General features: G+C 44.8%; 6 protein-coding genes and 1 long non-coding RNA gene across 13 annotated transcripts; 5 read left to right on the top strand and 2 right to left on the bottom strand.

Moving 5' to 3' along the window:
* Nucleotides 1-60498: 60498 nt before the first annotated feature.
* CLSPN (claspin) lies at nucleotides 60499-88003 on the bottom strand. Of its 2 annotated transcripts, none has more exons than XM_048825642.2 (25): nucleotides 87839-88003; nucleotides 85869-86004; nucleotides 83670-84139; nucleotides 83073-83237; nucleotides 82597-82686; nucleotides 82269-82341; nucleotides 79222-79330; nucleotides 77135-77700; nucleotides 75796-75987; nucleotides 74353-74531; nucleotides 72936-73138; nucleotides 72409-72473; nucleotides 71520-71725; nucleotides 70792-70952; nucleotides 69267-69493; nucleotides 68876-68993; nucleotides 67390-67474; nucleotides 66945-67045; nucleotides 66226-66390; nucleotides 65984-66105; nucleotides 63957-64090; nucleotides 63310-63418; nucleotides 62556-62638; nucleotides 62190-62351; nucleotides 60499-61851 (listed from the first exon to the last, which is right to left on the bottom strand). In XM_048825642.2, the coding sequence occupies exons 1-25, from the start codon at nucleotides 87848-87850 to the stop codon at nucleotides 61735-61737; spliced, it is 4050 nt and encodes a 1349-aa protein (XP_048681599.1). In that variant the 5' UTR covers nucleotides 87851-88003; the 3' UTR covers nucleotides 60499-61734. The 2 variants fall into 2 exon arrangements, with proteins under 2 accessions (XP_048681599.1, XP_048681600.1); XM_048825643.2 differs by having other exon boundaries at nucleotides 71520-71722.
* An 8696-nt stretch (nucleotides 88004-96699) lies between these two features.
* On the top strand, nucleotides 96700-120863 carry LOC125624614 (protein argonaute-4). 3 transcript variants are annotated; one of them, XM_048825645.2, is made up of 18 exons: nucleotides 96700-97036; nucleotides 101547-101712; nucleotides 102291-102411; nucleotides 105085-105266; nucleotides 106083-106219; nucleotides 106316-106450; nucleotides 106660-106747; nucleotides 107166-107313; nucleotides 107409-107528; nucleotides 108117-108245; nucleotides 108431-108564; nucleotides 110824-111008; nucleotides 111291-111450; nucleotides 112945-113260; nucleotides 114128-114262; nucleotides 114990-115091; nucleotides 115390-115589; nucleotides 116917-120863. In XM_048825645.2, exons 1-18 carry the CDS (start codon nucleotides 97018-97020, stop codon nucleotides 117023-117025), a joined length of 2586 nt encoding a protein of 861 aa, XP_048681602.1. In that variant the 5' UTR covers nucleotides 96700-97017; the 3' UTR covers nucleotides 117026-120863. The 3 variants fall into 3 exon arrangements, 2 of the variants coding, with proteins under 2 accessions (XP_048681602.1, XP_048681601.1); XR_012665532.1 differs by lacking the exon at nucleotides 96700-97036 and having other exon boundaries at nucleotides 101489-101712; nucleotides 116917-120193; nucleotides 120371-120863; XM_048825644.2 differs by lacking the exon at nucleotides 96700-97036 and having other exon boundaries at nucleotides 101489-101712.
* Nucleotides 120864-128244: 7381 nt separating this feature from the next.
* On the top strand, nucleotides 128245-174964 carry LOC125624616 (protein argonaute-1). Of its 3 annotated transcripts, XM_048825648.2 has the most exons (19): nucleotides 128245-128404; nucleotides 145736-145919; nucleotides 147267-147387; nucleotides 148168-148349; nucleotides 149355-149491; nucleotides 150549-150683; nucleotides 151153-151240; nucleotides 153214-153361; nucleotides 154182-154301; nucleotides 155505-155627; nucleotides 156634-156767; nucleotides 158310-158494; nucleotides 159479-159638; nucleotides 161279-161369; nucleotides 165527-165721; nucleotides 167001-167135; nucleotides 168374-168475; nucleotides 170044-170243; nucleotides 170885-174964. In XM_048825648.2, the coding sequence occupies exons 1-19, from the start codon at nucleotides 128380-128382 to the stop codon at nucleotides 170991-170993; spliced, it is 2574 nt and encodes an 857-aa protein (XP_048681605.1). In that variant the 5' UTR covers nucleotides 128245-128379; the 3' UTR covers nucleotides 170994-174964. The 3 variants fall into 3 exon arrangements, with proteins under 3 accessions (XP_048681605.1, XP_048681607.1, XP_048681606.1); XM_048825650.2 differs by lacking the exon at nucleotides 170044-170243; XM_048825649.2 differs by lacking the exon at nucleotides 128245-128404 and having other exon boundaries at nucleotides 145760-145924.
* LOC142069609 (uncharacterized) lies at nucleotides 157667-164194 on the bottom strand. Its single transcript, XR_012665530.1, has 2 exons — nucleotides 163734-164194; nucleotides 157667-163264 (listed from the first exon to the last, which is right to left on the bottom strand). It is a non-coding gene; the product is annotated as an uncharacterized LOC142069609 (long non-coding RNA).
* Nucleotides 174965-184437: 9473 nt separating the features above from the next.
* Nucleotides 184438-258213, top strand: AGO3 (argonaute RISC catalytic component 3). Its single transcript, XM_075121365.1, has 20 exons — nucleotides 184438-184721; nucleotides 200463-200634; nucleotides 212409-212529; nucleotides 213886-214094; nucleotides 215516-215652; nucleotides 222832-222966; nucleotides 225230-225317; nucleotides 225484-225631; nucleotides 226180-226299; nucleotides 228138-228260; nucleotides 228492-228625; nucleotides 229339-229523; nucleotides 229837-229996; nucleotides 231702-231792; nucleotides 232717-232911; nucleotides 233311-233445; nucleotides 234202-234303; nucleotides 235530-235729; nucleotides 236859-237684; nucleotides 258127-258213. Exons 1-19 carry the CDS (start codon nucleotides 184703-184705, stop codon nucleotides 236965-236967), a joined length of 2583 nt encoding a protein of 860 aa, XP_074977466.1. The 5' UTR covers nucleotides 184438-184702; the 3' UTR covers nucleotides 236968-237684; nucleotides 258127-258213.
* Nucleotides 253082-265288, top strand: TEKT2 (tektin 2). 2 transcript variants are annotated; one of them, XM_048825656.1, is made up of 10 exons: nucleotides 253082-253135; nucleotides 254217-254462; nucleotides 258127-258252; nucleotides 259278-259483; nucleotides 260420-260563; nucleotides 261422-261536; nucleotides 262483-262590; nucleotides 263787-263930; nucleotides 264247-264326; nucleotides 264861-265288. In XM_048825656.1, exons 2-10 carry the CDS (start codon nucleotides 254307-254309, stop codon nucleotides 265072-265074), a joined length of 1293 nt encoding a protein of 430 aa, XP_048681613.1. In that variant the 5' UTR covers nucleotides 253082-253135; nucleotides 254217-254306; the 3' UTR covers nucleotides 265075-265288. The 2 variants fall into 2 exon arrangements, with proteins under 2 accessions (XP_048681613.1, XP_048681614.1); XM_048825657.1 differs by having other exon boundaries at nucleotides 253128-253263.
* A 2601-nt stretch (nucleotides 265289-267889) lies between these two features.
* On the top strand, nucleotides 267890-275443 carry ADPRS (ADP-ribosylserine hydrolase). Its single transcript, XM_075121370.1, has 6 exons — nucleotides 267890-268137; nucleotides 269656-269752; nucleotides 270720-270927; nucleotides 271042-271226; nucleotides 273379-273479; nucleotides 274078-275443. Exons 1-6 carry the CDS (start codon nucleotides 267912-267914, stop codon nucleotides 274368-274370), a joined length of 1110 nt encoding a protein of 369 aa, XP_074977471.1. The 5' UTR covers nucleotides 267890-267911; the 3' UTR covers nucleotides 274371-275443.
* The last annotated feature ends 3579 nt before the right edge of the window (nucleotides 275444-279022 follow it).

Raw genomic sequence — 279022 nt, 5'->3', positions numbered from 1 at the left:
TTTTTCAGAGTCCCTGCTTCCCAGGACAGAGTCCCCCATTCTGTGTGTATTCTGTGTTCTGAGATGTATAGATTTACCTTTAGCCATATTAAAAGGCACATTATTTGCTTGCGCCCAGCTTACCACGCGCTCCAAATCACTCTGAATCAGTGACCCGTCCTCTTTGCTATTTGCCACCACCCCGGTTTTTGTGTCATCTGCACACTCTATCAGTGATGATTTTATGTGTTCATCCAGGTCATTGATAAAAATGCTAAATCTCACCAAACTCCACTCCCTCCATATTCACCGGGGGGTGGGAAGTTCTGTAAAGCCCAGATGGAATGGCTGGGAAAAGTCTACCCGTGAGCCGGAGAAGCCAGGAGTGGCATAGCAGGGAGGGCCTGGAGATTAGGAGTGAGGGGCATGGGCAGAGCAGTACATGAGGGAAAGAGAGGATTGGAATAGCAGTGGGAGGGTCTGTCGGTCGGGTTTGATGCGCACTGGTCAGGCTGTGAATGTGGGGAGCACACATCACCTGCTTGGGTTATATCCAGCTCTAGCCAGCAGAAACTGCCTCTAATTAGCGAAACACTAATTAGCCGAGCACTAATCTCAGTGATGACCAGTTTTGCGAAATGCATCACACTAGGCATTTGCACAAACACCTTGGACCAGAGTGGCCCATTCCCTGGCCAGGCCTTGGACCACGGGCATCGGCAGAGCTGCTCAGCGCCACGAGCTACCCGCGGAGTTGGTCCATTGCCAAACCAACAGTGGGGGATGGGGAGCCCAGCTGCCTGCCCCTTCCCGGGGCAGGGCTCAGCCGGAGTCCATGTGGCAGACGAACCCAGAGGGGAACCGTCCCGAAAGAGTTAAAAGTCAAACGTTTAAAAAAAACCCCAAACCCTGAACCACATGCGACCTAACCTCCCCGAACGGCTCATCTGAATTTAATAAAGTGAGAGGGGGTGGAAAAATCTCCCAAAAAGCTCTCAAAGAAATTAAAGTAAACAACGTTCTGACCTTTGACCCCTCACTGCCCCACAACTGACACAAGTCTGTTGTTATGGTCACAGACGGTTTGACATTTAGTTTAATTGTAAACACATTCAATAAATACGGGGGGCTGGTGTTGGGCATCTCCCCTCTCGGAAGGGATCCAGTAATGTGGCAAGGCCAGGAACATCTGCCCCAGGGCAAGAGAAAACACTCCTGTGTGCAGAGAGAAAGACGACACAGAGCTGAGAGCTGGTGTCTGGAACTGGGATGAGCAGTCTTGGTTAAATATTTGTCCGGTACTGCAATGGTCATCACCTTTAGCTTTCACCCCCAGGCACCAGGGCTCTGGCTTTGCTTTCTGCCCTTGGCCGACACCAGGGACTGAATGGAGGACCTGACAGCCCAAGTCTCTACAGCACAAGCTAAAAAGCCAAGTTCACTATGTGGGAAAGTGCAGGTATGTCTACACACCACACTAAGTCCTGGCTCTGACTGAGGTTTGAGCCCAAGCCCTGCTTCTGATCACACACAAATCAGTCTGACTCAGGTCAGCCAGCACTTCAGACCTGGGTCCTAGGACCCTGATAGGGGGGTGGGTCAGAGCCCGAGTTCACAAACCCAGGTTCACAACGCACTGCGGACGCTCAAGTGCAGACTTGGAAACATCGAGTACACAAGCCGGACCCCACAGACCTGGGTTTACACTACAGTGTAGACATAAGACATAAGAGTCACATCCTCTGTGGCTCAGAGGACACCTAACACCCAGTGACCATGAGCTGCCCATCGAGCTCATAATGCCCATCCCAGCAAGGGGGACTGGCCCAGTCAATGCACAGGGATGGCCAAAGTCTGGTGTGCTTTGTCCTGTCATCATGTATGACAACGGGTGACCAGATATAGCCCACGGAGCTCTACAGTGCCACATCCAGCGGCCTTCACCGTCACTACAGAGGTGCAGGCCACGCTCCCAGCGTGGCTCAAGATGGAACATGGCATTCTGGGATCTGACAGGCCGTACCTCCATACTGAAGTTAGAGGTGATGTTAATTAGACTCAACTCTTGGGATTGCCAGTGTCAGGATGGGCCTGTATTAAAAAATGAGACCAGTAACGTGTCCACCCAGTTCGGTGCTTCGTGGGAAGTTTTGTGGGCACCGAAGGGGATTGTTATTTTTTCGTGATTTCCCCCTTGAGAAAATCTCCCCATTTGTGATGAGTGCCTTGCCGGGACCCCGAACAGATTGCAAAGAAAAGCAACATCTAAATGTCAGCCAAAGAGAGGTGACAGCTGCCCTTTTGACGACAGCGACACTCTGAGAATTGAACTGTTCAAGCTAAAAGCATAAGCTACTACCGTTGTGTTAAAGAGCTAACCATCTGTAGCTGGGGCTACGGCAGACTCGCCATTCCCTGGGCCTGGGCACAGAAGGGGCCTATAACACACATTCACCACTGGATCACAGAGGCATCTTCTGAGCTGGGCATTTAGGGTAAAATTTTCAAGACTTCTGAAAATTATCCCCTTTAGGGACCAAAAACCTTAGCCCAGCCTACTGCTTTCCTGCATCTTCCTTTTTCCAGAGCGGGGAGCAACAGCTAGTGTTTGAGCATCATGCCTCACGGCCAAGGAATTCATGAGACTGGCTTAAAACTCATGAGATTTAAAAATAAATATCAGAATCTTGTAATTGGCCTCCTGTTCACTGAGCCCTGACAGTTCTCGCGGCCGGGCTTTTCCATGTGGGCACAAATGGAAGGTTTTGTCTCTCTTAAAATCTGAACAAGGGACTGCTGTGTTTGGGGCTGCATCCCTGACCATCTTGGCTAATAGCCATTGATGGACCTATGCTCCAGGAACTTCTCGTTCTTTTTTTAACCCAGTTAGACTTTTGGCCTTCACAACATTCCCTGGCAGTGAGTTCCACAAGTTGACTGTGCGTTGCGTGAAGAAGTACTTCCTTTTGTTTGTTTTAAACCTGCTGCCTGTTAATTTCATTGGGTGACCCCTGGTTCTTATGTTGTGAGAAGAAATAAATAACACTTCCCTATTTACTGTCTCCACATCATTCATTATTTTATAGACCTGTATCGTAGCCCCCCTTAGTCGTCTCTTGACTAAGATGAAAAGTCCCAGTCTTTTTAATCTCTCCTTATATGGAAATATATGTTGACCGTGTCGCCATGCAAGTCAACAGTCGCCATGCAAGTCAGAGGTGGCAGCGGTTAGAAATGGGACAGGACGGTGGTGCATTGGCAGAGCAGCGTGTGCAGAGCCCAGGAATGGAATAGCCGGGGTGCTCCAGCTTGGGATTGAGATGCATTGCCCGAGCTGGGTGGGGAACCCCAAGGATGGAATAGCAGTGGGCATTTGCAGATGAAGCTTGACTTTCATTGGCAGAGCTGTGCTGGACCCAAGAATAGGGTGTTGGCCAGGGCTGGCAGATCTACACAGGGATCAGGGCTTGAATAACAGGCTGTTCTTGCAGAGAAGGACTTCAGTGTCTTGGCAGAGATATCTGCTCTGGTTAGGAATTGCTAGCGGTCCCTCATGAACACCAAAGTCACCCTTGATTTAGAAGGCCTCGCTAACCAACCTCGGACCTTCAGAGGATGCATCCACGCAGATGCAAAATTCTCTTTCGACTGTGGGATTTCCCAGAGCGAACCCATTTAAAAATAAAAGGAGGAAGACAAATGATGAAAATTAACTCAGCAGAACTTCTCTTTGCACTGACCTTCCAGATCAAATAGTATCAGCCTGGATCTGTTCCCCCCACTGCCCTCAGACCTGCTGTTCTCCCCACCTGTAAAACAAATTATATTTCAATCAGAATCAAAGAGAGTGACAGATGAGCTATATTTGATGAAAAATGCCAAGAATCTGCAGCCAGATTGGATTTCACAGAAGCCAAGAATTCCAGAGCAGCCAGACTATTTCAATATGATATGAGGTCAAACCCTGGGTTTGTTTTTCCCCTAGCTAACAATTACCATCCACTGAGGATCAAATTTTGGATCTGTCTGCAGCACGTTCGTGCCAGTGGGACGAAGGAACCGTGTGGGACAAGGTGGGTTGGGGAGAAGGGACGGGTAGAGCTGGGTGCTGAGTTCCTTCCTAGCAGGTGAACGTGTATGGCAAAGGCACCATCCCAAGACCCGAGGTCTCCTAGCCTGAGAAGCGGGAGACCTCAAGGTCAACTCTGAAGCCAGTGCAGAAGTCTGGTTACTCAAACCCCATTGTAGAGCTGAGTGCTGGCCTACCATTTGGGATGCCACGGGATGTGGCTCATGAGCCTTGGTCAGTGGGAAGCCAGCCCTTTGTGTATGAGAGAGACAGGAGAGAGAAGAGGGCTGTATGCCCTTTGTAGGACGAAGGGCGATCACGGGCAGGGGTGGAAGAAATACAGCATCCAGAAAACAGGGTAAAGGGCCTGGTTCTGCCCTTTTGTGGGTTAGCCGCTTCTCGCTGCACACATGGGACTGTGCCCTCCCCTTCCTTGCACTGCACAGCCCCTTAGGGGGCCCATGGTTGGGACAGTCCCTTCTCGGACTGACCCTCACCCCAATACCAGGGCAGACTAGGACATGGGAGGGTCCAGCAGCAGTCTGCCCTCTTCCGGGGCCCAGGAGGGAGGCAGAGCCCGCAAGCAACTTGCAGTGAGCAGCCAGGCTCCTCTGACTCGCATCCCAGCTCAGGGGGGCCACCGGAGCCTGTCATCCCCCCACCATGCGACCTGGGCTACAGGCTGAGGATGCCAAATGCACCATAGCTCCCTCTGCTGGACACTCAGAAAAAGACGGCATCTCAGGAGTGGCCTGTTCCTGCCTCTGCCCAGCCTTGGGTAGGCAGGTAGGATGGTCTGGTGGTTAAGACCCTGGACTGGGATGCAGAAGCTTTGGATTCAATACCCTCCTCTGGCACAGACTCCCTGTGTGACCCTGGGCAAGTCATGTAGTCTCTTTCTGCCCCCCTCTTCCCCTCTGTGAAATGGGAATAATGATGCTTTGCTGTGAGGATAAATTCATTAATGTTTGTAGCCTGTCCAGATGATGCAGAGGGATGGACCTGGTAACTGCAATCCACCAGAAGGGGTAGAATTTTATGCCACTTGGGGCCCTGCAGAAATAACCCATCCAACCGCAGAGCGGCAAGCAAAGTAAATAAATACTCCCGTTGTGGGGTAAATGCCCATGACCCGTTAAGGAGAGAAGAAGCCCGTTTTCGATGTGACCTTATCCGGAGCGAAGAAATTCATTCCTGCCACTGCCCAAACCCTCTTCACTTTCATAACTCACAAAAAAGGGATTTCTCTTGATTCCGGAGACGCTGCCTGCCAAGAGAACAGGGCTGGTGTCCCTTAGACGCTTCCTCTGTGGTTTATCTGCCGCACAACTACAAAAGGAAAGTATTGATGCTGACTCCGCCCCTTCCATTAGACCAGGACCCCCAAAATCACCGTTTCCTCTTGGTCTGTGAAACACTAATACATTCCAGACAGAAAGATCTGCTTAGGAAATTGTTTGGGAAATTGAAAGGAACCCTTTGTGCTCTAGCTGAGCCTGTGCTTCTGGATTGCAATGGGGTGGGGCGGGGGAGGGGTTGCCTTTCTTTTCTTTCTTTTTTGGTGCCACCTTCCTTCCTTCCTTCCTTATTATTCCCCTGGAAGGGAACATTGTTTTCTGGAGCAGTGCAAGAACTGGATTTCACTTGTCATCCATGTGTACGGCGCCAAGTGCTTTGCGCCAGGAGCTCCTCTTGTTAAAGTTCAAAGCAAAGCCAAAGCTAGTCAAATCTGGGCGTGATCAATAAACCTCCTTTCACAAAGAGCTGGGCATGGGCTGGCCCCACTGGTGGGAAGTGACTGTGTCGTCTGCAGCAGACTGTCATCCAGGGTTCTCACCGAGCCATATGCAGGAGGGGGGGGCAAGTGTGATCATTAGGGGGGAACTGTTGCAGGAAAGGCGCTTGCTTATGGGTGGGGCCTGAGAAAGCCAGGATGAAAATATTTGCTAATCTCTACCTCAGTCTGATGCATTCCCAAAGGCATTAAAAAAAACTCCTTCACAGCTGCCTGGATGAGTCTAGCGGGGGAAGGTTCCCCAGTATCCGGTGTGGGGCCTGACCGCTGTCAGAAACAAGGAATCCCTCCATTATCCCTCTGTTAGTCTGAATGTTTAGTACTTTGCATTGCTTTTCCATAAGGCGCAGAGAGCGTAACGATTCCATAGCTCAGGAGCAGAGGGATGGTCGCAACATCTCCTTTAGGGACTCTTCCCAGCAGCAGGGAGCTGGTATTTCTTTAACACTATCGGAAACCCCGTTAATTTAGCATAACATTCGGCCGGGGGATTCCCTTCAATTGCAGGGGCTGGTACCATGCATTTGCTGCTGCCCCACTCTTGGAGTCTTGGGGTCTGTAAATGCTGCAAACCTTTGCACGGCCTGGTGGCTGATAACATAGGCTCAGGACCCTGGGACTGTGCAGTGCTTCGAAAACAAGGGAATTCTATATCCTACCTGCCTGGGCATCTCACAGCCTTTCCTGCCCTCTATGCAGTTACCTGTGTTCATTTCAGAGAGAGGGAACAAACAAACTCCTTTGATTGGGCTTGGAGGAAAAGCCCTTACTTCTCTTTGAGGTAATTAAGCACTGGAGCGAGTTACCAAGGGCAGGGGTGCATTCTTCGTGTCTGGAGTCTTTCAATAAGTCTCTGCATGTCTCTCTAAAACGGGGATTTTCAACCTTTTCCTTTCTGAGCCCCGCCCCCCTCCCCAACAGTCTATAAAAATTCCACAGCCCACCTGTGCCACAACAGCGGTTGTTCTGCATATTCAGTAGATTAAAAGCCAGGGCCTGCATTAGGGGGTAGCAAGCAGGGCAGTTGCTCAGGGCCCCACGCCACAGGAGACCTCGCGAAGTTAAGGTGCGTGGGCTTCAGCTTTCAGCCCCAGGCACCAGGGCTTGGTCTCGGGCTTTCTGCCCTGGGCCTCAGCGAGTCTAATGCTGGCCCTGCTCTCTGGTTTATTTTGGCCGACCCCCTGAAACCGGCTCGCAGCCCCACAAGGGACCCCAGGCCCCTGGTTGAGAACCGCTGCTCTAAAAAATACCCTGGATCTATGCAGGAAATAGCCCGACTTGATTATGTAAAGAGTTGTCACTTTGGATGGGCTAGCACCAGCAGGAGAGTGAATTTGTGTGGGGGGGTGGAGGGTGAGAAAACCTGGATTTGTGCTGGAAATGGCCCACCTGTTGATCACTTTAGATAAGCTATTACCAGCAGGACAGTGGGGCGGGAGGAGGTATTGTTTCATATTCTCTGTGTATATATAAAGTCTGCTGCAGTTTCCACGGTATACATCTGATGAAGTGAGCTGTAGCTCACGAAAGCTCATGCTCAAATAAATTGGTTAGTCTCTAAGGTGCCACAAGTCCTCCTTTTCTTTTTGCGAATACAGACTAACACGGCTGTTCCTCTGAAACCTCAAGTTACTGAGCTCCATGCAGGAACCACTTAGGCAAATTCTCTGGCCTGTGTTATACAGGAAAGCAAACTAGTTATCGTAATGCCCCTTTCTGATTTTAAAGTGCGGAATCCATGTGAGCTGTTATTCCTGCTAATTAAAACTCCTTAACTGTCAGAGAAGAAAGCCTCTGCTGATCTCCATGGATAAACCAGACCCTGCTACCTGCTAAGTGACAGATCAGTTTGCAAACTGTGCATCATGGTCCATGTTTGGATATCAACCCCCTCAAGTGCAGGTGTGTTTGAATCTAAGGTTTTGCTTCAGGTCCTTCTCAGCGCAAGACCCACCTGAGGTGGAACAGAAAAAGATCTGGTGTGAACGCCAGTCACATCAGATAGCTGGGGTTCCCATGGCTCTGTTGGAGAGACTTGAACATAAGAACGGCCAGACTGGGTCAGACCAAAAGTCCACCTACCCTAGTATCCTGTCTGCCGACAGTGGTCAATGCCAGGTGCCCCAGAGGGAATGAACAGAACAGGGAATCATCAAGTGATCCATCCCCTGTCTCCCACTCCCAGCTTCTGGCAAACAGGGGCTAGGGACACCATCCCTGCCCATCCTGACTAACAGTCGTTGATGGACCTATCCTCCATGAATTTATCTAGTTCTTTTTTGAACCCTGTTATAGTTTTGGCCTTCACAATATCCTCTGGCAAGGAGTTCCACAGACTGACCGTGCGGTTTGTGAAGAAATACTTCCTTTTGTTTGTTTTAAACCGGCTGCCTATTAATTTCAGTTGGTGACCCTTAATTCTTGTGTTATGAGAAGGAGAAATAACACTTTCTGATTTACTTTCTCCCCATCAGTCATGATTTTATAGACCTCTATCATATCCCCCCTTACTCGTCTCTTTTCCAAGCTGAAAAGTCTTTTTAATCTCTCCTCATACGGACGCTGTTCCATACTCCTAATCATTTTTGTTGCTCTTTTCTGAACTTTTCCCAATTCCAGAATATCTTTTTTAGCCCGGGATCACCACACAAGTGGCCAGCTCTGTTTGAGGACCAGCAGAGAACATGAATACCCAGGATGGCAGGCCTGCAGCTCTAAACCGAAAGGCTTATGTCACGGAGAGTCACATGAAAAAAAAGTTTCCAAGCTTAATGAATAAAAGACTCTTCTTGTTCTCACGAACGCTAATGGGGACGAGAAATCTGACAATGGGCTTGTGCTGATGGCCCCAGCCTGGCTGCGGACACGGCTCGGCACGGAAAGAAGATGCTTCCTCGGAGTTTAACATTTTATTAAAGACAACAGGAACCAATGAGAACACACATGAGGATTCTGCTTTTAATTTTAGCGGTTGCAACAATGAGTCCCACGTCCTTTCAGATGACAATGGGGGGTACCCGGGTGCTATGGAATCCCTTAAAGGGACATGGACAAGGACTGGCTGAAAGCCTTATTTTTTTTTTGTTTAGCAACAACTTACTACGGTAACTTGCCCTCCATGAATAATACAGAGAGAGAGAGAGAGCAAAATAAGAAGTTTGAAAATCAATATTCCTTTCTCTGCCAAGTTTGTCTATTTTTAAAATGTCACATGCTGGTCTGTTCCCTGCCCCTCGTCCCTGTCATTTTTACAAGTCTGGCCCTTTTCTGAATACTTTTAATTTGCCAGTGTGTTCCTTCTTCCATAGGCACCGACTCCATAAAATTAGTGGGTGCTTAGCACCCCCTGGCAGCGAGCTCCCCTCTTGCCTCCCCAGCACCTACCACCTGCCACCATCATGCTAGAGGCTCTGGGAGGGCGGGAGAGGAGTGGGGATGGGGCATGCTGGGGGGAGGGGATGGAACTGGGTGGGGTTGGGTTGTGGGGTTGGGGGAAGGGATTGGGTGGAGGCGGGGCCTAGACTGGAGCACGGAGTTGAGCACCCCCCGGGCCCAGTGGAATCCAGCGGCGATGCTGTCTTCCCTCTCTTGCGCAGCCTGCCAGCTGCTACTCTTCAGCAACAAATGGATTCATTTATAGCCATGTGGCTTTGAGGAAGAAAGTTGTGATGTCCTGAGATTGTCAGTGCCTTGGGGCAGGAGGTTTCCTTTTTGTTTTGTGTTTGTGCAGCACCTAGCACCTGATCCCAGCTGGGGCTAGGATAATGTACTATATACATTATGTGACTGCCACGAGGACCTCTACTCACTGCCGGAGTGCAGCCTCCTTCTGGCCACCTCTGCGGATTAGCTAAAGTTTGTACTTCCACGAACCCTCCTGTCACTCCCCTGGATTACTTCTGCTGGACAAACCCTTCTTGGGTCCAAATCCCTTTCTCTGCCTTGTCCCAGGGAGAGTGGCTGCAGCCCTCTTCCCTGCAGCCTCCTGTCTGCTACCAGCTTCTTAGTTTTATAGGTGCTCCGCCTGTTCATACACAGGTGAGCTTCCCTTAATTAGGGCTTTCCTCTTGGCCTAAATGTGCCCGGGTTTGCAGCCTACTGGGTTAATTGGCCTATCTGGCCTATGTTAACCCCTTTAAGGCGAGTGTGGGGAGCATACCCCATCCCAGGGACCAGTATACCTATGGAATGTGCATACTAAAGATCTGAATGTGCAGGAATTTTACTAACATGGAAATGATCCATCCAGAGACAGTAGGTCACTAATGCTTTTGTGAACTGTGTTAATGGGAAGGGTAAAAAATTGGTTAACTGGCTAATCAGCAGGAAAAATACTCCAGTGAGTCATTTTATGGTCTTTATTCGCCTGTACTCATCTCTCCTCTCTGCCCATGTTTTTACCACATTCTTTCCATTTCTGAAGTATCGAGCACTCGGGAGCCGATGTCTGACAAGGGACCTTGTTGTTCCCTAGTGGTAAAAACGCACCGTTAAAAATGCCAGCAAAAGATTTCCGTCAATTAAGCGGCACAGTCAATTATGTGGTGTATCATTAAGGACATCCATGTGATTGTGCAACGTTGGAAGATTCTTTGGTATCAAGAAGAAGCCTGTAAGAAGTGGGTCTCATGAGAACATGTTCATTGGAAACACTGAAAAGGCCTCTCTTGTGGTGGGAAAACTAGATACCATCCCATTCAGAACATTTCCTATCCCAAGACAGCTCACCATTTATTCAGTGTGGGGTGAGATTCATCCCTATGCTGAGGTCAGGCACAAGGGGCTATGCATCATTGAACCCTCTGTCTATTGTCCATCACATATCTACTGCGCCCATCACCATGCTGTCTAGGTGCCAGCTGATAAATGAGACTGGAAAAATGAAAGCTGCCTTCAAGTTGGACCTACTAACCACACCTTTACAATTTCAGCAAAGAGAAGCAGTCAATGCCCAGGTTATGGCAATGACCGTAGGCTAGACTGATCCATGGGATAAAGAGGTCTAGCATTGCTGAAGCCACTGGCTGATCTCGGAGCTGTGATTGGCTCTGAGTTTTAATGCATACTGAGTGAAATTTACCCCCTAAAGGCTAGAACATGGCCCATGCACCTCTTAAGTCCTACTTAAGCCTTTAAGTGCTTTTGGAGAGGACACCAATATGTGGGAGTGGAACAGTCAGTGCTAAATTACCTAGCTTAGTCACAGTGAGTCTCAAATGGTATCTAAGACTTCTCAAACCTCTCCAGCTATGAACCCACACAATGTAACACACAGTGACTAGAGGGGAGAGCATAGGAGAAGTGTGGATACCCTCAGGAGAGGTATTGAAACCCCAAAAATGCTTTCCAACCAGGAACCTGTGGCCTACAGGATATATGGACGAGTATCTCTTCGGGCTGGGTTGGGTTCCTCTCATTCCTCATTTGTGCACATCCTAAAAGTGGCTGCACTTTTGAGGTACAAAGAGAGGTCTTGGGCTGAAATAGCAGGGGGTGCTACAGGTTGGGAATGAGTTGTGTTGGAGGAGGTAGAAGGTTGGAATTTGCATGGCCCCTGCTAGCGCTATGTTTGAATCCAACCCGCATTGTCTGCTGCTCAGTTTCATGAGCACCAGAATTGAAAACAAAACCTGAAAGAAGAACAGGAGTACTTGTGGCACCTTAGAGACTAACAAGTTTGTTAGTCTCTAAGGTGCCACAAGTACTCCTGTTCTAACATGGCTGCTACTCTGAAACCTGAAAGAAGAAGCAGTCAAGAGGTCTGAGTCCTCGATAGGTAGAACAAACAGTCCTCAAGTTTATACCAGTCACACAGGCCCTCTGCTAGCTTTAATGAGCCCCTCCTGTGCATATCAGCTGTCTGAAATCAGAAAACAACGTATCTGTCTGCAGTTAGTCCACATTTATAAACGTGTCCGTGGCATTAGTGGGTATAATTGGGAACTGAGATGGGATGGATCCTGCTCAGAATTCAGCAGGAATGCAAGAATGCCTCTGGAGAGAACTGCACCCACAAGCAAGCCAGATAAGCCAATTAACCTAGAAACGCTGGCTTTTAAGACATCATAAAAGTAATAATAAAAAATGGTGATATGCCCAGTGTGAAAGCAGAGCAGTTATTAGGTAGCAGACGTAACATGGCTGGGAGCGACAGGGGGCGAGAAACATCACAGGCAACCCAACTTCCTGGAGACAGTCTGCTCAGGCTAACAATGAGAAAACCTGGACAAGGAAGCTTCTCAGTGGCCAGAAGAGCCCCATAAAGCCAGGCCTGCCTGGCGAGAATGAGAGACAGAGAGGCGGGACCAAGGAGTGAGCCTGGTGTAACTCTGGTGCTAGAGCAAACCGGGCCCACGTCCTACCACGTGAACAATTCAGAGGGGACAAAGGGGAAGGGGTAGTTCAGGGAGCAAATCAGACAGAGCTGCAGATCAGCAGGCGAGTCAGTGAGAGACCCAGAGACCTGACTGAGGAGGACTGCATTGCTGGCGAGGAAGGATATTTAAGGACCAGGGTAGAATGGCCAGTATGGGGTCGGGGAAGTTTTGGGGGTCCCATGAGAGGAAGCAATATGGGCAGGAGATGGCTCGGGCAGCCAAACAAATCCTGGTTGAGTGGGCTCAAAAATTAGGGGGGGTAGATCAGGCAGGAGAAATGGCCTCATGTCACACCATGGCCTCGGGGCCCAGGAGAGAGAATGGAAAGAAGCCCCCCCAAAATCAGCTGGGAGGGGAGTGGGTTCTGAGCACACAAGACCCGGCAGGGTGACAGGGGCTGAAATTCCTCGGGCTGCATGATGAAGTTATAAAACATTTCTGAAGGTTCACGTGGCTCTCCCCGTGATGGGGGAAGAATGTCTGTGTCAGGATGTAGTTAAACCTCAGTGCATCCCCTCAGGGGGAAGAGATCTGTGACAGACCATAAAATAAAATCTCTTCAGCTGGGGCAAGCAGCTCTGGGTTTTGCTTGCAGGGGGGAGGGGTTTGTCTAATTTGTCAAGGGTGAAAAAAACAGCAGCAAATATTGTCCACTGGAATGGGGGATGGGAGATGTGGTTCTGGTCACAGACAAACACGCCAGGGCCCTTAAAGAGCACAGGGCCTTGTGGTAAAGATCAGGGACAGCCATGTATTCTGTTCAGGTTTTTTTGGACTGTGCCCATCACTGTGATATCTGAATGCCTGTCACAGGACAGCTCTGTGGCTTCCTTGGCCTGCCCTTTACATCAGCTCCTACTCACTGGGAATGTGTTTCATGCATCGCAAAAGACATCATGCAAACAACCCCCACGGGACAAGGACACATCACCCTGTGGAATGGACCCACCCTCAGAACTGTCTCGGCTCTGCTCAGGCGGTGGCAGGGGAAGGGTCAGGGTTGAGAAGAGATTGGCCCCTTTGACCCAGGGGTTCTGTGTCCAGAAATTAATATGGGAGATGGAAAAAACCAGCTCTCCCCGCTGGAAATGGGAACAGGCGGAAGGGGGGAGATTTTAGAGAAACACCCCAGGGCTACTTTTGGTTTCTTGCCCCAGTGGGGCTATTCCCAGGGCAAAATTCACCCCGTGCAGAAATCAGCATGAGGCCCCCACTTAAATCCAGCCTAGTCAAGGCCTCATGCTGGACGTTCGCACAAGGACCAATTTCACCCCTAAAGCGCATGATCCGATAGAACAGCAGGCCCAGAATGGATTTTGGTTTGAAAGGGAGAGCAGCAGAGTTGGTTCCTGCTTTGCTGCCCTCTAATGGCTGAAACTTTCCATACTCACAAATTTCTCCTGTCCACACATTGGGGCCTGGCAAACAAACGCCCGCATCTTTGCTGCCTGCCACTCCTTCAGCCAGGCCAGTTGGCCCTCACATTCTGTGTCTCTGGCTGAGAAAGGGGGACTAGACCCCAAAACATCTCTGTCTTTATTTAACTCTTCTGTGGATGCAGCGCCAGGGTGGGGATGTGTATAAGAGGAGTGCAGAAAAGCACCAGGTTCAAATGTCCCAGCGATGCAAAATGTGGCATGGGGACAGAGTTAAAATCCATAGAGGAAGCACAGGTCAGTTCATTAAGTCCTCAGGCTATGTACTAAGGCACTTCCATATGAGTGAAAGGTTACAGAAAAATACCTCCTCCCATCCCATTTTGAGTGTAAAACAGATCTCACTCAGTGGAGAAAGTGTGTGAGCCAGGACTTCTGGGTTCTATCCCAGGATCTGTCTCCTACTCACTCTGTGATGTTGAGTAAGCCATTTCCCCTTTTTGTATCTCTGTTTCCCATTCTTTGTCTATCTTGTCGATTTAGATTGTAAACGCTTTGGGGCAGGGACTGTCTCTCACTATGTGTATGTACAGTGCCTGATTGTAACAGGAGCCTCTAGGTTTATTATAATATAAATTAATAATAATAATTCACACCTTATTACTGCACTGTGAAACCTATAGGTGAAAGATGCTAAGTATTAATATTATCTCTAGGTGCTTAATATAAGTGCTAAGAACTCTTGCTATCCCTATGTTCATTTATAATTTAATATGATTTTTTACTTGGATTCTTCTGATGGGAGACAAGTTAGTCTTTTGGCAAGGACTTGAGTCAAGCTGCTCAAAGCTTTTGGAATGAAGCCCCAAAAGACCTAGTTAAAACCTTGTGGCACCTTAGAGACTAACCAATTTATTTGAGCATAAGCTTTCATGAGCTACAGCTCACTTCATGCTCAAATAAATTGGTTAGTCTCTAAGGTGCCACAAGTCCTCCTTTTCTTTTTGCAAATACAGACTAACACGGCTGTTACTCTGAAACCAGTTAAAACCTTGTTAACCTTGGGTTCAAATCAGCTGAGTTGCATACAAAACTTCTATTATTTTTAATTGCTTTATTTTATTAGGCCTCACAAACTTGTTGCCAAAGTTAAAGCAAAACTGGTCATGCTGCATATTAAGGTTCCTTTATAAATGGTTAATAAACAGTTAATAGATATTATAAGCATCTTACTAGAATGAGTTGTATGTGTTATAGATGGTTATAAGTACATCAACAGAACTTGTCGTGGTGATATGTCACAGTAATACACAACCTATTGATCTGTTGGGTTTGTAAATCGTTTCTTTAAAAGACCATTCATCATTTATTTACCTCTTACAAACTATTTTAAAATGGAATCTGTATGATTGGAAACCCTCTTGCTGCCTCTAAATCGCTGCAGTTTTCATCTAAAATGAACTGGACAAAACTCATTAATTTCCTTCCTGAGCCTCCCCTTTTCCTCACCAGGTCTGAACAAACCCAAACGGACGTTAAAACTCAAGAGGTGCAAAATCACATGAACTGAAACAGAAGGAAGAATTCATTAAAAAATACCCTGAGAAATAGATCCGGCAGAGATAGCACCTCGACAGCTCAGTGACCGGCATATTAGATAAAGCTGAGGTGGAGAGATGAATGGAAACAGAAGTTTTACACTGTTCTATGGCTGAGATCGGATGTGAGGGGCTAGTTGAGTGAGAAGAGACATTAGGCTAGATCCTCACTTGGTGTAAATCAGGGTAGCTCTAACTTCAATGGGGTTATGTTGATTTATACCAGCTGAGGATCTGGCCCTTTATTGGATTATTTTATTAAAATCTGTTTTTTCTTTGAAAAATGAAGATTTCAGTTTAAAATGGAAAAAAAATGGGTTGGCCTATGATTAAAAAAAATTGATTTTGGTGTTTTCTGCTTTTTGAGAGAACCCCCAAAATTCCCCCCCAAACAGACATTTTTCCAAGTCAGTTTCCATTTTGCCAAAACCCCCATTTTCAACTGAAAAGTTTCAACCTGTTCTAATAAAAACACGTCAGCTTCTGAGCACATGCAGTCCCCAGCATCTGAGTGGAAACAGACAACTGCAATATCGTATGGTGTAAAGAAATAGCAATCGTAACATGGTCCACATTGCAGTGCGTGGAATCACTTAGAGCCTGTTTCATTGCTGAGATTTAAGCTCATAAGAAAGGCTTGAGATGTGCAAACATCAGCTCTGGTATCTTCTCTGAGAACATGCTAGACAGATGAGTGAATCTAGGAAGCATTTGAAGTGTGGATTCAAGTTGATTTGGGGATCTGGGACTCTTCCCCATCATCTCTGCTCCTCTTTGGGGCCACATGTTGGATTGGTGTCACTGAGCTCTGTTGTGCAGGAATCTAAGGTGGCATAGATTCATAGATTATAAAGCCACAAGGGACCATGGTGATCATCTGTTCTGATCTGACTCCTGGGTATTTGAGTGAATGTCAGTTAACCTGTCAATTTCTTGTCTGCTTCTTTTTTACAATACAACATAAAAAGAACAACGACAACAACAAACAAACAATACCCACAAATGTGCAGCTAAATTAATTATTTGTATTTAAATATTTGAGTGTTTGTGTTTGGTTTTTAATTTGCTTCCAAGCTTGGGGCCTCCTTCTCCAAAACACTCATTTTACATGGACATCTCTCTCTTGGTATCAATAGCAGGAGGAAGTGCAGGATCAGAGCCTCGGACTGTGGGCCAGATGCTCAACTTGTGTAAATCAGTGTAGCTCCTTGAGGTCAGCGGAGTTATGCCGATTGTCACCATCTGAGGATTAGGCACCATGTCAGCAGAAGAGGCTTCGACCTGAGCAGATTTTCACAGCGTCTATTAACACAAAGCAAAAATCCAAATGTGGTATCTGAACACCGAGCATCACTCAAGAGAGCGATATGTCTATGTTATAGAGAGAGACAAGGTGCGGGAGGGAATATCTTCTATTGGACCAGCTTCAGCTGGTGAGAGAGACAAGCTTTTGAGCAACACAGAGCTCCTCTTCTTCACCTGCATGCAGGCATGTGCATGCGTGTGTTAATACTGGGCCAGATCCTCAGCAGCTGTGAACCAGCATGGCTCCATTGACATCAAAGACATCAATTTACAGCAGCTGAGGGTCTGGCTCACTCTGTTTGTATAAGTGAGTGTGTGTGTGTGTGTGTGTGTGTTCAAACACACACCATATAAAAGAAACTGCAGGTGCACTCAATGTACTATAGATATACGTTACAGATAAAGGCCAGATCCCAGCTACTGTAAAGCAGCATAACTCTACTGAAGTCAATGGAACGAGAGCAATTGTCACTAGCTAGCTTTTGGCTCCCAGTTGGAGAGGAGTGTGCATATATACTCCATACACTCTTCTCTAGATTGGAATGAAGTGCCTCCCCCAAACACACACCCAGGCCTTCTAATAACCCATAAAACATCTTTGGAAATCCTTTCCTATTGAATGTTTGTCAAGAAGAATCAAACATAAAACCAATCTCGGCAGATTTGACCACAAGCTGTTGATCCTGTGGGAATGAGGCTAGGGATCTCCATTTACGTGTATCCCGTACAAACTCACTTCAGCTCACTTCCACATCGTATAGTTTTACTCTCACTATAAACGGTCAGAGTAATCTGGTCATTGGCTTTGCTATGAAAATAAACACTGGCCGCTGAAGATCACTGTTGGACCAAAAGGAGTGCGCACAGGACAGAGAGCTGTTAGGAGCAAAAGGGAACCCATGCAAAAGAGAAAGCTGGAACTGTGTGGGATTTGAATGTCCCTCATTCCCAGCAGGGGTGTTTCTGGGCAATGCTCCATCAGATTTCCCGTTCTCTGCTGTGAGTCACCGCCTGGGCTCTGCTATGCTGATAAGAAAAGAAACAGGCATAGCTAGGTTTCAGAGTAACAGCCGTGTTAGTCTGTATTTGCAAAAAGAAAAGGAGTACTTGTGGCACCTTAGAGACTAACCAATTTATTTGAGCATAAGCTTTCGTGAGCTACAGCATCCGATGAAGTGAGTTGTAGCTCACGAAAGCTTATGCTCAAATAAATTGGTTAGTCTCTAAGGCATAGCTAGGAATGCAGTAGCTTTGTCCCTTCTCGGCCTCCCTCGGTCACATTTCCTGTTGCATCCTTCAGCCATAACCCTGCTCTCAGAACATGCTCACAATCACAAGCTTGGCAAGAGGCAACGCAGCCTGCAGTGGTCCCCTATAGCATAAAGCCCCATTACAACAGTCCTAAGAAGTGTTTGGTACAGCGAGAAAAGATGGTCTTGTGGTTAAAGCACAGGGCTAGAAACTGGGGGGTTGGTCCCAGGAACTCGCTGTGTGACCTCAAGCAAGTCACTGCCTTCCTGTGTGTCTGTTTTCTCATCTGTGCAATAGGGGTAATGATGCTAAGCCACCTCTTTTAGGGCTAAATTAATTAATGGCTTTAAAGTGCATTGGGCTGTGCAGCTGGAAGGTGCTGTAGACTTGTAAAATATACTTGCAGCACTATTGTAAGACGGGAATGGCTACTCAGAACCTTCTGAGCGAAACCCTCCATTCCACCTGGTTCCGGGTGTTGTTACAACCCCAACCTCGTCCAGATGAGATGCCAGCAGACTCGTTTGGGATTCACTGCAGGAGGATGCAACAGATTCCTAGGTTCTGACTCAAACGCAGGCAGCTTACCCCAAACCCCACACTTCACCCAAAAGACAGAGCAAAATGCAAGGATACAGGAACGGGGGGTGCAGGGAAACGAAACTGTAAAAAAAGGAACTGGCAAAACAACCTGCGTGAACCCTTGTGAAGTGAAGTCAGCGCAGCGGAGGGGGAATGGGGCAAGCTGGTGTATATTCACACAATAGCTCCTCCTGCAGTCTTTCCTATGGGGAACAGGCATCCTGGCAGCAGAGCCCAGCACAGGGCTTCTACCCCCAATCCTCAGGCCTGCTATAATTTGCATCCCGGCAGCCATGTCCCCTGTGGCCAGCCGTGGCGTAGCCAAGGTGCAGGAACCACTGAGAACATTTCCTTCCACCCCAGCCTGCTCCTGGTGCCCAGGGCTCTTTGCAGCAGCACCCAGGGTGTTCTGTACTGGGGGCATTCCCGAGTGGAGGGGGGTTTTAACAGCCTCTTTACAGCCGCTTTGCACACAGGGGCTCAATAGGACACCTTAGAGTTCAGTATTCCATCGCCATCCCTCTCAGTTGGGGGGGGGGATAAGGGAGACCCCCGAGATAAGTAACTGATGCGCCAAGTCTGCCCAAGCTTCTATTCTCCTGGTTAGAATTGCTTCAAGCTGGATCTAGCTATTCCACAACTACCCGGTCCAGACCCCATGTTGCCCTCCTCATCCACGAGCTGAAATCTTAGGGCTCTGTAGAGCCCTTAATCTGCAGCAGCAGGTCAGTGGGATCTGCACTCTGGGAGCGCGCATGGTGTATGCCCCTTATCTTGTCCTCCAGAACAGATGGTTCAAGAGGCCCAGAGTAAGCTCTTCCTGTTTTGTGTGTGGACACAATACTCTGAGGTTTGGTGGGTTGATGTCGGTAACCAGGCAAAGAAAGTCAGTGGAAATTACTAAGCTTGTTTCTTAGCAGGAGGCAGGAAAGCTCCTGGAGTTTTAAAAGTAGGTTTTAAATTCTCAAAGGCAGTGTGGGGCTGGTTTATAAGCCATTATCCGCCCGAGCGCTGTTACATCCCTTCTCAGAGCTCAGTAACTTAACTTCTTTACAAGTTTGCTTTACAAGGACGGAAATAAAACGCTTTTACAATCAGAACACAAGAGATTAATCAGATTCTTAAAACAACTTTATGTTAATAAATAATATCAGACAGGTGGCCATAAATCCACCTCAGTGTGCTGAACAAGAGACAGAGGCATATTTATTTGCCAGGATTAGGACGTTTAGAATTGGGACCACTGATTTTGCAGCTGCACTAGCCTTTGTTGTCTGGTTTGTCCCATAGGGAACACACAAAAGTTGAGTTCTTGGATCATGTGTTATTTTTCCAGGCGAATCCAGATAGAGGAATCTGGAGAAGCAGAGCAAGGCAATCACTCTGTGGTTTGGGCCTTCAGTGCCTCATTTGAACCTTTTTTCTGGTTTTGATCCAAATGGGATTAACACCCTGAATTTTATTTGGAGTTTCTGGTTCAGAAATACACACAAAAAATACACAAATTTAAAAAACTCAGTGAAGCTGAGCCTGGCTACGGATCAGAACTCCTTGAAGGCACCAAACTCTTACACTTGGGACAATGGCTGCAGGAAGGTTTGCAAATTCTGAGTTCAGCCAGTGGGGGTTTATAACCAAACTCCCAATCCAGGCAAGTTTCACCAGTTAGGATCTTTTATTTCTTCACTCTCCAGCTCTTGCTGACGATTTCCCAAACTGACGCTATACTCAGCCGTGCAAAACTTTCCTGTTTCCATGGGAGTATTCTTAGTCAATCAAAACTGAAAGGAGAGAAACACACAGCGACAGTGGACAAGGGCTGGTCCCAGAGAGTTTATCGAAGTTTCCCTGGGAAAGGTTGGCTGCTTTTTAATTGACCTCTCAAGGCAGAAAACAGGAATGTGACAGCTTTATTATATTGTAACGGGGGGGGGGGATGTCTGTGTGCGTGTTAGAGCTACTCATTTTTTTTATCAAAACATTTTTTTAACAGTAAGAAGCTTTTTGATGTAAATGAAAATTTTCATGAAAAGTTTTCATTTTCAATTTTTTTTTTTTACCAAAATATATGTTTTTGATCTTTCTCTCTGCTTTGAACTCCTTTGCTGGGATGATTTTTTTTTTTTTTCATTTCACAAAAGAAGAAATTTCCAATGAAATGTTTTTTATTTCATTTGAAAAATTTTGCTGAAAAAATGTTTCATTTTTCAATGAGAAGAGAGAAAGAGAGAGAGAGAGAGAGAGAGAAAGAGAGAACTGCCCTCTCCTGAATGGAATCAGAACCGCGGGATTTACATTGCTAACAACTAATGGAGATTCCCATTTCGCTCAAGGAGGCCCTGGGTTCCATTCCGATTTGAAGTTCAAAGGAGCCACAGTGACAAGCCAAACGTTCCTAGGTGGCCTCTAATGTATTAGGATAACAACTCTAGGTTGATTGTGTGTTCGGATAAAAAGGTGGATTGTTAGAATTAGCAGTGCTGATCTAAATCTTTGCCAGCGCCCCGTGCCCCCAGCTCAGCCACTCCTCGCCCCTTTGACTGGTTGAGCGGGTTTGGTCTGGCCTGACACGCTTGCCTCGATAGGTCTAGACTCGGAATGGGAAGTGTAGCACATCTTCCATGTAGGAAACAAGGGCTTTTAGCAATTATAGCGACATTCCAAGATAAACTCCCACTTCCTGATGAGTTTGTTTGCATTAGCTTGTTTGGGCGACGGAGAAACAGATCCCTGTGAGAGGGCTACAGAACCAGGGCTCTCCGGACTGAAATAGTTTGGTAAATTTTCTCTGCATGGGTGAAATTCCCCCTGCTACCAGAGGTTATTATCTTCATACAGGAACCAACAATATCCTTTCATTTAGACACTAATTTAAACAATGTGTGCAGAGGGTGGGAGTGCTTGCTGCTTAGGGATCCTTTGAAAACTCCAGGACTGAGCCAAACCAAAAGAATTAAAAGCCCAGCTGTTGGATGGGATGTTTGTTTGCAATGGATCCCTTACACAAAGGGAATATGGGCCTGAAATGCAGCATTAGGGTTCTGGACCCAAAGTTAAGGGCTGTCTTGAGTTTAAATTCCACTTCTGCACATTATGGAATGGGGTCCGGGGTGTGAACAGACGATTCAGGCTCAAGGCTGGATTGCAAAGTTCGGTTGCAAAAGGGACAGATTTGGTGCAGTGTGGTACCGTCAGCAGAATATGGGAGGAGTCAAGAGGCCTGGATTCTGTTCCCAGTTCTGCTACTGCTTGACCTTCGTATTTCTGAGCCTTAGTCCCGTCCTCTCTAAAACGGGGGTGATGGCTCTTCCCCATCTTCTTACAGACCTATGGATGAATGGTGTTCTAGAACAGCTGAGCATTGTTATTAATTTATTCCGTTATAGAAAGGGACCCAAACCATGGCATTCCCCTCTGGGTTCAGATCTGGATTTAGCCCCCCATGCATCCCAGAGTTGGGGCTCTGTGTTTAGACATGGGAGATCTGTTTCGTGCCCATCACTGAAGGTAAAGTCAGCAACATTTGTTCTCTCTCTTCCTCATGGAAATTCCGACTGAAACTTTTCTCCTGGTTCCAGTTGACAACTACGTACTGGAACAGAGCAATGGTGGTGTTGGATCCTGGAGCTACTGGCCTCCAGATTAAACCAACAGACCATGGAGTCTGATGGAGCCTACTGGGAACCTCCTAGGGTTTATTAGAGTTTGAAGAGACACGTTACATTCCCTTTGGGAAGGATCAGACAAAGGGAACCCGTTGTGCATAGGAGAGCCTGGCAGTGGGAGGAAATTAATTACAGCAAATATTAAGCAGCTGAGGACTGGATTGGAGTGAAGGAGACTGGGTGTGGGGACCAAGTTGCTTCTTTATCTTATACGGCTGCTATGTCCAGGAAATTCCCTGTAATTCTTAGGAATGATGCAAATACCAGTATCATTGTCCCAAGGGAAACAGGAAGTGGGAGCAGGGGTAGGGGTTGGGTTTTCCCTGGCCTCTACAGTGGGACCAATGGGAAGAAATGAACTCAGATAGCCTGAACCTTTGAAACCTTTTGCTCTGCATGCAGGGCTTGGCCCATGGTGCTTAGGTCCCCAAAAGGAAAAAATGACCTGAGTCAACCTAGCAAGTGCCTCATCTCTTTTCCCAGCCCTTCCTCGGGTCCCTCTCCGGGGACGCGGTGACAGTCAAAGAGGAAACATGCGTAGCACGGTATTCAGGTAGCAGGTATCTATTCGCATTGTTATTTAAATAGCTAGCAACAGTAAGCTACAGGTACATTGCTGCTCTGGGGCAGGGCCCTTCATACTGTGGGAACAGCTAGTGGTGACAACGCTGCAGGGAAACGCCCTTGGGTGCTGGGAGGGGGATGGGCACCTAAGTGCTAAATCAAACGGAGGAAAAATTCTCATTACAAATTTTTCCAAAGAAGGCAGATCAGGCCGTGGTGTTTGTGTGTTTTGCCCAATGAGGAAAATCGGTTTCTCTGCTTAGCCAAAGTGTTCAGCCTTATCATTGCAATTTCCATACGGCCAGAGGGTACAATAAAATGCTTTTAAATTTGTTCTGTCGTAAAGCTCACATTAATCATCAGAAAAGTCAGAGTGTATAATTGATAAATTATAAAAACATTTTAATTTCCATTCTCAAGAACAGACGCAGCGAACGCAGAACAAGGAGGCATCAAGGACCTTAAGATGTCCCGCTCCAGCTGTGTCTCTCCTTGCCGCACAGGACAGCAGGGTGCAGCTGGTATCAATGTTTTCAACCAATGTGGCTCTTCCTTTTAGTTTCATCAAGATAGCCCCTGGAATGTTCCGCTCTCACATTCTTTATTTGTTTTGGAATAGCAGGTAGAGGCCCTGTCCGAGATGGGGGTCCCATTGTGTTAACCACTGCACTTCCACAGAGCACGAGACATTCACTGCCCCAAAGATCTTGCAATCCCAATAGCCCAAGCAAGGGTGGTTATCCCCATTTTACAGCTGGGGAGCTGAGCACAGTGAGATTAAGTGACTTTCCTAAGGTCGCCCAGGGAGATTGTGGCAGAGATGGATTTGAACCCAGATCTCTTGATGCCTAGCTGAGGGCCTTAGCCACTAGCCCTTCCTTCTTCCGGGAAGCTGACTGTTTCATTGGCAGACTGAAGCCCTACCTGCCTCTCCCCCGTAAAGCTTTGCCCTTATTGAATGTCTTGTTACAGTGGCAGCTGTGTGTGCTCCCTTCCCGCACCCCAGAATCATCCCTCTGGGGACCCAGCACATAAGGAGCGAATTTGGGAACCAAGATGAAGAGCTGAGGGATGGGTCAAAAACATCCCCGTTCCCAGCCCTGCCCGAAGGAAGAACACACATACAGGAGAGAAGCGTGGGGTCTAGCGCCAGGAGCAGGGACCAGTTGGCTTTGGCGCTAGCTCACTGTGTGGATGGCGTCACCTCGCTGGGTCTTAGTTCCTCCATTGGAAGGGGAGCTGATCCCGACCCATCTGCCCAGGGGGGTGCGTCTCCAGCAGCCAGTGTAAAGGCCTGGGGAGTGACAAGGCACTAGAGGTGCTGCAGGGGGAGAGGGGGTCTTATTCCTGTAGCCCACCCATCAGCTTAACCACTGGGAGACTCTACAGAAGACCTGCCCTTTCAAGGGCACAGATGAGCAGGAGATAGCAAGGCTGGGAGCTGTTAAAACGGGGGCGCGGTGAGAGGGGGAGCTGATGCCCTTTCCCTGCTGGCTTTTCACGCCATTTACTCGCACGCAGGCGGTAACGGCAGGGAGAGCCCCAGCCATTACAGCTCCCGGAGAGTATTTAGCATAAATTATTTCATTATAAATTAGCCTGTTAGCCGGCCGTATTCTGGAGCACAGGTCAGGTTCTCAAGGGAATGTCAGTGGCAATTAGCAGCCTAATGACCTCTTTCCTTTGGGAGGAGGGGGACCAGGAGAGTCTGCACCAGTCCAGGCCTGTTTCAGATGCTGTATCTTTGCCAGGTGAAAAGGTGAAGCACGTAACGCACTCATGGATGGAGCCTTCCCTTTCCTCTGAGCCAACGCTTTTCCCATTCTCCCCGTCCTGGTGTTTCATTGTCTCGCTCATGGCTGCTGGTTTGCTGGACCACAGCCTGTTCCTGTACCACTCTGCGTTACTACAACAGCGTCTTCCAAATGCTTTGCTGGATATTTTGGCCCCACTCATATGCTGCCGAGGGGATGGCCCTCAGGCTAGGTACATATCACTAACGCCATGGCGATAGGTGCCTTGAGAACGCGATGGATGAAAAACCGGTTTATCCCCATTTTACAGTTGGGTGAATCGAGCCCCAGAGACCTGAATTCAGGGGTGAGATGAACGGTGTTGCAATTAACAGAGCAGTGTGAGCTGGTGAAACTTACCGCCAGAGAAGGGATAGCGATAGCAAGAAAAGGAGCAGTGGGAAGGTGTCATATAAAGTAAGTCCTTTGGGATAGCTGCTGTTAGCACACAGGCCTGGCAGTGCGGAGATCCTGCTCTTGACTTGCTAAGTGACCTCAGGGACAAATGCTGCTTATGCCAGCTGTGAATACAGCCCAATCTTTCTCTCTGCCCCTGCCTGGAAAACAAGACAAAAATATCCACTTTTGTCAAGTGCTTTGAGATCCATGGATGAAATGCATCAAGGGGTCCAAATATATTTATTATCCTAAAAGTGGAAAGACCAACAATTGAGACCAAGAGTTTAGCAGGACTCAAACAAGGATTAGATTTGGGTATAGATAACTAGAGTATCATAGAGACAAGGTGGGTGAGTTAATATCTTTTATTGGACCAACTTCTGTTGGTGGAGACAAGCTTTTGAGCTCTACAGAGCTCTTCTCCAGGACAGAGTACCATAGTAAGGATTCAAAAATAAACAAGAGTTCTGCGAGGGCTCTAAATCCCCATGCTTCAGAGCATAAAACAACCTCTTACTAATAGGGGTCAGGAGAAAACTTTTCTTGAGAGCAGGTTTTCCCATAATTGCTGGGTTTCTTGCACCTGGCTCGGAAGCAGCTGTAGCCAGCCTATGTTGGAGACAGGAGACTGAACTCGATGGACCCTGGTTTGGAAAGTCCTATGATGGGGCAAAGTCCCCTTTTCTGTGCTTCACACCCTGACAAGATCTTGGTGGATAAGATGCTGGCTGGAGAGAACTTCTAGGTTTTTTTGTTGAATTGTACAATTCTTATGAATATTCACACCCATGTCAGGGAGAGATGGCTCATTCCCTAATGGCAGGATATCAGTTGGAACATCATCTAATTGATTAGTTGGAAATTGCTCTTGGTGGAAAGGGAAGGCCTCTTTTTACTCTCAAGGAATTAATTTCGCTAGTGCCATTCTTTGCTGTGCTCAATTAATCTTGTTAAAGTGATGTAATTCTAGTTAGCACTTCACACTAAGAGACAGGAAGAAGGAGTTGTTCGATATGAAGAAGATTAGGTAATGATGGGGTAATGGAGGGTTGTTACCCTGGCAAGAGGGTGTGTGGCCCAGTGCCGAATGAGCTAGGCTAGGAAGGCCAGGGAAAATCGCTGGAGTTTTTAAGGTGGTGGTGATTACCTCCAATGACTGGCTAATATGTATATAGCCTACTAGTATAACAGCACGTCTTCCCATCTGTCATGGGGGAGACCAGTGTTTGAGTTACAGTTGCCCCAAGAAGCCCCAACCAGCATTGGGGCCCCATGTATTAGCTGCTGTACAAACACACCATAAAAGACATTCCATGGCCTGAAGACCTTATCATCCAAACAGCCGAAGGAAAGATCAAGACCCCCATGTTAGAGGTGGGGAACTGAGGCATTAAGTGACTTGCCTGAGGTCCCACGGAAGTCAGTGGTAGAACCAGGAATTAAACCCACAGCTCCGTCAGCCTAGTTCAATGCCTGGACCGTCACCTGGACCATCCTTCCTCTCAGCCCTTGGTTGTTCTCATGGTGGAGAGAGAAAGGACGTTTAGCCGCTCTCGAGGAATTATGATCACGCTGGTGGTGACAAAGGAGCTATGTATCAATGTAGGGGGAGCATTTCAAATGCGCAAATGGCACCTCCCTCCCCCTGAAAATGAATGGTGCCCAACTGCCATGAGGGCCTTGGCAAATCTTTCCCAGCCAGAACTAATAAGAGCAAAGTGCTGGTGTCCGTTTTATTAGAGGCCTGCTACAGCGAGAGCAGTACTGAAATGTGGGTATTTCTTCTCCCATCCTTTAGCAAAGGGCCTGACAAGCGTCAATGAAATCCACTTCACACACCCCTTCCCACTTACCCACAGTGGGGGAAAATAGATCGGCGTTGTTCCCTCTTGACAGATGAGGAAACTGAGGCTCAGAGCAATGATATGGCTTGCCCAGGGCCAGCCAGTAAGTCATGCCATAAGCCTATGTGCCCTCCAAAGAGATCGCTTGACCTGCCGTGGAGATGCCACAGCCTCCAGAGTTAGAAAACCAAATTCTCTCCAGCTTTAATAAGCAGCAGTTGCTTACTTCAGCAGCAGCTCCTGTTCTGTCTGGGTCCCAGCAGGGAGCCTGCATTTTGCCAAGGGCAGACAACAAGCCCCTCTGCAAGAGCTCCTCCATGAAAGTGGCAGGTTTCAGAACGAAGCGCTGGAGCACCTCTGAATGCAAGGATCACGTCTCTTCTCCACGGCTGGGCTCACCGCACGTTCCCAGCCTGCAGAGCCCTGGCCCACAGCCATAGGTTTAATCCGTTCTGGTTCCCCTGGTGCAGCATTGAGTGTGTGGGGTGGGGAGTGGGGAGAAAACCAGCTATCTCAGGCTCTGTTCCGGCTTACCTGACTCTTAAAGCCATAGCGCGGATGTGTTTGTACATTACTAGAAGTGCCACAATACCGGCGATGATCATAATGAAGATGAATGTTCGCCCCTGCCACTGGTTTCTCTTTATTGCATGGTGACAGTTTTGCATTTTGTTCATGTGTCAGGTAAGGGGCAAAGCCACTTCCGCCCCCGCCCCTTTCCTGTGGGGCAGAACTAAGCGGAGCTGTCAGCTCTTTCCACCAGTTGCCAGACTGGAAGTAAGGCTTACATTTTAAACGCGGAGGGTAATTAAGCACTGGAATAATTTACCAAGGGCTGCGGTGGAGTCTCCATCGTCGACAATTTTTAAATTAAGATGTTTTTCTAAATGATCCGCTGTAGGAATTATTTAGGGGAAATTCTGTGGCTTGTGTTATCCAGGGGCTCAGACTAGATGGTCTGAGCTGGCCTTGGAATCTAGGAATCCATGTCCCTGCTCCCCAGCTCCCTGTCCAGCACAGAATGCAAACCTTAAATCAGCCTCACATGCTAGATATGAAAGGACCCCATCTTGCAATCTCATTCTGCAAGCAACTGAAGGCTACTCACAAGAGCCTGCAGATTTATTTCAGTTTGAGTTGCTTAGTTTGATGCAGTTTAAACCTGTTCCTAAACAGCGTAAGCTGAATTGAAATAAACCTGGTTTAAATTGAAGCATCCACACAGCCCTTGCCCCTGGTTTAAATTACATCTTAAGTTTAATCAGTGCAGCTCTATGTGCCGAGAAGCATTTAGAGTTGGCAGGATAGGACCCAGAAATTGTAAAATCTCTAGAGCTCGGAATATCATCTTCTGCTTTGCAAAGTGTCGTGTGCTGTAAGTAATAATCATGTAGGAGCTCTCCAGACGAAAATCTGAAGACAGGGTACATGCAGATAAATGCTTATTCGGTCATTAGTAAGAAACAGATCCACACACAGAATCCAGTGCATGTAAAGCTCCTAACAAGATGTACACAGCCAATAAATGCTTTATAAAGTTTGCATGAAACTCCTAGTGACCTGCCTTGGCAATGCTTTAGATTAGCTGCCCGGGTTGCTTTTCAGGAGCTGTTTGTATCCACTGCAAGTCCTCTTGGAGGAATCAACCAATAAACTGCAGACAAAGGATTGTGAGTGAACTTGAGCAGTTAAAGCTACTCACGCAAAGATGGGCCTCCCCCATCTCCAACATCGGCAGCTGGCTTTGTGGGACGTAATCCCCCTTCCTCTTCAGAAGGAGGAGCAGACTCGGGGCGGGGGGCCCACAGAGCAAAACCACAACAATCGCGGCCTTTTCTATACCGGCTATTGACCGTCTAAATCGTTCTTTGGTGATTACAATATAAATATAGCTTTTCATGGAGTAAAGGCCTTTTATGGGATCCACACACACTTAACCACTTAACCCCATGGACAAAAAGAGTAGTGAATTAGCTGTTCAGAGGTTGCTCGTGCAGAACGGCGAGGCCTCAATAGGATTTGGGGAGCTCGGTGTATCAATTGCTATGCTTCAGAGGTTGCCAATGGGGGTTTTGGAGTCAGAGCATGTGCCAATAAGGGTTGTGTGGCTATGGATGGGGTATCAAAAAAAACCAAAACAGCTGCTTCCTTTAATAAAACAATGATTTATTCATCGTGGCAGGAGAAGCAGGAGGGGAGGAATACATTGCAGAGCACCCTGATGGCGCAGCGACTTAATGCCATCAGCGTTCATTTTCTTTGGACACTGATCAACAAAATGCTCCTGGGATTGTTATGAGTCAAGGAGCCATAATAGAGATTGACTGAATTGAACCCTGCCCGTGAGCGAGCTCAGGGCTGTGAAACAGAATCCGGCAAAAAGGTGAGCCTGGCAGAAGGTGGTGGGACCAGAATCCAAACATCCCCAAGGTGCAGGAGTACCGGGGTCTGGTGTTCTGGGGCAGCCCGATATGGATAGTGACTTAGGCCAACAAGCTTGGATGTGGACTGGGCTCCAGACCGGGACATCTCCTAACGTGGAGGGGAGAGTTCGGATTTGCTGTCCCAGTCTGGGACACTCCTTGGTAGAGATGCAGAAATGAAAGTGCTCCAGTGGTTCTGGGCATCGCAATGCGCAGCCTGCACATGTAGCTGCAGCCCACGGGGAGGAAGGGTGGTCAAAGCTCTGGCAGGTCCCAGCTCTGACCTTAAACAAGTCGCCCAAGGGGTGTGATGAGGACAGACTCATTCATGACTGTGCTATCAAGCCAGGAGACCCGAGGTCCCTGTATTACCTGGAGAGCAGGAACTTCTTTTCCAAGGCTCCTGACCTCCTTTTGCTTCGTCTAGCTTTGCGATCTGTGGCTATTATGGGCGGTGACAGTAAAGGAGTGGGGGGAGTGAGCAGTTGGGTCCTACAGGGAAGCAGTTGTACAGCAGAGATGGCCCTACAGGAGTAGAGCCGCCAGCAAGGGAAAGTGCTGGAGCTGTTAGTGAACATCAGCTTCCTGAGCCCAGAGACGCTCCCCTCAGTACACAGCAAACGTAGCATTCAAGTGACCAGCTCGGAAGGAAGAAGGACTACATTGACCCTCCTGGGATTAGAATCTGCTTTCAGGTCTCCTGGGCGTGTGAAGAGTTGAAGCTTGGACCCCTGAGCCACCCTTCCACCAGGCAACAGGAGAGGAGGCAGAAGTGGTGACTGGGAATGTGTTGGAAGCTGTGATCAAGTGCTGGGTGCATGGAGTGTTGGCTTGATCTCCTTTCGCAACTGTGCCCCATGTAAACATGAAAAAAGCTTTCTCTGAGCGGGGACGAGGGGGGAAGAATCAACTCAAAGCAGACCCGTAACACAGCTGCAAAAAAAAAAGCAAACATCGTTCTGGGCTGTATTAGCAGGAGTGTTGTAAGCAAGACACAAAGAAGTAATTCTTCTGCTCTACTCGGCACTGATTAGGCCTCAACTGGAGTATTGTGTCCAGTTCTGGGCACCACATTTCAGGAAAGATGTGGACAAATTGGAGAAAGTCCAGAGAAGAGCAACAAAAATAATTAAAGGTCTAGAAAACATGACCTGTGAGGGAAGATTGAAAAAATTGGGTTTGTTTAGTCTGGAGAGGAAAAGACTGAGCGGGGACATGAGAACAGTTTTCAAGTTTCAAGGTTGTTACAAGGAGGAGGGAAAAAAATTGTTCTCCTTAATCTCTGAGGACACGACAAGAAGCAATTGGCTTAAATTGCAGCAAAGGCAGTTTAGGTTGGACATTAAGAAAAATTCCTAACTGTCAGGGTGGTTAAGCACTGGAATAAATCGCCCAAGGAGGTTGTGGAATCTCCGTCATTGGAGATTTTTAAGAGCAGGTTGGACAAACACCTGTCAGGGATGGTCTAGATAATACTTAGTTCTTCCTTGAGTGCAGGGGACTGGACTAGGAGACCTCTCAAGGTCCCTTCCAGTCCTATAATTCTATGAAATAATTGGACGAAACAAGAAGACGCAGCCATGGGGAATAGAGCCGTGTTTGAGTGGGTGAAAAGCAGACAGTATATGGTCAGAGTTTAAATAGAGGAAAAAGAAACACCACTGTAAAAACAACGAGGAGTCCTTGTGGCACCTTAAAGACTAACAAATTTATTTGGGCATAAGCTTTCATGGGCTAAAACCCATGTGTGCATCAGCAAAGTGCATCACAGAGGAGCATATCTTGCAAACAGTCCCCATGCTGTCTGACAGTCCCTTTGGGGATGGTTGTGAGTGTCACTCTTAGGGTGGGCAAGACCCAGGTACATTCAATTATGCAAAACTAGAGCCCAGCTTGAATCCAGATTCCAAGACTTGGGAGAGAAGCCAGATAATTGGTGCCAATTTTTATATTGCATGGGGCAAAACTTGAGGGTGCCCTTGATTTTGAAAAACCTGGCTGATCCATTCTTTGGGTTGCAAAGCAAATTCCAAAGAGGGGCTGGTTCTACTCCAGACCCCATTTTATCCAGAGCCCCTCATGTACGTAGGGGGCCAAAGAGTCAGCTAAATAGTGCCCTCTTTGGGTCCAACTCTAGTTTCCGTGGCCCTATTCCCCTGTCATCTCAACCAAGCTCACATGTGTGTCTGTATCAAACTGGCCTTGTTCATGTAACAAGGGTCTGAAATAATAAATAATAAACTGGCTTTGTCTGAAGGTAGGTCAATGCCCTGGGCCTCTCCTAGTTTAATGAGATATTTGTTGATCTGCTTGTGACATCGACAAATGTTAGGGTTTGGGTCCGATGCTGATGGTGCCTACTAACAGCGGGCCACCACTTCTCTGCTGCATTGCTGAGGAGTCTGTTCCTGGGCTGAGAAGATCGAAGGGGAAATGGCTTCTGAGCTCCTTTGCCATCCCCCTGAGTTACAGCTCGATTTTATTTTGGCACTATTGGAAAATGCAGATCCCGGGACGCAACTGGGAGCTGCCCCGAGCAAAAAACGCTAGGAGTCTGTCCTGGGGTTTGGTCGCTCAATAAATAAACACTGTCCGGTCTTGTGATCGTATTAGTCAAGCTGTTTCTCAGCGTGAAAGTGGGGAGATCTCTGCAAAGGAGACAAATGCCCTCTGGGGGGTGAATGCACTGCAGGGAGGTAGGGGGAGTTTAAAAGAAACACAGCCACACTGGTACAAGAGACCACACCTATTTTCCTGCTTTAGTGACCGCCACAAAGTAACCCCATATATAGTAAGCACAGTCCCACTCCACATTCATTGGGCACACGTCTGCTGTGACATTCATGTTTGTTGGCCCCTTGAGCAGTAACTTAAGACAGATTTCACTGTAACAGGAAACAATATTTCCTAAAGCAACCTGCAGAACTCTATGCCACAAGAGATCATTGTGGTTCATTTTACCCTCTGTTGATGCATTAGGTACTGTATTGGCTGCAGGATGTGCTGTGGCAATTCCTATGGTTCTGCCCAAAGCGTTCCCTGAAATGCATTAATCGGTTTCAGCCTTTTGATACAGCCATAGCTGCTCTGATAACTGACACTGCAAACCAGATACTTCGCCCTTCAAAACTAAGATCTTCTGGGACAATATGACCCAAGGAGACATGTTGCACTGCAGTGCAAAGCCAATTAGAGGGACTGGAGAGAAGAAGCATGTGCCCGCTGCTTGTTGTGTGCCAGATGCAATGATGAGCCTATAAGACTGTTGCTGGTATGAGAGAGGGAAAGGATTTATGAGGGCCCACAAAGCCCACCTGGAGGCAGTGCAGAGAGCTAGCTGCCTTCTAGTCCCTGGTGGTGTGCTGTCTAATTTTGTTTCAAGTGACAAGGCATCCACTAGGCCTCTTGCAAGAGTATTTCTGAAGATGGGCCTGAACCAACAGCCCAGATCCACTCCCTAAACTTCTGATCCAGAGTCATATCTAAATGTCTCTAATTCCTTTGCAGGCCAGGAGATCTCACTGATTCTCTTGATTCTCGCACCCACATGCCACTTTAAAAGTTCCATCCCCCACACTCGTCCCAACACCCCCTGATACCCGCCTAAGCATCTGTTTCCATTTGGGACATTCACCACGTTCCAAATATCTGTAGACAAGTTATAGAAACAAAAGGCCATGGGTAGAGTTAACCCAAACAGCAAGATGCACCACAAAGCTCTGTTCAAACAGGGACAATTTGTTCCTCAATGAGTTGAATTTGCTCATTTCTTAAATTTCGGTCACCAGCTGGCCAGGTGTTGGAATATTTTTTTCCCCTTCACACATTTCCTCCCTGAGGATGCATCTGAGGAGACTAATCTGTCCAGTGGAGAGGAGAAGACACCAGCCACTTCCTTCTCTGTCTCCTACAGGGGTCTGGGTGTTGCATCCCTGTGGTTTCAGGCAGCAGAAGAGTGGGTAGGCTGGTCTCTGCTCTTGCCCCTCTGACGAGGAATGAAGCCCCTTCCCCTGTGACATCTGTTGGATGTCACTCGAGATTAGTCTCCACACAGTGTGGGGAAGGGTTTGACTCATGCACTGACGTGTGTGTGTTGTGAGCACTCCGGGGAAGGCAGGATCAGGCGTTGAGTTTGGAACCTCTCAGAAACGTGGGGTTGTCCAGGTTCAGGTGGAATTGTTGAGGGTAATGCAAGTGACGGCCATGTCCTCCCATGTATGACCTGCATGCGATCTGAGAGGCTGCTTTCAACTACCTGAAAGGGGGTTCCAAAGAGGATGGCTCTAGACTGTTCTCAATGGTATCAGATGACAGAACGAGGAGTAATGGTCTCAAGCTGCAGTGGGGGAGGTTTAGATTGGATATTAGGAAAAACTTTTTCACTAAGAGGGTGGTGAAACACTGGAATGCGTTACCTAGGGAGGTGGTAGAATCTCCTTCCTTAGACGTTTTTAAGGTCAGGCTTGACAAAGCCCTGGCTGGGATGATTTAACTGGGAATTGGTCCTGCTTCGAGCAGGGGGTTGGACTAGATGACCTTCTGGGGTCCCTTCCAACCCTTATATTCTATGATTCTATGATTCATTAGCCAGCAGAGTGGGAGTCTTCAGGAACCTCAGCTTGAAAAAGAAATTGCTGCCCAGCTCTTGGGAAGGGTCTCTGGGCCCGGCCCTCCTCTAAGACCAGTTTCACGGGAGTTACTCCTGATCTACACTGGTGTGAGAGGAGAATCAGGCCGGCTATATTTATTAAAGCCCCTACACACAGTTCCTCAAGGAATCCATCCCACACCCAGTCACACTAGCAGTTGACCAGACAAGACCATGTTTGTCAGCAATAAAAATACATGGGCCCAGGCATCCTGAGGTTTTGGTGACACTGGACCTGCTGGGACCTTCCTCCTGCAGTAAACACAATGAAGATGCGAGGATCTGACTGGGTCTTGGTCCTTTGGGGCTCATTGCCAAAGCTCCCATACACACCCTCAGGCTACCCACAAGCGTCCATCCCACTTCAGACACCCATAAAATGTCCGTCCTCCGCTCTGCATGCAGCCAGACATACTCTGACGTTGGTTCTGCTGCCCTAAGTAACAGCCTGTAGGGGTAGAGTCATCCCTGGCCCCAGCACCAGGGCTGAGCTGAGCTACGGAACTGAAAAGCAGGCCACAGTTTGGGCAGGCGAGACGCAAATCAGTTCCTTCCCGTCCTGTCCAGCCTGGGAAAAAGAAAGGCCACAAATGGGATTTCATTGAAGTCTCTAGAAGCTTAAGCAGAGCTGCTCAAGTCAGGCTGAGGCCCTATATTTAGCCCCACACAGATGGAAGGATAAAAGGGGGACGTGAGTGGAAATGAAAGACAAACAAACGCAGATGTTGAAAGAGGCGCCTTCCCGCTCTCAGGACGTGTGCGCGCACAGAGAGCTGGAGGAGCAGAGGCACCTCCAGGGTCAACCACAGAGCACGGCGCAGGGACGCTGGAGCTTCATGGGAACCGAGGAGCCAGGACACCAGCCTTCTGGGCAAGGCTGGAGAGAGGCGAATGGGGCTTAGCACCCCTGAAACATTGGGGGCTCCACTGAGATGACCAGCCTCCCCTCACCCCATCCCCACCCACCAGATGAACTCATCCTCCTGCCAAGTAAGCAGCCTATCCCGCGCCAACAGGCAATTGGCCAGCAGTTACTCTGCCTCCTTCCTCCTTCCCAGCTGCCTCGGCCCACGGAACCCAGAACCCGAGCCTCACCTCTCTTCGCGTGAAGACAGCTGTAGAAAAAGAAACGGAAGGGGGTGGCCTAGCTAGCTGGCTGTGGCATTTCTTATCAGCATGCACCGATAAGAGTGCACAAGAGGAGGAACTCTCAGTGAGACGTGTCCCTTTGCTGAGATACCTGGCCAATACAGCCTCCTTGCCTAATGCAATCTTGTCGCCCTCTGGCCAGAGCACAGTCCAGGAGGTTTGAACATTCCCATGATGCCTCGGGTCGGACTCAGTCACCAATCTGTCGGAGGGAGACTGGTCTGGTAGCTGAAGCACGGGAGAGAGGGTATCCTGGGTCCTATCCCCAGATCTGCCACTCATTCTTTGTGTGACCTCGGGCAGGTCACTGAGCCTCAGTTTCTCCCCCCTAGAAAATGCAAGGAGTAATCCAGACCAATCTGCCAAAGGGCAGTTCAGAGGCTTAACCTGATATATGCCTGAGCTCATCAGCTAGAACTTGGCAGGCCTTAAAGGAAGGCAGCATGTGGCTAGGATTGCGTTTGCTCCTAGTGTGGCCACAAGCCAGTGGGAAGAAAAGCCCCCAAGTAAAGCAGAGATACTGGGCGGCTGGTCCCCCTTCAGCCAGAGAGCGACTGACCGGGCAAATGGGAGACATGCCTGCTCTCCATCTTGGGGGTATTCAAGTCCACGCACAGGAGGCAGCAAGTCTCCAACGTGCCTCAGAGAGACCCAACAACTCGGGAAGGGGAGCTCTGCGTGGGCCTCTCTATTCAAAGGGGGGCAGATGGACACAGGATGGGAAGGCTGATGCCTGGGGTGCTTTCTGGGGCAGGGGGCTCCTTAGGGAGAATACAGGGGCTGCTCTGTATAGTTGAGAGGGGTTTGGGTGGGGGAAGAGGCGGCTCAACACGCAACAGGGTTTACAAACAACCCTGAAGGAAACAATGAGGTTATAAAAGTTCATGGGTCTGTGCTTTAAATAGTCCATAACTGACTGTGCCGTGGACCCGTCTGGCAGATCGTGCATTGGCTCCAGACTGAAATTCATTGCATTGCACCAGGAAGCCTGATGGGTGGAAAATTTTATCAAGAGCCCAGGAAGCCTGTTTCGGTGACAAGCTAATGGGAGAGCACAGGAGACAGGGTGGGGTTGCTGGACTCCACTCTCACCTACCCCTGCCCTTGGCATGTTCCCTGGTCTCTCCAGGGAAAACACCAGTTTTCCCAGCCCTGGGAAGGCAGGATGGGGTAGAGCAGAGGGAGAGCAGGAGGCTTCAGAGAGAGAGAGAAGATCAGAGCCCAGAAAAGGGGAGAGATGTGGGTGGTGGGGAAGAGAGAACACAGCAGAGAAAGGGGCATGTTCCCTCTTATGGGAAAGAGCAGGCTGCCCGGGGCCGGGACTGGGGATAACCAGCAGGTGCCCAGCACCTCATGGGCAGAGTGTGAACCCAGTGCCATTAGATTGTGAGTCAAGGGTTTGAACCCTGCCATGTTTGAGTGGATTCAGAACCAGGCCAAATGAGTCCGTCCAACCTATCTATAGCTATGACTAGATACATGGCACATGCAGACATGCACAATGCACATGTTCACACATGCATGTGCACTCACACATGCCGGCCAAAAACATACACACATACAGACACTCTATTTACACACACAGAGAGAGAGAGAATTAGCTTTCCGATGCTACTACAACCTTTCCCCATTTGTTCCCAGATCCCACCCAAAGCCTTCCAGCCACACCATCTCTGGGAAGTCCCCTCACTTCTTACCTTTGAGATGCGTTTGATCTAGTCTCTGTCGCTCCATGAGTCTAACTCATGCAGCCTAAAGATGGATTCTGGGATCTCCGGGGTGCTGTACATACAAGCTTCCCAAAAGAGGACAGAGGGACATCCCTGTCTGTTCCAGCCACACGCAGCCCTTTGCAGCCAGCTTAAAGTGTCCCTTGTGCAGGAAGGAGGAGAGAAACGTCCTTAACGATCATTTATTACAGCAGCAAGTGCATTGACTTCCTGGTCAGTGGCAAGTCTGCTGGCTGCATTAACTCCAGTGCCTGCGCCAGGTAGAGAACAATGTGCCAGTCGGTAACTGCTGTTGGATGGTATTTGTGTTTAATTCCTCAGGGAATCTTAATTCCCTCTGCCTGGGTTACTGTGCACTGGCGAACCAAGGCAGTCTGCACAACGGAAGTTCCTTAGTCAAGGCGTAAGCATCATTTCCCAGTGGAGATAGCCCATGGCATCAGGACAGGACTGGAACATGCTTCTCCTCAGAGTCCTGTCCAGGTCTTTAGAACAATGAAAGAAAAGACTCCACTCCAGAGAATCCTACAGGGAGGCGGTTTTGGGCGTTAAGACATTTTGTGGGCTGGCTGATGCAATGCAGACGTGGTCCTTAAAGCTCAGTTATGGACCTTGCTAATGAGGTTCAGTGCTTCAATTTAAGGAGGCCTCAGTCACGTGGGACAACATAGCAGGAACCAAAGGGGCAAATAACTTTGGAACATACAAATTGCCATATTGGATCAGACCCACAGTCCAGCTAGACCTGGGCTGGAGTGGTCACTAGGGCCAGGAATTGTCACTAGGTTTTTGGCATGCCCAGCTTCTGCTCACACCAGAAATGCCAGCCAAATGGTTCTGCTCACAGGCATTTGGAAAGAGTCACAGACAACACCCAGGATGAAAAATGAAGACTAAAAGAAAAGTCATCCCAACTATTTCAAACCTGAAAAAAGAGTTCAGGACCTTGCTGCCAGATGATTATGATCTAATCCAGTTTGTCCATTCCTAATTTTGTCCTTTGCAGATGTTCTGATGCCTTGGCCAACTCTGTTGCCCCATCAAAGCTTTTCATCCTCATTTTTGTCAATATAAGAGAAATAAATTGGCCAACTCTCTGGGGCTAAGGCTTGTAGGGATGTTTCTGTGCGCTCATACAGAGCTTTGCTGTCACCCCACGGAGCGGGAGAGAAGGCACTGTTCCTGCCAGATGTATTATCATACTTTTTGGCTCATGTAATACATTTCCCAAAGAACACACACACACACAGAGCAAGCAAGATCATGGAGCTAAGGCTACCATAATAAAGCCAGATCAGGCTGTGATATCATTCTCCCATGAGGACCTGCTCATGGATTGATATTCCAAGACCACAGCCCTCACAGAAAGCACAATGGGGAACACATGTCAGTTTTAATCGACTGTTGCTTTAATTATCCTCTTTATATTATGTGATCATATTTTTATATGTTTTGTTTGTTCTGAGCTGTCTGCTAATTTGGCTTCCATTATTGTGAATCTAGGAAGTGTGCACCCCACTACTTAATATCTGTGGGTTATGGTCAAGTGTTATCTATAGCCAAGGATGCCTCTTGTCTTCTCTGGGCAGGATAAGGGAAAGTCTTCAGGACCAGAAGTCTCTCCATGGGATAATGAAGAGCCCATCTGGCTATTGCTGTAATAGTCGGCTGTAGCAGGAATACTTGACATTACTAGAATGCCTCCCATCAGAGGGTGTCAATGAACACTAATGACCCTGGAAGTTGGTACGTATTGTTCTCTCTTCTGGCCCCAGTGTCCCAATCTGATGCCAGCATTGGCACTCCGCTTCTTGGTAGCAAATGTCCGGGGTCCTCCATTGCAGGGGAAATCAGTTATGTGCGTTCGGAGTAGGTTGTAAGTTTAATTTGTTTTTGTTTGACACGTATAGAACAGTTCTGGAAGTCTTCCCAAGACTGAGCATTTGCCTACACAGTAAGAATTTGGAAGACTAAGTGTAACTCCATCTGGTGACTCCATAACAATACCCTGCTCATTTTGCAGCAGAGTAAACAGAAACACAGAAAAGTTAAGTGACTCACTGAAGGCCACACAGCAAGTAAGTGGCAGGCATGTGTCTAGACTCCCAGTCCTCAGCTCTAACTACTAGACGACATTTCCCAAAAAACAGAGAGGACGTGCGAATCGGTGAACTACTTGGAGCATTTAAATCATACAAATGACAGCCTTCCTGTCACCGTTACCACCCAGGGAAGCCTGTTGGATCTCAATATGGTTGCATTTTATTGGTCTTCCTGTCTGCGGTAAAGAAGAACTGACGTCTGCTGAAGCGATTGCCCTGTTCCGTGTTGAGGTGTAGTGCAGCCTGGGAGTGTTAAGAAGGTTAAAATAACTGGCGACAACCGTGCATTGCAGAGCGAGAGCTTCACAAAAAATCTCTGACAGGCCCAGCTTGTGTGGCTAAGGAGACACAATGGCAGCAGAGAGGGGGTGATTGACAGGCCTATTAATCCCAGGGAGGGCCTGATTGACAGCTGCTGTGGCCAACGCCCAGGGCCTCTTCACAGCTCACTGAGGTGAAATGTTCCATCAGAGAAGGAGAGCTTGTCCCCAGAGGGGCATTCAGGACCTTTAACCTGTTTTCTCCCCCTCCTCCTCACCCCCGTCCCCCTGCCTTAGCCAGGCTTTCGACTTCTGCGGGCCCCCACGCCCGGCCGGGCTGGTGCTGCTGGTGGCAAGGATGTGTGTGTGTGTGTGTGTCTATAGGGGTGTGTGTGCAGGCCCATGTGTGACTGCATGCACGCACATGTGGGTGCAGGCGAATGTATGGAAATGCATGCAGGCGGGCATGTCTGTCTAGCCATGTGTTTGCTCATGGGGGAGGGCCTGTGTGTGTATGTGGAGAAATGTGAACAATGTGTGCGTGTGTATTTGCATGTGTGTGTAAGCAGGTGGCAAGTGCCTGCGTGCCTCTTTAAGTAAAATAGTTTTATGTATTTATGTAGTGGTATTTTTGAGATCAGACTTTCCCCTTCCTGACTCTTCCCTCCCCCCCCCCCAATATTCTTTGCGCCAGGAGAGACAACAGACCCTCCTTGGCCAAACCTTGCGCTCAGGTTTGCTGTGGATCCGGTGGTGAGACCAGGGAATTAGTTCTTGTCTCTCAGCCCCAGCCTTCCCTGGTGCAGGAAGGGATGGGTCAGCCCAGGGCCTGGGATGCCCTGGTCCAGGAGTTGCAGGCTGTATCACGCCTGCCCTCTCAGTAATGGAGTGGAGGCAGGAAGGGAAAGCCATTTTTCTAATCTGGTATTTAATTAGGAAAGGTTGGGGTTTTTCAAAGTCCCCCTTCAGGCTGAATGTAAAATAGGAATGTGGAAATACCACCTATTAATATCGCAAGCAGCTGAGGACGCGGCTTTAGCTCCTTGCCTCGACGATTAATTATGCTTTTTTCACAGCAATGAGGCTACATTAACCATGGCTGCTGGAATTTTACACTGCGTGCAGAGGTTCCAGCCTGCACTGCCATGGCTCACAGAGGGGGGCGCCGCGGCTCCGCTCATGGAGGGTGTGGACCGGAACCTCAGGAGGGGAATAAGCAACCAGGGCCGCTCAATCCCCCCCAGCCCCCCCAAATGCCATGCAGTCCTGTGCTCATCATTACGGGGGGGGGGGGGGGGGGGAGGGGGACTTACAGGGCTTTAACAGTTAGAGCAAGGCACTCAGAGTCAGACCTGGATTCTATCCCTGCTCTGGGAGGGGAGTGGGGTCTAGTGGTTAGAGCAGGGGACGCGGGCGTCAGGACTCCTGGGTTCTCTCCCCAGCTCTGCTAGTGACTCGCCGTGCAGAGCTCAGCAGTTTAGAAAGGGCTGTGCCGGAGAGGGCACAATACAGAAACCGAGGGTCAGGTGTGGGGTGGAATTGCTCCCTGAGCTAGGAGCATACCAGGCCCTGGGAAGACAGGGATCCTGAGTAATGCTGGCCGAGCTCATTGGAAGCCCAGGTCTCTCCTGCTCCATGATGGGTCAGCCTGAACCACCCTCCCTGGGGGGCAGTAGCTCCCCAAATCAGATCCCCCCAGGCCTGAGCCCATCACAAAGGGAGCATTGGAGCCGTGCGTCACGGAATCATTTCTATCCGACTTTATCAGCCAACCCCCCATTGGGCTCCCAGAGAGACGGCCCTTAGCCACATCCTAGCCAACCCCAGGGGTTCCTGGCAAGCTGAGCTGTCCCCTCTTGTAACGCAGAAAATGTGGCACTGGGGGAAGTGGGGATGGAAGAGAAGCGGCACGTTCGTGCGGAGCCCCCGCCCCGGGGATGTGGCCAGATGTTCCCGATAAGGGTCTGTGATTCCTTTTAATTAATCGCAGCTGTTTTCTTGTGCGCTGGGTTTTACAGGCAGGAACGACGGGCGAGAGTGCAGGAGAGTCCTGGGCGGGTGGGATGTGGAGACGCGCCACTTCCCCAGAGCAGGCGAAGGTGGCTGCTTTCACAGGAGGTGGCAGCTTGGGTCTTCTCCTCCCCCACCCTGCTGCAGAGTGCTCAGGCAACAGAACCTGTCTCCTTTACAGGGAGCACTGGTTCGTGGGTAATCACCAAGCTACCTCATTCAAATAACAAATCGTTTGCTCATACTTTCGCCCTTCTCCTAGGGCCATTCACTTGGCGGGACTCAAACCGCTTTGCAGCCGTTTAGCACAGGACCCCTGTAAGACAGAAAGGGAAAAACAGAGGCACCCAATTCACCCACCGCTGAGCTGCGACCTCCTCTGGGGCAGGACAAGACACCTCTTTACCAGCCATGCAGAACAGCAGCTTAAGGCTGGAAATGCACAATGCTGTCCCAGATTGAAACCGAAGAGGGAAATTTGAAGAAGGCTAAACGTAGTGACCGGGGTTAGGCTTGGGCCAGGACACTCTGCCTCCAGAGGGAAGTGCTAGGAGATCTCACTGACGACAAGTCGTCCGGATGTTGGCTTTACGCCCCATTGGAAGGAATGCTTGAAGCACTATCTGCCCTTTGCCCGTACTTACAGGCTATTCCGGTGCCACAGGCTCCTGCCTTTGGAACTGGGCCCTTAGGCGCTAGCTGACTTGAGGGAGGTGATGAAGCCGAGCACAGAGCCCAGGTGAGGTGAGCGGGAGCTGACGCTGAGAAGCCCGTCGCTGGGGAATAGGCAGTGCTCTTTACCCTACCAGGATGGAGCTCAGCGCATTAACCGGACACCTCCAGAGACCTCAGCTCCACTCCTGACACAAACCAAGAGCAAAAACAGGCTTGAGAGTTCTCATTTGTCCACCTCACAAAACCAACATGTTTCAGCGTGACCAGCAGCCTCCGTTCGAGAGGCTCGGGGCGGGACGATCGGGGCCAGGAATGAGGGGCACTGCAGAGCTAAGGGGGTCTGAGCAGGACTTCGGTGGGAGGGGGCCCAGGACTGGAATAGGAGGGGGCTGCTGGCTGGGAGTGACCTTCACCAGCAGGGCTTTGTGGAGACCAGGATGGGCGTAGCAGGAACGTGTTGGAAGTGAGAAAAGACCTTATTATTATTTATTTGTGTTGGAGTCCAAGCATGGCCCAGGACCCTCTTGTGCGAGGTGCTCCATGAAGTGCATTGGGAGAGCTGCAGGGCATGGGAGAAGCGAACACATGAGTACAAACTACGAACCCCAGGTTGGTGCAGGCTGATTTCCTTCCTGTTAGTGCCAGGGCCCAGCAGGATGGTAAGTAAGTTACTTGTTGCGGGGGCCATTGCTTGGCACTTACCTGTCCTCCCCAGTTGGTGGGGTCACAGCCAGTGGGAGCAGTTGGTGTGCAGCTCCATCCAGCTGTCCCAGCTGCAGAATCTCCATGTTGGTGTTAAATATAAAGGAGTCCTCAGTTTATCCGCAGAACAAGTCCAGCATGTTCCGTAGCAGGGCAAGTATTCCATAGGCAGGGGATGGCTGTCTCTTAGCACATGGGCCTGGCAGCATCAGCCAATGAGAGCCAGCTCCGATCAAGTAAAGCTTCAGACGTGGGTTTGGAGTGGGTGAGCGTGTTGGCACTTAATATCCTCGCCGGAGTGTTGGCGAGGGGTGGAGTTTCTCAGGAACCCTCCGAACTGGACTTCAGCAGGCTGGAGAAGTTCGCAGCCATACCTACCACCATTTTATCTCCTACTACAGTAAAACAGAAACACTGTCATTAGAGAAGGAAAAGACCCGTTCCTTCCCGTGGGGTCCACCTCCCTCCTAGCTTAAATTTTCCCTCTGAGTAATTCATTCAATTTCTCTTACTTTCATCCCCTGCCTTATAGCACCCGTGTCCAGATGGAGGCTGTCATCATTCAGAACACACAGCATATGTGCTCAGGTTTACAATACGTCCACAGTAGGGCCATTTGCATTCAGAAATATCATCTCCCAGAATGAAGTAGAAGAGGGCCCCCGATATAAATAATTGACTCATACATAAATTGCCGACTGCTGCTGCATCCCTTGGAACATAGATTCTTGCTCTTCATGCTGCACAGGAGAAGTGCGGTAAGCAGACGGGACTGTTCTTTGCTTGGGAGTGGAAGACTGGTAGCTTAGGCTGGAACACTAAAGATGGATACTGATAATTGTAGATAGGTAGAGAAAGTGAGAGCTCAGACTAGAGGGTCTCTTCAGAGAAGTCCCCAGTATTGGCTGCTTCAGAATAATGTGCAAGATATCCCATAAACTAATATCTATCGTGGGTATTTGTCTGACCCCCATTATCACGGTGTCTGGGCATCTCATAATCTTCACTGGGATCCTCCCTACAGCCCTTCGTAGTAGGGAAATTCAGATGGGGGCACAGAGACACTAAGTGACTTGCCAAAGGTCACACGGGCTGACAGGAGGTTTGTGGCAGAGCAGGGACTGGAATACAGGGCTCCTGACTTTTCATATCTGTACTGCTCTGGCCCAGCTTGGACTGAGACTCTGAGCCTGCCTGTACCAGCATCTGCAGAAAGCACCCAAGAATGAACAAGGCCCCTGAGTGACACATGGCTTCCTGAATTGTCTCCATTGTTACAAGGGGTTTGTCAATCCCTCTGCGCTTTAGAATTAACCCACCCTCTGAGCGGTCGCATTTGCTGGCAGCTGGGGCATAAAGACAGAAGGAGCTCTCCAAAAGAAGGCTCTGGTCAGTCCAGTCTCTGATCTTCCACAGGTTCCAAGGGATCGAGCTAATGGTGGTCCCAGGAGATGAGCCCAGCGCATCTCACCCACACTGGATTTTGACAATTGGACCATGACAGCAAATGTAAATCATTAAGTCCCTGAGCTCTTTGTTTGTGCAAGCCTGAGGGTGGCTGCAGAAGGTGCAGCCCGTGGCTCACAGCATTCTCAGGGAAGCAGGTCAGGCACAACCTGGGCATCTGGATCCATTTGCTTTGAACAGAAAGCCAGTGACTCCATACAGAGCAGGTACAGCGTGGGAACAGCCGAGGCATGCTGGGCCCATCCTCCCTGCCCGACAGTGTGCTTCACTCCTGACCTGGAACAACCAGCCAGCGAGAAGGGGGTTCACTTTCCAGAGTTCGCGTGATCCTTGAGCTGGGACTGCTCGTCTGGGGGCTGGCTCCTGCCAGCAGAGATGGGGAGCTGACTAAAACCGCCCACTCTGCTCATATGGACGATGCCGCATCCACCAGACCCTAACCCCACTGTGGTCACTGCTGACTTGGGCCACCTTCCAGCCCATCACTTAGATGAAATGTGTCCCAAGAGCCATCCCCTGAGCCATCCAGCCTCCCTGATCCTTTCTGGCTGCTTAACCAGCCCTTGTGTTGTCTCTCCTGGCTCAAAGAATATTGGGGGGAGAGTCAGGAAGGGGAATGTCTGATCTCAAAGATACAATGAAACTATTTTACTTATAGAGGCACGCAGGCACTTGCCACCTGCTTACACACACATGCAAATAAAAACACACACAATGTTCACATTGCTCCACATACACACACAGGCCCTCCTCCCACATGAGCAAACACATGGCTAGACAGACACACCTGCCTGCACGCATTTCCATACATTCACCTGCACCCACATGTGAGTAGGATCAGATCAGGAGGTCAAAGATGAAGAGGCACAATTGTAAATGATGCAGGATCATTAGGTTGTAAAGAGAGAGAGAGAGAGAGAGAGAAATCATATTTTCTGACCAAACCACAAACAATTTTCAGGTGCTTGTAGAATTATGAAAACAGACTGACTGACTGATTGATTTCCTGGTTGCAACTAGCTGCGACCACCATGTCTGGAACACCTTACCTGCTTTAGACAGGCGTTAAGCCAGATCTGGTCCAGTAGGTATGAATGGGACTTAAATGGGATCTCCTTGGGAGGGCCCTTTGGACACGGGTGAATGTCACCCAGGAAGCAGATTTTAATTTTGCATGCCTACGTGCTCCTTTTGGAAGTGCTTTTGGGCTCATCCAGTCAGGGAACACAAAAAACAAACAATACCATGTGACATATCCAGCCAAACGCCTCATCTAGAATTTGGAATATCCTGCCCTGAACACTCTCAGCAAACTGCCTGCAAGCAAGCCAGAGAGTGTGAAAATCCAAGATGAAAATTCTCCCAAGTAAGTCCGAGTAGTAAATAACTTGTGATCAGCTCCCAGATAGAGGCTAATTTTGTTATTGGTTACTAAATATTCGCACTGTTCAGATGACAATGATCTGCCCTGGGGTTTGTCAGTTACCTTGCTGAGTGTCTGTTTTCCTCCAGTGTGGCACAGACTGGGTTGATCGCCTTCTGTGCATTGACTGCAGCTTTTCAAAGTTCTGATATTCCAGTGCATGTGGTGTAATTATTAAAACCAGCAAAAAACAAATAAAACCTTTAATTTGTCATAATAGAACTGAATTGCACAAAGCATGAGCAAATAGCCTATAGGAAATTAACCATCCTGAACTGGCTGAAGGCACTGGAATGGACACACGTGGCTGGTTTTCCCACCTCTCATTTCTATGAGTCTGTACTTTCAGATCCCTCTTCAAAATACTCCTTTTGCTACATCCTTTAATTGCTTCCAGCCCATCCCAACATCCGTTGCACTGTGTGTTTTGTCCATGTCTGAACTGGCTTATAAGCACCTGGCAGCAGCTGCATCATATCCTTTGCGGCTGAACAGAGCCGCCTGAAACATTTTAAAATTTCAATGAAAAACAGTGAAAATGTTCTGCAAAAGTTTTCACTGACTTCCCCCCGGACCGTCTGTTTTATCAGACATGCCTGGTGTTTATACAGCACTCGACTGAATGGTAGAGCTCATGAAATGATAACGTAAGAACAGCCACAGTCAATGGTTCATCAAGTTCAGTATCCTGTTGTCTGACAGTGGCCGGTGCCAGATGCTTCAGAAGGAATGAATAGGACAGAGCAATTTTCAGTAATCCATCCCCAGTTGTCCTGTCCCAGCTTCTGGCATTTGGCGGTTTAGGGACACCCAGTTGCAGTCCCCAGTTTAGGGACACCCAGATAGACACCCCTGACTATCTTGACTAATAGCCATTGATGGACCTATCCAATTCTTTTTTGAACCAAGTTAGACTTTTGGCCTTCACAACATCCTATGGCAATGAGTTCCACAGGTTATCTGTGCGTTGTGTGAAGTAGTACTTCCTTATGTCTTCTTATGTCCTCCCTGCCCCTCTGCTTCCTCACCTCCACTAGCTCAGTTAGGTCTGTATTTTTCTGCTTTGCCAACGTCCTAAATGTAGCAAACTAAGCTTTGTCCCAGGCTCTCACACTGCACCGTTGGCTGAGGCTGGAGGAGGTTAACGTTACAACGGCACCATCTTGTGGCCACAGCATGCAGGTTCAGAAACTATCTGTGCTGCCAGATCACTGTTTTGAGGACATCTGTGCTACTGAAATATGCTTTTCACTATGCACAAACCCTAAGAATCCTGCATTAACACCACACCCCTGTGTACATCACTAGTGTGACCACCCCCTTTGCATTTCTCGGTACCAGGCAATCACCTGGCACTTTCCCTGGGGCAGCAGAACGAGTCCTGGTTCATTGCAGTCACTGCAGCAAACTTGTTTCCCTACATAGGTTTCATTCTGGACACGTGGAGCACAGGGGGCTTGAAAATTCCCTCCTTATCCACAGAACCAATGGGTAGCAGTTAGCTGAGCCTGTCCTTGGCCAACATCCCTCATGGGAGGATGAGCGCTGTGGGCCAGAGGGAAGTTCAGTCTCTGCGGTCTGTTCTGTCTGCAGTGCTAGCTGGGCCTGGCATGCAAATCACAAAGGCTCAATGGCTCTCAACCCATCAGTTGCTCAGTTACCCTGTCCCCGTGCTTGGGCAGGGGTGGAGGGTGGGGGGCAAAGCTGTCCTTAAGGCACCTTCTTGCTCCCTGTATTCAGGGGCCTGCTTGGCCCTCGGTATAAATTACAGCAGCCTGACAGCTGCTCTAACTCATGCTCTGCTTCCCATAGCCCCCTATGGTCCTGGGAAGGGGGAACCATGAGAACAATTAAAGGATTAAAAAACCTGCCTTATAGTGACAGACTGAAGGAGCTCAATCTGCTTAACAAAGAGACGGATAAGGGGTGATCTGAGTACAGTCTAGAAGTACTTATATGGGGAAGAGAGAGTTAATAATGGGCTCTTCAATCTAGCGGAGAAAGGTATAACATGATCCAGCGGCTGGAAGTTGAAACTAGACCAATTCAGAGTGGAAATCAGGTGTACAATTTTAACAGTGAAGATGATTAACCATTGGAAAAATCTACTAAGGGTTCTCCAGGCCTGGCAACTTCTACATCGAGATTGGCTGTTTTTCTAAAAGATCCGCTCTAGGAATTATGCTGGGGCAGTTCTCTGGCCTGTGCTGTCCAGAGGGTCAGATTAGAGGATCACAGTGGTCCTTCTGGCCTTCAAATCTATGACTAGCCATAGCGTAGTTCAGTGAAGTGACGCTACCCCCATCTGTCCCCAACACCAGTGGGAACACTGGGTCAATGCTGAGAACTTCTGAACATCCCATCCCTCATCCCCTCCAAGAAACAAGAACCATAGAGCACTGTAGCCTCAGCCTTGGGTGCCCGAGGCGCTCCAGCCATGCACTGGGACATTCATAAATTTCTAGCCATATTCCCCTCCAAAGGAAAATACACCCCCTCACATCTCCCCCAGGCTGAACCTTCCTCCACCAGCCTGCATGGAGGGAACATCATCAAATATTGAAGCTCAGTGGAATACAGCAAGAGAAACCACTCTGCATGGTGCAGTCAAACAGCCTTGAGGTGGAAGAAAAGTCTTGGCTAAAAGTAAAATCCATCTCTTGCAAAGTTATAAGATTTGGGGGGGTTTCCTGTTGGGTGCTGCAAACTTTTATGTCATTTTCTTGTCTTACAGCTGGTTCAGATGTCTCCAATCTGGGCAAACGTAGCTGGGTTTGGTTGTTAATTGGGGCTCTGAATGATACAAGAGAAAATAATGACCCCGAGGACCCAGACTCTGGCCACACTACTGTGCTCACAGAATTATAACTAACTCTACCCACAGACAGTAATACACAATGAACCTTTTGCCACACAATTCAGCCAGTATGCTTGACCCTAATGGCCCAGAGCGGTAAAACAGTTCATATTTATTACCCACTGGATCTGTTTGTTTATTTTGCAAACAAATATTGTTCTATTCCGCAAAGTCAAAGCTACTGGAAATTGAGGCCTGGGATCTGTTGTCAAAATTCAGGGAGACCCCATAAAGGCTCTAGTTAAAGCCCATCTCTAAAGAGAACATCTATGGTTAATGCAGTAGTAAAGACAGGAGAATAATATTCACTGGCTCTCACCTGGTGAGTGTCTTGTCTATTTAGACTGGGAGCTTTTGGGGGCAGGGGGCTGTCTTTCACTCTGTGTTTGTACAGCACCCTGCACAATGTGGCCTGTCGTCACCACTGTACTATACTTCACTTGTAATGCAAACACTTAACAACATAAGCAAAAGACCCAGGGGTCAGTTCATGCCTCGCATCTTCCTGCAATTTACCTGCTTCAATGTGCTACTTTCCCAATACTTCACAAAGTCCAACTCCTGTGCTTTTTTAAGGGGGCAGGAGGAGAGGTACCTGCAGTTTCGATTTAACAGCCTGCAGGAACTGGGTGCCAGGGATGTGCCAAGGAGCCTGCCACAGGCTCCGGTCTGCTCAACATTTAGCAAAGGTTCCCTGGAAACGCACCCCATCTAACTCATTCAAGACCCAGGATTGCTATTCTCACTGCTAAGTCCCTGGTGTCTTTTATAAACCATCTCTCCTAATGTGACAGGTGGGCTTCAGTGAGAGATTTCCTCGTCCTGGCTTGGTCCGGGGCTTCAGGGGGAAGGTCTCCGTTAAATTTCAATTTTCCCACTTGCTTTCAGATCATTTATAAAGCGTGGGAGTAAGGGAGATGTTTGGGGCCCTTTTGACACAGTGTTAACTTCATCACGACTCCAGCGCTGAGCTGAGATGGATGGAGCATCCCTAAGGTCTGTCACTGGCAGATTAATGTGGTTGGCTAAATGGCCCTTGGATGGCTAGGAGGCCAAAAAATTTCATAGTCATAGGAATAGGAGGGGGGATAGCTACTCTCCAGACCCAGGCTAGGCATCCTCATGTGGCAGGATGCACCATAGATTGCACGGTCTGTGCCTAGAGGAGACAACGCCTTGGAATAAACACAGCTCGATCAGATTTTGGGGCTCTGTATCTTTTTCTTTTCAACGGGCTCAGAACAAATACATGTTCCAGGCACAGGTGAGCCTGTTTAACTGAGGAGCAGGCCCTGGGAGAGAAGACTTTGCTGTTGCACCAGATGCCGGCAGACAACGCAGCAAGGAAAGCTGCATACAGGAGCTTTGACAGCGCAAAGGTTGGGTGTGGGCTAAGACAGCATTGGACTGAGCCGAGGCCCAGTGAAACTGCTCAGATCAGGATTGAGGCTGTATTTAAATCTGAAACGTCACAGTGTTGTGATTGTAGGGTTCTGACACAAAAAGGAGCTGTGTGTGCAGGGGGGTGGACAGGATCGCAAGGTTATCGTAGGGGCGGGGGGGGGGGGGTACTGCTACCCTTACTCGCAGCAGCGCTGCCTTCAGAGCCGGGCAGCTGGAGAGCGGCCGCTGCTAGCCGGGGGCCCAGCTCTGAAGGCAGAGCCCCTGCCAGCAGCTCCGCAGCAGTGAGGACAGCACGGTCTGGGATCACCACCCTTCCTTCTGCGCCGCGCCCTGCAGAGCTGGGCCCTCAGTCAGCGGCCGCCGCGCTCCGGCCATCCAGCTCCGAAGGCAGCAGCGCAGAAGTAAGCGTGGCAATACCATGACCCCCTAAAATAACCTTGTCACCCCTCCGCAATTTCCTTTTGGGTCAGGACCCCCAACTTGAGAAACACGGGTCTCCCCTGTGAAGTCTATACAGTACAGGGTAAAAGCACGCCAAAGACCAGATTTCACGGTGGGACACCAGATTTCACGGTCCGTGACACGTTTTTCATGGCCATTAATTTAGTAAGACCCTAACTATTACGCCTCCGGACAAGTTTCTGCAGCATATCTGGTTGAAATAAAGACATCGTCTGGGATGTCCAGGGCCAAGAAGGGGCTGGCCCAGGCTTTAGGGGCCTTTAATCTTCTGATTTCCTACTCACCAGGCACTATCCGTCCAGCACACTGAGCTCCCTTCATATGCACAGCAGCTGCTCCACTTCCATTAAACTCACCCTGCCAGTGTTTCTGGGTCCCAGGAGAGAGCTGGTGAATCACCAATCGGTCAGTTGGGGGCTGGAATGAAAAAACAAACATTTTAAAAACGTTGATGTGGAACAAACCAAAGTCTTTGTTTCTGAGGGAGGGGAGGGTGTTTCTGGCCAAAATTGTTTGCTGAATTTGACCCAAACCCAATCATTTCAGAGCCTCCAGCCAGATCCTGCACCCAATGGTGCTCAGGTTGCCCTGTGGCATTTCACCAAATCCCATGGGAGCAACAGGGTGGGATGACATCAGTCGCCATTTAAACCCTTATTGAAATGAAACTCAAGGGGCCGCACTCACCTTGCTCAGCACCCCAGCACTGGGCCCAAATAGCAGCTACTCACCGAGACGCAAGCTGCTGTTAGCTCGCCCGTCCAGTTCTCCGTGTCAGTTCCCCGTTCCCTCGGCACACCCACTGCTACAGCCTTTCTGGCTCTGCAGGTCAGTGCAGAGCAAAGTGCCCTGCTCCACCTGGCTCCCCCACCACCCCCATCAGAGCCAGGCACCCCAGGACACTAGGGACAGAACAGCCCCCGGCTTCCCCTGGGCTGCCAGTCTGCCAAACACAATGAGGTAACAAGCTATGTATGTGCCCCTCTCCCCATAACTGCACACCCCGAAAAAGAACAGGCAAAGTCTGGCTCTGGCTTTGATCGATAGCACAATGAGAAATGACAGCAAGCCAAGGCAAGTATCAGGGCAGAGGAGGACAGCAGCAGGCAATGGTCAGGGAAAGCTGCCTTTGTGGAACAGTCTCCAGCCAGTAAATCCTACGAACATTTGTGTGTGTTTCTCCCTCAGTGCTTCATAACAATTTTCATACATCGGCCCTAGAGTGGAAGCTGAGGAAAAAAGGGGATGAGCCTAGTGATCGGGAGAGGGGCATCCCACCCTGAGCTAGCTTGAGCTCCATTTCTGGCAGCTTATGACATAGGCACTCCAGGCCCGGCTTCTGGAGCCAGTTGCTTACATCAGAATCTCAGCAATGTCTGCCTGAGTCTGCTGAGAGCCTGGAACAATAACTCGAAGGGGTGTAAAGTGAGGGGGACTCTCTGCTGCAACCACGGCAAGTGTGGGGTGGAGCTACTGCAGGCCCGGGTCCTGATGCGCACAGGGTCTCGGCTTGCCCGAATCCAGCCCTGTTTCACTCTAACAAAGGAAAAAAGAATAGGGAGCCAGAACCATGGCTCTGAAGAGGAGAGAAGCAAGAAGTAACTACAGAAAGACGCACGGCAGCCTTCTAAGCCAGCCATCTTCTTCTTTATGACAAGGGAGAAAATTAAATTATCTGCTTGCTTTCAGCTAAAAACAAAACCGAAGTAGAAGAAGAAGAAGAGACTTTTCCCCTCATCTGTTTCTGCTTCTTTATTTTCCTCATTGCATTTCTGTTAACAAAGGACCTGAAGGAAAAGAGACTGATGCTGAGTTAGTCATCTGCTCGGTTCCAAAAACAAATGCACTCAGTACATAGTTCATGGCTCTGAAGATGTGCCCCCATCCGTCACTCCCAGAGAGGGGATGTGCCAGCTAATGAGATGGTTGAAAACCAGAGAAGCTAAATAATTGTGACATGGCTGTTTTAGAAGACACTGCTCCCACCCCTATTCCCATTAACTCCTGAGGGGGTCTTTTTGTCTTTAACCCCCATAGCCAGGTTTGGGCATGTGATTAAGGATCCAGGGCAGGTGAGGTTCAAGAAGCTCACATGTGCTTCACGCGTACCCCCTCCCTCTCACATGCAACCCCCCCCCACACACACACACTCTCTTCTTTTCACGTGTCCACTTTGATATAATTTTTCACATTTTGAAAATACAGATGATTGTAGCCTGGGTCCATCTGGTTTCCCAAATAACCTGTCTCTTTGATAAATAACGTAAATTAAATTAGACAAGACAAACAAATAGTTTTTTTTCTCTCCCCCTTTCGGTCTGTTGGAAAAAGAAAGGGAAAAAAAAGAAAAAGAAAAACATAATTCAGTGACTGCCTTGAGCCCCCTGAGGAGCCGTGCAGTGGTGAAAGCTATGATTATAAACGTGTCTGCAATGTTAACCTTTAACACGGACCAAAGACCATTGCTTCCCTCTGCTTCAAAGCTCTTTAATTTCTTTGCCATAATATGATTTCCCATGAGCTAGCCAGCAGAATAACAATGGTCACTTTTATCGCTCCTGTTATCCAAAGTGCTTTGCAGAAACATTCATGAGTGGCACCGCATACCTGGGAGGTATTATTTCCCTCTTTATGGAGAGGGAAACTGAGGCACAGAAAAGTGCAGGCCAAGGTCACACAGCAAGACCATGGCAGAGCTGGCAATACATCCCAGGTGTTCTGAAGAGGCCCCCCTGCTCTAACCACTACACCACGTTCCCCACCATAGCCAGGAACAATCCCTAGGAGTCCTGACTCCCAGTCCTCCCTGTTCTAACGATTTGACACTGCATCACCATGTGATTAGAGGTGGGAAGTGATAAGATAAGCAGATTATTTCAGGTGCAGCTACTGCACCTTTCTGCTGTGATTTCTCTCCGGGCCAGTCCCAGCCAGCTGGGGTCTAAACCACCTTCCGTCTCACAAAGATCTGGTATTGTCCTACTTTACTGGATTCGCGCAGAACTGCCGGAGCTCAGGAGACACCGCAGTCTTAACGTCCCTTAGTATCTGCCCCTCAGTCCGTCCTGGAAGGCCTGTCCCTGGACAGTGTTAAACTCTATGGCATCAAAGTTCGGTGTCATTAAGGCCAGAAGGAACCACCAGATCATCTAGTCTGAACCCCTGCATAGCATAGGCCACTAACACCGTGCAGCACCCGCACTAAAGCTAGCAACTGAAACTAGACCAAAGAATCACAGCCCACAGGAGACTAAGCTATTGTGTGCCCAGGCAGAGAATAGGTGGGAGGCAGGGACGAAGGTGTCCAGTTCCCTGCCAGGGCCTCGGGCACTGGATTTAGTGAGATATACCCAGATAATCCTGGCCAGTGACCTGCGCCCCATGCTGCAAAAGATGGTGAACAGCCCCCTGCCTTTTCTGCAAAGCACTTTACCAGATTAAAGGACTTTAATCTGACCTGGGGGGAAATTCCTTCCCAACCCCAAACGTGGTGATCAGTGTTACCCCGAGCATGTGAGCAATTTAACCAGCCAGCAAAGTGCGAGAGAGAGAATTCTCAGCACCACCGGCCACCCCGACCAATGTCCCGTCTCCAGCCAAGGCCATTTCTGATGCTTCAGAAGAGGGAGACAAAATCCCCTGCCATATTCGGAATACATCACTGTGGGGTGGAAGGAGAAGAGAAATACCACTGATTCCTGCAGATGATCAGTAGAAGCCACGAAGCAAAAGATTTTAGGAATAAAAGACATGAGCCACAAGTGACCCCCAGGAACTGCTGAGCCCGGCTCCCTTCCACCTCAGGCAGACCTATCATACGATCCCACGCATCAATTTATCACCAGTTCAATGTCCCACTTTAAAAATACTCATGTGAAAGCAAGGAATGGGAGAACGGGCTAAAGCCATTGGAAACGGAGCTACTGTGTGAGCTACCCAAAGGCGTGTTTGTTCCCCCATCCAGACCCACAACTATCCTGCAAGTTCAGGCTTTCCACAGAACTCTGCAGGCCTGGGCGGAGTTGTACTAGCAGAGATGCTATTCTCCGATTTCTAGCTCTCCTCAGTTCTGCCTGGAATAATCAATAGCTCTCTACCCCGACTGAGAATGAACCCTCTGGTTATGCTTTTCCAACACACCCTCCCCATAGGACCTGACAGCCAGCAAGACGTCACCCTTGTTTTGCTGTCTTCCTGACAAGCACTTTGCCTCACCAGGGTACTCTGCCCCTTAGTTAGTTAATAATGTTTATAGAGGTTTGTATCCATTTTCCAGATTGAGCTGTGAAGTGAATTACCCAACTTTACACAGTGAATCAGTGGCAGAGCTGAGAAGAGAACCCTGGAGTCCTGACTTACAGTCCCCTATTCTGACCATTAGACATCACTCTCCTCCCAGAGCTGGGAACAGAACCCAGGAGTCCTGCTTCCCCACCACTAGTCCCACCTTCTGTCTTGCTTAGCTCAGAAAATTCAGCTGGCTTGTCCGGTCTAGAGATGGCGCTTGCTGTAACCGGGAAAGCGGGGGAGTCTCTCTCTCTCTCCCCGCATCATCCCAGCGCCGGGAGGAGAGAAATGGATCAATACCTCAAAATGAGCCGAGGAGGCTGAGTTAACGTGAGAGACGGAGGCGGGATGGAGCCCGGAGGGATTAGTACATCAGCAACAGAAGCAAGGAGGTGGGAGTGGTGAGATGGATGGGCGCAGATGACAAAGATCAATAGTAATGGAAAGTGACAAAGGAAGACAGACTGGGGCTAAGGGTGGGATTCTTCAACCCCGGAGAGCAATGTGCCACCTGGAACATGGGATGCTACTGCTCAGTCTCCCCCAGTGCCTCACTTCCCAGCTTTACAGGGAGCTTTGCCAACACCCTCCCACTTACTCACCCCGCGAGGAAAGACTAAAGAGTCACCTTCCCACCTCTGTGCAGCCTCAGGATGTGTCCGAGCTACAAGGGACAAGTAACAGCGCCGATAATTGGTCCTTCCACCGACAAAACTCCAGCTGACGGCAATGGGACAAGGGGTCTGGGTACCTGTTTAGGAGGAGATGGTAATTCACTGACTCAGAGGAGTCTAATTAGATTGTGAAGATCTAATTAGCTGCTAATTGTGAAGCCTAATTAGATTGTGAAGTGCTTTGAGATCATTCAACCAAAGGCAATTAATAAATACAGTATATTACTATATCCTTACCCTTCTCTGATAGAGTAGGATAGGGAATGTACTGTATAGCATAAATGCTTATAGCTCAAACTGGGTCCCCATTGTGCTAGGTACTGGTCAAATGTAAGCTCCCTGGGGCAGGTACTTCAGGTTAGACATGACAAGACACAATGGGGTGGGCAATAGAGGTAAGAATGAACCAACACTGTTTTTGCAGAAAGCACCTGTAACTTGCAAACCACAAAGTCCAGTCATTGGCTGTTTCCACACATTTAAACCATTTTCAGGCCAATTGCACATGCACTGACTCAGGATGGGAAGTGAAGTAAGTGACAAACTATAATCAAACGTGCATTGCCCTGTTGCTGAAAATTCCTCTTCATCTACTGGTTTCCAGAGTAGCAGCCGTGTTAGACTGTATCCGCAAAAAGAAAAGGAGGACTTGTGGCACCTTAGAGACTAACCAATTTATTTGAGCATAAGCTTTTGTGAGCTACAGTTCCCTTCATCAAATAAATTTGTTAGTCTCCAAGGTGCCACAAGTCCTCCTTTTCTTTCTTCATCTACTGAAAGATTGATTTGATAGCAGGCCGATTATCATGGAAGCTCCTAATCAGTAAGGCAGAAAATACTCAAATGAGAACTCCAGAGCATTGTTAACAATTAGCTGTTCACATAGGTCCTGATTCAAAGCCTGTTCGAGTCAGCGGAAAGACTCCTATTGACTGCAATAGGCATTGGACACAGCTTTTGGTGACCTCGGGAAAGGTTCTTGCCTGCCCCTTTCTTTCTCGGGCTCCCACTAACTCTGCAAGAGTCTAAATACTAATGACTTTAATTCCTTTAAAAAAAAATAAAATGAATTATGTGTTTGTGTTTTTTTCCCTTTCACTCTGTTCCATATTTGCCCATAACACAGTCAGAGGTAATTAGGACAAATTGATCTAAACAAGAGTTTAAAAATCAGCAATAATTATGGTATCTTAAAATTAAAGGGAAGGCATGATACATTAGATGTGACTTAATGAAGTGTAGCATTAAGGGTTCTCTAGCTGCACTGCCTAATATAAAGCTACAAAGAAAGCTCTGCTTTGTGCACATTGTTGTTTAAAAATCTATTTGGAGCTGTGGAATCAGTCTGGCTTCTGCTGCATCACATCCACACAGGCCCTCCACCTCCCCCACAGCTTTATCCTCCCTAAGACGTACCTCTGCCATGATGCCTACAAAACCTGCTGCATGATCTGAGCTGGCTGTGGCCAGCTGCTTACCAGGTATAGCTCCTAACTTTCATTGTTACCCCATCCTGCCCCATTTCCCCCACTCATCTGTTTGTTTCATTCGCCTCCCGCATGGTGTTATAAACTAACAGTGGAAGCTTTTGGGGGTATTGACTCTGCCCTTTCTTGCATGCACAGCACCTAGCACAATGGGGCCCTGGTTCCTGAGTGGGGCCTCTAGGCACGACTCTCATATAATTGAATAAGCATTGAGCACAGGGCTAGTAGCTGCTCAGTTGTACCTATGTAAATCTGGAATAGTGGTTAGTGGACGGAATTAGTCTGGATTTACACTAGCGTGGCAAAGCCAAATTTAGCCCATAATGTATATTCGCAGCTGGTGACTGTATAGAACATTTTACACGCATGCTGCAGGCGGCCAGAGATGGTCCAAATGCAGCAGCTCCACATGGTTTAACTTTAGCATCAGCTTCATGTGGCTTAGCATCTGACTACGGCAGAGACTGACTCTGACCCTGTCCACTACCACACCACGTGTACTGACGGAGGGTTTCTGACCGACATGCCCTAGTTTTACATGCCTGAGGATGGCAGCAAGCCTGCAAATTGGAGGGTTCCCACCTCTGGCACTTACTCTCTATAAAAGCATTCCACAGCCTGCTTAGTGGTCATCAGAGCGTGAGACAACAAAGCTCCTAGTGTTAGGCCAAGAATTTGCCCGACTGGGTGTAAACCTCACAAATCACTCCCCGACCATGGGGAGCATGAGTGGTTAACAGAGGGAGGCAGAGATTATTGCTTGCCCCTATGAGCAATCATAGATGTCATCTATCACGCTCCCTACTGCCCATGAAATAAGGGCATAATACATTCCTATAAGTAAGCTACACACCTGATGCAATTTAGTTTCCTTCCTTTAACACCGACCATTCCTCTCCACAGGTTAACATAGCCCCCACCCACACATACACGCCTGCCCACCCACCCACCCCTTTCCTCCTAACATAAATCCTAGAGAGGGAGCAAATCTTTGAGCTGGTTACTTCTTCCTCCCCCACCAAAAATTCCACCAGGATAATAACCTAGACCCCATCCTGTGAAGACATATTTCTCTTTACTGCCAGCAGTCTCACGGATTTCCATGGCACCAGAGAATAACCCACAAAAGAACTCTGGTTTTACCTATCATGGAATGACAGCAGGCTGCTAAAACTTGTGGGATTTGAATGGCTGGTTGCTACAGGCCCAACCGTTCTATCATCCACAGTGTCAAGTTCTGTTATTTAAACTAAATTGACTGGCTCATGTAGTTACTTAATGTGTTATGATCATGAGAAGATTAATGGCAGCATTTAGTAATCGCCTGAACTCCTGCACCTTTGCTGTGGGAAGCAAAGTGTTTTTTTCACTCCCCAAAGCTTCAGAAGTTAATTTTTTTTTTTTCTATTTTTGTCATAAAGCTCTTCAGGCCAGATAGTGTTTTTCCATTTAGGAGACACCTACCGAGCATGCCATGAATAGTCACCCCTGGATAACAGTTCTAGGCTTAAAGGAGAGCTAGGTACCACTCTTATGCTAGGTCATCCCATTGGCCTCTACTCAGATCTATCAGAACCACGGCAGACGGACAGGGTGAGCCTTCTCTGGGTACTTTACCTCACCTAGGAGGTGGTGGTAGACTTAAGAGCCATCCAACACAGTGGCAAACCTGAGTCTCATCATCATTGGTGATCCCTCAATTCGAGCATGATCTCTACCCCAGATTTACAGATAGGACTACTGTGGACGGATCTATGCTTCCAGGATTGGACTCCTGAGTCATCTCAGGACCTGAGTCTAATTAGGGAACAATGGATATTTTAGGATTCTATGATGGAAGACTATCATGATTAAATTGCATTTCCTTTTCAAGTCAGAGACACAATTCTAAGAAGAAACTAGCCTCTCTCCTCTTGCCTGATCATTCCCTTGCTGTTCTCTAGGGGCTGGAACTGTTAGCAGAGCCTTTAGGGAAACAGTACTGTAGCATCTCATAAGCTGCAAAATTCAAAATAGTTTTCTATGGTTAGAAACAGCCACATGTTTAAAAACAAAGTAAGAATCAATTATTTTGAGTCCTCTGGTTGTTTTCCTGTAGGCAAGTCTGTGCTGAATTAGCTTAGTTTGCACAATAATATAAATAATTCCAAGAACCAGAGAACAACCTAGGGAGTAGCAACTCCATCCTCTTTTCTTTTAAGTCCCTCATAAAAACTCATCTTTTACATTCTCTCTACAGAGAAGCAGTAGTCAAACTTGATGGCTGAAATCCCAAAAATCCAGATACAGAGACCATGGAATTACCAAGAAATGTGCTAGGAGTACTCTGGATTGTCCAACCTAATGCACGCTTTGTGGATACAGCAGAATTACACACAGGGCACAAGTGTTTGATGATATGTTTCATACAGTCAGCAGGCTAGCAATGGGTACTATATTAGAAAGTTTTCTTAGAAGAAAACTACTTTTCTCAGGTTAACTTTGCACTTCTGTAGCACCTTTCAACCAAGAATCTTAGAAGCATTCACTCAAAGGATAGTCAAGACTGGAAATAAAAACAAACCAAAAATACAGATACACTGTGTCTATACTTCACCTAGCACCACATGGCTTCAATCCTGATTTTGGGGGTGGGGGGGAGGTTTCAGCATGGCAAACAATTAAAAAAAAATACAAGACAGGATTGTTCTATGGAAGCATATAGGAAACATTCCCCATCAGATGCTATTGTTTTAATATAGATGAGTAAGAGATGTGCTATATTACATTCCTAAGGTAAACAGTTAATACATCATAACTTGCCAATAGCCAAGACACACCCCTTACCTTTCGGAGGGGGGGGGGGGGAGGAGAGAGACAGCGCATGGTCTCTCACTATCACAGCAAGCACTAAACCAGTTTCTCAAACTTTTGCACCGGTAGTCGCTTTCACACAACAAACCTGAGTGCGACTCCCCCCTCCCCCTTATAAATTAAAACACACTCTTTTTTTTGTATTTAATACTTATAAATGCTGGAGGCAAAGCAGGATTTGGGGGTGGAGGCTGATAGCTCGTGACCCCCCCCATATAATAACCTTGTGACCCCCTGAAGGGGTTTGAAAACCCCTGCACTAAACCCAATTACAACCACTCTACACAGAGACTGTTTGTGCTAATCTGTGTTACATTAGCATGATGTTCAGGGAATTATGAACACCTTGAAGTTTGATTTAATGTGCCTTCCTTTTCTCAAAGCAATAGGAAGAGGCATTTTATAGCTCAAGTCATTGAGTACAACACTTCTTACCTTATTAGCACATTCACTGTTCAGTCGCTCTCTGCTACCCTATTGGGTTGGTGCAATGCTCCTGCCACACCATAAATAACTGGAGATTTGCCTAAATTTACGGCAGCCACACAGCCTACTTGCAAAGGGCTATGTCTGAACAAGTCGGAAGCCAAGTTACCATGTGTGCAGAGCTAGTGATGAGGAGTTTGACTGATAGTAACAGCTCAGCCTACCGAGTAAAACGAAGTAAGGAGGTGCAAATATGTATTTGAATATATTTAATGGGAGAAAAAGTGCACCAAGAGAGACTGAATAGCAGAGATATCTGGTAAAGAGGCACTGGCTACTTCTAGGAGTACAAACCCACCCAGACCCCAGTGTTGCTGCAGCTAGCCCAGGCTACTGTGGCGATGCTATTTTAGCACGCTAGTTCCAGGGGAACGGACATGAGGAGGTCTACTCGAGCTGGGAATCACACCCCCAGCTCCAAGCACAGACGTAGCCAGTTTCACCTCTAGGTCGCCAGTTCAAATCTGGCGAAGTGTAGCAGTTCATGCATATTTTTAGCCAGCAATAAAAGTAGTTTTGTTTAGAAACTAACAAAACCAAACTATTAAAAAAGGAAGTTAAGGAAATTTATTCTCAAGTCCAAGAATGTATATGCAAATATAACCCCTGTGAAAAAGGCCTTACATGGCGTAAAAAAGACACCTTTTACTTAAGTAGTTCCTCTTTGTACTAGCCCATAATAGGGCCCTCTAGTATGGCAACGGTGACAGAGAAAGCAAGCTTGGTAGATAAATATATTCTTTGAAATACTTGCACACAGCTGCATGAGATTTTGTAAATTAATTTTAAACTTCCACAAAAATTAAAAAAAACCCCACACATTTATTGTAAAATTGCACTCCAACAGTACCATAGTTCCTTATAAACACAATATACATTAAAATATTTTACACCACCAAACACACCAAAGTGTGCTTATGAAATTACAAAATGTACAACTCAGGATTCTTCTGTGATCAGGTCAGCATCTTGAGCATTTCAAATCAAGCCTTAGGAACATGTGGAGTCTTTGAATTAGCCTGTATGTTACAATGAATAAGTTTTAGCTTCACACATTCACAATATAGCCAGGTGCACGTTGTACACTCTTACTGGTCTTCCAAGTTTCTGTTCCTGCCTCAGACTTTAGAATAATTGGGAACAGTGGTTCTTTGCTAGTATAAAATCTTGTTTCTTCTTTCTAAAGAAGGCCTTACATTTCTGTCTGCACTACAAAGGATGAATTCTCATGGAAGATGGCACCTTGGTCCAAAACAAAGCAACAGGCAATTTAAAAAAAATAAGTCTTCATTTGTGTAAAAGAACCTCTTCACATACATGTAGACACGATATGCTGATGTGTATGTGAAGTTTGGCTGTAAAAGGTAATGGGGGGCGGGGGCGAGAAGAAGAAGAAAAGCTACACTGCTGTTCTATAAAAGAAGGGTTAACTTTATAAAAATAAAAAAAAAAGTATTTAAAATGTAAACCCTAACCTTTTGGGATATCAAGTCTGTACATGGTCAGCATTAGAGAAAGCAGTAGGTATAAAAGGAAGATAGCAATACCTTAATACTCCAATTGTAAACAGTGTATGCAAACCATTGCTATTATGGACACCACACCTCCCAATGATGCAGCCCTCGGTCCTTTATAGATCAGTTCTCCACAATACAGAGGTGGTACAGTTACCCTAAAAACAGACTACTTCACTAACAGAATTGTAGGAGGAAGTGGGACTGAGTCAAAACATTTGAGGAGTCGTACTTCAAAAGATCTGCATCCTATAGTGTAATTTCAGTAATGCTTTGGCACGAAGTATTAACTCAGTCTCTGCCCATCCAAAGCATGGACTTTTTTAGGTTTTGCTGGTTGTCCTGGAATACTGGGAAAGACCTTGTGGGGTATACAAAGACTTATCTGGCAGCACTGACACAGGTCAGAAGAATCCAGGCAAAGGAGAAACAGTTTTCCATTGGTGCTTGAAGCTAGAGATTTACAAAGCATATACTGTCACTAGCAACGAGACATGATGCAATTACTGTCCCCAAACAAACATTCAGCTCTCCAAGTATCGGAATATGCTTCGGCTCTGGTTCCCTGGTGTTGCAGAATCATCAGTCCTGGGCCGTTTGGGTGAAGGTGCTACCATCTCTGTAGGACCTCTTTTCATCACCTATAGGAAAGCATGATATATTGGCAATACAAATCTGTGATTATTCAGGACAGTTACAACAAGGTTTCTCATCACCACTGTCCAATGAGAGCACATATGCTCATCCTAATCCCAAATATTCCACTTGGTTTTCCAGTTTGTCCCCTATTTCAGGCAATGCACACAAACAGCTCTTACTACATTGTGCATGTAGTAAATTACAAGCTATAAATTACAAGGTCACATTTGAAACAAAGTGTAGCTGTCCCCATCTGCCTATCAGGATTTTGCCCCTGCACATTCTTTAACATGGCAACATATGCAAATTGACACTACTGGCATATCCCACAAATCTGTACCTGCGGTTTTGATTTCTCCTTTGCCTCTTCGCTCCTGACTGGGGAAAGCGTGTGGAAGACGAAGTTTCGTGAGTTTCGGGGAGCATTTGGATTAAGGTCTGACATGGCTGCAAGCTTCTGAAGGACAGCTTTAGGTCTGTTCAGAAGTGATCCATTCTTTAGCTGAAGACAACCAATGAATTTTACATTAACACATTGCATGAATAATTTTAATACACTACAGTTCCTTAGAGACAACCACACTGCACCCACGCTCCCCAAAACCCTTCTATATCTGGTCAGTCATCAGTTATCTATAGTTTTAAATGCATTCTGTAGATGCAACATGAAAATACACATCCAAGTTCATGCCATGCAGGTACCAACCTGAAGGTCACTGGTAGGTCTGAATGTTTCAAAGGGATTTCTTGGTAGTGATTTTGTTTCCTGTATAGCTGCTACAGGGTTGGCTGTGGGGGGAGGAAAAACACAGAAAATAAATTTAATTCTGGAGTATCATTAGAAAAAAAACCTTTTTGTACCAGACAGAAACACTCACAAAGGACAGCAATCCTCTTTCAAGAAATGCTGCAGTCAGTTTTAAACTGACCACCACCACCAACGGCAATGAAGTCTTTATCACTGGCAGGGAACTTGTTTATTTCTGAAGTAGCTATGCAGTCTCAGAATCACATTTTTGCCATGTGCAAGTTAAAAATTGACTAGATTATTTGATTTAAACCACATTGTGCAATTTTTCCTTAAGCAGCTTGGCCTCTTGGAAGTGGTGTGCTCTGCTGACTGTCACAATACTCAAAGTCTTTATGAGGCAGGGACCAAAAGAGGAAGACGACAGAGCACAGGGACATACTGCCACACTAACTTTTTAAAAAAAAAATTAATGGAAAAGAAATATTTTAGCAAAGAAAAATGTTTGTTGGCCATCAAGGTTGCAGCTACATCTCTTAGTGCCAGACAAGTCAAAGCTCTAACGAACTTGGAGCCCATCCTGCACTGGCATGGGGGGGAATGAGTGGAGATCTCTAGTCTAAAAGCAACTTTCACTAGTGCTTGGAACTGTCAGTAGCTAGTCAAGGTTTTCTTTCTTCTTGGATGCCACTTCAGTGTGAAGCAAACTTACCTTTCTTCTGCAAGGACTTAGCAGTCACCTTCTTTGCTAGTTTCATGAACTGACTATTTTCACCAATTTCTTCTTCCTCCTCCTCCCCTTCATTTTTTCCTTTCTCTGTCTGATAAAAATAGATGTTTTTTAGACTGCTAATTCATAAATAAACAATGGACATTTCATTCAGCGACTTGAACATACTAACTCTCTTTACTACATCAGTTTTAGGATACAAGGCCAATATAAAACCAGCATTTAAAGTTTCCTGCAGTTTTTCAGGTCATTCATCAGCATCTTTTTATCTATTACAACAGTCGAAGCTTCAAGATACCAACTAGATTTCATTCCTCAGACCTTACGTTAATTAAAGCAACTTGACCTGGAAATTTATAGGCCATGGAATTAGGATTCTGGAGCAGGAAACAGGATTTCTGGCTCTGCCACGAACTCAGGGCATGACCTCAAGACGGGGAAACTGCTTGCCAAGATCACAGGAGGGAAAGCAAAAGGTGCTATACAAGGGAGAAGTGAAAACTATAATTGATATGGTTTTTAACTAACAGGATCAATAAAACCGAGAGCTCTGCCAACAGTCTATCATACTTTGTTAATGGTGTACAGAAGTATTAAGCAGTCAGCCTTTCTGCAGATTAACACAATACCTGCTCACGGAGCCACTGCTCTCGTTCAAATCGCTCCTTTCTCCATTTTGTCTCTGTCTCATCAAGCTGTTCTTCATTCTCATCATCATCATCATCGGAGTCTCTGAGAAATAAGTCCATCTGGGAAGCATCATCTAGAAAAGAAGAGACAGTTAGTTCTCCCAATCATAAAGAGGCATGAGGAATGAAGATGAACTTTCCTGTCCACTAAAAAGAAACCTATACTTCCAAAAAGGTTCCACAAAGTACACAGGTTTTGTTTAAGAATGTAGTAAGTGGACACACAGAATTTAGGTCTCTCCCCACTGGAGATCAGTAAGAATTTCAGAAACAATAAAGACAAAAAAAACCAAAAACACAAAAAAATCCAACCCACACACGCAAGTTATTAGAACTAGTTAAGCTGCAACGAAATCCTTTCTGCCCGGAATTCTCTTCTCCTAAACAACTCCTGGCAATGGATCTCTGAAGTGAATTACATGCAGAATGCTTCCTCTTATTTAAATGGATGACACAGATGGAACCAAAGCATTTAGCAAAACAGTGATGAAATATCCAGTGGAAATGTTTCCTGTAAGGCGTTTTAGAAAGCATCATTCAACAAGATTAACAGCTTTAAACAATGTAAAGAACTAAAGCAGGGTACTTCAGCAACACAAATTTTGTCTGCAGAATGCTCATGTACATGTAAGCCACATTCTTGTTTAAACATACAAGATAATGTTCATTTACTCTTGGCTACTAAATTAAGATTACCATACATTTACAGTTGCCACAGTCTACTGCTTATTCCTTACTGACATCAAAATTAGCAGAAACATTCCCTGTGCACACAGTTTGTATACACTGCACATAATGGTACAGGCTGGAGACTGACTTATGAATAAACAAGTCTTGTACCAGAGGCACAGTCGTTACACAAGAGATCTTGCCCCAGCAAATTAAGCGTGCTATGCTGTACCCAGGAATAAACCCTAAAACCAAGCCATCAAGAACAATTTGAGTATTGCTCGTTTCTACAGGAAATATACAATCAGAATGTCTGTAGGATTCTCTTTTGCCCAACTAACCATTCCTCCTGCTCCCAAGCAAATGGGCAATGGCTGTCAATACTAAGAGTCTGTTTAATAGGTTTGTGCCAAAATGCAGAGATAACAGGGATGTTTCAGAACAGAGTAGAAGAGTTACAAAATCCAGCAAGAGGCAGTGAATTCTTCACTTCACATCTGGAAAAAAAAAGTAAGTGACTCCTTAAAGGAAAGCTACTGGGGAAAAATATAGACTGTATCTTGTCACAATAGTATTGTCCTAGGGGAGTCCAGAACAGCAACATATGAAGTCTTGCAAAAAATATAAACTATTTGTGTGTAACAAACTGGATCTGTTGTATCCCCCTCTAGTGGCTACACATATAGAGTAAGAACCTTCTGCTGACAAAAAGTGATTGGAGATGCTCCTATACCTCCTCAAGTGGTAGTGGCCTGTGCTGAAAGTTCCAGGTTCAAGTCCTGCAGACAACCTATAATGGGGATCATTATATACACCTTAACTAAAAGATTCAAAAGTCATGCCCATCAGCTTTCTGTTTACTTTTTCCTGGACTTAGTCTGCAGAAGAGCAATAGACAGCATCTATATTCTATTTTAGTTAGATGGTGGGACTTAAAACCACTTAAGACTGAGAGAATCTTTTAACAGTTACTATTTTTTTTTAAAGTTAAAGTTATTGATTCCCCAGGAGTGTTCTGTTTTGACTAGCATGTGATCCAAAAATGGCTTTAAATGGTTTCTTCAGACTTTTCAAGCCAAGGTTCTACTGTGGTCTGAAACCAGGCAAGAGAAGTCCAAGCAAGTCCCCCACTCCCAGTTACAAACAATATGTGTGTATTAAAACAATAAAACTAGGGATCAGTAGATCTTACAACCGTAAGCCTCATATTAAAGTACTTGCTAAAGCATTTTCCTCCCCTGATCTCCCACACTGTATTTTTTGCTCTACAATAGGAGATTAATATGCCAACATTATACCTATGTTTTTCCATTTGAATTTTCTCATTCTCCCAGGACCATCACTGTGCAGGTCTCCATCAGCAAGGTATCTTTCTTGGTACAAGCGTAACTGACGCTTGTCATCATCAAGCATCGCCTTCCTAATGTTATTGTCCAAAGGAGAGAAGCCTAGGTTAGTTTTGCAATTGCAGATTATAACCAATTATAACTTTAGATATGCATTTGCTGTACTGTATAAGTATACTAGGATTGCTACTGACATGTGTATTTTGTTAATTTGATCCTGTAGTTCCACTTCAGGAGGGAGTTCTTCATCAAGAATCTCTTCTTCATATTCATCCAGCTCTTCACCATCATATTCATCCTCACTTCCTACTTCACTCCCAGACAGCTCTGCCTCATCTTCCAAGAAATCCTGCAGTTTTCTAGAAGAGAGTTTCCAAACGAGTTAAAGTTAGAACGTTTAGCTGCATCGCGTGAATCTTTGAAAGCAAGAGCGAAGTCTTTCTGGAACTACTATGTATGCTAAATTAGAGATGCTATTATTCAGTTTCAATTTGATTAAGTTATTCAAGTTTAAGAGCATATGAACGTATGGAAAGTCTGCCAGTTTACTTCACCTCGGTCCTGCAGTGCCCACTATTATTCTAGTTCTGAGCTTTCTTGCCAGTTGACCATCTGGCAAGATGACAACTGCCTTCTAAGAAAAAAAAAAAACCAAAGATCATTTCACTTGCAAAATGCGTACTACAGCACTCACGGAAAGAGCTTAAGTCACAAGCAATATTAAGAGAAGTACTATTTCATCAAAAACAAAAAAAAGTCATTGTTACTTTTATCCTGATCTCTTGCTTTTTATATTTAAAGATTACTAGCTCCTGAAAAGCTCTTTCAACTCTGACTCTTAACTAAAAACTAAATTTCTAGTGACGTGGTTCTGCTTTTCTCACAGGACAGAAAGGGAGAAAGATTTACTCACAATTTTTTCTTTAAGCCCTGTCTTTGTCTCAATAGCTCCTCTTCATCATCACTAACTTCTGCTTCATCTTCGCTTCTCTCATCTCCTTCACTTTTTTCATCCTATCAGTCAACAAGGAACAGTTTTCAGAAATTCCTAAGACATTCCGTAGAGCGTTTACTCCCTATAACTGCAACTGCCTCTGTTTTTCAATGGCTAAAAACAAAAACAGACTAAAACCTCCTGGATTTTTCTCAAAATGCCCACAAAACCAAGATATTTTACCTAGTACATCAGAATTCTAAATCATCACTTCTTACACTGACCCAAATACTGCTCTTCAGCGGTTTCAGCAATCTATGCTGGAAGTTTAGATCTGTGCACAAATGAACAGATAACTGAGAAAATAACCTGAATGCTTACAGGCAGAGCTCTGAAGTTATCACTGCATTCCGTCAATACTCACCTCCTCACTATCAAAGGCATGGTCATCTGTTACGAGCTGAAAATTGCCAAATTCTTCCTCCTGCTCCTCATCATCTTCCCCTTCCCTATAAAAATCAAACCACATCACACACTTACAGTTGATCTCCAGCAATGGATATGAAATGGATTGAAACAGGGTTTTAACTGCTGGATGAGCTAGTGACAAGCAATTATCCATGATAGCATCTGAAACATTGCAGTCTCCCAACACTGAGTAGCATGGAGCTTTAGGTGCTTAATTCCCCATTAGCATTAGTGTGAGTAACGTTGGCAAGTCATTATCTTTTGTGTTAGTTTCCCCTTCAGTAAAATGGAATGCCTCTTGGGAGTATGTTTGGCACTCTTTAAACAATAACATCCTTGTTAAGTGCATGTAAATCAGTCCAATTTTAATAAGGAAGAAAACGAAGGTGCAGAAGATAAATGACTTGCCCACAGTTCCTGCATTCAGCTGCAGAACTAGGAACACAAGCCGAGAAGTTCCCAATCCTGTGCTTTGATTTGATCAAAATTTTCTTCCCACTTTCCACCTCCACCATCAATAGCAGTAGAGACTCTTTTTCCTCACAATGGACATCAGGAACGACAATGCCTTAGGAGCCTCTCAACTCTCACGTATCACTGGTCAAAGAAAGAACTGTTGAGCATGTTGTCAATAGCTACCGGTGTGGTGCTCTGCTCTTATTCGATGATGGTAACAGCCGGCTGCGTGCATGTTCCCTCTGTGTGCTGCCCCGACTCTGCACAGATAGCTAACACAGCAGACCCCGAGAGAACCCCCAAAACCCACAGACTCGAGTAAGGTACAAAGGAACCTGAGCCAGGTTTATTGTCAAACGAAGCACAGTGATAGTTCCCTATAGACTCTACAGGTCATACTACGAATTTGTGCTTCCTGGCAATGGACACAGCTCAGTCACTGGCAGGACACTCTGCTGCCCTCTAGGCTGGGCAAATATGCGCGCTCCTGGACCTACTTTTATACAGTTGCAGAACAGATTACTCATCATACTTCAAACGAATCTATCCATCACGTTGTCCTTTTGACCCTGTCTTTAAGATGCACCTGCCTGTTCCTTGTTATGTCTGTGGAGCGTTCTGATGCCGTCTTGGTGCAAGTTCCTCTCATTAGCACTTGTGTGTGTGTGCACATGCTTCTAACAACCTTTTTTTGCCAACTTCTGTGAGTGGGACCTGCCTCTGGCTCACAGCCCAGCTTTGCTTAAAACTGCCTGGAAGTACTTTGGTTCAGGCTTCAGGCCTCAGACTGGGCCTCTGATACAAGAGTTTATGTTTGAGGGCCTCCTCTTACTACAAAGCATTGAGATACTCAACTCCTTCACCTCCAAGGCAAACCACGTTTGTGTCAATAGCATTTTAAACTCCTGTTGAGCCAGAGGGAGACACATCAGAAGTGCAGTCAGACCATGATCGCCATGCAGAACGAGAACTCCTGTAATGCTGACCTGTCAGTTGGGAAGGACCCTGAACAAAGAGCTAGTGCTTCTGCCATTGGATCATCTGCGTCACTCTCTTTTTCTGGCTTAGAGGATGATGCTGAAGATGCCCAGGTTGGAGATGTTGCTACAGAAAGAAACCAACAGAGAAATCATTACACAGCTTCCCTTTTGCCTTTGGAACCTCATTGAATGTCTTGGAAAGGATCGTCAACATATGCCTAGAACAATTCCAAACAGTTAAAGCACTCTAAACTCTTAGGGTTCCAAGTACACTATTACAATTCCTTAGGCGTGGCCAGCACTGAACAATTAGTTAGTACAAGACTTTTTTTTAAAACTCAGATTTGCCCCCAAAAGTCACAAATCAAGGTCACTGGGAACAGAACTCGGGACTTACTTGGAGAGATGAATTTCCCTGAACAGAGATTGAGCAGTTCTTCCATGTTTTGTTTTTTGCCAGTATTAGCATTCGGCATGTGCTCAGTCTGACTGTTGAACTGCCCAGAACACAAGTCCAACAACTCATCCATGTTGGCATCCATTGCATTTTCATCCATACTAGCCAGAGACAGCCGATGCTTTGAGGACTGGTACTTATTCCTGTGGTGTCCAACATTCAAGAACCTGAAAGTAAATTTTATTTAGAGCAGGGGTTTCAAACATGCGGCCTGCGGAGTTATTTCCTGCGGCCTGCCGTAGCTCCCCTCACCCCCCGACCCCCCTCAAGCATGCCGCATCCCCGCTTCTCTGCCTACCTCCCAGCGCTTCCCACTGCCAAACAGCTGTTTGGCAGCACTTAGGACTTTCCAGGGGGAGTGGGGGAAGGAGTGGGGACACGGCATGCACAGGGGAGGAGGCGGAGAAGAGGCGGGGCAGGGATGGGAAGAGGCGGGGCAGTGGTGGGGCCAGGGGCAGAGGTGAGGGACTTTTGTTATCTTTGTATGAAAAGATGTCAGTGATGTGGCCCTCGGGTTAATGTACTAGTCCTCATGTGGCCCTCATGGTGATTTGAGTTTGGAGATCCCGGATTTAGAAATTGGCAACTACAGTTTAAATAACCACCACATATTGGAGAATTTTGCCTTTCCACCTGTTCGGAGGACTTGTCTAGAGAGACAAAGCAGAACTCTCAAAAGAGTCTTAAACACTCAGTTATAGCAATACTAAGCATGACATTGTGGGAGTTCCATGTTTGTCTCTCATTGATTCTAGATCAGCTTTCCTTGATTTAAGTGGGTAGATGGCTTCTCTAACTGCCAGTCTTTCAAACTCAATCTGGAATAAGAGGATCCAGTTGTGTTTTCCAACTCACACTGCCAGTAGCAATGGTTCTGCCAATGCAGTTTGGATGTTCTGGTGATGTATGATGCGGAATAAAATCCACCTTGCTCTGCCAAAGCTGCAATGGCTCTGCATTGGCTAGCAAGAGTAAAATGCATTCAAATATGTTTAGTCAGTAAAGTTAACAGAGGTCAACAGATCAGCTGATTAAGAAGGTTTTAGTTATTACATGGTTTTCTGATCTTAACCACTGTTTCAGCGAATGAATACTGTACTGAAACCCAGAAGATAAAAAACTAAATTAAAATCTAGACCTACTTCAGATTTGTGGAGGGCTTTTTAAAGAGGGATTAAAAAAAAAAACTGCAAAAGACCAACTAAAAATTTGTGAGGGACAGACACATGCATTGGCACCTTCGGGATTCAATATACTAGCCACTCCAGTTTCCAACACTAAGAAAGAGGTTATCATTGGGCCAATCACACTGTGTAAAGCCAGCATAACAAAAAAGACCAACAGAGCCATTTAAATGGCGTGCCTTTTCATGTAGCCTAAAGGAGTAAGAACCTCACAAAAATCTGTGCTACTGCTGTTAACACACACAGAATGCCACTCAGAAAGATGAATATCAGTAACCTACCCATCTGCATCAAGCAGTTGGCTCTGAGTATCATCTTCCAGAGAAAACTGAAACTGAGACTCTCCTGCTCCTGGAAATAAACTCTTGGGCTCAGGAGAGGCGTTGTACAGATCCTGGGAATCCTCTATGGGAAGAGAGGGCTCAGACATCTTTCCTGAACTCTAGTCGGGGAAAAAATTAAAATAAATTAACAAGATCTGATAATGAACTAGAATATAAACACTTAATCTTTTCACAGTCCTACAAGTTGGCATCAAAAATGTTAATGGTTGTGCCATTTTAAACAGATGAAAATACTGAAGAAGAAGAAGAAGGTGGTTAACAAGTATTCATGACTGTCCTGCTACCCAGTTAAAAATGCACTAGTGTGAGATGTTGTATAGGCCATGGGAATATTTTTATATAGTTCATAAAAAGTTATCAAAAACAGATTACTCAGCAATGGGTTTCCTCCAATACTTTTTGAATTTTTAGAATTTGGATTTGTGTATTTAATACATCACCCTGATTTGTTCCAATAGATACATACAGTATTTAAAAAATTCGTATCAGCCAAGACAGAGATTCTGCATTGATTAAATCCCAATTAACCACAGAGGGGAAACTGGCTACCTTCTACGCTTACATTCTTGATTAAAAGGAAACTTGGCTTTGGCCTTAAGTCACAGAACATATGAAGTTGTTAGGGGAGTGCAATGAAGGTAGAAGAGGTCAGGGAGGAGTCTTACCTTGGAAGCAGAGCTGATAAAGCTTGCTTTGAACAAAGCTGGAGACGAAGACCTGAAACCTCCTACTGCAGATAGAAAATTGGCCCCACGTGCCATCTGTTTGTTACAAGGCTGGTATGATGGAATCATGGAGCCAATCAACTCAAAGCTGCTGTTGTGGCTGTTCTCTTTTGCTGAAGTTGGCAGTGAAAATGAATCGTCATCTTCTAAGGAAGAAAGCAGCTATTTTAGATGAGTTTTAGGAATGCCTCTGTACTAGGACAGGTTTCAGAGTAGCAGCTGTGTTAGTCTGTATCTGCAAAAAGAAAAGGAGGACTTGTGGCACCTTAGAGACTAACCAATTTATTTGAGCATAAGCTTTCGTGAGCTACAGCTACATCGGTGCATCCAATGAAGTGAGCAGTAGCTCACGAAAGCTTATGCTCAAATAAATTTGTTAGTCTCTAAGGTGCCACAAGTCCTCCTTTTCTTTCTGTACTATGCGTGCAGACAAACCAAGAAATGTGAAGAGTTACATTGGCTCCATCAGCAAGAGTCACATGCCTCAATAATTCACAATGAATTGGCATCAGCAGTTCCCCTAAAATACCTAATCAAATGACATTTTACCATTGAAATCCAACCCACATCCTGAATATTTTGGCTTACAATTTGATGCAAGAAGTTTTGATTAGGAGTCCTACTCCAGTCCTCACCACAAAGAGGGACCCTGTGGTTTTTTAAGTTCTTAGTAAAAGTAGCAAAGCAACATTTCACAGCCCCAGTGCAAACATGTGATAGGAGAGACACACCAATGGTAACCTAGATACAGAAATGTGCAAATCACTTATGTGCCAGAACTGAAAATCCCAAGGAAAAATACTTGCTTTAAACAGCAGTTTCACTTTACCTAACTTGCTAGGTCTTTTGCCTGGAGCTTCCTCCAACTCAGCTTTTTCATCAGGAAGAGAGTATCTGCAATTAATGACAAAAACAAACCAAAAAAAGTATTTTGACCACATTTTGTTTTGTGTGCATTAACTCTCAGGTCTGGTCTTTTATAGACAAGGTAACGCATGTGGAATGCACTGAGACAAGCTGAGTAAGGCAATATCTTTTATTGGACCAACGTCTCTTGGTGAGAGAGAAGCTTTTGAGCCTACAGAGCTCTTCTTCAGGTCTGGGAAACTAACTCGAATCATCACTGCTATCACAGTGTCACTGTCACACGCAAACTATTATTTTTACATGTGACTATTGCAATAAAAACACTCCTAAAAATTACCACAAATGGGGAGACAGACAGCAGGCATCCTTATATTTAAAACACACACATGAATTCACTAGTTCTCAAATCAAAATGTCTCATGTGTATGTTAATCAAATTAAAACATAGTTGGGGCTGGGCTCACCATTTCTAAAGACCGGTTTATTTACCCCATTTTGGAGGAGTTGTCCTTAAACAGCATCAATGTAGACTCCGTTGAGGAAGGTTTGGGAACAGAGTCACAATGCACAGACTTGTCCACCCTTTCCTCATCAACTGATTCTTTGTCAGTTTCTTTATCGCCATCTTCAATACCCTTCTCTTCCAGCTCCTCATCATCTTCCTCAGCCTCACCAAGAAGGAACTCTACAGTCTAAAAAACCCAACACATATCCATGTAATGAGACAGCAGGAATTATTATTTTGACCATCTACTTAAACTGCATACTTTTATATGGCCAGTTCTAACATGGAATTATTGAGGGGAGAATTGAAGGATGTTTCCAACTCCTGGACTTCTCTACTCCAATGCCTGCTCTGAAGGGGCTTAGAATAACCAAGTCATTTTGACCCCTTAATTACTGTTTGAAAAAGAATGTCTAGCCTCCAAGTCTGACATTACTGCATCTCCGAGATCAGCCAAGGGATCTCACTTAAGTCTTCATCCATCCTGTTGGAATCAAACTTCTTGCAGCCAGAAGCTGAAAATACTGGCATCACTCAAAATGGAACAATTTTAAAAAATATATATATAGGCTTTTTGTTTACTTGGCTAGGTGAGACAGTTGGATGGGCTTCACCTGTGTGAAGGATCAGATATTGGCCAACCCTGGAGGTAGCATACCTAAACTGAGAGGGGACTTATTTGAACTCGTATGGCAAAACGAACGAACATTTACTCTAAGCAGAAAAAAGGTTTAAGTTGCTAAGACAGTCAGTCAATCAGCTACTAAAATGCTGTAATAATTTTAAAAGTTTCTGACTATTCATATATTTCAAGTGTTTTAGCTCAGCCTGAACTAGCATATGGACTGGTAAAGATCACTTAATAACCCGATGCTAGTGCAGTGGTCTCCTTTTCAGGGTCATGTCCCCGCTTACCCTCGTCTGTGCCCCCCACTCCACCCTCCCCAGCCAAGGCCGGGAGCAGGGCCGTGGCTGGGAGGGAGGGGAGGCAGACGGGGTTAAGGGGTAGAGGCTGGGGTAGGAACGGAGCCCCAGCCAGGGGCGCAGGGCTGCCAACTGGGGCCGCCAACTGGGGCCAGGAGCAGAGCTGGGTGGCGCTCCCTCCCCACCCCCCCGAACGGTCCTCGGCACACAGTTTGGGGACCTCTATGCTAGTGTCACTGAACAGTCAGGAAGAAACTGGTATTAAAAAAAGATCGATTGGATACTGGTCTGTGAGCACATGGAATCTTCAACATTCTAATTACAGTATTTTTTAGTGTCAAAGAATGGTCTCCATTTGGCAAATTGTGCAATATAAATATTGCACAAAACTCTAATTTATCTCATTTCCCTGTTAACTATGAGGAGTCAGCCGACATTAGATATTGACAAAGTTATGTAAAAATGTTGTGTATAGACCTCCGGGTTGCACTCCTCTTCCTCAGACTCGTCTGTCATTTCTTCCTCCTCTTCTTCCTCCTCCTCAAACATGTCCTCATTATCCAGTTTAAGCAGTGCTTGCCGCTTCTGGCGTTCCTCAATCCTGCGGAGTTTCATGGCCTCCTGTAGTTTAGCCTTCAGCACTTGTAGCTTTTCACCTGGACAGAAATGAAAATATTAGATACATTACAATGAAGCCTCAAGCAGACAATTTAATGTAACTACACACACAGAAAGAAGATTAAAGGCATTTGTGCTTTTTTTTTTTTTTTTTTAAATAAAGGTTTTCTGACTTGATCTGCTGATTGTTTAGGCTAAGAGATGTAGCTCTTCTAAACACCATTTAGAGAGGTAACACAACTTCATGAATTATCAGGAAGATTCCTCATTATCAACAAATGCCACTGGCACAGTCCCATGAGCTAGCAAAGGGTTCTTCTTTCCCTTGCTTCCTATCGAAGCAGTGACTTCCAGTTGCCCTGGGCAAATGAAATACTTCACCAACAGCTAGAAAGCATGCATGTCGTAGAACAAGCCAAATTACCTACCTCTAACATTTAAATATTATAGGTGATTCAGATTAAGTTTCCTATATATTTATCATTTTCAATACATGCAAATAAAATGATCCGATACACAAACAGCCTGTATTAAGAATTGCAACAGGGATGAAAGTGCTATTAATTATGAATACCACAAGAGGGTTAATCTACAGATTTTATGTAGATGATTGATGTACTGTAGATATTAAGGATAAATATGTTTTATATGAAATTGTGGGGCAGGGGGGAGAGAGATTCCAGAGGGCAAATGGCTAAATTATGGCACAGGGCAACATCCTCTTTAATAGCTAACACAGTTCAAGAGTTACCTTTTCAAGTTTCTAACATACTAACCTGGTTAGAAACAATATAGCTAACTGGAACAATGCCTGTTAAATTATGTAAGCAGTAACTCTCATTTGTATTTTAGATTTTTTGGGGGGGAGTGGGGGAGGGAATATGGTTGCAATTGCAAAGAGAATCACAGATTAAACGCCCTTATGTTCTATTGACCATGATCAACCAGTTAGAGAATCTGAGTGTTTTTCTTCACAATTACTTTATCGATTGATTGCAGCTCATTGTGACACTGAAGCAAGCATGTAGTTTTAATTGTCAATGTGTTCAGCACTTTGCATGAAACATCCTAAGACGATTCTTGCCCAGGGAAGCTTATAATCAACCAGGCAGACGCAGGTGAAACAAGATGACCTAGAGAACATACTGAATTATCTTATACTTGTATTTTGGTGAAAGTAAACTCCAGTTGAAGCCTGGGCTTCCAGTAAAGATGTAGGATATTAGATGTTATAGAAGAGTCTTAGCAAGAAAATATACTTGTTTTCCAATTCAACAGCTATGACCCTCACCCCAAACATACCTGGCTTTGCATGGACTGTATCATCTAGATTTTCTGCAGCCAAAGACACCGGCACCACAGCTGCTTTTAGCTCCTCTTTTCCCTCAGCAGTGGTCTCTCTACGAATGATGCTCAAGTTCACAGTCCGTTCCGTTTTTGACTTGGCTGTGTGAAGTGTATGCTTCAAGAAACGCGCTTTCAGAGCTTCCAGTTCTTAAAAAAATATATATATATATATTTAAGGTCAGAAGAAAAATTCCTGCTAAAATCAAGTTAATTTGAGGCAACAAAAAAAAAATAAAATAAAAAGTGCCTGAATTTTTTTTAATACATACAGGTGTAACATACGTTTCTAGAGTAAGTAAGTTTTAAGCACTTCAGCATCCAATGTGTAAGAGGGGTCAACATTATTTGATTTGAAAAACAACAACATTAACAACAGTGGCCCATCTCTGGATAACTTTGCTCAACCAGGCACTTAGAATGGCTTACTTTAATATTTGGGCACATGATCAAATGCCAGTTGAAAACCTTAAAAAAAAACCCACAACTAATTATTCACTGGAGAGTTGGATATCAACATTCCATTTCATTAACAGACCCTTCCCCCATATGATCAGACTGACATATATATTTAAATCCAGGTTGATAGTGGAGGAGTCATTTCATGGCACAGACCATGTTTCTGTGTAATTTAAAGAACAGACTGAATGCTATCAATAAATGTATGTAGGTATAAATGGAAACTTACTAGAATTATATTATAGGACCTCAAAGTCTAATGCAAACTTAAACTGATATGGAACCACCTATCCACACTGAAACAGCTGAAATTTTCAAACATGGGTGCCTAAAGCTAGACACCTATATCCTTAGAGTGCTAAATAAGAGTGTGACCTGATTTTCATTTGCTGTGCAGCATGACTTCTAATGAGATAATCAGAAAGTACTCATGCTCATCATCATCTCTGAAAGTCAGGTTTCTTATTCAGATACCTGAATAAAAAGATTTAAAGGCCTAATTTTAGGCAGCCCAAGTTGAAAAAGTTGTCCTTCCTGCTTAGTACAGAAAGCGAATACCACCTTATTTAACTCGAACTGCAGGGAGAATTGAACTATGCAAAACATTATTAAACTCTTCCTCTTGACAGATCCAAGAGATCTTTAACAATCACAAAGGATCAAGATTTGTTTTTAAATCTCATCTGAAAGACAGTACAGCCACCAGCATAGCCAGCACTATGCTGTGACATTAGTTCTCCTCAAAAGAAAGTTGTTCCTCAGAGTTCTCCCATCTAAGTTCTGACTTAACCCTGCTTAGCTTGTCAAATCAAGCAGATTGCAACAGGTAATATTGTACCTTTGTTTGATTCAGGTTCATCAAGGATAATAAAGGAATCACTATCAGAGCAAAGTCTTGGCTTGATGGATAGATCCACTCCCAGCTCCCGAAGTTTATCCAGTTTAGACTTCCTTACTTTTTCAGGTTGAATCCCCACCACTGGTACCACCTGTTGAACAGATTCTTCATGTTCCACCCCTATTTTTTGTGACTGGTCCTCTCTTTGTACATAGGCACATTCTTCAGATGCCAAGGGAATTTCACTCTCCATTTGTTCACTGCATTCATTATTGAGTAGGCTAGTCTGCTGCTGTTCTGCTGAATTATCAGCAGTTGTGAGTCTCTCACAAATATCAGAGGCACCATCCTCTCTGTGCTTCTCAGCACAGTTTTCTATCAGGTTCTCCACTAAATCAGGGGAAGGTTTGTCCACAATGGTAATACCAGTATCCTTACTAAACCCCATTTCCAGTTCCCTAGCTTCTGGCTGATCAGCCTCTTCAGTCTGATTATTGCTGCAATTTACAGCTGAGTTCTTAGTGGCTGTAATTTCTTCATTTAGACAGGGTTGATATTTAGTGGACCTGTCAAGAACAGAAAAAGAAAGTCACCAACCAAAACATAGTACATCAGTCCTTAAAATGACTACTGTTAAATGTGAGAAAAGCCTAAATCAAACAGAGGCAACAAAACCGTGTTCTATTTATTGTCCTTGAAAAATCAGTTTTGGAGGGAGTGGGGAGAACATCATCATTCATAACTGCTGCTTATTTTAAGCCTATCCTCATTTCAAATTCCATTTTAAAAATGGAAAAAAATTAATCTGGTACATTTTTACTACAAGGAGTTACAATAGGTTCACTCTAAAGGGTGCAAAGTCAACTGATAAGTGAATTACGTTATCACAACTTGGATTAAGTTAATTCCTCAGCGATTTTGTAGCCATGTAGAGTACAATTTGTCTACACTATTTAAAACAAAAAAGAGGACCCAAGCACAAAATTTGTATCCTAATCCAAACTTTCTCTAAACTCATGATGGGAAGAGGTATGGGAGAGAGGGGGGCAACCAGGGTTATTCTGGGGTGCTCAATCAGCCCTGCTTACTTAACATATTCACTTGAAGTCAACTGTAGTAATGCAATATTGTAATTCAGATCTTAGATGCTCAGAAGCCATATCACATTACAAATACCAATTATCTAATATTACTGTACACTATAATTTTTATGCCAATGTATAATACTCTATTCAGTAACACAAATTACTAATAATTGCATTTGCATAGAACATCAGGTTAGGGTGATTCTAGGAAACAGAACAGTAAATAGCCTGACATTTGGGCATTTAAAATCTCATCCATTAATGCAAATTCATGCAGGATTCTCTGGATTTCATTTTTTTCTTTTTAATTAAAAGGAAAAAAAGTTCCCTAGCTGCACCCTGAATACTCTTTATTTCAGTGTACAACACACCTTCTAAAATAGGATTTGGTATTAAATTGAGCATGGAGTGTGGAGCAGTGGTTTGAATTTGGAGAGGAGAATGGGACACTGTCACAAGAATTTAGATGAGCATGTTCCTTTCAAATTTTACTTCTGTATAGCAAGTACAATTTAACCGAAGATTTTCATTTCACTCCCATCAGAGACTAGCTGGTAAATAAATCTATTCAGGGGAAAACAGATGTGCCCTGCTATTACATACTAGTTACTAAACTAGCAGGTTTGCCACTTAGAACAATGGTTTTCAGACTGTGATCTGTGTCCCACTGACGATCAATCAAAACCCTTGCTGCTGGTCTGTGGAGAGTTGGCTAGTCACATGGTGATACTTCTTGTTTCCAGCTGTAAAACTGCATTAAAAAGATCGTAAAAAACATAATAAAATACTTCTCTAGTATTACTTTCCTAGAGAGGCAATGACTTTAGTTGCCATAGAAGCAGTATGGGATTACCAAGGAAAGGTGGGAGGCCTATGCAGTTGCAAATAAGAAGGGAGGCTATATATTAGATAGCTTTTTCATAACATAGACCACATCAGCTTCAGGAAGATTGAGAGCCCTGATTTAGGAAAGAAAGACTATGAGATAAGCTTGGTCCTTACTTTAGCAATGCCATTGCATTTCCCTGCAATGTTGGTCGAGGTCTACGCTTGAAGAACTCATGGATGGTTTTGGTCTCAGGCATATGATACGGGAGAGACAGAGATGATTCTGCCAAAAGGGGGGAAAAAATCATTTAAATTGTACATCAAAAACAACATGTATTTTTTTAAATCCAATTGCTCTTGGGAAAAGTATTGTCCAGCTAAAATATCAGAGCAGAGATGAATAGCAGAGCTCTACTGTCATGAAGAGCAAGGACTGCAGCACGCACAGGTGCTTTCATAAGAAAGCAGATTGTACTATCAAGAACAGAATTATAAGACCAATTCTAAAATCTGTTGCAACTAAGTACCCAAGTCACACCGAGTCAGTTATATGTAGCCCAGCTATAACTTTTAAAAAAGACTCCAAGTGACTTTCCACAGCTGCGTAAAGGCAAGTTTTAAGCTCCAATCAGGAATCTTGCTTGCACCGAGAGACCATCCTTGAACAAGATTTTTGACAGAATAGTGCAGCCTATCCACTTTAGATCCTGAATACTTCAGGTTAAGCAACAACAGAATCTGGCCTCTAAGGAGTTTCTGCTGCTTTCCTAAAGATATCTTAATAGCTCTCACACACCCCCACAAGAGGAAAGGCAATTCTTAATTTAGTCCTGAATGCAGCACAGGATCTGCTCCAAGAGGTGAATATAGCTGGACCACTTGGTAATAGTGACCATAATATAATTAAATGTAAATATCCCCATGGCGGGGAAAACACCACAGCAGCCCAACACTGTAGCATTTAATTTCAGAAAGGGGGACTACACAAAAATGAGAAAGTTAGTTAAACAGAAATTAAAAAGGTACTGTGCCAAAAGTGAAATCCCTGCAAGCTGCACGGAAACTTTTTAAAGACACCATAACAGAGGCTCAACTTAAAGGTATACCCCAAATTAAAAAACATAGTAAGAAAACCAAAAAAGTGCCACTATGGCTAAACAACAAAGGAAAAGAAGTGAGACAAAAAGGCATCCTTTAAAAAGTGGAAGTTAAATCCTAGTGAGGAAAACAGAAAGGAGCATAAACTCTGGCAAATGAAGCGTAAAAATATAATTAGGAAGGCCAAAAAGGAATTTGAAGAACAGTTAACCAAAGACTCAAAAAGTTATAGCAAAATTTTTTTTAAGTACATCAGAAGCAGGAAGCCTGCTAAACAACCATTGTGGAGAAACTAAATGGATTGTTTGCATTGGTCTTCATGGCTGAGGATGTGAGGGAAATTCCCAAATCTGAGCCATTCCTTTTAGGTGACACATCTGAGGAATTGTCCCAGGTTGAGGTGTCAGAGGAAGTTTTGGAGAAAATTGATAAACTGAACAGTAATAAGTCACCAGGACTATATGGTATTCACCCAAGAGTTCTGAAGGAACTCAAATGTGAAATTGCAGAACTACTAACTGTAATCTGTAACCTATCATTTAAATCAGCTTCTGTACCAAATGACTGGAGGATAGCTAATGTGACACCAATTTTTAAAAAGGGCTCCAGAGGTGATCTCGGCAATTACAGGCTTGTAAGCCTAACTTCAGTACCAAGCAAACTGGTTGAAACTATAGTAAAGAACAAAACTGTCAGACACATAGAGAAACATAATTTGTTGGGGAAGAGTCATAGTTTTTGTAAATGGAAATCATGCCTCACCAATCTACTAAAATTCTTTGAGGGGGGTCAACAAGCAAGTGGACAAGGGGAATCCAGTGGATATAGTGCACTTAGATTTTCAGAAAGCCGTTGACAAGATCTCTCAAAGGCTCTTAAGCAAAGTAAGCTGTCATGGGATAAGAGGGAAGGTCCTCTCATGGACTGGTAACTGGTTAAAAGATAGGAAACAAAGGGTAGGAATAAATGGTCAGTTTTTAGAATGGAGAGAGGTAAATAGTGGTGTCCCCCAGGGGCCTGTACTGGGACCAGTCCTATTCAATATATTCATAAATGATCTGGAAAAAGGGATAAACAGTGAGGTGGCAAAATTTGCAGATGATACAAAACTACTCAAAATAGTTAAGTCCCAAGCATACTGCGAAGAGCTACAAAAGGATCTCACAAAACTGGGTGACTGGGCAACAAAATGGCAGATGAAATTCAGTGTTGAATAATGCAAAGTAATGCACATTGCAAAACAGAATCTCAACTATACATATAAAATGATGGGGTCTAAATTAGCTGTTCCCACTCATGAAAGATCTTGGAGTCATTGTGGATAGTTCTCTGAAAACATCCACTCAATGTGCAGCGGCAGTCAAAAAAGCAAACAGAATGTTGGGAATCATTAAGAAAAGGATAGATAAGATGACAGAAAATATCATATTGCCTCTATATAAATCCATAGTATGGCCACGTCTTGAATACTGCACGCAGATGTGGTCACCCCATCTCAAAAAAGATATATTGGAATAGGAAAAGTTTAAAAAAAGGGCAACAAAAATGATTAGGGATATGGAAGAGCTTCCATATGAGGAGAGATTAATGAGACTGGGACTTTTCAGCTTGGAAAAGAGACGACAAGGGGGGATATGATAGAGGTCTATAAAATCATAACTGATGGGGAGAAAGTAAATCAGGAAGTGTTATTTACTCCTCATAACACAAGAGCTAGGGGTCACCAAACGAAATGACTAGGCAGCAGGTTTAAAACAAACAAAAGGAAGTATGTTTTCACACAACGCACAGTCAACCTGTGGAGCTCCTTTACAAAGGATGTTGTGAAGGCCAAGACTATAACAGGGTTCAAAACAGAATTCGGTAAGTTCATGTAGGATAGGTCCATCAATGGCTATTAGCCAGGATGGGCAGGGATGGTGTTCCTAGCCTCTGTTTGCCAGAAGCTGGGAATGGGCAACAGGGCATGGATCACTTGATGATTCCCTGTTCTGGTCATTCCCTCTGGGGTACCTGGCATTGGCCATTGTCGGAAGACAAGATACTGGGCTAGCTGGACCTTTGATCTGACCCAGTATGGCTGTTCTTATGTTCACCCTTACACCAAAGAGTTTAGGTTTTACCTCTAACAAGTCGCTGGGTCTCACTATGCAGTCGTTTAATGGCTTCTTTACTTAATCTTGCTGCCTTCCGCTCCTTAAACAGAGAAAAGAAAGACCCTTGAAGCCACAGGACTGAAATGCAGAAGTGTATCTATATTACTAGTTTTCTTCTTTCAAACAGCAAGAAAACAGAAGAAAGTACAACAGTTGGAGAAGAGTTTAAAAAAACAAGACCCAAATCAAACAGAAGAAGCTACTTCGAGGAGCAACATAGAGAAGCCTTCAAATAAAGTTAGAATGAACTACTGAGATTTAAAAAGGAACAGATATGCATAATGAAATATTCCACCTTTCTTTTGGGTCCTTTTAATGTAGGTTCCTCATTCTCATCATCAAATACACATTTGTAGTCTTCACTCTCAGAAAACAGACCTTTACTCTATAATTGGTAAAAAGAAGTCTATTAAATTTCAAAACAAATGGAAGCTTTCAAGGGCAAAGAAGCTGCAACAAAATAACTTTGTACAATTATTTTCTGTGCCATCAACCTTGAAATAGGATCAGCAAACATTTTCATAAACTGATGCCAACTATTGTCCTGTTTTACTGCAACTTCGTTAAGTGCCTTTACAGCCTCTGTTGCAATACTATTTTTGGAATTTTCTGTAACAATGCTCTTCAGAGAAGGTGCTAATATCCCTTCACCTCTAGCGAGCAACGTGATAGCGGGGAGAAGCGGAAGCACCCCAGTGTCGCCAAAAGTTTGTGTTACATACTCAGGTACAATACCTTCTACAAGAATATTATAACCTTAAAGTATGTTACCTTATGTTTTTTCATTTTGTCTTTCACAGCAGCTCTTATCGATTCTAGTGACTCTTCATCTTCAAGAAGGGGATCATTTTCCTCCTCTAAATCATTCTCAAAGAGTTCTTTGTCAGCAAGAAGACACCCACTATCATTAAAATGGTATCTTTCACCACCATCCTTCTGGTAAGCATAAGGAGGAAAGAACTATATTAATTTACAAGTTTATTTCAAAATATTTGAAACATATCTTCATGATTTTAGGGTCATTAAACAAAACAAAAAAAACCAACCATCCCATCATCTCCAAAACAAAAATCTTTCAAATTCTGTAGGCCAATCATGTTGACTTTATAGCATTCCAAAATTAGATATGCTAATTTATGGAGGCAGGTTCTCTACTGATGCAATCAGCATACACAAGGAAGAATTACATAAAACCCACCAATGGCTCAGAGAAAAACCCTGTCCAGAACTTGGGGCCCCCATATGTGGATGTCCAACTTACTGTTGTGGTGTGGACTCACATATTGTGTTGGAAGCTTCGGACCACCACCAAATGCTGGAATTTAACAACTGAAAAGACCAGAAATGTTTGCAAGTAAATTTTTATACCTCCTGTTTGTGTTTCTTTTCCTTCTTCAGCTGTCTAATAGCCTGTATTTTTCTCTCTTTTTCTGTCTTCCTTCTTGATTTGCCTATCACTTTGTCTGTTTCTTTCTCAAAATCACTTTTATGTTTTTTGTATTTTTTCCGAGATTTCACCGACATCTTTATAGGTTTCCTTATTTGTGAGCCCAACTCATCCTTAGTCAATTCGGACTTCACATCTATTTCAAGGTTTTCAGGATGCAATGGGTCACCTGTGTCACTTTCATCACTGTCCCGCAGAGCTTGGCAAATCCGATGAGATTTTTTGTTCTTCGGGGCAAAAATGTTCTCATTTTCCTCCCCGTTTTCCACATCTCCATCCACAATGTCAGTCTTCTCAAGAAAAATGCTTTCTGCTTCCCCTTCACTCTCACTGTCCTGAAGCACGTTCTTGCTTTTTGATTTTTTACTCACAAAGATCTCCTCATCTGAATCTGGTGGAAATACATTACACTCTATAGCACACGTTTTTTAAAAAGATATGTTAATTGCCAAATGATCAGTTTGTGCACCATGCCAGACACTTTTCTCTGAGACATTTATTATCCCCTGAAGTCTCATGAATACCAATGGAAGTTTAGTACAGCATAGCAAATCAAATTTAATCTATGCTTTGAAAACCCATTTCCCCCACAGTAGCATAATATATGTAATTATCCACCCTTAAAGAAACTTAGAACCATCTCAAAATGACTTTTAGTGTCTTTCCTTGAGACTAAAGTATTTCTTATATATAAAAACAAACATATATAGCAAATAGTAATATACTAAGTGAATTATAATAGACACATTATGACCCCAATCTTGCAAATATTTAAACCTTAACAGGTTTTGTAAGTTTGTGTTTTATTTTTTCTTGCAACATTAAATTTCTTGTCAAGGATATGTGGGGGACCTTAACTGAGCATTTCCCGGTTTTCTATTGTTTGAGGTCAGAGTTCTGATGTTCCATATTTCAGAATGGTGCAGGGAGAAAAATGCAATGTTGTTCAGCAGAAACCTTAGCTGCACTTTAATTACGTTTTGTATGAATATTATTGAAATGCAATATTTGTTTAGCTTTTTTATATTTAAAAAAGCCTGCAGTCCAGAATGTCATAAAACTACTAATGAGCTCAGATCAAAAGGTAGTAAGTTTATAATACATATTGAAATATTTAAAATTTGAGAGTGTGGTATCAGGAAAGAACTGGTTCATCTGCTAGACATGGAACAAGTGTGCATTCAGAATCCTCTTATCCTCTCATTTACTTTTCCAACATACCAGGTACAGGAAACATCACTGAGCTTTAACTTTAATAGGAAACTATCATTAGGACAGTGTTTTCTTAAAAAGAGAAAGCTTTCCTTATAAAAAAATACCGTTACACTTCTCAACTGAGCTCTGAGCATTCTTCTTGCAGCATCAAAAAATTCAACATTTTTCAAATGGAACATCTACAGACCCACAACAGCCTTTAAAAATTTGGCCAGATTGGGTTGGTGTAAATGTAGGAGAAACATCACACGCTAAGCCATTAGAGTTAATGCTGTTAAATCTGCTTTGCTGATAAAAAAAGAAGGAAACAAGGAGTTAAGATATTCAATACCCCACTCAGCATTTCCCCTCTTCAATCCCAACTACGGCCCTTCTACCATCATCACATCTCTACCTTTACCCTGAGCAACCAAAAGGGCACTTTGAATTCAGACCAGACATATTTTTATATGTTCATGTATTTTGATTATTAATACGGTATTGGTGTGATTTTCCTACACTACATCATGCATAAGTGCTGTATGTTGTTTTGGATTGGTATGTTAGCAAGCCAAGTGGTGTCAGACTGCAAATGACTATTATGAGATATTTTCTTCTATAATATTTAGAAAAACACTTATGAATGTACAATGTATGTAGTTAGTGATTGCTCTGAAGTTGTTTTTTTAAAATGTAAAAATCTCAGAATTAAAGTCTGTATACATAGAGGAAAAATAAGCAACTTATGCAGGTTACATAGAAAAAATAATCAAGGGTAAGCAAACCAAACGTGTGACTTCTGAAGCGCAGATAGTTCAAGACCACATTCTCTCAGCCTTCTGCAAAGGAAACACCTATAAATGCAAAGTACAATACCCAATTTTTAAAACTAAAACTCAAAAGAGAGACCTGACAGTATTACAGACCTATGTCACCAAGAGATGCAGTTCCCTTGTTGGATTGACTTGGAGAGCTTGTTTCACAGCTGCCCTGTCCACTGTCAGAATCACTGTCAAAGGTTTTCTGCAAGTCAGATTTCAGATCCTCTACTTCTGAATTAAGCTAGAAACCAAAAATAATATTAATGTTAATACAGTATAAGCTGCTTAACAGAGATGACTCATTGAATTCAATTTCATCCCAATGCATCAAATTGGATTACACAAGATATATTGAAATGTTATCCCTATAACCTCTTAGGAATTCAGTTCATTCAACTGAAACATGATTATGTTGTATGCACCTTTTATTATTATATAAAGTTGATTAAATGATGAACTCATTGAACGTATCAAAGCAAAATCAAACATCGTACCCAGACACTGCTTGGTAACCACTGCCTGAGACAACACTAAAAGCCATGAGAAACTTGCAACTTTCATCTGACATATTAACACTTTTAACTTTATGTAACTTGACATAAAATAGAGCCATCCCAAATTGTGTGAGCAATTAAAATCATTCCAGGAAGGTGACAGCCCAATAGGTCATTAATTATTATTCTGTGTAATGGACAAATGTAGTGAAATCCCAGCAACTTCTGTCATCTTAACTATGTGCTGTGCTGCTGAAGACAGACCAGCTAAGCATCTCTTAGAAGGACATCCTTTTGGCATCTGACCAAAATGATGATGGAGGGATAATATGGAGCATGAGGTAAGAGTTCTTAATGTACCAAGGAAATGGGAAAAAACATGTCCTTGACAGAAAGTGCCGGGGGGGCAAGGGAAGAGCAGCCAGGGAGGAATAGCCATAGAAATAGTAATAGAGAAAGCCCTTACAGCAGGGCTGCAGACTAAATGCAGTATATGACATTTAAAAACAGATGCCATACCAATATGTGCACCCCAAATCTCATAGTTTGGGGTCTTCATTTGTACTGTGTGTGGGTCTTGTGCTCTGTGGGCACGTCTCTCATAATTAACAGGAATCTGTACTGACATAACTCAGGCATTCAATTGCCCACCCCAGGTAGTGATGGTAGAGAGAACAGTAGAGCAAGAGTGCAGGAATCTGAATGATGGTCATTTAACCAGGCTCACAGTCCTGGCAACACCATCACTCCCATCCCACCAGGAGATCAGATGCCCAGCATGGGCCAGTGTGAACAACACCTTTACGGCATACCTGGCCTGGCCAGGCCAGGTATCCCAGCATGCCTTACCCCTCACCCTGAGAGGAAAGCCAGGCCAGTGATTCTCAACCAGGGTTGCGCATACCTCTGGGGGTACGCAGAGCTCTCCCAGTGGGTACATCAATTCACCTAGGTATTTGCCTACTTTTACAACAGGCTACATAAATAGCACGCGCGAAGTCAGTACAAACTAAAATTTCATACAGACAATGACTTGTTTATACGGCTCTGTAAACGATACGCTGAAATGTAAGTAGAATACTTATATTCCAATTGATTTAGTTTCCAGTTATATGGTTTGGCTAAATGAGAAAGTCAGCAACTGTTCAGTGACCCTGTGGCGGGGACACGTTTGTATTTTTAGGTCTGATTTTGTAAGCCAGTAGTTTAAGCGAGGTGAAACTTGCGGTACACAAGGCAAATCAGACTCTGAAAGGGGGCAGCCGCTCCGACCCCTGAGCCAGGCCCCAAACACTCCCAGCATACGCTCGGGCAAGCCACTTTGCTCCGTGTGCCGCAAGGCACGCTGGGTAGTGTAGTCCTTACATGGGCGCGGTGCATGCTGGGACCCGTAGTATCCCCTGAAGCCGCCGTGCGGGGGGGTACCGCCTCCCCGGTGGCCGCAGGGCATGGCGGGAGTCGTAGTTCCCGCCAGCTGCGGGAGACCCAGTCCCCCGGGAGGGAGCGGGTGGGGTGGGAGGACGCTGCACCCCGGCATCCCCTCCCGGCGCCGGCCAGACGATGTAGGCCGGACGGGCTTACCTCAGCCGCCATGGCCCCCTGCTGTCCGGTGGCGAGCGGGACCCGCGGCGCGGCTACCCCTCAAGGTCCCCGCCCGGCTCTCTTCAGCCGCCGCCGTTAAAGCCAACGGCAAGCCAGCGCTTGAGGCCCCTTCGAGTCTTCGCGCTCTGCCTGAGCAGGCTCCGCTCCCCCACCCCACCTCGGACCAATCACAGCTCGTTCTGCCCCCCGTCACCACGCCCACTCAGCGTCCCATTGAACGACTAGCGAGCTTCGCCCGCCCTCCTGCTCTTTGGCCCAATCGCAAGCCGCTCTGCACAGGATGTCCCCGCCCCGCCAGTATGCCATTGGCGCCTCAGCGCTGTCAATTCCCCTCCCCCATCGCCTCGTCTGCTCTGCGGGGATAGAGGTGCCCAGTCCCACCCAGCCTGCGCCGCTCTAGCCGCAGAATACATAGCGCGGGGCTATGGCGCCAGTCAGGGCCGCGCCTCTCTGGTACTTCAAGGGGCGGGGCACCCCCCTCATGGGTGGCCAGGCTCTGGCCAAAGGGGATAGACAGGTGGTGGCCCAGTGCGTGCTAGGGGGCGTGGCTTGGTGCTCTGGTTTGGGCCTACGGCCTCAGTTTCCCCAGGGTGGGTAGGCATGGCCGGGGGGCACCTTCCACTGTTAATGGCCCCATTGTAATGGCATTTCTAGTGCTGGGGCGCTCTTCCCTTCCTCCCCAGCCCCGTGTCATAAAAGAAACCCACGGCGTGGAGCCAAGCAAGACAGCGCCCCTTAAGGAAGTCAGGTGCAGATTCCTTCTTGCCCATGCCGCCGGCCACGAACGTAAAGCAATTGTTACTTCATGCTATCTTGGCACATCGAATTGTTTAGCTTTACTCCTCTGAGTTCCTGGGTGCTCGGGGAGGCTCCAGGCTTGCAGTGGTGCTCTTTGGGGCAGAACCATCCGCCACTGGAGTTGCAAGGTCAAGGCCTATATTTGTACAGTGCTTAGCAAAACAGCATCCCCAGCAGAAGCGGGCAAGGACAATGGACTTAAAATGATCAAACTTTTAACAGCTCAGAAAATCTCATGGAAAAGGGAGTTCAGGAGTGCAGGTAGTTTCTCAAAAAGAGAGAATAGTAGAGGTGCCACAGCAAACTATTCCGCCGGGAAGAAAAGAGCAAGAATAGTAAGAGGCCTATATGGCTCCATCAGGAATTCCTTAGTGATCTAAAAATCAAAAACAGGAATCCTACAAAAAGTGGAAACATGGACAAATTGCTAAGGAGCAGTACAAAAGAACAGCACAAGCATACTGGGATAAAATTAGGCTGAGGCACAAAACGAGTTGCACCTAGCAAGGGGCATAAAGGGCAATAAGAAAAAGGTTCTATAAATACATAGGCAAGAGAAATGAAGGAAAGTAGGTTCTCTTAGCGGGGAAGAAGAGCTAATAACAGTGAACATCAAGATGCTATATGGATGTAAACTGTTATAGAATAACAATAAGTCTGATTTCCACTGGAACTAGTTATTTAGGTGGTGAAAGTCTCTAGGTGTAATTAAGAATCCCCGAAACCATCTAATCATGAAAATATTCTTGTATTAGAACAGCTGCTAAAGGTGTTGATTAATGTTCTCAAAAGATGCTGTAACTTAGTAATAACCTAAAATGAGTTAGAGGTTCATAGTGATGGAAGAGAATGTGGTATAACAATTTCACCTCAAATTGGGACTTATATGGTGCATACACAGACTGTTGTGCCCCATGGCACAGGAGTGATCTTCACCCTCAGAGAGTAAACCAGGTATAATTCTAACATAAGTGAAGCACAGCTGCTTCCTTGCTACCCAGGAAACATTACCAGTTGGCTTCTGTTATTAAATAGCCCAAGATCCCCACAGAATTCTGCATTTCAAGAAGCTTGATCGCTGGATGCAAAGTTTATCAACACAAATTCCATATTTGGCCTGGTAGTAAAAGGATGCTGGCATATACTATTATGAAGTTTTACTAATAGTGTTGAATGCTTGCCTTCACTTGTTCAGAAAGTTGACAGCCCTGTAAGAGGGAAGTTAGCTAAGTATGTTTTTTTTAAACCAAACAGAGAGAGAATTACTAAACAAGGAAGGAAGAAGGAAAGAAAACAAACAGCCATAGCCTACACCAGAGTGTAGTTTACCAAATGAGCCATGCTTCTGAAATGATGGTATATATAAAATTTTATATATATATATATATATATATATATATATAAAAATTTGCCCTGAAGGACATAATGTTTTAAACAGATAGACAGTGCCTGGCTGTGTTGAATTTCAAACAACAAAATCTAACTCACCAGGTATCTTTATCCTGATAAGTAAAAAACATCCTCAGCAAGGCCACAATCTAGCAATGATCTATATATGGCAGTATCTCTGTATCCACATGAACCCACATTGATTTCTGCCTACCTACAGCTTGTAGAATTGAGGCCAAAGTTGGTATTTGTGCTCCAGGCCAGGTATAACTGGCTGGGATCTAGGCAGATGGAATTCTATGAATACACCCCCACTATAAAGTTGTCACAGATCTCTCCAACAAAATAAATAAATAATAGCTACTCCATCCGTATCACTGTAGAGGAAAAAACAGTCTGGATCAGGATGGTCATACAAAATTGAATGTCTTCACCTTTAAGGGTAAAATACCACTGCAACGCTATGGAGAAATGTACACTTACAAAAATAAGATTTCCGAGCAAATAAGCAAACCCTTGCTTCAACAGGAAAATGAGGAGTCCAACAGAAAGCCATGTGAACAGCCTAGTAACTATGCTAGTGACTTAAAAGGGATCAAAGAAGTCCTGATTTGTGGTCATAATCAATACAGGGATTAAGCTTTATTCAAATACTGTTTTCTATCTAGTACTTTATTCTTTTAGTCTCAGAAATTTTGTTAAACTATTAAGATTAATTTCTAACCACTTATTTTAGCCTCTCTTTATTTTTCTTGGGACTGCAGACCTCTCTCCCTACCTGTATTGATGTTTTTCCTGAATAACTATATTGTATATTCTTACCTGGATGCAGAAGAATGAGAGGTTTAAGACTTAATTTTTGGTATCACCTTATCTTGGCATGGAGTCAAATTTAAGACTGCTACATATATCCAGAGGATGTCACTTTACAGCCAAAACACCAGGTTTCTTCACTCTTGTTTACATATGCTATACTTTATCAGATCACATTGAAAAGAAGCAGCACTAATTACTATTGTAATTATTAGATGCTTACCTTAGAAGCAATGAATCCTGATATCCCTTATATCTTAATCTGGGATTGCAATTTGTTTATGCATCAAACCTCCAAAACATATACACACCTATGTAACTTTTACACATGTGAGTAGTCCACTGAGTTTAACGAGTCTACTTATGTGAGTAAAGATACTCATGGGCATAAATGTTTGCAGGATTGAAGCCTTACAATGTAAATTAATGTAGAATACAACACAAAATGCATCCCAAGTGTTTAATGACCAAACTATTAACGACACCACCCAATTCCCAAGCAATCACTTGCCAGCCAAATTCTGAGTGACATCCCATGATAATTATTGATCCATCTCTCTGTGTTAACTATTAGCTGCTGGGTATTAATCAATCATTAACACTATTAAGAGAAACTATTACACTTACCAGAGCACTATAACCCTGCACAAAAAATAGCTATTCTCATTAACATGAGTATATTGCAAAGTTGAGGAATAACCAAAGTTCAGATTTGGAATGGTTTGTAATATAATTTTCATTTCTTCAAAATATCTGAAGATCTAATGAAGCTCATTAATTAATACAATTTGCTCTGCAGCAGGAGGTTATATAGGCTGCAATTAAGTTAAACAAATACCCTGCTTGGGGGTATAATGTAGGGCTTGGAGAAACAGAAGAAGGAAATTCTCACATGAAGAGCTTTGGGCCTGGAACCATGGGTTATGAAACAGTAAAGGAGCATGAAGAAGATGTTTACAGAGAATTTGAAAGAAATGGTGTTGTATATTTCCAAACTGTGGGTAAGTCTTGTGTTTATTAAATTCTAAACAGGAAAATGGATGGTAGAAAGTTTCTGTAAGGGGGATTAATGTAAACGTTTCTGAAAGTAGGTGAGGTTTTCTCTCTTACAAATGGATATGCATTTACTCCGCTCCCTGATCTCCTATTCTATATGGCTACAAAAATGATTAGGGGTATGGAATAGCTTCCATAAGAGGAGAGATTAAAAAGACCGGGACTGTTCAGCTTAGAAAAGAGATGAGTAGGCAGTGGAGGGTATAATAGAAGTCTATAAAATCATGAATGGGATGGAGAAAGTGAATAGGGAAGTGTTACCCCTTCACATAACACAAAAACTAGAGGTCACCCAATGACATTAATAGGCAGCAGGTTTAAAACATAAGTACTTCTTTGCACAATGTACGGTCAGCCTGTGGAACTCATTGCCAAGGGATGTTGTGAATGCCAAAAGTCTAACTGGGTTCAAAAAATTAGATAAATTCATGGCGGATTGGTCCATCCTTGACTGTTAGTCAAGATGGTGAGTGATGTAACCTCATGTTCAGGGTGTCCCTAAACTTCTGACTGCCAGAAGCTGAGACTGGATGATAGGGGTTGGATCACTCAAAATTGCCCTATACTCTTTATTCCCTCTGAAACATCTAGCATTGGGCGCTATCGGAAGAAAGGATGGTGGGCTAGATGGACCATTGGTCAGACCCAGTATAGCCATTCTTATGTTCTTATATTCCCTTCAGTGAGTGAGGAACCTAGAAAATCATAGCTCTGCAAAGATGTGACTATGTGAATATATTGCCTATGTGCACCTAAAACCAAATCGTATTGTGTGTCATTCAGAAAGTAAACCAGAAAGGGCTAGTTGGGTAGCTGCAAAGGAGCGTTCATTATTTCCTATGAAAATTCTAGAGCAACTGGTAATGGCCTGTCATATAGGTTCCAGAGCAGCTGAAGCCATGTTATAATAAATCGAAAACTAAAGTAGGAGAAGTATTAGCGTTTAAACCAGTCTCTATTAGGGATTAGGATGAGATCTTCAAGAAGGGCAGGTTATCCCAGTTCTGTCTTCTGTGAGGTTTTTTGTGCCTATCTTTGAAGCATCTGATACTGGCAAGCGACCAAGATGGTACAGGACGAGATGGTTCATGGGTCTCAGCTACTATGGCAATTCCTATGGGTTCACAAACTTGTTCATAGTGCAGACGATATCTTAATAGACAGCAAAAAGAAAAGGAGTACTAGTGGCACCTTAGAGACCAACCAATTTATTTGAGCATAAGCTTTCGTGAGCTACAGCTCACTTCATCGGATGCATTCAGTGGAAAATACAGTAAGGAGATTTATATACATAGAGAACATGAAACAGTGGGTGTTATCATACACACCTGTAACAAGAGTGATCACTTAAGATGAGCTATTACCAGCAGGAGAGCGGGGTGGGGCGGGGAGAAAACCTTTTGTAGTGATAATCAAGGTGGGCCATTTCCAGCAGTTAACAGGAACGTCCGAGGAGCGGTGGAGGGGGAAATAAACATGGGGAAATAGTTTTACTTTGTGTAATGACCCATCCACTCCCAGTCTCTATTAAAGCCTAAGTTAATTGTATCCAATTTGCAAATTAATTCCAATTCAGCAGTCTCTCATTGGAGTCTGTTTTTGAAGTCTTTTTGTTCTAATATTGCGACCTTTAGGTCTGAAATCGAGTGACCAGAGAGATTGAAGTGTTCTCCGACTGGTTTATGAATGTTATAATTCTTGACATCTGATTTGTGTCCATTTATTCTTTTATGTAGAGACTGTCCAGTTTGACCAATGTACATGGCAGAGGGGCATTGCTGGCACATGATGGCATATATCACATTGGTAGATGTGCAGGTGAACGAGCCTCTGATAGTGTGGCTGATGTGATTAGGCCCTATGATGGTGTACCCTGAATAGATATGTGGGCACAGTTGGCAACGGGCTTTGTTGCAAGGATAGGTTCCTGGGTTAGTGGTTCTGTTTTTGTGTGGTGTGTGATTGCTGGTGAGTATTTGCTTCAGGTTGGGGGGCTGTCTGTAGGCAAGGACTGGCCTGTCTCCCAAGATTTGTGAGAGTGATGGGTCGTCCTTCAGGATAGGTTGTAGATCCTTGATGATGCATTGGAGAGGTTTTAGTTGGGGGCTGAAGGTGATGGCTAGCGGCGTTCTGTTGTTATCTTTGTTGGGCCTGTCCTGTAGTAGGTGACTTCTGGGTACTCTTCTGGCTCTGACAATTTGTTTCTTCACTTCAGCAGGTGAGTATTGTAGTTGTAAGAACGCTTGATAGAGATCTTGTAGGTGTTTGTCTCTGTCTGAGGGGTTGGAGCAAATGCGGTTGTATCGTAGAACTTGGCTGTAGACAATAGATTGTGTGGTGTGGTCTGGGTGAAAGCTGGAGGCATGTAGGTAGGAATAGCGGTCAGTAGGTTTCTGGTATAGAGTGGTGGTTATGTGACCATCGCTTATTAGCACTGTAGTGTCCAGGACGTGGATCTCTTGTGAGGACTGGTCCAGACGGCATGTCTCCGATTTCCCTCCTGTTCACAATCACACAAGCTCTGTGGCAGCTGTTTATATGAAAAACTAATATTAGGAAAGTAGAGGTGAATGGAATTTTAAAATGTGATGTAGCAGTTAGAAATGAGAACAGGCACCATGTGCTCAACTAGTTCTGTGGGCCCATGGTCTGTACATCACAGGTTGAGAACTGCTGTTCTATGGAATGGGACACCGGAAAGCCAAGTGTGCAAGGTCTGGAAAGGGTAGGGAAATCCTGCTTTTCTATACAGGGGAGAAGGATGATCCAGTAGGTAGGGCATTCACTAAAGACTTGGGTAACCTTGTTTCAATTTCCTGCTCCATCACATGCTTCCTGTGTGACTGTGGGTAAGTCACTTAGCCCTTTCTGTGCCTCAGTTCCTAATCTGTAAAATTATATAAATAAATACAATAGCGCTTCCCTACCTCACAGGGGTATTGAGGATAAATACATTAAAGACTGTGATGGTGCACATAAAGTACTTAAGATGGAAACATGGCACGAAGGGACACAATTGATTCAGCCCAACAAAATCAATAAAAAAGCAATCGTTAATTTAAAAGAAATTTCCAGAGATGTTTTTGGTTAAGATGTTACCTGTTGCTCACTACTCTGGGACAGAGTAACAGCCGTGTTAGTCTGTATTCGCAAAAAGAAAAGGAGTACTTGTGGCACCTTAGAGACTAACCAATTTTTGAGCATAAGCTTTCGTGAGCTACAGCTCACTTCATCAGATGCATTCTGTGGAAAGTGTAGAAGATCTTTTATACACACAAAGCATGAAAAAAGATACCTCCCCCCACCCCACTCTCCTGCTGGCAATAGCTTATCTAAAGGAAAGTGATCACTCTCCTTTAGATAAGCTATTGCCAGCAGGAGAGTGGGGTGGAGGGAGGTATCTTTTTTTCATGCTTTGTGTGTATAAAAGATCTTCTACACTTTCCACAGTATGCATCCGATGAAGTGAGCTGTAGGTCACGAAAGCTCATGCTCAAATAAATTGGTTAGTCTCTAAGGTGCCACAAGTACTCCTTTTCTTTTTACTCTGGCACAGAGCATTGTGCCTGCACGTGACAGCCAGAGAACGAGTGCCAATGCAAATGACACTGACCCAGACTTTTAAGTGCCAAAACTGAGGGATGCTAAAAGTGATGCACATCATTTATGATTCAGTTCATTTTATTTCAGTTTTGATAACTTAAGATGTTAACAAGGTGAGGTCTTAAAAAAAAATCAATTTTCAACATGAGCTGTATTTTCCCCCAAAAAACTTTGGGGCAATGGGGGAGATGTAGCTTTCCAGTGTGTGTGCCCAGGGGGTGGAAAGGTATTTTTGGAAGAAGTGTAGTTGGGGGAGGAGGTGGGTTTTGAAGAGATATTTTGGGTAGGGTTGTTTGGGGATATTTGGGGATTTGGGAGGGGGGAGTTTGATGGGAGGGGTATCTGTTTTCTTGCAGAAGGTGGGTTTTAGGGAGGGGGTGTTTAGTGGAGGGGTTTGCGGAGCAGGGGGCATTTGGGTTTTGTGTGGAAGGGTTATTTGGCTCCGAGGTGGGTTTTAGGGAGGGAGGATGATGGGTTTGGGGGTGGGCACTGGGTGGGTAGGTGGGGTTTAGGGAGGGGGTATTTTGTGGAGGGGTTTGGGGAGCAGGGGGCATTTGGGTTTTGTGTGGAAGGGTTATTTGGCTCCGAGGTGGGTTTTAGGGAGGGAGGATGATGGGTTTGGGGGTGGGTAGGTGGGGTTTAGGGAGGGGGTATTTTGTGGAGGGGTTTGGGGAGCAGGGGGCCTTTGGGTTTTGTTGGGCGGAGTTATTGGGGTCTGAGGTGGGTTTTAGGGAGGGTGTATGGGGGGTTCGGGATGGTGGGTTTTAGGGGGGGTGGGTACTGGGCGGCGAGTGGGGTTTAGGGAGGGGGTGTTCCGTGGAGGGGTTTGTGGGGCGGGGTTATTGGGGTCTGAGGTGGGTTTTGGGGTGGGGGGTTCGGGACAGATGGGATTTGGGGAGGATCCGGAGGTGGGGGCTGGGTTCTGGGGCGCGAGCCCCATCTCAGTGCCCCGGGCCCCCACGCAGCTGCCCGCCCGGGCTCGCCGCCGGGTTTAAAAGGCCGGAGGGGGCCGGGGGGGGGGGCGCGCGCGCGCAAGCGCGGAGGCCGCTCTCCGGCCCAGGTGACGGCGTGCGCGCTCCCGCGCGGCGGGGAAAGAGGGCGGGGCGAGCGCGAGCCCGGAGAGGCCTCTGAACCCGGCTTCTCCAGCGGCGCGCGCGCGCGCGACCCCGACAGCGAGGGGGGGGGGGATTTCGCGCGCGCGACCCCGCGGCGGCTTCGGGGGCGCGCTCCCGGACCCGCGCCGGTTCCTGCTCGGGCTCGGTGGCACCGCAGAGGGGATTGTTTGTGCCGCCGCCGCCGCCAGGAGCCACCCGCGCCCGTTCCCCCCCCCGCGCCCCGCTCCCGCCCCCGCCCCCACCTCAGCCCAGTTCCCGGTGCCGACCCCACCCGCAGCCACCATTCCCGAGATCAAGCGATACGCGGCGGCGGCGGGGCCGGGGGCGGCGGCGGGGCCCGGGGCGGCCGGGGGGGACCGCAGTGAGGCCGCCGCCGCCGCCGCCATGGAGGCGCTGGGACCCGGTGAGCGGCGGGGGTCCCCGGGGGAGGGGGGTGGATTCTGCCTCTGGGGGTAACTTCCTCCGGTGGGGCGGGGCTCCTGGGGGAGAGTGGGGGGGTGACTAGCTCCTGGGGGGGTGACTTCCTCCACTGAAGGGGCTCCTGGGGGAGAGTGGGGGGGGTGACTTCCTCCCTGGGGGGGGGGGTGACTAGCTCGGGGGGGGTAACTTGCTCCACGGGGGGGGGCTCCTGGGGGAAAGTTGGGGGGGTGACTAGCTTCTGGGGGGGTAACTTCCTCCACTGAAGGGGCTCCTGGGGGAGAGTTGGGGGGGGTTACTTCCTCCACTGGGGGATTAGGGGGGCTCCTGGGGGAGAGTTGGGGGGGGTTACTTCCTCCACTGAAGGGGCTCCTGGGGGAGAGTTGGGGGGGGTACTTCCTCCACTGGGGGGGTGACTAGCTCCTGGGGGGTAACTTCCTCCACTGCGGGGGTGGGGGGGCTCCTGGGGGAGAGTTGGGGGGTAACTTGCTCCTTGGGGGGGTAACCTCCTCCACTGGGAGGTTTGTGGCTCCCAGGTGACAGGGGAGCAGAGGGTTGGATGGCCCTCAGGTGGGCGGTGCTGGGAGGGGGAAGGGGGGGCTTGGCTTCCTCCTGGAGCTGGGGTGGGTGTGGGGGGTGTGTGTGTGTGTGTGTGTTTCCTGGTGACACTGGGTCCTGAGGAGGTTGGGGGCTTGGCTTCCTTTGCTTCAGAGGGTGCCCAGCCTCCTGGTGAGGCCTGGCTTGCACTGCAGGGAACACTTCGTCAACAAGGATTTGGGGGAGAGCCCAGGTTCAGCTGGATGCTGGTGTGCACCCTTAATCAGAGGCCTGTCACCCTTGCCCTCTCTTCCATCAGCCCTCTCTCCAGGCCCCACATGTTGAGGGGCCCTATTGGGCTAGGGACATGAAGCTCTTTATTTGGTAGTATCCTTGCTCTTCTCCAGAGTAGTTTAAATGCATGAGGGAGGGGAAAGGAAGTTGTTTCCGCCTCCTGGGTCCAGGAGGTCCAGCACCTGATGCCAACAATCTGTGTGCTGTGCTTTAAATCCAGTTATTTTTGGCGTGTCGGGGGTGTATTCTGATATTGAGTAAAGACACTGGACATATTGCTAGCAGTGACTGATTCATAGGTGGGTGAAGGAACCCATGCAAATTTCCATTCCCCCTCTAAGTTCTGCCCACCGTAACTTTCCAGCCAGAGTATTTTCACCTTCTCTAAATGTTTTTTTTTTGCTGCAGTGTGTTTAATAATTTGCTAACTATATTGCAATGTGTGGTTAACCCTGTCTTCAGTTCTTAGGCCTTTCAGAAATCAGTGATACTTTCTGTTCTATACTGTTCGGTTGAGTATTTCCTAAGAAATATATAGGTTTTTTTCCTAATAAGAATAGGGGAGGCCATGCTACTAAAAATGCTGTGAATGTAGTGACTATTTCATTCTACTGCTATATTTGTAAGTAACAAATTGGGATATGTTTGTGCAAGATTATTGCTGGTGATCAGTGTAGAGGTCTTTCTGGCAGAGGTTATATTGACATGAAACCCGACTAAGTGTATCTCAGTGATCTGTCATTTTTAAAGAGGAACTTAAGTGGGTTGCTAAACTTTACTCGCAGATTCACTATACACTTAAAACTTTCTGCATGACAGACAGGCCACTCAGACTGCTACAGGAGTTTTTCTACTTAGACATTCTACAATATGATTTGACTTAAAAATGTAGATGAGAGAGTGTGGAATACAGCCTTAGCCAAGGAAGTGACTTTATGTCAAAGAGGAGCAGTAGTGTGATAGGTTTGAAAATTGGCGTACACACAGTACATTATGGTTGCAAATAAATTGCGTAATTAGTGTAATAAAAATGCTTAACTTTTGAAGGTGGGCCATTGTAGAAAGAGTTAAATCCTGGGCATTAAAACTAAAGCTGTTGGTATATGACTAAATGCCATCTTTTATTGGATGTGGAACTTGGTGAGTATTGTCATATGAGAAAAAGGTTAAAGATTAAAATGTGTGCAAGATGTATTTCTTGACCTAAGTCTGTATATCTACACCTAGGTTCCAGAATACCTATCCTATCAAGTTGATATTTTTAGGAACTAATCTACAGCGATAAGTTATTGATCTGAAGACCAAATCTTCCCTCCATTAATTCCACATCTTGGGAGATGTTTTGAAAGATTACTGTTATAGTTCTTTCTTTGAATGTTTACAGTCTGTTAATCAATGTGTGATGCAGTATAAATTCACACATTTCCAAGAGATCCTATTTCATTTGTGTAAAACTGCTTCCCCTCGGAGGTACAGTGGTTATAGGCTGGTAATACATGGCAGGAAAACTAGAGCAACAGTGTGTGGGATAGAAGTATTTCATCCTAGTGAAGTTGAATGGCCAAAATTAAAATTATGGAAACAAATTATATAAATTGTAGTGAAGCCCTGGCTTCAGATGGAAAATAGCATTTAATTTACTACTTTGTATCAGAATGAATAAGAATGATTATAAAGAGAAGATGTAATATTAACCTCCTTTCTCGACGACAAATGTCTGGAATTGTTTTGATTCCTAATTTACAAAACTTGCAAATACTGAAGAAGGTAAATGGGTAAATATAGTTGGTCATTTAATCTCTTTTAGCAGGTCAGTGCCCACAAAAGCTATACTGCTTCAGACTAATTAGCACAGGATTAATGATCATCTCTCTGCTATCCAAACAAGCACAGCAAACTTTGATTGCGCTCGATGATTCATGCTTTTTAACTTTTTTAAAAATGAAACTATATCCTATGACAAGCTGTCATTAGTTAAAATAACTATTTATACAAGTGCAGTGCCAAAGGTGCATATGGCATGTTTGAAAAAATCCGTGCCCCAAGGAAGCTGGTGTGCTGTTCTCCTCAACTTCAGAGAATTGATATATCAAATGGACTACATCTACTCGGAGTGTCACCCTCTAAGTACTTCAGCACTTAAAGTATTTTAGTGTTAATAATCACAAATCTATAAATAAATATTGGTAATTTAGTAGAAACTTAGAAGTCTTCCTATAAAACAAAGGTATGTGGCTTCTTGGGGTTTAGCCTTGCATGCACAAGTTTATTGCTGCATCTCTAAGGTATAGCTGGTTCCCAGCATGTCTGCTTTCCTTCCCGCCCTCTGGGATAAATTCAGACCCTCGGTTTGTCAGCCCTTTGACTGAAAGGGACGCTGTCAACCTCAAATTTAGTCAGCTAAAAAAAGCTTTTAGAGCAGCTTCAGTTGTTAAATTTCTCAAGTTATCCTACCAATTTTTGTGGCTTTACTATTTTTCAAATGTCTTTCTCTCCTTTGTTGCTAAGACTCAAGCAGGGAAAGCTGCCTACAGAAGGGGAATAGTGAAACTGTGACTACACAGAATGCTGTCAAATGCACAAAATAAACTGGGGGGGGGGGGGGTTATTCAGTCACTTCAGTTCAAGTGTTTAAACAATAGTGAGTTTAAAAGAAATCAGACAAATTTGACTTACAAATGAGCCCCTTTAAATTATGTAACATTCCAGTTATAACTTATATCTTTGAGGAAACTGGCAAAACATGACATTGGCTAATTTGAGTTCAAATATGTCTTCCTTCTTGAAGCCTCTGCAAATTTTCTCAGTAGAAATAATTAAAAAAAAAACAAACCCAAAACCCTCAGATTTTTGTAAGCTATCTTGACCAGTTCTATTAACAAGACATGACTGTCTTTACACTAATAATTTTGTTGAAAACATTTTACACTTACTGTTTCCGTTCCTTTAGGGAAAACTGCCCTCCTCACTCCCATCTTTGTGTTGGAATTTGAAATTGGCCCGAGCTTTGTTTACATTGAATAGCATTTCACTGTTAGCATGTCAACACAGCATCTTTTGTGGTAGTGGAAAGCGCAATATTTTGTGCCAGTCCTATATAAAAAAGGTATTTTTAATTTGTATTATAGAATAAAAAAACTTCACCAATTCTGGATACTATCAATTTTCAGATAAAAATCAGACCTCTAATCACTTGATCATGCCAAGAATCTGTCATTAAAATCCTGACTCTGAGCATAATACAGCACATGGAAGCCTGTAATGGACTTAATAATAAACTCTCTATTATTCACTAATGATACTATATGTGGTGATAAGGGTATATATAGTATACAAAAGACTAAATTCCATCACAGGGCTCTGACTTCATAAATCGTGTTTACATAGGTAGATGTCTTGTAAACTAATTACAGCAGTAATGTATGTATGTTTTGGGTACATAATTCTTTTCTTCATGAAAATCATTTAGAGCTGTTAAAAGGCAATGGAGCGACTAAGGAGCACTTTCGTTTGTAAATCTTGCAACCTGAGCAAGGCACTTCAGACTTTGTTCCCTCGTCTGTCATAAGGAGCCTTCAGTTGAATTACAGCCCTATGTACAGGTGGGAGGACATTGTGTTACATGATCATTTATGATCTCAAACTTGTTTCTCTGACTTTCACAGGGCCACCAGCCAGCCTCTTCCAGCCGCCCCGCCGCCCTGGCCTAGGAACTGTTGGGAAACCCATCCGTCTCTTAGCCAATCATTTTCAGGTGCAGATCCCTAAAATTGATGTTTATCACTATGATGTAGATATCAAACCAGAAAAGCGGCCCCGGAGAGTGAACAGGTAAGGATGGCTTAATAAACACTGAAGCAGCCTCATTTTAAGGAAAGTCTGCTTTTTTAGCATTTCTCCAGCTGCTGTCAAGTATAGTTTTATATATGCAATGTCGGTAATAGTTGCTGATTTAGCAATGAGCCAGGACTAGGGCTCCTAGGTGCTGTGGAAAAACAAATTCTATCCTATTCTCAGAGAAAGTTATATTAAAAGCTTTTATAGTTGGCCTGTAGATGTAGAAAACATCGAGAAATATGTTGAGGAACAATCCTACACTGGTCTCCCAGGGGGCCAAATAGTTTTTTCTGTCTATAATTTAACTAATGGTGCAATTTTGGTAGAAGCCATTTGTTCTTTGGACCAAATTTTTGTGTTCTATTCTGCACATGTTTGTCCTGTGTCTCTGTTCAGGGGCAAAGGGGCTGCTGGCAACTTGGGTATGTGCAGAATCGGGTGCATTGTTGTCTCTGATAGCTACTGGTTTCAGGCTTGAGTGCAGTCATGCCAATTATAATAACTGTGCTAATGCATCACTGAATTTGCCTATTCTTCAAACTAATCTATTGAACAATACCATTCCTCTTTAGGGAAGTGGTAGATACTATGGTGAGACACTTCAAGATGCAGATATTTGGTGATCGGCAGCCAGGATATGATGGCAAAAGGAACATGTATACTGCACACCCATTGCCTATTGGGAGAGATAGGGTAAGTGTTGTGGTAAACAGCTTTAATCTTCCTGTGACATTCTGCCATACCAACATTGCAATACTATGTATAGTTTATGAAGTGTGCTGGGATAAAAGGTGCAATAGAAAGAAACCTTACAGTTTAGTAGTATTTGAAAACCAAGGGCCAATAGGAATTGTGTGAAATCCAAGGATTTGGGTTCTTCAGTGGACTCTTTTCCAGGAGCTCTTATGTTTGTGAACTTGACCGTGACAGTGTAAACCAACACACTGTGGTCTGGAGGCTGCTAAGACAGATCACACTTCTTGGTGTAAATTTTTCTCAGAAGGTTGTTAAAACCACTTAAAGGGCAATACTGTTAGCTGCTTGACTATTGAATGACCTTGGAATTGTACTTTGCAGCAGATGTGCTGTTCTGGTGCGATTGGATTTGTTTAGGCAAGTACTAAGACAGGAAAGGGGTGCCACGGTGCCAATATGCTCTAGCACTGGCTACACTAGTTGCTTCCAGACCTGGTTTTGAAGTTCAGAACCAAAACAAAGTACAGTTTTCTACACTAGACTCTCAATTTTTTCCCCATCTACTTGAAAACAAAGGCTTTTATAGCTCACTTCCTCTCTACAGACTTACGGTCTCATAGTACAGATCCTTAGTTACACATGTTAATTTACTTATATGAAGAAAAGGAGTACTTGTGGCACCTTAGAGACTAACCAATTTATTTGAGTATAAGCTTTCGTGAGCTACAGCTCACTTAATCAGATGCATACTGTGGAAAGTGTAGAAGATCTTTTTATATACACACAAAGCATGAAAAAATACCTCCTCCCACCCCACTCTCCTGCTGGTAATAGCTTATCTAAAGTGATCACTCTCCTTACAATGTGTATGATAATCAAGTTGGGCTATTTCCAGCACAAATCCAGGTTTTCTCACACACACCCCCCCCCCCGACACACACAACCCCACTGGTACCAGCAGAAGAGTGGGTTTGTGTGTGTCGGGGGGGGCGGGGGGGTGAGAAAACCTGGATTTGTGCTGGAAATGGCCCAACTTGATTATCGTACACATTGTAAGGAGAGTGATCACTTTCAGATAAGCTATTACAAGCAGGAGAGTGGGGTGGGAGGAGGTATTTTTTCATACTTTGTGTGTATATAAAAAGATCTTCTACACTTTCCACAGTATGCATCTGATTAAGTGAGCTGTAGCTCACGAAAGCTTATGCTCAAATAAATTGGTTAGTCTCTAAGGTGCCACAAGTACTCCTTTTTCTTTTTGGGAATACAGACTAACACGGCTGTTACTCTGAAACCTTACTTATATTAGTAATTTACTCATGTAAATTTACTTGAGTAAATCCAAGGCAAGGAACATTTTCATTAAAACTGAAAATTTTGAATGGAATCATTTTTTCTTAATATTAGGTTTTCTAAGACTTTTAACAGACCATCAACTTGTCTGCCTGATGATGTGATTTATATTATGGTAGCACCCAAAGTCCCAAACTTGGAGTGGAGCACAGTTCTGCTGGGTACTATCCAAAGACGCAGGAAGACAGTCAACATCCCAAAATGCTTAATCAGAACAGACTAAAACACAGTTTAAAAGCAAAGAATAGCGGGGAAACATGACATACAAGCAAACTGACCAGGCTGATGAGACACATGACTTGTTTTAGTTCCTGTTTTTAAATACATTTTTATTAATGGTGTCAGAGGTATAGAGAAGGGAAATAGTAGAAGAAGGTGAGGTAAATAGGAATAAGGGAGGAGTGGGAAGGAAGTTGAGCAGAGTGTAATGTAGCATTTATTGATCAACAGTTACCAGATATTTCAGATGCTTCCTTTGGTTTCTCACAACAATGTCAAGGAAGTTAGTGGGCCTCTTTAAATTTACTCTTTCTGAGGATAAGCATTAACACACTGTCACCTTCCAGTCAAGCCTTACGTTTACAACTCTGTAATTTTCAACTGAAATATTTTAGTGTGTCCTCGTTCTTAATAGTATGTTGGTAGATAGAAATATATACCAAAAATTCCAGATTTGGGTGAAATCTGTGTAGATACTCAGTTTTCTGGAGAAAATAACCCTACTTTACCCTCCATTCTGAGGACCAGATTAGTGGTGGCACACTGCAATGTGAGGGAGACCCTGTAGGCTAATGGTGGAAGAGAGTACTTTTCAAGTAGCATGCTCAACCTCTGGGGAAGAACACTTTGCATCCCTTATAGATCTTTGCTTCCCTTGGTGATTTGATTGTGGTGTTGACTGGTTCCCGAGGAAGTTCAGAGCATTGACTTGAAGACTAGAGGTTAACATACCTTTACTGTGGTTTTATGGACACAAACCAGCCTCTTCCTATCAATTCTTTGGGACAAAAAGTGGGTGACTAATCATAGCGCTCTTCTTTAGTGCTTTGGTGTCACCATATAACCTCCAGTTGAAGGTAATGGCTAATACAAACAGAACCTCAGAGCAGCTTCTTGGTGTGATTAAATTACCAGGTTTCAAACTTCTCTATGTAGCTACTCTTGTTTGCTGTAGAATTACCTTAAATTATTACATCCTAGTTGAGAAACCACCTGTAGACTCAAAGCAAGTCCATGAGAATGAGTGTTGCTTAGTGTTGCGCTAGGGTATTGAGTCTGTTAATTTATGTTTGTGCTGCATCTGCTCTGATTGTTTAGGTGGATATGGAGGTGACGCTCCCAGGTGAGGGGAAAGACCAGACATTTAAAGTGTCTATTCAGTGGGTGTCAGTGGTCAGCCTTCAGCTGCTTCTGGAAGCTCTGGCAGGGCATTTGAATGAAGTTCCTGAAGACTCTGTACAGGCACTTGATGTAATCACACGGCACCTTCCCTCCATGAGGTGGGTACTTTTGATTGCAAGTTTCCTAATCAGTGCGGGCTTGTATCAATCTGTTAAAATGGTGCCTATTTGCCGTTTCTCCAAACTTAAACTACACTGCTGCAAAAGCGGTGAAGGGATCTGTTGTGTGACTTTTTTTAATAGCGTTTTTGATTCATACTTGCATTAGAAGAAATATGGTCTGCCCCATGGCTTAAATTCTCTGCAAGTATTTCTTGGAGCCCCCGGGACTTGGGGCTTCTGCCCCATGGGGCATGCCGGGGCTTCCACAAGTTTGAAAATAATTTGCCAGAGCCCTGCTCCGGTCGGCTCCAGATGAATTTAAGCTCTGGTCTGCCAGCAGGACGCATGGATTCTGTCTGAGGTTCTGATAGTAACTTTCTGTGGCCTTTCTAGCTGCTTTATTATCTGTAAAATTCAGATGTGTTTCATGTGTGTTAGGGCTCTCCAATCGACTCCGGTACTCCACCGGAATGAGAAGCATAAGGTAAGTCGACGGGAGACTTTCTTCCGTCAACCCAGCGCGGTGTAGACCCCATAATAAGTCAACCTAAGGTACATCGACTCCAGCTACGTTATTCACGTAGCTGAAGTTGCGTAACTTAGGCTGACTTAGCCCCATAGTGTAGACCTGCCCTTAGATGTAACTAACACTTACTTAGTATTTCTATACTACTTCACAAATTTTTAGGCACTACTCAAATGAGTGTATAAGAAATACTGGGTTCCTACTATATATTAGGACTTGAACTTTTGCGAACCCGGGGAATACAATGAAAGGAAGAATCTAAGTGTTAACTCCTCCTGTTTCATCAGGTACACCCCTGTGGGCCGTTCCTTCTTTTCTCCTCCTGAAGGTTACTACCACCCTCTGGGAGGAGGAAGGGAGGTTTGGTTTGGATTCCATCAATCGGTCAGGCCTGCCATGTGGAACATGATGCTCAATATTGATGGTATGCAAGAACTTCTGTTTTTAATGGCATAAGAAAGTTCCTCCTCCCCCTACCTTCACCTCCTCTAGACTAAATATCCTGTCTTTCTGTTCTTAGTATCGGCGACTGCTTTCTATCGTGCACAGCCTATCATTGAGTTCATGTGTGAGGTCCTGGACATTCAGAACATCAATGAACAGACCAAGCCTCTTACAGACTCCCAGCGTGTTAAGTTTACCAAAGAAATCAGAGGTAAATGAATAGTTTAAAAACTGCTGGTGCAAAATATTGGAAGCCTGTGAGCGTATTAAGTTGTGCTACCAGAGTTCACAGGTTGCAGACACTGGAAACTGGCCTATTCCTTGTCACTCATCTTTCCGAGTTGAAAGTAAATCTTAGCGGTGGTAATAAGTTGACTGTGTCTGATTTTTATTTTGGTGGCTTTTGTCTTGGGTTTTCAGGTCTAAAAGTAGAGGTTACCCACTGTGGCCAGATGAAGAGAAAATATAGAGTTTGCAATGTTACCAGGCGACCGGCGAGCCATCAGACGTATGTACACAATCTCCTCTATAAAGTGAAAGCTATTGGAGATGCTAAGTGCCTTATTTCTACAAGGGTAGCTGGCTCAGGAGTCAAAATATCCATGTGACTTTTAAAAGAAATCTTAATTTTACGAGACTGGAACAATGGCAGTGGATTTGGGCTACAACTGTAGTTTCTCCACAAGATGAAAAATTAGAGAGATGCCTTGGCTTTTGAAATGTGTCTCTAAAGCCCTAATTTTTTAACTTGGCTTCAAGTCCAATGCCCATTGACAATCTCTTTTATACATACATTTACATAAAGAGAATAATAACTATAGAAAATGGGCATTTTCAGGGCTTTCAAATATATTCTCTATATCATTTTTTAAAAATTAACCACTTCATTGCGAAGCGTAATCAAAGCAGTGCATTTTTTTTAATAGGTTCCCTCTGCAGCTGGAAAATGGACAGGCTATGGAGTGTACAGTAGCTCAGTATTTTAAGCAAAAGTACAGTCTGCAGCTGAAGTATCCTCACCTTCCGTGTCTCCAAGTGGGACAGGAACAGAAACACACTTACTTACCACTGGAGGTAAAGAGTCTGATAACTTTTAACTGGCACTGCATTGTGACTTACACCCCTTGTTTCAGAGGCGATAAGCCATCTCTAATTCCGTTGCTGTGTAGGTATGTAACATTGTGGCAGGCCAACGATGTATCAAAAAGCTAACAGACAATCAGACATCAACTATGATAAAGGCAACTGCAAGGTCGGCACCAGACAGACAGGAAGAAATCAGCAGACTTGTGAGTAGCTGTGGTTCAACTTTATAGAAAATAGTCATAAGATTTTTCCCTTCCCCTTCAAACATTTTTTCTGATACAAAATTTTCAAGTTGCGTGTATCACATTTTTTCACCATAGATGAGTTTTGTGTATATCTTTCAAATGGTTTCCATTTGAAAAATTGTAGCAAAATCCATAGAATTTCTGATCCCTTTTAGGTTCCTCTGTATAAGCAGACTAGCCAAGAACAGAAGAAGCTGAAGTTTTTTTTTCCCTTTTAGTGTAAGCCAGTGGTCCTCAAACTTTTCGGCTCTCACCCTCCCCTTAGCAGTAATAGAATGTGTCCGCGTCCCACCTCCACGTGCCAGGAGTGGAGTCATGGCCAGGCTGCAGCCGGGAGCAGGGGCCACAGCTGAGGCCAGGGGCAGAGCAGAGCTGGGTGGCACTCCCAGCCTCTGCCACACACCCCTGGACATTCCTCCACGTGCCCCACAGTTTGGGGACCGCTGACATCAGGGGATATGGCTTGAGCCACTCTGTACTGCTTGTGCTAATAACAGCCACCTGAAATACTGTGTGTGGGTATGATGAGGTTCTCCTGATCTCCAGGTGAAGAGTAACAGTATGGTAGGTGGACCGGATCCGTATCTGAAGGAGTTTGGCATTGTGGTCCATAACGAAATGACAGAGTTAACAGGCAGAGTATTGCCAGCACCGATGCTGCAGTATGGAGGCCGGGTGAGTTCTTGGTATCTGTTGTAAAATAGCTTGTTGTAAGAAACAGACTCGTGAAGCGTTAGCCGGTATTTTGTAATTTAAAAGTTCACTTGTACACAAACCTATAGAGAATACTACTGACTGCCTTATCAACCTGAGCATAGTTTTTAATTTTTAAGTTGTCTTTTGTCTTTGACTTTATCTAGAACAAGACAGTAGCTACACCAAACCAGGGTGTTTGGGACATGAGAGGGAAACAGTTCTATGCTGGCATCGAGATTAAAGTTTGGGCCGTTGCCTGCTTTGCACCTCAAAAACAATGCAGAGAAGACTTGCTCAAGTGAGTATCTTTGTACTACCAGCAGTTATGATATAACATGCTATATAACATGATATGATATAACATCCACTAGGATGGTCTAGATAATATTTAGCCCTGCCTTAGTGCAGGGAACTGGACTAGATGACCTATTGAGGTCTATTCTAGTCCTTCATTTCTATAACTTGATGTGAACACATCTAACGCAGTAAAAGCAGGAAATCCTTGCCCTGAAGTAGCTTAAGTATTTGCAACTTGAAGGTGGGGAATAACCAAGTCTGTAACCTGATTTGGTTAACTTTTGTAAACTGTTAAACTAGGAAAAGGATTAAGGTGCTCATATAGCCACTGAAATGCTATCTTTGGAGAAGGCAACTGTCTATATGGCTCTGCTTTTTTCCTCCCACTGCCTGCATTTGGCCTATGTTTCTCTTCTGACTGTTGGTCCCTTTGTTTTCCTGACTTGCTTTTCACTTGCTCCTCATTCTTGAACAGCTTCCCAGTCAACATGTACCAAACTCCTTCCCTCTCCTCCAAAAGTTCTAAGTACCATCTTGGTTCATTATCCATATAGGCTTTCAGATGGTATACTCTTGATGCCAGAGAGTCCAAGTTAGAATATCCTTCATGTTGTAAAGCACTGTAGTAGTGCAGAGAGCGGGATGTACTTATTGAGCTATTCAGTGTTTGTGTAACGTTCTACTGAACTCACTTCTTACAGAGTTCAAATTTCTTTATTTTTAGATATAAACGAAACTCATTATTAACATTGTGTAGCTAAACCAGACTGTTAAATGTTTAGTACCGTAAATATGTATGACACTTTACATAACATAGAATAAGACATTGTCCTTTGTTTTCTCTGTTAATATTACATGGAATACTAAATTTTTGAGGGTTTTGGTGCTTCATTTTAGGGATTCAGGAGGGAAGGGAGATTACTATAAATGTCAAACTGTTTTAGAGAGGACTGGCTTAAATCTGCAAAAGCAAGGAAGCTGAGTATCTGGAGAACCTTGCTTGACTAACTGTATTATGAGTATTGCAGTGGTTTCATACCATGGCTACTTTAAATGTATGTGCTGGAGTATTTCTGCTCATTATGAGATCTGTGCAATATAAGGGCCCAGTGGAGTTGGTCATGTTGGGGGGGATTTAAGACAACTATTTACCTACTTCTGTAGTATACAAAATGAACACAACTAAATGTTTAATGAGTCTGCTCCTTTGGTAATGTTGAACTCTCTCTCTTTTGCTTGGTACAGACAAGTCTGTTTGAGGCATTAAATCTCCATTAATGCACTTATTATGGTACCTGCAGCAATCTCCTTGCGCCAATAATTCCTTGACCTGGGTGTGCATTATATATTTCATGTTCTTATAGGTTCTGTGTGCAATGTTGCAGGGTTAGCTGATTTTGGAACAATAACTGAATTTCCTGTATGTGCATTTTAATTCTAACTGTAATTATTGCATTAAGTTGCTATTTAACATCTTGCTGCAGTTTCAGTTTACAGAAGTAATTTCCCGTCTTAAAGCAATACTATCCAACAGTTTAACAATCACTGAGTTTTAGTGGTGGGTGTAGTGATATGATAAAAATAGGAAAGTCCCACCAAATAAACTGTGGCTTTTGTTAATGTGGGACTCAAATGTGATTGTCTGCATGCAAAACTCCTGTTGACTTCAGAGAGTTACCGGTGTGTAAGGACTTCAGGATAAGCCCCATTATTGTTAAGCCAAATTTCTTCAGATATGCCAAAGGCACCTGTCCTTGGTGAACCATCTATGGCTGGTTCAGGTTTCTACAATTGTGCTCATGTAACTCATGTGGCTGAGAGGACACTTGAACAATTGCAGTGTGAAGACCTGAAAAGTTTCTCTTGAGTCAAAACTGGAACTGTGCTAGTGAAGGTCTAAGTTGGGTATAATATTAAAGAGAATTTTAGCAGTATAAAACTGACCATGCAATGGAATAGTGTAGAGCAGGGGTTCTCAAACTGGGGGTCATGAGGTTATTATGTGGGGGGTCGTGAGCTGTTAGCCTCCCACCCAAACCCCGCTTTGCCTCCAGCATTTATAATGGTGTTTAAATATATAAAAATGTGTTTTTAATTTATAAGGGGGGGGTTGCACTCATAGGCTTGCTGTATGAAAGGGGTCACCAGTACAAAAGTTTGAGGATCACTGGAGTAGAAGATAACGTGCCCAGAGGACTGAAATGACTGAAACTGTGTGGACTGATTTGCCAAAAGCTCTAATACTTCGTTTGTTTTATAGGAGTTTCACAGACCAGCTACGCAAGATCTCCAAGGATGCGGGAATGCCAATCCAAGGCCAGCCATGTTTCTGTAAATACGCACAAGGCGCAGACAGTGTGGAGCCGATGTTCAAACACTTGAAGTTGACCTATGTTGGACTGCAGCTCATAGTAGTGATTCTTCCTGGAAAGACACCTGTGTATGGTATGGAAAGGAGATTATACCTTTTAACTCACTGTACATCATCTGTACTTAAAGGTGCATAATGATGAGATAGGTAACGAGTAGCAATGCCTTTTTCTGTGATGGGTTTTCTAGAGGTTAGTTAATATCTCTTCATAATTGTACAGATATAGTTACAAAGAGTGGACTCATTCACTGTTGAATCTTTAGACCCTTGACCTACTTTTCAGATGTCTTACAAGGGGGAGGTAGGGGAGCATTGATGCTTCTGATAATCAGAATCACCTTGCTTTTCTGTTGCAGCTGAGGTTAAGCGTGTTGGTGACACTCTCTTAGGAATGGCCACGCAGTGTGTTCAGGTGAAGAATGTGGTAAAAACCTCACCCCAAACTCTGTCCAATCTTTGTCTGAAGATAAATGCAAAGCTTGGAGGGATCAACAATGTTCTTGTACCTCATCAAAGGTTAGATCAAATTTAAAGCTTTAATGAAGGCCTAACTTAGCAGGCAAAATGATTATTTTGGTCTGCTTTTTAGTAACTAGAACGGTACCGTTCCAAACAATGGGTGGGTTAGAAATCTTCTGTAGCTGTAGATGCTTGTGTATTAAATGGGACAAGCGACGATGCCTTCTGTTTTAGAACTGAAGCCGCACAACATGCTGTGTTATACATTGTGCCTTAGGACAAAGCCTGCCTCGGGGGTCAGACTTGTCCAGCAATGTGGCTGGACAGGAGACAAAGGTTGGAGTAAAATAAAATGAAAAGATGGGAGAGCTCTAAAATTCTCAAGTCCCATCAGTGTTGGTCTTCTGTTAGCACATGACCATTTTCTGAATTGCATTGCGAATGGTCACCCATCTCGTGACGACATGTTTCCCCTTCTTCCTCTATAACAGGGGTGGCCAACCTGAGCCTGAGAAAGCGCCAGAATTTACCAATGTGCCTTGTCAAAGAGCCACAGTAATACGTCAGCAGCCCCCCATTAGCTCCCCCCTGCTCCCAGCACCTCCCGCCCACTGGCAGCCCTGCCGATCAGTGCCTCCCCACACCTCCCGATCAGCTGTTTCGAGGCATGCAGGAGGGTGAGGAGCAAGGGCATAGCAGGCTCAGGGAAGGGGGTGGAAAGGGGTGGAGTGGGGGCAGAGCCAGGGGTAGAGCAGTGAGCACCCCTCAGCACATTGGAAAGTTGGCACCTGTAGCTCCAGCCTATACAAGGATGGCCTCATATTCACTTCTGAAGAGCCACAGGTTGGCCACCCCTGGTCTAGAACCAGTGATGTGTAGTAAACTATCTAGACCTACAGTTTGAAGGATGACTACATCCAAAATTGTCCTCTAGCAAGAAACCTATTTTTCTTGCTGCTTTGTTACATACGGAGCACGTAGTCAAACTGGCTGTGATTCCTGATCAGACACCTGTTGTCTTTATCACAGACCTCACTTACCTTTGTAGTAAACTGTAAAACCTGTTCTGTTGCTCATTTCCACTAACCTCCCTGAATAACCCCCACTCCCTTGATGTCTCTCCATTCCTGTTTCTGTGTCCTTATCCTTCCACCTTCCCATCCAAGTATCTCCTTAAACACCCTACTTCTGGGAGGCCTGTACACACTAGTTCTTCCCTTCTTGTAGTGCTCTTCTAATAAGTGAGAGAAAGTGGGGAGGTGAGTGAATTGTGGCAGATTAAACTTCAACTTTCAGCCATCTGCACCTCTTCTCTCCCCCCCACCCTTTTTTTTTTCTTTTTTGGCACTTCCCTTTTCACTTCCTTTGTCTGTTCTCTCTAGATTGCAAGCTGTTTGGGGGCAGGGATTCTCCTGTAAAAAATACCTGGCAAGTTTTCAGTTGTTAAGGATATTTCAGATCTACTTGTCTAATCTTTCCTTGTTAGATGACTTGCTACATTTAACTCTTTTCCTTCCTTGCTTTTGACTAAGCCTTCTTTAAATTGAACAGGCCCTCTGTGTTCCAGCAACCAGTGATCTTCCTGGGAGCAGATGTCACTCACCCTCCTGCTGGGGATGGAAAGAAGCCATCTATTGCTGCTGTGGTAGGCAGCATGGATGGCCACCCTAGCCGCTACTGTGCTACAGTGCGTGTGCAAACCTCCCGTCAGGAGACTTCCCAGGAGTTACTGTACAGTCAGGAAGTGATCCAGGACCTGACTAACATGGTACGAGAGCTGCTGATCCAGTTCTACAAATCTACTCGCTTCAAGCCCACACGGATCATTTACTACAGAGGAGGAGTTTCAGAGGGACAGATGAAACAGGTATTTTCTAATGACATTTCTTTGGGGCTGAATGAAGTCTTGCCATTGAGAATCTAAATGGTATTGGCAAATGAACCCCTACTGGAGGGGGAGACTCCTTAATGGATGGCACCCTGGCACGCATGGCAGCCTGAGCTCACCTTTATCTACATCAGCTGTTTAGATGAAGATTCTTACGAACGTTTCTCCTCAGAGAGTGGCTTGATGGTGCTAAGCTTCAGTTTTGAAACACCTAGACCCTGTAGAACCAGAGGCTTGAATCTTGTGAACATCAAGACAGCCCTTTGTATAAAACTTGGGGAAAGGTAGACTGAGTGTAGGTGATCAGATCTGGAAGTCTTTGGGGTGAGAGACTCTCGACAAGAGGTCTTGTCTGCTCCATGCGGGTGCTAAAAATCCAGTCCTGCTTTCTGGAGGAGCTGGGTTTGCTCTGGGTTACTCAAGGTTAAAGTTCTCCTCCTCTCCATTGTGAGTGAAATATTGTAGCTAATAGGCTGCTGCCCTCCACCCCAAAGACGGCTCTGTTATTGAGGCTATTTTATAGCTAGAGAAATACACTATTGGATCCTTTTGGGGTGAATGTAAATGTAAGGTAACTTAGTTGATCAATTCATACCTTAAACTCAGTTGTTTTTTTTTTTAAATCCTATTTAATGTAAGAATGAGGCTTAATCAAACCTGAAGGACAAGGATTTATTTTTTATCAATCTTCATATAAGCAACATTTTAAATTTTCCTTTTGTTTTCCCCCTCAGGCATGCACACAATTAATTGTGCTTTGAACTGTACTGTTGTGAAATTGCATCTGTTCAGAGAAACCAATGAGAATACTGTCCTGCATACTGAATTCATCACTTGTACTTCTAGGTAGCTTGGCCAGAATTGATTGCAATCCGGAAGGCTTGTATCAGTTTGGAAGAAGATTATAGACCAGGAATAACCTACATTGTTGTGCAGAAAAGGCATCACACTAGACTCTTCTGTGCTGACAAAACTGAAAGGGCAAGTAATGTTGTTGCATACATAAGTGAAGGAATTGTGTAGAAATGCGAGAACAGCTGGCTGGGGATGATGTCCAGTTTACTTACCAGAGTAGTGGAATGATTCTACTCTACAGTAAGCAGTGTTTGTAAGCAAATCAGGATCTTGTGGCAGGGTGATCCTTGGCACCAAATTGGGGGTCTGAAAACTTGCCTACTTTGTCTCTAAATATGCGTGAGTCTTGTTCATTTCACAAAACTGCCATCTCTTCTCAGGAAAGTTCCTGGATTTAAGAGTGCATGTGTATTGCAGGTCCCAGTGAAAGGGTCTGAGCAGGGGTGGCGTTGGGAACTTTATATTCAAATTAAACTTTCAGTGAAAGCTTGTGTTGTGCCTGGATTATCCAGTTTTAGGCCTACTCCCACCGATAGTTATAATGGTGCTACCAACAGCCCTGTTTTAAATATATACTGACTGGCATGGGCTTTCTCTGGAACCACATTTTTACTGTTAACACTGCTCAAGTCTAGGAGGTTAGGTACATAGAGGAGCTTATAGCAAGGTTCCCAGAAAATGACGCACCATGTTGCGACCTTTGTTTAATCCTTCGTGTGGAAAAGAGCTTAGTATTTCCTCACTTTCATGAGTGCTACATTCACCAGAAACTTAAAATAAGTCCGTCCTGGCAGGGCTGCATAAGGGACACCTGCAGAAGTAAATGTACTAATTACAATCTTTTTCCAAACAGGTGGGTAAAAGTGGTAATGTACCAGCAGGCACTACTGTGGACAGCACCATCACGCATCCCTCTGAATTTGATTTTTACCTCTGTAGCCATGCAGGAATTCAGGTAATCTTCAGTCTGCGCCAGCCTTGTGCTGTTGGGAGCAAAATCTCCATTGGGAGCTGTCGTCACTCACGGATGACATCATCACCTGTTTACAGTTTGAGCAGACTTGCAGGTCTATCCATTTTATTTAACACATGATGAATCGGTGCTAAGATTCTGATATATCACTTGAATATAAATCTCTCTAGAAACTGCTTCTCAGTTTCGGTTGAATGATACTGATTCAAGAAGTCTCTAGAGCTCCATCTGCCTTAGATGGATATAATCCAGTTAAACAAGTATTTGCCTCCTTCACCAGGGTACCAGCCGCCCATCTCACTATCAGGTCTTGTGGGATGACAACTGTTTCACTGCAGATGAATTGCAGCTGCTAACCTACCAGCTGTGTCACACGTATGTCCGCTGTACAAGATCCGTCTCCATTCCAGCTCCTGCATACTATGCCAGGCTGGTAGCATTTAGGGCAAGATATCATCTTGTAGACAAGGATCATGATAGGTAAGGAGTGAAAGGCTTGTCTCTTTTTATAGTAGACTGTTCAACATGTCTAAAAAGATCTGTTTTACTTGTAAGTGAAGAATAAAATCTTGATAACTCTTCTTCCTTTCCCTTGATACCAATCACTGATTTGAACTGGCCTTCTGTGTGAAACAATTTGGTGAGTTCTCAGTCTAGTCCTACCTCAAACAGCAATGTCTGACCGTGTTGAGAGGCTAAGAATTGATTGGGGCATGGAGACAGCGTCGCTCTTCTTGTTAACTGGGATCCTTCCAGTTCAGGGGCAGGAAATTTGGCAGAGCTGTGCAGTGCTCTGTGTCTGCCCTGGGCATATATAGCAGATGTAGCTCTCCAGGATTGTCAGTCTGGCAGCAAAGTCACTAAAAGTCATTAAAAAAAATGTAGCCTTTCTCAGTAGCCTGGATATGCCTCATAAAGCCAAACTATCAAATTTGGTGGTTAGTTCTTATGCATTTCTATTTTTTGTTTGTTTGTTTAATTGGATGGTTAACAGCCATGGGAAGAACTGAAGCTGAGGTCAGAAGTCTTTACTTATTACAGCAACACACTTGTGTGGTTTTTCTAGATCATTACACTTTCCGTTAGCACAGTGTGAGCTTTTTTTCCCCCAATCTTATTCATTATGGAAAAAATTAATATTTTTCTTTATGTAAGTTTGAAAATGTAACTTCAACCTCCCTTTGCCCTTGAATGGGTTTGTATTCGAGTTACTGCAGCTAAAGCACTGTAGCAGGAAGTTAGGTTTTCCTCCTCTCCAGCTCCTTGTGCACTTGGGAGGAGTCCTGAAACTGAGTTTCTGGCGACTCTTGTTCACTAAAGATCCCTTAGTACTTTTCAGGTGGTGTATTTGAGGCAGCATTGGCCAGAAGACATATAGGTCCAAATGCCAGGAATGCCTCTAACCCAGGTTTACTATGGACTCCCTCAGGCTTTGGGCAAGTCACTTCACCTCTGTTTTCCCATCATTACAAAGGAGATACTTAGCTCACAGGTGTTGGTAGGAATTAATGTTGGTGAAGCACTTTGAAATCCTTGGATGAAAGGTGCTGTAGAAGTGATGATTGTTGGACTAAAATGGAATGTGGTCTAAAGACTTAAGTAAACTATACTAATGGAAGATTCCTCTCTGCACTAATCTGTATGTGGATAACTCATGATCAGCTACTGGCCTAAGTAAGTCTGGTCCTGGAGCACTATCTCTGTAGTCAGAGATAGCAGGTACAGAACCTTGAGTAATGAACGGTTTAAGTGTGTTCGTTTTTGTCCCATTGTACATAGCCCTTTAAATGTGTCTGCATCTTTACAGTGCTGAAGGCAGCCACGTGTCGGGACAGAGCAATGGCCGGGATCCCCAGGCTCTGGCAAAGGCAGTGCAGATCCATCATGATACCCAGCATACAATGTATTTTGCCTGAGTCCAACTGGGAAGACGAGGCAGAACCGGCAACCCACGCAGTCCTGAAATGTTTTGAACGCCTACTGCTTATAGCTAGGTCTCAGTCTATTTCAGACAGTGTACTACCAGCAGCTCTGAACAGTCGCACTGAATCTACACTTCACAGCAAAGTCTGATGCACCAACACAATTGAGCCATTTGTTTTGTTGTTTTAAGTAATAGAAATTCATGAACTGTCTTTTCTGATGCATTGGACTGAATTTTTACCTCAAAGCGCAAAAGGCCGATCGTCCTGAAATTTTTAAAAGACTTGGCATGAAAGATTTTTATTGAATATTTTGCTAGCTATGGTTTTTAAGTTATCTCCTCATCCCACTAGTTTATCAAGATGACGAATTCCCTGTCTTCATGCACTGCTTAGTAAGTATGCATATTATGGCGAAACATGTTACTCCAATTCAGTGTAACCATTCTATTGTGTGGGGCCATAGATATTTTTTTTAATGGAGATTTTAGATTTCACTACTGTAAATGCCTTTTAACAAACATTAACTTTCACAGGTATTGCAGGTTTTTGTCAGTTTTACTAGTTATCTTTTTAATCTCTGCAGACTTGGGCTGCAAAGCAATTGCACTATACTACGGATTCAGCTAGGTGGTTCTTGTTCTGTGAATGTGTAACATAACCAGAGAGTGATGCCTGGCAGCAGGTTGTAATTATGATGGTTACAAATAATACTGCCGTGATATGGTAACAAGTACTGAACCATTTCCCCTTCTAAAAATGATAAAATATTTTAAAAAAATTAGCTTTTAGATATTTTTCAAACTTTTACAAAAGTGCCCACTTTATGCTGCTGTGTGGTTTGATAAATCTAAGTGATTTTAAAACTTTTCTCATAGAAGGTTTAACTTTGGCAATAAATTTTTTTTAAGCCCCCCTGACAGTGTAAAATTCTAGCTGAGGATTGTGCATGAGTTTAACCAACCTTCTTGTGTCATTTTCTGAACACACAATTTGGCAGTTTCTGAAACTAATCAGAAAAGACGCACTTCCATGGGTTTTTTTAACAATTATTTTTAACTGTTTTATATTCACTGTTGGTGTCCTGTCTACCACTTTTTTTTATAAGCTTGGAAATTGGGTGTTATATGTCGGAAAGGCTCGCCAATCTGTACAGTTCTAAGTGTATTGTGTGACCGTAGCAACCTGAAGCCTGTTACCAGCATTTTAATCCCTTTTTTTTTTCCCCTTCCCCCCTGGAAATCTAGGTTGCTCTCACAATTGCATTCAACAGCATGTTTAAAAAGTTTAAATCAAATATATTCTGTCCCGGACAAGGAATTAGTTGTTTTTATTTGCTTCGCTTTTTTCAGCTAAAATGTATAAAAAGGAAGAGGGACTTGGCTTCACTTAATACTTTTGGAACTCACAAACCTAGTACATTGAGAATAGGTTTCTTTTAGTGTTAACATGAGTTAACAGAGACTAAAATCTTATTCTGAGATTCAACATAGCTAACGTTGCACCACTGCAGAAGCTAAGATAAGTTTGAAAAGTCACCAGCTATTGCACTGTGGTCTCTGCCATTGGTGTGGGGTTTGCTGCTAAGTTGTGTGTGGTTCCTAAGCTTGGAAACCAGCCCTCTCAAAAGCTCAGCAATATGAAATGCTGTTTTTTCCTTCAGTCTTCTAAATAAGCTTGTACATAAAATAAAGTTTACATTTTTAAATGCTGTCTTTTCAGTTGTACCTGAGTAAGCTGAAGTTTGTCTTCAAGACAGTTTTTATAACCTACTTTCAGAGTAGTATGCCTCATTAAAATTAGTTTAAACTTTTTCTGTTGGAAAATGGGACTGGAGCAAGCTCTGCTCCTGGCGTATAGTGTGGACAGGTTTAGATAAGGTTCTTTTTAATTTGTTAAACTTTTTTTAAAGAATACCTCACTTGGATAATAATCAGGACATGTGGGTGGGAGACTGACTGCTGCTTCAGCTAGACGGCTGCTTTTCTTAATACTTGTTCAGGGAGAATACAAAAAAACCTTTTAGAATGAACTTTGACCCAATCTATGGTGAATTTTGGCACCTTGAAGAGACATTGAGCACCCTTTAGCTTATAGGATCAAAGATCACTGTGGGTTCATGCACTAGGCAAGAATGTGACTGATTAGTCAAGGGTGGATAAGACTGAGATTTAATTTTTACCACCAGATAGTTGTCCAGTGCCAAGCACTCCTAGTTCAGATTGAATGAAATGAGAGCCTCTTATCTGCTTGCCTGCAATTAGCCTGAATATTTAACCTCAAACTGTACAGATTATTAGACCTTATTAGCTCTGGGAAGCGTGGCAAGAACTTTCTAACTCAGTCCTGTGTTAGAACATCACAGGAATAAAATACTGGTAAGGGTACAGTGTTGTCACTTGGAGAAGTAGAGAGAACCGAAGAGCATTCTAGATTTAGAATTGTCATTGAAGGGTGCGTCTTTTGGGAGGTTAGAACTGCAAGATCAAAGTTGCAGCAATATTATTGTATACAGTTCTGAAAGCTGAGTGGTGAGGTGCAGCTCGATGATCTCAATTACCCCTTGGGACTGACTGAATCGTTATGCATGTGTCAATCAATGGGAAGATGTGCATTCTGTAGCTGTAGTTCTTAGGGTGTTTGGTTTTTTATAAATAAAGCCTGTTGGCCACTGTTTAGCTATGTGGTGTGGAAGATTTTAAATGTAGCAAAGTTTAATGAGTTGGGGGCAGGGGCAGTTGACAGTAAAGATTAGCAGAAACCCCACTTTTGAACCAGTTCTGCTTTCTTTGTAAACGGTTGGATTCTGAACAAGCTCTAGAAGGAACCAGTTGGCCTGTCTCAGACAGGAACAACTTATTTATTCTTACTGTAAGTTCTACAGTTTAGTGTAGTGCCTGTGGGTGCATCCAAAGGGCATAAAAGGCTGTGATCGACAGGCAACCATGCTTCTTCGGCCTGGTCTGCACTAGAAAATGAGGTCGGTTTCACCGCATCACTCGGAGCTGTGAAAAATCGACACCCCTGCAGGACGTAGTTCAGCTGACCTGTCGACAGCGCTAGGCGGATTGGGAAGCGTTCTTTCGCCAGCACAGGGAGCGTCCGTACAGAAGGACGGCTGCGGTGCCGCTGTAGCGTTTCAAGTGTAGACCAGCCCGCGCAGTACGTATCTTGTTCCAGACAAATTTCAGAGCTTATTTATCGATATCAAAAGTCTTGCCCGACACATGGGCAAAGGCATCATCTTGTTCAGATAGTGTTTAACAACATTTCTCTCTCTCTCTCTCTCTTCCCCCCCCCTCCCCCCCCGCCCCAACTCCTTTTGTGGATGTGCTGTAGGATTTTTCTTGCTCAATAGCAAGGGAGTAGCTCTACTTTCATTTTAAGAAAGCAGAGTTTGGAGGGCATTGTATCAATACTGTTTCAACTGCAAGGTTTTTTCCTTGTGAAATTTGAGGAAAGATCTTGTAATATCACAGATTTTCTTATACCTTGCTATTGACATTTTCATGATATTTCTATGTCTAGAGGCTGAAACTTCAATGTAAAATGTTTGCATTTGTTCATTTTGACTTATGATGTAATTTTTGTTTCTATATTGTTAGACTTGTAATGTTTAAAATTGTATTTTATTAAATTTGGACTGGATGTATGTCTATAGCAATACGAGGTACTCTTTCTAAACGGTTATGGGTGGGTTAGCAGCCCCATGTTGCGATAAGATGCTGGTCGTGTACAATTTGCAATGTATTTTTTTTAGCCTGCAGGGATATTTTGTGTTCATGTGTCCAAAAAAATAAAAAATTGGCATTCTTGTGCCAAATGTTCTGTTTTTTTCCTTGTTGGTATATAATAAAAATGCAGTGTACAGAATCAGCAACAGTTATTGTTGCTTGTAAACAAACGTCTTTCTTAAATTATTTAAATTGTAAATTAAAACTTACATAACATGTAACTGAAACTGTGGAACTCATTGCCACAGGATATTGAGCCCACAAGATCAGGATTTAAACAAAGATTAGATGCTTGTACTGATAACATCCCAGTTATATTTAAGAAGGTAAATAAACCTTCCTGCTTCAGGTAGGGTGACCAGATGACCAGAACAATATATCGGGACACATGGGAGGGCAGCCACAGGCTCACTCACCCCCCAACACCCCCCCGGGCCAGCTCTAGGTTTTTTGCCACCCCAAGCACCAAAAAAAAAAAAAAATCCGGGGTGCTGCCAAAGCAAAATATCAGGACAAATGGTGTCCTGACCGTACATCGGTCGGGACACGGGACAGACAACTAAATATCAGGACATCTAGTTACCCTAGCTTCAGGGCCTTAGCCAACTATTAACTGACAAGATTTGGGAAGAAATGTCCCCTATGGTATTCCATAATTGTCCCTAGTGGCATTTTTTACACTATTTCCTGAAATATCTGGTATTGGCCATTGATGCAATCTGAACTAAATGGACCACTTGTCATATCCAGTATGGCAATTTCTGCATTATACGGGCACAAATTAGAGTAAGTACAGGAGCTAATCAAAACTGAATAAGAAAGTGAGGGATTGTTTCCTTTTAATAATTGCATACTTCCGCAGTACAAGTAGGTGACCAGGGCAAAAATAGTTGGGCCAGGTGCAAAAGGAAAAACAACCACAACTATAAACAGAAATTCAGTACACTTGATTGCTTAAAATAACTTGTATCTTTAATAACCTTCTTCTTCCTGCATCTCCAATTTCTTTCTGCATGTATTGAGCAAGAGGAGGAACTGTTCAGGGGCTTTAAATTATCTAAGCCAGTTAAAGGCAAAACACAAAGATGGGGGAAGCATTTGCTGATGGAGTTGCCTGCCTAGCAGGGAAAGGTGATGTCACTTAATGCCTAGCATGACTTCGGTGCTTCTGAAAGTGCCAGTGGGCAACGGGAGCAGTGCATGGGGGTCTAACAGTTTGTCAGGCCTGTACACTAGGGCTATGGCTACAGAGAGCTTCCCCGTCAATTAATCCACCCCAATGAGCGGTGGACTCTGTCAGCAGGAGAGGCTCTCCTGCTGACGTAACGCTGTACACGCTGGTGCTTAAATCAGTATAAATTATGTCATTCAGGAGGTGGCTACTTCACACCCCCTGAGCAACATAACTTATGTTGACTTAGGCTGTAGTGTAGCCATAGCTTAAGTATCATCATGTTACGAAACTGGTCGTTGTAATGCCTGGAAATGCAGTCAGAGTAAACAGTGCATCCAAGGAAGCTCACGCCTTGATCTTCAAAGGTATTTAGGTACTGAACTCCCTGTGTTTTTGGCATCTAATTATCTTTGAGGTTCTGGGCCTATGTCCCTGTTGCTGGCTCTGTTCCACAATGGATTTTTGGTCCATCTTGAAGTTAGAATTTACAGCCCAGCCCAGCTCTTGTCATATGAGCAGCACCAGGTTCGTGAGATGCAAGCATCGCAAATGTGCAGAGAATTCTAGCAGGCCCCTTTCTGTGTTCACTGTATCTGCTTGGGTATGACTGACATAAGAAGCAGAAAGGGTACCTGAGAACTTGTGACACAAACCTGACTTAACACCATGTCTAGTCAACTGAAACCTTCCTGCCAATGATGCTGGTGTCACTGCTGCCCTCGGCTAAGGCAGCTCTGTCTGGCACGATTATCCTTCAGAGGAAATGAACCTCTGACAACATCCATGTTAAGTCTGCTTGCTGGGGACGATTAAATCCTTTCAGATTTATCCATTCCTGGGGGCGATGCCTATTTCCATTGTTTCTTGCCCTTCTGTTTTACCACTTAACACTAGTGCTCGTGCCCCAGATTTACACTACTTTGTGGACAACTCAAAATGAATGAAACATTAGCTGAACGTTTGACCCACTATTGGTATTGCAACAGCCAAACAAAAATGACTTGAGTTGGTCAGTATTAACCCTCCTCATAGCTGGTATCCTAGTCTTATTTAAACTACAGCTCCTCCACTGCTGTGTTGGTGGGGTCTGAATAACTAGTCTAGGAGGTGCTGCTGCTCAACAAGGAGCTAATTGTGCAGGTCAGGAAAAGTGGATCTGCCAACTCTAGAATCCTCTCCTGCAGGGGGATTGAACACCAATTCTAGGACTTAGCAGAGTGGGTCACGTGTCTGATACACATAGCACTGTTTATATTACCAAATGGCATCCCCATAATAGTGTAATTTACATTGATTAGCATGTACAATGTGTGGTTCAATTAAATATGTTGCCAAAGCTTCTGGTACAGCCTCTTGTGGGAATGTCAACAATAAATGGGGTTAGAATGATGCCACAGTCAATCTCCTTTGCTCTATGAGGAGCCCTGGGCTTTCAAGTTTGAAGCATAAATGGAAGTGGGTCATTTGAATTCTGTGGTCATTGTTAACCCCCTGCTTGAAGACACTGGTGTTTTTGTGTGTGTGTCCTCAGAAATGTCAGGCAGACTTTTTGTTTGGTTGTTATTTAAAAAATACTAATGCTAAGCAAGACACCAATGCTGCTGAACTGACCTAACTCCATGAGAATAAGATGTTCTGTTTCAGAACTATGTGAGTTACTGAAGTTAGTGCCTCACTGACGATAAGAATTTGCCTCTCCCATTTGGGGATCTCAGCATGCTTTACAAGTAATTAAACCTCACCATCCTCTGCCCTGGTAATGCTTGTAGCAAAGTATTCGGGTGTAGATTCCAGGGGGTGAAACGGAGGCACAAAGGTGTATTTCAAAGTCAGTAGTTGAGCTAAGAATCGAACCCAGGAGTCCTGCTGCCCAGTCCCAAGCTCTAACTCCCCAGATTTGCAATGGCATTTTCTATTCAGTTAGCTTCTGCTCATTAAAATGATCATCTGAGAACTGACTGTGAACGAAAACTGGGACGTGACGGTTACTTTTTTAGTCACACCTGGGTTAATCTGTCATGCTTTCAGAGAGGAGTCTAGCACAACAGGCCCTGATCTGGCTGATGCCACTATGCATTGACTACAGCAATATAAAGGTTCTGTTTCCAGTAATAATGTTAAGGCCCTGGTCAGCCAATCTGATCCTCTGGTATTGAGGGGATAGGCATGGTGGTCTAGCTGTATGCATCAGATTGCAAGATGAGGGCTCGAAAATGTAGGCTGTCTTCTAGTGAAAGGGAGCCGTTCCTGAAGTGTTCACACAGATCATCCTTGTGAGATGATTTTGTAAAGTTCACACTTTGTAGTCAAAGTGTTGCTCATTATTTCTGCCCTCTACAAGCCCTTGCAGCAGGACAATGGGGAAAACAACTAGTTCCAAAAAAGAAAAGAAAAATCAGTGTCACCAATATCAACCCAGAGGGTCACACTCCCCTCAGAGTGACTAAGTCAATAATGACAGCAGGGATGGACCTGGCCCAGAGTTTATAAATAACTGCTCTATGTGCACTTGCTAATACCACCCGAGAGCAGGAAATGCCTGCACGTGAGGCAAGTGAAAAATGCACCTGACCCCCAAGGCAGATCATTTAGACATGGCTGTTATCAAACAACTAAATGCTTCAGGCTTCAGTTTGCTCTCTGCCACATTCAACCTCCAGGGGCCAAGGAGCATTCAGCATCCAGGTCTGCCTCAGAAATCCAAGGGCACCGTGACCTTCTTCCGTGGATATGGGTAGCTCCCAGCAATGCTATCAGGAGTTACTGTTGTAAATTCCTGCTATGCTGATGGTGAATGTAAGGTCTGAGGCTTCTTCTGCAGCCACATTAGAACAGCAGCAGCCAGGAGCCAAGAAGCGGAGAGTCACATCCTCACATTCCATCTAAACTACATTCAAACAATGAAATAGCACGCTATAAAGAAGGCACTCTTATCCCAATAGTACCCACCACCACCACCAGATAACAGATCTAAAGATGTTTAAAGAAAACTTTGTTTGACAGCTTTCTGTCTGGCAAGGAATCACTTATCAACAGTTGTGGTTGTGAAATCTCTACTTCTTTATAGTTTTTTCTTACATAAGAACGGCCATACTGGGTCAGACCAAAGGTCCATCTAGCCGAGTATCCTGTCTTCCGACAACAGCCAGTGCCAGTTGCCCCAGAGGGAATGAACAGAACAGGTGATCATCAAGTGAGCCATTCCCTGTTGCCCATTCCCAGCTTCTGGCCTTTAAGGTCCGTACTTCTCTATTGTTTACCTGTATGGTTTCTGTCTGGTTCTTTGGTTTCTGTCTGCATAACTAATTTTGCAAGATTTAAATCAACTAAGGTGGTGGGGTATGAGTGGGTAAAGAATTGTTTTGCAATATGTTAGGACTGGTCAAAGAATTACTTTATAATATTTTAGTTAAATAATTGGTTAAAGTATAGCTAAGCAGGACTCATGTTTCACTATATAAATGGGTCCAAAAGGAAGTTAATTGGAACCCACTCCAGGACACAGCCCAAGATCAGAGCTGCCAGATCTCAACACCCTGCCAACTATATCGTGCAGAAGCTGGAGTCCCTGGATGACCTGATCCTAACTGGCCACCAGGAAAAGTTTGTCTGCCTTACTGGGAGTGGTGAGCATTGTATGCTTAGCGTGTGCATTCTGTTTTAGTGATTGTTAACAGAGGTTAAGGATAAAAAGAAAAGGAGTACTTGTGGCACCTTAGAGACTAACAAATTTATTTGAGGTTAAGGATATATGTGTAAGGCTCTTTCACTAGTAAAAGACCCTACAAACCAGCAGAAGGTTATGCCCTGAGCTCTAGGAACAGGGTAAAGGTGGGAGCTCTACTGTGCAGGTAAACTGAACACTTTCACTGACCCCTACATTCTCAGATCCCATTTCCCTTCCATGGCTTCGTAGTGATTCTTACACATTACACATAACCACAAGGGGGTGCTTCTAACACAGCACTAACGAACGCCCCTGATGTCAAACCAACCAACCTATCATTCCCATTTGCCAACAAGGTTCACAAAGGAGCAAACTTAAAACAATAAAAGCTGCTATTAAATAAAATTGTCCCCTACTGTTCTCTCATTAGCCTAGCAGAGAAAAATGACTCCAAAAAATACCCTGCCAAATGTGTCTCACCATGAACCTGCTAGGAACCCCAAACTGCTCGAGCCCTGCTCAGCCGACAGCCCTGAAGGACATCTTAGTTATTAAAGCATTTCCTTTTTATCTGATGATGCTTTAACGAAAGGTAGAGTGAGACCGAGGAAAGTGCTTACCGGACATCCTGTTTAGTACAACCCCTTGTGCCATCTTGGGCAATATATTACCCAAAGTTATGGTAAAGTTCTTCCACATCCTCCTAGATTCAGAATTTCCCTGTACTGCATCTACCTTCGTTCCATTTTTGATTCTGTGTTACATTCTGTCTGGCCTTCCCGCTAGAGCAAAGACGATCACTAGAGTGTGATGAAGCCTCGCCGGTGCTGCTTGGAGACTCTGAAAGTGCTGGTTTTCAGATAGGCAGGACTTGCAGGGACACGGTGGGGAAGGAGGAGAGGTGACCTTTCGGGCTGTTTCTCTTCCTCCCTCTCAAGCAAAATGGCAATTGGTGTATGTGGAATTTGTATTTGGCAATAGCGGAGTGTTAAACGGATACTGATAACTTAAAAATCTTATATTGTAAAATTTCTTTAGCTATGGCTCTGATCCTGCAAACACATAGACACGCTTAAGTTCTGCATGGGAGTATCTCAGTTCAGCACGTACATGAGGATCAGTGCTCAAACTACTAACCCCACTAGATTATTAAATGTGGAAGGATTTTAGAAGCCCCATTTCCTTGTCAGGGTTTATGCTCTTTGTTTAACTTTCTGCTTTCCTCTCTGCTTGGACCATGAAGTCAATTTCATCCTCACTGTGCAGCCATGCTAAGGTTTGTGACACTGCAGGAGAATGCTTATTTATTTCAAACAACTATTTTACTGGCATTAAACCAGAATTGTAGAAACATCTCTATTGATCTTCGGGTTTTTAAGAACTTTTTTTTACCCAAATATAAGTTATGGGCCAAATTTTAATTGTCAGATTCAATTTGGAAAAAGGCATTTTTATACTTCAAAGGAATAGTTCAGCTTCATTCCTGTTGTGGCATTGGATATATTCTTGACTGCCGATCTGTGTGTAAATTGCATGAGTGGAGTTGGCACTATGTCAGCCCTGCACACCCGGCACTCCCTCCCCAGCCGCCATTGCACACCTGGTGCTCCCTCCCCTAGCCCCCACTGCACACCCAGCACTCCCTCCCCAGCCGCCATTGCACACCTGGTGCTCCCTCCCCTAGCCCCCACTGCACACCCGGCGCTCCCTCCCCTAGCCCCCCATTGCACACCCGGCACTCCCTCCCCAGCCGCCATTGCACACCCGGCACTCCCTCCCATTGCACACCTGGCACTTCCTCCCCTAGCCCCCCTTTGCACACCCGGCACTCCCTCCCCTAGCCCCCCATTGCACACCCGGCACTCCCTCCCCAGCCGCCATTGCACACCTGGTGCTCCCTCCCCTAGCCCCCACTGCACACCCAGCACTCCCTCCCCAGCCGCCATTGCACACCTGGTGCTCCCTCCCCTAGCCCCCACTGCACACCCGGCGCTCCCTCCCCTAGCCCCCCATTGCACACCCGGCACTCCCTCCCCAGCCGCCATTGCACACCCGGCACTCCCTCCCATTGCACACCTGGCACTTCCTCCCCTAGCCCCCCTTTGCACACCCGGCACTCCCTCCCCTAGCCCCCCATTGCACACCCGGCACTCCCTCCCCAGCCGCCATTGCACACCTGGTGCTCCCTCCCCTAGCCCCCACTGCACACCCAGCACTCCCTCCCCAGCCGCCATTGCACACCTGACACGCCCTCCCATTGCACACCTGACACGCCCTCCCATTGCACACCTGGCACTCCCTCCCCTAGCCCCCACTGCACACCCGGCACTCCCTCCCCAGCTGCCATTGCACACCTGGTGCTCCCTCCCCTAGCCCCCCATTGCACACCCGGCACTCCCTCCCCAGCCCCCCCCGCACAGACAGGACACTCCTAGAGCAGCGGCGAGGGAACCCGCCCAGCCTCGCTGTGGATCCAAGATGGCGGCGCTGTGCGGACGCGCTGTGGGCCCGCAGGGAGCTGCCGCCCCGCCCCGCGCCGCTAGGGGGCGCTGCCCCCGCTCCGCCGCCTTTGTGGGCGCTGGGGCCGGGCCGAGTCGCTCGCGCCGGCGCTGGTTGGCCGGGCGGTCGCGCCTGCGCACTGGGGCCCAGGCGGGGAGGAGCAGGAGGCTGCCCAGGGGCTGCGGCGGCCGCAGCAGCAGCGGGAGGCGGAGGGAGCCGCGCTCGCCCCCCGCCCGCCGTCCGCCCAGCTCGGAGCCGTGCCCGCGTGGATGGGATGGAAGCAGGACCCTCGGGAGCAGGTACCGGAGCCGGGAGCGGGGTGGGCAATGGGGCAGGGGGGCGCCAAGGGGCAGGTGCAGGGGGGCTGTGCTGTGGGGCAGGGGGGCTGTGCTGTGGGGCAGGGGGGCTGGGCGGGGGGGCTGTGCCGTGGGGCAGGGGGGCTGTGCCGTGGGGCAGGGGGGCTGTGCCGTGGGGCAGGGGGGCTGTGCCGTGGGGCAGGGGGGCTGGGCGGGGGGGCTGTGCCGTGGGGGTGCAGGGGGGCTGGGCGGGGGGGTGCAGTGGGGCTGTGCCGTGGGGCAGGGGGGCTCGGGCGGGGAGGTGCAGGGGGGCTGTGCCGTGGGGCTGTGCGGGGGGGGTGCTGTGGGGCAGGGGGGCTCGGGCGGGGGGGTGCCGTGGGGCAGGTGCCGTGGGGCAGGGGGGCTCGGGCGGGGGGGGTGCCGTGGGGCAGGGGGGTGCAAAGAGGCAGGGGGGCTGGTCAGGGGCAGGGGAGCTGGTGCAATGTGTGGGAGCTGCGATGGGGGAGGAATTGGGGATGTGGTGCGGTGGGGAAGAGGCGTGGGGGTTGTGTAGTGGGGGAGTGCAGTGTGGGGATAAGGGGCTGCAGTGGGGGAGCGGCTGCACAAAAGGGGAGAGGGAAATTGGTGCAATATGGGGAAGGGGGTATGTGGTGTGCTGCCAAGGAAGACAGTGCAGTGGGGTTACAAAAGGAGAAGGGGAGTTTGTGCAATATGGGGTTATGGGGCTGCAGTGGAGAGAAGGAAGTGGGGGAGCTGTGCATAGAGGATGGGGAGACTTTGTTTTGTGGGGGAGGGGGCTGTACAGTGAGGGTGTGAAAAGAGATGGGGGGTTGGTGCAATGTGTAGTTAAGGGCTGCAGTTGAGGGAGAGGCCGTGCAAAAGGATGGAGAAGTGGTTGATGCAGTGTAGGGGCAGGAGGTCTGCAATGTGGGGCCTGGGAGGGCTGTGCAATGGGGAGGGGAGGCTGTAAATTATCGAGGGGCATGTGCAATGGGTGGGATTCAAGAGGGATGGGGGCTAGCATTTGTAGGGTTGGGGTCTGCTATGTGGGGTCCAGGAAGGCTGTGCAGTGGAGAGGCACTGGGAGAGAGGGGCTGCTGGTGCACTGGAGGTGTAAGGGGGCTCTTGAGTTGAGGGCTGTGTGATCTGGGAGTGGCGGGTCCTGTGAAGTTGGGGCCTGGAAGGCTCTGTGTTGGTGTTTGTTCGGTGCTGTGTATTGTAAAATGGGGGCTCAGTGGTGGGAAGGGGGAGGACAGGGCTGCTACCAGGGGGTGTCAAGGAAGGATGGGGAAATGGGAAGTGTTGTAAGGGAGAGGCCTTGGGGGGGCTGAGTGTTGCATAGGAGGGGGTGTAATGGGTTGTTGAGGGGGCTGCGGGATGGGGGTTGTGGAAAGGAGAAGACCCTTTAAAGAAATGAGTGAATCCAACAGCTTCAGGGAGGGGAGGTATGGAAAAGGGGAGCTTTCTTGGGCTGCCCCCTAGTGAAGAAGATGGGGTAGGTGCTGCATGGAGCAGAGAGGGCTTTTCGGGGTGGATTGGCAACTGAACCAGGGTTGTGCAAGGGCATGGTTGCAGAGGAAGGGGACTGTTGGGTAAAGGAGCCACAAGCCCCATCAGGATGGTGGTGGGAGGCAGCAAGCTCCTGCAAGAGGCTGACTAGGGGGAGGGAGCCTGGGGGACTGAGGCAGCTGCAAGGGGCAGGATAAGGGGCTGTTGAGTTGAGCAGCAGGTGCATGTCCCTGCAGAGCATGGTGTGTATAGATGAATCCTGCTGCTAAGGTCCTGGACTGCCAAAGACTCCTTTTATATCTCAAACCCCAGCAAATGGCTTATCTTTCCAGGATAGGGAGGGGAGGAAGAACCCCCCATTTCTACCCATCCTCCTCCTCCCCCACCTAATGCCTGCAGGAGAGTCTTAGGGCAAAAGGCAACAGACGGTGCTCGGCCTTGGAGCAGGAGTGCTGGCGCGCTCTTGTTTGGACACAAGGGCCAGTGGCGGCCGTTTTCTTGTGACAGAATGAAGTGGTTTCTGTCTCTGTGCTTGGGGCATGCGTGAAGTCTGGGCTTCCTTTGCACGCCTGACAGCTGGAGAGGGGAGGCAGCGACTGTTGCTAAAGAGATTCATTCTAGTGCCCTCAACGGTGTTTAACTGGGTGTGCTGGGGAGAAGCAATGTGAGCGGCTAACAAGGCTTCTGAGACTGTCCTTTTCTTGGTTTGCCCCTCCCCTGCAAAACCCCTCCAAATGTCATTAGACTGCCGCTTTCGTAGCAGTAGATCATTTAATTCTTCTTCATGTGGGTTCCATGGATGTTTTTATTTGATCTCAAATGCGTGACTTTAATTTCCTACAGAATATTACTGTCTAAAATAAAGGGTGGTGGGTGGAGAGAAGAAATCAGTCGCGATGCTAGATCATCGGCTTCTGTTAGGCTCTTAAAACTAAATTGATGAGTTTGGCGCCAGTTAAAACGGGATTGGCTTAATTCTGAAGTAAATTAATTTAACTTGAACGCATCAAAGCCTCAGTTATAACGTGGGTGTTTTCAGTGTCATGGGGAAATAGCTCATCTGTACATTGATAACTAGAAGCTAATACTTAACACTGGCTTATTAGCATTCTGACTAGTGTGACCTCGTGGTTAAAGTAGGAAGCTGGGAACCAGGACTCCTGGGTTCCTGTTCCTACCGATGTTGTGCTATGTGACCTTGGGTGAACACTTAATTTCTCTGTGCCTCTGATTTCTTATCGATAAGGATAATGATGCCCTCTTCCCTTGCACAGTGAAGCTAAAGTAGCTTTGAGATCCTAAGATGGAAAAGTATGAATCAGATTAGAATTGCATTATATTCATCTTTGCATGCCTTGCACTCTACTGTATCGGGTTCAAGCCCTCTGAGTGGGGGAAGTGTGTTTGGTGGACTAGACTCCACATTTAAAAACCCTGCTGTGAATGGCTGGATCATGGAAATGCAGCACCTTATTCGTTCTGGTCAGTTACTCATCAGTTATTGCAGGAAGCTGCGGGAACTCTGCATAAATTACAGCAGGCTGCTACTCTAGAGTGGTGGCCTTTATTTTTCCTTTCCACCACACACTTGTGAAAAACTTAATTTGCAGGTGGTGTGGCTGCTATTGGAGCAAAAAGGGTGTCTGAGAGTCAATGTAGTTCTTGGCGACCTCACCCACTCGAGAAGCCAATAGGGATTAAGTCCACTCAGCACCTAGCCAGGATCACACCCAATGTGCATGAACTTGCTACAGTTTTCACCCAGTCCAGAAGCTGTGAGCTAGAACAGTGCACCGTGGGGCATGCGCCACTGATCTAGGCTCTGGACACTGCTCGTAGAGCAGCTATGGCTGAGCATCCCTGACCGTGCCACCCCCAGCAGCTGAGACGCCAGTGACGGAAAAGGCCCAGTGTGGGACACACGTCCTCAGTGTCTAGTGTGAGTGTGGCTGTGTCTAACCCATAAATCTAACAGATCCTCCAAGAGGCTCTCTTGACTGCCTCCCATTGTTTCTGCTTGTAAGATCTGCTACTCTTCGCTCATAGAATGGCTCTGAAATCCATAACTGGGTTCTGTACGCAAAGGCCACCTTGTCTGTCCCTGAAAATCTTGTGTAATGACACGGAGAAGAACTGTTTTGCTTTCCATTAATCCAGTTAGGCTCATCATGAGCGTTTGAGCAAACACCACAGCAAAGGAGATGGGGGAAAATATCTGTACTGAAAATTATTTGTATATTTGCAATAAAGTACATCGAACTTCTAGGTGCATGCACAAAATAAACAATTTCAATGTAACATGTATCAATAGAAAAAAATTCTGTACACTCCCTTCTCAGTTCAGCTCCCTTTCACCCCACTCTCCCTCTTTGGCTATAGTCTAAGCAGCCAGATAAACCTTGCATCAAATAGTACCATAATCCTGATCTTTGATTCGATAGTACAGTGTATGGAAAAACTTAATATAGATATGTGGAACATAAGAATGAGTGGAAAGACAGCAGAGAAGAACTCAGCCCTTTCTGCTTTTAAATTACATGCAGTTAAGAAAGGAAGTTTTGGGGAAAAAGGAAACTAAACATACATGCATGGTGGTTTTAACTACTAAACCCACTCTCCTGTAGTTGGCACCTTCTATATCCCTTACAAACTTCCTAAATACCGTTAAGATTAACCGTTGTCTTTGTGTGTTAACCTCCACAAAAACCTGCAGCTGTTTCATTCTAAAGGATTTTTTTATCTTCAGGAAACACGAATTCATGTCTGGGTATTTACTCTGTTTCTTAGACAGGATTATTTCATGCAACAAAGGCGGGAGAAGCACCTTGCCTCAAGACATAACATGTGATTTATCTCTAAATGCTTTCTGTTGTGTAGCTACAACACCTACGAAAGCAAATGTGAGACTAATGATTAAAATGGCAGATGTTAAAAGAAATCAGGAAAATAAGCATACTGAAATTATCCTGCAAGGATGCTCTTGTATGGTTTGTAGAGTGATTTTTTTGGTAAATCACTGCTGTGTGCATACACTTAAATCATTTTAGCATGGAGGAAACTGGCATTTAGATCCCAGTCTTTGGGCCTGCTCCGTTGATAGGGAGTAACTTTGTATGCTACTACAGTAGAATCCTTAAAAAGGAGGAAATAGTGTCTCTTTGCCTTGTCCTGTGTTTTTGAACACAGTAATCAAGTGTCCGAATGTTTGCAGTTCCATGTATCTGCAGCTTAGTGGCTTCTGTGTAGAAGTTCTAGAGGACTATATGTGTAAAATGCGGCTGGAACAAGCGATAGTAGCAAGGGCATCTCTTGCCTCTTCTAGACACTGAGAAGGCAGAGATCTGACACTCCTGATCCATGACTGAAAAGACTGGATTAGCAACCCACACTGAAGATATTGTGAGAATCTTGCAAGCAGCCAGCGTTCCAAAACACTGCTGGCCTTTTCCATACAGTGAGCAAATACATATTTCCATATATAGTCCCGTACTGCCTACTGCAGGGTTTCCTGTACTTCTCGCTGAAGCAGCTGGTACTGGGTCACAGTCAGACAGGATACTGGACCAGATGGACTCCGGGTCTGATTCAGTCTCGCAATTCCTATATTTTCTATTTGTTACAGTGTAATCAGCCTGTGTTCTGCGGTACGCTACTATCTGTGGAGGACAGGAATCAGATCCTAGACTAATTCACAAGTGAAAGTGACTTTAATGAATTCAGTTTCCACCTCAGCAGATGTTAAAAGAGCCAGCCTTGGAAATCCGCAAAGCCTGTCACTGTGGTGGGGCTTCTGTTTTATAAATGTCACGGCTCTAACTTTCCCACCTTCCCTGCTCCCGAAAACTCCCGTGCTTCATGGTTCTCCATATTTCAAGGAGCACAGCAAAGCTTTTTCCTAGTTGCTAGCAGCAAATGTGGCTTCTGGCTATGTGGCGTGAGGCATCATAGTCTGGGATTGGGTTAAGTGTGTGGCTATCTGGAGAGTGTGCTTTTAAAACATCTTAAAAACTTGACTGCTGTGCACAAACTCTGGGGCCAAGAGACCAGGGTCTGCTTCCACTGCTGTACAGGAGGCTGGAGATGGACCAGGTATTTGAGGGACTATTTTATCTCAGTGACCCTTCCCAGACTTGTAAGGCGGGTGCTGTGCTTTGAGGGCTGGAAGCAAAGTAATGGAGGCGAAGAGTGAGACGTTTTCCTAGACTCATTCCAGACATTAATCCTCTGCACGATTGCAAATAATGGAATTGTTACTTTGCTTGGAGCCTATAATCATTATTATTTTATTGGCAGTGTGATGGCACTTAACAGCCAAGTGCTGGGAGCTGTACAAACATAACACACAGATGACCTCTGTCCAAAAGGGTTTTCAACTTTAGACCAGAGATGACAGATGGATGTAACAAACAGATGGGGAGCACAAGGGAACAGGGCTGGAGTTGCAGCTTCTTGTACTCATCTGTCATGTCACAAAACCATTATCTCTTTTTAAGTTAACTCGGCAGGTGTCATAAAATCATTCAGCAGATTTAGTTTCATTACAACCTCCTTAAAATCCACCCCAAAAAATTGGTGGTATCTCCCCAGCTTGGTTTTTATTAACAGGTGCTGTATTGAGGTCTCATATTACTAAGAGGGATTTGTGCAAAATACACTGCATTATGTTTTCTAGTAGTCTTCGAAATTTTAAACCTAAACTCAAATTAAATGAGCCTAGTACATCTTATGGTACATTTGCTTTCCGTTTCACTCACTAAATTGCTAATTTGCAAAACCCAGTGACTCTCAAGGAGTTTCCCAGTTGTGAACAGAGCTTGGCAAGAGTCTAGGGTGTCTCGCAGAAGTTTGCAACCACGCTAGTGCAGACAAGATGCAGGTCTGTGCAGACAAAGGGTGGGTGATGTTTTTAATTTGGCAGTTCCAATTTAGACACTTCTGATTTCCCAGTTAAAAGCTGAGATCCTGACACTGCGTAACAATGTGCTTTACAGTTTAAGGCTCTCTGTGCAGTGTCTACAAAGAGCTAAATTGCTTTCAGAAGTAAATACCATAGTAAAACAGATTAGTGTCTATTTCTTCACGTTTCTTGGACACAGCTACCAAGACCCGGGCCAGAAGCAATACTTGGGTGGCTGGACAATTCAGTTTTTCCCCCAGAAGGCTGGCCCTGGAGCAGGCTGACAGATTTAATGCTTTGAATCAGTGTTTTCAGTCTGAGCTCTCTGCCTGCCATGTGGTCATATTCTAATTATACTCAGTTTAGTGTTGAACCAAAAAGCCACTACAGCCAGTATTAACCTAATTGCTGTTAAAGTAACTTGTGTGATAGAGAATTAATGTTAGTGAGTGCAAATCTGCAGAGATTAGGTAAAGGAAAGTGTTTTTAATAAATCTACCTCTGCATATATTTTTCTTCTGTCCCCTGTATCAAATAAGTCTTCCTCTGTGCATTTAAAAATGTTAGCTTGGAGGTGGGAAGTGTATAACCCACTATTAATTAGTTTTAAACTGGAAATAAGGCACACATTTTTAATAATGAGTAATTATTGGAACAGTTTACCAAGGGTTGTGGTGGATTCTCCATCATCGATAATTTTCAGATCAAGGTTGGATTTTTTTTAAAAGATCTTCTCTAAGTATTGCGTGGGAGTTCCTTGGCCTGTTTTATACAGGAGGTCCGACTAGATGATCACAATGGTTCCTTCTGGCCTTGGCATCTATGAATGTGCACTCACCAGGGTAGACCAGACAGGAGTGGTGGCAACAGGCTTTTATTTAGTTTGGAAAGAGAAAATCCTTAATCCTGAAACAATAGGGAAATTTATCTTCCACCTTTTTAAATTAAAATCTCTTCAAGTGAACCTAAAAGCACAGAAACCTCTTTGCATCTGATGTGCAGCCTTTTACAGCAAATGAAACTGCATAGTTGTAATTAGCTATTTAGTAGTAGCTGATATTAAATTTTGCTATTTTAAGTCTATTTGCTGCATTAGGGAAAACAAGACACTCAAGAAAACAGGTGCTGATGATTCTCTCCCAGAGTTAAATTTTGATCATAGGCTTGAGAATGAACGTGAGGGGACTGTGGATGAAGCTGTGTTTCTGCTGTGACTTTTTTTGTGTGTGAGCTGCTAAACTGACAAGGAGGTCTGAGCAAATCCTCCTCACCCAGCAAATGTGTTAATGGGACGCATTGTCCAGCAGGTTCCGAGATCTTAGTTTGGGTAATGCAGGAGGAAGAATTGTATTGAATTAGTAGCAATGTCCTGGGAATAGACGTCCATATTTTCTTGTAATTTTGCTTGGCTCTGTGCAAAAGAGAAATACAGCCCTTGTCCCCTCAAAGTTAATAGACGACCATCTCATTCTGTGCAGGCTGTTAACTCCCCCCGCCTGAATATATCGTCCTTCATCTGGTGTTGCCACTTGCTCTCTGGCTTTTTATGAGAGGTTTCATTGAACTGATTCAGGGTGGAAGATCTTTCAGGGTGTTTAAAGTGAGCGTGGGGTAGTGGTGATTAATGGCCTTTCTCTGTTTATTAACACGCCACTTGGTGACAGCCAAATGTGTCCCCTCAAGGCTTTTGTAAAGCAACCGGTTTTTCCTCAAAACCCATTTATAATTTTCTCAGATTCCTAACTTTATTTTTTAAGAACAGGGTGTGTGCGTGAGGTGTGTGAGGGGAGATTATTATACAAACTCTGCTGTGTAAAGAAACTTCTTTTTGTGTGTCTGTCCAATTCCAGTGGCCCGTCTTTTTTTTTTTTTTTTTTTTGAATAGAGCATTTGGAGAGGATTTAAATTGACATGTTAATTTCATGCCCTCCTAAACATTACGGGTTCTCACCCATCAGGCAGCTGTTGGTCAATTGGTTGTGTTTGCCAGCTGTTCCGCTAAATATATAAACAAAGCGTCTTTCAGCACTAATAACCCCAAGTGGATTTTTACCTTGACTCCTGTTGCACCCCATACACACACAACCCTTCCTAAAAGAGCTGGTTAGTTCACGAGGGGCTGTTTTTTCATGTGTGAAAGTACATAGCATGGGGGGGGGGTTCTGGTGCGAAGTGATCAGAGCTCTCCCATCGCACCTCTATCTTAATGGCTCTGGGGCCCTGCTTTTGTGTGTTAAAGTCTGCAATTCCTCCCAGTCTGCTGAATTTATAATGGCAGGCAGATTTCATACTGCTCACTGAATGCATTGTACTCCAGCAAAACTACTGTGCCTCAGCGCTCTCATTTACATGACAAAATGGGAGTTTATGCAGTTTTACCATGGAGAGTTGAGGTATGCGGAGAGAACCCCCTGTCTCCAGGCAGACGGGTCACTCCTAACAAGCTTCCCTCTTCCAGGGCAAAACTTACACATTCCGTTGCTGCCTCCTTCCCATGCATATGCCCCCTTCATGGCTCGTCTTAACCATTTGTATTTGCTGTGCCTCTTCCGGGGGTGAAGGGGGGGGGAAGAGAAGTGTTTTGCATCTTGTTCAAGAGTCCTGCATACTTGCACGGTGATGGTTTGTAGCAAGTGTAAATCCTGTGAGCAGATGACACACATGCGCACGTGAAAATGAAGCTAGTGCAGGCTGCAGGTGCTCAGCCTGTCCCAAGGTATGGCCCACCAAGTGCACAAATATTCGTGCCCAAATACTGTTGCTGGCCCCAGAGATGCCTTAGCTACTGGTTTAATGGAGTTCTCTTCATCTAGACCTGGGTTTGTTTATGCTGGAGGTTGCTCCCAAGCCTGGGTAATACTGGGATTCCTCCCCGGGTGGTGCCCCCAGACCCTGCTCGTGGGCCCTGTCTAGCTAGCAGGTGTAAAAGTAGCTGTCTGGCAATTTGCTCTTCGTATTCCACTTTAAACCCCTGAATTTCCAGCTGACACTCTGCCTGCCATGGGGTAGAATAACAGTTCACTAGTTATGATGCTAGGCACTGAACAAATACAATAAATGACAGCAGCTTTTCACCTGTAGATCTCAAAGTACTTTGGAAAGGAAAATAATTATCCCCATTTTGCCAAAGTGGCACAGCTTGGGGTGGGAGATGACTTGCCAACAGTCACACCGCAGCTCAGTGCCAGCACTGGGAGCAGAATTTAAGTTTTCAGACTCCCAGTCACTTGGGCATGGACTTTCCACACCCCTGAGTGATGTAGTTATACCGACATCAGTTGGTCGTGTAGACCAGGTCCAAGGATTTGAACTTCCTCACATCCGCCAGAAGATTCTCGTAGCCTAGCTTTCTCCTCTTATGAAATCCCTCCTTTCCAACTGGTCACAGTGCTAATTTTTGGGTACCATCTCTCTAGCAATGATGTCGAACTTAATTTTGTTGCAGTCACTGTTGCTTAGTGGTTCAAGCTATAATTCTTGAGCCAAATCCTGTTGTCAGAACTAACTGCTTAATCTGTGGTATTAATTCACAGGCTTAATTAATTATGAGGCTTAATGTTCATAAAGCATTTTGAGGTCCTTGGATGAAAGGCTTTGTAAATGCAGAGTCTTATTTATCAGCCAGTCTGTATGGCATTAGGGTTGCAGTGCCCTGACACCATGGGAGCTTTGAGAGCCATTTTTAGCTCTTGCATTGCTTTTTCTTTGTATTGAGAAGGCTCTGGAAAGGCTCCTCTTCTACAGAGGTGCAAGGTTTGCTTTTAACACAAAAGCAACAGCTATCATTAACTTCAGTGGCAGCTGCGGATTGGGTAACTGGCAGAGTGGATCACAGGTGGCCAGTGGGGAAATGGGAGGGAAGGAAGATGCTGGAAAGTGTGGTGCCTGGGAATAGATAACATTTTGGTTCTTTTGTCCCATGTTCACAGCTGCAGTGTGTTCATTTCATTTTGTTCTGCAAATGTCTGAACCAGAGCTGCACCAGCAGCGCCGTGTGGGATCTGATGCAGCGTGTGTTGCCTGGCCATTTGCTTTGGCTCCCTTGTGGATGTGAAGCCCTGCTTTTGCTCTTTCCTCCCCTGTAGGACAGACTTCTCAATAGCTCTCGTCACCTTAGAAATTGGTTTGTTGTCGGGATTCCAAGCAATGCATATGTTGCCCATCTGTATCTCTGGGCCTGCACTTTCAAAAGTTGCTTTCATCCAGGGAGTTTCTCTCTCAGAACCATGACATGGATTGACTTTGGGGTCACTCTATAACAGTGGTTCTCACCCTTCTGTCATTTGTGGATCCCTAAAAATTTTGAATGGAGGTGGGACCCCTTTGGAAATCTTAGACATAGTCGGTGGACCCTCAGGGGTCAATGAACCACACGTTGAAAACAACTGTTCTGTGGTAACAACAGCATTGCGTGGAACCCCTAGACATAGATCTCCAGGAGTCCGCGGACCACTGCTCTGTTACACTTGGAGACAAGTTTCAGAGTGGTAGCCGTGTTAGTCTGTATCAGCAAAAACAACGAGGAATCCTTGTGGCACCTTAGAGACTAACAAATGTATTTGGGCATAGGCTTTCGTGGGCTAAAACCCACTTCATCAGATGCATGGAGTGGAAAATACAGTAGGGAGATATATATACACAGCATGTGAAAAGATGGGAGTTGCCTTACCAAGTGGGGGGGTCAAGATTCCTGAGTCTTTTTTGCAGCTCTGCCACTGACTTGCAGAGTGGCATTTTGCAAGTCACTTCCGGTTCTGTGCCTCAGTTTTCCTGTATGTAAAATTAAGGTAATGCCTGCCTCATGGGAAGAGGTTGGTGGGGCTTGATTCATGGTTGTAAAAGGCCCTGAGATCCTCAGATGACAAGTGCAAAAGGAAGGTAAAGTGTTAGTCAGAGGAAGTTATGTCCTTTCCCTGCCGAGATTATCATTGGTATCAAATGGATTGCCAGAGATGCATATTAGGAATTGCAAACTATGGCATGTACTTTTTAAAGAAATGCTTTAGCACAGTTTAATAATTTTCTGGAAGGGAACTGCAGGAGAATCCCCCTCTCCCCTCCCGGAAGTTTTGCAAGAGTTGTTAACAGAGCATGGTGAAAGTAAGAGAGCAGGGAAGTGTGAGTTTAAAATCAGATTCGATGGAACTGTCGGGCTTCATTGTCCACAGGTTTCAGAGTAACAGCCGTGTTAGTCTGTATTCACAAAAAGAAAAGGAGTACTTGTGGCACCTTAGAGGCTAACAAATTTATTTGAGCATAAGCTTTCGTGAGCTACAGCTCACTTCATCGGATGCATACTGTGGAAAATACAGAAGATGTTGTAACTTTTGTTTGCAAAAGTCAGCAATTGCAGGGACCTTAACCGATTACAGCACTTGCCCTACTGTATGGGAGTAGGATTCCTGGGTTCTATTTCTTGTTCTACTGCTCATTCACCAGACTTCTCTGAGCCACAGGTTTCTGCCTGTAAAACGGAAATACTTTCCTCATGCGACGTGATTTGTAAAGTTTAAGTTGCTTGGATGAAAATGCAAAGTGTATTTAGTACAGTATTTGCAAAGGTGTTGTTGATCCCTTAAGATTAAAATGATAATTTAGCATGTGAGTACCTGGAAAGGAAAGGGCCCTTGTTAGAGTTATGGAGCGCGTTGGCATGTTGTTTTTTTTTTAAATCAAACCATTTGTAAAGATGTGTGCAATTGAAAAATTAGATTCCATTGCACATTTGAGAAGTGAATTTGAAATTCAGATTGCTCTGCCTACTTATTCTGCTGCTGCTATTTTCAGCCTGGAATTGAAATTTGGATTTAAGTAGAACCTGAGACTGGCTGTCAGTGAATATGAGCGAAGGGGTAGGGGGCAGAGACTGGAGCTAAGAGCACCATGTCCTACAGATCTGGAATTGGAACGGCGGCTCCAGCTCTCTGTGACCAGTTGACATAGACACCAGTGGATCATGCAAGTTGAGAGCTCTGACCAGCCAGTGCAACACAGTCCCTTACACCTGGCCCAGCTGGCTACAGACGTGACCAGACTGCAGGAAACAGATAGGGAAGCAGGGGGTTGAGGCTGCTGGGTGAAGGTTAGCCAAGTGGGAAGGCAGTGAGAGGAGTGGGCAGGATCTGTGGCTGCAGCCTCTTGCGGGGGGTGGGTGATATCTGTTGTTGACATTATTTCATGTAATATTTTATAACTGCACCAGAGTCCAGGGATGCCATCAGCTTAGAAACCACACTTTTCTTCTAGGGTTTCATACTGCCTCCCCATCATTAGAGTATCTGGGCACTGTCCGTGTAAAGTCAACAGCAATAGCAAAGTCCATTGTGAACTTCATGGGGTCCCTAGTGCTTCTCCTTCTATGGGGTTAAAATGCTGCTTGGAGCTGGGATTTAGTCTGGGAGGGGTGGCATTATTTTTAGATTTTTATTAAATTCCTTTTTTGGCTGGTAGAGGCTTTGGGGTAGGAAGGAGGTTCTTTTTATACCCACTGTTGCCTTTTTAATGATTTCTCTACATAAGAGATTTCCTGCTTTTCCCAAATAGCTCCTTTCTAGCAGTGACTGGAAACCCATGGGAAGATGTAGGGCAAAGTGCTTTACCTTCAAACCACCTTTAAACTTCTCCACTAGGTACCAGGTTGGCAGCATCCAAATAAATCAGAATGGTAATTGTTGCAAAAATATGCCTAAATGTGATTTTTTCCGCCACGCAGAGTTACTGCTTGTGGCTGCGTTCTTACCTAGCGTCTAGTGGAGAAGATACAAACCTCAAGGTAAAAAAACTAGCAAAATCAGAGAGTGTCAGCTGAACAGTAAGTAGCCCCTGAGCTGCGGAAGGTTGAGCTAGCTAGTCATGTTTTATCATGGCCAGGAAATCTATGCCAGTAGTTTCATCCATTATACAGTAAACTTGCATGTCTTGGTTTTTTCACTGGGGAGTGCGGCTCATCTGGTTAATACCTTCTCCTAACACAGCCCCGCCACACCCCTCCTATTAGCTGCTAAGGAGTGTTTATCTTCTGCGCATTGTCACTTGAGACCCTAATTTGCTTGTCCTTCCCACCTGTGTAAGGAACAGCTTCGCTACAGGCCTGCTGCGGAGAGCCATAGTTCTGAATACAAGAACTAAAATTGGGATTGCCTGGGTTCTAATCCCAGTTTCCCAGTGGACTCTGTAAAGCCTTAGGCAAGATGGATTAAGTTCTGTGTCTGATGCAGGAAGTCTGTATACTCAAGATGATGGACACAGTATACCATGGGTGTGCGAAGGGCTGTGGAATAGTTGCTTTAGCCTTTATTATTAGACATGGTCATGCTGAGCAAATAAATGGAAAATGGGGTTGCTTTTGAGACTGTGAGTTTGTTGGAGTCTCTCTTTGAGTCCTGCCAAGTGCCCAGCATGCTGTTAGGTGCTATTAAATAATAGTTCCCAGAATGACCCTCATTTCTGTTCCCCGGAGCACAGGCCAGCCTCTTGTGTCTGTCTGCCAGAGCGGGGTTCCTTCCCCATTGTGTGTGCTTCTTGCTTGTAAATCAGGCTGGGGACAGGGTTCTGGGAGATTGGGGCTCGTCAGATTCCTCTCTGCTCGGAGGGGACAATAGCTGGTTGTGCTGTGGGGAGCTACCCTGGGGATTGCCAATGAGGCTTTCTCCACTGTGACTCTGACACTGAACTCTCTGTGACCTGGCTGGGAATCCACCCCCAAACTCGGTTCACAGGAGCAGGCAAGGGGTTAAATGTTTGATCCCAAGTAAATATTCAACATGGTGATTTGAAAACCTAAAGAGAGGAACGTGCCTGGACTAAAATATCTTTAGTTTTTCTCTTTTCACCTGTAAAATGTTGCCAATGCCCTGCGCTCTGAAACCCTGACATGTGACATGGAGAGAGACAATCTCCTTTTCTTTTGCTATAAAACATCCTCTATCTTCCACCTGGGGCTACTGGGTGAGGGGTGGGAGTGGATCAAAGCAATGAATGTGGCTGGTAACTATTCTGCATTCCCGCTGCTGCAGTTCTTTCCCCAGAGGCAAACCCCTTACCCAGACAAGGAGGGGGATTTGCCCTTAATCCTCTAACATCCATGTCTCTTGACCATTCAAAACTTGAAGAACAGTTGTCAGTAATTACTGGTATTTATCTCTAGTTGTTATCGGTATTATTAAATCATGATTGGAGGACTTCAGTAACTCAGCCAGAGGTTCCGGGTCTATTACAGGAGTGGGTGGGTGAGATTCTGTGGCCTGCAACATGCAGGAGGTCAGGCGAGAGGATAGTGTTGTCTGAGTCTATTACTTTTGCTAATAGTGACAGGTTTCAGAGTAGCAGCCGTGTTAGTCTGTATTCGCAAAAAGAAAAGGAGGACTAGTGGCACCTTAGAGACTAACCAATTTATTTGAGCATAAGCTTTCGTGAGCTACAGCTCACTTCATCGGATGCATTGTTGCATAAATAAATTGGTTAGTCTCTAAGGTGCCACTAGTCCTCCTTTTCTTTCTGCTAATAGTGTTTGTTACAGCAGTGCCCAAAGATCCCCATTGTGCTAGGTGCTTTACAAACACACGTGGAGAGACAGCCTCTGGCCTGCAGAGCTTACTGACTTGGATCCAGCCACTTGTGCATCTAGGCTTCATGTGAGAGCTGGGGAAAGGAGAGGCTTTACTAACGTTTAAGTATAAATCTATTCAGGGGCCTCCAAGCTCCTGTCCCTATCTGCTTCCCGTGTGGCAAGTGTCTAAGTCAAACACATTCCCCACCACAGTTGCTGCTGATAGATCCCTCTCGGTGGCCATGTAAGTGGCGAAGCTAAGCAGGAGAATGGACCATCTTCCCTCCTACAGTGGGTTCTTCTAGCCTGACTCAGGCACGCTGACGCGGGGGTGGGGACGATGGGACGTAATGGGGGGACCTTGCGTATCCGTGGCCTGTGCGTGCTCTGTGAAGAGGTCTGTCGTCATGGTGCTCCTTGCTAGCAATACACTTAGCCCTTTGCTGGACCCCCACAAGCCAAATGCCTTTGATAATCCACATGCATGGCAAAGCAAACTACGGTTTGGGCTGGTGGGAGCGGGGAGGGAATGGTAGCTGGCTTTCTGTTTTCAGGCCGTCTCTGAAAGACCTGTTCCTGCCATGCCTTCCATCTCCATATGTAGCTTGGGGCAGTATCTCTGCTGTGGCAGGGTGCTGAAATCTGTTGCTCTTTGTCTGGAGAGTGTATAAAGACGCCTCTCTGGGGCACTGGCATTCAGTGCTGAGGCCGACTGATAAAAGTTCCGTTTGCTTTCAGGCTGTGGGAGAGGGTCTTTGTTTTGTGCAGAAGTCACAGTGGTCCCTCAACCCTTGCAGTGACGTCCTCCTGCTGCGAAACAGGGTGCAGATGGCCGGCTTGAAAGCTCGTGGGATTGTTTTTATTTAATCCATCCACTTAATTACTCATGAGACCACACAACTTTCAGATGCAAAGCCTGAAGCTTGCATGCTGCTCCGCTAGCAGGCCTCTGTCATTGCCAGAGGCAGGCCCCTTGCTAGCTTTATACTGATGCCAAAGATGGATTTATTTATGGGGCCCACTTCTGGAGGGTATGCTAAACAGTGTCTCCCTCCATCTCATTCTGACAACCATCAAGGCTTTTGCCTCTGTGCCGCGGTGCCTGGCTTGGGAGTTGACAGGACCAGAGTCTATTTATAGGGCTGTCCTTATAACAAAGCATTCCATTTGTCATAGCCCAGCATGGATCATGTTTAACTTTACCATCACTTCCGTGCAGCTGAGCAGACATGCCCTAGAGGCAGGCCAGCGTTTGGCCTTCTCTACATTTCTGTGTCGGCGAGTGCCATCTGATGGAATGGGATCACCGGAGAGGTTCAGGGAAAGATTCCAACAGGAGAATTTCCCACTGGGAATTAGGATGGGGTGGGTGGTGAAGTATCAGCCCTTCCAGTTTTGTAGTTTATCTAAATGTCAGATGTCCGTAATCCCACATGCCCATCTGCCTCAAACACTCAGCTCGTCGCCAGTGCCGCGGCTTGTGGAAAGAGAAGGTTCTTGGCAGAAATGCAGGGTTGCACTTGACCTTCCAAACACCGAAGAGTGTTCCATCTTCCAGAAGTAGTGCCAGGAGGGCTTTTTGTTACTAGTGCTGGCTACTTGTGTATAATGATGAGTTCTTCTGTGCAGCGTGGAAAAGATCAGTATGCAGCTTGGGAAAATTACTGGCTGCTTTCAGGCTCTTTTTAAAATAGGCATTGGGCACAACCGGTCCTCTCGCCCCCGAGTTAACTGAGTGCTACCCTGGGTTCTCGCTCTGTACGTCTGAGCAGCGGTTCATGTTTCAAGTGTACTTGTGATCAGGGCACGTGGCTGGGAGCCAGGATTCCAGCCTCTGTTCTGTCACCATCTTGTGTGATCCTGGACAAGTTGCTACCCCTTGGTGCCTCAGTTTCCCCATCCGCAAAATGGGGATATTTGCCTACTGTGTGGGCGGTTTTCCTGTGTGCAAGGTGCTCCAGATGCATGGGTGAAAGGCACCACAGAAGGGAAGAAGTCAGTGTTATAATCTGATACATTGACTGGGCTTGGCACTTGCAGAGAACAGGTGAAGCCTCTTCCATCTCTAGCTGCTCTGATCCTAGTTCTGAAGTTGTAAGCACCTCTTGCAATGCTGTAACCTAGTAAACTTCTGTAAAAAATTATTTGCAATCACGTCTCCGCACCACATCAGGACTGCAGCGAGACTGAAACAAAGGAGAAATAACACATTAGAAAAAACAAACATGTCATCTGATAACTAGAAGCTCTATTGAGTGCTGCTTCTCTGGCTCTTGTCCCCAAAAGCTCTCTGTGGAATTCCAGCTTCACAGTTCCTGGCTGCTTATTTATTGTGGTCTCCCCAGATCTCCTGACCTTCCAAATGTCTCTTGTTCCCTAGCTGCAGGCACTTACCTGCCACCCTTGCAGCAGGTATTTCAAGCACCACGTCGGCCTGGGATAGGAACCGTAGGGAAGCCTATCAAGCTCTTGGCCAACTATTTTGAAGTGGACATTCCTAAGATTGACGTGTATCACTATGAAGTGGATATCAAGCCCGATAAATGTCCACGCAGAGTCAACAGGTAAGGCAAGTATTAAAGGATTCAGAACTCTTTCCTGACTCAGTTCCTTTGTACAGAAGCAGCGGTCGTGAACGCTGTTCCCTTTCCGGGAGGTGTGTGGTGCAGGGATGCACCAGAATGAAGCTTCTGTGATCTCTGTTTCCTCCCCACGCTGGGATGTAGAACAGAATGTGGAGAAGTTTCTGCTGTTCCTGCTTGTGCCCAAGACCACATGAAACTTCTGGGACCTCTTTGCAAAATCTCCTGTAGCTTTTTGCCACCTTTGTGAAGTTCAGTGGATAATGTGATCTGGCTGTGAGAACACGAAACATCGCCTTTCCCCAGCAGAACCAATTTTTCAAACACTGTCCCATTCAGTGTGAAAACAGGGTCAGGTTTGAATGTGCAACAAGATGCAAAGCGCTCCAGATTGCACCGTGATTGTTTTACTCCCCTCTAATTGCAGTGTGTCTTGTGACACATGGATTGCTTTGTTCCGGAGCGGTGCTGCGCCCGCCCGGGGCAGCAGAGTGAATTCTACTAGCACGGCTGTCTAATGGCATCCATGCTTGCTGTAGACACTGAGAACATACCAGCTACAGCTGTATTTCTTCTTGGATGGAGCTAGTACACTCTCAGTCCAATGTGCCCCAAGCCTTCCTGAGCCGAGTGATGTGGGCATTCTCCTAGCTACGCAGATGGCTGACCCACAAGCTGACACGCAGACCTGTACAGTCCCAGCTTTCCTGTGCTGCTCAGCATTTGTTCCTGGCCCTGATGGCTCAGGAGATAGTGGACCGTAATACTGTCCCCGGTCTCTCGGAGCAGCTGGGATATTTTGGCAACAGATGCAGACTTAAAAATAGAAAGCCCCAGATCCTGGGCCAGTGTAAGTTCTTGCTCCCCTACTCCGCCCGACCCCAGCAGCATATTTAATTCAGAACTTGGGAGACCAGTGAGCAGATGCTGCTATTGTTCCCAGGCCATTTGGCAGCTTGTGTCTGTGTAGACACTTGTCGTTCTCCCCTGCCCTTGTGGCACGCTCCCCGGGGCTGCCACCCGCTCCGAGTGCACAGGTGCACATTCCCATGTGCCTTGTAACCCTGTTACACCATCACAGATTTTTCAAGATACCGGGCAAGGCGCACACCCATTCATCTGGGGGCTGAAGGGTTGTCTTTATTGTTTCTGACCTGCCTGAGGTCCTGCTATCCAATCTGGAGATGGCCCAGGTTACAGTAATTTTTATATGACCTGCTCTGTCCCGAGAGGCTAAACTGGGAGTCAACCAGCCAAATAAATGATCCAGTTAGCTTTGCTTTTCTCTCCTTTTCTTCTTCCTTTCTCTTGCCACCCTGTTCTCTGTAGGGAGGTTGTGGAATACATGGTGCAGCACTTCAAACCTCAGATCTTTGGAGATCGGAAGCCGGTGTATGACGGGAAAAAGAATATCTACACCGTCACTGCCCTGCCAATCGGAAACGAACGGGTGAGAGCGGGGAGCAGAACCTCCTGGGGGTGGCCCAGCCAGCGGTGCTCAGTGCTTCCTGGGAGCACAGTATGCAGAAGGATTGAATGAGGGCGTGGTTCTGGGTCTAGAAAACAAAACGAAAGGAGCTTGGGGATGGGGAGAGGGGTCCTGTTCCCCAAGTCTGTGGCCAAGAAGTTCGGCCCATGGGTAGAGATGTGGGGATGGGTGGGCTCTAAGTTCCTGGGGCCAGTGGGTGAGCTCAGAGCAGATATTTGCGGCTGACTGCTCATGATTCAAGGGAAGTGTCATTGTGTCATTTTGCTGATGAGGAGACTGAGACACAGAGGTGGTGGTTTGTGTTATGTTACTACCTAGCAGTGTCAACCAAGCGTGCTTCCTAGAGATTGCCTAGACTAGTGGCTAGAGGTACCAGCCACGTCAGGGTCCTGCTGTATCAGGCTGTGTACAGGAGGTGATCCCTGCCCTGTAGAGCTTATAGTCTAAACAGATGACCCGCAAAGGCTGGGAGGGGAAATTGGAGGCCAAGAGCAACTGCCCAAGGTCATGCATCTGGTCAGTGCTAGAGCTGGAATGTGGACCCAGGACTCGGGGTCCCTGCTGTGTCTGCTGGACCGTGCTGCTTTTCTTAGCTATGATTTTTTTCAAGGTAGAAAGTCCCATGCCCTGAAGGGGAAGAGGTGTGGGTGGAAAGAGGTGATGCAGCTGGAAGGGGAAGATGTTGCTGCAGTCTGGCTAGCAGTGTTCTAATGACGTCTCTCTCTTCCCCTCCTGCCTCAGGTTGACTTTGAGGTAACGATCCCAGGGGAAGGCAAAGACAGGATATTTAAGGTCTCCATCAAGTGGATGGCGATTGTGAGCTGGCGGATGCTCCACGAGGCCCTGGTGAGCGGGCAGATCCCCGTCCCACTGGAATCTGTCCAGGCACTAGATGTTGCCATGAGACATCTGGCCTCAATGAGGTAATCTGCTCCCCTGGGCGCTTGGGATGGGGTGATGTGTCCGGGGCAGGAGCAGCAGAGTCCGGAGGAAAGCTGGCGTAATCGAGCGTTCATCGAAGTGGAACTGCGTGTGCTGGAGAGACATTGGGAGTGTTGCCAAGAGGAGCTGAGATCTCCCAGGGCAGGTCACGGGTAACAGTTACACATCTGCTGCCTAGCAAAACGAGCGAATGGCGCGTGTGTGTGGTAGCGATTAATGCAATTCCCTGGGCACCGGTGCACCTCGGTCTCTCCTGTTCTCTGCCCGGGCACAGCCTGGTCTCCTGTGGGCTGGGATCCTTCAGTCTCACTGTGGTTGTTGGGGTTCGCATGTGGGTTGGTGGCCTGTGCCGTCACTCTGCCTTCAGTGCTGCAAGGACAGCCCTTGCACGCGAGGGATTGAGGAATCTGGTGGGTACGTTTCGAAGAGAACTGTCTACTGCTTTAGCATCCTTGTGCTTTCCCCCTGCTGAGTGATGGGGGCAGATGCTAAGGGTCAGCATCGCAGTGCTCATTCTCTAGGCACAGCACATCCATTAGCTAGCCCTCGCCGTAGCCCCGTGAGGAGGCAGAGATGTTTGGGGAGGCTGGAATTTCCAAACTTGAATGTCCAAAGCCTAGCTTTTCTCAGCGGTCTGCATTTAGCCACCTAACTTCAGGCTTGACTTGTCTTCTGAGGGGCTGAGCGCCCCCAATCTTGGTGGCTTAGGTAGATCGTAATCAATTTGGGGCAGGGACCATTTTTTTTGTTCTCTTGGTACAGTGCCTAGCGCAGTGGGGTCCTGGCCCATAACTGGGACTCCTAGGTACTCCCACGATACAAGTAATGGGACTTCAGTTTGGTGCACCCACATGGATGTAGGTGGCTAAGTTAGAGTTTTTAAGCCATTCCCGTGGGCGTGCAGGCTGACTTGCAGTCCCTGTTTCTGCACAGTCGGTTGCTGACATTGCTTTGAATAACATGAGCCTTGTTTCCCTGGTTTGCAGGTACACCCCTGTGGGCCGTTCCTTTTTCTCCCCTCCTGAAGGTTACTACCACCCTCTAGGAGGAGGCAGGGAGGTTTGGTTTGGGTTCCACCAGTCGGTCAGGCCTGCCATGTGGAAGATGATGCTCAACATTGACGGTAAGTCACCTTCAGTGCTGGCAGACTCCAGCTTCACCTGCTAACGTACACCCCCCCCACCCCATGTGTCCCACTCAGGCACGTCAGCACTGCTCGCCTGCCAAAGTGGGATTGATTTTTAGGGTGCATCTGTGCAGGGAGCGGCAATGAGTCTCAGAGCCTGGGCCTACAGGCTCCTGGGGCCTGCACTATGGCGCTGAAATCAGCCACGCAGACGTTGTGGCTCGGGCTGTGAAGCCGGGGTGCCGGGTGGGGTTCAGAGCCTGAGCTCCAAGCCGAGCTGCAACGTCCGCACGGCGGGTTTCAGGGCTGTCGTGCAAACCCAGGTCTGCAGGCTCTGAGACTCTGACGGAGACGTGTATCCCAAGGCACTAGCTACAGGGGTGTCATAATATCTGCTGATTACAGTGGGAAGGACTGTGCGGTGAGGGTGGGCATTTCAGAAGGGCTCAGCGCGGGCCTAACTGAACCCGTTGAGTTGGTGGGCGCTTCCCAGGAGACTTCAATAGGGGCACAGCTAGGTGAGGGCCAGGAGGATGCTAAATGCAGCTTCCTGTCTGACGCTTCGCTTCGTACTGCAGCCAGTGCCGAGGATCTGCACTAGAAGAGGCCAAATCTTTTGACTGTCCCTTTGGGACAAGGGGTGGGTTTGTGGGTGTTCAGACACTGCCTAGCACAGTGGGGCCCCACTCCTGACTGGCGCTGCCCTTCTCATTAGAAGTGATGTGTCTCCACAACTCTGTGTTTTGTCCAGTGGATGCAGGGCTGGGTAGGGTGGCGCAAGGAGGTGGAGGGTCTGGTCCTACTCTCAGGTAGGTCACTAGGAGATTTGTTAGGCTGTCAAATTGTCTCCCCGGGGCATCTCTGGAAGCCCATTTGCTTGGGATGATAGACACTAGACTGACCACAGCAGCATGGGGGAAACGTGTGCTAGGTTGTGATGACTCAGTGTTGACTTAGGGCAGGGCCCAAGATGTCGCCTGCTGTCAGGGAGTGCCTAGTACTCTTGAAAGAGAGAGGGAAAGATCTCCACGTCTCGCACTCTCCTTCCCTGCAGTGTCGGCGACCGCCTTCTACAAAGCCCAGCCCGTGATTGAGTTCATGTGCGAAGTGCTGGATATCCGGAACATCGACGAGCAGCCAAAGCCCCTGACGGACTCGCAGAGGGTGCGCTTCACCAAGGAGATCAAAGGTAAAGAGATGGGGCACTCTGGCGGCAAGGGCATGTGCAGTGTCTCATGTCCTGTGGGTGGATGGGAGGGTGTTGAGATCCCAGGGTACAGAGCAACTTTCTGCCTACTATAGCCTTATGGTGAAGACTCTGATCTGGAACATGGGAGACCTGGGTTCTAATCCCAGCTCTGCCTCAATCGCCTTGCAAACTTGGGGAAGTCACTTTAACCCTTCCCCCGCCATCTGTAAAACAGGGAGGATTGATGAGGGTTTTGCAGATGCACTCTTTAACCCTTAGCACCCTGGCATCTTCCTCATTGGCAGACAAACACGTACTTCAGAGGGCATGTTTGTAGATAGGCCAAGTCTCCAAAGGGTTAACGATTTAATTAAAGCACATGTGGAGTAGACAGGAAGCTGGTCAGTGAAATGCTTGGTGGAGTTCCTGACATTGATCAGAGATTTGCTGTCTCTCTCTCTTGCATTAGGTTTGAAAGTAGAGGTGACCCACTGTGGGCAGATGAAGAGGAAATACCGAGTGTGTAATGTTACCAGGCGACCAGCCAGTCACCAGACGTAAGGCCGGGGGGGGAATGCCCTTGGAAAAATCTGAGCCATTCTCTTAGTTATTTAGCAGCTGCTGGTAGCATTAGTGAGATACAAAAGGCAAACTCTGTAGCATGTGACGGTAAAGGGAGCTCTGGTGTTCAGTTCTCTGCAGATGTGCTGCACAGAGGGACTTACATGGCTGCATGTAGTGTGCTATAAATGACAGGAGCAGGATGCAGAGGAGGAGTGGGAGCTGAGAGGAGGTTCTTATGATGTTAGGAGGCATGCAGCAGACTGCATGAGTTAACTCACTGTCAACCTGCCCAGTTTGCATCTCTTTGAATTCGGCTTTGTACTTGGTCAAAAATAGACACTGGAGAACAGAAGGTTTAATCAGGAGGTAAATTAATCCCTTAAATTATTTGTGTGTGCCCATAAGCATGCGAGGGAGTTGCACACAAGTAGAGACAGTTCCTTCCTCAAAGAGCCTTTCTAGGACTCCCCAGTAACCTGTAAAATGCACCAGGAGACACTTGCAGAAGTCCAGGATTGCTACAGATCCTCGGATGTGGGAGCTGTGGATTGGGAATTGGCAGTGAATGAGCTGTGGCTGGTCCAGGTCTCTGTGTGTGATGTGTTAAATGGGAATTGTACCAGCCTTTTGGTTGCCACTTTCTCCAGGGTGTCCCCTGCACTGTAGCTAGAGCTGCTCAAAATATTTTTGTTTAAACATTTTGTGATGAAAATATAAACTGATTTATTTGGGTAGATCTTTGTGGTTTTCGAAAACTGAAATCTGTTCACCGGAATGATGTTTGAAAACCAAAACTTAAAAAACATTGGAAACATTGGTGGGAAAAACACTTATTTCACGATTGCCTCTGAAAAATAATTAGCAGTTTTGGGCCAGCCCTTGTTATAGTTCTGATGCCATGGGGCTGTTTCTGAAACTTGTTGGGCTCACCAGTAAATTGGAAACATCCCAGGTAAATATGTGGGAAGAACAGATCCAAGTGCAGGCAGTGGCTCCTTGGAGGGGTTGGAGTTTGTTCCCCAGCAGATCTCTCCTGTGCCTCCCTTTTAGCTCAGGGAATCCCTTTCTGGACACTTGCCTCCTGGGCCAAGCATTGCTGCATGCGTTCCTTCTGCACCCGCTGTAGAGTGCAATTCAGAGTGCTTTACTTCCCCAGCACTGAGTGCTCCCATCTGCCTCCCCCTGTTCCTTTAGTATCCTTAATTCCAAAACCCCTTCCAGGGACTTTCATTTGAAATTTTGACCAAGGAAGTCTTGGGCACAGTCAGTAGTGAAATAATGTGATGTCTCCTCAGGGGCATTTGTAGCTTGTTTGGCTTTCTAACTATGACCCCATTAAGAATGTCGGGGTGTCTCCGGGTTCTCCAGAAGCTCTTTATGGAGTTGGGAAACGACTGGTGCAGGTGGAGTTTGTGTGTCCTGGATTCCTGCCATTGGTTAGGCAGCATCATTTAATTCTGTGCAGCTTAGCAGCACGAGTTAATTCTCCGCTGGTTCTGAAGTGTCACACCTCCCCATACCCCTTTAGCACTTCAAGAGCCACTGTCCTGTTGCAAGAAGGGATAAATTGGTGACTTTCCTCTTGAGCCCAGCTGTGCTGCTGCAGAGGGCAACCGAGCGAATATAAATCCCTGTAGCCATCAATTTGTGTACCCAGCAATATTATGTGCAGTGTGTTCTGTAAGAAAATGATTTCCCTGATTAGCTTGTGAAATCAGTGCTTGGTCTGTGGACCTCAGAGCAACCCAAGGGTCAGGATATTCCTGTGCAGACTTGCTGTGCAGCCATCTCTTTGCTTTCTCTCTCCCTCATTTGTAATTGGGGTATGTGTGCCCTGCATGCGCAGGTGCTTTGGACGCTGCTCTGTTCCCTCACACCAAGCAGAAGAGTATGTGCTCTGGTTTGGGAAGTGTGTAGGATTTCTTGTTTAAGTTGATGCATCCTGAGCATCCCCCTCATCTGCCAGGTTCCCCCTGCAGCTGGAGAGTGGCCAGACAGTGGAGTGTACAGTGGCTCAGTACTTCAAGCAGAAATACAACCTGCAGCTGAAATACCCCCACCTGCCGTGTCTGCAGGTCGGCCAGGAACAGAAGCACACATATCTGCCCTTGGAGGTGAGTTCGAAGTCACTACTAAACGGGGCTGCCAAGGCCTAAAGTTTTCTCCCAGCCTCCTTGCTCCTTGGCCTCTGCTGAGGCTGCCCACAGGGAGACCAGTTCCATGTGACTGTTGTTTGGGAGGGGTGGGGAGACTGCAATGTGCTCGTCAATCTGCCGTCCTTCCCCCTTAGTCCAACCTGGGCTGGACTTGAACTGGTAACCTGGAAGTGAAGGTACCAACCCCTCGGTGCACTGGCTGGCTTGCAGAGATGCTCGGTGAGCAGGAAGTGAATGTTTTGCACCTCAAAGAAGCAAAAGAACCTGGCCCATGTCCTAGAGTGTGTGGCCAGAGAAGACCACCAGATCTAGTCTGACCTCCTGTGTGTCACCAGCACCCGCATGCCAAGCCTAACCACCAACATTATACCAGAGCATTACAGCCCTCTGGACAGTAAACCGCTGTGCGCCAGGGAGAGAGCAGGAGGGGCTGAGGCTAAGGGGAGCCCCCCGACTGGGTCTAAAGGGAGCTGCTTTCAGGAAGCAAGGACTGCAGAGTACCTCAGCAGAGCAGTGTTACTGAGAGAGCTCCTCCCAGCAAAGTCTCCTGGTGCAGGAACTCTGAGCACCCCTGCTGGCTGTAGGGATTGAACCCATGGCTCTGTTCCATATAGGGCTGTGACAGGCTCATCAACTTCTGTCTGTGGCCCAGATACCACTAGAGGGGGCCAGAGCACCACATAGAACGGGTAGGTTACAGGTGCTCAAGGCAGCTAACCATGTGGGTCTTCTAACATGCTTCTGGCTGCTGCCTCCCGCTCTCTGCCCTACCCTGTAGGTATGTAACATTGTGGCAGGCCAGCGGTGCATCAAGAAGCTAACGGACAATCAGACGTCAACCATGATAAAAGCAACGGCGAGATCTGCCCCGGATAGACAAGAGGAAATCAGTCGATTGGTATGTGGCACTTGTCCCTGTCCTCTGGGAGGAGGTTTTGGGGGGGGGGAAAGAGGAGCATCCTCCCCAAGAACCATGCGGGACTCTGAGCCGCATGGCAGCTGACTGTCACATGGTATATGTCACACTTACTACAGAACTGCTGTAGTAAGTTATGCTTCACTCGCTTGTATGGCGCATGCAATCGGCCATTCTGCTGTTACTGGGGAGTGCTATGAGCCATTCAGGAGAGCGTAGTGGGGATAATGATCTCATTAGTCTAATGCCATACGGTACTAGAAGTCCCCTTTCATAAGCCTATGTATTTATATACAAATAAAAACTCTCACAAATAAAGTCAGCTCCCTCTGTGGCCATGCAAACTTGACGTGCACAGTGCAGGAACCTTGCTATTGGCGGAATCCCAACCCAAAGAGCTAGAGCGAAAACTAGAATCAAAGACTAGAGAAATAAACCTGACCCCTGAGAACCCATGGGGCAGGGATCATTAACAGGATCCAGTAGGACCTTCTACCACTAGGAAAACTTCTCGCCAGCCCTTCAGGGGACATGCTACTCATGGCACTCATCCGGCTGCCCTAATGCTCTGCAGCTGCCTGGGGAAGCTCTTGGGGAAAATCAGGGAGCACTAGGAGACTGAAGACTCCTCTTTGCCCAGATCTGGTGGTGAGGGGTTGGTAGTTAGTACGTTACTCTAACACAGGTTTCTGGGCTCCAGAAGCCAGAGATGTTTGATTTTTCTACTGGTACACTTAATACGGGTTTCTTGACACTCTGAATCTCTGCTGTGAAGCTTTAATTCTTAGGAATAAACTCTGGTCTCAGCTGCACTGGTGTAAACCCAGAGTTAGCTCCACTGGGGGTGGGGGGGGGCAGTTTTGAGAGCAGAGTTTGGCCCTTAATTTTAAAATCCCTGCCATGTCGATGTCAACAGAGAATTAGAATGGTGCCTGTTACCTTCATCCTGTCCCAGATCCGGATGGAAGTCGTCACCTTCCTCACAGTGCAGGCATCTCTGACTAGCAGCATCTGCTTTGCCCATTCTGCTCTTAATGGGTCAGTTTGGTCATTGCCCAAGGCTGCAAACCAGCTCTGAGCTACTGCTCGGGTTTCATGCCACCACTGCTTTGCCCATACGTTGGCCAAGGAGACCACACCATTTACTGAGCAGCATAAGGAACTGAAGTGGTATCTTTCCCCCAGATGAAGAATGCCAGTTACAACCTGGATCCGTACATACAGGAGTTTGGGATAAAGGTGAAGGACGACATGACAGAAGTGACGGGGAGGGTCCTTCCAGCACCAATCTTGCAGTATGGAGGCCGGGTAAGCCGGAGTGTGTTGTCGCTCAGACACCTGTCTGTTTTCATACCGAAGGCGACGTCATTACGTTGCAATCTGGGGCTTGGGAAGTTCAACAGCCTGCAGTTCTCTGCCCAAAACAGAACAGACTCAAATGTTCAGTTTGTGCCTGAAGGCTGGGATTTCCACAGGAGCCTTGGGGAGTTAAGTAATAAATCCCTTTGATAGTCCCAGCCTATATCATCTAAAGAGAGGGCCCCTATTTAAGGGAGGACAGAGAATTTCTTGCAACGGGGACTTTTAAGAGGTGCAGATTGGGTCTGCAGTTTTCTTTTCTATTAACTTCTTTTGGAATAGAGTATTTCCCTAACTGGGCATTAATGCTGCTTTAATCAGGGCTGGGTAGAGCCCAGTGGCATGGAGGGGCATGTGGGGCTGGGTGACCCAGCGGGTGGATTCTTTGGCCTTTCACCTCTGCAGATCTTGGTTCAAATCTGACATTTATTTTTGTGCCCAGTGGGTCTCCCAAACCCATTTCATGTGGGCCACTGGAGCCAATACTGAGACCACCAAAGCCGTATCACATGGGGCCACTCAGCAGTCAGATGGGACAGCTCTGGATCATGACCAGCCCAGGTTGGGTTAGAACCAGTCATCTGAAGAGGGAAGATTCTGTGTAGCAATACCAAGCCTCTGAGCAGCACGTTTAAACCCCACAGCCTGTGAAGGAGCGGGGGGGGAGGGGGGGTCTGAGGGATTTCTGCAGTTACATTGTTGTCCTGCATCAAGGAATGTAGTGGGGTGGGAGTGGAGAAACGATCGTTGCAACATGATTGCATGGATCATTTTATCCAGGTATGTTCCTGGCCCTCGCAGCTGTGGGATCTGGGAGCACCTTCCATTACGCTCCAGATGACCTTGCTCTCTTCCCCAGTTTGATCTCCCATGTAAAAAGGGGCTTTTAGCAAGGAAATTGCCAGGCAGGTTGGACTCTGTGGGGATGACCTCTGTCCGATTGCTTGCCTTGCAGAACCGAGCGATCGCCACTCCCAACCAGGGTGTGTGGGACATGCGGGGGAAGCAGTTCTACAACGGGATCGAGATCAAAGTCTGGGCTATCGCCTGCTTTGCCCCCCAGAAGCAGTGTCGAGAGGAGGTGCTGAAGTAAGGAATTGGGCAGCCTGCAGTGGGGGCTGGGGGAAGAGCAGGGGCTGAGATGAGTCTGGCATCTGAGTGCCCCATACTGAAACATCTGCTTGGCTTTTTTAAACGGCAGCTTTGTGTAAAGAGCTGGAAGCTCTTTTAAGTGTAATGTTGTTCTCCACTGACACCCCCTCAGAGGCCCGGAAATGTATGACGTTTTTGTCACCCTCTGTCTGGCTTTATTTCCCCCGTTTCAGATTTATGCTGGAATTTAATATAGAGTCTTGGTTTCCTTTATTAGATCTGCACCCTCCCACATCTCAGACTCTGATTCTGGTTCCCAGGAGCTCCCTCTGCTGTCTCCACCCACGCATAAACACTAAACATGGTTTATCTGCTCTGTGCCCTACAGATAAGAGGCTAAGGTGGCTGCTTCTGGCTTTCTCTTCAAATGGGAGAAGCAAACTTAAATTTAAAAGGCAGAGAACTTTCCTTACTCTTAAGGGCGTTCAACCCTTTGGAGGTGGTGGTTGGAAGAGCATGTGTCTCATGCATGGCTACGCTGGCAATGGTACCCTACCTCTGGTGTATCACCGAGCAGTCAGATGGCTCGAACAGCCTATCCATTGACTGACAGCCACTTAACTCTTGTCCTTGGGAAAGGCTTTTATAGATGAACCTGGGTTTTGTCCTCTGTTAAACAATGGAGAGGAGCTGAGGCGTGGGAGAGGCTGCTTGGTGTCTGGCAATGTTACCCCTGACTTTGGATCTTAAACTCTCAGCAAACCCACAGATGAATCAAATCCTCTTCTGGGTAGTGTTGCTCCCATCCCCCCTGCGTATTTGCCTCTGGCCTCACTTGCACTTAAACTCCTTGCACTGTTTAGTCATAGATGAGACACGGCTACTGGGTGGGACAATTGGGGTATTTCTGAATAGGTTTATTGGGGACACTTGGCTACTTGAGTTGCAGCTAGTCGAAGGGAAGTTCTGTCTTTTGTGACCTCTCTAAAGAGCAGGTCGAGAGTAGCCATCCTGAGCTTCCAGTCCAGGCTTTTGGGTGTGTCTGCTTCAAACGGAAGATGCCTAAAGCCACTGGATGAGCTGATCACATGCAGAACGCTAACTTCTCCCGAGTTTGGCAACACATGAACGAGTCACATCAGTGCTCCCAAAACTATGGAAACCCACCAGCCTGCAAGGCAAATCTGCTCACCCTCACTTTCCTGTCATATGAATAAAAGTTGCTTGTAACTTCACCCGTCAAAATAAATTCCTCACAGCATGGGCAAGATCTTTGCCAGGCTGGATCTGCTCAGCTGTTACACGTGTCAGTCATTCTGTGCTTGGTCACAAGGCATGTTGATTGAGGGCTGGGGGGTGACGCCCTTTCTCCATTCCTCTTGGGATCGGTCACAGTGTCACAGTATCCCGCTAAGTAGTGGGAATGGAATGGGCGCCTTTCCTGTTGCATGCTGCACACGCCAGCTGCTGGCGGCTCCGTGTTTAGGAGAAACTACACGTGCATAGGGACTGACTTTTCTCCTTTCCCTCTTGGCACAGGAACTTCACAGACCAGCTGCGCAAGATTTCGAAGGATGCAGGGATGCCGATCCAAGGCCAGCCATGTTTCTGCAAATATGCACAGGGTGCGGACAGCGTGGAGCCAATGTTCCGACACCTTAAAAACACCTACTCCGGGCTCCAGCTCATCATCGTCATCTTGCCAGGGAAAACACCTGTGTATGGTACATCCATGTGGGGAGGGCTGTCATAGAAATTCTTTAGTCTCTTGTGTCAGCTGCTCCGCCCAGAAACCATCTGCTCCCGATCTGAGAACTGATCTTGCAAGCTGCTGATTCCCATCTCGTGCTCTGGAGCCAGGATGAGGGGAGATCCATGCCAATGTTGGTTAGAAATGTTTCATGCTAAAAAGAGAAGGATTCCGATGAAAGCAGCTTCTTGTGGGATTGGGACATCCCCTCAGCAGCATTTGTATCCCAGCCGTGACTGCGTGTTAGCCATTGGGATGACTGACTTAGGAGCATGTGGATTCTCCCTCATTTGACGTCTTTACATCCCAAATTAATGTCTTTCTAAAAGAGGTGCAGTAGCTCCACTAGAAGTTATGGGCTCAATGCAGAAATCACTGGGTGGGGATCTCTGGCCTCTGCCATGCAGGAGGTCAGACCGGTGGTTCTTAATGGGCCCTTCTGGCCTTAGACTATGAATAAGCATGGGATTCAGGAGTGCAGCAACAGCTGACCTGCAGATGGAGATGAAATGCAAAAGGGAGCAATAGAAATGGTGAAAAACGTCTAGGATTGTTAAGAGCCGCCTGGGAACACGGGTAAAGAGAGCTGCTCCTAGAACAGCCTTTAATCTGTGTCCCGTCTTCCCACTCATGATCTGCCTCTGCATGCAAAGTCTGCCACGTAGAGCCTGTGGCCATAAGGCTTGAAGGGTCTGTGAGCGTTGGTGCTGTACAGGCATTAAATCTCTCAGTTTAACGCTGTGGTGGGGAAGAATTATCCCTGCTCTGCAGATGGGCGCCCTGAGGTGCAGTGAAGTGACTTGCCCGAGGTCTCTCTGTTTGAGCTGGGAGTAGATCCCAGGAGTCCTGACTCGGGGCCCCAGCTCTCCCTGTAAATGCACATACTTTAGGTGCCTTCTTTCTGAGCTGCGGTGTACATGGCGGCTTCTGTATTAACACTCTGCCTCTCTGCTGGCAGCGGAGGTGAAGCGTGTCGGAGACACGCTCCTGGGGATGGCCACGCAGTGCGTTCAGGTCAAGAACGTGGTGAAAACCTCCCCGCAAACCCTGTCCAACCTCTGCCTCAAAATCAACGTCAAGCTGGGTGGGATCAACAACATCCTCGTGCCTCACCAGCGGTATGTACGAGTCCCCTGCCCGCCTTGGGTCCCAGCGACAGTGGGATGGGCTTGCCCCCCATGCCTTCCACATCTTCCCCTCCCCTTTATCCCTGTGGGCTCTTTCCCTCTTAGGCCTTTCTGCCCTTGTGAAGAGGTCAGGAGGGGAGCTGCTGCTGGAGAGTAATGCAGGGCTTTCCTCCCTCGTGTTTCCCAGCACGCCGCTTCTGCTCTGCTCCTGTGGGGCTGGGATCAAGGGACCAAACCAGGGTCCCCAGCAGAGCCTGCTGTGCCAGCCTCTCTCTGTCTGGCCTTACCAGTAGGAGAGCTTGGCAAGTGGCTGTTAAAATCCCCTGTCTGTCTCTGGGATGCGCGGGGGGAGAGGGGCGGAAATGAAATATAGCCCAGGTGCTGCCTTGTATATGAACCTGGAAACTGAGTCAACTGCAGAAATGGCCATGGACACGCCCCCTCCCCCATTGCTAGAGTCACTAGGCAAGTGACCAGCACTGATTGAAACATGTCAAAAAGGCACTGGAACAGATCAGGCCTCAAAAAAAACCTTTCCCACCCCAGAACGAACTCCTCCCTTCCTATCCCCCAGGGAAAAATAGAAGTCTTGCAAAGTATCCTGAAGGTCACTGAATCTAGGCTCCAAATTGAGGCAAGGAAATGAATTGCAAAGCAAAAAGCCCCTCCCTGAGAATGCTCTGCCACCAGTCCTCCCCTGCGAGACACCTGAGCTACGTGCTGCTGCATATGCCACTAGCTAGGCTGTGGCCACCAGTCTAATCTCCTAAGAGTCAAAAGGAGAGAACTTTGAAGCCATGTTCTATGTGAATAAAGAATTCCCACTCTGCAATAGAGGCAGCTTGTGCAGCTGGTGAAGAAAGTTAGTACAGGGTCTGTTCATAGAATCATAGACTATCAGGGTTGGAAGGGACCTCAGGAGGTCATCTAGTCCAACCCCCTGCTCAAAGCAGGACCAATCCCCAATTTTTGCCCCAGATCCCTAAATGGCCCCCTCAAGGATTGAACTCACAACCCTGGGTTTAGCAGGCCAATGCTCAAACCACTAAGCTATCCCTCCCCTTCTGTTCTGAAAAGGAATCCCTATTCCTGGCAGGTCCTGAGTCTGTATTTTTCTCTGTCACTAAGATAAATGACTCAGACTAAGGCCCCAGTTATGCAAAGACTTAAGCAGATATGTGACTTCATACATGTGAAACACATGCTTAACTTTACCCAGTGTGTCAAGCTAACCACATGCCTGAGTGTTTACAAGATTGGGGCCTAAATGTTTGGTTTGGGCATGTCACGGTATTTCTTGTTAGTTTGCCCTTGCTCACCCCGGGATCTGGTGCAAAGATGCATCTAAACCCAAACAGCTTAGAAATGTGGCTGATTTGTGACACTTTGGGGGGGCGGGTGCCCCAAGCCAGGGTAGAGAGAGGTTGCAACGCCATGAGCAAAGATCAGTGCAAACCACAGGAAAAGGCAGTGGCTGAGACCTTTTCAGACTAATTCAGAGAGGGGTTTCCTCACCGCAGTCTGCCCTCTCCCTATAGCTCAGTGATTGCGAATGTGAGTAACCCCAGCGCAGTTGGTGACTCTGACTGGAATAGCGGCAAACCTTTCCCCTGTCTCCTCTCTCCAATCAGCTCGGCGGTCTTTCAGCAGCCAGTGATCTTCCTGGGTGCAGATGTCACTCACCCACCAGCGGGGGATGGGAAGAAGCCTTCCATAACGGCTGTAAGTTGCCTTTCTGGTTGGGAGCGCATCCCCGCTCTGGTGCCCTGGGGGGAGGGTTGGCGTCCGCACGAAGCCGAGGCTGTGCGCTTCGGCTGGACCCTTCATGCCGTCCAGCCAGAGCAGGCTTGCCCAGAATCCTTGAGGCATGTAGACAGAGGCCAGGCTTGTCTCTGCTCCCTGTGAATGTCACTGCTTGGATGGTGGCGGTGCTGAAATGAGCTGAGTCCTGGGGGGGATCTGTGTGGAATTTCTGAGCAAGTGACTGGCCGTGCCCGGCCCCATGGGGATAAACCCCAGGGTTGGTACCCTGGCCGTGGGATTCTCTGGGTGGCTGCTATGCAGCACATGGGGCTGCTCGGGGGTCTCGCTGCCCTGCTAGATTTCAGCCCCTCTTCAGGGGCTCGAACGAGGAGTGCTGGGTGTGTGGCAGCATCTCTGGATTGAGGTAATAGTAGCAACCAAAAGCATTACAGTTTGGTTCAATGGCATTCAGCCCTCTCCCTGCCCGCCCACTGTCAACATTGTTCTAGCATTCCGGCCCCTCCGGCCCCCGGGCCTCTGGCTCTTGCTGACTGCTCTCCAGGGGAATCCCAGGTGCCAGCTTGGCACCTGACTGAGCTCCCAGCCTGGGGGAGAGGTGAATGAGCTCTGGCAGCCACCAGCAGCTGGGGCCCGTGTGCCGAGCGACGGCCAGTGCTTGTGCTGGTGGAGTAAGCAGTGCTGAACCGACAGCCCCAGGGAAGATGCTTCACCCACGTGCCGATACGGAGCAGGGCCGCTTCTAGGTGTTAGCGGGGAGCACAGTCCCACCGTCCCTGGCCAGTGCTTGGCCGCCTGCCAACGAGGGGGGTGGGCGAGTGTTGCTCGGGGTGGTTTTGGGACTCAGACCCTGGCCCCAGACCTCCCCGGTCTTTTCACAGGCAGCCAGCTGGTTAATGGTTTGGGCTTGGTACCACCCTGAGCTGAGTGTGAACTAAAGGTCAGTGCATCCTCCTGACACTGTGACACATGAGTCTGGTCTCTGCTGTTCCCTGCGGGGCTGGGATGGAAGAATCGAGCTGATCTTTCAGAGACCTGCTAGCTTGCTGCACTAGCTCTCTGGAGATGTCCAAAGGTGGCTTTTCATCCAGGGTAACTGGAGTCCATCCATGTTCAGAGCAGTCGCCCTATCCCACTTTCCTATGCAGAATGTCGGCGGGGCAGAGAAGCTCCGTGTATCAGCTCTTCAAGGCGGGGAGCTTGTCCTGCTGACTTAGTTGTCCATGAAGTACCCAGTGCATTAACTGTACTAACAAAGGGAAGAGCCGCCCTTCCCCAGAATCACCAGCCCCACTTCATTTCACCCCTGGGCTTGCCTTGCAGATCTGCCGCTCGAGTACGAGCAGGGCTTATCTGGCTGGAGAAGTGAATTTCAGTCGCAGCAAGCTAGGAAGATATTGCCTGTGGAAGAGGAGCAGAGCCCTCTTTTCTACCACCTGCTGAGGAGTCAGCGGTGTTTAATAAAGCGCCAGGGGCGTGGCCTGACCTTGAGCAAGACCTGAAGGAAGGCACCCTCCCTGCCATGCTAGTCACCCCTGGTAGGCCGAGGCAACCAGGGCTGGCCTGGTACGAAGAGAAGATGAAATAATCTGACAGTGCAGCTTACCCCTTTCTCAGGATTGTAACATAATGCCCACCCAGTGTTTGTTCCAGCTGAGGAAGCTGTGGGGTTCGAGCAGCGCTGTTTGTAACTGAGCATGTCAGGGTGTTCGTCATAAACCCTTTGCCCTCCAGGATTCAGAGCTCAGGTTTTCCTTGGCATGTGAAATCATCTTTGGGATCCTTCCCTCTTCTTAATTAGGAGGAGGCGGGGTAACAAGTGCTTTTGGCCGTTTCTTTGCATTTGTAGGCAGGACCTGGAAGAGTAGAAAAGAAATAGAAGAAATCACTGTGGATGTTGGGCAGACCACTCAGTCCAGTTGTTTCTAATGGTCTTATCTTATCCCTTGACTTAGCTGGAAAACACATCCTGCCTACGAACCCCTTTCCCATCAAATAATTCCCTACTCCTGCGCTTGCCGTTCCCTCCCAACCTGGGGGACAGCGGGGGATATGTGCCCTGAATTGGATTCAGTCTGTTTCAGCAGGATGTGGTGGGTTGGAGGCATGAATCCCAAAACAAGCTCTAGTGTAGCAATGAACATCTATCTCCAGTAGTGGCCTCTTGACACTGGCTACTTTAGGGTCTGTCTGAGCCGGAGGCTGGAAGTGTAATTTCCAGGGCAGGTAGACATACCCACGCTAGCTGTGAAGGGGCTAAGGTGGAAGTGCCGGGATGGGCTAACCACCCTGCATAGGATCCCATCTGCAAGCCTCGGTACATACTTGGGCGGTTCTTCATGCCTCCACAGCCCTGCGTCTTTTAGTCCACTAGGTTGATCAGAGATAGTGTGGGTGCGTCTTCTCCAGCTGGACATTGCACCTCCAGCTCCAGCTGATTGATGCTGCTGATCCCTACCCAAGTGGTGCAGCCTCAGAGCCTTTGGAAAGAGGGTCAGTAGCTCTTTGGGTGAGAAGTCTTGACGTGGAAGCTGCTCCCTCACGATAGGGGGAGGGAATCGTTCCAGCATAAATGGCAAGGCAGCCTCCCCCCTGTCCCTTTCCGGACAGCTTTGTTCTCTAGTTACAAACTCATCTCCAGTGACTCTCACCGTCTTCAGGGCTGCTTTAGTGTCGAGTGCGGCTGCTCTTGGCCTTCCTGCCCCTGACATTTTCAAGGTCTCCTTTTCAGAGCATGTTCTTGCTGAATCCCCTGCCACTCCCGCAGGAACCCCAGGCCAGGACTGCTGCCTAGCAACTGGGGAAAGTGAAGGGTGACTCAGACCCACGTCACTTCCTTAGGAACCGGAAGAGCAGCAAGCAGTGGAGGCAGATTTTGCTGGCTCTCTGAGATGCTCTGTAGTTCTGAGCTTGAGTGGGTGCATTCAAGGACCGTTCACCGAGGGTTAGCAGAGTCCAAGGGGACTTTGCAGCCTGCAGATGCCTTTTAAAAATGTTTATCCAGCTAAGAGTTGGTTATTGGGCAGAAGTGCTTCCTTTGGTCATTCCTGGACAGCTCAGAATGCTGCCAGGATGCTCTGATACCATGGTGATGGGCATGGGATAAGGACCTAACTAGAGTCGAGCTCTCAGATGTTCATTAAACAGGAATTTCAATGTAGCCTGACGCAGCAGCATTTCAATAGAGAGCCTGGGTCTGTCTTTCTGGAAATCATTGTCCCCTGGCCCGATAACACAATATGTAGCATTGTGCAGCTTCCCTCAGTGGGTTTCAAAGCACTTTACAAAAGTGGGTAAGTGTCCTTACCTACATTCAGAGGGGGCGGTTTTGTTCCAGCACTTAAAGGCATGGAAATGGGCAACTCTGCCCGACTCAACACATGTCCCCTTTACGCTTGGCCCAGTAAGGGAGGGTGAGGAAGGCTGCCCAGGGAAGAGATGATGGTTACTGCAGGAAGTTCCCGAGTTCCTCAGACTAGCCATCTGCAGGGCTTGATGGTTCTGCAGAGGGTTTTTTTTTGTTGCATTGATTTAAACTGGGAATAAGAGGGTGACTATAGTAAATTCACTTGTGGAGAGTCATGTGGAACACAGTCCATGCTGTTCCACTCCCTTATTTCTATTAATGCAACAAGCAAACAGAGCTGTCAGGTGCGCATGCCTAGCAAGGATCTGTGAACTTCTTTTCCTGGGAATGGCATGTTCTCCTTGCTATATGGCTTTGGCAGCAGAGCCTGGGATGGAAGCTCAGGAACCTTTGTCTCCCAGTCCCATGTTCAGTCCAGCCAGCCTTGATGTCCCTCTGAAGAATGCTTTGCAGCCTTGGCTCCATGGTGGGAAGGAGGGGAGGCAGCAGTGATCTGAGATCCCAGTACTGACGTGGACCAGCATCGGGGAATCACAGTTGTTGGTTGTTGGAAGTGGTTCCTTTTGGATATAGGTTCTCTGTATACTCCTCCTTCCATCCCTGAGCTCCAGGAGTAGGGGATGGTGCTCTGACCAAGGGGACTTGGTCATGGGCGTCCCTATTAAGGCAGCATGACAAGCCAGGCATGTCCTTCCCCCTCTCCCTTTTCATTGTAATGGCTCGGCGTGGCCCGTCTGCTTTGTCACTGCAGGTTGTGGGCAGCATGGATGCCCACCCAAGCCGTTACTGTGCCACGGTACGGGTCCAGCGCCCTCGGCAGGAGATCATTGAGGACCTGTCCTACATGGTGAGGGAGCTGCTCATCCAGTTCTACAAGTCCACCCGTTTCAAACCCACCAGGATCATCTTCTACCGGGATGGGGTTCCAGAGGGGCAACTCCCACAGGTAAGGAACCTGTCAGCGGGGCTGGTTGCTGCTTGCACTGCAGTTACACTGGGGCGTCTTGCATACGCTTCCCTGTTAATTTGCTGGCACTCACTCAGAGGAGGAGCTCCAGACTTGCCTCATTCAGATTTCACAGCCCAGGGTTAGTTGTTTGTTACGTGCGTGATATTCTTTTTGTCTGTGTGGAAGGGCAGAGCTAATGCTCTGGCTAGAGCTAGCCATGGCGCTGGGCAAGCTCTGCATGGGCACCTCTGCCAGCTCTTCTCAATCGTAACTGGAGTAGCCTCTGATGCTTGGCGTGCTGGACATCTGTCAGTCTCCGCTCAGACGCAGAGTGGCGGGATGGTTTTGTAGAGCAGAACAGACAGGCTGGGATGAAGTCATTGTATTGGCTTTGGCCTGTCGACTGAGGCTGGATTTGAACTTGGGTCTGTAGAAGTGAAGAGCTCAAGTGCATGGCTGCTGTTACCTACTCTGCATAGAGAAGTGCCCAGGGACTGATGGTGCCTCTTTGTTTTTCGGTGTCCACAGTGCACACTCCTCAGTGAGGAGTCACAGCTGCCAGAAGGGCAGGGAGCAGTGCCTCTCTCACCTCTCCCCACCCCCAAATAATTTTCTAAAGCAGCATTTCTCCCCCTTTTTGATACCAGGATCCAGCTTGCTGTCTCCCTAACCTGTGTCAGGGAGATCTCAGGGACTGGTGCCGGCCCACAGACCAGCCGTTGAGAAACACTGGTCTAAAGGCAACAGATGTCACTGGGTGCACTGGGGATCTGAGGGAACCTCTGAAACGGTGTTTGTGGGCAGAGCTGCTGGAGAGGGACCCAGGGAGCTCTGGTTTCCCTACTGTGGTTGCTGAATTACACCGGAAAGAAGTCTAGAGAACGAGTTTGAAAAATGAGACCTGCAGTTGTCTAGTTGCCAACAGTCCTAGTTACATGTTTGCTGACAAGAGTAGGGGAAATGATCACAGTATATGAGCTGGGACTTTTTAATATCCTTGTGAATGAGATACATATGCACTGAGCTCCTTACTTCAGTGCCGTTGGCTGTAAGGCAGCACAGTTCCAAGCTCCCTCTCCCTGCTTGGGTTGGAGAAGGCTAGTGCCAGGGAAGCTAGGCCAATAATATACAGTAAAGGAGCTGCCCCTTGGCAAACTAGCTGCTGCCTTGCTGGCACTGCCATGTAGAGGTGCGGTGGTCCCTGTGTTGGCTCTGTCCAAAGAGTGGAGGGGAAGAGCTGTGTGTTGTCACTCATTCGATACACGGTCTCCTCTAGATTCTTCACTATGAGCTGCTGGCAATCCGAGACGCCTGCATCAAACTGGAGAAGGATTATCAGCCCGGCATCACGTACATAGTTGTCCAGAAACGGCACCACACCCGCCTCTTCTGTGCGGATAAGAACGAAAGGGTGAGGATGTCGAGGCTGGGCGTGGGAGGTAGTCTTGGGGGTGGGGATGATTGATTAGTCACCAGCCCTGTTGAAAAGAACCTGCATGGAAAGCGTAGCGTTAACCAACGGAGCAGTCCTGACAGGAGAACCTGCAACCCTCACCCTGGCTGCAGTAGCAAAGTCTCTTGTGCTGGCTTGAGAGGCCAGGCACAGGTCACTTGCATGATGTGCTCCTAGGAGGTGAGTCTCTAGGGATGATGTTTAAAGAGCAAGTGTCAGATTGAAAATATTTTTCAGCATTTCCTCACCTGAGGGGTTAAAATCGCCCGGAAGGTTAAGAGAGAGGGACTGTGGAAACGTGTTTGATCCTTGCTGTTCTCAACATACAAGCAGCAAGATGCAAAAAGCTGGACTTCAGTTTCTCTTCCTAGCTCTCATCCCCTGGCGCTGGCTGCGGTGATGGGGTTCTGAACAGCCGGGGGGGGCGTGGTGGGGAGGACATAGGGAAGAGGTTAACTTAAAAAAAAAATCAGGTAACCCTCCTATTGCTAGTAGGGTTCCTAAGTGAAACCCACATTTGGAGCCAAACCGAAGTTGGCAGCGGGCCCATCGGAGGGAAGATATGGGAAAGGGAGGCTTTTGTTGACCTTGGCATAAGAAGGTGTGTGGGTGCATGACAGAGACGCCTGGGTATGGGGTGATTGAAGCTCTCTGCAGAGCCCCTAGAATTTTTGGCCACTGGAAGTCCATTTCTGCAGTAGGAGTGTGCAGACATTGGGGCACTTCTTTCCCCATCTGCTTCCACCTCGTCACCCCTTGCACTGTCCTCCAGTGTCGTGTGTGCAGAGAGCACTAGCAAGCCTGCCACCCTCACTGCTCCCTGTGCAGAGGGCCTGATTTTCTCCCATTTCCCACCAGGGGTGGGGACGCAGGAAGCACCTGTTGGGGCACTGCAGAGACCTGTTCTGTAACTGGGAAAGGGGAGTGTGCCAAGGGCCCCTACAGGGCGGAGCTGCTATGGAAGAAACCTGCTGTTGTGGATTCATGGAGAGCAATGGTCCCTGGCTCTTGCTGAGATGAGTGGTCATGCTGGGAACCTGCCAGGCATGAAGCTATTTAACTTTGCACAGAGGGCTCGGGGGAGTATACATCTCGGACAGAGCTGGCGTGGGTGGGGTGTATGGGACAGACCCGGAGCTGTGCCGCTTCAGGTAACCAGAGAATATAATGCTTGGGTCTCTGTTCAATCTCTGCAGATTGGCAAGAGCGGGAACATCCCGGCTGGAACAACTGTGGATACGAACATCACCCACCCGTTCGAGTTTGACTTCTACCTGTGCAGTCATGCAGGCATTCAGGTACTGCGTCCCAAGCCTGAGCGAGGCAACACCATCCAGGGCTTCCTTCTTCGGAGCCTGAGAGATTGTTTGCTGACTCTGCCCAGCATCCTTAGCTGATCAGCTACAGTCTCCCTGCCTTGTCCAGTCCTCCTCATTAAAGATTCCAACCTCCCTTTCCCCGGCATATGGCCGTTAACACTAGGGCCTGGCCAGATTCCAGTGGGAAGAAATCTGTTGAAATCCCCCTCACCCCCTGTGGCTTCAACTGGTGCAGTGGTGGGGGTGAGGTGGTTCTGTTCTCTCCCCACTTGCTGAGCAGGGTTGCTGTGGGATATTTCTGTAGAGGGGAGGAGGTCCTTACCCATCTCAGGGGAGACTTGCTTAATAGTTCTGTCCATAGAGGCTACCTGTCCTGGGCAGCAAAGGGTGCTCCATTCTTAATTGCTTAGCTTTGCCTTGGCCTTTGGGGTTTCAGTTTATCCAAGGGGGCAGAATACTGTGTAGCAGCTGGTTTGCAGTAACCTGCAGTTTCTAGTTCTCTCCTTCCTAGGATGTCCTGGGAAACAGGCAGCCCAAAGTGCCAGCCCTGCGGAAAACTCCTTAGCTAGGGTTCTGTGCTTCCCAGGCTCACCTGAGTTCTCTGGCTCTGAATTCCCGCTGATGCTCCTAATTGTCAGGAGGGACCTGGAAACCCATCCTTGCATGGAGCCTGGGCAGGCAAAGTGCCATTCTAGCAGCCGCTGAAGCAGAGTGAGTCTGCTCTGCAGCTGTTTGTAGGGGGCCATGAATATTCTGATGCTGCATTGGCAGCTGAGCGTGCTGCAGGCTGCAGTAACTTCGCCGGTGCTTCCACGAGGGAGGCTTTTTGGCTTCCTTTCTCTCGCTCCAAGGACAGGAGGCTCCTGGCTACTGAGGAGCTGGGAGGAGCCACTGGTCAAACACACTAGCATACAGCTTACGTTGCGAAGGGACAGGAGGTTATTCCAGCCTGGGCACCATGGCAATGACTTGCCACCAATGCACTGGCTCTGTGTGGTGGGGAAGGACTGGCCAGCTGCAGTTAGTCCTTTGCATTTAGCTTCCTTCACCCAACCATCACCAAGCACTTCACTGCCTCTCAAGACTGCTGACTCTCCAGCCCGTGAGTAGGGAAGCAAGTATTACAGATGGGGCTGAACTTAAGCCACAAAGGGTTAACTGCCTTGGTCCAGACACTGGAAGTCTCAGGGACAGAACACAGGAGCCCCAACTCCCCTTGGCTTGATCTAACTCCTAGTCTACATTGCTTTCTCTTCTTTAGCAAGATTATACACAGAAGCTCTGCCAGGTCTGTAAAGAGAGAGCTGATACTGGGGCATCTGCTTCCCCAGCTGTTTTGTCAGCTCTGCAGCTTGTTCCCATGCAAAAAGCATCTTTCCGTGCAGCCTTTGGATCTGTCTCTCCTGCTCAGACTTTTGGCCAGGGTCCCAGTTAGATCAGGTGGGTGGGAGTGCACGTGTATGTCCTTTCAGCCGCCCACTTCTGGCTCTGATCACGAGACACACTCAGATGGCATCTCCAACTCCTCCCCCTCTCCTCCTTCCCAGGGTACGAGCAGACCTTCCCATTACTACGTCCTCTGGGACGACAACCGGTTTACAGCAGACGAGCTGCAGATCCTCACATACCAGCTCTGCCACACCTACGTGCGCTGCACCCGCTCAGTCTCCATCCCAGCACCAGCATATTATGCCAGATTGGTGGCATTCAGGGCACGGTACCACCTAGTGGACAAAGAGCACGACAGGTGAGTGGTGCCGCTGCACAGAGGCGCTCACGAGCTGCATGGCACCACCTTCGCTGTCTGCCAGGTGTCCTCTCGAGCAGCGCTCCCCCACTATCTGATGTGGGGGACCGGCAGTTTTTTTCCCCAATGTGCGCGAAGACGGCAGCCGATGGCTCGCGGACCAGCACCGGTCCGTGGACCACCACTTTGAGCGGCACTGCTCTAGAGGACCCCTCCAGGGTAGGAAGTGTGGGGAGGGGCAGGAGAAGAGTGCGGCGGTAATAGGTTCATGCCCGTGCTAGGACAGGCAACCAGCTGGTCTTTGGGTCTTAGCACATGTAGACTGGGGCTGTACTGTTTTTGCTCTGCAGCAGACCTAGGGAGCAGTTCTGGGCTGTGCACAGAGCTCTCAGCCCCAGGACGGGGTGCTAAAATGGCTTTAAGTCTTCCTTTGTGCCATCCTGATCCTGGGCTGCTCGGAGGGTTGGAGTGGCTGCCAGCTGAATCTAGACAGCCCTGGGGGCCTGTCAGAGTTACCTCAGCCTTCCTGCTCTGCTCTGGGGGCTTCTGTGCTGCATGAGGTGGGCTTGCCCGTTGACAGGTTCTCAACGCTCCCACAGTGCACACGCTAAATGATCCAATTGTGTGTGTTTCACTTTCAGCGGAGAGGGCAGCCATATATCTGGACAGAGCAATGGCAGAGACCCGCAGGCGCTGGCAAAGGCTGTGCAAGTTCATCAGGACACTTTACGTACCATGTACTTTGCTTGAAAGCCTAACTTTTCTTACCTCACTCAAGAAAGCTTTCAGATTTGTAGGAGCCATACAAAAAAGGAAGCATTGAGACACCTTGTTTGTTCCAATGAGAATCACTGCAGGGCAGGCAGCGTCGCTTGAGGCAGGAGACCAACACCATGTGCAGGAGAGACACCAGACACCTTCATAGTATGGGAAGAGACTGATTATTTTTCTGGTTTTGCAAATCTCCACCTGACCAAACCAATGAAGGTGTTTAAAGAAGGGATAAAACGGAAACAGAAACAGGTTTTAATTTTAAAACGCAATACACTATAGACTTCTGACTGCAAAACAAAGGAATTGGTCCTCCATTGCCAAACAGATGCTGGTTGGTATTTTGGGGGTGGGGTGGGGGGATTTTTAGAGCCTTAAACAGAAGACTAGATTTATAAACTAATATTTTAGGATACAAGATGCTTTAATGGGTGAAGGAAAAAAACTAGTTTATAGAAAAATTCTAACACTAACATTTCCCCCCCCATGTAACGTAAGGCACCCTAGCACTTAGCTCAGAACTGATGAAATCTGTCTTCCTTATGTTAAAAGCTAGTTAGCTGCTGCCATTTGAAGCAACAGTCACAGACTTTTCCTTGGGTGAGTGCCTTACTACGATGCTGCAAAATTTCAACGTTTTTATCTTGTAAGGAAAAAACTAGGAATCTTGTCTTGGTGGTGGTCCATCTTTCCATCTGAAGGAGTTAATTTTATATTCATAAAGTTACAGGTGGTGTTAGATCACAACCTCACAATGGTTAAACTCCATTGAAAGACGTGCACTTTCATATAGGACAAGTTTAATAGCTGCTGACCCGTTTTTGTTTCCAGCACACTATTTTGTTATTTAAAACTGCATTTCTGACAAATGGGGGCATTCATCCCATGAGGACAGAAATCTCCAGATTAGTTTTTTTTTCTGAATTTCTACAACGATGGACACATCGGGATTTTTTTTACTAAGCATTATTTTTATATGATACGAAGTCTGTTGCCAAAATTCACAAGTCATTAACATTGTCAGTTTACATCCCTGCACTTCCTGAGACTGTATGTTCATGCCAGAAATTTATAGTATTTCCTGTCCAATGAGTGCATTACTCACTGCAGTCCATGCAGCGTTGGGGTATTCTTTTGTAATATTCTTGTGTATCTCCCGTGTGTCGTGTATATCCATCACATCTTTATAGGCTGTTTTTCTAAATTACTACCTGCCCGACTCCAGCATGTTCAAACTGTCGTGGTGGTTTCCACTGCTAGGTGTTACTGCTCTTCGTACCACAGATGTTATTGGTTTCATGCACGGGGATTTTAAAATCTGAAATGCTGCCAGATTGTTCATCATTCTGAAGAATGAAATGCGTTTTACTGTCACTGGGAATTTCCTACTGATTTGTGCTCATAAAAGGAAAAAGCATGGGGTTCCCCTCCCTGCCCCTCCCCCCAACAGTAACACGCTGATGGTATTTTAAACTCCATTTGCTCTGTGGAATGACCCTTCTGCACGGAAAGCTGCGGTAGCTACTCACTAGTTATAATAAATGGGCAGGTTATCCCAGTTTAATATTTAAGCACGCACCACAGATTTTCTTCAGGAGAAGGAATGCTTTGTCCATCCAGTTCCTGGACTGACAAGGGGAGCAGCTCTTATGATTTTACTGCCAAAGCAAACCAGTTTTAAAAGCCTAGCAACCCCTGTGCTCCACCAATACCCATTGCTATAAGCACATTTTATTTCATACCTTCTGATATTTAAACTTGCCTTGCTAGTAGTTCATAAAATCAATTTAGATCACATTCACCATCACACTCTATTCTAATACAATAAATTATTTGTACTCTTCCCCCCTTCACACATTGGGCACCATGTTTGTTATGAGTTAAAAGATCAGTATGCTATGCAAACTAACTGTTGAGCCCACCAGTGCCACATTGTGTGAAGAACCTAAATCTAGAACAGTTGTACTTTTCAAGACTTGAGTGTTTGGATCATAGTCTCCTTTCCACCTTGTATCAAACTCTGCTTCTGTTTGTTTGCACAGGGCAGAGGCAGGAGGCTGGGTGGTGGTCGTGGTTGGTCGGATACCCAACTCTCAAGCGGGGGTTAGAGAGTAGGGAATACATCAACACTAAGTGAGAAGCCTACATTCCTTTATAGAAGTGCCTGCATAGTGACACGAAGTCAGCACCCCTCGACTCCATTCCCAGAACTCCGCTTGGTATTCATTGAAAGGATGATCCCAGAGGGGAGAAACCCACCCAGTCTTGTAGTGTAGAAAGCTCCTAATTAAGGATAAAAATTGGGTTTCAGTTTAGGTCACACATTGTTGTGTGTCTTTCCACATGTTCTCCACATCTGTGCTTAGGTTGAGGTTCTCTTTGAAACTCAGTTCATTCACCAGCATTACAAGTGAACGTACCTTGCTGCTGTTGTAAGGTCAAAGGATTTATTTTTTGTTACTGTTTTAGTTGGGTCTGGAATGCTGAAATGTCTTTTAGTAGCCGTGGCCTAGCACGTGCCATTTTAACCATTTGAAGTGAGTGTGTGGGGGCATTTACAGAAACAGCCTGTTGCTCTGTAAACATTTTTTAACTAAGACTTGAAATGTAACATGGACCTTAAGATTTGCACTCATTTGTAAGGTGGCTGTTCATAGAGAACTGTGAATGAAGACACACCGATGTAGGACCTGGTTTTAACAACTTATAACTACACAAAAGCTTCATAGCTCGTGAAGTGCTCCACTGAAAACTTTGCAGATCATGTTCTGCCCTTATCTCACCCCATGCACATTGGATTTTAAACCAATAAAAAAATGAAATAAATTTTGTAGTTGCTTTGCCCTCTGAACCATGTTTCCATTTCCAAGACATTTCAATGGGTTAGATTTACCCGCATGTTATGTATATTGGATTATGCACTGTACCTTTAACATGGCTTCAGTATTCTGTATTTCTACCCTTTTCGCGTCTGAAGTATAAAGAAGTAACTGCATGTCGGGGTGCTGTGTGTTTTACTGCCCAGGGCAGATAGGTGTTAACCCATATACATATCACGATTTATAGTTAGGTACAAATCCCATGTAAGCAACTCAGACAGCTCCTGTGACTTTCTGAATATGCACACGTCCCTTGTACAACTGGAAACATTGCCAAGTGCTTGCAGTTCTGTGGGAGATGGAATAACTTCAATTTAACTGTCAGTTGCTTAATGAGCTTGTTTACATTATGCTTATATCTGAACAACTAGGGGTGTTCGAGGGCAGAACATACCTCAAAAGAACTTGGAGGAGGACAGAGAGGGTGTTCTGATATTTGCAAGTCTGAGATGCTCTGATACTTAGTATTGAAAAGCTTGAACCTTTATAAGCTCAAGTGTTCAACACTGCAAAAATGAAGTTTTCTTTTTAGAAAATTAGTGCAAAGAGAAGAATGGGTTGATTCTTTTGGGGAGGGGAATCGAGACAGCAGAACAGCAATAAAAAAGTGAAATACATATCTTGCGCTTGTGATTTGCACTTCAAAATATTTGTGAAAGAAAACTGTTGGGGACTCCAGTGCTTTTGTGTTCAGTTTCTAACCCCTTTTGTACCTCCTTATTCAAGCAATTGTTGAACTGTACATAGATGTTCACGAGACACTCTGTTTGCTTTGTTTTTTTCTTTTCCTTGTGTTTGTGTGTTTGCTTTCGATTGAACTTCGTGTGGTCCGTTTGTTGAATAGACATGAGCAGCTGATGTACAGTACTTATTAAAAAAACAAGCAGCAGCACAACTTACTTTGTAAAGAAAATAATGGCTTCTATTTTAAAGGTTGAATATCAATTTTTGTATGAGGGGAATTAAGATTGGTAAAGAGTAATGATATCCTTGGATTAGGCCAAAAGAAAATACATAACCAGCTCTTTATTTAAAAAAAATAAATGAATTAAAGAGTTCCAGAACACCGTATTTATATTTTGCTTTATTGCTTCTGTGGATTTTTTGCCTTGGTTCTGATTTATGCTTGCAATTTTAACTTTGCAGTCCCCAGTGTCTGATTCTGTAACTGCTGGCAGGAGACCTAATAAATAAAAGCAATGTTGTTATGTTGGGGTGACACTTCTGAGTCAGATGCAGGGAGAACCCCCTGGGGAAAACCACATATACAAAGTGATAGAAGCATAATCGAGAAGGGCTCAGGTACAAACAAAAACACTCAGCTGTACTTGGATTGCATCAAATACTGCAGGGGTAACAAGTCTCCTTGGTTTCCAGCCTGTTTTAATTTCATGAGAGGAAAACAGTGCAAATAGTTCTCTTAAAATTTCCTGGAACGTGGTAACTAATCCAAGTTTATTAATAAAGAAGTGTCCTCTCTCTGGGGCAATGCTGACTCCAGTTGGACTTAAACTCCTAGGTTATTAGACATCAAACAGCAGTATACGTTTTTGGAAAGGTAACTTGTTCCAGAATTCTTATTTGGCTTGTGATCCCAATACGTTAATGGTTTCCAGACAGGTAATATGTAGGCAAATACATGTTCTGTAGATTTTGTTATGACTTTAATTACAAAACCCAATTTGGGAATACTATAATATTTAAATATTAAGTTGAATATATTTGTTCCTTGGCTTAGAAATTCCCTTCCATTTGTGTAATTTACATCTTCCTGCCGATTTTTTTTTATTTCTTGTACTGTTACAAACTGTAAGTTCCAGAAGGTGTACAGTGAAACCACATTGTCCAGCCAGATAGAACAGGGCCACACATCTTACTTGGGCAAACAAAGTTTTGGTAGAGGGGAGACCTCCAATTTAAGTATGCAGGTAAGACAGGAATTAGCTGCACTGCATTCTATACACTAGATTTTTTTTATCCCACATCACTGGCTTCAAGATGCTTTAACAACTGATTTCAGGCTTCCAGTGGGTTTCTATGTGTAATCTCATTCTCTAGATTTGTGCCATTTCATAATATTTAGCACTTTCCATTTTCAGAATTCTTTATGAACTACTTAATCCCCTCAACAGCCAAGGGCAATGCACCTTAGTGCTTGGGGTCTGTGAAAGTAGGTAGTTTATCTCTTAATGAGGCACTCGGCGCTAGTTGTGGTTTGCCCTGTCTATAAGTATTGACATAACTTTTAAAACCGAATTTAGTGGGTGAGCTGTAATTGTGACTTCTTGAATAATGTAAGGCCCTTTCTAAAATAAGGTGTTTGATTGCTAATAACCACACAAGCAATTACTTGCTAACTGTCAAGCCGTAGCATAGGGAACAGTTGCTTTACAGTGTATTTTTGAGTGGATGCCTCTGAAGTACTCATACAAATCTTTGTCCTGCTACTTCCATGTGCTGTATCTATTTTACTAAACCATAATCCAAAGTAGGTGTTTATCTTGCAATTTCAAAAGGACTATTCATGAGATTAAGGTTTGCAGGTGTGGGTCCTGTTTAGATGAATGGGTCTAAAGTACTGAAAAAATGGACTGGACACATGCCAGTTTCCAAGTGGTAGTTAGCATCTGCTATTCTTAATCCTTGAGACCCTGGTTTGCATTCTGAACTAACCAGCAGTGAGATTAAAGGCCTGGGCTACATATTAAAAAATAAATCAGGTATTTATTTAATTTATTTAATAAATAAACCAGAAACACACCATGACCTTGAACTGCTGACACAGAGAAGGGGCACGGGGACATTATCTGAAACTTGAGATATTCCAAGGTTTAGTGTGGAGTGAATTTTCAGGAATTGGGAGCTTCTGACTTATGGGTTGATAGTGAAGATGCTGGTAGGCTACCTTGGTGCTAATACACACTGCTCTTAGCAAGCGTTTATTGAGTGGGATGTCCGTAGTCAGCTGAATTAAATATATTAGAATGTGGAACTATATTAGGTTTTAATGGAATCCTCAAGCTCAACAGACATGTTTAATTATTACTTATTACAAAGGGAATCCGTAAAATACTGTTATTAAATGTAAACAGTTTTTTGGCCATTAGTACTTTCCGTTTCATAAAGGAACAAAATGTACTTTAGTCAGGATGATCCTAACTATTAAAATCTCTAGACTCTGTGTTCTGGACTGTGCATACGTCAGAAAAAAAGCCACCTCTTATGCTGAAGAAGTGGATAATGAACAAAATTCAGCTTCAGCCTGTGTCCTTTGTCAGGTGGATGGAACTTAACTTTAGAAAAAAGCTGCAACCTTGTGTTACAAATGGCCTCCTTAGAGAAACAAACCTGGTTGTGGTGACAGTATTCATGTAAACTGCAGAAACTCATGTGCTTGCATGACTTTAAAATGTGTGCAGGTGGCAGGGCGTGTTCTTCCTCAACTGAATATACCCGACGAGCTTGTTCAGGATAAGAGTTACTCTTAAACTGAGGGGAGAAGAGACTCCTCTCAGGACTTCAGTTAGGGAAAGAGAATGTTTGCTTTTCGTTTCCAGTTTGAGTCATTTTACCATGTTCTTGGATTAATGGGTGTGAAGCGCAAACTTGATCCAACCAGCTCCAGTGGGGGCAGTTGGCACCCTTCGTACCATGAGCAAAGTCTAGATCCTGTAACTCGTGTTCTCTGAGAGCTAGCCCCTGAAGCTCCACTCCTAGTGTTTGAGACATTCTCTTATGCTGTAACCATCTTCCCTAGGAGCTCCGCTCACCCAGACTTGCCAGGCAGAGCAGTGCTCAACTGAAAAGCCCTGTTTGAAATGGGCACCCCCTCAATTAAAATTAGGAAATGTGACCCTGTTTCCAAAAAGCAGCAGTGAGAGGAAGAGCTGGTCAGACCTAGAACAAGACTTACCTGGATAATATTGTACAGCAGGTTTCCTACAGCAAATAGTTTTCCAAGGAGAGGATAAATGTCGCTAATGATGCAACTCCCACTGCTTGAGGTAGCAATGAAGGTCTGTGGAAAATCTGAAGTATATTTAGCAGTACATCTTGCTTCATCTGTTTTGCTGCCGTAGGCATGAAGGAGTTCCTGCACCAACTCCATGAAGTGCACAGTCTGTGTTCAGTCATCTGGCATGTCGAGAGTAGGCATCCTTCAGTCTCCACAGACCACGTATATGTGCCCCTGAGAGGTTAAGAATTTACTCAATTGGTTTGGTCAGCTGTGACCATGGCTGAAGAGACCCACTTGAGAGAGACAATTTCTGCCACATCTGTCACATTTAAAGGTGGTGTTTCAACCCTTTCAGCTCTGCCTTCTGCGAGCTCTTTTCTCCTCTGCTGAGCTGGATGGCTTCCTCTCGGAACGCCGGAGACCTTTGCTAAGCTCATGTTTCCAAAAGCTGTGGTCTTGAGTGTGATTTTCCCAGTTATTCACATCCATGTCCATTTCTTTGAGGTCTCGCTTGCGCATGCATCCTTAAAATGCAATTTTGGGCATCCATTGCATCTTTTTCCAGATGCCAATTCACCTTAGAGGGTGTCCTTTGGGATGCACCCATCAATCATTCAACATACATGCCCAAGACAGCGGCGGCATCTTTGAGGAGTGTTTGCATGCTGGCCCATTTGAGCACCTCAGTGTTGGTGACTGTCCCTCCTGGAGATTCCAAAGATTTGACAAAGGGAATGCATATGAAAGCTGTTGAACCTCTTTCTGATGAGACTATAAAGTCCATGCCTTGCTCCCGTACAAAAGTGTACTGATAACACATGCATGATACACACAAATCTTTGTACGTTCTGTCAGTTTGTTGTTTTGCCAGACCCTCTTGCTCAGTCTAGATACTGTAGTGGCAGCTTTTCCGATGCAGATGTTGAGTTCCATTTCAAGTGAGAGGCTGACTGCAATAGTGGACCACGGGTATGCAAACTCATTCACCACTTCAAGTTGTTGATCTTGGTGGAGAATGCTTCTTCATTGCCTTGGCACATTGTTTGTCTTTTTTTAGGCTTAGGGTGAGCCTGAAGTCTTGGCAGGCTTTGGAAAATCTTGCAGGTAGGATATGAAAAACTGTTGAAGGGCCAAATTAGGTAGGGGTGGGTGGGTGTGTAAAATACCTTCCCTAGTGAATGTCAGCCTTTATGCTCATCACAGTGATGCCCCAGCCTCTCAGGAGTCTTGCACAAATGGAAAAATATGAGGATAACCCAAAAGTCAGCATTAAGATTGTGTTGCGAATATCTAAAGACCATATTTGTCCTTCAAGTTCTTTGGGACTCTAGGCCAAGCTTGTAGCACAGTTCAGGGGCCAGTGTAAGCTTATGGCATAGTCAAAATCTTCAGTTTTAGGGGACATCTTGTAATCGTAGTAGTAGCAGTCACTGGAGGCTGTGGCTACTGCCAGCCATGTGGCAGGGGTATAACCTTTTTAAATCCAGACCTATGTTATATTTTAAGGTCCAGGAAACAAAGATCATTCTCTAAACTGCACTACTGGGTGGAGTGGTTCTCTTTGTCTATTGCTGTGGGGGTGTCAGCATCTCTCTTGTTCTCTGAACTTGACTGCCCCTGCCCTTCCCTCTGACTCAGTTCCTCTTAGGCTTGGAGTCTCTTCCAGCATTGGCATTATGCCTCCATAAAACCTTTCCTGTTCCTCAACTTGTTGCTGTGTCTCTGCTTCCCGCATGCCACAATGCATGTTACCCCTTCATTTATACAACTGATGCCCCTGACAAGCTTGTTCAAAGACCCTTAGCTGTAGGTATGCTCCCTATTGTGTATCTGTGGTAGCAAAAACCCCATGGGATGGCAGAGGTGCTTGGTATCTTAGCCTTGTCTACACTAGAGAATTGTAGTATTGTGACTAACCATCATGCAGCGTCCATACTAGCCATCCTGTTTGAGCTGTACCAAGTCCACTGCGTCCGCCCAGAACGCTCCCTGCACCATGGCAGCTTTACTGGATACATCTCCTGCTTTTCCCAGTAGTTCCTCCTCCACTCTTCTGCCCTAAGCACTCAAGATTTCACATATTTTATACGTATAAAATGTACATGCTTAGTTTCAAAAGTGAAATAGCCCATGGATTTGAGCCTTAAGCAGGGAGGGCAGTGGAGGCACCCTGGGGGTATTGGTGGGTTTTTGCCAGGCCCAACTAAACTATCAGTGCTCCCGCTTCGGAAGTGCGGAGCAATTTGGTGCAGCATGCAATGGGTCTGAGCCTTGCTCACCTCACTACAGCTGTAGTAGCTTTGGCAACATTGTGAGCATTTGAGCTCCAGTGTGAGCATTTTGTGTGTACAGGTGTGCCAAGCGCTTTCACTGCTGTAAATCTCTGGCATTGGAGAGCCCTTGGAGCAGTGATATAACAGTGTAGTGTTGGTGTAACAGCAGAAGTTAGCTTCAACTACTGCAAAGTAGGGCTGCTACTTAACTGTTTAATAAGGTTACTTCTGCATGGGCTTTTGGGTGCAGATGAAAACCTTAACGTTGAGGTCAATATGAGGACAGAAGTCACCACTGCTTTTCAGTTGAGACATAATGACATTTCTTTAGAATCCCCCTTGAATCTGTCTTGGGCTGGAAGTTTATCATAAACCACCAGCAGCTGTGGTTTACCCTGCTGCAGGAACATTATGTCCAGCTCTGATATTGGTCTGCCTGTGTCAGAAAACATTTTGGTTGTTTTTAAGTAGAGGGAGGGTTTAGTTCAGATGTTTGGGGTTCCCCCCCTTACTGGTGTCATTTATGTGGGCCTATTTGCAGGATGATGGAGGTTTAACCTCCTCCTCTCATCCTATTCAAAGCCACAAGGCCTTTATCCATGTTATGTTTTTTTATTTTTTTTGTGATCCCATTCGTTCATCCTAACAGCTTCTGTACAAATATAAAAATCAATGTAAAATCCGGGTATTAATTTCCCTGTCAACCTGCTGTTTAATGTACATTGCGCTGGTTACAGCTTTCCATCTGTTTAGCATGGCAGAAAGCGTATTCCCCCTTCCCAAACACACACATCTCCCTGCTTTGGTAGTGTAGTGAGCCCCAGCTTTAATTCCAAGAACAGCACCTGGCTTTTGTGCATATAAAGAAATTTTCAGAAACTTGGCCATGTAGCTTTTCCCAGCTCTTGGGAGGAAATAATCCTGTCCTAAATCACTGAAGAAACTGGGCAGCTAGGGCTAAGCCCAGCACTAGTATCAGCTGGGGCTAGCAGCCAGCATTGGGCAGAGTTAATTATAGCAGGAAGAGATAGCAACTCAATGCAGAAACACACAAGTGGCTGCTGACCTTTTTTCTGCAGCATGCACCGTAAATGAGAGTCTCAGCTGAACCCTCTTCTGCTTCTACCCCTACTTCCTTTCCTAAGAGTTTTATTCCACACGTATTATTTTTCCACCATTCAAATGTGATCCTTAAAAGTAATTCATGCTGGTTGTTCGGGAGGGGGTTAAGCCATAACTATGCAGATACTGATGTGTGTATCCATTTTCCATGGTGGATTGGCTTGATTTTAAAAGAAAAGAGGAAAAAATAGTGTTGCTCCTGAGGATTTATTTCAGGAACATTCTACACGTCTAGTCAGGGAATAACATGTCTCTTAGTACATGTCATCCTGCCATCTTCCAACATTAATAATCTGGACTATAAACTGCACATAGGCGTCACTTCATCCACCCTTCAAATGCATCAGCATCTGGCTTTTATGTATATTCTGGAAAATTTCAGGTTACTTTCTCTTGTTTTTGTGAGTGATTTAAAGGTACACGGTCCACTTTACACCAAAATTTAAATGCGGTAAAAAGAAAGACCGTAGAAAACTTAAGACCAATATAAATGTATCCACAGCTTGAGAGACAAGACAGCTATTTTACAAACACAGAAGCACTGCATCTCAAATGGTACAGCACTGAAAATCTGAGCAGGAACCCATGCATAAGCAAAAGTGAAACTGACTTTACTTTTCATAGATTAAAGTGAGACAAATGCAAAAAGGAAATAAAAGGTGAAGGTGTTTTTAAAATTCCTTCACTTCATTTAAACAGGACCAGCAGTAGAAGGACAATAAAGGGGCAGAATAAATTCACTGAGCCTAAAAGTTGTCTCTTGTGGGTTAGTACAGTCCTACTTTCCTTAACCATTTAATTTAGCTCCACATCACTCTTTTCCCGCTCTTGTTTTTTTCTATTTAAACTCTCTCCTTTCTGGCTTTGAGTCATCGTGTTCTGTTTACAAGCAGGTTTCAGAGGAACAGCCGTGTTAGTCTGTATTCGCAAAAAGAAAAGGAGTACTTGTGGCACCTTAGAGACTAACCAATTTATTTGAGCATGAGCTTTCGTGAGCTACAGCTCACTTCATCAGATGTATACCGTGGAAACTGCAGCAGACTTTATATACACACAGAGAATATGAAACAATACCTCCTCCCACCCCACTGTCCTGCTGGTAATAGCTTATCTAAAGTGATCAACAGGTGGGCCATTTCCAGCACAAATCCAGGTTTACTCACCCTCCACCCCCCCACACAAATTCACTCTCCTGCTGGTGATAGCCCATCCAAAGTGACAACTCTTTACATAATCAAGTCGGGCTATAAATGGCCCACCTGTTGATCACTTTAGATAAGCTATTACCAGCAGGACAGTGGGGTGGGAGGAGGTATTGTTTCATATTCTCTGTGTGTATATAAAGTCTGCTGCAGTTTCCACGGTATACATCTGATGAAGTGAGCTGTAGCTCACGAAAGCTCATGCTCAAATAAATTGGTTAGTCTCTAAGGTGCCACAAGTACTCCTTTTCTTTTTGTTTACAAGCAGTGGTGCAACTGCACTGGTACTAGCTGTCAGATCCTAGCATGCTCACGCTTTTTTTTTTTTTTTTTGGGTGGGGGAGGATGGGGACTTATTGTCAGCATAACTTTTCTTTTGAGGTGTGTGGTTTGTTTGTTTTTTTTAACACCTCTGAAAGACAAAAGCTTTATTGTTCAGTTGCCAGTGTAGACAAAGCCTATGCCTCTGTGCTATGGATCCCCAGGGTGTTTCAAGCTCCTGAATGGAGTCCAGCCACTACCCCAGTGGCAGGGACCCTAGACACATATGCAGGGTACAGATCTATCTGGCAGCCAGCTACCTAGACTCTCTGGGCCCAACCTGACCCTTCTCACTCCCCTGTATTTAAACAACTCCTCTGCCAAAAATCCATCCAACAGGTGTGAAGCTTCTGGTTACAGTTTAACTCTCTCAGGGGCATGCAATAGTTGTGAATCAGTCACACGCTTTGTTCAATCTACTTTATATTTAATCACATAAAGTACAGGAGAGTACAGATGATACAAAACAACTGGACAGCCTAAACATAATGTTCCTCAGTAGCTTCCCATTCCCCTGGGAGATCATCTGTGTCCTGTGGACAGGCAAGATTCTCTGCACCCCCACCCAAGTTGCCTCCCTCATCTTAATCTGGGGCAAAACAGCTCATTTCTCCGGGGCAGCTCTCCCCCCTCCCCAACCTTTACAGCTGGGGTCTCCTACTTCTTTTGTTCTACCTTTTAGTAATTTCCCATTACTCCCCAAACCCCCACTGTCCTTCACTCAGACGGAGGAAGTGTCTTCTCCCACACGGAGCAAATCTACCGTCCTCAAGCATTTAACTTACAGCAGACAGTTACTGAGTGCTGATCATTCACCATAGTCTCTGGCCTGCCCTGAGAACTCCGCTAACTCCTGGGCCACCCACATACGTACAGGCTTGCCAGGCCACAGTCATTTCCTACATACATGTAATAAAGTTATCCACACTTCAGAAATGGCACAGACCGAACAGAGCCCCCCGCTTTGTCGCACTAGCCACCTGGAGCAGGCGAAAGCGGGGGCAGGCATTTGGACCATCACGCTGAGCAGGTTTTCTTGCCCCAGGGGTAAAAAGCCCTGTGAGGACCCCTCCATGGAAGGGGGGGGCAACAAACGGGTCCACACCAGGCCAGCGGAAATGACTCCGTGCCGCGAAGCAAACCTCTGACTTTAACTGAGCTGGTTTTAAAACTGCTTAGGAACCCCCCCCCCCGTGACAGCGACTCCCCCGCCCCCCTTAGTCACCCTGCTGGTGCCTCGCTGACCCCACGGGGCTCCCCCCCACTACAGCTCCGCAGGCGGAGTGACCGAGCCAGAGCCAAGACCTGAGCCCAGGCAGCCGGACGCCTGCCCCAAGCCAGGAACGGAACCCAGGCGTCCGACTGGCCAGAGCCGCGGACACCATTCACGGAACCCAGGCGTCCGAGGCCCCGGGCTATTCCCATACACTGGCCTCCGCCCGCCAGCGGAAGCGCCGACCGCCGTCACCCGAGATCCCCTCCCCGCTTTGCGTCATCCCCCCCCCCCCCCCTCCGTTTTGACCACTTCCGGGCACACCCTTTCGTCGCGTCACGGATGGAGAGCCGAGGGGAGGGGGCGGCGCCGGAAGCGGTTCGCCGGAAGTGAGCCCGACCGGCGGGGGGGGGTGGGTGGAGCTTCCGGCGCGCGGTAGGGCCGAGGCACACAGAGCGAGCGCAGGGCGCGAGCCGGGGCTGCTGGCGGCCACGCAACTTCCGCTCCTTGAGCTCCCGCTCCCAGCGCGCGCCGCCTGCGAGCGATCGGCCGGCACCGGCTGAGGGGAGGGAGGCCGCCCCGCTGCCGTCTGCCTCACAGCCCCGGGCCGGCCGGCCGGACCCGGCGCCGCCGGGGGGGAGAGGCGGGACCCTCCGGCCCTGGGGGGAGAGGCAGGACCCTGAGCCCGCAGCCTGAGAACGGCCGCCCCCAGCTCCATGAATGGAAATCGGCAGCGCAGGTGGGGGGCCGGGGCGCCGTGGTGGGAGCCCCTGGGGCGGGGGCGGGGGGCCGAGCCGAGCCCTGGTGGCTGGGGTGGGGAGGGTTCGGTGGGGGGCCGCGGGCGCTGCCCAGGGTGGGAACTTGGGGGCCCGGCTGAGGCGGTCTCGGGGGCGGGGGTGAGTCTGGGGTGGAGGAGGCCAGGTCGGAGGCGACGCGCTGCTGGGGGGTTTCGGGGAGGTATCAGGGGCTATGCGGGGGGGGGGGGGGGGGCTGGCGTGAATGCAAGGCAGGGACCCAGCTCGAGGGGGTTGGCTGGGTGCGGGGAGCATTAGGGGTACACGGGGTCGGTGCGGGGGTTGGGGTGAGGAAAGGGCTGCCTGGCTGATGCCTTGTGAAATTACCCCGGAGTGTGTCTCACTGAGCTGGGGACCCACTGAAGCCCCCCCCCGAAGTACAGGCCAAAGTGGGGCCCGGCTCAAGAGTCGATCTAAAGCTAGATTGCTCTGCTCTGACCCCCCAGGAGTGGCTTCGCCTTGGTAACCAGCCCCATTGTTGTGGGCGGTTTCCAGGAGTTGTTTCAGGCAGCCACTGAGAACTGAGGGGGTGTGAGACAGTAATATCATGAACCTGCCTGTCAAACACTTGCTGAAGTTCTTGGGGGAGTAAGGACCCCTCTCTTATGGGATATCAGTGGCCTTTGCTTTTTACCAGTCCTGCCTGATAAACCCTTATTCAGTTAAAAAGAAGCTGGTCTTACAGCAGCCCTGCCAAATTTACCAGTCTGGGCTCAGAATTAATTTGCCCTCTATCATGATGATTTTGGGGTTGGGGAAAAGATATTTTACTGAAACAGCTTAATATGCATTCTGGGTGAGAGGAATTTTGCAAAGTTTTGCTTATACAATGTTGTGTATGTTGGTTAAGAAATTGTCTGATCTCCCGTTTATTTGCTTATTAATCTTAATATGTGTGAATTTGAACAGGACAAGTTTTGTCTGACATTATTTCTGTTTAGTGATGGCTAGTTTAAAAACTAAAATAATTGGGCAGGTACTACTGATAGAACCTTAATCATAGGAAATATAGCAGAATATTATATTTTCTTCCTTAGAGCTGTCTACACATGGTAAAAAGAATGGAATATCTCATAACTGAAATTTTCCAGTCCAAATAGTGTTTGCTATATTACGCAAACTGGCATGTGACGAGTCCTTTGAGATGTTGTTGCCATGAAAATTGAAGCTGTCCCATGAAATTGATAATCATTGAGCATGGGCTCTGTGTAGCTTAAAAGCTTGTCTCTCTTACCAACTTCTGTTGATGCAATAAAATATTACCTTGGCTCCGTCATTGATAAAGTGAGCACTTGCTAACATCTATTATATAAAACAAGTGAGACACGTTATTAACAGTTGTGTAACTGATGGACTTTAGAACCTTTTTTAAAACTTTGTCTAATTGTAGCCTGGTCTGTTCATTGTGTAACCATGCTCACCATGAAAAGTATTTAATGTTTTCATTTTAGTGTGTGATCTTATTACAAATAATAACTAGTATATAGTTACTCAGCATTTATGCACCATGTATTTCATATAGTCTTTGGCTCCCTCCATGTTGTTAATGTGTATTTTTGATAAGAACAGATTTAAAATTTTTATTAAAGCTTACGTTAAAATTATATAATACACAGGTTGAGAAAAGAGTGTCTGTACATCTGGATATAGTGCTTGGATTATCCACAAATACAAAATTTGCTTTTAAAAGTCATATGGTACATATAGTACATAATCAGCAGTAACCCAAGTTTAGGTGAATAAATTTAAGAATACAGTTTTGATATTAGCATCCAAGTATTTGGGTATATCACCCATGAAAAGTTATACAGAGAGTTGGTTGTGGAAAGCAAAATATATAAATGAGTGAAGATTGTCCCTCAGTAGTTGAGAATTAGGGTAGCTTGTCCATATAGCAAATACAATCCATCGGGGAAGTATTTCAGTTACTTTCCTTACTGCGCTTCTCATTGGCACTCCAGCTCATTCCTCCTGGTATTGCCAATGTCCGGTGATGTGTTCGATGTAGATGTCCCTCAACCATCTGATGGCGTCCTACGTCGTGAGTTGCCACATCAGCCGAGCTGTTGACAGATTCTGCATTCCCACAACACTTGCTCCTTACTTGGGCCCATTGGCCAGGGCTCCAGTGATCAGCATGTGTGTCTGAACCTAGTAACCCTTAGCTCTCACGGTATCGGCCAGAGGGACGTATTTCTCCAGCTTTCGAGCTCGGACATCACAGAAGGCTAGGGTCCTGTTCTCAAAGGGCACTGTGATGTCCACCATGATGACCTTCTTCTGCTCCTTGATGATGATGACACTGTCTTGTTGCAGTTGTCTGTCAGTTCCGGGGATGGTGGAGTTCACAGCAACCTTCCCTGCTGGTGGCTCTGACTGGGCAATTTTGGATGGCGTTGTGTCCCAGCTGCCAGGCTCTGGAATGGGGCTTGCAGCTAAACAGGACTTAGGGTAGTGTCTTGTTGGCATTGCTGCACTTCCTACATCACTTGTCCTGATTCCCGTGGCGGACGGCTCCATTCAGTGGAACGCAGTTGAGCCAGGCCCTGTAGATGAACCTCCAGTCAGCAAATCCAGTGAAGCTGCCCCTGGGAGGAAGTGGTTGCTAGTGTCCCACTTGCATGTCATCCCGAATGCCTTGTCCTGGGCCGGCTTCCGCTTCAGGTTTTCCACATACTGGCAGCGGATGGCATCCTTCAGGGTCCTCTCCAGCAGGGTTCTGACTCACAGAGTGATGATTGTGTGGTCCGTGTTCTTCATCTGAGGCACCAGGACTCCCAGTTTCCGGCGTTCCTCACACCATGTCCAGCGGCAGACAATACACTTCTCCAGTCATCGTGTAGCATTGCGGGCACGAGTCCAGAGCAAAAATACTGTCCATTACTGCAGGGTGGATTTGCGTTAAATTAGCAGTCTGATCAAAAGTCTTTGCTGCCCCCACTTAAAAGCTAGCTTTTGTAATTTAGTAGTATGTAGATATAGGATATGACACTCACTGCTGTCTGAGACTCTTGGCAATGGAAATTTAGTTTTCAGTGTATTAAAGGATATTACCTCCAAGTGGTTCCCTGCATGAGCACTGGCAGGGAAAGCCAAGAGGAATGTTTTGTCTTAGGCTGTACTTATTCAGCACATATCAGGTAGCTGGATAACAAATGGAGCTTCAGGAATTTGTTAGGATTGTAATCCTTTTACTTCTAAAAGGCACCCACAACTGGAAAACATGAAAATGGGTTTGAACTCTCCTATGTGAAGAAGCATCTTCATCTCTTTTGCTGTATAGACACATTTGTGACTGATGCAAGGAGTTAAATTCATGGTGGATTTGGTCCTGGAAAAATTAGTCTGGATGATATTAATTGTAGCCCTGTTTAGTAAGGGATACGACTGATCTAGAGCCATTTTAGGTGGCCATGGATTGTATTGATCTGGTGGCATATTATTAATCCTGAATTTCAGCAATCTGAACATATTTAAAAAAAAACTCCTAGCCAGTTTTGCTGACTACCCTTACCCTCCCATGCTGAGTACATTATATCATGAGGATATGGAGAATGGGTCCATCCATGGCTATTAGCCAGGATGGCAAGGGGATGCAACACCATGCTCTGAGTATCCCTAGGCCCTGTTTGCCAGAAGTTGGGAGTGGACAGTGATTGCCCCTTCTGTTCATTCCCTCTGAAGAACCTGGCATTGGCCACTGTTGGGAGACAGAATACTGGGCTAGATGGACCATTGGTGTGACCCAGTATGGCCTCTTGTATGTTCTTATGATGTAGTTCCTATTTCTTCATAATAAGATTTAGTTTTGGTAAAAGAGGAAATAAAAAATACCCATTTTGTACAAGAGTTTGAATATCAACTCCTTAAACTATACCAATATCCAAAATAATTTGAGTCTTGTTTCACCTCATGTTGTTTTCAGAAGAGGTTGTGCTATGTAAATGTCTTGATTTATATCATTTACCTTAAGATCAATACAAACTTTGTAATAACACTTTAATGTAAACTTTGTTTAGCTTCTGCTTTTCAGTCCTATCCCGTTATCTGTTACAAGGCTATAGTATATTTGCTTGTAGCAAAGTGCAACATTAAGGTAAATGCTCATAATCCAACTAGAACATCACGGTTATAAAATAACTAAAATAGATGAAAACTTTGAGGTAGGTGTACTGGAATGCACATGATAGAAGAACCAAGTGAACTGGGGAATAGGAATATGAGATCCAGATTAGAAAAGCTGAAAGATGTGGCACCAAGCTGTTGCTTGTAAGTAGTAGATTAATGTTAAATTTAACACATTTCTGGGTGATGGTGAGGCACTTGTGACCTTCCAAGTTAAATATGTTAAAATGCTGTTGTCGTGGAGCTTATTGTAGGGACTCGGGTATAAATGAGTAAATCAGCTAGCTAATCATTTATGTCAGTGGTTCATATCCAGGGGTCCGGGCCCCCTAGGGGGCCTCGAGCAGGTTTCAGGGGGGCCTCCAAGCAGGGCCAGCATTAGACGCGCTGGGGCCCAGGGCAGAAAGCTGAAGCTCAGGTCTTTGATCCCGGCCACCTGGGGCTGAAGCCTGAGTAATGTAGCTTCATGGGGGCCCCTGTGGCATGCCCCAGGCAGTTGCCTGCTTGCTACCCACTAATGCCGGCCCTGGCTTTTATATGCAGATATATATATTTATATATATAGTTGGGGATTGGTCCTGCTTTGAGCAGGGGGTTGGACTAGATGATCTCCTGAGGTCCCTTCCAACCCTTATATTCTATGAAAACCAGTTACTGTGGCATAGGTGGGCCGTGGAGTTTTTATAGCATGTTGGGGGTAGGCTCAGAAAGAAAAATGTTGTCAACCTCTGATTTATATGATTTCAAAAACAGTGTTTTGCCGACTTAAAAAAAAGTTGTGGACTTAATTTGATTAAAAGGATCAAAAATTGTTTGGCCCTACTGTGGTGGAAAAACATTAATTAAAATATCAATATTACTAAAAATTAAACAGTAAAAATACATTTCTAAAATCTTACTGTTTCAGAAAATTTTGTATAGCAAGTTTAAAATGTCATTTAAATTACACAAGAATTTGATTTTTCTTTTCCCTCTCACTTCCTGTATTAATGACCAGTAACATGTTAGGACCACAATAAAAGACAAGCTATATCTTGGGGAAGAGAGGGAACACACTTTCTTAAAAGTTAAACTTTATTCAAGGGCACTTTGTTACTATGTAAGTTACAATGGAGCTTTCATCTGTTGGAGTGTTGAGACTGGAGCTGTCTGAATCAGAAGTGATATGATTTTTACAAAAAGAAAAGGCCATATTTAATCTTGATTTAAAAACTCTTCACTTTAGTTGTGGGGTGGGTGGCAAGTAGGTTATCTCTGGAGTAAATCCCAACTACTTATTTTTATTTATTATTTGGATTGATAAGAGCAAGGACATAAGACTCTGGGTGCCCTTAATATTTTGTATAAAAACACAAGTAACACAGAGAAATCTAGCACAATATACTCACACTAATGAATAACAGAGCTGAAAGAATTACTTCACCTCTTCCCAGTTCACCCCCTTAGATGGCACTCTAATTCCCAAAAGCTCTAGTATAAAGATTAGCTTTGCAGCCTGTGTGGAATGTCAGGAAACTCTACCTGTTTTCTTGCCAAGGAGAGTGGAAAGAGTGAGTTCCAAAGTTGAGGGGCCTCTGCCAATATTTTTCTCTCTTACCCAGTGCAGTTCTAGCAGTGTGGCAGGGGGAGAGATGTGGTATCTCCAGTAGGTAAGTCCATAGCCATGTAGTGCTTTATAGGTCAAACTTAGTATCTTAAACTTTACCTGAAACCCTAGAGGCCAATCAGTGCAGATAGCCAAGAACTCGTGTAATATATTTGCAGTGAGAGATGAATTCTCCACCAGCATTAGCTTCTGAGTGAATTTAAGATGATGATTTAAGATCCTGCAGAGAACGCTATTCATTGGGTGGGTTGTGCTTTTGCTAATTACTTCTTAAACTCTGCGTGACTACCATTTAAGGAACTACCATTTACTGTTCTCTGGGTAATGTTATCTGGGAGCTAGACTAAACTATGGCTGTCTTCTTCAGGGTAGCCATTCAGGTAGTTTTTACTTGGGTGTAGTTAGTCACGGTCAATACTATACCCCCACGTGGGGTTACCTTGACTAGCTACATCCAGTTAAAAACTACAGAGGCCCCCCTCGCTCCCCAGATTTTATGAGTTAGCTATCTCAAGAGCAATAGACCCTTTTTTTGCAGTGAAGCTTTAGTCTGTGGGAAAGCATTTATCACCTAAGGATCACCTGCATGGTCACCATTAGATGGTTAGTTCCAAGTGTTTCACATATTGTGCTGAATGCAACAGTTTTCTGTGAACTGTGCTCACAATTACTTTAAATTCAAATCAGATTTTTTAAAAATATCAAGTTCTAATAATTCAGTAACGTTGAAAGTTATAGCTTAAGGAATCAGTGATAATATAATATAGCCTAGTGTTACAATCAAATTAAAATTTAATGCACAGGTTATTGCACATTTTATGGTGGATAGATTAGATATTACAATTATTTTTAAAAAAGCAATATAATTTGATCACCTTTGAGAAAACTTTGCAATTTGCTAACATGGCAAAGTCCAATAGGGTTCCATATATCCATGATCATAGATCAATTGCTTGATTTTCTGCAGCAGACTGCCAATTAGAAAATTATAACCTAATTTGTCTAGAAAGATTTAGTCCTAGTTGAAAAAAATTGTGCTAGAATCTTGTGTAAAAAATAAAAAGTACTTCAGCTTTATTAATTAATTCTTCTTTGAATTTGACCTGATTAACTGATCTGCGTTAATGCTATTTGGACAGCTTTCAGTGTTTTAGCATATGTCATTGGATGGTCTGAGTATTCAAGTAGTAGATCTAAGATTTATCTCGAAATGTGGAGTGCAAAATGCCAGAACACAGTGGTGAATTGTTAGGTTGTCAGGAATGTATCAATAGTTTATTTTCTCTTGGACAATTTCCACACTCAGCTGGAATAGACCCTATGATTGAATTACGATGCACAGAATTCACCTTTTACTTTAGGAAAGGAAAGGTTATATATTGACTCACTCACTTAGTTTTGTTTTAGAGAAATTGTTGAGTGGTAGTTCTTCAGCTCTTACTCTGTGTGCTATGAAGCATTTTTCTGAAACCAGGAGGAACTAGTCATTCATTTGCTGCTTCATTTGTTTCATTCATGTGCAAAGCCTGTTGCGAAGTGTGAGTAAATCAAGACATTTAATATACTTAAAAAAAATAAGACTCCAATGACGTTTTCGAAGGTTTGAGTTCAGACCCAGTTTATCAAATGGAATTTCTGGCATAATGTTCAGTTTAACTTTTAAGTCTCTTTATTTGAATTTTTTCTCAGCTAGTGACAGGCTCTCTGATAGTTACATTGTCACCATGTTACTACATTAAGAGATTATCTAAGTGTCTAGATCACTCTTCTAATACAGGACCTTTAGTCACTAAAGTGGAACAAGTTAGGTTTAGTAGGGATAAGGGGCAATTAATTGCAAGCTACTTATATTTGACTCATAAATAGTAGTTAAGTGGGCAAAGTAAATTCAGTTTGAATCCTTGCTATTATCAAAGTTAACTTGAACTGGTTTTATTGGGGAACTTGTCAGTTTTGAAAACAGTGAATTTGAGACTTGGTAAATGCAAGGGAATAAATCGAGAACTAAATATTTTTCTTCAAATTAGTGGGTAGTTAAAGTATATGCAAGTTGTTAGTGAAAATTTCTGTTAAGTGCAAAATGTAATATAGTTCACAAAACTTGAAGAGAGATTACTTCAGTTTACTTTCTTGCAGTTAGTGGGTGGAAAACGCTTCAAGAATAAATTGGCTGTGTTGTGTTATGTATGGGCTTGCCATATAGACTATTTCCTCATAGTGTAGACAGATACAAAAGGTTTCAGAGTAGCAGCCGTGTTAGTCTGTATCTACAAAAAGAACAGGAGGACTTGTGGCACCTTAGAGACTAACAAATTTATAAGAGCATAAGCTTTCGTGGGCTACAGCCCACTTCATCGTCTGCATAGAATAGAACATATAGTAAGATAAATGTATTAGAAAAAAGAAAAGGAGTACTTGTGACACCTTAGAGACTAACCAATTTATTTGAGCATGAGCTTTCGTGAGCTACAGCTCACTTCATCGGATGCATACTGAAATGTGTTAGAGCATAAGCTTTCGTGGGCTACAGCTTATGGTTTGTATGGTAACTTCCAACTTATTAGTGTGTGTGTGTATATATAGATATATATATCTATCTTACTGTATGTTCCATTCTATGCGTGCGATGAAGTGGGCTGTAGCCCATGACAGCTTATGCTCTTAATAAATTTGTTAGTCTCTAAGGTGCCACAAGTACTCCTGTTCTTTTTACAGATACAAAACTTTATGAAGTAAAGGTAAACAGCTTGTCTTTAAGAGTTTCTCATACTTTTTATTTTAAAAACCTAGTTTTTACAAGTTACTATTCTAAATTTAGCTGGTGATAACACAAACTTGTGCACTGCAGTGTTCACTCTAGCTTGTAGACTCCTATCCGGCACCAATGAGAATAGCATCAATATGTTTATCTGACCAGAACTTGAACCAACACTGCTTTATCTGGATACTTTTTAAATAAAAGCAAACTTTACTTTGACGAGTGTTCAGGAAATAGGGATTGTGCTACTTTAGAAATAGTCTAATGTCATCCCGAAGGGTGGCTTTCAGGGAAGGAGGCAAGACGCAATTTGTTTTATTGCTTAAGATTTCCAATGTTGTTAAGGAATTAGAAATCTGAAAATAACCTTCTAACCCTATATTCCCTGTTTCACTTTCACATTTTATTTTAAATTTTCTGTAACCTAGAATGAAGTCATGTTTTCCAGTAGTGATGGCATTTTCTTTGAGTTCTACAGACTGGGCCTCTGAGCCCAAGCTGAGGCCAGGGGCCCCGTGAAAGGGAATCTTTTCCCTTGGGAGAGTTCTCTCCAGTGTGCATGGAACAAGCCCCAGTCTGAGGAGAGTGTGGCTGGACAAATCTGTCTTGTATTATTGAGCTGCAGTTGAATAATATTTTACCTCTTTAAAAACCCTGTCTTCTCTTTAAAGCTGTTTGACTATCTAGTCAGGGATTTAAGGCTGTGCTTTACAGGAAGACTAAAAAAAACCAAACCTCTTAATTTTTTTGCTGTACACTTTTTTTATTCTCATTTTATAATTTTGAAACGTGTGGCAAATGGATAATCTCTTGCTGGAAAACAGCTGTTACACTCCCTTTGTGCGTATTCAGGTAAGAAAAGTCCTAGTAGGAACCAATATCTTGCCTCTTGGAAGTGTATAAATTTAATCAAATAAGATTTGGCCTGTAGTTATTTCTGTCCTATGTGCCAAACTCTTCAGTCTTCCCTAGAAGTATTTTCAGTAAATGCCTTTAGGCTGCTGTTTCTGTACCATTCTCACCCATGCTTTTACTCCTGATATTTCTTCATTTGGTTACCTGATAGATTTCAGTTTGTTGCTCCAAAGCACAGCAGAAGAGTTAGGTGCAGTTTTAATTATATTTCAGTGAAAAGCAGCTGCTTGATGGGGGAAACATAATTTGTTACACAATCATGTTTGTGATTTTTCCTTGGTGAACCTTTAGGAGAGTATCTGTGGGGATACAGGCCTTATCCCCAAGCTATTACAGCAAATGGGAGTCATTCCATTGACTTCAGTGGGCTTTGGATCAGGTCCTATAAGAACTAAAATTTCTTACCCTCAGTAACAAATGTCCATAGTTTGCAAGTTTGGTTAGAGTAATGTTAGTATAGCCACAAATGCCAATTCAGTTGTAGTTGGATGGAATTAGTTTTTATTTATTCAAACCAAAAGCCATGTCTTTAATTCATTAGTCCAACTTTTTAACTCTTTAAAATCAGAAAAATTTAATTTTGGTATAACTATTGTCCTGTAACAAAAGAATAATTTTAAAAGGTATTAATATTTAGTATTATCAATTTTAATTCATTTTTGAAGTTTTTTTTTGGTGACTCACCTTTTGAAGACCAATTTTATCTGTATCTCTTGGAAATGGGTGACCTCACTTAAATACTTACCAAACTTGGACAAATACAAATTAGCATATTTTCCCATCACTGTGCATTGGACTTACGCAGGCAAGTCCCATAAACACTACTGGGAATTACCAGCATACATCCATATCAGGTGGAGTGTGAACTCAAGATGTATTATCTACTTATTTCTAAATGTGGCAGTAGTGAGTCACAGTAGGTCTTGAACTTTTCACATAAATGTATACTTGACTTGCGAAGAGCTGATTTGATATTTGTTTTGAAAGATTATTAGCCAAGATTTGTGTTGCTTGTCATGACTATTTAGTAATTTTAAGAAAAAATGAATTATTCCAAAATTCTTAATGAGTATTTCAGTAATCATTTACTTTGCCAGGGTGTTGTGAGGTTTAATTTGTTAATATTTTAAATGTATTTTGAGACACTAAAGTAGAGGAAAACAAAACTTTATTTGAAAAGTGATTTATTGTTTAACAAAACATTTAAATCAACGGGAACATAAAAAAGAATGAGTTTATACTTCCTCAACCATTGCCTCTTACTGGCTACGGGCTCAGAAGCAACAAGTTCTCATATTGCTGGTCTTAATTCTTTTTATGTTTATAGTTTCATCTACTTCCTTTGGAAGTCATTCTGTGCGTGTGCGCATGTATGTGTGGGGTAGTGGGCAGACAGAACTCCTTCCAGTAGTCTGTCACAGTCATAACTTTCGCTCATAACCTGAAGTTTTACTATTCTCTGTTCCAGCGGTTCCCCAACTTTTTTTTTCTGAGCCCCTCTTTGGAGATTCCTGTCCCATGCCACACCCCTTTTTTCTAAGAAATGAGGTGGGGGGAGATGGAAGTGTATCTGGTACCCATGGGAGCCAGCAGCTGAGAGCACACAGACAGACCCTCCTCTTGACCCCAGCCCTTCAGAGGGCCCAGTCAGTTCCTCACACTTCGAAAACCTCTCCTTTGAACCAATTGATTCCCAATGTCTGGTCCTCTGATGTCTTTCTGAATATTTGACAGGTTTCAGAGTAGCAGTGTTAGTTTGTATCCGCAAAAAGAAAAGGAGTACGTGTGGCACCTTAGAGACTAACAAATTTAAGGTGCCACAAGTACTCCTTTTCTTTTTTCTGAATATTGTCACCTGTCAAGCACTGTGCACCCCCAGCTCCCTCCTCCAGGCTAGCCACATTTGGCTTAAGTTTTTAATGGGATTTTCAAGTACATGTTATGTAATGTATAAACATTGCATAAGGCATTTTTTCAGTGTCTGAAAAATGGAATAGTGCTTATACGCCAAAGTCTGTTTTTCTTTCATTTCTTTTACAAGATTTTTAACAATTGACTGCTTTGCCCTTGTGGAGTTTTTGGGTTTTTTTCTTGTTATATGACCTTGAGTGAATTCTGCTTTGTACTTGTGGCAGTGCTGAAATATTTTTAGAAAGAGGTTTTTAAAAACCTCAACTGACTTGTTTACGATTTTTGGTGAGGGAGAGTTAACATTAACTAGCCCTGCAAATCATACTCCTACTTTATAGTAGTAGCAGTAAGTAACTCGTATACTCTAATACTTTTGGTTCTCGTATTTATTTCCACTGGCCTTACAAAATCCTAAGGCATGAGGGTAAGTGACTCATTAATGTGATATAGGAATGTTAGCTATCATCCAAACACTTTGATATAGGAATGTTAGCTATCATCCAAACACTTTGTTTGTTGTTTTACTGGGATTTGAGTCACAAGTTATAAGTCAGTGACACAGATTTTATAATACACAAACAAGTATCCAAATATTTTTAAAAGCAAGCCATTCTCAGCATGTGTAAATTTATTGGGACAGTGGTGGATGGGAATTAACTGACAGCATACACATGTAAGGTTATATTTTTTAAGTGACTTGTCTGACAACCTAGGTCTCAAACACAAAAAGAAGGTAAACATAATTGGAATTTGGCTACAATTGTTTAAAATTGTTACACTAAATTAAGCTTGTACTTGTGCAGACCTGTGTTTATAATCCGTTATCTGTCGTGATTCTTCATTCCTCAGTTTGTGTCAATTCCAAAGACAGGTAATGCTATGCTGCTGTTCAGGAAGAATGCATAGTTGGCATGCACAATTTTCTGAAGTGCAATGTGGGATGCAACTGAATGAGTGGATCTAGGGAAGGAATTTGGCAAAGTAGTGGTATTTGTTTCTTCTGCTGCTCAGTACTGTTTTGTAGGGGAGCTGAGGCTGGAAAACTATTTTTATAACCAGCTCTGGATTGGGTGTGCCATTTACAGCACTCCAGATTTTAAAGTGTAGGCCAGCAGCTTGCCTAATGAAGAGTAGCTGAATCTTATTAATCTTATTAATTTGTTTCTAGTTTTTTGTCGTCTCATGCAGCTGAGCATTAGGATTTTGCTAACCTGAACAAAAGAAGTAAATGGATGGGGTACCATCATTTCCTTCAGCCGTGGCCACATAAGTTAGTATAATGTATTGCTTGGTAGCAGCAGGAGGAGGAGTATTTGGCGCAAATATTTGGTTTAACAAAACACTTTCCAGAGAGTGTGGTTGCAAGAAAACCCCCCATACCATATTTTCTTGCTCTTTCTGCCTCCTTGCCCTCTCTTTCTCAGTGCTTGACTGTAGTTAAGGAATTGCATCTTCAGGTTGGCCATTTGAGGTGCAGTAGCTGTGCTTTGGTAAATGCTCTTACCATTTACATTTAATTTTGATTTCGCAAGATTAGCTAATCCTTAAGAAGGTGCTATACTCTCATTCTGACAGCTGCAGTAGTACTTCATATGTATGTGAGCCTTCCATAAGCTATGGAAAGCATGCTCTTTGTAACCATATTTTTGTAAGATATTGGGTCATTTGTATGGAAGATTTTTTTTTATAGAATAGTGTGACCTGGATGTTTTCTAATAGATATCTTTTGCTCTTGTTTACGTCTGTGTTGCTAAAATGAATCTAGAGCAGTTAATTCCAGAGCTGCTCTTTCTTATTGGTAGGGCCCTACCAAATTCATGTCCACTTCGGTCAATGTCATGGTCATAGGATTTTAAAAATCATAAATTTCATGATTTCAGTTCTTTAAATATGAAATGTCACAGTGTTGTAATTAGAAAAGGAGGACTTGTGGCACCTTAGAGACTAACCAATTTATTTGAGCATGAGCTTTCGTGAGCTACAGCTCACTTCATCAGATGTATACCGTGGAAACTGCAGCAGACTTTATATACACACAGAGAATATGAAACAATACCTCCTCCCACCCCACTGTCCTGCTGGTAATAGCTTATCTAAAGTGATCAACAGGTGGGCCATTTCCAGCACAAATCCAGGTTTTCTCACCCTCCACCCTCCCACACAAATTCACTCTCCTGCTGGTGCTAGCCCATCCAAAGTGACAACTCTTTACATAATCAAGTCGGGCTATTTCCTGCATAGATCCAGGTTTTCTCACATCCCCCCCACCCCCATACACACACAAACTCACTCTCCTGCTGGTAATAGCTCATCCAAACTGACCACTCTCCAAGTTTAAATCCAAGTTAAACCAGAACATCTGGGGGGGGGGGGTAGGAAAAAACAAGAGGAAACAGGCTACCTTGCATAATGACTTAGCCACTCCCAGTCTCTATGTAATTGTAGGGATCCTGACCCAAAAAGGAGGTGTGTGTGTGTGTGTGGGGTGGTGGTGGTGGTGGGGTCACAAGGTTATTGTAGGGAGTGTTACGGTACTGCTAACCTTAACTTCTGCACTGCTTCTGGTGGCGGTGCTGCCTTCAGAGCTGGGCAGCTGGAAAGTGGTGGCTGCTGGCCTGGAGCCCAGCTCTGAAGGCAGAAGTAAACCACCCAATCTTTGCATTGGGAGCAGTAATTGCCAAAACATAGTTTGTGTGAACATTTAATGTGGTGCTTGATGTTTTTTGCTTTTACTTTCAGTCTTGTGTTGAGATTTCTGATTTTTTTTTGGTTTTGGATATATCTTTCTGTGTAGAACTACATACCTTTACAATACAAACTCTGTTTTGTAACTCTTGTTCTTTTCTGTTCCCCAGCACACAATTCCCCTCAAAGTAAAGGGAAATGACCATTCCTGGAAGATTATATGAGATTAATCAAATGGCAGATAACAGTTTTCCCCAGCACTTGACATTTTAACTCTTGTAAGAAAAGCAAGTGGGCAGGAACTGTACAATCTGCGTCACTGAGTAGGAGTAGGGGGGAGAGTTTTTAAGTGACTTAATTGAATGCTGCAAATCATGACATTTGTATGATGAGTAATTTTAAAAACTCCAAAGCAACTCAAAATAAGATTGGGTTTATAGTCCGTTTCTTGACGGGAAAGAATAATCTGCAAGCAAAGATTTCCTAGATTTTCGTAATTTTTGGAGACTGTCCGTTCTTAATATTAGCTGTGTGCTTGGTTCTGGGCAAGGCATATGTATCCCAGTTTCTGTGCTGAGGCTCTTATCTGTGTCCATCTTTCAGACTAAGATGCTTCAAGAACCCAAAGAAGCATTAACTTAGAATGCTAAATAAATTAGCTAGTGACATACATTTGTACAGGTTTAGAAAGCACCTTTCTTCTCCTATTTCAGATTTTGTTGGTTTTATAAAATAATACCTACAGCTGCTTAAGTAATTTAATTTGTTTGTTTAGTAACAAAGCACACTGACATTGCTTGAAACTCTTCAGCTACACGTCTCTTCTGGGTCACTGAGTTCTGGCAAATGCAACTATCTTGCAGCTGGTGCTTTTACTGTTATTCATTCTGCTCTGCTGGCTGAAAATGGATAATCTCTGCCAGGATCATGCCCTTCATATCATTGGTGCCTGCATATTTTACTGTGTAAACAAAGGAAGTACATGAGCCTTGGCCTGTATAAACCATCCTGTGATTTCTGTTGCACCTCTGTCCATTACCATTAGGATGGTCTGTAAACAAGCTTTTAAAATTTTCCATTTTAATAGTGGCTAAAATGGACTTTCCACAATAATGAACGGTCAAAAGAAAACGCACACTTTTGGTCACAGCAATCACAGAAGTTAATGTTCCTCACTTCATTTTCTTCATGGGAAGGTTAGAGGAGAGCTAGGTCTGCTTGCTATCACTACTTTGAGAGCTGATGACTTAAACAGAAGGAGAGCTTTTGAGTGCCATCCCATGTTGTATGTTACTTGAGGGTAGACCTATGCTGCTCCCTGAAACCCTTTGGCTTTGTCCAGGAAGCTGATGGGACAGTTGCATGGCCCATTTTTCACTGGTCTGGGTCTTGTGATGCTGTCTTACGTTAAACTTTGGCCTTTTCCTGCATTATATTTCTTATTTTTATTCTTACAATCGCTTTACCTCTTCCCCACGAAGTATGAGATGATATGTTTAAGGTCCTGAGAAGGCTGTTTGCTCGTCCGTTATTATTGCATCACTTCCTTTGTTGTTCTACCAGTGTATATATACAAATGTAAAGAGCATATGCATTTTAACTGTGCTATAATAGCACCAAGTAGTAACTTCACCACATAGTTTAACCATTGTGTTCAGTTTCTAAACTGTATTGTTTCTTTTACAGGACCCGTCGGGGCACAGCCCCTTCTCATGGTGCCCAGACGTCCCGGCTATGGCACCATGGGCAAACCTATTAAATTGCTGGCCAACTGCTTCCAAGTTGAAATCCCAAAGATTGATGTCTACCTCTATGAGGTGGATATTAAACCAGATAAGTGTCCTCGCAGGGTGAACAGGTAAGTCGGTCACAGAAGTTGTAATTTAATCTAAACTATATTGAAATCTTTAAGCAACATAAGATCCTAGCGAAGTAATTAGAACTATAAAGTTATTTCACAGTATCTTATTTTAAGAGATGTCAGTGACTTCTAATCAAGATATCTTCCACTGTATGCTCTCTCAAGTTCAGCGAATAGGAATTTGTTCCCAAATGTGTCTGTCTGAGTTATTTATATGTCTCCCAGTGGTATTGGGATGATATGGTATCTTGCAGAATCGAAGTAAATAAAGTAGTTGGAATATATTGTGCTGGCTAATAATATCAAAGGCAAATAGTAATTTTTTTCCAGAAATCATTGAGTTTTAAATGAAATAGGCAAGAGTTCTCACACATTTCTCAGTGCGCAATTAACCAGGAGTAAAGGATGAAAGATTAGTTCCTACATGCATATCTTAAGCCTGATTTATTTTAAATGCAGTATTAGAGATTTACAGTAAACTATAATGCTATGATGCCAGCTTCTTTTTTCATGTCTAAATTTCTGCTCTTGTTCAGCCAGTTTAGTGTAGCTGAGTTAAGTAGAATTCAGTCTGAACTACAGACCAATCAGCTTAACTTCAATACCCGGAAAGATAATGGAGCAAATAATTAAACAATCAAGTTGCAGACATCTAGAAGATAAGGTGTTAAGTAACAGTCAGCAGGGATCTGTCAAGAACAAATCATGTCAAATCAACCTAATAGCTTTTTTTGACAGGGTAACAAGCCTTGTGGATGGGGCGGGAGAGGGAGAAGTGGTAGATGTGGTATATATTGACTTTAGTAAGGCTTTTGATACTGTCTCGCATGACCTTGTCATAAACAAACTAGGGAAATGCAACCTAGATCAGGGATTCCCACGACAAATTTTTTTGGTGGCCTCAGAGTGCAGTCACCAACTTTTGCTGGTGGCTCCTCTGACAATTTTTCCTAAAATACTTAATTGCCTTTAGGAAAAACAAACAAATATGCACATATACATGTCCAAATCATTGTAATGTATTTATGTAGGATATTGCAGACTCAATAATAAAAATGTGTCTATTCTGTACTGGACCTAAACAGAATAGAAACAAATAATGTGCTTTGCATGTTCTTGTCTTTTTCGTTTACTTTTTTTCGACTTCCTAGCTAGTCTGTTTCTGTGACAAGTGATATTTCTGTGTTTCTTAATATCACTTTTCACAGCAGCAGACTAGCTAGCTGGGAGGCAATGAAAAATGATATTAACAAACATACAAATATTACTTTTCCCAGAAACAGACTTATTCAGCCCTGGCAAGGTGGGGGAAAAATTTAAGCCCTGGGTGGGGAGGAAGACAGCTGGGGCCCAGAGGGGATGAGGAACTGGGGGAGGCAGTGGGTGTCTGGGGGGATGGATAGGGAACTGGGGGAGGCAGGGAGTGCCTGGGGGGATGGGAGTTTGAGCCTGTGGCCAGCACCTGCTGCCACATGGCTGGAGCCCAAAGACCAGCAGCAAGAGCATCTGGCAAGGGCACAGAGCATGCGGCTGGCATCCACCACCATGGGGCTGGGGCTTGATCCTGTGGCCAGAGCCCAAAATCGTGTGGCTCAGGATGGAGCCTGTCACCACGTGGCCCATGCCCAGGGCCAGAGGAGGCAGTGGGGGCCGGGGCAATGGGGAAGTTGGGGTGGTGAGCGCGGGGCCAGAGCCAGCGCCCCTGGGAAGGTGGGAACTCACACTGGCTGCCTGCTCCTCTGGTATTTGTGGCTGTAGAGGGGGCAGGGCACAGCCCCTGCTGGTGATCCTGGGAGAGGGGCCTCTTCTTTGCCCTCCTTCCTCAGTCACTGGCCAGGAAGCTATGATCGCACAAGAATCACTTGGTGCTTGCATTTGAGAAACACTGGCCTAGATGGAGCTACTATGAGGTGGGGTGCCAAATTGGCTGGAAGACTGTTTCCAGAGAGTAGTTTTCAGTGGTTCACAGTCAGTCTGGAAGGGCATAATGAGTGGGGTACCTCAGGGATCAGTTCTGGGTTCTGTTCTCCAATATCTGCATCAGTGATTTAGATCAGTGGTTCCCGAACTGGGGGTTCGCAGAACGTTACAGCGCGTTGGCCAGAAAAATTTCACTAATGGCAGCCAGAGGACCCTGGGCATTGGAGGCAACAGGTGGGACCCGATTGCAGGACAGACAGCCTGAGCTCCAGGGAGAGAGGAGCAGGGCAGTTCAGCTTGAGCCCTTCCCCATGAGTGGGGGAGCCGGCCGCCTGAACCCCAGCACTCCACACGGATCTGGCAGCCTAAGCCCCAGGGAGAGCGGGGCCGGGCAGTTGGGGCTGGTAGCCCAAGCCCTGCCCCCATCAGTGGAGTAGCCAGCCGCCCAAACCCCAGCTCTCCGCCTGGGGCTGGCAGCCTAAGCCCCAGGGAGAGAGGGGCCGGGCAGTTGGGGCTGGCAGCCTGAGCCCCGGCGGTCAGTGGGACCTGCAGCCCAAGCTCAGTGGAGCTCAGTTGACTGGGGCGGTCAACGGGGTCCAGCAGCAGGAGCCCCACGGAGTGCAGAGGAAATTTAAACTTAAATCCCTTGAAATATTCATTTTTAGGAGGGGGTTCATGAGATTTCACAATTTAGCGAAAGGGGTTCGCGGGCTGTTAAAGTTTGGAAACCACTGATTTAACTAATGGCATAGAGCGTACGCTTATAAAGTTTGTGAATAATACCAAGCTGGGAGGGGTTGCAAGTGCTTTGGAGGATAGGATTAAAATTCAAAATCTTCTGGACAAACCGGAGAAATCGTCTGAAGTAAATAATCATAATGGATCACAAGCTAAATTTGAGTCAACAGTGTAACAGTGTTGCAAAAAAAGCAAACATCATTCTGGGATGTATGAGCAGTAGTGTTGTAAACCAGACACAAAAAGTAATTCTGCTGCTGTACTCTGTGCTGATTAGGCCTCAACTAGAGTATTGTGTCCAGTGGTACCATATTTCAGGGAAAGACGTGGAGAAAGTCCAGAGAAGAGCAACAAAAAATGGTTAAAGGTCTAGAAAACATGACCTATGAGGGAAGATTGAAAAAAAACTGGGTTTGTTTTTCTGGAGAAGAGAAGACCTATGGGAGGAGAGTTGTGGGGGGAATGACATAGCAGTTTTCAAGTAAATAAAAGGTTGTTACAAGGAGGAGGGAGAAATTTTTTTCTCATTAACCTCTGAGGATAGGACAAGAAGCAATGGGATTAAATTACAGCAAGGGCAGTTTAGGTTGGACATTAGGAAAAACTTCTTAACTGTCAGGGTAGTTAAGTACTGGAATAAATTGCTTAGGGATGTTAGAGATTTTTAAGAGCAGGTTAGACAAACACCTGTTGGATGGTCTAGATCAGTGGTTCTCAAACTGTGGGTCAGGACCCCAAAGTGGGTCGCAACTCCATTTTAATGGGGTTGCCGGGGCTGGCTTAGACTTGCTGGGGCCCGGGGCTGAAGCTGAAGCCTGAGTCCCACCACCTGGGGCTGAAGCTGAAGCCTAAGGGCTTCAGCCATGGGCATTAGGGCTCAAGTTACAAGCCCCCTGCCTTGCGCTGAAGGCCTGGGGCTTGAGCTCCCCCCCCCCACCTGCCCAGGGTGGTGGGACTCAGGCTTGGTCCCCTTTCCTGGGGTTATGTAGTAATTTTTGTTGGCAAAAGGGGGTCACAGTGCAATGAAGTTTGAGAACCCCTGATCTAGGGGTCCTACTTTGTGTGCTTAGAGTGCAGGGGACAGGACTAGAAGATCTATTGAGGTCCCTTTAATAAGCAGCAGGTTTAAAACAAACAAACGAAAGGAAATATTTCTTCACACAACACAGTGTCAACCTGTGGAACTCCTTGCCAGAGAATGTTGTGAAGTCGAAGACTATAACAGGGTTCAAAAAAGAACTAGATAAATTCATGGAGGATAGGTCCATCAGTGGCTGTTAGCTAAGATGGGCAAGGATGGTGTCCCTAGCCTCTGTTTGCCAGAAGCTGGGAATGGGCGACGGGATGGGTCACTTGATGATTCCCTGTTCTGTTCATTCCCTCTGAAGCACCTAGTATTAGCCACGGTCAAAAGACAGGATACTGGGCTAGATGGATCTTTGGTCTGACCCAATATGGCCATTTTTATGTTCTTACATTATGGTCTTCCAGTCCTACAATTCTATTATTCTTCCCTGGTGTGTCTCAGGTCCTTTCTCTTTCTCTTCCCCCCTCTCATCAAAACACCAGTAGCCCTTTGTTTTCCTAATACTTACAGCATGACTGGGTCAATTAAATCCCTTGGTGGTCTGCTTACTTTTCTAGGTTTGTGGTTAAATAGGAAAACTTTTATGTCTGCTGCTATTCTAGAACAAGAATTCATCTAATATCAGCTGTGATTTTTGTCTTCGTTTTTGCCAGGGCCATTCTGAACTGAACCCAAGGGTGAACTATAATCAAGCTGTAGCTGATATTCAGCATGATCTTGAATCAGCCATAGCTCACTTTTTCTTTATGTAGAAATTGAAAGACCCATAAGCTGAATATAGTTAGGTTTTGTCTTGGTTCAGAAAGGTCAAACTGTACTGATTCCTGTTACATAAATTTGGTATACGTCACAAGCCGAGTTTGTTCATCTGTTATAATAGGGCTATCCTAAAATATTGAATTATAAATATAAAATTCTATCCCATTCTGCAGTTGTAGTCTATAGATAAAGATGAGTCTTGTTTCTTGGTCACTGCTGACTTAATTTCAGATTTTAGAGTCAAATTTGAAACAAGGAATGTGGTATTAAATTATTCCATGTAATCTGCATGTCAAGCATACAGTTTAATATAATCTGAAACCTAATATTACACTGCATCCTTCCGAAAACTCATTTGTGTGCTTTGTGCAGGTTGCGTGTGTTATAGGTGAAGCTGGCAGCAACATCTATAGTTAAGATAGTCTAACTTTCCATTTATAAGACCCATCTTCAGTTGCTTTTAACTTTGCCAAACTCTAGGGCTGAAATTTTCCATGCCAAATGTCTGCCCCACCTGAATAATTTTTAAATTTTCAGCTCTTCCTAAAATGAGATTTGGCCAAAAAAAATCCTTATGTTAAATTCTTACCTTTGAGATACTGACACCTACATACTCTTTGAAGAAGGTACTTGACATTTGACAAGGAGGCCGCTCTGGGCTCAGAGGAGTTGACTTTTGCTGTGCATATAAAAATCTACCCTATTAGGATGTTACAGGTCTCCCGGAAATTGACACTTGAACATGCCCTGAGGTTTGTTAAAATCTAGCATCTAAATTATCTGAAGAGTCCTTATGCCTTGAACATAGAGTAGGCAAGGATTGCAGAGGCTGAGCAGGACTTTCTCTGCAAATCTTCTCCTAGGTGCTGGGGGTTGTTGTGGTGCCAGGGGTAAAAAACGGTGAGAGGCAGGGCAAGCTGCAGGAGAACATGCTAGGGGATATTGGTAGAAGGATCTAGCCACTCTCCTTTAGAGCCTGGAATTGAATCCAGGATTTCTGAGCATCTGTTCATACTCTGTCAAGCAAATAGCTGTGGACCCATATGGTGGTCAATATGGGTCCACATGATGGAATTTTTTCACTTGTGATTTTGTAAAGTAGGAAACAGATTTTTTTAAAAAAAGTTAAATATGTCAAGGCTACGGAGGAAAGCAGACAGTATTTCAGTGCCAGAACCAAGGTTGCCTGTACAGCCTAACACGTCCCAGTTGAGTGCTTGACTCTTGTAGCCTGGAAGTACTTTTAATGTAATTTGTTTTAAGCAATGTTTAATTTGTATATTGTCCTTAATATCATGAGTTTTAGAGCAAAATATATCTCTATAGTTCAGAAGGAATTAGATTGGTCCAAAATGTGCCAATAGAAAAGATGAATCATTTTATGATAACTTGTAAGGAAGATGAATAACTTCATATTTCCTGTCTGCTTCCTCTGAATTGAATAGTTCTGATGGAAAGAGAGTGAGATACTTTTTTCTTGATGTGTCATGCAGTGCATTTTGCCAGTTGGCAAGATAGGTGGTTTCCACAATAATGAAGTAAAAGACCAATTTCTGCAGCCATGACATAATTAAAAAAAAGAAAGAGAAAAGCTTCTTCCCTCATGACTTCCTTGAGATTCAGTACTGTTTTTCATGTATCTACTGTAGATAACGTGTTGATTTTGCAGTTCTACCCCTCTTCCTGCTTTTGATCTGAGGTTCTGATAATGCTGATTGTCAGTATGTTTCAGATGAATATTTTTCAGCTTTGCAGTGTTGTTGTAGCCATCTTGGTTCCAGGATCTGAGTGTGACGAGGTAGGTGTGATAATATAGTCTATTCATCCAAGTTCTGTTGGTGAAAGAGACAAGCTTTTGAGCTCCACAGAGCTTTTAGGAGCGCTCTGTGGAGCTCAAAAACTTCTCTTTCACCAACAGAAGTTGGTCCAATAGACTATTATCTCACCCACCTTGTCTCTCCAATATTTTTCAGCTGACAGTTAAGTGCTGCAGTTATGGCACCTTATAAATACTAAAGATAGTATTTCACCAAACGGGTTTATAATGGAAGCACCAACACTTGACAATTGGTTTGATGTGTAAGTTTACTCTTGTGATTTGCTGGTTATTAACATATAGCTTCATCAAATGAACAGTGTGATAGAATGATAATCTTCAAGATGCAGGAGAAATGTAAACTACTCTGGGCTGACTTTCTCTTAGGTTGATTTCAGATGGCTTCATAGGATTCTGTTACTGTGTTGTAACTGCCACTTTGCTAAAAGCTGTAAATGAGGGCTTCTGCAGTGCAAACTAACGGAGTGCCTTCATTATTTATCGCACTGATCTGATCTGGAGGAAAGTACCCAACAAAACACTAACTGTTGGGAAGCTTTTCTTTCGGTTGCCGCAGTACAAGTGCTGAAGTCTCTTGAGAGAACCACATCAAAGAGAGTGCAACAGCTCACGGTGTGTCTAGTTAATTATCTCACTTAAAAGGTGGGAAATTTTACAAAACTGAGTATCACACATGACTTGAAATAAACGATTGGGGAGTAATATCAAAGTAGAGCACTTCCAAAAACCAGGAGCCCACCACCTTTCATATTCCCATTTGCTTTTTTATTGTGGTCTCATTTATTAAAGTGTGGTTACAGTGCTGTAGATAAGGGTTTGTGAGAACTTCAATTAATCTTTGATTATGCACTATAAGTAGGTGCTATGAGTTTTTAAAGTAGTCTCAGGCAACGATAGAGTTTGTCAGAATATTTGGTTTGGATATTTAACATGTCTTTGTGATGATAGGTAGAGCTGATAGACACTTCTGATAAGAAGACCTTGTTTTCAGTTGCTTGTAACTTTGTCAAACTTTGGCAAATTCAGGCTGAAATCTTTCATACTGGGTGCCTCCCTTGAGTAAATTTTAGGAAAACTTTGGCCAAAATGTTTTATTCAGTTGCGCATGCTAAAAAAAATGTTGCAGCCTTTTCTTTGAAATGCTCTAGCTTTGGAGCCGGGATTTGAAATTTGCCAAGGGGGATAGCTTTTGTGTCAGGAATGTGCCTTTTGCTGTCTTCCTAAAAATCCACTCAAAGTTGACCTTTGAAAATCGCAGTTCGCACATTCTCAGTAGAGACATCCTAGAGCTTAACAGCTAAAATCTTCAAAGGTTATCCTCACTGAGCATACTCAAGCCTCTCACAGCTTCTAGTGTTGACAAGACTCCACCTGTCATCCCCACATGGCTACTCCAGCACACAGCTATGGGGGCTCAGAAAGACTTCACCTGTAATGGCTACTCCCAGCAGTTTTGGGCCAGGCACCAGAATTGAGAGCATAGAACCGTGCAACACTCCCCTCTGCTTCCACTGACTCCCCCACTGCTGGCACCCAGGCAGCATGGAGGAGGAAGCCATTAGATTAGAATGCAGAGGGAACAAAAGTTGAATGGGGGAGAGAGAGAAGTAGATAGGAACAGTGTCTCGTGAACTGGAATTTGGGGGCGGGAAGAGAAACTGAGAATTGGAGGAGGGAGAGTGGGTCCAGTTGGGCTAGGGGCTGTGTGGAAAATATAGTATAGGATCATGTTATTAAAGACTGTCATGCATGTCCACAAAGGGGCTGAATTAAGGTTTCACAGACAGTCTTAATTCTGGCATTTCCTAATGTTTGCATTTGCAACCTTAATGCTCTTTTAATGCCGTTTTTTGTGTATAATAGTAAATCAGAGTTTGGGGGAGGATTATAAATAGTTGATAATATGGACTAATTTTTTGTGTGTTTATATTTTTGGTCTCTGATATTTATAGACTATATTCTTGGTGAAGTTGGAATAGTTCAGATGTTTGCCACCCATGATTTCTTAATTATTGCTAAAACTAAGCTGCAACTGGTTAGTCCTCAACATTTTGTAAACTTTTAAGTACCAATATAAGTGTTTGCTACTTTACATATTAAAATACAGTCCCCCTGTTCCAGGCAATTTTCTGGGTACATTCAATGACATCTAGCATTTTATGAAGGTCTCAGTCACTGTGTATGGATTGAGCTGTGGTAAATTTTAGAGTGTTTGCGAAATGTTTTGAGGAGCGATTTGAAGGCAAGGAGGCTGCTTGGCTAACAAGAAGGGCATACTTTTCCACGTGTAAAAGTCACTGTAGTAAAAGTTGCAAACACAGGTAGAGAAATAGTAATGCTGTGTATTGGGTTCAGCTCCACAAACCTGTATTTGTTTGATATCCACTTGAATCCAGCCGATGTTTTCTTATGGCTTACATAATAAAATACCAGTTTAATTTTTATTAAGATCTTAATTTACAGTAGCACTGTAAAGTTCATGTCCCTAAAATATTTTTATCTGGTCACATCATTTAAACGTTTCCTTGAAATGCTCTTGTACTCTGAAATATTATTTTTAAGTGGGTACTGAACGGATTTCTTTTTTATCTATGATTTCCATCTATCTGCAAATAAATAGATGCTATTGACTGGTCCTTCAAACCCTCCTTGTTATCTGAAAATCAAGTTAATCCATTAGCCATAACTTGGCTTAACTAGTGCATTAAAGGTGTAATTAAGGTGTAGTTAGGGGGTCCATCTCTGTATACCTGCATGAAGTTTCTCCATTTGGAATCTAGTTAAAAATTCTGCTGGTGTGTGAGCCTGTAAAAAAAAAAAAAAAAAAAAAAAAATCTCACTTTCCTTCAGCTGCATTGGCTCTTTATTACTTTCTGTATGAATAATGCACTGATTTTGTCACTAACGTGAGCACATGTGACTCCAGTACATACAAGCAGCAACTCTGACTATGAAGATACCTTTTATAGTCAAATTAACTATAATCCTATTTGAAAGACTCAAGAAGTTTTATATTTTAAATTGCATGATCAAATTAAATACTAACAGTTGCTGTGATTCCTACTGCAAATGACAGCAAGAAATCTGGTATCTTTGTTGAAATCCTGCATGTGCTTAGTAGATTTGTTTATAGTAGGTTACACTAAACTTGCTGTCTGTTTAAAAATGTCACCAGCTGTGTGTGTGTGTGTGTGTGTGTGTGTGTGTGTAAAAAAATAAATATATAAATGTGGCAGGTATTAACTAAAAAACACAATTGTTGAAATCTTTAATATACAGTAAGTGCTACAGATGGCTGTAATGAGCCCAATAAAGGGGGCATTGTGTCTGCAGAACAAATGAGTGGCCAGAGAATGTTCTGCTGACTGGGTAGGCAGACAGGCAGCTACGACTTGCACTACATGAGTTAATGCAACACCAAAATGCCTTTTCCTTTGAAGAAGTGTTTTTGGAAATAGACTTCCTGGTCTCTTGCAGGCTGTCTCTAGTATTTTGAATTAGAGTATATAAACTGTAGTGTAATGTTCCTCTTCTGTTTCCCTTCTCACTTCTCTTTGCTGTATTCTTCCATAAGTCTTCCCTATTGAGTTAACCAGTGCTGGTTTTTGAAGACCACAGTACAGATAAGTTCAATGGAGCAAAGCTGCAGTTAGAAACTGTTAGATTAGACATAGCTCTGTTAGTAAAAGAGTATAGAAGCTGTCTCCCTCTTTTCCCACTTCTCCCCACCTTCTTTATCTTTCTCGTTCATCTCTTGTCACAGGTTGCAAACTGAAATTTATTGAAACATTGGCATTGCGTAGTTTATAGTCTGTGATGTATGTTGGACATAGTGTAGGGAGAGTGGCAGTGCACCAACGTGTAGGGAGGGGTTTTCAGACAAGAGGGACTTGATTGTGGTGTGCAAGAAGAATCATTAGTAATAGGACACTAAAAAGTTCTTGTTACAGTGCAAGTGTGTGCACATTTCTAGTGTTTTTTTGTTTAAGATTTGAGTCTGTTACAAAATCCTCAAAATGGAGAGAATTGCAGATTGGATAACATTTTAATTTTAGGTTCCAGAGTAACAGCCGTGTTAGTCTGTATTCGCAAAAAGAAAAGGAGGACTTGTGGCACCTTAGAGACTAACCAATTTATTTGAGCATGAGCTTTGCATCCGATGAAGTGAGCTGTAGCTCACGAAAGCTCATGCTCAAAAAAATTGGTTAGTCTCTAAGGTGCCACAAGTCCTCCTTTTCATTTTAATTTTATTGGCCTTGGAAACAATATTGTTTTGGGAAATTTAACTGCTGTTACTAATTTTGTTTAAAAAGGGAAGCAAAGTGTTTGTCATTTTATGGAAATACTTTGGGTTAACATTATGCATTCAGGAAGGGTCATATAAGTAAACTTTTCTGTTTGGGAACAAAAAATGCAAATTAAGTATTTTCTCCCACTCTCTATTGTAATTTAAGAATGGGAACGATTAGTATGCTATAGCTAACAAAAATCCTGATTCTTAGCAGAGTAAGAAGCAGCTGCAAGGCCATGGAGAAGATAAGTTGGTTTTTGTTTCTTGCAGTTTTTGTGGGTTTTTTGTAACATTTGATGCCAGCTCTAGTCAGATGGATTGCAAAAGAGGAAAAGTCCCTGGACTCCTTAGTACCTGAATCTATTACAACTTGTGTGAGGGGTTAAAAGAATGTGGAAATTCCGTGTTGGTGGCTTTCTTATAGTATTCAGTGGCTGTATTAGGTTATTGTATTTTTTATTTATTAATCTTAACCGCTGTTAAAGAAAGTCACAATAAACCATAATCCTACTCAATTTTTGTTACTTGTAATCTTGGCTTTGGGTGGGATTAAAATGTAGGGATTTAAAAACATTTAAGAATTTTTAAAAGGCCAACATTCTTGGGTATTTTTAATACTGAAGCAGCCTGGAGAAGACAGTAACCAACTCCTTTTTGCAGATTGATGTATAGATTAACAAATTTTTAGGATGAACTAAAACATTCAAAATTGTGTGGTTTTCAGGAGTGAGCATAACCACCAGTTGTAAGGTTAAGCATGTACATTTTCCATAGTTCCAGTTTGAGTGCTTGAAGGTAAGCTGCTTCCAATGTGTTTGTAGCGTAGTGGGGCATCAGTCCTGTATGAGGCTTTGGGGTACTATGGCAATACAAATAAATGATTCGTAAGCAACTGTATTTGCTGGTGGTATTGCATATCCTTCAGCATTTCATTATTCAGTATTTTGTCTGAATTTCTTGAATTATTTTATGGAATATCAGTCAAGTGCGAATCAGTTAATTTTCTCTAAATAAGCTTACTGAAAACTGCTTGAAGAAAGTGTGTGAAAAATATGAAGGCAGTTGTTCTCAGTGATACAATCTTCCATGATTATTTAATTGTAGATATTTCTGTTCTCTTACAACTGTGCCTTTTTTAGGGAGGTGGTGGACTCCATGGTGCAGCATTTTAAAGTGACAATATTTGGGGACCGGAGACCAGTTTATGATGGGAAGAGAAGCCTTTATACAGCCAATCCACTCCCTGTAGCAACCACTGGGGTAAGACATATTGGTACTTCTCCGTTGTTGCACACAGCTTGTCAGAAAAGCAAGAATATCTTTCTAAAAAGGTTAGCTTCAGAAATAATTGAAAATACACTAGGGTATCTGAAATGCAATAAGAACCTCCCTAATGTACACCTTGATGATCCATAAACCCCATAATATACAGAAAGTAATAGTCTTTACCATCTTCTCAGTAAATATTTAATAGTATTTGATATTTTTCTGCGCTGAGATCTCATATTAAATATTCAGTTTTACAACATATACTATATAGTATACTTGTTCTCAAACTTTAGCAACCTGAGGACCCCCATTTGAATTTCAAATTTTTCTTGGCCCCTCAAACACCCTGTTCAGCCCCAGGCCCTGCCCCCACTCCACCCCTTCCTCCAGGACCCCACCCCATCTCTTCTCATCCTGGTCCACCTCTCCTCCTCCTCTTCCTCGCCAATATACCGAGTTGTACAGACATTCTTTTCCCAACCTATGTATTATATAATTTTTTAACATTAGTTTTAATAAAATTTTTAAATTTATTAGTAGCAGTATTATTAAACATTCACAAATAGGCTTTCAAGTTAAAATTCTCTTAAGATAATGAGTTCACACTTTGAGGCTAGACTGATAATACATGAACATATGGATCATGTATTTAAGGCGACGTATGCAGCTTGTTGCATCCAGTTTCCTGGGTTTATCCACTCTCAGCCCAATCCAAAACCTTGGCTTGTAATCATTTTTGAATCTGTGTTTAATCAGTGTGTTTCACCAGACATGATCACAAACTATGTTCAGAAATAGTGATATAGGCTGCCAGGGGCAAAGAGGAACAAGGGTCATCTACAGCATGTTTATAGCTGCAGTAGCCTAAAAGTTTAAAATAAAAACATTTCTCTTCTCTTTCCCCTCCCTTCTGCGGGGCAGGGAAATAATGCTGCAGTGTGTGATAGCTATGCTGGCAGACTGAGAGAACCATTCTTTTTGAGCAGTTGCTTACACAACTCAAAACATTAAGTGTTGACAGGATCTTGTTTTCTGCTGTTAGTTATTTTATAGGCTAAATCCAAGAGCTGCTGCAAAGTGTCATCATCACTTTAAACTTCCTTCCACCCACTTTATATGATTCTTCCTCCTTATCTCAGAACTCCCCTTCTACTTTCCCACACCTGCCAAATAAAAGCAAAAATGTTCCTTCTCCCCAGTTTTGACTTCAGATTGTGGATAGGTGGGACAAACATAGGCTAACTGTCTGAAAGAGAAAATGGCACCATTTGTAGTCAAGAGCTCTATTTGTATCTCATTTGCCTTTTAAACAGCTCTTGTGTTCTGCTTCTCCATTCCCTTCAACAGGTAGATTTGGATGTAACATTACCAGGAGAAGGTGGAAAAGATCGTCCCTTCAAGGTGTCAATAAAGTTTGTTTCTCGGGTGAGCTGGCACTTGCTGCATGAAGTTTTGACAGGAAGAACCTTGCCTGAGCCTCTGGAACTAGACAAACCAATCAGCACTAACCCTGTTCATGCTGTCGATGTGGTGCTACGACACCTACCCTCCATGAAGTAGGTTCTCTCATCTTCGTTCCCTCTCTCCCATTAGCTTTTTTTAAACTTTGGGGTGAAGTCCATTCATATTTCTGCACAAACATAGCAGGAGGAAATCAATTAAGCCATTCCTTACACACAATACGTCTTACTGATGGGCCTGGGGAGATTCCTGGTCTGAGTCAATTGAAGCTAATATTATCTGAGTGTGAATATTTGTGCAGGAAGGTCAGACCCAGAACAGGTAATATCAAAGACTTTCCACAGTGGATTATTCAAGACAGTATCTTCCCCCAAAAAACTGTTAAGGACCATGAGACACTTGTTCTGGATCTTCAAGTCAAGTTTAAGAAATCTGAAACGAAGTAATAAGGGTTACAATATACTGTACCACTGCATCTTGTGTACTCCAGTTTATCAGTGGCTCCACATAACTTGTAATGTGCCTTATCTGAAAGCATGAGCCTTTTTAATTCATTGACATTTCACAAAACTGCAACTTCATGTTCTGGATAAACAGTTGAGATAAGTTTTCTTTAACAGTATCTGTTTTCCTCGTCTCAGAAATCTGAAATTTCAAAGGAGGCTAGTGTAATTTTGATATACATTTTGCTTTATTCATGTACTGGAGGTTACTTTTATCTTTTAAAGTTTGAGTACTGGTTTGAGGCACAAGGGCAGTTTTCTCTTATAGAGGTTGAAATGAAATACATTGGTGAAATGTATCTGTAACTTGCCAAAATGATCTTGTCTCTTTATGGAACTAAAATCCTTCAACTGTCCTGAATTGTAAAGAAACATGAAAGCTAATGGCCTTGACACTAATATGATCCGTCCAAATGGTTGTATTCTCAGAGGTTGTTACACGACTATTATTCATCTTAAATGCCAACATAACTTTCCAAATTCTTTGCTTACACCAAGCTTTGGACAATAGAATGTGAATTAGTGAGCTGGACTAAAAACACATCGGTTTGGTAAAACATACTCACTTTCATGCTAGCGCAAAAGGATATCTGAAAGACTGGAGCCAATATACACCAGACACTATTCTGTAGAAGCACCTTGCCAGTCAGCATTTGTGCTGCAGTCAAGATCGTGCTTTACTGAAAGGATGATTTAATTTCAGATCTTTAACATTTATTTTTTAATTTGCTCTAAATACCATAAATAGCTGTCACTTTAAAAAATTGTAATGCTTTCTTTGACTAAAATTAAAAATACCACTATAGAAACAGCAACATACAGAATAATGTTAATTTAGTCTCAAAATCATAGCTATATTTTGTAAAATGTGACTTTCTGGTACCGATATACATCAATATCCATACAATAATTTATGAGGTGGAATAATAATCCTTGTTATATAAGGCTTTTAAAATACTCTTATGGAAGGCAGTAGTATATACAGACGGCTACTCTTTTCTTTTTTTAAATAGGTATACCCCTGTGGGCCGCTCCTTTTTCTCAGCTCCAGAGGGCTATGATCACCCGTTGGGAGGGGGCAGGGAAGTATGGTTTGGATTCCATCAGTCTGTTCGGCCTGCTATGTGGAAAATGATGCTTAATATTGATGGTAAGTAAATGATTTGTGTATAATAGAGGTATGGAATGGAGAAGGTTACCTTTTAAGAATAAAAATGTCTGTGCTGTTCAACTAGTTGACTGATGAAACTCAGATATGCACTACAAAATAGTACATTTTGTTTGTGGGAATAGTTTTCAAAACTTGTGGAACAAAAGCATTTCCCACAACTAAATCATCAGCTCCCAAATTTAACTTTTCTCTCTCTGCTAGAAATTAAGAAATTAAGCTTAAAGTAAATAGCTAATTTCAAGTATTCTTGCATATACTCTAGAAAAATACAAAAATTAATCTCTTGTCTATTTAGTTGCTTTATCTAAATTTAGAGTTGCTACAACATACATAACCAGATTTGCTATTACATGAAAAGCTATTTCTAAAAGTAAATGGCTCAGTTGGAAGATTCTGAAGCCTTTTATTGTAAAATCGTTACATAGAGTACAAATTATTTATCTGATTGAAAACTATATTTTCAATATCGTGACTTGGCTATAAGACTTCCTTTATAGTTGTGTGTTTATCATTATAAATATAAAAAATTACTACCAGGCTTAGTTCCTTTGCAGTGGGCTTAATTCAGTCTTCTGGCTTTTTCTTGCAAAGGATTTAGAAGTCCTAGTATTTGTATTTCTGGATGTGTCATCAAAGTGTAAACACTTGGCCAAAAGCTAGTTTGTCCTAATCAAGAAACAAAAAGTGTGTTAATTAAGATATATGACATGTTTCCTCTGTGTAAGGGAGACTATCACCGGTACACGGGGAATGAGTTTGTGGAAAAGAATTATCAGTACCTAGACAAAACACTTAAAGTATGTTACCTTACAAACTTCAGTACAAATACATGATTCAATAGTTGCTGTCAGGTTTGATGTATTCTATCTAATTAGATGAAGAAATCACAGTTGTTTTGTTTATATTGAACTAGTTGAGATTGGCAGTTCTGCAGCACACACTAAAGACCTAACAGAAGGCTCCTGAGAACAGTTGGTGTACTTTTCAGACAGAATATTCTACAGACTACAAGGAGATAAGCATTCATCTAAAGCATATGAATTTTAAAGTGTTTTAATGGAACATGTTCTTTCTTTTTGAAGGGATCTGGCTGAAAATGGCTTGTGCTGCTTAACAGCTTCTGCTTGAAATATTCTACCAACCTCTTGTGGCCATTGATCATACAAACATTTTAGTGTAATCTTCCATGCTGAAGATTTGCCTTGATAATATCCCCCACACACTCTGAATTGCAGGTTTGACTATTGCAACTTAATTTTATATAGGGATGAAGCCACAGGCCTGAAAATGCTCTAAATAGTATAAAATTCATCAGCCCATCTACTAAGCAATGGATGTCTCTGTACTGCGGATCCCAACTAGTTAGTTCAGTTTAGGGTCTGTCTCCTGATATTTAAAGCCTTCTGGGACTCTTACCTCTCAGGACAGCTACATTCAGTTGGAACTATGACATTGTGACCAATAGGGAAAGATTCATGAGTGCGGGAGACAAAACTGTAATAGGATCTGGACTGAGATTGTGGAACTGTTTGTCTTAGAGAGTACTCTGTACTCCAAGACTAGTGCTGTTAGTTTTCTAATAGTTTTAAGTTTTTCACTTCTTAATAGCCACACATCATGTAAACTTTTGACTCCGTTAGTTAGGTGCTGCAGTCATTTAAAACAGCAGCTTTATTTCTTACACTTTAATTATGATGATACTGCTTTCATCAAAGCAATATTCATATGATAATGATAGTGTTAAATAGGCTTTATCAAAAGATTGCAACAAAGTTAAATTAATTTTCCCAACTATGCACACACAAATTAAAAATCGAAGAAAAGATACTCTATTACAGCCAGATGTGGATTGTTGGAGTTATGAGCTGAGACTGAAGCTGGTACCATTTTTTGGGCAGTCAGGAGTGCCACAGGTGTTCCATTAGGTTGGAGGTTGGGTCACTTTGATGGTGTTTCTTTCCCATTAGCAAGATTAGCAAAGGATGCAATAAATGAATGGGCAGAAACCATATTTAGAGTAGGTGGGGTGCAGTGTTAAAATCCAAGAGACCCTGAGGCTAGGTTGACTTGAAAGCCACTAGATGTGCAATGTAGAGCAGAAAATAGCAAAAGAGGGACAGACACCAAGAAACAAGTGGACAAAAGCCACATCCTCGTGGTGCGCCTTTGAGTTTTATGTATTTTTCAACATATTATGACATTGAAATAGGGGACAGCTTGCTCTGTACTTTTGTAACCATTATGTCTTGCTCATGTGCTTCAGAGACCGAAATGAAATACATTATTGTTGCAGCTGAGGATATATTGATACTCCTTATTTCTGCAGGTTTAGGGAACATGTGACAACTTTCATATCTAGTCATGCTTACTGCACAATTATTTTCTCATGGATAGTAAAAGTAAACAAGACAAACGGATCCATTTCTGTAATTTCCATTTAATTCAGAGAGTTTTGCATTTTGTAAGGAGTGCAGGATCAAAAATATTCTACCAATCAGCAAATCATACCCAGGTTTTTCAGTTAAATGGCCCACTTGTAACACAAGAATATTTCTGACTGTAAAGGTCATTAATGATTGGTCCAAGCCAGTGGTTTTCAACCTTATTTCGTTTGTGGACCCCTAAAAAATTTCAAATGGAACTGCAGACCCCTTTGGAAATCTTAGACACAGTTTGAAACCCCCAGGGGTCCACAGACCACAGGTTGAAAACCACTGGTCCAAGCAAAGTTATTGCATTGTTCACATGAGCTGACATCTTTCTGAATTTCTAGCTATTGAATAACTAAGACTTACTACCAAAAATGCAATTATTTCAAAAGAGAAATGCAATGACTCAATGCTTGGAGTCTAAAGCACATCATAATTCTCTCCTACAGTTGTTGACATATAGGAGCAGCTGATATTCTTTAATACCAAGCCAAGTATTGTTTAAGTCAAGCGATGTGCAATGCCTGCCTTAGTGCAGTAATTACAATAGGGCAGAGAATTCTGAGGTTTCATAGTAGAAATACTGAAGTCTGTGCTCTTGCATACTGAACTTCTTGGAAAATGAGCAATAAAAAATTGATCCTTTTCTCATGTATGGTAGTAGCTACAGAAGTAAAAAGAGGGATAGTTCTTTGTAAATCCAGTGTACCCAACCAAAACTATACCTTTTAAAGCAGTTAATTCTGATGTTGCTATTGGTTGAAAAGCAAAGTTAAATTAAAATTATTTGAGTTTTATGCTATTACAAGTAAATCCTCAACAGTATGTATGCGGCATATTGAGGAGAGATTAGTTTGTTTTTTGGTTTTTGCTGTAAAGAAAATAGTCTTAATCCTCACTGACACCGAGTCTTGCCTTTTGTTGCTTTTTGTGAAGTAAGCTTTCCCCATCACTGCCGAATAAGGTCTTGTTAACCAGAAGGTTTGTTGTGTTTATCTTCTTGGTAGAAGTTATTCAATTCTAGAGAAGATTTACAGTGGATGTGCAACAGACTATCACATTAATGTGAAATTCCTAAATAGAAATAATTTTGATGTTTAACAGATTATGGGAAAATGACTTTGCTAATTTGGTTTGAGACAAGATTAAATCTACAATCAAATTATTGGAGTTTGTTTTGATCACTTACTGCATACAAGGTGCTCTGCAAAATATCTGTTCCTATCAGTTTCACAAATTTTGTTACCATGGAGATGAACCACAGATCCCCAGTTGTTGGGGGCGTAAGCTATTTGTGTTCATTCAGTAATCGACATCTGTAGGTGTCTGCTAGAGTGCGTCATACAAAGTTGGCGGCTTACTGGAGTGACGCATATCTGAAGAATTTTTATTATTTGTATGGGGGATTTTGGTATTTTAGCATAAGAGACCTGGGAACTTCATAAACTGCTAATTCACTATTTCATTGTCTAATATTTTTTGCTATTTAAAGACGTAAGTGTATTGCTCAGCCTTTCTATATTTGGCCTCAATTGAGTGAAGGTAGGGACTGAGCTAATAGCACCACCTAAAGTTAAGATTGCCTGATTCTTCCCACTATCAGTCCCTGTTTTCAGCTGTTTATAACTTTGCCAAACTTCAGCCATTTTGGGGTGAAATTTTCCATGCACTGAATGAGGCAAGGGTACTGGGGAAAAAATACTACACCAAAATATATAACATATTTGGTCAGAGAAACATGAGGGCATTATTTAAAATCTAAGTGAAAAATAACTTTCTAGTCTGTCTCAGAGGAGAAATAAGCACATCCAGAAACCACATCCAAAGTTTATCTTATAAAAAAAATTCTATAAAACATAACAGTTACAGACACTTTTTGCCATAATAATTTCTCTCAGTTCTAAATCAAACTCAAAAAGGTAAAATCACTAGCTAAAACGTTAAACTCAAAAATGGGAGTGGAGACAGAAGAGTATAATTTTTGTGTCTTATATTAAAATGCAAAAAAAGTGTTTCCTTAAAGTCTCCCTTCCTGATTTCTAGAGATACTAGTGCTTGTAAAACACAGCTGCCTTGATAACATGCAACATATGTTAAGAAGGCTACAAACGAATGCCCTCGAGGTGTACAGTTATTCGCAGGAGCAAAGCCCAGTGGAGAACTGGTCTATTCAATGCTGTTTGATTATCCATGGCAAGGTACAAAGTAATTTTATTGGCAAGTTTGTCAATAGCTCCTTTAACTTAAAGGAGATTTTGAATTTCCTTTGCATGTGGATATTTGAGCTAGACGACAGTAGTGAACATATGAAGAAAGTGGTGGACATGTGAATAGTTCCAAACTAAGCCATCCAAAAAGAAAAAAGGAAAATCTTGAAATTAACACCGTTTGCTACTGTCACATAGTTCTCTCTGCTTATGTATTCTACCTCTTCCCCCACCCTGTGTCTGTCTAGTGTGTTTAGGGGCAGAGACCATCTACTATTCAGTGTTTGTACAATGCCTAGTACTATGAGGGCCCATTCTTGGTTGGCCCTTAGGCACTACCACAGTGAACATGACTAATAACTTCTGCTGCGTAATGTCGCTGTTGGCAGCTAGAACAAGATTTGTCCTTCGGCTTGCTGATCTGTGGGCAGCATTTTTAGTTTTAGATATATGTCTACTTTAAAAGCAGCTTGCCTTGCCTCTTCAGGTTTAGTAGAGAACAGAGTGTAGCATTAGGATATTGCTACTCTCCTGTTCCTTTGTATTACTGAACCAACTTTTCATAAAAAGTCTCTGGACAGACTTTTGTTTGTTTCTAGGCCATTTCAGGTTATCTAAGGGCTAGTCTAAACCGGCAATGCTAAAGCGCTGCCATGGCAGCACTTTAACGTGCCTTGTGTGTTCACGGCACAGCTCTAAAAAAACCACCTTCACCAGGGCATAGCTTCCAGCGCTGTGAGTGCAGCTCCCAGCGCTGGTGCACTGTCTACGCTGGTGCTTTACAGCGCTGAAACTTGCTGCGCTCAGGAGAGTGTTTATTCACACCTCTAAGACAGAAGGTTGCAGCGCTGTAAATTGCCAGTGTAGACAAGCCCTTACCTAGGCTAGCACGGGTGTCCATCACAGGTCTCCATAACTGGTAATCTTACAGGCTGTCTTAGCAGGGTAGTCAAGGACTGAATGGCTTGTAGAAACTGAACTACTGTCACATACTCAGAGGTGGTCTTGTCAGGTCAGAATTCAGGCACACTGGTTGGGCAGCATGGGAGAAGCGTTCGTCGCCGCTGCATGTGCAGTGCTCTCATTGGCACTTCACTAATTTGAGGGATAAGTATAGGATTTCTGCCTCCAGGTTTTGTCAGTTGAAGACTTTTCACCAGAACTAAAACTTATGTTGGAAAAATACTTGAGAATGTGGAAATAGAAGTACTCTTATTCCAGAAAGATTGCACATAATCTCTTAATGCAGAATTTTAATCACCTGTTAAAAGCTCTTTTCAGGCTTAATATTGCCTTTTTTGGTAATTAAAACAATTAATTTGCATTTCTAATCTGCTTCTCTTTAGAAAAGCAGTAAATGTGGAGAGTACATTAATCCTTTGGCTTCTGCACACCTGGCCTTGATTCTCTGCAAAGTCTTAATGTCTGTATTCATACTGTACGTGGTATGTCTTGTGACACTGGGTTGCATTTCCTTGGTGAGAGTGCCTCTTCGCAGCAGCAGTTCCCAACCTCTTTGGCAATTCCAATGGACCTGTTTGTGCCAGCAACCTGTTGAAATCCTTTGCATCCTACCTAAGGACAAACACAAGTGCTTGTGACATCAGAGTTCATTAATTCAGAAATGAGCTATTTATGTAGTGGTAGATGGAGAATGAGGAAAAGTGGGGCAAGGAAGGACCTCCATTTCTGAAATTCCACCATCCCACAACCAAGATATCTGCTAGCTGCTTCTTCTGGCTACTTGGATACTATATTAGATAAGAACCTAGAGAGAGAGAAACATTTACTTGGTTTAAATGCAATTTAGGAGTCTTCTGCCTGGTGGGGAGAGACTACAGTAATGATGTAATTGCCTGGACTGACATGCGGTCTCATTTTCTAAGCCTTATATCAAATAGACTCATTTTCCTATTGCTTCATGGACTTGAAAAGTACCTCTTGTTATATACACAAGCTGAATGCCACAAGTTAGGTCAAGAAATGTAGGAAAAACGTTTACAGTCTAAACAGTGTTTAAGAACATAGAATCCATTTATCCTAACTGCAGTTTGACTAGGTCACAACAGTCTAACTCTCAAAGTGCTTTTGGATCTTTAATGAGCCATTGATTAGTCATGATCTTGCTTTTACATTTTATCCAAAAGACCGCGTCTTCAGCAGAGGGGTGTCCTTACACACCGTCTTTTGGTTTTGGTTTCAAACTATCTAAAGGAAGGATGTCATAATCTGAACACCACCACTTACTCAAGCACCCTGTGTATATGGAACATCCTTTCAAATCCTGATGAGGCTCAAGATAGTCTTCTCAAAAACTAAACTAGTATACTGTATGGTTGCAGATCTTGATTGCTCAATACTAAGCTGTCACAAAACTTTCTAATAAGTTTTTGAAGAAAACTTGAGTGCTGCAAAACATACACTTGAAGCTCACTTTGAATAAAAATCAGATGATTTGTTTGATTCTTTGGCTTTCCAAGATGACTGTTTTCTTCCTTCTTGTGTTTTTCCTTTCCCCTTAGTTTCTGCCACTGCCTTCTACAAAGCACAACCTGTAATTCAGTTCATGTGTGAAGTTCTTGACATTCATAACATTGATGAACAACCAAGACCTCTGACTGATTCTCATCGGGTAAAATTCACCAAAGAGATAAAGGGTGAGTAGAAAGTTATCTCTAATCAGCATGGAACAGATTGTGTTTAATGTGCCCAGAAGGTTAGTTATGACAGACACATTAACTGAAAGTTTCAGAACTAATATAACCTGGATCAAAAGTGAGTGTGTCCAAAATAATTGCAATATTTACTGTATTTAGATCTAAAATTAATACATGAGCTTCATGGCTCTTTAAACTGTCTGCAAAGCCCAACAAAGATGAAATACTAGATAAACTCTGACACTTTAAAGGTCAAATAGTAAGACTGCTTATTATAATGAATGTACCAAAGCAATCACGTTGCTGGATGGCTGACTCTTATTTGGGAGATAATGTCAGTAGTACAAACACTCCTGCTGCTATTTAAATGCTGAGGCAAAGCAAATATATTGGTTTTCAAACCTGGAGTCATTGATTGTCTGCCAATATTTTATTAATATAACTTTTATATCAATTGTGATATAACAGGGATAGCTCAGTGGTATTTGCCAACCTTGAGGGGGGGACAAATTCCATCTTGAAGAATTGATTTAGTTGGTGGAAGTTTGGGTAGTTTCGTTACATACACTACTTTGGTGTCTGCTTTCACGCTTCTTTGCACTCCAGTGTACAGAGTAATTTGCAGGGGTAAGACCTTGTTAGGAGGGTTTGAGCAGAGTCCTTCCGGACATTTTTTTCTGTCACTGCAAGAGTACATTCCATTTAAGAACCAATCAGTTTAAAAGGTAAGGTACAGCCAGTCAGACCCCTGTGTTTGTAAAATCAAGAAATTTTTTTTAAAACCGTACCTTTAATGGATAAATTATTTTGTAACTGGCTCAAACACAAATTTTTCTGTTTTTAAATCAGTCAGAATGCAGCATGTCTAACTGTACAGTGAGCAGCTGTCACTCTACTTCACCAACACATCTCAGTCATTGTAATAGAAATAGCCACTGTAAGAAAACACTGCAAGGTAAATTAACCTTGGTTGTTAATATTTATTTGTATTATAGTAGTACTTAAGGGCCCCAAATAAGATCAGAGCACCATTGTGCTAAGCACTGTGCATATATATATATATACTAAGACAGTCCCTGCCCTGAAGAGATTTCAATCTAAATAGACAACAAAAGGTCAGAGGGGAAACAGTCTGAGAGGTGAAGAGATTTTCCCAGTGTCAGAATACATCACTGTGAATAGAACCCAGTTCTCTTGAATCCTAGTCCAGTATCTTGTCTATTGGACCATAATGCTGCCTCATCCATTTTTCATGTCCCTGAAGGCAGAGAATGTGCCTATCCTATGACACTACCATCACGGTATCATTTTTATGTAAATATCAATGTTGCATTGTTATGAGGAATTAATAGAGTAGAGTTAACTTCGATTACCAAATACTTACTAGAATGCCAATGGGATTTCTGTGAATTTACCAGCTGGATACCATGGAATAACATGAATCAATTCATGCTAACTGTGCAAACAACTCCTATAGCTATGTTGCAAAAGAAGATAGAAAGCATATAGAGTCAGGATTCTGCTCATGCTTAAAGAGCATGGGCTAGATCTTAACTTCAGCTACTTAAGATTGTACAGAAAACTAATGACAATCTCTAGAATTTAGAAATATTGATTTTTAATGAAAATAAAGCAAGTTAGTCAAAATGCTGATTAAAGCTAATGGATATAAGTGGGGGAAATCACCTAGTTTAAAAATTACTTTCCTATCTTACTTATCCCCTTGGTACAGATATGGTTCCTCAGTCCTAGGGTGCATTGGAATTGGTCACCAGGAGCAAAAAGGGCATTGCTGTCCTTTGAGAACCTGAACAGAAAACTATATTTTGAATCCAGACTTCAGTCTCCATGAGGCTAGTCTCACTTATCTTAAAATTAATATAATAGCTTCAACTGAAATTATAAATTACTTTGAATTGCATGTATTGTAGCTAGGATTTATTTTTAAAAGAAACTCATGGTTCTCCACTATTAGAAATATTTTTGAAGTGAGCTGTAGCTCACAAAAGCTTATGTTCAAATAAATTTGTCTCTAAGGTGCCACAAGTACTCCTTTTCTTTTTACCTCTTAAATGAAAGTCAGAAATCAAATAATGCATTAAATGCAGAACATGAGTTTCTAACACTGCCATAAGATCATTGTATCTATTTGACACTCAAGAGTTCTTGACTCTATTATGCGTGTACTCTTATAAGAAACGTATGCAAATGCTTAACATGTGTATGTTGCATGACATTGGTTTTTCTTGTTGCTTTCATACAGGTCTGAAGGTTGAAGTGACTCACTGTGGAACAATGAGACGGAAATACCGTGTTTGTAATGTAACAAGGAGACCTGCCAGTCATCAAACGTAAGAAGACATTTGTCAGAGTGGAGAATGTGTAGCAGCTTGCTTGCCCTAACACCAAATACTTGGAGGGACTGAGAGTTTATTAAAATCATTTTGGAGAACTCTGGTAGCTGGTAGTTAAACTTTCAATGCTATTTTGACTAAAACTCTTGTGTTGTCTTTCCAGCTTCCCTTTACAGTTAGAAAACGGCCAGACAGTTGAGAGAACAGTAGCACAGTACTTCAGAGAGAAGTATAACCTCCAGCTGAAATATCCTCATCTTCCTTGTCTACAAGTGGGACAGGAGCAGAAACATACCTACCTGCCTCTAGAAGTAATGGTTCTGATAAATCGGTGTTAGTCCAGTAGCATCTTTTTGCAGAGTGTTAATTTATTTCTCATGCAATATAAGCAGTTTAGCATATTTGTATATGTGTTGTCATTCTTATTGTTACTGCTTTTGTTTTACTATAGATGGAGGTAAACGTTAAGACAGACAAACTTTTCCTTTTATTAGTATGGATACCAATCAAGTCACTATGAAAAATAGATTTAAGTATCAGCTACATGTATATAGAAGATTTGCCTGTACAGACGCCCCCCAGACTTACGCAATTGTTCTGTTCCGGAAAGCCTTGCGTAACTTGAAAATTTTGCGTAAGTCGGAAACGTATACCCGTACGTTATGCAAAAATTTCCGTAACTCGAAAATCCTATTTCTGACTTATGGAACTTTTTCTGTAAGTGCGAATTTGCGTAAGTCGGATCTTGCATAACCCGGGGAGCGTCTGTAGTCACTGCATAATTCCCTGTGTAGTAATAGGAATGCTGCATCTGTAAAGACTGCAATTGTATCTGCCAATTTTTTTTATTTTTTTTAAGGTATGTAACATTGTGGCAGGCCAGCGATGTATCAAGAAGCTAACAGACAATCAGACATCAACCATGATCAAAGCAACAGCAAGATCTGCCCCAGATAGACAAGAGGAAATTAGCAGATTGGTTAGTTCATAACTTCTGTATCAGAGGATGAGCATGTTCATCTTCACTAAATTGCCTTGTGCTTGTGAAGACAATTACATTTCTCTATACACTTACCCTGTCTCTGTCCTTTGCTACTAAAACCTCTTACTTTATTCTCAGATAAATATCCTAAAGGCTCCTGCTCCCATGACTCCTCTGAGTCCTCCCATTAAATAGAATATGTAGGTCAAGCATTCAGGCCAACCTCCCTGTTCCATAATCTTCACATACCACGTGGCCACCAAAACTTGTTTGGTACCTCCCTTCCAGCATTTGGAACCCTCCTTGATTTTATTAACAAAAGTTTTTAAATTAGACATCTCTAATTAGAGGATTAGAGGTGTGGTCTGAGCCCAGGACTGAAATGTTAGGGACTCCTGTGTTCTAATCATGGACCTTACACTGGCTATTTTGTACCTGATTCAGCAAAGCACTGAATCATGTGCTTAATGTTAAGCAGCTGACATCTCCCATTGGAGTCAATGGAACTTCAGGTGCTTACAGTTAAGCATATGCTGGTGTTTTGCTGGAATGAGACCTTAAATTTTTGATGTTATCAACAATCTGAAAAATGAACAGAGTTCTTAACTGCTTTACAGGGATGTTCTGACAATTAATATATGTAAATTGCCTACCTACCTCCGGTGCTTATCTGCCCCCTCCCATTCCCATATTATCTGAACATCTCGCAATCTTTAACCTTTTGATATACTCTGAACACTGCTGTGAGGGAGAGAAGTAGTATTATATCCCTGTTTTACAGATGGAGGGAGCTAATGTACAGAGACTAAGTAATTTGCCTAAGGTTCTACAGGAAGCCTGTGGCAAACAGGAAGTTGAAACTGTTTCCCATGTCCCAGGCAAGCACTCTAGCCAGTGGGCAATATTCGTCCTCAATATATGCTAAATAGCACCACTTGACAGTCCTGTGTTTTTCCCTCTTTCTGCCTGACAGAACCAGCCTTTCTAAAAAACATTAACCTTTTCCTGACTTGGAACTGTTGGAAATATCTCGTTTTATTTGACTAACATCACAAAAAATTAAAGGACAACTTCTATTTGAAAAAGGTGTTTTTGAGCTGACAACTGAAAATTTGTGTTTGATAGGAATAAGGCTCTTCTGAAAGATGCTGAAAAGGCTAATTCACGATACTCTCTTGACTGCTGATATTCAAAGGGAACTGAAAACAGTTGGGTTTTCATAACTTAGTTTGTCCTTTGCTATCCACTGAGGGCAGCAAAAAATTTGCTTTGATGAATGCCGTGAGTACACATGTTGTGGAGTGACTAAACATCAAGTGACCATTTTCACACTGACTTAGTAATATAATAGTAAAACTGAATTTTAGGTACCTTTTTCAAATAGTAGTAAAATTTCATGTTATACCTGCAAGCAATATACAGAATAGAGATGAAATTTATAATTAATTGATACTTTTATACTTTAGCAAGATAATGAGATTTACCTAAAATTTTTGAAGCATCATTGTCATGCATGCTAGATACTTTTCAATACAATACACTTTTTATCCAAAATATTTGCAGCAGCAAAAATTGAATAAATTGGTGTTTGGGTAACTGAAGGGAACAAGTAAGATCTCATGTCATGGGGCAAGTGGTCTGAATGAGAGTTTTGGTTAATCAATGGCTGGATGAATGAGGTTGGACAGTTTTTTATGATCCTTAGTTTTTGTTGTTAGTGAAAAGGAGGACACTTACCAGAACGCTTATGCAGCTCTGTTATTGGTGATTTTATTTGTAGATGCAGATTAAAAATTGAAGAGTTTTTGTAACGTGGAAACTTCTCCTTTCCCCAGGTAAGAAGTGCAAACTATGATGCAGATCCATTTGTTCAGGAGTTTCAGTTTAAAGTTCGGGATGAGATGGCCCATGTGACAGGGCGCGTGCTTCCAGCTCCAATGTTGCAGTATGGAGGACGGGTGAGAATTTTGTTGTTTTTCCTTTTTTTATATCTTGCTGTACAATAAACCACAGATGACTCTCCATGTAAAACTGAAAACTTTGGGAGAGCTCAGTTCCCTTGTAATATTGCAGCAGCTCAGAATTTGATTGTGATTGCAAGGGCTGTTTTCCTAAAATAGAAAATAGTGGGTTTTTTCTCTCACTGTTTCAATCAGTTGAATATCAGCATATTTCTTCTATCTCCGTAGAATCGAACAGTGGCAACCCCAAGCCATGGCGTATGGGATATGCGAGGGAAACAGTTTCACACTGGTGTTGAGATCAAAATGTGGGCCATAGCTTGCTTTGCAACGCAGAGACAATGCAGAGAAGAAATACTGAAGTAAGGCATGTCATAGTTCAGGCATTGTACCATTCTTTCAGTGAACCCATCAGCTTCAAAATTCTAAGATGAAAAGGAGGACTTGTGGCACCTTAGACTAACAAATTTATTTGCGCATAAGCTTTTGTGAGCTACAGCCCACTTCATCGGATGCATTCACGAAAGCTTATGCTCAAATAAATATGTTAGTCTCTAAGGTGCCACAAGTCCTCCCTTTCTTTTTGCAAATACAGACTAACACGGCTGCTACTCTGAAAATTCTAAGATGGCACTGCTACCTATCCAGTGCCCATTCTAGCCTAGTGTTCAGGCTGGGGTAGGCATTAGATTTGGAACACAAAACTACTTCTTTACTTCTGTGTTGGAGTTAGGAAAATCTACCATCTTTGCAGCTGAAACTGTACTTCGATATGGTGCATTAAGTGTTTCTCCTTCTGTGGTGTTGCTACGATGGGGCATGCTACTTAGTGCGTTTGTCCTAAAGCATACCTTATGCAGTCCTAAAGCCCTATAAAGTTTGCCCTCTCTAACCTTTCATAATGGTATTTTAAGACTGATCCTTCTAATCAGAGTACAGTGCTGCCATAAGAGCCCATCAGCACTCTGCTTAGTTTCCCTTGAGCAGCACACATTTTTTTCTCTCCCCTTCCACTTTGTCTGCTAGATGTGGATGCTGTTGTTGAAATTCAGTAAACTGCGTTCTGTTTCACTAGGGGTTTTACAGATCAGCTGCGCAAGATTTCGAAGGATGCAGGGATGCCGATCCAAGGCCAGCCATGTTTTTGCAAATATGCACAGGGTGCGGACAGCGTGGAGCCAATGTTCCGACACCTTAAAAACACCTACTCCGGACTCCAGCTCATCATTGTCATCCTGCCAGGGAAAACACCTGTGTATGGTAAGGGAATAACATAAGGGGAGGGGTATATGTTTTTGCTCAAGTGTGCTAGTTGGTGTACTTGCTCCTCAGCTTGTAAGAGGCTAAATTCTAGATGACTGTCCTTTAGTCATCCGAAACCAGATGCTTTATCGTAAGCTGTAAGGAACTGGAAGACAGGTCATGGCATGCATTTGAATTGGAAGTTGACAGGGCAGAATGTAAATTTGACTAATAGTGGCTTTGGCTGCATTCTGTTCTCTGCCTGAATTTCAAACAGGCTTAAAAATCTTAATACATTTTAAAAAAATGTAAATTAATGCTTGCTTCTCAGCGGAGGTGAAACGTGTGGGAGATACGCTGTTGGGGATGGCCACGCAGTGCGTTCAAGTCAAGAATGTCATTAAAACATCTCCTCAGACTCTCTCAAACCTGTGCCTAAAGATTAATGTTAAATTAGGAGGAATCAACAACATTCTTGTACCTCATCAACGGTAAGAATCTCTAATGGGGGCCAATCTGGGATTTATTCTTGTGTCTATTTTCAGTTTGATATTTAACATCCAAAATTAACCTTTGGAAAGGGGGTTAAGTGCAAAATGGTATGTTGTTTGTGAAACCAAAGATGCTGCTCTTGGCATTACAACATTGCATCTCACAGCACATCCTGGTTCAGCAGTGACCTCCAGGATTCATAGAATCATAGAATATCCGGGTTGGAAGAGTCCTCAGGAGGTCATCTAGTCCAACCCCCTGCTCAAAGCAGGACCAATCCCCAACTAAATCATCCCAGCCAGGGCTTTGTCACGCCTGACCTTAAAAACTTCTAAGGAAGGAGTTTCCATCACTTCTTCCTATCTGATCTGGTAAGTGGAGACTTGGGTCATATTGAAGCTCTCCCCAGTAGGTGTCAAAATGGCTGTTAAGTCTCTGAATCGGAAGGTTGTAAATCAAATCCCCATTTGAGATGTTGGGTCACTACCCAGTACTTGAGGAGAAATGAATGAGAGGAGATCCTGGTGTTCTAGAGGTATTGTTTTTGAATGGAAGTATTAAGTTAAGATTCCATCTGGAGAGGCTGTCTGGGTAGAAGTGTAGGATACCACATCATTCTTCAGAGAAGATCACAGTGCTCAGCCAACAGACAAATCCTGCTCTCCTGTGTGCTGTTAACAATGGCAGAGGATGTACTATGGGTCTTTCACCTCCTGCTGCTGCATAATAAGTCCTCTAGATCCTCCTCCTGCTAGTGTATGATGGTTCGGTATACTGTATTCAAATGCTTTGTCCCAGTCAATTTTAAATGTTTCAAGTGACGAGGCTGCTTCTACCTTGCTTATGAGACCTTTGTTCTAATAGATCTCACTGATTAGAAGCTTCTCCTGATAATGGCTCACTGGCCAGGGTCACTGTACTACTAGTCTAGTCTGTAAACATTTCCACTATCTTAGAACAAACAGTCTACTGCAAGCAGAGACCTTAGTATCCACCCTGGAGACTGAGCATTTGGCCACCTTAGCTCCAAGTGTCACTAGAACAGATTTATTCTTGGAAAAAGTGGAGTATGCAGAAGGTAATGTGGTGGTCCAGAATAACCTCTTGCAAGTTCTCTCTGGAGACTGTTTCTGAAAGCTCTGTGCCCAGGTATCGATAGCCAAAGTGACACATGAAGCACATAGTCCATTCTCTAGTCCCATGAGAATGGATTGCAAGCGTTAACATGCCTCCTTGCTACTCATACCACATCACCCAGAACAGTGTGTACTCTAGCTATGTTTTCTGGCATTGTACAGTGTACGTTGTACAGTGCCTTAGCACAATGGAGCTCCATTCTTGATTGGCCTCTAGGTACTACCCTAATCAACATGATTGATAACAATCATGATATGTCTTTGTAGAGAATTATTTTGAATTTTAACCATGCATCGTGGTTTTTAAACTAATTTCTGTAATAGCATTGTATTAGCAGTAAACAGGGATGTATTTTGGAATGACTATTAGAGTGTTTAGGAAAAGTTCACCACAATGTGCCTGACACTGATTGTGTTGTCTAAACATAGTCTTCTGAATGTCTGGTAGAAATGTCATCTCCTTTACTACCCATACTCAAGTTAAGAAACAAAAATCAGGATTTAGAAGTTTAATTGTAGGTGAATGGCTGGTGCAAGGTTGACTTGTCACTTTTTTTTGTTTTTAAAGACCTTCTGTGTTCCAACAACCGGTGATCTTCTTGGGAGCAGATGTCACTCATCCGCCTGCTGGGGACGGAAAGAAGCCTTCCATTGCTGCTGTAAGTCCTATGAAATTGTCTTAGTTCTCATATGTTATGAAAAGGTGAGAATAGAAAATGCAGCTACATTTATGAGAGGACTGAAACGTCATAAATTAATTCATCGACTTTTGATGTGGCTTTCATTTTCCTTTGTATATTCCAGTTCTCCACATACAGAAATCAGATATCTTCTTGAAGACAAAAGTACTGCTTAAAATTTCCGATTAATGCTTTTTAGTGTTCTAATATACTTATTGAAGATGACATTATGTCAGTGGTGCTATTAAATAATAGTTCTATGAGAGAACATAACTGAATTGTAAGTGCTCTAAATTCTGAAAAAAAACATGCATCTCTAATAGTTAAACTAACAAAATGCTGCTGTTTATATTTAAACAAAGATGATTTTATGAGACTGGTGTTGGCAGGAAGTTCTTCAATAATTTTCTGCTTTTCAGCCTGGGAAGGACAAGTGGGCTGTAAGGCAAAATCTTTAGACACTTGGGTACCCATGCTGCTCTTTGCTACGTTATCTGCTATATTTCCCAGAATGGAAGGGGGACTATTCAGAGTTCCTAATGAAGAAGCAATGAACCAGGAGGAGTTTTTTCTTGAATTACTAAAGTGGGGGTAGAAGAGGAAATATTGCACTGCCAACAAAAGAAGAATAATAATTCCAAGGCAGATATAAAATAGGTTTTTTGTGAAGGGCTGGTAAAAGGCAAGTTTCAAACATGTTCCTGTAAAAGGTTTAAGATTTCTAAACACACATCTTACAATAAATTCTGTGCCATTTGCTTAAATGATCTGACTATTCTCTTCTTAAAACAAACCTTTAAATTTAAAACCTCTTCACTTTTCCCTGGTAAAATACTTTGTATCAATTCCACATGGATCTTTCACATTCTCATTTCCTCCCCCTCTCCCCCCGCACACATATAGGTTGTAGGTAGTATGGATGCTCATCCAAGCAGATATTGTGCCACAGTGAGAGTTCAAAGACCTCGGCAGGAGATTATCCAAGATTTGGCCTCCATGGTAAGAGAACTTCTCATCCAGTTCTACAAGTCAACACGATTCAAACCCACACGTATCATCTTCTACAGGGATGGGGTTTCTGAAGGACAATTTCGACAGGTTCGTTACACTTGAATTTTTTACTGTGGTAAGATTTGAATTGAGCAATGTTATAGTTCCATTTTTCACACTCAGAGTTAAGATGTAGCACCACAATGTATTGGCTACGCTTCTTATGGAAGCGTGAAATCCCAACTAGGGAATCCCATTAGGTGGAAACTGCTTGGAATTCTTGGAATTCTGAGGAAAGTAATGATATATTCTATCAAATGGATGAAAAATGTGTTTCCTTGTTGAGAAGCTGACCATTTAGAGCCATAGATGAGTATAGACTTCCTACAAATTACTAATATTGCATAACAGACATGAGACAAGTGTTAACTACAGAGTGCTATTTACTAGACACAGTGTTCAGAGTACAATGTAAGAGTCAATTAATCTATTGTTTCTGGCCTGTAGGTGTTGTATTATGAGCTGCTAGCAATTAGAGAGGCTTGCATCAGTCTGGAGAAAGATTACCAGCCAGGAATAACCTACATCGTAGTACAGAAACGACATCACACGCGATTGTTCTGTGCGGACAGAACTGAAAGGGTAATCCTTAGCCCATTCCAGTGTACTTGCCTATGTGAAAAGGTTAAGGAAGAGAAGATTGTGCTAGTATTTTTGCTAACTGTACAAATGTACAAACTGTACAAAATCCACTTCATGTATTCCTCACATTCAAAGGAGATGCTCAAGATTGACAGGTGCAAAAAATGATCCCCAACTTATTTTGTCTTTGAAGATCTTATTTTATTTTATTCTAAATTCAGTTGTAAAACTTCAGCTGATGACCCTGGGCAGTTCTTGTAGAATTCCAGGTGTTTGTGTCATTTAGAAGAAAGCTAAATATCTTGAAATACTATTTGATACAGGCTCTAAAAAGATGTTAAATACAAGAGAATGTGAAACCATAAAGGACTTTATTTCAGTCAAGTTTACTTGTTTTCTGAGTGATCTAATGCAGACTGGATGGGTACACAGACCAAAATATACATAGTTAAATCTTTAAGTACTTCCCCCTTCTGAAGACAGGTGGAGCTGAAAGTGCTGTGGATGCAGCATGCTTAACTTTAGAGAGAAGAGGGGAGTGCTTTGTCCAGAGCAAACATCCCAGATCATTACATTTGCTTATTCGAAAGGGAGGGGTTACGGTGCGGGCTCCATTTACTGAATGCTGTATACTCTGAATGGATTGTTGTGTTTTAAAGTTACGATCGGATGACATAAGAACGTCATAATTTTTTATTGCTTTATTTTCTGAAAAATTGACTAGCTAATATTGCTTTCATCAAAACACCTCTGTAGGTTGGAAGAAGTGGCAACATTCCAGCTGGAACAACTGTAGATACAGATATTACACACCCATATGAGTTTGATTTTTACCTCTGTAGTCATGCTGGAATACAGGTAAGATTCCTTCCTTTATAAATGAATACATTTGGCTACAGCAAGTATTTTTTTCCTTTTTTGAAAATATACCTACACACACACACAACTGTATGTTAGACAAACATCTTCTCGTTCTGTTTCCTTGAGAGCTGTGAAACCTGTCTCTGGGACCAGCACTACCAATGACTTACTTAACTGAGCTGTTAGGTACCTTTTATTTTCATAATCTGTTTTGATGTGAGGTTGGCTCATTTGAAGAGAAGTAATGAACCCTCCTCATATACATTAGGAAAATAGAACACTATGTTAAACATATTTAGTTGTAATGAAATGAACACTGTTTGTGTTTGAGAACTTGATTCAATTTGAGGATTGAAAGCAGCCTTGAAAATTAGTTGATTTAAGCCTAGACTGATGGTAAACTATAGGATAATAAAATTGAATCTAGCAGTTTGGTGTTGCTAGCAGTGCAATGGGGATCCAACTTAATGAGGCAAATTGCATCAAAATACTGAGTTCAGAAGAATGGAAGAAGTTAAACTCTTCAGAGTTTTAAGTTCTGTTCTTTATGAAATCTTTGACCAAACTGCAGGGAATTTTGGTGGCATGCAGCAAGTATATTCTGAGGTTTTTTTGTTTGAATCACTGATTGCTCTAAACAAAGATAGGTACTATGTTTGCCCTTCTCCCATCCTCCAGGATTTTACGCATCTTCCATGAGTTCTCAAAAATAATTGTTAATGGTTTCCGAGATTACTTCTACTAGTTCCTTAAGTATCCTAAGATGAACTTCATCAGACCCTGCCTGATGGATTTAGTTTACCCAAAGGAAGGGTAGGAGGGTGAGTTAATCATGGTTTAGAAGTACCTACATGAGGAGGAGATTTCTGGTAGTGGTGGGGAAGCTGATAAATTTAGCAGTGACATAATAAGCTCAAATGGCTCGGAGCTGAAGCTAGACAAATTCAGACTAGAAATAAGGTGCAAATTTTTAAGTGGTAGTAACTAACAATTGGAACAATTTACCTAATGTGGTGTGCATTCTGTCACTTGAAGTATTTAAGAGATACTGTTGTTCAACCAGAAGTTATGGGCTAGATGTAGGAATTGCTGGGTGAAATTCTCTGGCTTGTATTATGCAGGAGGTTAGACTGGATGATCATAATAATTTCTCCTGGCCTTAAAGTCTGACTTGACACATATGAGAGAGCCAGACAAGTGAACTGATATTCCCTTCTCCATAGGGTACCAGCCGTCCCTCACACTATCATGTTTTGTGGGATGATAACTGTTTTACTGCAGATGAACTTCAGCTGCTGACTTACCAGCTCTGCCACACATATGTGCGTTGCACACGATCTGTTTCTATACCTGCACCAGCGTATTATGCTCACCTGGTAGCATTCAGAGCAAGATACCATCTTGTGGACAAAGAACATGACAGGTAAGTGAAAACACAAGTGCTTATATTTATATCCTCTTTCAGCCCTCAGCCCAAAACCCTTTCCATGGTGTCAGGCTTTAGACTATCTGACTAGATCAGCAGTTCCCAAACATTTTTGCTGCATGACCTCATTTTCACAGGTACTGCTTCCTGTAATCCCAGACAGTCTGGAGGATGCTGATTAAAAAAGGCATCCTCCATGCAGCGTGGCCTTTCACACACCATTTGTGCAAGGTCATGCTGCATGGAGGACGCCATTTTGCTTTACAAAATGGCATTCTCTGCACAGTGTGCCCTTGCACACACATGGTGTAAGATCACACTGCATGGACAGTAGGGGAGAAGGGGGGCTTTTTTTGTAGAGCAAAATAGCATCCTCCATGCAGCATGACATCGCATGTACAATGCATGTGAGGTCATGTGTGAAAGATGTCATTTTGCAAAATGGCATCCTCCGCACGCTCAGGATTGCCACAACCCCATCTGCTCACGGTGGAGTGACCCCACTTGGGGTCGTGACCCACAGTTTGGGAACCACTGCTGTTGATGATACACGCTGAGCAGTAGCTTAATTTATCACCTGTGGGGCTGGCCTTCAAACACATTTCCTTACTACTACCACTATACCTAAGTGTATAGTGTGGTGTTCAATTTCTGTTATATAAAGTATTTAAAGTTTAAGATTTTAAAGAAAGTTTTTGTTTAATGAACATTGTTACCTGGAGATGGGCCAAAAGACTCATGTGCATTAAATTCTAATCCTGAAACCAGAAATACTGCCATGAATGAGGTGAGTGGTAATAATGCTTTCCCCTTGTCGAATTCCTTTCATTTTAAGGTTTCAAAGTGCTTTATAAATATTAAGCCTCAAAAGCACCAGGCAGGGTAAGAAGTAGTATACATATTTTATGGATGGGCTAGCCAAGCTACAGAGGTGAAGGGACTTGCAGAAGCCATGAAGTCGCTGACAAAGCTGAGTAGACCCCAGGAGTTCTCACCGTACTCTGCTCTAAAAAATTGTCACGTTCCCTTCCTGAGTGTTGAAATAATGCAGTGCTGGTAAATAATGATGGCCATTCAAATTGAAAGGGTTTCTGCTAGTTTTAATATTTCTCGCTTTGTTTTGCAGTGCTGAAGGAAGCCATGTTTCAGGACAAAGCAATGGGAGAGACCCACAGGCCCTTGCTAAGGCTGTACAGATTCACCAAGACACCTTACGCACCATGTACTTCGCTTAAATAAATCAATAAAATCGGAGCATACTCACCGAAAGGAAGAACTGAAAAATTAAGCCACATACAATGTATGTTTCCGGTGGGGTCAGTTTATGGGGTGCGCCTCCGATCATGCTGAAGCCGACACTGTGCAGGGGCAAGGGGCTAATCCTTAAATTGACACGAGGAGGATTGTTTACTTCATCGAGGAACACAGCACTATTATGCAATATGAAACCAGCCAACTGCTTTTTTGGGGCGGTCTTCTGTAGGAAGTGCCGTTGTCATCAGTTATTTTTTTTATTTCTTGTAGTCTAACCCTTTTATGCCTTTACCTCAAGTTGCTTGGCAGCACAACTATCTTTGCAAAAAAAGTTAATGATGTAGTTAAAAAAAAAACACAAACGACCTATAGAGCAATCACAATGATTGTTGAGGGGGGGAAGTGTGCAAGAAATAGCCTTTTGTCTTTACCCAAATGCATTGAGGAGGCTTTCTCTCATTTTTGCCATCAGCATTTGAATGGGAACATATCCAAGTACATTTCAATGTACAGCACTAACTAGAAAAATTAGGGGAAGGGTTTTACACACATTGGTCCATTAATCTGAACGTAATTTAGCCAACTGCTGCCTTTGTGTCTTTCTTCACAGTTTGGAGTCCTCAACTCCAATAGCTCCCTTTAAAAAAAGCTAGTGGTGTCTGTGCAGCAGTAGTGATCCAAACTCTTCTTGCTCCCTGGTGAGTTTACTAAAGCTGCTGTTTTACCTTGTCCAGAAGTTTCAACTAATGCTCTATCTGGCAAGTCGTAAATATATTTTGAGCTTCATGCAAGATCCGATGTTCCTTGTTTTATGGGTTACACACAGTAAACACCAGAAACAAAACTTTAGAGTTGAGGTCTTTATTTGCTAGTTTACTTGCTGCCTCTTACACCTTAATGTGATTTCATACATATGTGTGTGTTTTTGAAGTTTAGCTTCTTTTTCTTTTATATTTATTAGAATAATAATAATGCTTTAATTTAATTATTACAGAACATATGGGCAACATCAATTTTTATTTTTAGAAATGTAACCATGTTTATTTTAAAAAAACAACTGACAACTTGTTTTTGCTATCTTTTAGTGCAATAAGCCGTTCTAAAGGAAAAATGTGTCCGTTTAGCTGTATTAAAGCGGCGTTTGTACCACTAACTGTGGGAGAATGGACACCTCCACAATTTTAAAAGGACAAAGTAAAAGCCTTAATTTCAAAAGGAAAGTTTTATAGTCCTCAGGAGTCATGCATGTTCCTTTTCTAAATCAAACCAGCTAAGAACAGCAAAACCTTTGCTTCTAGGATTCTGCAAGCTTTAATATTGGCAATCAATGCAGTATTTTGATTTAACAAAGGAATTGTGTACATTTTTGGGTTTAAGAGACTGCAGTTATTTGAACTCAAGTGAAGACTTTTCATTGAAGATCCAGGTTTTCAGATGCTTTAATGTAGCTGACATTAATCATAAAAAATGTCTTAAGAAGTTAATGAAGTTCTTAAGCAATTTTTGCTTATTTCATATTTAGTGGCTTTCCTTTTAAAATTAAGGTGTTGGTGGCTTCATTTCACTTTACAAATAAATTAAGAGGGCTGGGATAATTTTAACAAGTTAAATCACTGAAATGTGAAACAAAACATTAATGGGACTTTTGTTCATTCCACTTTAAAGTTAAAACAAGTATTTTAAAGATGATAGAGATGAGCATGTATTCAGTACGTCTGGGCATCGGGGAGTTTTGCACTTTGTAACCTCGTGAACTGCATTTTTGACTGTTTTATTTGCACTGGTTCATAGTATATATGCATATATACTGCAGATTGTTTTTATGGGCATTGCTGTTATCCCAGCCCTTCTAAACTCCACCTGCTCTTCACACGAAAACCAATGGGTTTGTTTAAGTATCTCATTTGTCTCTTGTCCTTCTTATGTAATCCACTATATTTGCCAATTTACTGTATTTTGAGCCTAAAATCTGAGCCCATTTTGCTTTAACAGGCATGCATTTCTCCCATTTCTGCCAGAAAACTAAGTACTGTATTTTGTGCATTTGTACATTGTATTGAAATGTATGTAGTGCTGTTCACAACACTGTCTCAAAGCGCTTTACTAAATAGTTGGTGTATATACATATATATTTTTCTCCCAATATCAAGAAACATAATGCAAAGAAACTAATTTTTTGCATAGTTTAAAATTGCACTGGAAATGGTCATGCTGGTGGGCAGTGTACCTAGCGGCTTGGCAGAAAAGGGGACTATTATAAAAGATCTCTGTGTAGCCAACAAGCTCTTAGGAGTCTCTTTCATTGATAGCGGGATTATATTCATTCATCAGTGGGACTGCAGATTCCTAACTGAAGTGTCCCAGTGTTCTCTGGCTGCTTCATGCACTTATCTTTCAGCTCCTTTGAATAAAACTGCTGCAGGGATGTCAATATAATGAAATGATTGGAGCAAGATGGTTTCCAAACAAATCTCTCTATCTTTTATTCTGTAACTTGTCAGAAGTAACTCTTAGAAGAGCTCTAGCTTGTAGACCCATTTATAAAAGGCCCAGGTTTGGCTTTTTATATAAGATTAATTTTTTTAAAATTGAAGGGGCTTTTTTAGAAAAACCTGCTTTACAAGGACTTTTTGTGAACTGGCATTTTGATGAAAAGCCCTTTTTAAAAAAATATGGCCTTTAACTCTTCTTTTAAAGACACTATACAGTTTCTAGTCTGCCTACACTCAGTGACGATGATTTGAAAGTTTTACGTTACTTTGCTTGCTGCTTTCACCAAAAATTTGAATATATGTAAAAATCCATTGGGGAAATGACTTTAAAACGTTTGCTAGCAGGCCAGTGTAACTGGTTTTCATGTGAAGAGAAGTTGGGAGTTTTAATCTCTATATTCTTAGTTTTGCAAATGTCTACATAAAGTGCCGATACGTATATTTGTATTACAATATCAAGTTACTGGCGTTGTGAGGGCCACACGTTTATGATACTGTAGCTGCTATATTTATTTAAATGGAGACGGACAATTACTGCACTAGGAAATGAGGAGATGAGCAGGAACCAAGGCTTAGAGTTAGATGTGGTATCTCGTTTTTCAAAAGAAAATTAACAGTGTGAAATACCAAGTGTAACAAAGGGTGCTGTCATTTTAATTGAGATTAAATAGCCAGATATTCTTCCTTTGTCTAAAGACTTATATATATTTTGATGTTTGCAGTTTAGGGGGTGGGGGGATAAATGGTACCTCATCTGTGGTGGCAGTTTCCAGTATATTTTCATGGGAGTATATGGATTTTTTATTTTTGTACCTGCTCTCCTTTAAAGAAAAGTTTTTCTCGAGTTTTATGTGCTTTTTAGAGAAATCTCAAGTGCAACACACATGATCCCTTTACCTTTCCAGGAGCACTCTGTATATAGCCCAAACAGGGATGTGGGCAAAGGCTGACAGTTCCATTTTGCGGAAACATTGGCCTCATTTGTGCATACATCTGTCTAAAACAGTGGTTCCCAATCTTCTCAGACACTGTACCAGTTTACCAGACTAAGACTTTACTTTGTACTAACAAGTGCCACTAACCTCCCAAAGAACAGGGGCATACACTTGGACACCCAGCACAAAATTTGGGGTGGGCAACCAAGGATGCTAGCCCCACACACCTGAAATAACAATACTGGTACATGTACCAATTTGTAGGAACCACCGTCCTAGAAATGACAGTGCTTCTCCTAAGGTTAACAGAAGGGTTTTTGGTAATGGCGGTTACTTTAAATATGTGATCTAGTGATTAGTGGATGCAACTTTGGAAAGAATTCTTAGTAGTTTGAATTGTTAAACTCTTGCTACATCTGCTAACAGCACGACTGACAACTCCACTCAAACAAAGCAGCTTTGATTTGTGGGGCACTTCCACTGTGGCCATTTTACTCAGGATTGTTAGATGGCTGTCAAATGTTAAACCATTTAGTTGAAATTATGCAAAGGTTATTTCCCTAGGATTCTTTTTGAGATGCTTTTAGATGGTAGTTTAGCCCTTGTAACAGCTTTTAAGTTAAAATGGATTCCTGAAGCTTGTCAGTCAAATTCTTTCAAGATGCCATTGGTCCTAAATTATTTCCATTTCTTCTTTTTGTGCAGATACTTGTTGGATCAATGTTTAGGCACAGGACATTAGGTGAATAATCACCTCTGTACACATCTTAGCTGCTTACGTTGGTTTTTTACTAGTGCTCAAATGCACAATAGTGTGAAATTTCCAAGCTTCAATTTCAAAAGTATGAGGCCTTTCTGGATTTACATTTTACTCGTACCTTGAAACTTGTCAGCCTTTGTGTTCTCAGTTTTGTGAACTGATGGGAAAACCTTTCTCAAAGCACTTTTCATAACAGAGAAATCAAAGAAGCACTGATTATATACATTGAAACCATAACTTTTCATTTCCAAATGGTCGTCTTGAAGTTTCTTTTCATGCCAGACAAATGCTCCGTCAGCTGCAGCGTTGTGGAGTAAATGTAGCTGCCACTGGCCAGTTAATTTTATCAAATAGAAAATCCATGTAGATGTCAAAGGGACAAATATTCCTGGCTTACTTCCTACCCAAAGATGGTACTTGAATTTGACATTGTGTATGGGATACCATTTGTGTTTTGGCACATCTTTTAATTATAAAAACTTCACTTAGCCAATTCGCTCAGATATATATTATTTTTGTAAAAACGAAAAAAATTAGGTTAAGGCGAGTGCTAACCTCAGTGTTTTCTGCTAGTAGAAAATCTTTGTAACTTTACAATAGTTGTGAGGTGTGAATCTGATATGTACAGGACCCTATGTTTTACCTGTCTAGCAGAGTCTCAAGAATACAATCACTAGAACACTGAGGTTTAAAATTAGTTTGTGGCCTGAGAAGCCTATGGGAAGTAGTGGGGGTGGCGGGTAGGTGAAGGTTTGCAAAGAAGCAAACCAACGAAGCATCACCGTTACAGAAACTAGGGAGTTGGCGGAGAGACTCCATACCAATCACCTTTCCAGCCATGTGCCCCTGACTGTGTTAGAATTCTGTCTGAGATCCTCTCATTCTAACATGGGTAAAAAGAAAAGGAGGACTTGTGGCACCTTAGAGACTAACAAATTTATTTGAGCATAAGCTTTCGTGAGCTACAGCATGAAGTGAGCTGTAGCTCACGAAAGCTTATGCTCAAATAAATTTTAGTCTCTAAGGTGCCACAAATACTCCTTTTCTTTTTGCTGATACAGACTAACTCTGAAACCTAACATGGGTCATTATTGTAGTATCCTGTTAAAGCAAAGAAGTTCCTCTGTTAAAACTTGGAGCAATTTTTAATTTTTTTTTAAAGCAAGACAGTCCTCAGAAAGTGCCTTTTCAGAAGACGGTGCTGTAGATTTTTATGTTCAAATTGTACATGGCTGAAAATTTGAGAAAAATTATTGAAAATGCCAAGTGTTTGGTATCATTTTATATATCTTCAAGCAGCAGTTTCTGAGTCAGGACCAAGAATAACCGAGGAAGGGTATATTCAGAAGGAGGGAAAGGTATAGAGGAGCGATCACCAAATTCAACTTTTAGGCTTGAAGTAGTTTGGATTTTATTTAATGTAACTAACCACTTCCTATTTTAAAGGAGGATGCATTGGGGGAGGAAAGGGGGAGAAATAGCGCAGAACACTTCAGGCAGTGGTGTAGTTAATATTTAAATGGGATCATAGATGATCAAAGGACATGTCCTCATTTTTGGAGATGAAGTAAAATTCTCTGGAGGCTTATAATGAGATAGTAAGTCCTACTTTGAGTAGACTTCACCCAACCTGTATTTTAAGAGAGTAATGTTTACATGCTAATGGAACTTCTAATGACTTAATGGGGACTTTTGATAATATAAGTGGTAAATGTGTTTGGATGATTGTTGGTGCCCTGTTTTTACTGTCCTTAAAGATGTTGTGGAACCCCTGTTGACTTTGGTGAGCATTCCTCCAGTCAGGAAGAGTTGTAGACTAGACTAATAAACACTGCACCTCAGTAACCTTGTAATGCTGCATAAAGTAATAATAATGGCAAAGTTCTGCCTTGATTTCACTGTAATGTGCTTGCACATGCCTGCAAAAATACACACACAACTTTCATTTTTGTAATGCCTTAATATCAGTTAAAAGATTTTTTTTTAAAGATTAGGTTTGTCCTTTATTGTGGTGTTTCCTTATATTTATTGGTAATTTGCGTGCAGCTTGTAGTTTCATGTGTTTGTCCTGAATGTTGCTTTTTAACAGTTTTTTTTTTAGGAGGGAATTGTTTCTAGGTGTCTTTTTCTTTGTGAAATCATAACTTTACTAACGATTGAGGAGAAACTGAATGAAATGATCAGGACATAAAACAGTAGCTGGACTTGATTTAGAATTCTGATGTGCCCTTTTCTGTGTTCAGTTTATTACTGTAAATGCAGTACTGGTCTTTAACATATATAAAACAGTTCTAGATCATCTGAGAATACTGGTGTCTCTCTATATTAAGCAAGATGTTTTCAAGAGTCAGAAACGTTAATCTGAGACTCCCACTTTTACTAATAGATGGCATATTTGCTGGAATTGTGGTTTATTCAGTAAGTGTATCAGTTTTTCTAGTATGATTAAGCAGTGTCAGCACCTTTATTTTAAATATTAATTTGGAATTGCTCACTTAAGTTCAAGTAATTAATCTATTCAAATTGTAAAGTGGGCATAGTGATCCTTGCTTGAACTTTTAGGTCTTTAGGGAAAAAGAGCACTGTCAAGTTAATCCATAATTAAAAATACTTGCTTATTACTTAATGTAGGTTATAAAAATGAATTTTAAAGATCTAATTTATTTTTCTCTGTTTTTGCTGTCTTTTGCTTCTAGTTCAACTTAGGCAAAGAAATTAGTTAGTTTATAGTAACTTTATAGTCAGAGCAATATTGGCATTTAAACCTTCCTCTACAGTGATTTCACCTAAACTGTTTTTTCTTTTAAATCATAAATTCCTGAAAGCATTTCTTGTTTAGGTTTTATTACAGTTTATTCCACAAAACCTAAATTCAGGGCCAAAACTACCTTACTTTTGTCCCGTTAGTAACAGCCATACCTTTATTTTACAGATTGAAAAGGACCAAAAAAGCTTGTTCCATCATTTTTTCATGCAAAGGTAGACCCTGCATCTTTTTTTCCATTGCTCATAGCCAATTTTATATGACTTTTAACCAATCCAGAAGTTGCTGAGATCCAGTAAGATTTCAGTTCTTGTCTTCTTTGCTTTCCATACTTTGTAAATATGGCTACAAAAGTCTAAAGAGATGTAATAATTTAAATTTGGTGATATTGTTTTTATTGGGCACAAGCCCTTACTAATCAGTCATACCTGGATTAAGATGTACTGTGGCATATGTATGTAATTACAGTAGATCTGTATTACTCAGCGGCAAGTGTGTGATGTTTTAAAATATCCAGTTTAAGCTTAAACTAAAAAATTGCTGATGGTGCAGACACTCTCTCATGAAATATTTTCAGTAGGAAAAATAATCTAGTGCATATATTTGGTTTTAATTCATCCTCCTTGCTGATAGAGACTTGGTGAGTGAACATTTTCTGGAATAAATTGTATTGTTGGTAACAGGTTGTGCTGGGGTGAATGATTAAACCAAGCTGACTGAATTGTATGTCAGGAGTCTTGTCACTTTTCTTTCCTATATTACTGAAGTAGAGAACAGATGGTCGTGATGACAGTCACATCAAACCAACAATAGAGAGCTGTCAAAAGCAGTGCAAAGGGGAAATTAGTGTTTATATTTAAAACTGCATAAGCAATGGAAAGCTAAGGTTTCAGCAAGAAACACGTGCGGCTCAGAACCTTGTGAACCTGTATTTTCATGTTTAGGTCACCAAAAGGAAAAGCCTCTTGCATTTGGCCACTTTAAAAACAACCACAGGAGGGGAAAGAGCTTTTTTCAAATGAGCGCCTGTGTTCCTTCTACCACATAAGAATGCAGAGAAGCAGCTAGTAATGCCCTTGGGCGCTGTACATTTGAATGTAAAATTATAAAGAACAACATTTTTATTTTGCTTTTACCTAAACACTGCTACTTTAAATACTTAGTTAAAATTCTGGTACATTGGTGCAATTTGAAACCCTACAGCCAAAAGATTTCATGGGTAAGACCATAACATTTAATTAGTGTTGAAGGTTGTTGGCCACAGTCTTCAGCAGCTGATACTGCAGTGTACATAGCCATCCAGAGACAGAGCAGTCAGTTGCAGTGTTCATCTTCCGTGGCATTGCAATTGGTGCTACTCATGTTCAGCTTTTAACCTACCTTCCCTTTTCCTCTAAACAAACTCACTCACCATACTATGCCCGCATGGGATATCCATTTCTATCTGCAACAATTTTGTTACCCTTTGGAAAACAAGGGTTTAGTTATTGGACTAGTGAGTGTTAAGGCAATGAGTGATGGTTTGTGGTGAAGCAACTGCTAATAGAGAAACCCAGGAAGGGTTTAAACAGAATTTTGCAGGGTAAGCTGCATTCTGCTTTGGTTCTTCAGAGAATTGGTAGGAATCTCAAAAGGTGATTTGAGCACTCTTAAAACATTTGTCTTGCAGGAATTATTTGAGCTGATACTGAGAACCCAGCAGGCATTTTGCCTTTTTCTGATCAAGAACAGAAGCTAGAAGACAATTTACGCTTGCAGCATTCCCAAATAGATATGCTATGGTTAAGATTTTCATGCACTAAACTTAAAACTGAGATCCTTCTTTCATTTTCCTTAGCCCACTGTTACAATGCTAATATTTTAAAATTTTCATGTCACTTTTTTGTTAAGGAATATGCACTCTGAATGGGATTATGCATGAATTTATAGAGTTTGTTACCCTTTCAGGTACTTTTTGAGCTAAAACAAGGAGTCCTTGTGACACCTTAGAGACTAACAAATTTATTTTGGCATAAGTTTTCATGGGCTAGAACCCACTTCATCAGATGCATGGAGTGGAAAATAGTTTGTGTGTGTGTGTGTGTGTGTGTGTATATATATGTGTGTGTGTGTATATATATATATATACACACACACACACACAGAGAACATGAAAAGATGGGAGTTGCCTTACCAAGTTGGGGGGGGGCAGTTTAATGAGAATTCAATTAACAGTAGAATATTAAGGGAAGAGAAATCACTTTTGTAGTGGTAATGAGGGTGGCCCATTTCAAACAGTTGACAAGAAGACACAAGTTGACTGTGAGTAACAGTAGGGAGAAATTAGTTTGGTAAAATTAGATTTTGTAATGACCCATCCACTCCCAGTCTTTGTTCAGGCCTAATTCGATGGTGTCCAGTTTGCAAACTAATTCCAGTTTTGCAGTTTCACATTGGAGTCTGTTTTTGAAGTTTTTTTGTTGAAGAATTGCCATTTTTAAGTCTGTTACTGAGTGACCAGGGAGGTTGAAGTGTTCTCCTGCAGGTTTCTGAATGTTGTAATTCCTGATGTCAGATTTGTGTCAATTTGTTCTTTTGCATAGAGACTGTCCAGACACACATCTGCATCTGACCATTCACACACTTTGCTTGATTCTTATGGAGCCTGGCTGTTTTTTTTCCGGGCAATTATGAGGAACATTTAAGAATGTGGTATAACAAATGTAGGAGTGCAACAAACTGGCCTGATTTAAGTGGAAGCCTTGTGGTGAAAATTCTATGCCACAATTACCTCTGTAAAAATTATTTTGCCAGCAGCTAAGGTGGGGTTGGTCTATATAAAGAATTTTGTAATGTCTTGGGTGTGAAAGGTTTGAGAAGAAAAGTACCTTCTCTTCTATACCAAGGTACTAATATAGAGCAGATCTGTGTATACTACATGCTGTGCAAAAGCACTTACCTGTACCTGTTTCACCACTGAGTTCTGGATGCTAGTTTTTAGAGTTGAAGCTGCTGTGAAGGTGGATTTTCAGAATGTGGAGGGAAAGTTTCAGATGGACCATACTGAAACAATTTTGAGACCAAAAAGAATGAGGAGTACTTGTGCCACCTTAGGGACTAACAAATTTATTAGGGCATAAGCTTTCGTGGTGGTTAGTCTCTGAGGTGCCACAAGTACTCCTCTTTCTTTTTGCTGATACAAACTAACACGGCTACCACTCTGAATTTTGAGACTGTGGCATGGTCTGTAGCCAGGCACTCCAGAATTCAAATTCTTGCTGTGACATAAACTCCCTCTGTGTCTCTGGGTTAGTCACTCTGCCTCAGTTGCACCATCTGTAAAATGTGGATAATACTGCACGCTGTTTTGTAAGGACTAGGTATTACATGTTTTGAAGATGAGTAATGCTATAGAAGTACTAAATTATTAATACATCTAAATTGAGGTACTTTTGTAAGTTTTCATCTCCATTTATCAGTCCTGTATTTTGTTTAATGTTTCTCCCATCTACCTGCTCTAGGGGTGGTGCCATGGACCCAAGGTGTGGTCTTCATGCACACGTCTTATCTGCTCTGGGAGTTACCTGTTGGGAAAGCCAGCAGTACTGGGTCTATAATGCTGACTTTGCACCTATCATTTTTCTGACAACAGGATTGTTTTATTGTTGCAACGTGTTCGGTAAAATGGAGAAGTCTGTGTAAACACAGATTTGCAAGAATAGCAATTAAAATATAGAATTATTGGCCAGTAAATTTGTTTTTTGTCTAAAGTTGCCCAACTGTGGAAGTCTCTTTTAAAAAATAAAATAATCTGTTCAAACATCCAGTTCTTCACAAAAGAAAATGCAGGTTGTGCAAGGTTCTGTTCATTTTGGCATATCAGCTCGTCAGTTTTCCATTCGAGGGGTGGATAGTGCCAGATTTGAAGAAGGTTTTTGAAATTCTGTTGTCACGTGGTAAATTAACAACGTGGAAAGGTTAGTACTGCTGTGCCAGGCAAGTAAAGTGACATATTGCAAGATTTCATTAAGTGATAGGAAGGCTATTAGAAGGAAGACAGTTTAGCCTTTTGATGTCAGATAACTTCACTGAATGTTGGCTTCATTGGGCTGTTCTGTTTTGTGGACCCTAATATAACCCTTTCCACCTTGGTTGTAGGTTTTACTGTGTTTTGGACACAGTTTGTGTTAGAGGAAAGTGTGTACTCATTTCTCCAAGTGAAGCTTTGCAGCGTTGATTCTGGCTTTAAGAGTTTACCTGAAGATAAGTGCTGCTCCTTAAAGTATTACATTTCAGCTCAGTTCTGCAGACGGTAACAATTTTAAGTGTATAGCCTCTGGGTACAGTAACTGTACTGATAAAAAACAATCTTCTGTTGCTGGCATTCACTTAGCAGGGTTCTCCCATATGATTAGCAGTACTGACGTACAGTAATTTGTTTCACATGTCAGCTGATAAAATGAGTATTGGGCTCACAGGGTATAGATTCATTTGACAGAGATTCTTATTTCCCTTGGTGTGAACAGTTTGGCGTTCCTGCATAGACTGCTCATGGATAAATAGCATTGGCATTCTGTGTGGGAAAGCGTTGACTGCTCAATGCCACAGGGCTATGGGGTTGGTTGGCATAGCTATGAGTGTTGTCTATCAGGCATTACTTTAAAGGTTTCACTGTAATATGCACTCACTGGCTATGTCTATACATGGAGCTGGGGGCGTGATTCTCAGTGTGAGGTGACAAACTTGTTCTAGCTCTCATCAAGCTAGTGCACTAAAAATAGTAGTGTAGCATTGATTGTATGAGTAGCAGCATGGGCTGGTCGCCCAGAGTACAAACGTGCTGGGCCCTAGCGGTGCGTACTGTTTTTCACATGCTAGCTCAATGACAGCGAGCATGAGTGTGCCTACTTGAGCTAGGAATCCGTCTCTCCCCTCTCCCTTGCCTCCCATCTCCATGTGTAGAGATGGTCTTAATGTGTCTCTCTTCAGTTATGGGCCAATATGGCCGTTAACATGTCTTCAGATAATGGTAAATCATGTGGCATAGTGTGCACCTTGAAGATTATTACGAATCAACACATGTTTAGGTATAAGGCTACTGGAAGCCGTGGTGTGTATATATAAATGTTACATGTGTATAATACTGTGTACTTAAATAAAGAGAATATTTGTGCTACTTGGAATTCCTTTTTGGAATAAAGGGGGGTTGTTTTTTAACAGACCATTCCAGTGGTTTGGAATTCTCTTACACATTTATGTCTCACACACACACTCTTCCTCTTTCTGAGATGCTGTTAACTGCTCCCTTCTGTTTTGGTGCTACCATTGCTTTATGCAAGAAATAGAATGTGTTCTAACTATGAAGACAATGCCTATTTTTAAAAGAAAAGGGGGGTTTATCTCAAGAATGAAACAGATTTGAAACATTGCACAAAATAGATTGTTGACGGATGACAAATGCGTTGGTAAAAGCTTTTTATTTTTATTTTTTAACCATCTTGACCGTGTGTGCCTATTTGTATTGCGGATGTGGGCTGCAACTGTTTGGGGTGAGAGGGAGTTGATGTGTGTTAGTAGGGTTTGAAATGTAATGCTAACTAGAAGCAGTGGCCCCTCCCCCTCTTCTTTTTACAATTAAACTGTTCTTGCCAAAATTTTCTACCTGTCACAACTTTTGCTTTTTTTCCAGCACAGTAAAATATCATGTCCCACTATTACTTCCCTCTGCTAACCACCTATAATCTCTCTAGAATGGTATAGAATATACATAAAGTCATCAGATCTTTCCTTTGGCTTTAAAAAAAGATCAAGTTGGGTATATTGTAAACCTACCTTAATCATTTGAAGACTAAATTTTGTTTTGAAATGCATGTAATGTACTATTTAACCTTTTTTTTAATACTTTCATTATTTTAGTTTTTTTCCAAAACGTCTGTGAAAATGAATGGAGGTTGCAGTGCAGGTCTAAATCTGAAAGGACATAGGACCAGATGATATCTTGAGGGAATACTAAACATGACTGCCAAACCTTTGTCAGAGAGAATGTGATTTTACTTTCAGACTTCTCTAACTTTTTATTTAGTGCTATTCAATGACAAATAGCTAGAATTATAAAACAGTTTATATAAAATTGAAATGTGCATAAATTGGCAATTTACATCATTTCTCCACAGACTAATAAAATGCTATGGGGGTATGGTGATGGTATCAGAGGTTTTTGGCACTATTTATGCACGTGCTTAGTACCCAGTTATGTATTATGGTGTCAGCTGAAGGCTCAGAATAAGAAGAGGTGAACAGAAAGCAAACAAGGTTCTGAAAGTAAAATGCTTGTGTGCAGATTTTCAGTGGTGAATGTTGTACCTTCAGTTAAATCATTTTCTTTTGCAAAAATGTATTATGTCTGTGGTTGAGATTAAAAGGGCAAGTTTTTGATTTTGTTTAACATTCTGTCGCTCACAATACTTGCATTGTGAAATTCAGTCATGGAACTCTTTCTGAGCCAAAACTGTCACCAGTTTTCTGTGACAGATTCCACTCCTCTCTTTCTGCCATTCTCTATACTGGAAGGACTCTATGTTGTGTTTGTTTTTACCTTTTTAAAAGATTTTTATTGGTTTTAGTGTCGCTTTGCTTCAGTTTGAAGTGTAACTTTCACTAATAACTGCAATAAAAAAAAGCTTTGCTCCAAACTTCACTATTGTATTTATAACTCAGTTTATTTTGTCAAATCTTCCAACATGTTCGGAAGTATGTAGACAATGAATTACAGAATTAGAAAGCAGATTTTACACAACCAGTATCATTGGGACGGGCGGGGTGAGGGGGTGGAAGGAGGGAAGGAGTAGTAGAAGTAGGGGCAGAAGGTTGGGAGGAATCCTAGTATTGAATAAATGACCCATGTTATTTTTAAGAGTATTCAAAATTGTAATAGATAAAGAATTGGAATAGGTCTTCAGTTTTTCAGGGCTGTCACTTTTTTCAAATCAGATTAGCACTTTTTATTGCAAGGAGATCCTTGCAACAAGGACCATGTCTTTTGTACAGAATCTAGCACAATGGATCCCTGATCCTGATTTCTAGCCTTATCCCCACACACTATACAAAATCCCTTCTGTGTAGAACCTAAAGGCATGAAATGGCTGTTAGTGTTATCACTGGTACCTTTTAGGACAGGTCTTTCTAGAAACATTCAGGAAGGGGACAGGGTGTGGTGGTATGGAAGGTGGCGCAGTGTCTGAAGTGGGTGCAGGCAAAGGGAGCTAAGTGAGAAGAGAAATGGTGGGAGCATCTAGAGTGGGAGGGAGGTGTAGTCATTTCTGAGGGAAGAGGTGGGCAGGAGCAGAGCTGGGAAGAGCTTTGAAGGGGAGGGGACCCTGGGTGCAGAGATTCAGGGAAGGAGGGTGTGGTCAGTTGCACTCTGGATAGGTTGAACACGGAAAGGTGAAGTAGGTGCTGCTTTTCTTTTTCATCTTACACCAGCTGCACGTCAGCTTTCTGATGTGCAGTGACTTAGGCAGATCATGCAGCAATGGACTTCCTCATAGCTCTCCAGCGACACCATGAAAACATTCCTGCTGCAGGAGGGCTTGAGGAGAGGAGTTGTTCATTTGTATTGCTGTAGCACCTAGGAGCCCCGGTAATGGAGCAGGACCCCATTGTGCTAGGTGCTGTACAAATACAGAACAAAAAGATGGTTCCTGCCCCAAAGAACCTGGTTGCTCCACCATTCACTGATGTTCAGAACCCAGCAGACTTATGTCTACACAGAGAAGAGATGAAGGCCTAGCCTACACCTAAGACTTCAGTTTAGGCAGCCACAGTGTCGGCTACACCCACGCCCAAGTATGGTGTAGGGACAGTTTTCAAAAGTAAGACCATGAGGTTCTTAAACTTCTTTTAAGGCAAAGTTGCAATAAAATGTTAACATACTACATATCATACATTACTTATTCAGGATCCGGTGAATGTTCAAAGAACTAGGCTAAAGATTTTGGCTTGCTGGCTGGGGAGCCATCATCCTTTTAAGTACACTAAAAAGGATCACCAAATTTCTAAATACCTAGCCTCATTTGGCGCATCTCTTGTGTGAAAGTTTTTCCATTAGAAGAACTGTCCATATTTTACTATACCGTAGTTCCATAGGAGAAGTCACATTTTTCCAATAATGTGCAATACAATAAAGAAATTAACATGTCATTCTGTTTTAAAATGTAAATCCTTCACTGGAACATTAAGTAAACAGGTCAGGGGATTTCTAGGAAACTGGCATTTTGTCATCAGATGAATGTTCTTTAGTAGCTTCCTCTCCACATGTGTAAGTACGTTCCCCTTTCCCTCAACCCCTCCAGCATAGCACCTCTTTAGTAGCAAAAATATGATGAATATTAACTGGAGTCAAATGCCATCTGTACAGTAATATATAATTTTGTTTTGAGCTACACAACTTGAAGATGTATATCCCCTTTTCGATACCGAGATCCACTCACCCAGATCAGTTTTTGTCCAAATCCCTATCCCAACTTTTCATCTGAGATGTTAAGAAAACAACCTTTTCAATCAAAATTGTATATATCTTAGAAATTAAACCTTTTTGTTCCAGCTTGCTCCTGGATCAACTGCTCAATGTGGTTAAAGATCTAGATAGAGGTGTCTTGTATCCAGATTTCATAAAACATTGGATAAAGGTTGAAAATATGGGATCTTTATATTATTACATATCTCGGTGGGATTTAAAATCTGGACCCAGGAACAGCTGTCCACACTGAGTAATCTCCTTTCTTCCCCACAACAAATAGTCACTCTGGAATTTCCTAAGGTTTCTCTGTAAGTAAGCTTTTCCTGGTGCACCTGCGTGTCTGAGTTCTCTACTCTCTCAGATGATGCTCCCTTCCCCAGACTCCTCGGTAGCCTCTCTCCAACCCCACCCAGAACCTCTGAATTGCACCAGATCCCAGCTTTCCCTTTCTCCTGCAATCCCAGATCCCAAACAGCACTGGGTCTCAAGCACTGAGGCCCTTCTCTCCTTCCATCCCCTTGTTGCTATGGCTCTCATTCCCTGTAAACAAAGAGAAAAAGCCTCTGATTGGCTCCTGGTGAGGATGGTTGCCTGGCAACCCTCCAGAGCATGCTTAGTAACCACTAATACAAAAAAAAAAAAAAAAAACCCACACAGCCAACCACTTGGCAGTGGGAGGCAGAAATTCCAGAAGGAAGGTGGTAAGTTGCTCTGACTTGATTCAGTGCGAGGAGCCAGGTGCCATGGCCTTGCTGGGGACAGGGATTCAGGAGTTGGGCTTTGTGCAGTGTGTCTGAGACTTCTCAGGCCTTGTACTTTCGCTGTACAGGTTTGTGCCTTGGTTAACAACCGAGGGGGTGTGTGTGTGTGTGTGAGAGAGAGTGTGTGTGAGAGAGAGAGAGAGTCTCCCTCCCTTCTGTGTTCCTTGGCTGTAGCACTAACCTCTCAGCCCAGAAAGTGTGAAGCTTCCTCCTGCCTTTCTCTGGGGTTTTCACTGTAATATGCTCTATATAATTTGACCCCCTCCAACCTGTCCTGCAGCTCCGAGGCCTCTGTGTGGCTTCTTCCCTCCCTTGCTCAAGGAAAAGCACAAATGCCCCGCCCCCAATATGCTTGCTTTTCATACTCGCGCAATCAGCCCCATTGGTTTTAGATGAACAAGCTGTTTGGCAGAGACCAGAAGGATTCGGCTGTGGTCTCTAAACCATGTGGTCAATGGCAGAGAGCAGAGCCAAAGCCGGCCCTCAGTGGCACATGTCCCCATAATCTTTAATGAGCTACTGCCTCCAGAGACTACAGTCCTCAGCCTGTAATGCTCCATTAACGTTTGGAGTGGGTGCCCTCTGTTCTTTGGGACCTAGAGTCTCTGCAGGCAGGCACTGCTTCCATCCAGGCTGAATATCCTGTGCAAAGAGCTGTTGTTTTTGCAGGGCTGCACCTCTGCATTGAAGAGGGTGACTACAATCCTGCTTTACTTCTGCAAAGTAGGTGTAGCCTGAGGTCTCCCGGCCGGGCAGCCCTCGGCTTGGTGAAGCATGAGTGGAACAGACTTTATTAAACGACCTTCTGAGGGAGAATCACAGACACACATCCTGTCACCGGAGCATGTTAAATATCACAGGGAAGGTCACTGCTGGGGCTGACTGTATCCCAAGATCAGCAGCTGGGGGAGGGTGTCTGATGAGCCAAGGACGGATTGGTCCCAAGAAGGCACATTGTCAAGAGGGTATGGTTGTGGTCAGGAAGCTTGTACTGTCCTTTTCTATGCTTTCCAACCTGTAGGAGCATTCGGATGCCTGCAGCGGCCAGGGCAGCCAGTCTGCTGCTTGTTTCTCCATATCTCTGCTTTAGCAAGCCGCTGACCTTGCTGATATGGCCACACTGAGTGTGAAGCCAGGACAGAGATTTACAGTCCCAGACTGGCACATCAATGCTAACCTCATCTCTACGAATGCTGAGCGTCAGCGTTCTGCTTCCCATCAGATCAGGCAGGAAACCAGGACTCTCCGTAATGAAACTAACAACCAGGTGGGCTTCCCAGCTGCTTCACTGCCCTTTTTGTTTGTTAAAACAGGTTTTGGGGTGTGTATGGGCAGGGAGGTAGGTAGGGGGTAAAGATTTGGCTGGCTGAATGGATTGGGATGGGAAAGTTTGTCCCTTTTCAACCTTCAGATCACTGACGCGGACCTACGCCGGTAGTGATGGAGGGTTGTTGGGAAATGCTTATTTAGTGAGAAATTAGCAAAGCCGGGTGAAAATTAATCTTCCAATAAAATTAGTTGTAACTGATAAACTAATTTGATTTGGTCACGTTCTCACCCATTTTGTGTTTACCTTCTGCAAACGTATTGTCAGATCGAGTTTTACCAGCAAAACTGGATTAAATATACTGGAAAGTTCTCACATTCACTTCTGATACTTTCACACCAGAAATCTGGTTAGAACAGCTTCTTCCATCCAGTCATGGGATAGAAGCAGTGCCATCTGACCTGTGACCAATCACAGCTGAGCAACAGAGCTTAGGTTTTGGCATCTGAATAGCAAGGCACAGGGTGAACAAAACTTGTGTGAAATCGTCAAACTTTGAGTGAATGAATATGAGAAAATCCCAGTCTTGCTTTGTTGACTAAGGCCACATCTCTAGCGCTTACGTTGGCAAAATATATGTCGCTCAGGAATGTGGGGAAAAAACCCACCCCTGAGTGCCCTAAGTTTTGCCGGTATAAGTGGTAGTGTGCACAGCACCATCTTGGCAGGAGAGCTGCTCCCGCTGAAAGAGCTACCGCTGCTCATGGAGGCTTTATGATGTCGTCGGAAGAGCTCTCTCCTATCGACATAGAGTGGGTACACAAGTCCAGCTGTGCTGCTGTAAGCTCATTAGTGTAGACATGGCCTAAGTTATTTGCTGTGATTTATCCGCTCATATCTCGTACTCGTTTATTCAGTTTTTAAAGCCAAAAGGGACCATCCCAATCATTTAGTCTGAGCTCCTTTGCTAATGACTAGAATAACTTACCTAGGGAGCTGGTGGATTCTCCATCGCTTTCAGTCTTTAAATTTGTTCCTGGGCAACAAGTATTTGCCAACGGACTCTTCAGACTGGAAGAATCCAACAGCTGGAAGTTGAAGCTAGACAAATCCACACCTGAAATAAGGTGCACGTTTTGAACAGTGAGTGTAATTAACCCTTACAAGGATTAACTAAGGGATGTGGTTGATTCTCCATCACTGTCAATTTTTAAATAGAGTAGATTTTTTAAAAATATATGATCTAGTTCAAAAGGAATTATTTTGGGGACTTTCTCTGGCCTGTGTTGTACAGGATGTCAAACTGGATGATCACAGTGGTCCCTTCTGGCCTTGGAATCTGACTGTGTAAGTCTGGGTGTCTTTCTAAAAGATCTCCTATGGATCAAACAGAATTTACAGGCTTGATGCAGAAGTGGTTGGGGGGAAGTTCTTTGCTTTGTGTGGGGCAGGAGATCAGACTGAATGATAACAATGGGACCTTCAGGCCTTACTCTGTGAATCTTTGCTTTGCTGGTGGGTCTTCCATGGCATTTGGACTGGAGACCCATTGGCATCATAGGTAAGAATCATATTGCTAGGCCAGGTTTCAGAGAAGCAGCCATGTTAGTCTGTATCCACAAAAAGAAAAGGAGTACTTGTGGCACCTTAGAGACTAAGAAATTTATTTGAGCATAAGCTTTTGTGAACTACAGCTCACTTCGTTGGATGCATGCATGTAGCTCACGAAAGCTTATGCTCAAATAAACTTGTTAGTCTCTAAGGAGCCACAAGTCCTCCTCTTCTTATTGATAGGCCAGTGACCCGTGTTATGGCTTAGTCCCCTTCCCAGTTGGGTAGGAACCTACATAATGAAAACCACCAAACTAATTGACAACGATTGGCACACCGGTGAGAAGGTGGAAGCTCACAGCCTGAATTTAAGGCACAATAGGTTAAGGCAAAGTAACTGACATTGGGAGTTATTTATAGAGAGCAGTAAATGTGTAAAAGGCAAGAGGGATTCTGTGATAATGATAACTGATACTCTCCTTTTCCTGCTCCTCTCTCTGCTGAAGCACAAGTCACAGTTCTTCTCCCCCGCTCCCCATAAAGGTATTAACACTGCGTTAAACCTCAGAGCTATAATATACATATCCCTGAATGCAGGTGTTAACAGTTCCCAGTCAGCTGCAAAGAGACCATTTCTTCGTAAACAAACATTTAATACACACAAAACTCCGCATTGTAAATAGTGTGTGTGGAATAATTTAGGAATAACTTTAGACAAACGCTCTTCACCAGTAAACCTGTAGAGGTTCTTTGTACAGATTTCTGCATTTTGCTGCTGTTACATATATTTCAGTGTGAGGTTTGATGTGCCCTTTTATAGGAGAGCTGGAGACAGCTCTGTGGACTCAGCAGCAGTTACAGTTCCCAAGCCAATAGTCAGCTGTCTCCTCAGTTTCCAGCTGGACTGGGAATCTGCAGCCTGTATCCCAAGTGATACAGTTACTGGGATGCAGCCTTCACAACAGATGCATCTCTTTATTTAGGTTGGCCATTAGGAAATACTTCCTAACTGTCAGGGTAGTTAAGCACTGGAATAAATTGCCTAGGATGGTTGTAGAATCTCTGTCACTGGGATTAAGAGCAGGTTGGACAAACACCTGTCAGGGATGGTCTAGATCAGAGCTACTCAAAGTGGTGGTCCACGGACCGGTGCCGGTCCACGAGCCATCGGCTGCTGGTCTGCGTGCATATTGGGAAAAAAAAATTGCCAGGCCCCACATTAGATAACTTGAGAAGCACTGCTCTAGGTAATACTTAGTCCTGCCTTTAGTGCAGGGACTGGACTAGATGACCTCACGAGGTCCCTTCCAGTTCTATCGTTCTATGATTGGTCCTGCACTGATCAGCTGCTGAATCCACAGATCTGTCTCCAACTCCTCTATTTGTAACCTTTTCCCTCTGTGCTCTGATTAGCTGAGCTGGGTGACTATGTGGAACCTGCAAGATTGCTTACCCTCAGTGGAAACCCTTGCTCTGCACTGCTTCAGAAGCAGCTACTGTGCATGTCTAATAACGGCCACACCCTGGGATCTTCTAAGTTGCCGGGCTTTCTGTATGCTTTTGTCCTCTCCACTGCCCCCTCCCTATCTTTGGATTTATTAAAAAAAAAAACAAACAAAAAAAAAAAAACCCCACACAGGCTGCAGTATAAACATGTGGGTTATAAGTGCGAATGGCAGTTGATTAGCAGTGTCCTCTGACATGCTATTTACCTTCATCTAATGCTTCATGGTCTTTGTGTGAGTTTTTGCAACACCCTAGGGACTCTGTGAATAAATCTATCTTGGATCCCCCATTGGAATTGTTGCTTCTGGAAGACCAGCATAGTCTTGCTTCTAGAGAAGTCCTTGGTGCAATTAATAAACCACAGCTTACAGGAGGTGAAATCATACATAGGCACTGATTTTTAGGTGTACAAATATTATAATGGGGACTCTGGGTTTGATGCTCTTGTGTAGTTATTTACATTAGTGCATTAGGTGTAATATACTGTGCTACCAAAACAAATGGTAGTACTTTGCCCTGGTAAAAAATGCAGGCCCTTGTCAGCATGGTGAAATGCACTTCACAATTTCAACGAAAAAAATTGAAATGGTGTTTCTCCTAATTCCAGACACAATGGGATGAGCATGACAACAGAACACGGCTTGCTGAACGTATCGACAGTGTGAACAGATGGAAGGAGACTTTGGACAAATGCCTCACAGACACAGACACTGAAATTGATGCCTTAGCCAAAGTACGGTGGGAAGACAGATGGCTTAAACTCAACATATGCTCTTAACATGTGACTTTAAACAGCTAAGGCCCTGATTCTGCAATGAGCTGTGCATGGACCGACTCCAATGTGGGGCTTAGCACCAGCGCTCTGAGCTCAGTGCAGGATCAGGGCCTTAAATTGCTTTCAGTAAGACAAGCCCACTAGCTTCAATTCCCATCTGAATTGAGGCAGTGCACAGTGCTGTGTGTTTCAGATAGTCTGCCCTCTCTTTTTCGAAAGGTCTGGCAGGGGGGACATAGCAATACTTTAAACACTAAAATAAAAAAAAAATAGGGAATAATAAGTGGGTTTTAAAAAATATTTATGTAGGAGCTCAGCAATTTTAGGCAAGAATAATTAAAGTTGTCTTTATTTGAGACCTCTTTTAAATTAAGAAGTTTGCATCTTTTTTTACAGTTAGAATGAGGAGTTTGTGTCTCTGTATTAAGCACAGTTTTAATAAAGGCTACATCTATTTTGTGTGTTTTTCCTGTGCATTGCCAGTGGCTCACTGCGGGACCACAGGCAAGCCGCACATTCTTTTGTGCCTGTGTTTTCCCATTTGTAAAGTGGGGATCGAGCTCCCACAGCCGGGGGCCAGACTATTTGCAAAGTGCTCGGAGGTCGTTAATGAAAGGCTTAATGCCAGGGCTGTGATTAACTGGAAATGGGAAAGCATTTCTGGTCCCATAGGACTTGGTGGTCGCCAATGGGAAGAAGCCTCTCTGATCCTTTTGCTCCAAAAGTCATGTGAGATACTTGAGTATGACATTAGCTGCTAGCTGCATTGAGCTTAGCCTCTGAACTGCGGGCCCTATAGACCGCGGCAGTCAGCTGGAGCACCTTGCACCCAGTAGACTGCAGCAGTGAGCCATTCGCTACAAGGTTTAAAAGCTGCTTCCGGAGGTGGCTAGAAGGAGGCCATCGTGACGGGAACAGCCGCAAGCATTGCCCCCCAAAGGAGGGACCGCATCCCTAACCCGAGCTGGCTTTTCCCCCACCAGATGAAGGAGGCAGCGGAACGTGCGCTGCAGGCCAAGAACTTGCCCTTGGACGTGGCGATTGAGTGCTTGACGCTTCGGGAGAGCCGCCGAGCCATTGACGTGGTGAAGGACCCCGTGGAGGACGAGCTGCACAAGGAGGTGGAGGTGATCGATGGAGCCAAGAGAGATCTGCAGCAGAAAGTGAGCGAGGCCTTCGAGCAGCTCTGGTGAGTCGAGCAGCAGAGCTCGGGGTGGTTCCCCCCCACGCCGGTGACTCCAAATCATCTCTCTCTGTATGGGGCTTTGGGCTAGCAGGGCGCACCCCTGCCTCCGGGCTGGCCAGCGTCCGAGCAGAGAGCATGCTCTGTGGCCCCGCGGCGATGTAGGCAGTGTTACACATTGTGTCAGCATCTCATGGCGATGCCCGATAACGTCCCTTGCCAGGATGGGCCCATTAAGAATGAATGTTGGAAGTGCTGCTGGAATCATGACATTTATTAAACAAGGGGAGGGGAGGGAGTAAGTGTGGCAGATAAAAGATAGGCCTGAGCTTTTGCCTGGTGGTTTTGGGGTCCCAACTTGAGACACGTGGCAGGTACCTGATTCTCAAAAGGAGGGGCCGTCGCACTTCCTGAAAATCCAGGCATCTCATGCCCCAAAGCACGAGCCTCTTTCAAAACATTACCCTGCAGTGCCCAGCCTGCTGGGTGCTGCGTCCTTCTGGGTCACTGCCTTACAAGTCACTGCACTTCAGCCACACGCGGGCAGTTGGTTCAAGGAGCAGCTACCAAAGTAAGGGTGGTTCCCATGGAGGATCCAACTGGCCAGCCTGGTGCTATAGAATCTCATCATTCATTCATTTATTTTGTTTTTAAAAAGCCCAATCAAGTCTCTAGCCCTCATGGTTACCAAGAAAGCTCTGAAAAAGTGAACTGATTTTAGGCCAGTTGGACGGCTGGTCTGGCTCACTGTCTCTGTAGCCTCGGATGGACAAGTAGCTGTGTCCTCTCTGAGTGAATGTGTCTGGCAGCCCATGTCTGAGCCAGGTTTACGCTATCTGCTCGGTCTGCCAAGGAGAGAGATTTTCACTGGCTGTTCCACTAATACTCTTTTCAGCCTGCTGACAGTGACAAATGTAGCTTATCCTGCCCCTTCTTTGGCAGCCTCTTGCAGGAAGCACGCCAGCAGCTCAACTTTGATCACCGGGGGAAAATGGAAGCACTGGAGATAGATCGGGTCTGTTCCTCTCTCAACGTCAACTCTCCCAACATCTCGTTCAAGGTCAATCCAACCCGGGTCCCAATTGGGTAAGGGAAAAACCAGCCTCCTTGTGGCCAAACCCAGGCTGTTTTAACATTCTTGCTGATGCTGGAAAGACTTGGGACTCTTGCTGCCTTTAGTCGAGTTTCTGGTGCCTCATGGAAATGACTGGCTCAGTTAGCAGACAGCCTGGCCTACAGTTTAAAACACCAAGAGCTGGATTCAGGGCTGTCTTAGTGGCTCTGCTGCTAGCCCTGAGTGATATCAGATACGGTAGTCAGGGAAGCTAGCCCTCCATTTCTCCATACTCCCAGTGATTGTTGTTACCAATAACCTTTGGTCCTTCCCGAGCACCCTCCCTCCGCCTGAGTGTTTCAAAGCTCTTTGGGGGCACACACGAGCCTCATGACATCCTTGTGATGTAACTTGATAGCATCCCCATTTTATAGAAGGGGAAACTGAGGCACAGAGGGGGAAGTGAATTGCCCAGCAAGTCAATGGCAGACTTGTGGTGAGAACCCAGGAGATCTGCCTCCCTGTCCCCTGTTTAACCACTAGACCATGCTGGTTTCACAGTGAGGGTAATGATCAGATTACCCAAGGGATGGGGTAAATTCTCCATCTCTTGGAGCCTTTCAATCAATGTTTGGATTTCTCAGAAGATGTTGGGCTCAATGCAGGAATCCCCGGGTGGGATTCCCTGGTCTGTGTTATGCAGCAGGTCAGATGTGATGATCACAGTGGTCCCATCTGGCCCTGTAATCTGAGTCTCTTTGCAATTGTAGAAGGCTTTTCCACCTTGGCATGGAGAGGTTTCTTCCAAGCTCTCTCTTGCAGTCACTCCGCTTATTGCCCAAGGCATGAGTTTAAACAGTCTGTCCTGTTGGGTGCACTTGCCATTCTAGATCAACAACGCCTCAGCAGTGGGACCAGTTCAGCCAGTACAACGCAGACCGAGCGGAGGCGGAAATGAAAGCCTCCACTGAGCTGCGGGAAGCAATAGCCCTCACCATTGCCCAGGTAAATAAGTCACTCATCACCGATGCAGAAGCCATTGGTGCAGTTAATAGACGTTAAGCCTGGTGATGTTAAGTCATGTGGTCCCCAGCGGGGATGGCTGGGTGAAGGCTGCCTGCTTCGTGGGGATTACACTGTGCCTTTTGGGGAGGGAAGGCTTGAAAAATCCAAATCAAAATTAACCCTACAGCACCCATCTGAATAGTTCAGCCAAACTAGGCTTGGACCTGCCATGTGGTGCTACTGGTTCGTGGGAAGGGAAATTTCCTTTGCCTTTCAGATGACTGCTCTTTTCCTGAAGAGTGATTTTTTAAACAGGCAAACGTGCCTCACTATTATTCCTTGGCATCATGAGGGTTTCGCAGCTCTCTACTGATCTCACAAGGCGTGTGCCTTGCCCCAAAGAGCAGAACACACGCTCAAAACGGATCTGGCATGGAGAGCGCTGTAGGAAGGATATGGGCAGAAGCGATTTTGGAAGAGAGGAGGGAGATCTGTTGAAACATTGGGGGATGTGCCAGGAGGCTGTTCCAGGCATTGGGCCCTTCTCAATAGCGCCCCCTATCACTGAGTTATTGTTTCCTTCTTCTCCCCCGTCTGCCTGTCTGTGCATCCGTCTCTTGTCTTTATATTTATGCTGTAAATTCTCTGGGGGCAACTGGGACTGTCTGTTGGTTCTGTGTCTGTACAGCACCTAGCGCAGTGGGGTCCTGGCCCTGACTGGGCTTCTGGGTGTTCTGACCAGACAAATAATAACAAGCGTTGGGGTGATGAAGGGCACAGGGAGACTGTGGAGGAGCACGGGAATGGGCAGACGAAAGGTGAGGTCATGTAGGGCCCTGAAAGCGAGGGTTGTGTGTTATGGAGGGAGCAGGGTAATTGCCTTAACAGTGCAGGGGAGACACTTCCTAGAGGCACACACACGACCTTTAACCTGTTTTCCCTCTAGACAAACAACGAGCTGGAAGCTCAGCGGGTGGCCACGGAGTTCGCCTTGCGGAAGAGGATCCGGGAGTTTGAAAAAGCCTACGACGAGCTGAAATGGCAAGAGAAGAATGTAAATTTCTGGCTTGTTTCCTTCACTGTCCAGTGCCCTTGAGTGAGATTCTATCTTCAGAGCGTATCTCTTGTATGCAACACTGATGGCATGAAATGCTTCCTTGCTGCGGTTCAGCACACTCCAGTGCAAGAGGCGTTTCTGATGGAAACCTCTTGGTACATCCACACCCTGCCACATACCTACCTGCCATGGTTCTCCCAGTGCAATGTGGGACTGCTATGGCATCTATCCCACAGTGTCCAGAATTGTTACCAGGAGCAGCTTTTGGATGACTTCCAACTGAGAGAAGACTACACATTGGGGGGGTGTCAGCTGATCTGGTACGGCTGCATCACATGTGGCCACTTGTTCATCCTGGGGAGAAATCATAGCCCACACGGGGTCAGCGGGACCCAAGCTAAAGCCCTTGTCTCAGATGCTGTGATTGCCTGGTACAACCAGCACTTAGCAGGCAGCTGTTGTGTGTGGACGCGAGGCATCAGCTGTGTGAGCTCAAGGCGCCTCAGCTGCCGGGGCCACATTGTTGACGAGAAGTAGCTAGTATGACACCGCAGACAAGTCTAAGCCACTTAGCCCTCTCCTTGGGTTTTAGCCTTGCTATTGAAATACAAAGGAAAATTTCCCTTTTCCCGATCGATCCTGTGAAGGCAGAGAAATGGAATTGGAGGGATCACAGATAGACGATCCGCAAACTGCTTCAGATCCAGCCCCGCTCAACACTGACTGAAAAATGTTCCTATTTGAAGCCCATTCAGTGGTGTGAGTGGAATAATTCGGTGGCTCTTGGTTCACAACACAATTGATGGTCGGTGGCATCTGCAGGCTGAGAAGCCAGTTTGGGACCTTGTATCTCACCCTGTTAACCCATCCACAGCAGCCCTGAGACAGCCACAGCATGCCTTGCCTGATTGGGTGGAAACTGGATTTTTAAGCAGTGATGACTGGTCCGCATAAACTGATCAAGCTGCATTTAGCCCTATTTGAGCAGAAGCCCTTTAGTCCTTGTTTAAAAACCATTTCCAGCCTGGTAAAACCGCAGAAAGGCTGGAGCCTTCTTGAGCGCAGCTGGTTCCTATCTAGATCTCATGGGAATTTCCAGAGTACCCACAAGCCAGTCTTTGAGTGCACCCTTACTAAACTGGACAGCTGGAAGTGCATGATAACAATCCCTTGTGCTGTGTGTTAATCCTCAGACCTTGGAGGAAATTGCTGAGATGGAAGAGGACATCCGACGCCTCGAGGAAGATCTCAGGAAGAAAATGTGGGATCTGAAACTCGCGCACACTCGCCTGGAGACCCGGACTTACCGCCCCAACATGGAGCTGTGTCGGGATCAGGTACAGATGAGCCTGTAGGCTGGGGGTGGGGTGGGATGGATACTAACCTGGCATGCCCATTGTCCATGAGGGATTTGAGGTTGAGGGTGGAACCCTAGATAGAGCTTCTATGGCTCCGAAATGATCAGACACCTTTAGATGCAGACTGAATGGAGACTAAAAGATGAATAAAAAGGAATCCACTATACTGTGTGAGTTAAAGCATCGAAAGAAAGGGGGGAGGTGGGCTAAGGGAAGGGGAACTTAGGGGAACCTAGCAACTAACAAAAACCAGTACCAGCGGTACTAACCCTTATGTCCTGTCCCTGACTTGTAGGTGCAGTATGGGTTAACTGATGAGGTCCATCAGCTGGAAGGCACCATCGCCGCCCTGAAGCAGAAGCTTGCACAGTCACAGTATGTTTCTATGTGGTTTGGGAGTTACGCATCCAAGGAAGAATAATGACATTAACAGGCACGAGAAGGCTTTGTAACGTTCCTAGCAGGGGGCGCTGCAGGTCAGAAATAGGGTGCCTTGTTAGAGCTGTGTGGGAAGCTCCAGACTGGACAGCAGGGGGCGCTGCAGGTCAGGATTGGCAGAGCTGGTATGGGGTGGTGTGTCTACACTTAGAAAATTATCGAAAGGTGGGGGGAAATTGGGGAAATGGAAATGCTGCCTTGGGTTCGTGTTGGATTCCCATCACCGCGTCTCTTGGATGCTGCATTCCAGCAGCAGCAGCCTGTGGGCTTGCTATTAAAGAGACCTGAGCAATAAAGTACAATGTGTCAGGAGCTTCCTCTGCAGCTCTGGTGTGCGTGAGCTTGAAGGCAAAAGCTGTGCTGGTTTTTGTTGTGGTGAGAAAGCAGAGACTGATTAATTGTCATCAACGCCAGGAGGCAAGTTCAGTGGCACAGATGCAGCCCTGACTCCTTAACTTTTGCTTTTCCCAGGGATGCCCTAGACGCTCTCTATAAACACCTGTACCGCATCCAAACAGATACGAGCTACAAAGCTAACTCCCTGATGCTGGACAACAAGTGCATGGACAGCAGGAGAAAACTCACAGTCCCCGCTGAGAAATTTGTGCCAGAGGTTGACACCTTCAACCGAACCACTAACCGTACCCTCTCACCGCTGAAGAGCAGGCAGCTGGAGCTGGCTTAATCCACTGGGAACAGCATTGGGCAAAGGAGCCACTCTGAAGATAAAACTCCTAGAGACTCAGTTCCATACCAAGGAAAGCTGACATCTGTCTCGTGTTAGAACAATGTTATTCTCCTGCCCCCAAAGTTGTTTTATAACTATCTGTCCCCTGCGTGATTTGTATAGCTTCTTGCACTCCAAGGAGCATTATAAATAATAAAGTCTGTCCCCAAGAGCACTTGTCATCTGACAGCATTGGAAGCATTTTACGATGATTGAATCCATGTAGGCTGTCTAAGGTTTTAAATCCTTTAAAGTGCGGGGCTGTGCTCTGAAAAGGAACTGTGTAACAGTGGCACCTCTCCAGATCATCTTCCTGTGCTGATAGATTCAGATCTGCCTGCCTTAATGTTTAAAATAACATTGTGGGGTTTTTGTCTCCTTCTCTTAGCCCTGCAGAGCCAACACTGCTACGAACGAGGGAGCTGGAGTCCACTCTGGCTCTTGTGGCAACAGCCTTGTTAACCTAAGAGCAAGTTCCATAGTCGCTATGGGCCCTTAGTTGTTGTGTGTGTCCCAGCAGTGCTCACTCACCATATGCTAGGTCCTGTCTACACACCCAAAAATACAAAGTTGCTGTGCCAGAGAGCTTGCAATCTAAACTTGTTATGCGTGTGAAATTGGGATCAGCATTTGGCCTGCCGCCTTGTCTGTCTCTGGCTCATTCTTTATCACCAGCATTAAATGTGTTTATGGTGTGCAGATGCTACAGCCGTGGGCCCTGTAGAAAGGAACCCAGCTTGATTTCCAGATGTCAAGGTGAGTTTGCAGGACCGGAATTCAGGGGAAACCCAACATCTTCATACCTGTCAACTAGGGATCAACTTAGGCAGGTTCATGGCATGTCTACCAGCCTGGGATTTTTCATAGTGGCTGCTGTCTTCCGCTCTAGAATCTAAGCATTCACTTTATTAAAAAGTCCTGTCTACTCTGGGGTTTCTAGCCACAGTCTGGGGGTTATGCAAATCCCTCGTGTAACAGTGTAGGTATAGGTTTCAGAGTAGCAGCCGTATTAGTCTGTATTCGCAAAAAGAAAAGGAGGACTTGTGGCACCTTAGAGACAAACAAATTTATTTGAGCATAAGCTTTCGTGAGCTGCAGCTCAGTTCATCGGATGCATTCAGGTATAGTATTGTAAAGAGGCACTTGTACTATGCCTCGGTTAGGCATTTGCACTACAGTAGCTATACTGGTGGCTAAAAACCCGGGCTAGACACAGCGTCGGTCGAGTCCTTGGGGTAGCGTAGGAAACCTGCTATCAGGGACCCAGCTATAAACTAATGTAATGTTTCAGAGTAGCAGCCGTGTTAGTCTGTATCAGCAAAAATAACGAGGAGTCCTTGTGGCACCTTAGAGACTAACAAATTTATTTGGGCATAAGCTTTCGTGGCTTAAAACCCACTTTGTCAGATGCATGGAATTAAAATATAGGAGCAGGTATAAATATATGAAAGGATGGGGGGTCAAGTGGAAACGGGGAAAGTGTGAGGTCAGTCTAACAAGATAAATCAATTAACAAGGGAGGAAAAATAAATTTTGAAGTAACAGTAAGGAAAAATTAATATTGGGGAAATTAAGTCTAGGTTTTGTAATGACCCAACCACTTCAAAAGTTATTTTTCCTCCCTTGGTATCCTGCTGTTAATTGATTTATCTCATTAGACTGACCTCACACTTGGTAAAGCAACCCCCATCCTTTCGTGTATTTATACCTGCTCCTGTATTTTCACTCCATGTATCTCATGAAGTGGGTTCCAGCCCATGAAAGCTTATGCCCAAACAAATGTTAGTCTCTAAGGTGACACAAAGATTCCTCGTTGTTTTTAATGTAATGTTGTTGGCGGTAGGCTCCAGGCAGCCTGAAACAACTGCTTTGAGGGGTATGAACTGCTCTAGTTCTCAGCTGGGGTCACCTCTCAAGCCTAATGGGATTAGGGTGACCCGCTGTCCTGATTTTATAGGGACAGTCCCCCTATTTTGGGCTTTTTCTTAGATAGGTGCCTATTCCCCCCCTAACCGCCTCCCGATTTATCATACGTGGTGTCTGGTCACCCTAAATGAGATTTAAATATCACTAGTGATAACTCCTTCACTGTGGATCCAAGTCTGGAGGAAAAAGGAAGGGCAAGAAGGTAGGAGCACCCTGCGGTGAGTGCTGCTGAGCGACCTCTTCTCCCCCCAGCCCCATGCCCAGGGCACAGACCCCAACCTCCCTTGGGGTCCAGCAGGAGCTTCCTCTGCTCCTGAGCTGGGGCCTACCTCCAGTCTTCTCCCCTTGGGGCCCCACCCCCACCCCTCCCAAATCCTAGCCCCACCTGACCCCTGCCCTCTGCTTGGGCCCCGCCCCTCCTAGGTCACCACTCCCCCAGGCCCTAGCCCCGCCCCCTGCTCTAGCCCCGCCCTCCCCTGCAACCACGCCCCCTTCCCCTCAGGTCGCCGCTCCCCCAGGCCCTAGCCCCGCCCCCTGCTCTAGCCCCGCCCTCCCCTGGAACCACGCCCCCTTCCCCTCAGGTCGCCGCTCCCCCAGGCCCTAGCCCCGCCCCCTGCTCTAGCCCCGCCCTCCCCTGGAACCACGCCCCCTTCCCCTCAGGTCGCCACTCCCCCAGGCCCTAGCCCCGCCCCCTGCTCTAGCCCCGCCCTCCCCTGGAACCACGCCCCTTCCCCTCAGGTCGCCACTCCCCCAGGCCCTAGCCCCGCCCCCTGCTCTAGCCCCGCCCTCCCCTGGAACCACGCCCCCTTCCCCTCAGGTCGCCACTCCCCCAGGCCCTAGCCCCGCCCCCTGCGCTCGGCCGGAGGAAGATGGCGGCGGCGCTGGCGGGCGGCTCCCTGGGCCGGGTCCCCGCGCGGCTCCCCCCGGCCCGCGGCCGGTTCCGGGGCTGCCTGGCCGGGGCGCTGCTCGGGGACTGCCTGGGCGCCGCCTTCGAGGGCAGGGACGTGGTGGGGCTGCCCGAGCTGCTGCGCTACCTCCGCGGCCTGGAGCCGCCGGGCCGGGCTGGGGGCAGCGCCCAGGAGGCGGAGAGCAGAGGTGGGGGCCGGGCCGGGGTGGGGCTCACGCCGCCGGGGGTCCCCCCGCCCTCCCCGTCCCCTCCCCCCGCACCCCCTGTGTCCCGTTCCCCCTCCCTCGCGGGGCCTGAACCCCCCCGCACCCCCTGAGTCCCGTTCCCCCCCCGCACCCCCTGTGTCCCGTTCCCCCTCCCTCGCGGGGCCTGAACCCCCCCGCACCCCCTGAGTCCCGTTCCCCCCCCGCACCCTCTGTGTCCCGTTCCCCCTCCCTCGCGGGGCCTGAACCCCCCCCCGCACCCCCTGTGTCCCGTTCCCCCTCCCTCGCGGGGCCTGAACCCCCCCCCGCACCCCCTGTGTCCCGTTCCCCCTGTGTCCCGTTCCCCCTCCCTCGCGGGGCCTGAACCCCCCCCCGCACCCCCTGTGTCCCGTTCCCCCTCCCTCGCGGGGCCTGAACCCCCCCCGCACCCCCTGTGTCCCGTTCCCCCCCCGCACCCCCTGTGTCCCGTTCCCCCTCCCTCGCGGGGCCTGAACCCCCCCCCGCACCCCCTGTGTCCCGTTCCCCCTCCCTCGCGGGGCCTGAACCCCCCCCCGCACCCCCTGTGTCCCGTTCCCCCTCCCTCGCGGGGCCTGAACCCCCCCCGCACCCCCTGTGTCCCATTCCCCCTCCCTCGCGGGGCCTGAACCCCTCCCGTTCCCCCTCCCTCGCGGGGCCTGAACCCCCCCCGCACCCCCTGTGTCCCGTTTTCCCTTCCTCGCGGGGCCTGAACCCCCCCCCGCACCCCCTGTGTCCCGTTCCCCCTCCCTCGCGGGGCCCGCACCCCGTGTCCCGTTCCCCCCCCGCACCCCCTGTGTCCCGTTCTCCCTCCCTCGCGGGGCCCAAACCCCCCCCCGCACCCCCTGTGTCCCGTTCCCCCTCCCTCGCGGGGCCCGAACCCCCCCCGCACCCCCTGTGTCCCGTTCCCCCTCCCTCGCGGGGCCCGAACCCCCCCCGCACCCCCTGTGTCCCGTTCCCCCTCCCTCGCGGGGCCCGAACCCCCCCCGCACCCCCTGTGTCCCGTTCCCCCTCCCTCGCGGGGCCCGAACCCCTGCCTCGCACCCCCTGTGTCCCGTTCCCCCTCCCTCGCAGGGACCGAACCCCCCCCCCGCACCCTCTGTGTCCCGTTCCCCCTCCCTCGCGGGGCCTGAACCGCACCCCCTGTGTCCCGTTCTCCCTCCCTCGCGGGGCCTGAACCCCCCCCCTGCACCCCCTGTGTCCCGTTCCCCCTCTCTCGCGGGGACCGAACCCCCCCCCCACACCCCCTGTGTCCCGTTCCCCCTCTCTTGCGGGGACCGAACCCCCCCCCCCCACACCGCCTGTGTCCCGTTCTCCCTCCCTCGCGGGGCCCGAGCCCTGAGTGTCTGGAAATACAGCCAAGTCTTTTACACTCCAGATTCACAGAGAATTCCCCTGGCAGTAGAGAAATGGGATTGGGATTCTAGAGGGGCAATGGGACCTCTTGGTGTTTGGATGATCATCTGGTATTTTTGCCTTCTCTTTCAGAAACGCTCTGCTACACAGATGACACAGCCATGGCCAGGTGTGTGGTGCGGTCCCTGTTAGCCAAGGGAGAGTTTGATGAAGTTGATATGGCCAGGAGGTAAGGAGCTGCAGTCAGCACAACAGGGAGATCTGTGTTGCTTTTGCAAATAATAGAGAGTGAAAGCTAAGCAGCCACTTTGAGCTGTTCCCATTCAGTCCAAGAAAGTGCAGAGGAATTCCGTCTGAAGTGGCTGCCTATTTGTGTGGAAAGACTAAAAAGAGCATGGCCCCAATGCTGCAATTTGGCCTGTGCCTGCAGGGTTTGTGCCCTACTAGATTCTCATTGACTTCAGTGTTATTAGAGCGGCATCTCAAATCTGATGTTGAAACTAAACGGGGAAAACTGTCAATGTACCACTTGTGTTGTAAGCAAACAAGTTCGTATACTTTTGTTGTTAAAAGCAGTTCAGTTTTTCAGAATTGTTTCCTTTCTAGTGTACTTATTGGTTTGTATACTGTTTCCTTTTTGCACTTCCCTGAGCTTTGGGCAATGAAAATCCATGAAGTCAGTTTGTTTTATAGTCAGTTTCCCTTTCAGATACTTGGTGCTGAAGTGTTTGGGTTTCAAATGCTGAAAGGCAAAGGTTTAATTGTTTAAAAACTGCCTTCATTGGACTTGAACAAACAATATTTCTGCCTACGTGTGACTAGTAAAAATGTTTCCAGTTATTTTTTAAAGTATATCTTAAAACAATCAAAAAGTCAAGAGCTGAAACCAGTGATTTCCACAAATAGATGTAGTTAGTACAACCACAGGGTCCAACCTCTGTTATCCTCATCCACCCAGGTCTTTGGGGCAGGGATTTTTCTTTCTATGGTACATATTTGTACAGCACCTAGCGCAGTGGGGCCATGATACTTGCTGAGATCTCTGGATGTTACTCTGATGCAAATAATAATAAGGCTTTATAAAAGCTTCTTTCAAAAAAAGATTTTAGTAGCAGACCAAATGTAAGTTGACACTGTCCTTGTCCAGTGTGGTTTTTCTAATTCCTGTGTAATTGCTGCTGTTTTACCTTTGGCAGATTTGCTGAGGAGCATAAGAAGGAGCCGGATCGGGGCTATGGGATGGCAGTCGTCAAAGTGTTCAAGAAACTTCTGAGCCCCAAGTGCAGTGATGTGTTTGAGCCAGCCCGAGTGCAGTTTAATGGGAAAGGCTCCTACGGGAACGGTGGTGCTATGAGGGTAGCAGGCATTTCGCTGATTTACCCTGATGTTCAGGATGTGAAGAAGGTGCATTGCAGGGGGGTTGTTCAGGCACTGGGGCACCCAGATCTCTGCTGATGGGATGGGGTTTGGTGATTATCTTTCACTCTGGTTTCCTAATGATTTTTTTTTAATCCACAGTTTGCGAAGCTCAGCGCTGAGTTGACCCATGCCAACTCACTTGGCTATAACGGAGCCATCCTGCAGGCTCTGGCAGTGCACTTGGCCTTGCAGGGAGAGCTCAGCCGGGAGAGCTTCCTGGAGCAGCTGATCGGCCACATGGAGGATGTGGAGGCAGATGATAAATCTTTGGCTGATGCACGAGCGTAAGTAGGGCTGAGTAAGCCCCTCTACTAGTTGCATTGTGTCCCCCATATGGATTTTGATCTAGTTCACAGCAGTGTCTTTCTCTTGACTCTGTACAGCTGTCTACCTAATCATAGAATCATAGAATATAAGGGTTGGAAGGGACCCCAGAAGGTCATCTAGTCCAACCCCCTGCTCGAAGCAGGACCAATTCCCAGTTAAATCATCCCAGCCAGGGCTTTGTCAAGCCTGACCTTAAAAACCTCTAAGGAAGGAGATTCTACCACCTCCCTAGGTAACGCATTCCAGTGTTTCACCACCCTCTTAGTGAAAAAGTTTTTCCTAATATCCAATCTAAACCTCCCCCACTGCAGCTTGAGACCATTACTCCTCGTTCTGTCATCTGATACCATTGAGAACAGTCTAGAGCCATCCTCTTTGGAACCCCCTTTCAGGTAGTTGAAAGCAGCTATCAAATCCCCCCTCATTCTTCTCTTCTGCAGGCTAAACAATCCCAGCTCCCTCAGCCTCTCCTCATAAGTCATGTGTTCCAGACCCCTAATCATTTTAGTTGCCCTTCGCTGGACTCTCTCCAATTTATCCACATCCTTCTTGAAGTGTGGGGCCCAAAACTGGACACAGTACTCCAGATGAGGCCTCACTAATGTCGAATAGAGGGGAACGATCACGTCCCTCGATCTGCTCGCTATGCCCCTACTTATACATCCCAAAATGCCATTGGCCTTCTTGGCAACAAGGGCACACTGCTGACTCATATCCAGCTTCTCGTCCACTGTCACCCCTAGGTCCTTTTCCGCAGAACTGCTGCCTAGCCATTCGGTCCCTAGTCTGTAGCTGTGCATTGGGTTCTTCCGTCCTAAGTTCAGGACCCTGCACTTATCCTTATTGAACCGTATCAGATTTCTTTTGGCCCAATCCTCCAATTTGTCTAGGTCCTTCTGTATCCTATCCCTCCCCTCCAGCGTATCTACTACTCCTCCCAGTTTAGTATCATCCGCAAATTTGCTGAGAGTGCAATCCACACCATCCTCCAGATCATTTATGAAGATATTGAACAAAACCGGCCTCATAGATTGCATTCTGTCCTGTCTCGATGATGTTCTGTGCATGGGAAGTGAGATTTTCCTTCATGTCATTAGGCTGTGTTTTGATTTTAGCTGCATGGCTTTTCCTGTGACTGGGAAACTCATGTGTTTGAAAAATACAGACTCATTGCCTCTCTCTAGAAGCAGCTTGCAGAGCCTTTCTTGCCACACACTCAGCTGCCATGAGCACATCTCCCAGTGTGAATGTCCTTAGAGTGAGGAATGAGAAACTCCTCCAGGTTCCATTTCCCTCTGCCTCTCCCCCTCAGTCCAAACCAGTTCCTTTATGGAGTGGAAGAGTGTGGCTGTGATTCATAAAAGCCGTCCAGTCAGTTGGGATATTGCTCTGATGGCTGCATGCTGCTAGGTCTAGCTTCTCCTCCCTGTTCCATAAGCAATTTGTGAGACTTCATAGAATCATAGAATCACAGAGTTGGAAGGGACCTCTGGAGGCCATCTAGTCCAATCCCCTGCCCAGAGCAGGACCAATCCAACTAAATCATCCCAGCCAGGGCTTTGTCAAGGAAATCCCCTTCTAAGGAAGGGGATTCCACCACCTCCCTAGGTAACGCATTCCAGTGTTTCACCATCCTCCTAGTGAAAAAGTTTTTCCTAATATCCAACCTAAATCTCTCCCCACTGCAACTTGAACTTCAGTTCGTCCTCTTCCCATATCTGGCCTTTCCAAGAGAGTGGACTTGCTGCAGACTGGTAAGATGGGTCCTTTTCTCTCCTCTGAAGCCCTCATTCATTCATTTCAGTTTGACATGCTCTCAGAACAGCTTTGCTTTGAGGTTCTTGTCGTTCTCCGCATTTGTACAGGAGATCTCAGTAGACAAGGCCATGGTTCAAACACCTGGAAATGTGGGAAGATTCACTCCTACAGCCGCATATATATAGCCACTAATGTTTCGTCTTCTGGAAGGTCTGCCTCCTGGGAGCCCTCTGGACACCTCTTCACATGCTGGATTGTATTAGATCAAATCATGCAGATTGCTCCCTGGTGGCAGGAAGGGAGAAGTCACTGGAGCAGAGCATTTGTTACATTCCTGTCTCTTGTCTCCAGGATGGGTTTTGAGGAATTACCATTTTCAAGGCGTCTTAAGAAGATCAAGGAATTTTTGGAGCTTAGCACCATTCCTAAGTCAGATGTATTGCTTGAGTTAGGTAAGCACCTTTCTTCCTACAGGGATTCCGGAAAAGCCATGGGGCTGGGCCAGCTTAGGGAGCCTGTGGTTAGTGCTTTCCTGGATTTCTTGCTCGCCAGACCAGCGGGGGTTGGATGTGTTGCAAAGACTTCTTGTGCACTCCCTGTGGAGTGCACAAGTAAGTGTGTGAGTCACTCTGCAATGACTCCCTCCCCGAGGGCAGCCTTGGTGGATGAAAGGCTATCTTTCCAAGAGAATAATAATGCCTAATTTTCCAAGATCTCCTGTTAATGACAGTCCGTCAGTCAGAACTTCCTTCTGGACACCTGGCAACCCAGGGATGTTACAGGTTAGGCTGTGCATGGGCTAGTTCGGTGCATGTTCCCTGACTGGAGTGGTAGGGGCATGCTGATCAGGAACGAGACCAGCGGAGAGCATGGGATGGAAGGAAACTTGCATAGCATCTATTCACACTTCAGCTAGCTTGAAGCAGCCATATTAAAGTTTGAAATTGCCGTAAGACAAGCTCATGAACTAAAGGGAAGGGATTCTGTTGTGGAAGGTTAGAGATGTAACTGTCCTGCTCTGTCACTGAGTGTGGTTGGTTTCATTAACAGGCAATGGCATTGCTGCTCTGGAGTCTGTCCCCACTGCGATTTACTCCTTCTTGCGCTCCATGAAATCTGACCCAGATATTCCTCATCACTACAACAACCTACAGAGGGTCATCATCTACTGCATCTCGCTGGGTGGAGACACAGATACTATAGCTACCATGGCTGGAGCCATTGCAGGAGCGTATTATGGGGAGGAGCAGGTACCCCCGTGCTGGGAGCAGAGCTGCGAAGCTTTTCAAGAGACAGAGATGCTGGCAAATAGCTTGCACGAACTCTACAGCCAACGACTTTGAGCCACAGAAGTGGTGTCTTGTGCCAAGGTTAAAGCAAGTGGCTACCTCTGCCTCACTGATCAGATCCATAGCAAATGGGTCGACCTTGTCTTTAATGATCTGCATCCTGGTCAACTCCAGAATGGCACTTGTTGTCATGTGTCGTATGGTAGAAGTGAGACTTGGACCTTGTTTTTCTGTTACAATTGATCTGGAGGGTGCTTGCACGGAGAGCTTTGGACGATGGAATTTGTCCCACCAAAGCACAAAGGCAATATCTGGTTTCTGATGAGATTTCTGCTTCTTACCAAGGCCGCCTCTCCTGTCAGTGTCTCGTTCTGTCATACGACTTGTCCAAGCTTCCTGGGTCTAAATTCAGGAACCATCTTCCTGTCATCTGTTTCCAGATTCCACAGACTTCTATTTAGATGTTCACAGTCTAACCTTCAGGAAGCACTTGGGTTGCGCTGTACCCATCTTTCAATTCTTTTGTTGTCTTTACTCTCTGCATTACACCTGTGCCTGACTCCCTAAACTTTCGATTGCTTTATGCACCAGTTTGCGACCTTCCAGAATGCTGCTCTTGCTTTGCTCTCCTCCCAGTGCCTAATCAGTAGTGTGCTATGCTTGCACCCCATTCTGTACACCTGGTGTCCAGTGCATGTGGCTAGGTCACTAGTAAATCAGTGGGAAGAGATGTAGTAAAACCTAGTGGTACCTTAGGCCTAAATCTTGGTCCCAGGGAAGTCAGTGACAAAAATTCGAGTGACTTCTGTGGGAAGAGGATGCAACTCTAATTGCTTTCAACCTCTGCACATGGTTGGGATTGTCTATAAGTGGACAGAAGGACAGTTTCAGTTGAGAATTCACTTCTGTTAAGAAAGGGCTCATGTACTAGGAGACCCTACAAATGGTAGAGGATGTATTAGAAAACAGTGTTCTGCAGCAGGGTGTTTAAAAATGTGCCCAGTCAAGCAGGCAGAGAGGAAATAATCTGAGTCTGTATGCAAGCTGAATTGTGTAAATAATGTGTTTTGAAATGTCTATAGTAATTACAGAAAACAAAGAAATAAAAACCATCCTGTTTGCAGGCAGCTATCATATGGAATTGGGTATAAATCCAAATGTTCCAAAGTAATTTTACATATATATATTTTACTAAAGCTGGGAAGTGAACACATTACTAATAGGGGGCTTATTTCCTGCTGATGTCTGCAGAAAGTTATTGTGTGTACATATGAACAATCTGGTTGTAATTGGGTTATTCCTCACCTTTCCTGTACTTTGCTTCCCTAGAGTACCAGTCTGTTGCGTGAAGCTTTAATGGATTTTCCGTATACACACGACTATTTGTCCTATAAATATGTGGAATTATGGGCCCACTATATTTATAGACTATGCTGCAGATCTGAGAAGTAAAACATGTCTTCAAGAGATTCTGCAAGAGACTTCAGAATTTTCAAGGAAGACATTTAAAAACAAATTTTCTGTTTAAACTGATCTTGTTTTTCTTTTGAATGCAAAGAAATTGTGGAGCTTGCACAAGTTAGCTGTTTATAAATTCTAGATTTTCCTAAGCTAGGATTGAAATGTGCACCATAAAACATGCAGAGGCTGTTTTTCTTAAAAGTAATCAAATCACTTAGGATCGTTGAAGGAAAATACAGGAACAGTGGCTAATTATCAAAGTAAAGGAGTTGTGTTGCATAAGTCAGCCATTAGCCTGGAGGCTTACCTGACCTCAGCCTCTTTAGGTAGCAAACTAAAGTTTGGATGACTTGGACAAAGAGATGTTCTTTATACGTGCTTCGCCTGTGGAGCCTTTCCTAGCTGGGGTAGAAATTCCTGACCGTTCAACTGTAGCTGAACTTGGAACCCAGTAGGGAAAATCTGTATGCACATTTGCGCAGACTGATTGGACTGGAGCCTGTTCTCCAGCGGTGGTGTGTAGGGATGGGATTTTCCTGTGTGGAAACCTTGTGCATCAGTGGCAGGCTCTTGAAGTGTTGCAATGAAAGTGATAGCTCAGCTGCAGAAGGCCTTGGTCATCTTCTGTCCTCTCTTTCACAGCTCTGCCAACCAGGTCCTGGTCTTTTCCTGGGTCCTTTGACGTTCATGCAGAGCACAATTCATCTACTGGTAAAAAGCTCACTGCACTTCAGCCAGAGCAGATGTTAGTCCCCAGCAGCATTTCCCATATGTCCAAACATCTGTGACCAGACAGGCTCCCAGCAAAGAAACTGCACTCAGGCTTGTGTAGTGCATGTGATGATGAGTCATGAACATCACCGGAGCTATAGTTGATGGGCTGAGTAAGGGACTTGGAGCCAGATTTATAAATGATGCCTTAACACAACAGGAAAACCATTACTTTCCCATCACCTTCCTGTCTGGGCTCCCCACATTCTTACTGTAGCTTTCTAGGCTTCCTCAGTATCAAATTTCCTCTGCAGTCACCTCCTGTAAGCTGCAGTATAATTGGCTGGAAAGTGCCCTGTGGGTGTCGCCTGTAGTTGTAATTTGCCAAGCCCTGTCCACCTGTGAAGCTGGGACACTGCATGAGCCCATTGGGTCTGTTAGCAGGAGCAGAGAGATCTGTCCCCTCTCCTTGGGTTTCTTTGTTATAATATTGCAGACAGCTTTGAATTTTAGCGCAACTAGTTATTTCAGTGCAGAGGGTATTTAGCCTTTACCCTGCGTTATGTGCAAAGGTGTTTGTGCTGATGCCATCACAATGTGGGATTTGGGAATGATCCTGTTTGCGTTTTCCCAGATCTTGCCTCGCCGATAACAGTTCTGAAATTAGCCCTGCTCCCATCTCACTTCACATGACTGATTTTGGCCTTTACCGAGCAGCATTGGTGGGGGAAGCTGCACTGGGTGCAAAAATAGTCCTAAGTGCACTAATGTGATAAGTTGACAGTAATTTTACTAGATCATAACTGCACTTTAAATGCCACCTTTGGGCTTTATTGTATGTCATTCTATTTATAGTTTTACCCTCTGCCTATATATTTCCATGTATGGGGGCAGCCAGCCCCTTGCGAGGCTAAATTACAAGGGGAATCATAGGAAAAGCTTTAGGCTATCCCCTCTGCGCCCCCCCCCCTTCTTTCAACACTCAGCCTGAAACTGCTTTGTTACGGTTTCTTAAAAATGTTTCTCCGGAAAGCAGGCTGAAAGCATTTCCAGGCCAATTAGTGGCATCTTGTGAGGAGCCAGGCCTCCTGCTTCATTTGCAGTAAGTTTAATTCTTGAAATCTGCTGTAAAAACTGTTCTCACAATGGCTGCTTTTGTTTACAAGCAGTGAATGGCGTGAGTGTCATGGTAAAAGTGCGGAACGCCTGTTAACGATAGAGGCAGTTTAGTGCATCAGTCATACCGTGCCCTGAGTGGCAATTGCATGCCCCCAAAGTATTTCAGTGCTGGAGTTTTCGCTTCAGAGTCTTGCTTGTAGAAAATATTTGCAATAAGGAGCAATAGGTGAAAAGGAGTCAACTGCTGGAGCCTTGCTGCTAGAATCAGTTCAGATTAGTTATGTATAGTGCACCAAAAGTGTCTTGCACCAAAAGTGTCTTACGCCCCTAAATGTAACAGGGTTTAAAGGAACATGTCAACTTAAAATTCACATTTCTGTTTCGTTGGCTATAGTTAACAACATTCCCAATTAGGAGAGAAGAAAACAAACCGATATCATCAATGATGCTTAAAGCCCAAAGAACTGAGCTGCATTCTCACTGGCTTCTTTTAATGGGGAAGAAGGTAAATGGGTAGCATGGTCCGTATACATAGTGGAATTTGTTATGGTGGCAAGGGTGGTCATAACCAGTTAGCACAGTCTGGTACTCTTCATAGTTTTTGGAAGCTTGAATAGAAACTCTGCATTTTTACTTCAAATTCCTGTCTCCTTCCCCAGCATAGAAGGCACATGCTGCTCTCTCCTTGAGAAGTAGCTTGGGAGTGAGCTCCTGGCGTTGGGTTCATTTTTAATTTCTAGCAGAACCCCATTTTTCCAGGAAAGGAAACTCGAGCACTCACTCTTGTGCCTTAAATTCCTCAACCTAATAATTGCCAGGTAAAAGAGGAAAAAATGTTGCAATATTTGGAAGGCCCCAAATTTCACCATCTTCCTTTAAGGAACTTCTGGACTGTTGCAGTGCTGTAGTGGCAATGTGGAATAAGTGTTTCCTGTGTTGATCAGGAGCAGGATAGATGCCCTCTCCTATTCTCATTCTCTCAAGCCAAGTCTGAATTGAGTGGGCAGCCTGGAGGTGACAGGCTTTGAATGAAAGCTGATACCCTGAGCCTATGCCAGTTCTGCGATCTCATTCCAGTTCCTAGGGGGTCAGTTACGTTACCAAAATCAACCCACACCTTTGCCACCAATTGGTCCACTCAGTGGCAGTCTTAACGGATAAACCATGGACTGAATGGGCTATGGAGGCTTAAATACCCCTTCCTTTGGGTGCACATTGGTGGGGTGTTGTGGGGAAACCTGTTTCACTGCCAGTGACCAGGATGTGTTCCTGTTGTATGAAGAGAAGTGAGGACTTCTGTATCTAAGGCTGTGCATATTACAAAGGAGAGCTCATAGGGCAGGCAGGATACTATGAGCTGAGACCTTCGATTATGGCCAGACTTATACAAGGGTATTTCAGAAGTAGTACTTTGA

Source organism: Caretta caretta, chromosome 19 (genome assembly GCF_965140235.1).
Source record: "Caretta caretta isolate rCarCar2 chromosome 19, rCarCar1.hap1, whole genome shotgun sequence".
Lineage (NCBI taxonomy): Eukaryota > Metazoa > Chordata > Testudines > Cheloniidae > Caretta > Caretta caretta.
This window is presented reverse-complemented; position numbering and strand designations above follow the sequence as displayed.

What these genes read in the sequence shown, in the direction of transcription:
- CLSPN (XM_048825642.2), bottom strand. An exon ending in GACAACTCCTCCAAAATGGG is followed by an intron (nt 72,474 to 72,935) that starts GTAAATAAACCG and finishes CATTAATTGCAG; the next exon opens with ATACTCTCTTCCTGATGAAA. An exon ending in CAAAAGACCTAGCAAGTTAG is followed by an intron (nt 71,726 to 72,408) that starts GTAAAGTGAAAC and finishes TTTCTTCCTTAG; the next exon opens with AAGATGACGATTCATTTTCA.
- LOC125624614 (XM_048825644.2), top strand. Translation starts at nt 101,504, where the DNA reads ATGATCATTTATGATCTCAAACTTGTTTCTCTGACTTTCACAGGGCCA. An exon ending in TGCCTATTGGGAGAGATAGG is followed by an intron (nt 102,412 to 105,084) that starts GTAAGTGTTGTG and finishes CTGATTGTTTAG; the next exon opens with GTGGATATGGAGGTGACGCT. An exon ending in CAGAGGGACAGATGAAACAG is followed by an intron (nt 113,261 to 114,127) that starts GTATTTTCTAAT and finishes TTGTACTTCTAG; the next exon opens with GTAGCTTGGCCAGAATTGAT.
- LOC125624616 (XM_048825648.2), top strand. Translation starts at nt 128,380, where the DNA reads ATGGAAGCAGGACCCTCGGGAGCAG. An exon ending in AAGAGGAAATCAGTCGATTG is followed by an intron (nt 154,302 to 155,504) that starts GTATGTGGCACT and finishes TCTTTCCCCCAG; the next exon opens with ATGAAGAATGCCAGTTACAA. An exon ending in ATCCTCGTGCCTCACCAGCG is followed by an intron (nt 159,639 to 161,278) that starts GTATGTACGAGT and finishes CTCTCCAATCAG; the next exon opens with CTCGGCGGTCTTTCAGCAGC.
- AGO3 (XM_075121365.1), top strand. An exon ending in TGTCCTCGCAGGGTGAACAG is followed by an intron (nt 200,635 to 212,408) that starts GTAAGTCGGTCA and finishes TGCCTTTTTTAG; the next exon opens with GGAGGTGGTGGACTCCATGG. An exon ending in GTAGTCATGCTGGAATACAG is followed by an intron (nt 234,304 to 235,529) that starts GTAAGATTCCTT and finishes CCTTCTCCATAG; the next exon opens with GGTACCAGCCGTCCCTCACA.
- TEKT2 (XM_048825656.1), top strand. Translation starts at nt 254,307, where the DNA reads ATGGCCACACTGAGTGTGAAGCCAGGACAGAGATTTACAGTCCCAGAC. An exon ending in TAGCCCTCACCATTGCCCAG is followed by an intron (nt 261,537 to 262,482) that starts GTAAATAAGTCA and finishes TTTTCCCTCTAG; the next exon opens with ACAAACAACGAGCTGGAAGC. An exon ending in TGGAGCTGTGTCGGGATCAG is followed by an intron (nt 263,931 to 264,246) that starts GTACAGATGAGC and finishes CCTGACTTGTAG; the next exon opens with GTGCAGTATGGGTTAACTGA.
- ADPRS (XM_075121370.1), top strand. Translation starts at nt 267,912, where the DNA reads ATGGCGGCGGCGCTGGCGGGCGGCTCCCTGGGCCGGGTCCCCGCGCGG. An exon ending in CCAGGAGGCGGAGAGCAGAG is followed by an intron (nt 268,138 to 269,655) that starts GTGGGGGCCGGG and finishes CTTCTCTTTCAG; the next exon opens with AAACGCTCTGCTACACAGAT. An exon ending in TCTTTGGCTGATGCACGAGC is followed by an intron (nt 271,227 to 273,378) that starts GTAAGTAGGGCT and finishes TCTTGTCTCCAG; the next exon opens with GATGGGTTTTGAGGAATTAC.